The sequence below is a fragment of the Phocoena sinus genome, chromosome 8, assembly GCF_008692025.1.
Source record: "Phocoena sinus isolate mPhoSin1 chromosome 8, mPhoSin1.pri, whole genome shotgun sequence".
Classification (NCBI taxonomy): Eukaryota; Metazoa; Chordata; class Mammalia; order Artiodactyla; family Phocoenidae; genus Phocoena; species Phocoena sinus.
This window is the reverse complement of record NC_045770.1, coordinates 40,062,839-40,343,306: the sequence shown is the minus strand read 5'-3', so window position 1 is coordinate 40,343,306 and position 280,468 is coordinate 40,062,839. Positions and strand designations below refer to the sequence as shown.

The 280,468-nt window shown below is 41.9% G+C and overlaps 7 protein-coding genes, 11 non-coding genes and 2 pseudogenes across 31 annotated transcripts; 8 read left to right on the top strand and 12 right to left on the bottom strand.

Annotated features, from left to right (window-relative positions):
* The first annotated feature begins 4,859 nt into the window (after positions 1-4,859).
* On the top strand, positions 4,860-7,597 carry LOC116758305 (annotated as a pseudogene).
* A 38,615-nt stretch (positions 7,598-46,212) lies between these two features.
* Positions 46,213-46,959, top strand: LOC116758240 (transmembrane protein 147-like). Its single transcript, XM_032641059.1, is given in 2 exon segments — positions 46,213-46,251; positions 46,254-46,959. Coding segments are annotated over 2 exon segments (675 nt in total). The 3' UTR covers positions 46,890-46,959.
* Positions 46,960-51,722: 4,763 nt separating this feature from the next.
* CEP295 (centrosomal protein 295) lies at positions 51,723-98,451 on the top strand. Of its 7 annotated transcripts, none has more exons than XM_032640105.1 (31): positions 51,723-51,899; positions 53,984-54,018; positions 55,786-55,947; positions 57,046-57,246; positions 58,404-58,528; positions 59,236-59,329; positions 61,612-61,707; positions 70,284-70,424; positions 72,828-73,011; positions 73,224-73,391; positions 74,899-75,120; positions 77,404-77,496; positions 77,645-77,748; positions 79,827-79,964; positions 80,380-80,477; positions 80,735-84,212; positions 85,279-85,447; positions 85,584-85,727; positions 89,797-89,949; positions 91,746-91,849; positions 92,351-92,447; positions 92,829-93,077; positions 93,866-94,005; positions 94,877-95,078; positions 95,685-96,283; positions 97,096-97,236; positions 97,503-97,596; positions 97,722-97,886; positions 97,960-98,059; positions 98,140-98,239; positions 98,327-98,451. In XM_032640105.1, exons 3-31 carry the CDS (start codon positions 55,831-55,833, stop codon positions 98,363-98,365), a joined length of 7,755 nt encoding a protein of 2,584 aa, XP_032495996.1. In that variant the 5' UTR covers positions 51,723-51,899; positions 53,984-54,018; positions 55,786-55,830; the 3' UTR covers positions 98,366-98,451. The 7 variants fall into 7 exon arrangements, with proteins under 7 accessions (XP_032495996.1, XP_032495997.1, XP_032495998.1 ...); XM_032640106.1 differs by having other exon boundaries at positions 53,984-55,724; positions 55,808-55,947; XM_032640107.1 differs by lacking the exon at positions 53,984-54,018 and having other exon boundaries at positions 51,785-51,899; positions 94,901-95,078.
* TRNAS-AGA lies at positions 88,867-88,948 on the top strand. Its single transcript has one exon. It is a non-coding gene; the product is annotated as a tRNA-Ser (tRNA).
* Positions 91,973-92,052, top strand: LOC116758885. Its single transcript, XR_004351272.1, has one exon. It is a non-coding gene; the product is annotated as a small nucleolar RNA U2-19 (small nucleolar RNA).
* On the top strand, positions 92,192-92,263 carry LOC116758884. The gene has a single exon (XR_004351271.1). It is a non-coding gene; the product is annotated as a small nucleolar RNA U2-30 (small nucleolar RNA).
* Positions 98,382-107,967, bottom strand: TAF1D (TATA-box binding protein associated factor, RNA polymerase I subunit D). The gene is given in 13 exon segments (XM_032640117.1): positions 98,382-98,523; positions 98,755-98,786; positions 99,228-99,293; positions 99,596-99,642; positions 100,016-100,062; positions 100,689-100,724; positions 100,957-101,006; positions 104,709-104,766; positions 104,769-104,885; positions 105,277-105,334; positions 105,680-105,855; positions 106,664-107,042; positions 107,828-107,967. Coding segments are annotated over 7 exon segments (867 nt in total). The 5' UTR covers positions 107,887-107,967; the 3' UTR covers positions 98,382-98,523; positions 98,755-98,786; positions 99,228-99,293; positions 99,596-99,642; positions 100,016-100,062; positions 100,689-100,724; positions 100,957-100,986.
* Positions 98,601-98,727, bottom strand: LOC116758875. Its single transcript, XR_004351263.1, has one exon. It is a non-coding gene; the product is annotated as a small nucleolar RNA SNORA25 (small nucleolar RNA).
* Positions 99,056-99,176, bottom strand: LOC116758881. Its single transcript, XR_004351268.1, has one exon. It is a non-coding gene; the product is annotated as a small nucleolar RNA SNORA32 (small nucleolar RNA).
* Positions 99,443-99,515, bottom strand: LOC116758871. The gene has a single exon (XR_004351259.1). It is a non-coding gene; the product is annotated as a small nucleolar RNA Z40 (small nucleolar RNA).
* LOC116758876 lies at positions 99,745-99,879 on the bottom strand. Its single transcript, XR_004351264.1, has one exon. It is a non-coding gene; the product is annotated as a small nucleolar RNA SNORA1 (small nucleolar RNA).
* LOC116758872 lies at positions 100,128-100,265 on the bottom strand. Its single transcript, XR_004351260.1, has one exon. It is a non-coding gene; the product is annotated as a small nucleolar RNA SNORA8 (small nucleolar RNA).
* On the bottom strand, positions 100,828-100,899 carry LOC116758894. Its single transcript, XR_004351278.1, has one exon. It is a non-coding gene; the product is annotated as a small nucleolar RNA SNORD5 (small nucleolar RNA).
* Positions 101,051-101,181, bottom strand: LOC116758882. The gene has a single exon (XR_004351269.1). It is a non-coding gene; the product is annotated as a small nucleolar RNA SNORA18 (small nucleolar RNA).
* Positions 104,023-104,149, bottom strand: LOC116758888. The gene has a single exon (XR_004351274.1). It is a non-coding gene; the product is annotated as a small nucleolar RNA SNORA40 (small nucleolar RNA).
* A 1,814-nt stretch (positions 107,968-109,781) lies between the features above and the next one.
* C8H11orf54 (chromosome 8 C11orf54 homolog) lies at positions 109,782-136,580 on the top strand. Of its 3 annotated transcripts, none has more exons than XM_032640114.1 (9): positions 109,782-109,871; positions 115,707-115,768; positions 123,605-123,703; positions 127,942-128,015; positions 128,199-128,300; positions 129,405-129,581; positions 131,023-131,172; positions 134,136-134,252; positions 135,186-136,580. In XM_032640114.1, exons 2-9 carry the CDS (start codon positions 115,714-115,716, stop codon positions 135,357-135,359), a joined length of 948 nt encoding a protein of 315 aa, XP_032496005.1. In that variant the 5' UTR covers positions 109,782-109,871; positions 115,707-115,713; the 3' UTR covers positions 135,360-136,580. The 3 variants fall into 3 exon arrangements, with proteins under 3 accessions (XP_032496005.1, XP_032496006.1, XP_032496007.1); XM_032640115.1 differs by lacking the exon at positions 109,782-109,871 and adding an exon at positions 110,486-110,559 and having other exon boundaries at positions 135,186-135,675; XM_032640116.1 differs by lacking the exons at positions 109,782-109,871; positions 115,707-115,768; positions 123,605-123,703 and having other exon boundaries at positions 127,940-128,019; positions 135,186-135,675.
* A 6,122-nt stretch (positions 136,581-142,702) lies between these two features.
* Positions 142,703-163,395, top strand: MED17 (mediator complex subunit 17). 3 transcript variants are annotated; one of them, XR_004351091.1, is made up of 12 exons: positions 142,703-143,259; positions 145,669-145,835; positions 146,567-146,786; positions 149,662-149,798; positions 149,889-149,973; positions 150,321-150,473; positions 152,197-152,327; positions 153,413-153,597; positions 156,354-156,491; positions 159,680-159,797; positions 160,048-161,421; positions 162,615-163,395. XR_004351091.1 is itself a non-coding variant. In XM_032640112.1 (12 exons), the coding sequence occupies exons 1-12, from the start codon at positions 143,010-143,012 to the stop codon at positions 162,824-162,826; spliced, it is 1,956 nt and encodes a 651-aa protein (XP_032496003.1). In that variant the 5' UTR covers positions 142,708-143,009; the 3' UTR covers positions 162,827-163,395. The 3 variants fall into 3 exon arrangements, 2 of the variants coding, with proteins under 2 accessions (XP_032496003.1, XP_032496004.1); XM_032640112.1 differs by having other exon boundaries at positions 142,708-143,259; positions 161,262-161,421; XM_032640113.1 differs by lacking the exon at positions 142,703-143,259 and adding an exon at positions 144,720-144,785 and having other exon boundaries at positions 161,262-161,421.
* A 10,310-nt stretch (positions 163,396-173,705) lies between these two features.
* Positions 173,706-204,236, bottom strand: VSTM5 (V-set and transmembrane domain containing 5). 3 transcript variants are annotated; one of them, XM_032639655.1, is made up of 4 exons: positions 203,936-204,234; positions 179,009-179,335; positions 178,757-178,897; positions 178,446-178,626 (listed from the first exon to the last, which is right to left on the bottom strand). In XM_032639655.1, exons 1-4 carry the CDS (start codon positions 204,024-204,026, stop codon positions 178,583-178,585), a joined length of 603 nt encoding a protein of 200 aa, XP_032495546.1. In that variant the 5' UTR covers positions 204,027-204,234; the 3' UTR covers positions 178,446-178,582. The 3 variants fall into 3 exon arrangements, with proteins under 3 accessions (XP_032495544.1, XP_032495545.1, XP_032495546.1); XM_032639653.1 differs by having other exon boundaries at positions 173,706-178,897; positions 203,936-204,236; XM_032639654.1 differs by lacking the exons at positions 178,757-178,897; positions 203,936-204,234 and having other exon boundaries at positions 173,706-178,626; positions 179,009-183,295.
* Positions 204,237-219,019: 14,783 nt separating this feature from the next.
* LOC116757662 lies at positions 219,020-220,324 on the bottom strand (annotated as a pseudogene). Its single transcript, XR_004351052.1, has one exon. The product of XR_004351052.1 is annotated as a keratin, type I cytoskeletal 18-like (transcript).
* Positions 220,325-242,649: 22,325 nt separating this feature from the next.
* LOC116758304 (transmembrane 4 L6 family member 1-like) lies at positions 242,650-259,033 on the bottom strand. The gene is made up of 4 exons (XM_032641139.1): positions 258,863-259,033; positions 252,536-252,601; positions 246,028-246,173; positions 242,650-242,881 (listed from the first exon to the last, which is right to left on the bottom strand). Exons 1-4 carry the CDS (start codon positions 259,031-259,033, stop codon positions 242,650-242,652), a joined length of 615 nt encoding a protein of 204 aa, XP_032497030.1.
* Positions 259,034-280,468: the final 21,435 nt, after the last annotated feature.

Here is a 280,468-nt window from a genome sequence, read left to right as displayed (position 1 = left end):
CGGTTACATTCTGTTTTATATCGTGACACTCTCAACTACAGAGTGGTGAAGTTTTTGTGTTCGCATTGGGTACCACAGGATGTCTGAAAAGTCTGGGGATGTAAGATAAACTTATTTTTAAACAGCATGTTAGTTACTTTTAACTAACTGACTAATATGGATGTGTCCAAAATAAATGCACCACGGAATTTCAGATTGTTAATCCGAAAAAAAGAATAAATACATTATCTTCCCTGTGTTTTGAAACTTTTATTTTTGCCACTCTGTTTTATATTTATTGTACGTTTTTCAGATTAACCATTAGACCCACTGCTTAAAATTTAGAGGTACTTTACTTGCAAAGATGTCCGGAGGGGAAGCATATGATTTGAAAAAGTAACTGATCTATTGTCTAAAGATAAGCTTGCTCTACGTTTCCTGACTTCGAACATCCTGTAGAAAGCTTGCAGCCAAGCTGTGGGTCAGCTTTAGTCAGGGATTTGTTACTGTTGTTAAGAACAGAAACCACTAAAAAAAATTTTTTTATTACAAATAAATGCATTCATTCATTCACTAAATAGATGAAACAGAATCTACTCAAACTAACTAAACCAAGAAGGGAGGGTGTCTGGAAGAAAATACCATCACACTGACACTGAGAATAGTCTCTCTCCCAGGAGAGAGTCTGATTAGCTCGTCCAGGCAATACTTTGCCCACCCCACTCCCCAATTCCTGGTCCAGTCGGCAGTGGCAGCAGAACCGGGTCCACCACAGCACAGACTAGGCCGCAGCAAGAGGAAAGGGAAGAAGTGGCTGAGACTGATTTATCCTTAAGTGATGTCTCCTCCATTCTTTATGTTTTAGGAGTCCTCATAAGCTATCTTAAATATTTTGTGGAAAGATGGAAAAGAGAGGTGGCGGGAGGGACTGAGGATTTGAGGGAGCAAAGATGCAATTATCATTTATTTAACAAACATTTATCAAGTGCCTACAATATAAAACTGTATAAGACACAGTTCTCGTAAACCCAGTGAAAAGTTACTCTTGGTACCAACTTTGGCACAGGGCAAAGGTGACCAGCACTTGCTTTTCAGCTTTTACCTTTTCAGGCCTGCATGATAAAAGCCAGCATTCAGAGTAACAACCCAGGCACCCCACGAGTTCCTATCATCACAGAAAGATGAACTTTGTATGTTCATGGGAACTGAGGGCAGAAAAAGGAATTTGTTCATTTGGAAATATTTTCAACAAGATCTGGACAAAAGAGGCTTCAGAGTTAATTTTAAGTTAATCTTCTAGTAAACAGAACATTCCATTCCCCATCTAAGCCCTTTCTGTAAAAGATTCATGTCAATGAGTATTGATAAGTAAAGAAGAACTGAAAAAAAAAAAAACACCCACAAAGGAACTCCATGGGGAGCATCATTTAATGGTAGACACAATCTGAGTAAATGCTGCCTGCATGATCTGCAGGTTCCTGTAAAGTGTGCAAAAGATACGTCAAAATAGGGAAGCACCAAACCGAGCCTACTGTTTTTATACATCAGACTGAGGAACTTTGGGAAAATCTTAGAGGGGGCTGCTGTTTGGCAATTATAATAATAGCTAACACATCAGACACCACTATGCTAGGCACTTAGTATACAAGATCTTCTTTAAATAAGATACATACGGACATACATATACATATACACGTGTCTTGTATATAACTCTGAGAAAGAAGTTATTATCACCCCCATCTTACAGATGAAGAAACTGAGTCTTCAAGAGTGAATAAAGCCTTTTGATGACCCAACACAACCCGTTTTTAAGAACTTTTTGTGGCTTAATAAATTAATGTCTAAAGAGCAGAATATAAAGTTGAAAGTATACTGAGTAATTACTCAGTAGTTGTCCAGTTGTCCAGTTGTCCAGAATCTAGGTAATTCTGGCCTGGAAATAGATTTTGGAGGACCTAAATTAGTCATTTACTTAAGTGGGTTTTAATTCTACAATTTAAATCACCCACAACTTCCATCCCAACTCATGCAGAGAAGTGACCACCACATAAAAATCCATAAGGAGTCTGATTCTTTTTTTTTAATTAATTAATTTATTTTTTGGCTGTGTTGGGGTCTTCATTGCTGCACACAGGCTTTCTCTAGTTGCAGCGAGCGGGGACTACTCTTCATTGTGGTGCATGGGCTTCTCAGCATGGGCTTCTCATTGCGGTGGCTTCTCTTGTTGTGGAGCCTCTAGGCGCGTAGGCTTCAGTAGTTGTGGCTCGCGGGCTCTAGAGTGCAGGCTCAGTAGTTGTGGCGCCCGGGCTTAGTTGCTTCACAGCATGTGGGATCTTCCCGGGCCAGGGCTCAAACCAGTGTCCTCTGCATTGGCAGGTGGATTCTTAACCACTGCACCACCAAGGAAGTCTCAGGAATCTGATTCTTGAGTTCAGTTGTGGAACTCAGCCAAGAGGCTTTTTAACTCCAGCACACATGTGATGGGGTAGCGTAATCACATTGAGTCAAGATCAAATCTGACAACAGGGAGGTCATCTATTAAAGACAATCGTTTGAAGATCACCGCAGAATTGCTTGTTAAAAGCGATCATAAACCATGGTGCAAATATTGATATTTTATTAAAATTTTTATTACTGTCATTTTAAGTGAATGGCTTAGCAGACTACTTGTCTGTTCTGGGGCACCCCAACTTGCCTGTAATGAGTTGACCTTATAAAATCAGTGAAATCAGACTGCACTGTAAAAACTGGGGCTGGGCAGCCCTGTGAGGGCTTCTCTGCAAAATCAACAATCGACAACAAAGGCTGTACTATCAGACCAGGACAATGTCACGTGGAACGCAGAAGGAATGAAGCTGCTTTTGGCAAGAATATAAGATCAGTAGATAGTTTGGGAGCAACAGGAGGGGAAATAGCACTTACTTTTTCAGTTTTGTGGTCACCAATGTGGGTGACCCTCTGTCCCCTGGTACCCTTTTACTTTCTAGTTGAGCGTTTCCTCCTGGCCTTACAGGCCTTTTCTCCAGGCTCTTAAACAGAAGGAAACATTCCGTCTGTTTCTCTGTCATTAACTCCTGAGCGTGTATGCTCTTCTCTCTCTTCTCCTAATCACACTGTATTAGTGTAATTCAGCATTATCTTGTTACACTGTGGTCTGCGCTACAGGGAGGGTGGGGATATGACGTGGAAAGCAAATGTCCCCTAAGGGAGAGCAAGTGAGCAAGGCCATTCTAGCGCATGGCGGGGGTGGGGTGGGGTGGGGGTGGGGGCCAGGAGCGGGGTGGGGGGGGGAGGGGAGGGGGAGGAGGAGGGGAGGAGGAGGGGAAGGGGAGGGGAGGGGGAGGGGAGGGGGAGGGGAGGGGGAGGGGAGGGGGAGGGGAGGGGGGACGCTCTGCTGCTTCACCCCACCCCCCACCCCTGGCTTGCAGCTCCAGGTTTTCACATTGGATATGACAGCCCTGGAAGTTCTCCCCCCAAAAGTATAAAAGAGCATATGTAAATTTAGTTTTTAATGCAGTCTTAAAGGACAAGGGGATATTCTGAAATGGGGTTTTGGAGGCTAAAACATTTAGAATACATGTGAATATATAAGAAAACGGTTGTGGTGGTGGCCTCTGGGGAGAGGAACAGAGAGACTGGGATGGGGATGTATAAATCCTCTTATACATTTTGGATTTTGTATCACATTTTTAAAACAGGCTTTTTTAAAATTGAAGTACAGTTGATTTACAATGTTGTGTTACTTTCAGATGTACAGCAAAGTGATTCAGTTATACGTATCTTTTTCAGATTCTTTTCCATTATAGGTTATTACAAGATATTGAATATACTTCCCTGTGCTATACCATAGGACCTTGTTGTTTATCTATTTTATAGGTAGTAGCGTGTATCTGTTAATCCCAAACTCCTAATTTATCCCTCCCCCACCCTTCCCCTCTGGTAACCATAAGCTTGCTTTCTATGTCTGTGAGTCTGTTTCTGTTTTGCAAATAAGTTCATTTGTATCATTTTTTTAGATTCCACATATAAGTGATGTCATATGATATGCTTTTGTCTGACTTACTTCACTTAATGTGATAATCTCTAGGTCCATCCATGTCGCTGCAAATGGCACTATTTCATTCTTTTTTATGGCTGAGTAGTATTCCATTGTATATATGTACGACATCTTCTTTATCCATTCATCTGTCGATGGACATTTAGGCTGCTTCCATGTCTTGGCTAGTGTAAATAGGGCTCTTTGAACATTAGTCACCCACCATCTCTTCATCCGAATATCCAATCGGTCAGCGAAGAAGTCTGTGAAATTGAGTTTGGGGGAGGGAGTAGCATTTCCTAAACCAGTTCCAGCTCTGGTGTCAGCTTTGGAAGGTCCAGTGCTAGGTTTATAAAAGCAGGAGGCAAGACAGCTGTTGACTATCATCACAGCTGCTGCAGCTCTTGCTGGATCGACCTAGTTCCTTTTTCTCTGGAGGTAGGGACTTGCAGGGGGCAGGGGACAAACTGCAAATTACACAGTGTCAGGGTTTCTTGTACAAGAAGTGGGACGGGGCTGCGGAGTGCAGTGGGGTGGAGTGGAGGGATGGGAGGGATGGGGAAGGCCCACACAGGAGAAAGGATGGATGGGCCAGGACTGCTTGGAAGTACCAGCTATGGCCCTGGGATCGTGACTCTTGCCAGGGCATGAGCCTGACAAGTCTTTTACTTTTCAGTTGACACTACCATGTCCCAGGCTCCAGGCTAGGCTGTGAAGTGGGGAGCGGAGTGCTGGGCAGGAGCAGAGTGGAGCGGAGGGAAGGAGAGAGGCAGGCCTGGAACGCTGTGGCCTCACCCGCCCCGTGCTCCCCTCTAGCAGTGACTGAAGGAAGGAACCCACCACCATGGGCAAAGAGATGACCCATATCAATATCGTTGTCATCGGCCACGCGGACTCTGGCAAGTCCACCACCGCCGGGCATCTCATCTACGGGTGTGGGGGGATCGACAAGAGGACCATTGAGAAGTCTGAGAAGGAGGCAGCCGAGGTAAGGCACCCACGTGCAGTGTTGGCCTCTAGGAGCTGGGGTGGGGGGATGGATGTCCTGCTTCTCGGTGGGTCCAACGCAGACAGCAGGGTGTGCTGTGAGGTCTAAGGCACCACTGAATTCCCTGGGATGGGTCAGTCTGCTCGCCATCAGTGTGCTCTACTCACTCCCCACCCCTCCCCAGATGGGTAGGGGCGCCTTCAAGTACGCCTGGCTGTTGGACAAACTGAAGGGAGAGAGAGAGCATGGCATCACCATCCACATCTCCCTGTGGAAGTTTGAAACCAGCAAGTACTGCATCACCATCATCGATGCCCCATGAACATGATCACAGGCACCTCCCAGGTAAAGCAGCCCTTGTTCCCAGGGCCCTCCCTTTCGGATGGGGGCGGGGCAGGCGCAGAGGAAGGGTGGAAACTCAGGCTTTATTTCCGGGACTTTGGAAAGGAGGGGATCATAAGCCTTAGAAGGTTTTCCTCATCCATGCCAATCATCAATTCTGAAAGGACCAGAGGAGGACAGACTCTGTGAGGCTCAGATACGGGCCCCCTTTCAGGCTGGGGCAGGGACCAGGTTTTTTGATGCCCAGACAAGTAGATCACTTGGGGTCCGTCTGGGAGGAAGGAACTAAAAGCTCATTTATGGGACTAGGTGAGAGTTTAACTGGGAGGCGGGACCTCTGCGCACAGCAGTAACCAAGAGACCCACGAACTTATCAACTTCTGGGGAGCATCCCGTCCCCGAGCTTTCCCAAGGGGCCCGGGACTGCCCGAAACTCTAGCAGGCTTCCCAGCCCGGTCGGCGCCCACTCTCCTAACTAAGCCCTTGACCCCGTGGTGTCTGTGTCCTGCAGGCCGACTATGCAGTGCTTATCGTGGCCGGCGGCGTGGGCGAGTTCGAGGCGGGCATCTCCAAGAACAGGCAGACCCGCGAGCACACACTTCTGGCCTTCACCTTGGGCGTGAAGCAGCTGATCGTGGCCATCAACAAGATGGACTCGACCGAGCCCGCCTACAGCGCCGTGCGCTTCCAGGAGATCACGGAGGAAGTGAGCACCGATATCAGAAGATTGGCTACAACCCTGCGTCCGTGGCCTTCGTGCCCATCTCGGGCTGGCACAGCGACAACATGCTAGAGCCCAGCAGCAGCGTGAGTGCGGACAGGGTCTGCGGGCGGGCGGAGTGGGTCCTGGTCCTGGTCCTGGCCCTGGGGTGGGTGTGCTGAGAGCAATGCCCCAGGCTCATCTCCACTACGTTCTGCATCCTCCCGCAGATGCCCTGGTTCAAGGGCTGGAAGGTTGAGCGAAAGGAGGGAAATGCCACCCGGGTGACACTGCTGGAAGCTCTGGATTGCATCCTCCCGCCCCCTCGCCCTGTCAACAAGCCCCCGAGGCTGCCTCTGCAAGATGTGTACAAGATTGGAGGCGAGGTGACAGGGCTTCTTGAGGAATGTAGGAATTGAAAATGAGGTCCGGTGTCTGACTTGCCAGGGTTCAGATCCTGACTTCTGAGCTGTGATAAAGTGTAAAGCCCCCAGCGTTTCCAAATTATCTGATACACAGAAGAAACAGCCAGTCCTGTAGGTGGCCTTGGTTCTTGAGCCCCAGGACCAAGGGACTCCCACAGAAGCCAGTTCTCACTGGGTGGATCTAGAATCTGTCTGACTGCCCTTCTTCCCATTGGACAGGCATTGACACTGTGCCCTTGGGCCATGTGGAGACCGGCTTCCTGAAACCTGGTATGGTAGTCACCGTTGCCCCCAGCAACATCACCACTGAGGCCAAGTCTATGGAGATGCACCACGAGGCCCTGCCCGAGGCCCTGCCCAGTGACAAACTGGGCTTCAACGTGAAGAATGTGTCCGTGAAGGACATCTGACACGGCAACGTGGTCAGAGACAGCAAGAACGAACCCCCCAGAGAGGCCAGCAGCTTTGTGGTGCAGGTAGGTGCCCAGGAAGCCAAGGGCCTTCGTGCTTGGTGGTGATGGAAATGCTTCTTAGAAATTAGTCCCAGTTCAGCGGAAGCCCCAGGTTGGTTGAGGGTTGGCCCCAGATCACAGGTGCCATCGGATCTCTTCTAATTCCATCCTCCTTCCCCGCCAGGGTATAGTCTTGAATCACCCGGGACAGATCCATGCCGGTGCTGGACTGCCACATGGCCCACGTCTCCTGCAAGCTTGCTGAACTGAGGGAAAAGATTGACCGGCACTCAGGCAAGAAGCTGGAGGACAATCCCAAGCCCCTGATGCAGCCATAGTGCAGATGGTCCCCAGCCAGGCCATGTGTGTGGAGACATTCTCTGAGTACCCACCTCTAGGTGAGCCAGGGACTGGTGGCTGCTGAGTCCTGGGAAGGAAAGCACCTCTGACTGAGGCCAAGGAGCCTTTTTCCTTCAGTGTCACTTTACAGAAACCCCATTCTTCCTTCCTCCTCCAGGCTGTTTTGCTCTGCAGGACATGAGGCAAACAGTGGCCACTGGAGTCATCAAGGCGGAGGAGGAGAAGACAGCCTCTGCGGCCAAGTTCAGCAGTGAAGGCCAGCAAGAAATGAAGCGTGTCCTCGGCAACCTCCACTATGTGAGATACTGCTATTGACAGAATAAAATTAATCAGAAAACTTAAACTAGCTGTCTTGGTTTCTTCCAAGGAGGAAAGCATCAGGTTAATGAGGAAACTCGGGGTAGAAGGACAACTAATTTAAGGCCCATAGGCTTCAAAGTTTTATGCTCTGGGTGGTGAACACAATTCAGGGTCTTACCTCCTTCTCCCACCCAGGGCTCTTTCCCATCCTCTTCCCATTTCCCTCGAACCTAATCACCTCTGGCTGGTCCTCTCTGTGAGGAAGAGGAATTGTTTGGGGATGTGATAAAGTGTATTCACAATGGCGTAGGGTAGGATCTCAGTGCCAATAGGCTAGTTCAGTGCTAACATCCCCTCACCCACCCTCACTTTCATATAGATATATTTTTCTTTTTTTATTAAAGTACAGTTGATTTACAACGCTGTGTTAGTTTCAGGTGTACAGCAAAGTGATTCAGTTATACACACACACACACACACACATTCTTTTTCAGATTCTTTTCCATTGTAGCTTGTTACAAGATACTGGAGTTCCCTGTGCTATACAGTAGGCCCTTGTTGTTTATCTATTTTATACATAGTAGTGTGTATCTGTTAAACCCAAACTCCTAATTTATCCCTCCCCCACCCCCTTTCCCCTTTGGTAACCATAAATTTGTTTTCTATGTCTGTGAGTCTGTTTCTGTATTTTAAATAAGTTCGTTTGTATCATTTTTGAGATTCCACATATAAGTGATATCATATGATATTTGTCTTTCTCTGTCTGACTTACTTCACTTAGTGTAATAACCTTCAGTCCATCTATGTTGCTGCCAATGGCATGATATTCTATTTATGGCTGAGTAATATTCCATGGTATAAATATACCACATCTTCTTTATCCATTCATCTGTTGATAGACACTAGGTTACTTCCATGTCTTGACTATTGTAAATAGTGCTGCTATGAACATAGGGGTGCATATATTTTCAAATTAGAGTTTTCTCCAGCTTATATGCCCAGGAGTGGGATTGCTGGATCATATGGTAGCTCTATTTTTAGTTTTTTTTTTTTTTGAAGATGTTGGGGGTAGGAGTTTATTAATTAATTTATTAATTTTTGCTGTGTTGGGTCTTCGTTTCTGGGCAAGGGCTTTCTCTAGTTGTGGCAAGTGGGGGCCACTCTTCATCACGGTGTGTGGGTCTCTCACTATCGCGGCCTCTCTTGTTGCAGAGCACAGGCTCCAGATGCGCAGGCTCAGTAGTTGTGGCTCACGGGCCTAGTTGCCCCGCGGTATGTGGGATCCTCCCAGACCAGAGCTCGAACCCATGTCCCCTGCATTAGCAGGCAGATTCTCAACCACTGCACCACCAGGGAAGCCCTATTTTTAGTTTTTTAAGGAACCTCCATACTCTTCTCCATAGTGTCTATACCAATTAACATTCCCACCCACAGTGTAGGAGGGTTCCCTTTTCTCTGCACCCTTCCCAGCATTTATTTGTAGATTAACTAGGTTTTAGAGGACCTAGAGGGTCATCTAGTTGAAGATGAGATAAAGGCATGATTTTTTTTAAAGGAATCCTTGACAGCTGTTTACCTGCCTCTCCCCTAGACCTCCCTGAAGTCCTCTCACAGGGAAGCGACCCGTCCGCCTATTCCCTCGTTTGCGCACAGAAGTGGTAGAAGAGTGAAGGGCACATGTGGCTAGTGTACTTCATACTCTTTTGAAACATTGCTCATGGGTCTTCAAATAAAAACCACTCCTTCAAAGCTTTTGCCCTCCAGGCAGTAAATGCTAATAATATCTACATTTATTGAGCTTTTATTAAATGTACAGCGTTCTAACTGCTCTGGATACGTAATCTATTATATTCCCATTTACAGACGTCAGTGCTGCAACAAGAGAAGTTAAGTGACTACATGGCTATTGTGTGCTAAACTTGGCATTCAGATCTAGACTTGGGTCTGAAACCTACGCTCGTAATCCCATCCCAACCCTCCCTTCTCCCTCTGCTTTCTCCCTGTGTCACCTCCTGTCACCTCAACATCCACTGAAGAGTTTTCCATGTGACATGGTATTTGTAGCCTCCCCTTACCTCCCCTTCATCCTGGAGCGAGGGAAGGAAGCTAGGAAGGGCAGGTAGGGAAGGTTAGAAGGCCACTCCAGGTGGGGGCAGGGAGGCAGAATTTAAACCACCGGGGAAAATAATAAGCCTCAGGAAAATCCAAGCTCGGCCTCCTTCTCATTCTCTGTCACCACATCCTCCCCCAACACACACACACACACACACACACACACACACACAGTCATAAACACAGACACTAATGCTCTGACAGCTATAGATCCCACTGTTGAGAAGTTTGCTTCTTTTCTTCCTAGGCCCTGAGGTTTCAGCTTTTTATTTCATCTTTTGTCAGGAGCATCACTAAAAGACTCACTGAAAAGGATGCTAGAAAGACCTGCCTGGTGGTGCCTGCTGAGTCGACAGAAAAGAAGGCTTCGTCCTGTGGGGAGGCACAATTCCTAGTGGACCAGGGCATGGAATTGGGACACAAAGGCCAGCCACTCATAGGCAGAAAGCAGAAAAAGGAGAAGACGGGATCCCGGGAGTTCAGGAGGATAGAGAGGAAAAAGGACAATGTTTTTTCTTCAAAATTCCAAAGCAATCAGAGAAATAAGAAAGTTAAACATCTCCCTTCCCTCGCCCCCTGGCTGATCAATGGCCTGAAAATAAATAGCTGAATTAGTGTCCTCTGTACCATCCACTAAGCCATCACAGTGAAAAAACAAACTACAAGCAGAGCCTGTGCTTCGGGAAGAGAAGAGAGAATTCATCTTTGGTTTTCAAACTCAGAAGTGGTTGCCATAGCCCTACTAAGGGACAGAGAGACAGACACACACACACACACACACACACACACACATACACCCTAAGTAGGAAAAGAATCTAGGTAGGTGTCTTTGTGTCTTTTCAGTTTCCTACAGCTTGTATCCCAGGCAGAAAAGATGTTGTTTCAAGTTCTGACAGGGGACTAGCTTGAAAGAGAAACTGAAGAATTAAACTGCTTTCTGAATAAGGCAAAACTCAAACTGTCAACAAATTTATATTTTTTTTTTCTTATTTTCCCTCACCCTTCTATTTTTTTCTTTTGCTTTTCTCCCTTGATGCGTCCCTGATCGTTTCCTTTTTTCTACCCTCCCACCCTTTTTTCCCTTCTTCACAAAAACTATAAAGCCAGAATGGCCAATAAGAGTGCTTTCACTGTATCACAGTGTTTGGGGAATTAGGAAGAATAAATGTCATGTCTCTTTAGAAGATTGACAGCCCAGAAAAAAAACTCAAATAAGAGAACTGGAGCAGAATGCCGGGAGCTACCAGAGAACAGCTCATAACCAGTGGGATGAGAAGAGATGCATCTTTGGGGCTGGTTTTACAAAATCAGCTGCACTGATGGTAACTTTGACTAAGGTTAGCACCATAAGCACAAGGCCAAGGCTGCCGCAGTTCTCAATAAATATTACTTCATTAGGATATTTTGATGGAACATTATGCCACTGTTTTGCAAGCCAGTATGACCCTTGTGTCAGAGACACGGTGGCAAAAAGGACCTGGGTAATTGTAGAGATGTCATTTCTATATGTTTGAGCATCCACGTGGAAACCTCAGAAGGTCAGTAAAGAAACTTGCATTAGGAATCAGGTAAAGCCAATAACACCTACTGTGTGCCAAACCTATGTAAGCAAGTTTGCAGCCCCTGCCCTGGAAGCCTCAAAGTCTGCTGGGAAAGCAACATTTGTATATATAAATATATATATATACACACACACATAAATCCAACAATAAGGCTAAGAATATATACGGAAGGATTAATTCTGCTTTAATGAATAGAAACAGCTTCCTAAGAACCTATAGCCTCTACTTTCCTCTGCCCTAAGCAGCTACCTTCCTTTCTCACCTCTTGGCTCCCATCTGTGCACATATACCCACCCAAACGTTGACCTTACTCCTGCCAAGATTCCTCACCTCTCAGAACTCCTAGTCTGACCCTGACCTTGACAGGAAGGAGTGCCTTGGCCCTTAGTGATTCCCCAGCCCTCTCGCTTTTAGTCTATTTCTGACCAGAAAATTCACCCATTCACTCCTTGGTTCTTGCCTAGACATTTTTTTTTTTTTTTTTTTTTTTGCGGTACACGGGCCTCTCACTGTTATGGCCTCTCCAGTTGCGGAGCACAGGCTCCGGACACACAGGCTCAGCGGCCATGGCTCACGGGCTCAGCTGCTCCACAGCATGTGGGATCTTCCCGGACCGGGGCACAAACCCATGTCCCCTGCATCGGCAGGCGGACTGTCAACCACTGCACCACCAGGGAAGCCCTTGCCTAGAATTTTGAGTCACCTGACTTCTGTCTGTTCCTGTCCACTGATATCCCACTCTCATGGGTCTTTGGCTCACCCCCAACTAGTGATCTGGTTAATGCCCAGGCCCCAAATGTTTCCTACTTTACCCTCCCTTTGGCCTGATGGAGTCCTACTCTGTGTTTCTTGTTGAGTGGAAGGTCAAGACCCAGCATTCTTGCCCCAGTTAAGTGAGTTACGTTATAATGATGGAAAAAAGGGAAAGTGGTAGATTTCCTCTTGCTATAATGTATTATCCTTATCTAGGTGAAACGACCCAACCAGTGCCTGTAAGGCTTAGGATCCATAAAAAGGTCTCTGTGGCTTTAAGAGACCAAATAAGGGGTCCTTATAGCAGAGTGAGCCTCTTCCCCTTCCTCCTTAAGACATGAAGTAAGTCAGAAAGAGAAAAACAAATATCATATATTAACACTTATCTGTGGAATCTGAAAAAATCTACAAAGCAGAAAGAGAGACACAGACATAGAGAACAAACATATGGATACCAAGGGGGAAAGTTGGGGGGGTAAATTGGGAGATTGGAATTGACATATAAACACTACTGATACTATGTATAAAAGAGATAACTAAGAGATAACTACTGATAGCACAGGGAACTCTACTCAATGCTCTGTGGTGACCTAAATGGGAAGAAAATCCAAAAAAGAGGGGATATATGTATACATATAGTTGATTCACTTTGCTGTACAGCAGAAACTAACACAATATTGTAAAGCAACTATACTCCCATAAAAATTAAAAAAAAAAAAAGTGAACTGCAGAACTGCACAGAAGAAGTCGGCAAGTATTATCACTACCTTCAAGAGCTCCAAACAGTGCTGTGGCTAAACCCTCTCATCGTCAGGAGGTACCCATATGCTGGGTTTATTACAATCTGCTTCCTTGTGTGTCTTGGGTCTGCAGGAAGAGGGAGCAGTGGAGCGCTAACACAGTGGACAGCCCATGCCAGTTGCCTCTCTTCTCTTTCTCTTGATCTGTACGCCGGATGTGGAAATACTGCTCCTACTTTTCTGGCGAGGCTGAGGAAATATCGTGGGCCTCTTGGATGGAGGCAGCAGCTTACTTATCTTCATACCCCCATGTTTAGGCCAGAACTGGGCACATAGTAACAGCTTGATTAACGTTTGATGAACACATGGTGAGGACTCTGCTTTACTACACTTGGAATCTTCTAGTTCAATATTCCTTCAATTAATAATTCTTGGATTCAATTCAAACATCATTAACAGAGGTTAGAGGACCTTCCTGAAATGTTGGCTTAGGAGACTCACAATGTTTAACTGAAGCAATGATTCATCTTCTGTTTAAGCAGCATATAATCTTTGGCCCAAATCGAATTCATTTGGACCCAGTCTAATCTGGTTCTTAAGGTTTCCTTTCTCCAGGTTGGCTGTCACTCAGCTGTGACCCTCAGTCTGTTATTGAAAGGCTGGAGTCTCAGGTTCAATGAAGGTTGAGAGCAACCAGTTGAAGGCAATTGACTAAGAATTTTGCCTTTGGGGACTTCCCTGGTGGCGCAGTGGTTAAGAATTCGCCTGCCAATACAGCGGACACAGTTTCGATCCCTGGTCTGGGAAGATCCCACATGCCATGTAGCAACGAAGCCCATGCGCCACAACTGCTAAGCCTGCGCTCTAGAGCCCGCGAGCCACAACTACTGAGCCCGTGTGCCACAACTACTGAAGCCCATGCGCCTAGAGCCCGTGCTCCTCAGCAAGAGAAGCCACCACAATGAGAAGCCTGCTCGCCGCAACTAGAAAAAGCCTGCGTCCAGCAACGAAGACCCAATGCAACCAAAAATAAAATAAATAAAAAGAATTTTGCCTTTGGACAAATTTCAAACATTGATGTAGAAATTTATACTGTGTTTTCTTCTAACATGGTCGGAATACTAGCGGAGAGATGCAAGTCTCTCCCACCCCACCCCTCACAGGGGTAATTCTGAAGCACTTAATTGTAATCTTAAATAACAATGATGACTTGGCTATGGCTTTTTTTTTTTTTTTTTTTTTTTTTGTGGTATGCGGGCCTCTCACTGTTGTGGCCTCTCCTGTTGCAGAGCACAGGCTCCGGACGCGCAGGCTCAGCGGCCATGGCTCACGGGCCCAGCCGCTCCGCGGCATGTGGGATCTTCCCGGACCGGGGCACGAACCCGTGTCCCCTGCATCGGCAGGCAGACTCTCAACCACTGCGCCACCAGGGAAGCCCTTGGCTATGGCTTTTGGAAGCAGTGGCAGTGCCTGAGAATCACTTTCCCTGAGACTGAAACCCATGCAGTGTTGCTTGTGCACGTGGGGCTCACTGAAGGTTAGTGGAGCCAGCACCCAATCCAAGGGGAAAATCTGCTGTATTTCCCTCAATATCCAAATCCATTCTCCCAGAGATAATGCCAGGATTCAGGGAGTTAATAAGGTGTTTCCTAAACCCCTTAATGATCTCCCAGTCACAGGGCTATTCCCTATACAGTTTGGTCTAAATTATCACATCTGCTTAGCAAGACTTGGCTGCTTCCTAGTGTAGACTGACTCCAGGTAAAACTGTAAAGATGTCCAAGTTTGTCTTTGTGACCCCCAGCTCAATTTTCTGCACTTTCCCCTACCCCCTCTGTGCCACCTCCCTCTGCCCAGCCACGCTTGAGGTACCCAGGCCCTTGGGCACAACTTCTCAAGAAAGTCTTGACAATTAATGTGACTAGATTTCCTATTCTAAAAAGTGTTCTCTGGGCTTCCCTGGTGGCGCAGTGGCTGGGAGTCCACCTGCCGATGCAGGGGGCGCCGGTTTATGCCCCGGTTCGGGAGGATCCCACATGCCGCGGAGCGGCTGGGCCCCGTGAGCCATGGCCGCTGAGCCTGCGTGTCCGGAGCCTGTGCTCCGCAACGGGAGAGAGGCCACAACAGTGAGAGGCCTGCGTACCGCCAAAAAAAAAAAAAAATTGTTCTCTGTGGAATGAAAGTCTTTATCCCTCCTAACTTGGGGTGGAGGGATGGAGATTGACGTAGCCCTTCCCCAATACCTTTCAAGTTCAACAAATGTACTCTAAGCACTTTGCAAAGGCCGAATAGTGCGGGGCAGAGATTCTCAGCCTTGGCTACCAATTAGGGTCACCTGGGAGGCTTTTGAAATAGACCAATGTCTTGCCCTTACTCCAGTCCAGGTAATCAGACTCTCAGCAGGGGTTTTTTGTTTGTTTGTTTGTTTGTTTGTTTCATATTCTTTTCCCTTATGGTTTATTACAGGATATTGAATATAGTTCCCTATGCCATACAGTAGGACCTTGTTGCTTATCTACTTTGTAGACAGTAGTTTGTTTTAGCTAATCTCAAACTCCTAATTTATTCCTCTCTCCCCCTTTCCCATTTGGAAACCATAAGTCTGTCTTCTATGTCCATAAGTCTGTTTCTGTTTCATAAATAAGTTCATTTGTGTCGTATTTTAGTTTCCACGTATAAGTGATATCATGTGATATTTGTCTTTCTTTGTCTGACTTGGTTCACGTAGTATGATAATCGCTGGGTCCATCCATGTTGCTGCAAATGTCAGCCAGGGTTTAGATCCACCGGCATGGTGGGACACACTTAGGCTTTGGCATTGACAGATGTAGGTTAAATCCCAACCCTGATACTTACAAGTGGCATGATTTTGAAAGAATTACTTAACTTTGGTATGTCTCAGTGCCCTCCTCTGTCAAATGAGGTAGTAATACCAATCTCACTGAGGTGTAGGGCAGTTAAATGACCAACACAGCACCTGACCCATAATAGGGATGCTGGAACTTTGGTTTCTTTCCCCCACTCTGCCAGACCTTGAGAGAGGTGCCAGAAATCACACATACAAAGAACCAAGTACATGCTTCCCTGGTGGCACAGTGGTTGAGAGTCCGCCTGCTGATGCAGGGGACACAGGTTCTTGCCCCGGTCCGGGAGGATCCCACGTGCCGCGGGGCGGCTGGGCCCGTGAGCCATGGCCGCTGAGCCTGCTTACCCGGAGCCTGTGCTCCGCAGCGAGAGACGCCACAATAGTGAGAGGCCCGCGTACCGCAAAAAAAAAAAAAAAAAGAACCAAGTACTACGACAATATCTAGCCCTACATAAACAGATACCTTCCTTTTGACAAAAGAAAAAAAATTTCCTCTAGCAGTTCCCACAACGTCTTCCCGAGAAGTGATTTCTCACTTTTGGAGGCATGTTAGAATCACTCTCAGAATTTTTTTTTAATGCAGATGAATTTTGTCTCCATCCCAAAGATTCTGATTTAATTGATCTGGGATAGGACCTGGGCATCAGTATTTTTTAAAAGTTTCTAGTGTGAGTCCAGGATTGAAAAGATACCTTTCTAGAATAAGGTTAGATATATTTTTGTGGAAAGAGCAATAAATAACTGGTCAAAAGATGGTTTTGCCTTCGAGCTCTGCCACTTTCAGTATGATCCTGGACACATCATATAAATTCTCCAAAACTGATAATGGAGATAATATTATCTGGCTTAAAGGAGAGTCATAAGGATCAAATAAGATAATATAAGTGAAATTGCTTTCTAAACCGTAAAGCACTATGCAATCTTAGCTTATCATTCTGAAGATGACAAAGTCTGGGGTTGGCAGCATTGTTGGTCTGCAACCCTTCCCAAGATTGTCCAGTGCCTGGGGGTGGGATGGAGAATTTGGACATGGGAATACAAAGGAATATGGTGTTGACTATAACAAGATTTTGCCCAGTTTCTCCAAATGAGAAAAGAGAACGTTTTCCTCTAGGGCAAAAATCCATCAAACTTTAAGGCAAATTGAAACAGCAAATTTCTCACCATCCCAAACAACAATTTATCTGATATGTAAACAGTTGGTAGGACTTATTTTTGAAATAGTTTCTGCTTTCCAAATTTGTCTTCTTCCTGCTCCTACGATACTCCCCCCCACTGACAGGTCTTTGAGGTAGATTGAAATAGTTCATTATTCTAATCACACAGGTCTTGGGTACTGAGTTTAATTTAGCTGTTTGTGCAGTAGGATGCTGGGATATTATCAAACCTTTAGCCCCTGGCACTGTAAATCAGTGTGAATGTCAGCCAAAGTGTTAGGATGTGAGTTAGCCTTGTGTCCACAAATACCACTCATTATTTCTGTAATAAGAAAATATAAAAAATAAATGTTGCATTTAAACACTACTTTGTAGCAGGTCTTAAATATGAATTGGGGAAGCTTTACCAATGCTGCTCTGATTCCCTCTCCCTTCAGCGTTCAGACACTCGTGGGTGGCTGTGGCCACGTGCTGTTGCAACATTTCTTTAGACGGTGGTTCTCAACCTTGGTCCCATCATTGGAGAGTCTGGTAGAAATCAGATTCTCAGGCCCCACTTCAGACTTAATGATTTAGAATCTGCACTTAATCTGCATTTCCCACAGGTGATTCCTCTGCACGTTAAAGTCTGAGAAGCCCCATCTGACAAATCATCTCATCGAATCCTCCCAAATCAAAACAGCCGTTATTATGTCCCCGTCTCAGGAATGAAGCAGTCGAGACTCAGATGGGAGCAATTACATGACTAGATCAGGACCACACAGCTAGTTATCGTCAGAGGCCCATCCACGCTCTGCTGATTCCAAGAGAAGAGCGCTACCCGCACCCCCCAAGACATTGACATTGCTGTAGAGGTTCTTGGGTTTCCTTTAACTGTCACTGAGGACACAGGGTCTGTAATTTATTCTACATCCTCTTCTGCACCAAGCAGCTTCTCAAAGATTATTCTTTTTTCTTTTTTTTTATTCAAACAGAAAGTCACAAAAATTATAATCATCCTCATCAGTTCTCAAGGATTATTCTTAACAAATTAACTGCAAGAAGAAATAAAACAGGAAAGTTGTGAGAGACACACCATCCAGAAAACAAAGGTGGAGGAAAGTAAGATTTCCACTGATAAGGACTTTGACAAGAAAGCCAGAGAAAGGCTTCAATCTATGGATTTCTGGTAACCCTGGAAACCTGCACCTCTACGGAACAGGGATAAAAATCAAAGGGCTGGGATGAAGATTAGTGACATAATTAGATAAAAGGCAGATGGAACCCTTTGAGAAGGAAATCAATGCTCATACAGATGCAGAATACCAATATAGAAAACAAGGCCCTGGCCCTGTTCCCCCACCCCACCCCCATTGCTGAGGTGATGCCCAGCTGCAAAGCACTGGCCTGGCGGGGGTGGGGCTGAATATCCGGGGCTTTGACTGATGACATTGCCCGCTACCAACTTCTACTTTTGCCCTGCCTGGTCCAAACCCCAAGTGCCCACAGTCCAGGCAGTTCCAGAGGATGAAGCAGCACTACATGAAGGAAACGCACTGGAATATGTATGCGGAGAGTAACTAGCTGTGTGACTTAGATAAGTCACTTAACGTCTCTGAATCTCAGTTCCCGCATCCATAAAATGGGGGTAACAAGCCTGGCCTGCCCCCATCATGGACTTTTTAAGGATTAACTCTGTTAATCCATATGAAAGTGCTTAGGAGCTCATGATTTTCTCGTCGTGAAGCCTGATGATATGTATGGTGTTATAATTACTAGCTTCTTCCTGGCCATGCCGGCATAGGCACTTGAAATTCACACTATCTGGCTGAAAGTAGCCCAGTACTCTGCAGAAGCCATCAGCTTCCCAGCTGCTTGAATGGTGTGTCAAGCTGGGTGCCAGCAAATACTGGAGGGTACGATAAATACAGGTTGTTCAGAAGGGACTGGGAATAATCCAGAAAAGTCCCCCTAACAAAAGAGCTCCCCCACTGGCAAGCCACACTGCTTCATATTTCACTATTATGGCAGTATGTGCTTAGTCAAAGCATTGTCCTGGGAAAGCTTTGAGATGCAAATATTCCTAGAAAAGGTTAACATATTGACTGGTTACCAGTCTGTCACACTTTTGTCTGAATTAGTCTATCTACAGATTCATCAGGTATTGCTGTTAAGCAAAGTCCCCAACCAAGGGAATTGAATGGAAATCTTGATAGTGGAGAAAAGAGAATTTTGGAGACTGAGACTCTAACTTGAGTGGCAGAACTGGGTAGGGTGCTGCAGGAAGATGCAAGAGGGCACTGCTTGGGGGGAGGGGGGGCAGGCGGGACGGCGTGTTGGGGGAGAGGTGAAAGCCCCAGACTAGTGAGATGAACACTAAATAAGGGAATGGTAGAAAGTGCTGACTGTAGAGCACAGGGAACTCTGCTCAATATTATGTAACAACCTAAATGGGAAAAGAATTTGAAAAAGAATAAATACATGTATAACAGAAATAATGAATGAATGAATGAATTTTTAAAAAGGAAAGAAAGTGCTGAACCAAATTCACTTTCTACTTTTTCTCAAGGTCTAGAAGGACAAGAATTGGATTCCTTTGCCTGATCTGACTATCTCTTTGCCTTTTCTTCTTCGTAGCAGAGTATACCTATTGCTCCAGGTAATGGGAAAACAAACCAAGCTAACTTAACAATATTGACTATCGCTCATTGTAAATCATGATTTATCCCAGACAAGTTGCTATCTGCAAGGCTTTCCTAAATTCACCAACTTGTTACCAAAAGTCCTTTAAAGTGAGTTGGAAGAGTTTTGTACAAGTTACTTCGTTTAAGAGAAAAGCATTCAAGCGTCCTAAAAAGGATCTTCTAAGCCTGTAAACATGGGAAGTGTTCTAGAACCCATCACTGGTGTAGCAGCCTGCTGCCTCAGTTTCTCCAGGGTCATCAGACTCTACTGAGCTGAAGACAAGATAATGTGAAGGCAACTCTGATCCAGCCAAACAAAATGGATAACTCACACCACTCTGATGGACCCTAATGAGTTCTGTTCCCCAAGCCTGAACATTCATGAACCTTTACATCATCCAGTTCATCTGTGTCCCAGCCTGTCACAGGTCAGTGGATGAAAACCACCCAGGGTGTCCACCCTTGAGCCCACCCTTGCTCTGAATCCCTGCATTCCTTCAGTTCTGGTAGATTCTAGCCTCACTGATCTTCCTTTCCAATTCAGCCTCCGCTTTCATCCATCGTACTTGACTTCTGAATTGAGATCCCAAATTCATTCCTCAGAACCCTTGACTCATCGTAGTAGATTGATTTACTCATCACCAAATGTTCTGATCCTCCTCCCTGTGAAAGGATTATAAAAGCCTGCACTGCTGAACTCCAGAGTAGCTATGCGCTCACTTGGCCAATGAAAAGTGGTCAGAAGTGACACTAAGAACATGGTTTCCCATCTTTCTTTCCCTCTGTCTCAATGACAGGAAGTGTTCCCAGAAGAGGCTACTCCATCAGCTTGGTTTCAGTACGGAGATACGGAAGAGAGTAGCAGCTGAGCCTTTGTGGGACTTAAGAGTGAGAAATATACCCTTATTATCATAAACATGGAGATTTGGGAGTCTTATTTGTTGCTGCAGCACAACTGATTCACACATCCTTGGATTCCTACCACTTCTAGCAACTTCAGACAGACAGACTGTTAAACTTAACTCCAGCCCCAACTTGCCATGATGTTCAGAGTGGGAGGACAGACACACCAGCCAGGGAGAAGCCACATACTCAGGTATCCTATGACAACGCAACACCTGGATAGAAGTGTGTAATCTGAGTCCCTTGATTTCATCGGTGTCTCTGGGTTTAAGGCTCTTAACAAAATCTCATACCAAGATCTAGCATCCTATATGATACCAGGGTCCCCTTTGGGTAAACTAAGCATTAGCATCTGAGAAGGCTGGGGTGGAATCTCATTACAGGGTCTCTTCCAGGCCTTGTAAGAGGAAATCACCCATCTGGCCTTGACCAGGCCATCTACTCATCCCGAAAATCATTAACCTCTATCCGATACCACAGAATTGAATTTCTAAAACCTCAGCAGTAACCATTAGAGGTGTTACTTTCTAAGTTAGATTTTCTTCACATGTGGATTTTCCTTTCTTCTCTTTATCACATTCTCAACTATGGAAATAAGGTGGAAAGTTCAAAAAAGCTCTGCTCTGGGGTCTCATTATGCCAGGTCCTGGTCCTGATTATGCCACGTTCCCCCAGTGTAACCTGTGGAATATTCTTACCATCCCGGAGCTTCCCCTCCTTGTCTATGCATCGGAGATAACTATGCAGAGATGGCAGTGCTGAGAGGAGTGTCTGACATGAGTAAGTAGCCCTTCCCCAAATCACGGCTTACTCTCTGTTAATCACATTTCCCAAGGCCTGGATTTCTTCCTTATTGATAACAGATATATTCCAGGGAGATATATTTGGGGGGAGGCATTTCCTTCATTAAGTTAATGTGATAAAACTGTGTATTTCTGTTTTTCCTCCTATTCTCCCCCCACTCCTCCAGGAGACTGTGGTACCTTGAGGGTAGAAGCCATGATAGAATCAAGTATCTACCATAAATGGCCCGGTGTGTGATAAATGTTCAGTACAGGCTATTAACTAAAATAATGAACGAACGGATTCAAAATGGGGAGTCAAACAAAGACAAATATCATATGACATCACTTATATGTGGAATCTAAAAAAATGATGCAAATGAACTTATTGACAAAACAGACACAGACTTTGAAAACAAACTTATGGTTACCAAAGGGGAATGGTGCGGGGGAGGGATAAATTAGGAGTTTGGGATTAATATATACACAGTACTATATATAAAAAAGATAACCAACAAGGACCTACTGTAAAGCACAAGGAACTCTACTCGATATACTGTAATAACCTATATGGGAAAATAATCTGAAAAAGCATGGATATATGAACATGTATAACTGAATCACTTTGCTATACACCTGAAACTAACACAACATTTTAAATCAACTACACTCCAATATAAAATAAAAATTAAATTTAAAAAAATTTTAAATGAGTGTTACAAATAATTAACTACTATTTATTCTTTCCAGTTCCTTCCCCTTAGTTCCCCTTCTGTTCATACATCAATCCTAGGTTCACTTGTAGCAATCATCAAATAAAGGGAATGTGAGTATGCTTGTGTGTATGTGTTACACCCTGAGCTCTTTGGAAGGACAGTGTATGTCAAAAACATACATATATTCAAAAATGAACTCTGTTGAAATAAAACAGGAGAGGAGAGCTCCTGCCCCTTTGTGGCTAGCTATTGCTCATCGTTCTTTAACTCTGCCATGCCCCAAGGGGTTCAACAATGAACAGACCGATTCTGCTGTGCTGGTTGATTTTTATTGTGTTCAGGGTGTACACAATTTATTAGCAGGAGCTACAGCCATCCAGTGATCTAAATTATACATGAAATCATAATAAAAATTTTAAAAGGTAACCAACATCCCTGCCTGCGTTCAATTTTGTAGACTGTGAAAAATAACAAGCTTTTGGTTTTGTTCTTAAACGGATCCTGGATCTTTCCTTTACCTGGCCGTAGTGTCTGTCTGGTACTCAATCAACCCTTATTCAGCTGTGGTGGATCTCCTCCATGCTCTCTCCCAAAGCTTGGAATGGTTTCCAGAGGCTGCCAGGGGATCTGGGTCCATCAAGGTGGGGAAAGTCTTTATTACTATCAACCAAGCCCTCATTTGGAAGTGCTTTGGAAATATAGGATAGTTTTCTCCCCCAACAGTACATTCAGAAAGTATAGTAAAGTGCTAGTACTTTGCAAATTGTAACCACTTGCCTCAAAATCCCCAGGATGGGTGGGTTAAAATGCTGATTTCCGGGGCTTCCCTGGTGGCGCAGTGGTTGAGAGTCCGCTGCCGATGCAGGGGATGCGGGTTCGTGCCCCTGGCCGGGAAGATCCCACATGCCGTGGAGCGGCTGGGCCCGTGAGCCATGGCCGCTGGGCCTGCGCGTCCGGAGCCTGTGCTCCGCGACGGGAGAGGCCACAACGGTGAGAGGTCCGCCTGCCGCAAAAAAAAAAAAAAAAATGCTGATTTCTAGGCCTTGCCCTAGATGGGTTGGATCCGAATTTCAGGAAGGAAGCACAAGAAACAGTATTTTTAATAAGCTCCTCAGGAAAAATCTTCCACATATGAAACTGTGAGAATCACTAGTATACCCATTAAGAGCATGGGTTCTAGAGTCAGATGAGATCTAGTCTGAATTCTTACTAGCTGTGTGACCTTAGGCAAGTTACTTCCCTAGACCTCAATACCCACACATGTGAAAAACTAACCCACAGTGTGTTGGACAGATAACAGGAAATGAGATTATGCATGTAAAGACTGTTTCTCAAGCTCCATGTGCATAGAAATCACCTGGAGATCCTGGTAAAATGGAAATTCTGATTCAGTGGATGTGGGTTGGAGCCTGAGATTCTTTTTCTAGCAAGATCCCTGGCAAAGTCAATGCTGTTGTTCCCCTGTCCACACTTAGCAAATTCTGAATAAATGTTATCTATTCCATTAAAAAAACCCGGCTGGACCATACAACTCAACATTAAAAAGAAAACACCCAATTAAAAAAATGGGCAGAGGATCTGAATAGGCATTTTTCCAAAGAAGACATACAGATGGCCAAGAGACACATGAAAAGATGCTCAACACTGCTAATCATTAGGGAAATGCAAATCAAAATCCCAAAGAGATATCACTTCACACCTGTCAGAATGGCTATTATCAAAAAGACAACAAATAACAAATAAGCGTTGAGGAGGGTGAGGAGAAAAGGGAGCCCTGGTGCACTGTTGGCAAGAATAGAAATTGGTGCAGGTACTATGGAAAATGGTATGGAAGTTCCTCAAAAAATTAAAAATAGAACTACCATACGATCCAACAATTCAACTCCTGGGTATTTACCCAAAGAGAACGAAAATACTAATTCAGAAAGATATATGTACCCCTATGGTCATTGCAGAATTATTTACAATAGCCAAGATATGGAAGCAACCTAAGTGCCCATCAATAGTTGAGTGGATAAAGAAGATGTGGTATATATATATATATATATATATATATATATAAAATGGAATATTAACCATAAAAGGAATGAAATCTTGCCATTTGCAACAACATGGATGAGCCTAGAGAGTATTATGCTAAGGAAAATAAGTCAGACAGAGAAAGACAAATACTGTATGATTTCATTTATATATGGATTCTCAAAAACAAGACAAATGAACAAACATAACAAAACAGAAACAGAGTCATAAATACAGAGAACAAACAGGTGGTTGCCAGAGGGGAGGGGTGAAGGGGAAGGAAAGAAATAGGTGAGGGAGATTAAGAGGTACAAATTTCCAGTTGCAAAATAAATGAGCCACAGGTATTAAGTGTACAGTATGGGAAATATAGTCAATAACTGTATAATATCTGTGAATAGTGACAGATTGTAACTAGACTTACCATGGCGATCATTTTGAAATGTATACAAATACTGAATCACTATGCTGTGTAACAGGAGCTAACACATCATTGTAGGTCAATTATACTTCAAAAACAAACAGAAGATGGCAGAGTAGGAGGGTGTGGGGTTCATGTCTCCTCACAGCTGAGGCACCTACTGGGAGCTGGAAGGGGTCCTCGGGTGCCTAGGGAGACGGGAGGAACCCCCACTCAACCAGTTAGGATGTGGGAGGGAAGGAGGGAGGGAAGAAGAGTGGAGGCAGGATGGGACCAGCGCCACTTAGGGGAGGCTGGGGGAGGGGAGTGGTTCCCAGGCTTGGAGTGGCCCACTGGCGGTGGGTGGCAGGGGATCAGCGGGGACAGAGAGAGACCTTCAAGGGCTGGGGATCAGAGGGAAACGTAGCCAGAGCCTCCCCCAACTGTTCAGGTCCCAGCAAGCCTGCTGGGGTCCTGGGCCTGAACCCTCTCACCCCCGTCGGGCTTCTTCTGGCCTCGTGGGTCCCCAGGCCTGAGCCGACACCCCAACCAGACCCTCTTCCCGCCAAATGGGTCACTGGGCCCAAGCCCTGAACCCGCCAAAGCCTCCCCACGAGTCCTGGCAGCATGAGTGCCACCCCTGACAGGGCCTCCTCTGGCCAAGTGGACCCGTGCAGCCGAGCACTGGCCCACTCCAAAGCCTCCTCCTGCTGCGCTGGCCCCTGCAGGCACTGGCCTGGGCCCCAGCTGGCCTGCATGGACACGTGTGCTCCGGACCAGCTCCAGGAACAGACGCTGGTGAGAGAACACACACAAGGGTGGAGCTGGCACAGGGGGTCTAGAGAACTACCTAGAGGCCTCGGAGACCTACTGGGGAGGCAGGCATCTGCTGTAGCTCACTGTGAGGGCAAGAACACTGAGAGAGGAGCACCAGGGAACTTCTTTTAATTTTAATTTTTTTTATTGTTTTTATTTTACTTTATACTTTTGTTTTTTGCTGTTGTGGTTCTGTTTTTGTTGCTGATTCATTTTTATTGTTATCTTTTCTAGGATATTTTTAATTTTTTTAAATTAATTTTATTTATTTATTTGGATTTTACTTTCCTGTTTCATTTTCATTTTTTTTAACATCTTTATTGGAGTACAATTGCTTTACAATGGTGTGTTAGTTTCTGCTGTATAACAAAGTGAATCAGCTATACATATACATATATCCCCATATCTCCTCCCTCTTGCGTGTCTCCCTCCCACCCTCCCTATCCCACCCCTCTAGGTGGTCACAAAGCACTGACCTGATCTCCCTGTGCTATGTAGCTGCTTCTCACTAGCTATCTATTTTACATTTGGTAGTGTAGATATGTCCATGGCACTCTCTCACTTCGCCCCAGCTTACCCTTCCCCCTCCCCGTGTCCTCAAGTCCATTCTCTACATCTGTATCGTTATTCCTGTCCTGCTCCTAAGTTCATCAGAACCATTTTTTATTTTTAGATTCCATATATATATGTTAGCATACATTATTTGTTTTTCTCTTTCTGACTTACTTCACTCTGTATGACAGTCTCTAGGTCCATCCACTTCACTACAAATAACTCAATTTCATTTCTTTTTATGACTGAATAATATTCCATTGTATATATGTGCCACATCTTCTTTATCCATTCATCTGGATATCCACTCTTGCCACTATTATTCAACATAGTTTTGGAAGTCCTAGCCATGGCAATCAGTGAAGAAAAAGAAATAAAAGGAATCTAACTCGGAAGAGAAGAAGTAAAACTGTCACTGTTTGCAGATGACATGATACCATACATAGAAAATTCAAAAGATGCCACCAGAAAACTACTAGAGCTAATCAATGAATGTGGTAAAGTTGCAGGATACAAAATTAATGCACAGAAATCTCTTGCATTCCTATACACTAACAATGAAAGATCAAAAAGAGAAATTAAGGAAACAATCCCATTTACCATTGCAATGAAAAGAATAAAATACCCAGGAATAAACCTACCTAAGGAGGTAAAAGACATGTACTCAGAAAACTATAAGGCACTGATGAAAGAAGTCAAAGACAACACAAACAGTTGGAGAGATATACCATGTTCTTGGATTTTCACAATATTGTGAAAATGACTATACTGCCCAAAGCAATCTACAGATTCAATGCAATCCCTATCAAATTACCAGTGGCATTTTCCACAGAATTAGAACAAAATTTTTACAATTTGTATGGAAACACAAAAGACCCAAATAGCCAAAGCAATCTTGAGAAAGGAAAATGGAGCTGGAGGAATCAGGCCCCCTGACTTCAAACTATACTATAAAGCTACAGAAATTAAGACAGTATGGTACTCACACAAAATCAGAAATATAGATCAGTGGAACAGGATAGAAAGCCCAGAGATAAACCCACGCACCTATGGTCACCTAATCTATGACAAAGGAGGTGAGAATATACAATGGAGAAAAGACAGCCTCTTCAGTAAGTGGTGCTGAGAAAACTGGACAGCTACATGTAAAAGAATTAAATTAGAACACTCCCTAACACCATACACAAAAATAAACTCAAAATGGATTAAAGACCTAAATGTAAGACCGGACACTATAAAACTCTTAGAGGAAAACATAGGAGGAACACTCTTTGACATAAATAACAGCAAGATTTTTTTTTTTCTTTTGCAGTACGCGGGGCCTCTCACTGTTGTGGCCTCTCCCGTTGCGGAGCACAGGCTCCAGACACACAGGCTCAGCGGCCATGGCTCATGGGCCCAGCCGCTCCGCAGCATGTGGGATCTTCCTGGACCGGGACACAAACCTGTGTCCCCTGCATTGGCAGGTGGACTCTCAACCACTGTGCCACCAGGGAAGCCCAGCAAGATCATTTTTAATCCACCTCCTAGAGTACTGAAAATTAAAATAAACATATGGGATCTAATGAAACTTAAAAGCTTTTGCACAGCAAAGAAAACCATAAATAAGACAAAAAGATAACCCTCAGAATGGGAGAAAATATTTGCAAATGAAGCAACTGACAAGGGATTAATCTCCAAAATATACAAACAGCTCATGAAGCTCAATATCAAAAGAACAAACAACCCAATCAAAAAATGGGCAGAAGACCTAAATAGACATTTCTCCGAAGAAGACATACAGATGGCCAACAAACACATGAAAAGATGCTCAACATCACTAATTAGAGAAATGCTGATCAAAACTACAATGAGGTATCACCTCACACTGGTCAGAATGGCCATCATCAAAAAATCTACAAACAATAAATGCTGGAGAGCATGTGGAGAAAAGGGAACCCTCTTGTACTGTTGGTGGAAATGTAAAATTGATACAGCTACTATGGAGAACAATAAGGAGTTTCCTTAAAAAACTAAAAGTACGCCATTCCGGGAGGATCCCACATGCCACGGAGTGGCTAGGCCCATGAGCCATGGTCGCTGAGCCTGTGCGTCCAGAGCCTGTGCTCCACAACGGGAGAGGCCACAACAGTGAGAGGCCGGTGTACCGCAAAAAAAAAAAAAAAGTAGAACTACCATATGACCCAGCAATCCCACTAGTGGGCATGTACCCTGAGAAAACCATAATTCAAAAAGAGACATGTACCACAATGTTCATTGCAGCACTATTTACAATAGCCAGGACTTGGAAGCAACCTAAGTGTCCATCGACAGATGAATGGATAAAGATGTGACACATATATACAATGTAATACTACTCAGCCATAAAAAAAAATGAAATTGAGTTATTTGTAGTTAGGTGGACAGACCTAGAGTGTGTCATACAGAGTGAAGTAAGTCAGAAAGAGAAAAACAAATACCATATGCTAACACATATATATAGAATCTAAAAATAAAAAAAAAGTTCTGAAGAACCTAGGGGTAGGAAAGGAATAAAGACGTAGACGTAGAGAATGGACTTGAGGACACGGGGAGGGGGAAGGGTAAGCTGGGACGAAGTGAGAGAGTGGTATGAACATATATACACTACCAAATGTAAAATAGCTAGCTAGTGGGAAGCAGCGGCATAGCACAGGGAGATCAGCTCGGTGCTTTGTGACCAACTAGAGGGAAGAGATATGGGGATATATGTATATGTATATTCACTTTGTTATAAAACAGAAACTAACACACCATTGTAAAGCAATTATACTCCAATAAAGATGTTAAAAAAAAAAGGCATGGTACATATATACAATGGAATAATACTCAGCCATAAAAAAAGAATGAAATTGTGTCATTTGTTAAGATGTGGACAGACTTAGAGTCTGTCATACAGAGTGAAGTAAGTCAGAAAGAGAAAAACAAATACCGTATATTAACACATGTATGTGGAATCTAGAAAAATGGTACAAATGAACCTATTTGCAGGGCAGAAATAGAGACACAGATGTAGGGAATGGATGTGTGGGCACAGGGATGGGGGTGAATTGGGAGTTTGGGATGGACGTGTGTGCACTGCCATGTTTAAGACAGATAACTAGTGGGAACCTGCTGTATAGTGCAGGGAGCTCAGCTCAGTGCTCTGTGGTGACCTTGATGGATGGGGGTGGGTGGGAGGGAGGTCCAAGAGGGAGGAGATATATGTATACATATGGCTGATTCACTTCATTTTACAGCAGAAACTAAGATAACATTGTAAAGCAACTATACCCCCCAAAAAAAACAAACAAACTCATAGAAAAATAGATCAGATTTGTGGTTACCAGAGATGGGGTGCAGGGGGAGGGAAAATTAGATGGAGGCAGTCAAAAGGTACAAATTTCCAGTTATAATATAAATAAGTACTAGTGATATAATGTACAACGTGATAAATATAATTAACACTGCTGTATGTTATAAATGAAAGTTGTCAAGAGAGCAAATCCTAAGAGTTCTCCTTACAAGGGAGAATATATATTTTCTTCTATTTCTTTAATTTTGTATCTATATGAGGTGATGAATATTCACTAAATTTATTGTGATAATTATTTCGTGATGTATGTAAGTCAAATCATTATGCTGTACACTTTATACAGTGCTTTAACTCACACAGTGCTGTATGTCAATTACATCTCAATTAAAAAAAAAAAAAATGACTTGAGGGCTTCCCTGGTGGCACAGTGGTTGAGAGTCCGCCTGCCAATGCAGGGGACACGGGTTCGTGCCCCGGTCCAGGAAGATCCCACGTGCCGTGGAGCGGCTGGTCCCGTGAGCCACGGCCACTGAGCCTGCGTGTCCGGAGCCTGTGCTCCGCAATGGGAGAGGCCACAGCAGTGAGAGGCCTGCGTACTGCAAAAAAAAAACTGACTTGACAAGGATGGAAAGATAGAGAGAGTAATCGTTTTTTAAAATCCCAATCATTCATTATAATCACCTATGGTGCTTCAAAAATGTAGATGGACTGAGCTCCCATGTCCGAAGATTCTGACTTTAGTGTCTTTATAGTGAAGCTCAGGAATTTATGTTTTTAAAGTTCCACAAGTGAGGTAGGATTGAGAGCCATTGGATATAAAGTAATTAGTATCTTGGATGAAATTTATTTTGTGGCCACTAAGAAATGTCAAAATGGCCCCCTAGTACGAAACTCTTACTTACCATTGCTAGTGAATAAATGTTTGTATCTCCCCAAAATTCATATGTTGAAATCCTAATCCCCAAGTTTTTTGGAAGTGGAACCTTTGGGAGGTAATTGAGTCATGAGGGTGGAGCCCTCATGAATGGGATTAGTGCCCTTATAAGAAGAGGCCCCAAAGAGCTCCTTTGCCCTTTTCACAATGTGAGGACACAGCAGAAAGACAGCCATTTGTGAAGCAGAAGAGGGGCCTCACTGGATACCAAGTCTGCTGGCACCTTGATCTTGGACTTCTCAGCCTCCAGAACTGTGAGAAGTAAATGTCTATTGTTTATAAGCCTCCTAGTCTATGGTATTTTGTTATAGCATCCTGAATGGACTAAAGTGTACTGCCTAAGTCATGGTCATCAAAAAAGGAAACGAGAGAGTAAGAGAATACTCTGGTCTTAGCCCCTAGACTGCTCTAATCATTCATTATGGGGCCAGTCTCAACTGCTGCTCTGTATCTTATTGCACAAAGGAAGAAGGGTTTCAAGAGGCAAACACCGCGGGGGACCCAACTCCATCACTTACTAGCTGTGGGATCACAGGCATGGTACTGTAACTCCCTGCTTCTCAAAAGCCTCATCTATAAAATGGGGATAACATCTAGCCCACTTACCTTATAAGCTTGTTATGAGAGTCAGATGAACACTCTAAAACCTTGACACTCAAAGTGTGGTCCATGGACCAGCAATATCAGCACCATCTGAGAGCTTGCTTGAAATGTAGAATCTCAGAGCCACTGAATAAGAATCTGCCTTTTAACGACACCCCCACTCCCGCCACCATCCACTCAGTGATTCCTATGCAAAGTTTGCAAAACACTGCTTTATGGCACTAAAAAAAAACTGTAGGGAAGTGTTATAAGGGTGAAATAACCCTTGTCATTTAGGATCCTACAGTCTCACTGGAAAGGAGCAGGACTTGTATCGTACACGAACAATTAGATATGGGGACAAAGCCAACAAAATCAGGTGCTAAGTAGTGTCCACACTTTTCCATTAAAAAACACAACAGCAGCAGCAGCAACATTATTTGCCATTCTTTCTAGCTCTGTTTATAATAATCAGTGCTCTCCAAAGGTTTTCACAATCAAAAAACAAATAACAATGTTTACAACAGGATGGGGTTGTTCAAGACCAGAGTCCAATGTTATGGGCACTGTTTATGAAACTTCAATGAGCAGACAATCACCTGGGCATCTTGTGAAAATGCAGATTCTGAAATGAGGACTAAAATTCTGCATTTCTAACAAGCTCCCAAAAGATGCTGCTTGTCTATGGACAGTAATTTGAGGCATAAGAGTTGGAGATTCAGGCCCCCCAGGCCCTCTACCAGCAGCCCAGAGGGCCAGGGAGGAATAAATATCTTAGGACACCTCAACACATCCGTGGCACAATGGATGGAAAGTGCTATCCTCACGCATATTAATTTGAGTGAACTCATCATATATATTGGGACCAGACGGTGTTGTTTCTAGACCTGGGGACATCTTCAGTGCCTGATGCACATGGTGTCGGGGTGGATGGGAAGACATCTGCCTCTGTACATAAATATACCACTTTGTGGTGAGGTATATGTCAGCCAATACCGCTGACAAGGGAAGGGAAATAGCTGGTGATTATATAGTTCTGAAAGCAGGGAAACCTGTCAAGGTAAACCTTTCTGATTCTCCGGAACTCTGTAGCTCTGTTCCTTTGTGTGTCTCTCCCTGGAGCAGAACAATGTGAGCGCACAGTTTCCAGGAGCTACACAATGTTCCCTCTCTGGCACCTACTCTATGGATAGGTGTTTAGCAGCTGTAGTCAGCTCGCCCTTCCGTGAACTTCCCAGAGAATTGGGTTCATGGCATTTTGCCTTGGTATATAACATTCCTACACCACCACCCCCAGATTCCTGGGACTATACATTTGATGGGTTAGGTAGTACTATACCACTTCCTTCTACCTGGACCCATAATATAATACTTTAGCAGGAAATGTATCCACAAGAAAAGAATATACTTAGTAAAGAGTTCCAAGAAAGCCTGAGCAAGCTCAATATTCTAGCATTCATTCATATAACTATATTCTTATTGGAGAAATAAAAAATCACCAGGGGAAAATGAATAAATTTGACTGCATAATATATTGTTAACTTCTTTTTGGCAAAAACACCAAAAACAAGGTTGAAAGACAGATGAAAAACTGGAAAAAAGATATTGGCAATTTAAACAAAGAGTTAATACACAAAGAACAAATCAATAAGGGAAATAACCATAATAGAGAAGTAGACAAAGAACACAATCTAGGAATTTGCACAAATAATGCATGTACAGTCAATAAATCTATACATAAAAACATGCAAATAATCCCAAAATGCAAATGAAAAGAAAATTTTTTGCCTGTAAGATTACTAAAGATGAAAAGTATTGACAAAACCCTTTTTGGTGAGCATTGAGTCAATGGCACTGTCATGTACTCTGCTGACAGGAATATAAATTGGTCAAATATTGTCTTTTAAAATTCATAACCTGGGAGTCAGTAATCCCACTCCTAGAAATCTACCCGAAGGAAATCATTGCACTAGAAGATGCATATTCATTCATTCAACAGATATGTATTGAGCCCTTATAGGTGTCAGGCATTAGATTAGGAGTTAGAGGTACTGCCAAGAACAAAACAAGTAAAATGCCTGCCTTCACAAGAGCATACATTATAGTCATGGGAGACAAAAGACAAATATAGTGTGTGTGTGTGTGTGTGTGTGTGTGTGTGTGTGTCTGTGTGTCTGTGTGGTGATAATGGTAAGAAAAATAAAGCAGGGGGGTAAGGGCAATAGAAAATGGAATGTGCTGTTCTTAGCAAGGTGATTAGGAAAGCCTCTCTGATAAAGACACTGAGCAGGGACTTGAAGGAAGTAGGGAAGCAGGGCCTAGGGATACCTGCGGAAAGATGATTCCAGGCAAAGGGATGAGCAGGTGCAAAAGTGGGGTCAGGGAGGAGAACAGTGAGACTGAGCAGAATGAGGGGTGGGGTTAAGTGGTAAAAGCCCAGGGCGCGGTGCTCTGAGACCACACAGGGCCTTGTCAGTCTATGATAAAGCCACTGGGTTTGACCATCAATGAGACAGGCAGAATTGGAGGGCTTTGAGCAGAGCAGTGATGGTCGATGACTTGAGTTGGTAAAGACTCTCTGACTGCTGGGTGGAGAGTAGGCTGGAAGTGGGCAACAGTGTGAGCAGGAAGACCACTTAGGGTGAGATTACAATCATCTACATGAGATCTGATGGGGAAGGGGGACAGTGATGTGGTTGAAAGTGGTTGAGTTCTAGACATGTTTTGAAGGTAGAGCCAACAGGATTTCCTGACAGAGCAGATGTGAGTTGTAAGAGAAATAAAGAAGTCAAGGATGACTGAGACTTGGGGCTAAGAAGTATATTTATTGAAGTGAGGAAGTCTGTAGGAAGAGGGTGAGGTGAGGTCAGACAAATCGCGGCTTTCAACTTGCCACGTTTGAGATGTCTGTTAGACATCAAAGTAGAGCTGTCAGGAAGGCGCTTGGATATGAATCTGGAGTTCAGGGAGAAGTCTGGGCATATAGATAGTTCTTTGTCCTGAGACCAGATCTACACCATGAGTGTAGATAGAGAAGAGAAGAGGTTTGAGATCTGAATACTGGGATGCTCCAAAATTTGGAGGTCAGGAAGACAAGGAGAAACAAGCAAAGGGGACCGTGGCCAATGAAACACGAGAAAACCCAAGAAAGTGGTTTCCTGGAAGGCAAGTGAAGAATTCCAAAAAGAGAAAGGAATGGCCAATATGTCAAAGGCTGCAAGAAAGATGAAGATGGAGGATGACCATTGAGTTTGACATCCTGACAGTCACAGTGACCTTGACAAGAACTGTCTGTGGAGGACCGTGGGTGAAAATCTGATTGGAGAGAAAGCAGAAGTGGAGAAAGTGAGACTGGCAAGTCTAAGCAACTTTTCAAGAATTTTAGGTGTCTGGAGAAACAAAGAAAATGAGCTACAGCTGGAGTGACATCAGGGAAGTTTTTTTTTTTTAAGATGGGAGCTATTATCTGATACCTGTTTGCTAAAGAAATGGTATAGCAGAAAGGAAAAAATAGCAAAGGGATTTAGGGAGATGAGATGGGATCTAGTTAACAAAAGAGGGGGATGATTTGGATAGAAGCAGATACAAAGAATTTTATTTGTTCTAATGGCAAAAAAAGAAACCAGAAATTAATGAAAAGTTTATCAACAGAAACTGGATAAGGGATTTTACGGATCTAAGTACAATAGATTAAAACACAATCATTAAAATTGATAGTGAAGATTCTGTATTTACCTATATGGTAATGTATCCATGTAGTGACATGGATCCATAAAAAAACAAAGCAAAATAAAAACAGTATCGTAGAAGCCTGACTAAAAATGGTTAAACACGCTTTATCTAGATGATAAGATTTGAAGATAGTTTTTACTTTCCTTTTTAGATATTCCGTGTTGATTTTGGGGTTTTTTTTACAGTGAATATACAAAATTTGCTTAAAGGTATTTTCTCCACTTAGAGCAGCTACCATAAGACAGTGTCCAGCCCAGAAGCCCTCTTGGAGGCTTTGAATTGTAATTTACCACTTAATTTCAGGCCCTTTCAAGACTCCCCCTTTCCTATCAACCCCCTCCTTCATAAAAATCAACTCAAACCCCACATCCGTCACTTGTTTTTGAGTAATATATTTAACTTTAACAAGCATGTCTCTTCACCTGTAAAGTAATGATTTAAAAAATTTGCCTCAGAAGGCTGTTGTGAGGATCAGAGAAGATATTGTAGGTAAAATGCCTAGTAAGGTGCCTCGCATATAACAGGCCCTAAATACTAAGCTGTTATTACCCGGATGTACTCCCTGTTTGATTCCCTAGGGCAGGTCTAGCATGTTGTACACACGTAGAGAAGATGAGGAGGACCCGCTCTTATCAACAGCAGTGGCACTGCCTTTGCTTTTTCCTATTTCTGGTGACCCTTGTCTCTCTTCTCTTGTCTAATGGTGGGGCGGGGCAGAGGGTGGAGGGGATGTGAAACAAAACACATTCCCAGGGCTTCTCGATGGCCAGCCGACATTCTAAAATTTGACTAATCTGCCCTCTAGTGGTAAACATAATAATTTCCACCACTTTTCCCCCAACTGGAGTTGAAATAGAAAATGCCCATAAAGGCATAAAGGACAGCATCTGAGGTGCTCGCCTCACCTCCCACTACTGGTTCTGCCACCACCATGTAAAGAGAGGAAAGTGCCTAAAAGTAGCCCATTGCTCACTTACTTGTATTAAGGTTTTGACGGTCCTTCTGAAAACACACACCTGTGCCTATGCCTGTGCCTGGGAGGAGTGGTCTGCCTGAGAATCCTTTAGCTTGAATGTAGCCAGCCTGAGGAATGAGACTCAGTGGGATGAGGTCAAGAAATTCCATGGGAAGTCAGCCAAAAAGTGAGCCATAAAGGGGTCCGCTGGCAATTCCAAATGTAAAGAGCAGAAGACAAGATGTGTAATACCAGGCACACTATTTAGTCTCTCTGAGCATGAGTTTTCCCATCTGTAGCACAGGCATGATGGTGATAATTCTGCTCTCAGTGAAATGCTTGCTAAGCCATAGATCATGTAACAGTTTTGTTATTTTAAGTCTCTCTGAACACGGTATATTGGGACTGGTGTTGAAGGTGAAAGAGGGGCACGTACTTAAAACAGACACCCCTCATCTGAGCTGGGCTTTAGGACATCAGGGAATGGATTATAAAGTCATTAGGCTCTGTAGTAAAAGCTGCGGAGAGAGAGCACAGTATGAGTAGATCCCTACTGGAAGGTCTGAGGGAAATTTCAGTTGTGGAGTTCTAATAGTGAAGTCTTAGGAGCAAAGATGGAAGGGGAGGGAAAGAAAAGGGGGAAAAAAGAGCACAGAAACTTGAAACCTGAGAAGGCCTATTGGAGATAAGAGATTTAACTCACAGAAATAAGACGGGATTTTTCTAAAGGAGAAGAGTCAACAGGAGCCCAAATGTGGAACCCACCCTCATGGCCTAATCACCTCCCAAAGGCTCCACCTCCAAACACCACCACAGTAGACGTTAGGACTTAATATATGAATTTGGGGGGGAGACAAACATTCAGTCTATACCTGAATTGTCTGCTTGGTCATCTGACCACAGATGGGGAAGTGATCATAATCCCTACAGAGAGGGCTCTGCGTCTTGTATCTCTTTATTCTCACGGTCTAATAAGGAACCTGGTCATTACAGGTGTTCATTAAATGTTGAATTAATGCATCTAACGAGGTAGGACAATCATCTCATGAAATAATAAACAAATAGTTAACCCATGTGAAATAGCTCTACGTATAACATTTTATAGGCAGGAGAAAACCAAGGGAGAAGACTTCATGGATGAGGCAGGACATGAAATAGAACTGGAAGACATGGTATGGTATGAAAAGCACTTGCTACAACAGTGCCAGGAGTGATGTGACATGCCAAGCACGTTCTAGGGGCTTTACCCCCAGGAACCCATTTAATCCTCACTACAGCCTTGAGGGCAAGTACTGTTATCATCCAGATCGCAGCCAGTCTGGCCTCAGGGTGGGCTCTCTTCCCCACTGTGCTGGGGACTGGTATGAGCCCCAAATCAGAGACGGGAGTGGTCACAGCACATCATTGTCCAGCTGAAGAGCAGTGTGAAGGGTGTCATGAAATAAGTTTGGATGGATAAGAGCCCCATCATAATAATAATCACATTTGCTTAGTAACATTGCGTTGGTGTTTTGCAAAGTGCTGTCAGATGCATCAGTTTGGTTGACTCTAACACGTGAGTTTGGCATGGTGGATATTATGATTCCTTTTTTACAAATAAAGGAACTAAGGCTCAAAGCTATTAGTGACAAACTCAAACCCTGAGCTCTGCTCTTTTTAGTGCCATATTTTGGAGGTTCTGGAAAGCTATTAAGAGACACTAGGGGGAGATTGGTTCAAGATGGTGGAGTAGAAGGACGTGCTGTCACTCTCTCTTGTGAGAGCACCGGAATAACAACTAACTGCTGAACAATCATCGACAGGAAGACGTTGGAACTCAGCAAAAAAGATACCACACATCCAAAGACAAAGGAGAAGCCACAATGAGACGGTAGGAGGGGCTCAATCACAATAAAATCAAATCCCATAACTGCTGAGTGGGTGACTCACAAACTGGAAAACACTTATACCACAGAAGTCCACCCACTGGAGTGAAGGTTCTGAGCCCCACGTCAGGCTTCCCAACCAGGGGGTCCAGCAATGGGAGGAGGAATGCCTAGAGAATCAGACTTTGAAGGGTAGGGGGATTTGATCACAGGACTTCGACAGGACAGGGGAAAACAGAGACTCCACTCTTGGAGGGCACACACAAAGTAGTGTGCACATCGGGACCCAGAGGAAGGAGCAGTGACCCCACAGGAGACTGAACCAGACCTACCTGCTAGTGTTGGAGGGTCTCCTACAGAGGCAGGGTATGGCTGTGTCTCACTGTGAGGACAAGGACACTGGTAGCAGAAGTTCTGCGAAGTGCTCCTTGACATGAGCCCTCCCAGAGTCCACCATTAGCCCTACCAAAGAGCCCAGGTAGGCTCCAGTGTTGGGTTGCCTCAGGCCAAACAATGAACGGGAGGGAACCCAGACCCACCCATCAGCAACCAAGCTGATTAAAGCTTTACTGAGCTCTGCCCACCAGAGCAACACTCAGCTCTACCCACCACCAGTCCCTCCCATCAGGAATCTTGCACAAGCCTCTTAGATAGCCTCATCCACCAGAGGGCAGACAGCAGAAGCAAGAAGAACTACAATCCTGCAGCCTGTGGAACAAAAACCACATTCACTGAAAGATAAACAAGATGAAAAGGCAGGGCTATGTACCAGATGAAGGAACAAGATAAAACCCCAGAAAAACAACTAAATGAACTGGAGATAGGCAACCTTCCAGAAAAAGAATTCAGAATAATGATAGTGAAGATGATCCAGGACCTCGGAAAAAGAATGGAGGCAAAGATCGAGAAGATGCAAGAAATTTTTAACAAAGACCTAGCAGAATTAAAGAACAAACAAACAGAGATGAACAATACAATAACTGAAATGAAAAATACACTAGAAGGAATCAATAGCAGAATAATTGAAGTTGAAGAACGGATAAGTGACCTGGAAGACAGAATGGTGCCATTCACTGCTGTGGCACAGAATAAAGATAAAAGAATGAAAGGAAATGAAGACAGCCTAAGAGACCTCTGGGACAACATTAAATGCAACAACATTCGCATGATAGGGGTCCCAGAGCGGAAAGAGAGAGAGAAAGGACCAGAGAAAATATTTGAAGAGATTATAGTTAAAAACTTCCCTAGTGGGAGGGAGGGAGACGCAAGAGGGAAGACACATGGGAGCACATGTATATGTATAGCTGATTCACTTTGTTATAAATCAGAAACTAACACACCATTGTAAAGCAATTATACCCCAATAAAGATGTTAAAAAAAAAAAAAAAAAAAGAAAAAGAAAGTGCCAAAATAATTTGGTAAAAAAAAAAAAAAAAACTTCCCTAACATGGGACAGGAAATAGCCACCCAAGTCCAGGAAGCACAGAGAGTCCCAGGCAGGATAAACACAAGGAAAAACATGCCGAGACACATAGTAATCAAACTGACAAAAATTAAAGACAAATAAAAATTATTGAAAGCAACAAGTGAAAAATGACAAATAATATACAAGGGAACTCCCATAAGGTTAACAGCTGATTTCTCAGAAGACACTCTGCAAGCCAGAAGGCAGTGGCATGATATATTTAAAGTGATGAAAGGGAAGGACCTACAACCAAGATTACTCTACCCAGCAAGGATCTTAATCAGATTTGATGGAGAAATCAAAAGCTTTACAGACAAGCAAAAGCTAAGAGAATTCAGCACCATCAAACCAGCTCTACAACAAATGCTAAAGAAACTTCTCTAAGTGGGAAACACAAGAGAAGAAAAGGACCTACAAAAACAAACACAAAATAATTAAGAAAATGGTAATAGGAATAAACATATCGATAATTACCTTAAACATGAATGGATCAAATGCTACAACCAAAAGATACAGGCTCGCTGAATGGATACAAAAACAAGACCATATATATGCTGTCTACAAGAGACCCACTTCAGAGTTAGGTACACGTGCAGACTGAAAGTGAGGGGATGGAAAAAGATAATTCCATGCAAATGGAAATCAAAAGAAAGCTGGAGTAGCAATACTCATATCACATAAAATAGACTTTAAAATAAAGAATGTTACAAGAGACAAGGAAGGACACTACATAATGATCAAGGGATCAATCCAAGAAGAAGATATAGCAATTATAAATATATATGCATCCAACATAGGAGCACCTCAATACATAAGGCAACTGCTAACAGCTATAAAAGAGGAAATAGACAGTAACACAATAATAGTGGGGGACTTTAACACCTCAGTTACACCAATGGACAAATCATCCAAACAGAAAATTAATAAGGAAACACAAGCTTTAAATGACACAATAGACCAGACAGATTTAATTGATATTTATAGGACATTCCATCAAAAAAACAGCAGATTACACTTTCTTCTCAAGTGCGCATGGAACATTCTCCAGGATAGATGACACCTTGGGTCACAAGTCAAGCCTCAGTAATTTAAGAAAATTGAAATCATATCAAGCATCTTTTCTGACCACAATGCTATGAGATTAGAAATCAATTACAGGGGAAAAAAAACATAAAAAACACAAACACATGGAGCTAAACACTGCTTTACTAAACAAGCAAGAGATCACTGAAGAAATCAAAGAGGAAATCAAAAAATACCTAGAAACAGACAACAATGAAAACATGATGATCCAAAATGTGGGGATGCAGCAAAAGCAGTTCTAAGAGGGAAGTTTATAGCAATACAATCCTACCTCAAGAAACAAGAAAAATCTCAAATAAACAATCTAACCTCACACCTAAAGGAACTAGAGAATGAAGAACAAACAAAACCCAAAGTTAGTAGAAAGAAAGAAATCATAAAGATCAGAGCAGAAATAAATGAAATAGAAACAAAGAAAACAATAGCAAAGATCAATAAAACTAAAACCTGGTTCTTGGAGAAGATAAACAAAATTGATAAACTATTAGCCAGACTCATCAAGAAAAAGAGGGAGAGGACTCAAATCAATAAAATTAGAAATGAAAAAGGACAAGTTAAAAAAGACACCACAGAAATACAAAGCATACTAAGAGACGACTACAAGCAACTCTATGCCAATAAAATGGACAACAAGGAAGAAATGGACAAATTCTTAGAAAAATATAACCTTCCAAGACTGAACCAGGAAGAAACAGAAAATATGAACAGACCAATCACAAGTAATGAAATTGAAACTGTGATTAAAAATCATCCAACAAACAAAAGTCCAGGACCAGATGGCTTCACAGGTGAATTCTATCAAACATTTAGAGATGAGCTAACACCCATCCTTCTCAAACTCTTCCAAAAACTTTCAGAGGAAGGGATACTCCCAAACTCATTCTATGAGGCCACCATCACCCTGATACCAAAACTGGACAAAGATACTACAAGAAAAGAAAATTACAGAACAATATCACTCATGAACATAGATGCAAAAACCCTGAACAAAATACTAGCAAACAAAATCCAACAACACATTAAAGGGATCATACACCATGTTCAAGAGGGATTTATCCCTGGGATGCAAGGATTCTTCAATATACATCAATCAATGTGATACACCATAATAACAAATTGAAGAATAAAAACCATATGATCATCTCAATAGATGCAGAAAAAGCTTTTGACAAAATTCAACACCCATTTATGATAAAGACTCTCCAGAAAGTGGGCATAGAGGGAACCTACCTCAACATAACAAAGGCCATATATGACAAATGCACGGCAAACATCACTCTCAATGGTGAAAAACTGAAAGCATTTCCTCTAAGATCAGGAACAAGACACGGATGTCCACTCTCACCACTGTTACTGAACATAGCTTTGGAAGTCCTATCCATGGCAATCAGAGAAGAAAAAGAAATAAAAGGAATACAGATGGGAAAAGAAGAAGTAAAACTGTCACTGTTTGCAGATGACATGATACTATACATAGAGAATCCTAAAGATGCTATCAGAAAACTATCAGAGTTAATCAATGGATTTGGTAAAGTTGCAGGATACAAAATAATGCACAGAGATCTCTGCATTCATATACACTAATGATGAAAAATCTGAAAGAGAAATTAAGGAAACACTCCAATTTACCATTGCCACAAAAGAATAAAATACCTAGGAATAAACCTACCTAAGGAGACAAAAGACCTGTATGCAGAAAACTATAAGGCACTGATGAAATAAATTAGAGATGATATAAACAGATGGAGAGACATACCATGTTCTTGGATTGGAAGAATCAATATTGTGAAAATGATGGTACTACCCAAAGCAATCTACAGATTCAATGCAATCCCTATCATATTACCAATGACATTTTTTACAGAACTAGAACAAAAAATCTTAAAATTTGTATGGAGACACAAAAGACCCCGAATAGCCAAAGCAGTCTTGAGGGAAAAAAACAGAGCTGGAGGAATCAGACTCCCTGACTTCAGACTATACTACAAAGCTACAGTAACCAAGAGAGTATGGTACTGGCAGAAAAACAGAAATATAGGTCAATGGAACAGGATAAAAAGCCCAGAGACAAACACATGCCCCTATGGTCAACTAATCTATGACAAAGGAGGCAAGGATATACAATGGAGAAAAGACAGTCTCTTCAGTAAGTCATGCTGGGAAAATTGGACAGCTACATGTAAAAGAATGAAATTAGAACACTCCCTAACACCATATACAAAAATAAGCTGAAAATGGATGAGAGACCTAAATGTAAGACTGGACACTATAAAACTCTTAGAGGAAAAGATAGGAAGAACACTCTTTGACATAAATCACAGTAAGATCTTTTCTGATACACCTCCTAGAATAATGGAAATAAAAACAAAGATAAAGAAATGGGCCCTAATGAAACGTAAAAGCTTTTGCACAGCAAAGGAAACTACAAACAAGACGAAAAAATAACCCTCAGAATGGGAGATAATATTTGCAAGTGAATCAACGGACAAAGGATTAATCTCCAAAATATATAAACAGCACATGCAGCTCAATTTAAAAAAAACAAGCAACCCAATCCAAAAATGGGCATAAGGCCTAAATAGACATTTCTCCAAAGAAGACATTCAGATGCCCAAGAAGCTCATGAAAAGCAGCTCAACATCACTAATTATTAGAGAAATGAAAATCAAAACTACAATAAGGTATCACCTCACACCAGTTAGAATGGACATCATCAGAAAATCTACAAACAACAAATGCTGGAGAGGGTGTGGAGAAAGGGGAACCCTGTTGCACTGTTGGTGGGAATGTAAATTGATACAGCCACTATGGAGAACAGTATGGAGGTTCCTTAAAAAACTAAAAATAGAATTACCATATGACCCAGCAATCCCACTACTGCATATATACCCTGAGAAAACCATAATTCAAAAAGATACATGCACCCCAGTGTTCATTACAGCACTATTTACAAGAGCCAGGTCATGGAAGCAAATTAAATGCCCATTGACAGACGAATGGATAAAGAAGATGTGGTACATATATACAATGGAATATTACTCAGCCATAAAAAGGAACAAAATTGGGTCATTTGTAGAGACGTGGATGGATGTAGAGACTGTCATACAGAGTGAAGTAAGTCAGAAAAAGAAAAACAAATATCGTATATTAACGCATATATATGGAACCTAGAAAAATGGTACAGATGAACCGGTTTGCAGGTCAGAAATTGAGACACAGATGTAGAGAACAAACGTATGGACACCAAGGGAGGAAAGCAGCAGGCGAGCCAGGGTGGTGGTGGGATGAATTGGGAGATTGGGATTGACATATATACACTAAAATGTATAAAATGGATAATTAATAAGAACCTGCTGTATAAAAAAATAAATAAAATTAAATTTAAAAAAGAGAGAGACATTAGGGTTGATGTATTATGTAAAGAGAACCACTGTAAGTTTTAGGCAGGGCAGGAATGCTTATAAAGGTCTGTCTGGCTGAAAGATTGTCCCATGTCATCACTTTCTGGAATGCTGAGGAAAAATACAAGTCTAACCATACAGAGATTGCAACAAGCATAAATTAATTCTCTCAGCTGTGCTTGGCTGTATTATAGAAGTGCAGAATTCTCCTCAATATGCCTGTTTCAACACATTACAAGCATTTAAATAAATATTTTACTCCATCAACACACAGTGACACCATATGCATTATATTATCAATACTCTGTTCCCTTTAAAATTGCTAGAATATCTTAGATCCCCACCTGTCTTCTTCCTGGTGCCAAAGATTTATAGCTGGGGTTCCTCCTTTCTGGAAAGTGTAACGGGTTTACCATATGTGTTGGATCTCTGGGGTAGCAGACACATCAATCGTCTCCTCAATAGTCATTTCCTCCTTCTTTCTGCTAATTTAAGCCCTCAGGAAGCCCACAGACTTCTGATGGCCACCTCACTAGCTCACCACTTACGTGGCAACCACACTTTAGACTCAAACAGGGCACTAGCTGGGAATAAAAGCGAGCAAGGAACGTGCAGGCTGTTGCACTTAATATGAGGTATTGTGAGAGGCTGTTCACATGTCTACACTGCCTTTTCAAGGGTAGGATCATATCTGTCCTGTGCATTTGTTATATCCTCAATATCTGGTTCATCACTGTATCCTCAGTCAAAGTACTTGGTTGGCACTTAGTAATTGCTCAATGAATAGTCAATGAATGAATGAATACAACATAGCCAAAATGCTTATAAGTGGATAATTACCATCTTTGGGGGGAAGCACGCCATGCAACTTGCGGGATCTTGGTTCCCTGACCAGTGATTGAACTCAGGCCACAGCAGTGAAAGCGCCAAGTCCTAACCATTGGACTACCAGGGAATTCCCAATTACCATCTTATTAAGATGCCCACTATGTAGATACATTCCCAAGTTTCTGGGTGAGAGCTAATCCATCATAAAGATAACACCAACCCATCCTATTATTACCCTCCTGGACATGCTCCATCAAGGGAGATGAAAGGAACAATGGTTTCTCAGTTCTGTGCTCAATGCTTCATGTAAATTATAGATATTATAATTCCCATTTTATAGGTAAGGCAATTGAGTCTCAGAGTGACTGATAGTCTAAATTCGTAAGTGGCAGAGCTGGAATAAGAACTCCAAATCCAGTATACTCTTTCAACCACACCATAAACCTATACCACAAAGTGGCCATGGTCTGTATTAGTAAAATGTAGGGCAGTTGTCCCCAACCTTTTTGGCACCAGGGACCAGTTTTGTGGAAGACAATATTTCCACGGACGGGGTGGGGTCTGGTTTAGGTGGTAATGTGAGCAATGGGGAGCAGCAGATGTAACTTCCCTCACTCACCCACCACTCACCTCCTGCTGTGCAGCCCGGTTCCTAACAGGCCATGGACCAGTACCAGTCCGTGGCCCAGGGGTTGGGAACCTCTGATCTAGGGGGTAGTATATTTTTCCCATTCCCTCACTTTTAGCCTGTGTGTGTCTTTAGATCTGAAGTGAGTCTCTTGTAGGCAGCATATATTTGGGTCTGGTTTTGTATCCATTCAGCCAGTCTACATCTTTTGATTGTAGCATTTGGTCCATTTACATTTAAAGTAATTATTGATAGATATCTATGTATTGCCATATTCTTAATTGCTTTTGGGTTGTTTTTGTAATCATTTTTGTTCCTTTTTTCTTCTTTGGCTCTCTTCCCCCATTTTAGATAGTGTCCTGGTCTGCCTCTGTTACTTATTCATATTATGATTCATTTATTTCCCCTTTTCTATTCCTATTTGGCAATAAATTACTCTGTCCTAAATTTGCCTCACATGGGGCTTTGTGTCAAGCAGTGTTTCTCAAACTTTAATGTGTGTATAAACTGTCTGCAAATCTAGTAAAAATGCAGATTCTGCCTCAGCATACCTGGGATGGAGCCTGAGAGTCTGCATTTCTGACAAGCTCCCAGGTGATGCCAATGCTTCTGGTCCTTGGATCACACTTTGTGTGGCAAGGGTGTAGATTATTGTTATATTCATAGGGAAATGGAAATAATTTTGGATGAAGAGCACTATGACCAAATAATGCTGATTCTTGTTGTATAAAGGCTGGATCAGTTAAAGCAGGTCAAATGGCAGTAACAAACAAACTGCAAAGTGGACATTGCCTGTCCGGAGTCTGCACAGGTGGTCAAATTGTAGTATGATCTTTTATAGTTATGTATATATTTTTATGTAGGATATTTACAACCTTTCCTAGTTGGTTTTTATAACTTAACTTTTTAAAATGTAGTCTTTACAACTGTTCTATAAGATAGGAAAGGTATTAGCGTCCCTGGCACATGGAGTGCCCAATAAATGTTGGGTATTTTCATCCCCATTTTATAGATAAAGACGGAGCCTCAGAGAGGTTAACTGTTGGTCAAGCAGATGTCCAAACCTACATCTTCTGACTCCAGCTGCAAAGCTCTTCCCCAGCCCACCTAATCCTCCTCAACTGCTGTGTACATGTCTGGGTTGTAAACAATTTCCTTTTTTCCCGCTTTTCATTCAGACTTCCCTGTCTTTTTTTTAAGTATGTAACTCATGGTTTACACCCTCATGGCTTAATAAATATTAGTAATATTAATAAAAATCATATTAGCTGAAAAAGATTTAAAAGATGAAACAAAATTAATTTCCCTATTCTTTCCTCTCAATTCTCACTCTCCTTAAATAAATGGCTCAATTCCTCCCACCTCTGGATCTACCCACACACATTTAAAAAAAAATATTTATAGCTTTTAAAAGCCTTTCCCAGCCCATCTTTCCTCTCCTGCTGAGCACTCTTAATCTCACTTCTGTTACTGGCTGTAAATTATTCTGAGATACTATCACTTGTTAAGCTCTTGTGGTGTTTATGCCAGAGAGAGAGAGAAAGACTAGTTGGCAGATGGTCAGATGGAAGTTTGATTACTTCTCTTCTTGCAGTGATTCCCTTTCTTCTGGACTTTATACATGAGAATTATTGAGGGCCCCCCCTACTCCAACTTTAATGCCAATCTCCCATATTGAATGTGGATAAAGATGAAAGGAACTCAGAAAACAGTGCAACTGGCCAGTGGGCGCCAGGCCCGGGCTCGGGCGCCAGGACGCCGAGGCAGAGAGGCGCTCTCCGGCGAGCTGGGCGGCCGGCGCCATGACGTTATTCCACTTCGGTAACTGCTTTGCCCTGGCCTGCTTTTCCCCTACTTCATCACCTACAGGTGCAGCGGCCTGTCCGAGTACAACGCCTTCTGGAAGTACGTCCAGGCCGGGGTCACCTACCTCTTCGTGCAGCTGTGCAAAATGCTGTTCCTGGCCACTTTCTTTCCCTCCTGGGAAGGCGGCATCTATGACTTCATTGGGGAGTTCATGAAGGCCAGCGTGGATGTGGCAGACCTGATAGGCCTAAACCTTGTCATGTCCCGGAATGCCGGCAAGGGGGAATACAAGATCATGGTTGCCGCCCTGGGTTGGGCCACCGTCGAGCTCATTATGTCCCGCTGCATCCCTCTCTGGGTTGGAGCTCGGGGCATTGAGTTTGACTGGGAATACATCCAGATGAGCATTGACTCCAGCATCAGTCTGGTCCATTACATCGTCGCATCTGCCCAGTTGTGGATGATAACACGCTACGACCTGTACCACACTTTCCGGCCAGCAGTCCTCCTACTGATGTTCCTTAGCATCTACAAGGCCTTCGTCATGGAGACCTTCGTCCATCTGCGTTCCCTGGTCAGCTGGACGGCACTTCTGGACCGAGCGGTGGTGATGGAGCTGCTGGCCCTCAGCACCCTGGCCCTGTATGTCGCTGTTGTCAACGTGCACTCCTAGGCTTGGTGGCCCAGACTATCACGTACCTTTTCCCTGTCTCCCGGTTTCAGTGAAGTAAACAGTATTTGGAAAAAAAAAAAAAAGAAAAGAAAACAGTGAAACTGTTACCATCAGAGAAACATCTTAAACTGCTCCAATCCTGAACGGCTTCCATTGCTTTTTAAGGGGCAGCACTGCATAGCGACCAGTCACACTAATGTTGTTACTGCCTAGGGGAAACTCTTCCTCTTGATCATTGCTTATTAATGTTCATTCCTAGTGGGGTAACAACACTAGAAGCTAAACCTATATACCTATCCCTAAGCCAATAAAATACAAAAGGACCTAATTAAAAATTAAACCCTGACTATATTCAATATCTTGTAATAACCTAGGAAACAAAAACAGAAACGTGAAAAGATATCTGCACCCATGTTCATTGCAACATTACTTACAACAGCAAAGATATGGAAACAACCTAAGTTGGATAATGCGACTATAATATATATATATATATATATGAAAAAAATTAAACCCCAAACACTAATAAACACATTTCAAAGGTTTTTTTGTTTGGTTTGGTTTGGTTTTGGTTTTGCCTCCTGCAGTCTGAGATGAATGTATTAAAATAAAAGCCACAAAAGATAACATTTATGGCATGCTTTGTGCTAAGCATTGTCTTAGGAGTTTTAAACCTCATAACCTTTTGAGTACTTTTACTACATCCCTTTTAAAGATGAGAAAACTGACTTCTCAGGAGGTTGAGGAACTAACTCAAGGTCAGAGTTGCTAAGCCAGAAATTTAAGCCCAGGCAGTTGGACTGTAGGTCCAATATCTTAACTTTGATTCTATGCTATTTCCCAAGATGCCCAGATGTCGTTTGCCTGTGAGGATTTAAATGTAAACCTACAGCCTCTTTCAATTTGCAAAAATAAGAGAAACTCCCATTCAAAGCAGCTTAAGTAAAAGGTCAGGGAGAACTTAATGGCTCCTACCAGTAAGCTTTAGAAAGAGCTCACATCAGGGATGGCTGGATCCAGGCACTTGACAACTGTCAGGATTCTCTCTCTCTTTGTTCCTGGCTGAGTGTCAAACTTATTCTTTCAGACCAGCTTGTGGGTGACCACATGGTGGGAAATCTTGCTGGGGAATCTCCAGCTTCATATCATAACATGAGCTCAGAGAGTTAAATATTCATCCTGCTGACTCCAGTAAGAAAATTCCTGTGAAAGACTCTGATTGACCCAATTTAGATTATGTTCCTATCCTTGGGTCAATCTCAATGGCAAGGGAGATAGAGAACTGTGATTTGCCCAGTCTGGGTCACATGCCTGCCCCTGTGGCCTGGAGGGCTGGGTCTGTATGAGAACAGGAGAGGAAGTTTCCTATATATAAAATAGCTGCTAATGTATCTAACATGGTTTTGGAGTTTGTAAGTGCCTTTTTTTTTTTCTTCTTTTTTGCTGTACGCGGGCCTCTCACTATTGTGGCTTCTCCCGTTGCGGAGCACAGGCTCCAGACGCGCAGGCTCAGGGGCCGTGGCTCACAGGCCCAGCCGCTCTGCAGCATGTGGGATCTTCCCAGACCGGGGCACGAACCCGTGTCCCCTGCATCGGCAGGCGGACTCTCAACCACTGCGCCACCAGGGAAACCCTATAAGTGCTCTCTTTGATTCATGCCTTTGAGTCTCACAACCAGCCTGTGAAGAGGGCTGGTCAAGTATTACTAAGGAAACTGTGGTGAATTAAAGATGGCCGCAGATTTTTTTGTCACTTCATGGAGAGATGGCTTTTGTTTCCCCTTCACTTGAATTTGGGCTGGCCCTATGAAATTTAATCAGTACACTGTGGCAGAACTTACTATAACTATTTCTCAGCCTTGCCTTTAAAAGGACTTGCAGTTTTCACTTTCTTGCCCTGGAAATACTTATTCTTTGGACACCCTCTTGAAACTCAGCTAGTAAGAAGTCCAATCCACATGGAAAGGACACATGAAGGCACTTCAGTCAACAGTTGCAGCTAAGCTTTCAAATGACAATCAGGATCAACTGCTAGTCATAATGAGTGAGCCATTCTGGACATTCTGGGTTGGCTTGGTTGGCAACAGTAGAGAATCAAACTAGAAACTAAGGCTCATTGGCTTAGTGTCCTACAGCTGGAAAGTCTCAGAGTTATGATGCTAAACCAAACACTCTGACTCTAGGCCCACTGGGCTTTCTTTGATTCCTCAGTGCCTCCTATTAAAACCATAACAAGTCGTAATTCAAAACCTTCAATTGTAAGATTTCTGCCCAGGATGGAGGTAGAGGAAGTGATGCATATAATTCATTCATTTATTCATTCATTTAACCAACATTTGAGAAGCTCTATGTGGCAGGCAACTGAACAAAATGCACTCCTGGTTCTTGAAGAATTCAGAGTCTAATCAACAGAGTGCCTAATAAACAGGTCATTTCAATAAGAATTGATAAGTGCCATGATGGGGAATGTGCAGGGTGCTCCTGGAAAACATGGTGAGCACTAAAACTAGCCCAAGGCATGAAATAATGGGCACACATTTTGTTGGGTGTGGGAGAGTATCTATGAATCTGTGTTGAGGATGTTGAAGAGGTATGTTTAGAATAAATACAGCTATTCATTAAGATAAATGTGACAGGAAATGGATAGGGAAGCAGGGAAGAAGAACCCCAGTATTGGGGATAAATACATGAACTCTAGTCTTGGTTGTACCCTTCCCTCACATGTGCTCTTGGCCAGGTCACTGAATTTCTCTGTAACTCAGCTTCCTTGTCTGTAAAACCAAGTTGGATCACACTATTTCTTCTTCATCTTCTTCCTCTTTTTTTTAACATAATGGTTTCTCTTCTTTCTTGATATTTTAAAAAAATTTATTTATTTGGTTGCACTGGGTCTTAGTTGTGGCAGGGAGGCTCCTTAGTTGCAGCACATGGAGTCCTTAGTTGTGGCATACGAACTCTTAGTTGCAACATGCTTATGGGATCTAGTTCCCTGACCAGGGATCGAACCTGGGCCCCCTAGATTGGGAGAGCAGAGTCTTATCCACTGTGCCACAACGGAAGTCCCCACACTATTTCTTCTTTGTGTACTTGACAGTTCCTTTCTCCAATTCCTTTAAGTCTTGGTGTTCCTCAGAGTTTGGTCCTTAGTTCATTGCTCTTCTCATTCTGCAAATTCTCCCTAAATGATCTCATCCACTTTTATAGCTTTGGTTATAACTCATATGGAAATGAAACCTGAGTCTATACGCTAGCCCAGTTCTATGGGCTGTCTACCATTGTATTCCTCTTCTTGCTGCACGTCATTCCACAGGCATATGAAGCCCAACATGTCCAGAGCTGAGCTCATCACCTTGCCCACTAAACTGACTCCCACTTCTGACTCCTCCCTTGGTTACTGGCGGCACCATAATAGTGCTCCTCAAGCCAATGACTGTGAGGTTAATTTCACTCTCCCTTTTCCTTTAAACTCACAAGCGATTGTTTGTCAAGTACTGCTTATTTTGCCACCTAAACATTTCTGGAATTCATTCTTTTTTCAAGATATCCCAGAAACGGCTCAAATTTAAAATGTTCAAAACTTAACTCATTTTCCCTTCCCAAACCTGATCCTCTTCCTGTGTGTTCTAGGAGAATGTTATCCCCATCCACTCAGTTGCTAAATATGTAACTTGGGCATCACCATTGATTTCTCCCTCTTTTTTGCCTTCCATAACCAGATAACCATCAACTCCCGATGTCTGACCTCCTATTTGCCTCTTAAATCTATCCACTTATCCATTCTTATTGTGATCATCTTTCACTTCCTGCAGCAGAATCCTAATTGGCTTCCCTGCCTTGGCTTCAGTCTTAACTTCCTCTGACTTCTTCTCCACAATGAAGCCAGATCTGATCATATCAGCAACTTCCCTCTCCCCCACTCCCCATTTTCCAATTCTTTGATTCCTGGCATGTTTCACCCTCTAGACTACAAAATCTAGGATGGGGTCATAATCCATTCATCCTTGTCTCCCCTGCACCTAGCACACTGTACTTGGCACAGAATAGGTGCTCAATAAATATGAACCCGCGCTCATCCCCCTTTCTGACTCTCCGTTATTCACAGCAGATAAATCCTTGACATGTTCTAGGTGTGGCAGACCTCTGGAGGCACAGAGTATCATGATACGGTTCACTGTTGCACGAGTTGAAAGCTATCAGAAAATAACTGCAAAATCAACGTATCTACTAAACAAAAACAGACTCACAGACATAGAGAACAGACTAGTGGTTGGGGGGGGGGCAGGGTAGGGGAGGGAATGAATGGAAATCTGGGATTAGCAGAGACAAACTATTATATATAGGATGGATAAACAACAGGTCCTACTGTATAGCACAGGGAACTATATTCAATATCCTGCGACAAAGCATAACGGAAAAGAATACGAAAAAGAATATATGTGAATAACTGAGTCACTTTGCTGTACAGAAGAAATCAACACATTGTAAATCAACCATAGTTCAATAAAATTTAAAAAAATAAATAAATAACTGCACCGTAATAGTACCACATGAATTGCACAGCCAGTACACAAAAGGATGCATATCCTAAGGAATCTTCATGATGGCACTAAAGACTAACGTCACCCTCATGGCTCTGCGTAAACGTGTTCCCCTTTCCGGACCTCTGTTCGCGATCTGCAAAATGAGCACGTTGTGAGAGGTGAGGTAAAACCCATGAGCCGCCCCCGGTGTGAGAAATTACCGGGCCGACGGAGGGCCTGCGCGTGCGCGTGCGCAGGGAGCGGGCTTTCCGGCGCGGCAGTCCCGGCGGCCCCCGGAGGAGGCGGGACGAGGCGGGTTCCCGCTGTTCCGCCGCGCCATTGGCGGGCGGTTTGAATGACGGAAGTGACGGGAGCTCGGCGATGGCCGCCACGCAGGCGCACAAACGGCTGTTGGGAGGCTGGTGTGTGGCGGCCGCCGAGACCTTCTCTGTCTGAGCCGCGGTTCCTGAGTCCGGGGTCCCGTTTCCCGGGTGAGTGACGGCCGCGCCGGCTCCCCCGCGGCTGCGGGCGTGCACGACTCCCCGAGGCCGGGAACCGGGAGTGTGCTTCGGATGAAGGGGTTGCTGCGCACGCAGCACGGCCCGCGGTTCTCCGGCGTCGGCGGACCGCGGGCCCCGGCTGAGGTCGGGCTGGGGTCGGGCAGGCGGCCGGGAGGAGCGCCGACGCAGCGGGCACGCGCGTCCCGACCCAGACCCGCCTGCTTCGTGCGAGAGGCCACTCCGGGGCCTTTGGCGCGGGTGGCTTTGCGCGTCCTCCCGGGATCGGGTCTCGCGGGGTCCCTGAGCTTCCAAGTCAGGGCGGCCGGGAGGGCCTTCGCGGTCGCTACTGTGAACGCTTCTGGCTGCGTCCTGCCCACCCTGTCCCCCGGTCACCTGCGGAGTGGCCTCAATCCTGGTAGCCGTTTAAGAGCACTGCCTGGAATTGTTTCATGCGGAGAGCGTACTCTTTCTCGGTGTCTCTCACCTTTAATTTCTTAGATATTAAGTCCTGCCACAAACCCGAGCTTTTACAACAGTGGGGAATTTTGAATCTTTAATATTTAGAAAATATTTGGCAGTTTATATTCATTAAGTCACATAATCATCAGAACAACCTGTTGGACACGATATTGTGATTCCCCTTATATAGTTTAAGGAAACGAGACCAAAGTGACTTAAGGGTCTTTCTTCTTTAAAGTGGTAGTGTTGGGCCTTGAACCCAGATCTTATAAGTCTGGTATATGTGATTACGATGTGCCGGCTGCCATTTAATCCTCAGGACAAAGTCTTGCAAGATAAGTAGCATCACCTTTATTATTTGTCAGAATACATACAATTTGAAAATCCATATTGATATGAATAAATATTAAAGTGAGGGAATGGGGGAAACTCTTTCTTACAGTAGGATTCCAGTTGGTAAGTGTAGAAGGAATAATGGAAATAGAGAATACCTTTTGACAAATGTCTTAGTAATTGTTTCAGGCAGTCATCAATGGATACTAAACTCAGTTGGTAGAAGTATGGTGAGGAACATGATATTTATATAGCCTCAACTATCTCCACCAAATACTTAAAAAGGAAAAGTAGTATTTACAGTGGATAAACCTGTTAGACACCTCCTTAATCAAGTGATCAAAATTTGCATCATGTTAACATCATTTACCTCCTGGTGTGATGCACTGGGAAGGGTGCCTAGTGACTTCTGCAGTGGTCTTGGCAAAAATGCATAACCTTAGTCCAAACACAAGAAGGGATTAAACACATCCACATTGAGGGACAGTCTGAAAAATAACTGACTGGCATCTTTTAAAAATGTCAAAATCTTGAGGGGAAAAAAAAAAAAACAGACTGAGGAAGGTCTCGGATTAGAAGAGTTGAAGGAGGCAGATCAACCTTGGCAGCCATTAGAACGTAATTCATAGACCCTCAGCCCCGGTGTTCTGAAATCTGTTTGCATGGATGCCTTCCATGGACTGCTCCTAGTTAATGACTGAGCCTGGTGTGGATGTGAAGGCAGGCCTGTTCCTAAGACACAAGGGATTCTGGCTTAAGGACTCCCCAGAAGTCTTGCTGAACCTTCCTTAGACTGCATGGCAGTCTAAGAGGCATCTGTCCAACTTACCCTCTCTCCTTCACTCAGCGTCTGATTTGCATGGAAGTCTGAAATGCTGCCATCTTTTACCAGCTCCCTCCCCATTTTCCCTCACACAGAATTTCCCCTAATAAAATCTTTGTGGGTTTCATCCCATCTTGGCATCTTGGAGGACCCAGAGTAACACAACAGTCAAAGGATATGTTTCCCTTGGCTTGGGTCCTGGTCCAGAAAATGGACCTTAGTGGGATAATTGACGAAATTTGAATACTGTCTGTAGATTAGTTAAAAGTATTGTGCTAGTGTTAATTTCCTGGTTTTGGTCATTGTACTACGGTTGACATTTAGAGAAGCTGGGAATTCTAAGATTATTTCCAAATAAGTTCAAAAATTAAGAAAATGATATACAAAAGAAAACAGTTACTCTATCACATGTTAGGAGGTAAAAATAACAAGTGTATTATGTTTTCCTGTAATCCTCTAGGAAATGAAATGGATGGATACTCAAAACACTGAAAAGTTAAGTTTTTTTCTTTTTCGTTGAGGTTTAACTTAGAATTAAATACACAAACCTAAGTGTACTGTTTGAGGAATCCTTACATATGTATACACCTGTTACACTTGTGTAAAACCATCATATGGATTAAAATATGGAATATTTCTAGTACTCCAGCAGGCTCCTTTGTGCCCCCTCCTTCTCAGTAGTCTCAGAAAGATGACTGACCCCTATTTTAACCTCTTTCATCATGGATTGGTCTTCCTTGTTTTTGAATTTCATGTAAATGGAATTTTATAATATGTCTCTTTTTTGCTTTTTTTCTCCTTCGGTACTATGTCTGTGGGACTTATAAGAAATTAGTTTTAATAGTTTGAATATGAGTGATTTTTCAGAGACCTTCAGACAAATGAATAAAGATGCATTGTGAAGACAATTTAATCTTGCTCAATTTTTTCTTCTTTGTTTAGTTCTTACTTGTTTTTCAGTCCCCACTCGCAAAATATACTGGCTTAAACAGAATTTTCCTCACTCCATTTATTTTAGCATTTCAGAAAGTTAGGAGCGATATGGAGTAAGAAAATGGGATTCTTCCCTTGGTTCTGCCAGTAGATATTGTCACTTGGGTCAAGTCCTTTAACTTAAGAGGCCTTTGTTTCTTCTTGTCTAAAATAAGGAGAACAATTGGCACTTTTCCAAAGTTTTGTGAGTACATTACCAAAGCCTGTGCGTATCAGCTGAGTGGGATGCATTGGCAAAGATTACTCCTTTTTTGGCATCAGATTGTAACAGTGACCACATATATGTATGTAGCACTTTACATGAATTAACTCATTGAATGAGTCATTCATTCATTCAGTCAACACACTGAAGGACCTGCTTACATGCAAGGCACTGTTTTTAGGCTATGCACATAAAACCATGAATAAGATCATTCCTGCCCTCATTGAGCTTACATTTTGGTGGAGAATTCATTGGGAAAGTATTAGTTGCTATTCGATAACCCCAACTTCTTCTGGCTGCTGTTTTTACGCCTGAGTGAAAGCAGTATCCATAGCGTGTGAAATAATGCCTGGTAGTTGTTATTCATTGTTATTATTTTAATTTGAATACTAAAACTAAAAAAAAACTAGAGCCTCGGTCCTTTAATTGTTAGGAATCTAACTAGAAAGGGCAAGCTGTAATTGATGAAAAACGAGAGGAAGGTGATACCAAGATAGCATAAGGTTAGTCCCCATATGAATGTGAAGGTAATATTCATTACAGGTGGGCAAGTCAGGAATGAGTGGTAGGTGGGTGGAACAAGAATCACTGGAGGGCAGCTTCAAGGGGAAGTGGTGCTTAAGCTTCAGAAAGGGAATTCCCTGGTGGTCCAGTGGTTAGGACTCTGCACTTCCATTACAGGGGGGCCCAGGTTCGATCCCTGGTCGGGGTACTAAGATCCCACATGCTGCGGTGCAACAAGCCCACGTGCTGCAATTACTGAGCCTGCGCGCCACAACTACAGAGCCCTTGCACGACATCTGCTGAGCCCTCACTCTCTGGAGCCTGTGCACTACAACTAGAGATAAGCCCGCACGGCACAACAAAGAGCCCTCACACTGCAACGAAATATCCCATGTGCTGCAACTGAGACCTGATGCAGCCAACAAACAAATTGCTATTTGTAAATAAGTTGGACTTAGTTTACCCAAATTATTTTATTTGCAAGTACACAGCCCTTTAAATGGTAAAAAATATTAATATGAATTTTAAAAATTATTCTAATCTTTGCTGCCCTACTTTAATAGGTATATATTTTTTAAAAATCAGAACCTTCATATTTAAAGTACTACATGAAAATGAAGAGAAAGGTGGTGAATGCCGCCGGCAAGCTGAGATTGAGTCCTAATGAGGAAGCCTTCATTTTAAAGGAAGATTATGAAAGAAGACGAAAACTAAGATTGCTACAGGTAAGATTTATTTGGAACATAGTGTCAAATTCTTTGTCTTCCCCAAATTATCAGTATTTTTTACATTAGAGTGTTTTAAATAAAATGTCGCATTTAACAGTCTTTTCTGGCTGTACGAGAGCCCTGGTTCTTGTGTATTAACTAGTTTTGGAACATTTGAAAAGTATGATGAAACAGTAAATAAATTGAAGAAGAGTTTGAGGATAAGGACTGACTCAGTAATTATTAGGAAATAGTTCATTTTTTGAGATTATTAAATATTTAGCAATATTTTTCTTTTTTCTTTATATATATGTATGTGTGTGTGTGTGTGTGTGTGTATGTATATATATATATAAAACGTATATATGCAATACTTATTTCCCAAGATCCTCCCCCAATAAATTTGCAGAATACATCATGTGACATAAAGGCAAAAAAAAAAACCCCAAAAAACAAAAACAACCCAAACAAAAAAACCTATGAATCAATACAAAAACATAGGCCAACATCCCAACCCCATTGCTGAAAATAGTTCATTTTAAAAATCATATGTAACTGATGAAGATTCGAGCAAGAATATTTGAATGACTTTGAAGAAGATTTACTTCTTCAAAGATAATTAGCTACTGAAATAAATTTATTCAGAAGTTGTCTATTCTTCGTCTCTAGAAGTCTTTTTAGAGTTACGTAGTTAAGTCTTTGTGAAACATTTTAGGTGCCGTTCTGTCTAGAATTGGGGATGATGTATCACAGATACGGAATTCTCATCTAGATCTTTCTGTACTTGTCTGGGCTATAAATTTTATTGAATCATGCTTACCAATTTAGCCTCTTGTATGTTATTAGAATGATAATGGCAGTCTGATTAGATCTCTGGGGAGAGAACGTAATTGCTAATCATGGAACTTGAGAAGTAGTCTTGAGATTTTAATTTTTCCTCCATCACTTGGATTTTCTGCTTTAAATAGGCCTTATCTAATATAATATGAATATTCAGGAGAATTGATGTAGCTAATACCTAAAGAGAATTCATTTAAGTTCCTGTTTCCAAATAGCTTTTCAAAAAAGTTGAAGGAAGCCTCTTTTCATAAAATGTGTTAAATACTCATCCTTCAGGTTCGAGAACAAGAAAGAGATATTGCTTTACAAATAAGAGAAGATATAAAACAGAGGAGAAATCAGCAACTCACTCGTTTGGCAGAAGAACTAAGGACAGAATGGGAGGAATCACAAACTCAGAAAATAAAGAACTTGGAAAAACTGTACTTGGCAAGTTTAAGAAATATGGGAGAGGGGCATCAACAAGCCAAAGAAAATGTAAGTGAGCACTTATTTGACTACCTTCCTGTGGTAGTGATACTTGTTAAAAGCAGATTACAGTTGTTAGACACTTATAAAAATGTTTTCGTGTATAGAATTTGCTGTGGGCAGCCTGAACTTTTTTGTAAATTTAATATAATTTAAGAATTCTGCTAGGTTCATTTCCTAGTAAGAGTCATGTCAAGGATGATCTATTTCCAATGATGTTTAAGTTAACATTATTCTCTAACAAATTTATGGTTACCAAACAGGGAAGGTGGGGGGGATAAATTAGGAAGTTGGGATTAATATATACACAGTACTATATATAAAATAGATAACCAACAGTGACCTAGTGGATGGCACAGGAAACTATATTCAGTATTCTGTAATACCCTATAAAGGAAAAGAATCTGAACAAGAATATATATATATGTATATAACTGAATCACTGTACTGTATACCTGAAACTAACACAACATTGTAAATCAACTATACTTCAATTAAAAAAAAGCAAACATTATTCTCTTCCAGTCCTTAACTGTCTGTGTAAATAAAATAATAACCTTCAGAATTAGAAGTTGTTATTCATTTCAAGGATTTTGGACAGATTCAGTGGAGTGAATTCAGATTTCTGGTTTTATTTTCATTATCATTCATTATTCCTCATACCTCCAAAACGGGTAGTGGAGTGTGTATACACTTGAGTTCATTCACAGACAGTAAAAATTCTTTGATGACTTTCACAAAGGCAAAGTAGAACTTAACTCAGTATTTAAGACTGCTCTCTGACCTTATTTTGTTGTTTATTGTGCTTTATGGTTGGAAAATGCTAGATTGTGGTCCCAGAGGTAGTCACCCAAACAAGCTGGGTTCCAAAGAAGGCACGTCTTTGTTACCAAACTTTTAGGGAATAAGAGAACTCTTTAAAGAATGTGGCAATCAAAATATTCTCGGTCCCTGGTTTTAGTTTGTGTTTTTTAGTAATAGCCGTAAGTTCTGACATCAGATTTTTGTAGCTTTATTTATGCCATCATTAATTTTGTGCTTTAGTGCAGTGTTTCATTTGAATACACCGTCATGATTTTTGCCCTTACTGGGTACCACCCATATTATCATATATTTGACATTTTAATCCTGTTTAACATGACATTTTAAGTAATATTTGTTTTTAGGAGCCTGATTTAAATGCTCTGGCACACCGGGCAGCAGAAAGAAAAAAAAAAGCAGAAATGAGGCATAAAGAGGCCCTGAAAGTACAGAAAAATCAAAAAGAAATGTTAATGAAACAAAAAACCTGGTAAAGTAATAGTGATTTTTACCATATTCTCCACTGAAACTGATGTGGCTGGAAGTAAAGGGTGCATTGGATACTTTTTAAAAGTCAGTATATCCATTGTGTTTGTTAAACTTGGTTTAAAATAATGCAGTGGGGGAGTGGTTGCTTAGATGGACATACTAACAAATGAGCTTTCTCTTCTAGTCTGACTGTAGTGGCAATTACTAAGTTTCTGGAGAAATGTATTACTAGTTTAGAATGCAAGTCAACCAAAATCTGTCTGCCTCCGACATAAAAAGAATAAAATCAGTGCAATTATGAACATTAAAAGAGGTTGTAGACTCTGCAAGTCATTGATGAGATTTTTGCATGTTGTAAAAATGAAAGAGCATGTTACTAGTCAGCAGTGGTCATTTTATACAGTGGCCCATCTTTATCGATAATTTCTAGTTTTTTTACTCTAAATTATTCTCAACTAAAGAACATTAGGTGTTTGTTGGGTCACTCCCCATTGTGGAGCTTTATATCTTTAGATATACCTCTTCCACTTGGTAAACATCTTTTTACCTGTTCATTGTGTATAGACTCTTTATTAAACAGCATATTGAGCCTGTGGGATCAGACTGGAGGATTTCTTGAGATTGTAATGGCTTTTATATTCTTAACCCTAAGAGTTGTACTGTAATATTATCTGAAAGATTAATTTATGACATCTTGTGTTTTTTAAGGCATATAAAAGCTCGAAAAGAAGCACTGCTTGCGGAAAAAGAGAGATCTGCCAAAATTACAAGTCTGCCACCTCCTCCTCCGACTCTTTTTGAGGTGAATTGCTTTGAGTATTCGAGCTAGGTTATAATAATTCTTCTTTACTATTAGAATTCAGTGTAGGTCAAAATACCATTTGTATTAATTTTTAACTGTACAGGTAACACATATCTGGAATATTTAAAAATAATCCTAGATATCATTTTACCTATGAATACTTTAGTATGTATCTCGGATGTTTAAGGACTTTTTAAAAAGCACAATACTAATATAATATTGTTCTCAATATAATCTAATACCCAGTCTGTGTTCAGTTTTCCCCAGTTGTCTCAAAAATTTCTTCTGTTGTTTGAAAAAGTGTAATGTTTTTTATTTTATTGGGAAAGAAAAGGATTATTTGCCCTAAAGACTTTCCTACATTCAAGATTTTACTATTGTAAATAGTTACCATTTTATAGATAAAGAAATTAGGTTCAGATAAATTAATAAATTTACACAAGATTATGTAAAGTGATAAGAGAGGCCTGTTTCTTTATGGGAGTAAAATGTTTGATTTTGTGATTTGGAGCTTATTTTTTTAAAAAAACATTTAACTTATTAAGCAGAAATTAATTTTGAAAGGTCTTGCCTCTCGTTCAGATTATCTTGTTATGGTTATTAAAATGGCTAGTTTGGATGATTATCAAATTTACATAGTTATTTTTATTAAAAAAAGTAGAAGTAAAAAAAAATACACATACAGGGATATCTAATTTAGTTGTATAGACAAATGTATTTTATGTATGTATGATCAGCCTAAGTACCAGATATTCTTGTCTTAAGCCTCTGGTTTTGTCAGCCTTCCTGCTTTTATGTTGAGCCATCTGCCATGTGACATTTGATCCAACAAGATCCAAATGGAAAAGGCAAATTTTAGCCACTCCCTCAGTACCTTGTTAAAAGGCAGGCAGTATTTTATCCATGTTTTTTTGATTACTTTTGTCATAATTCCTAATGTTCCTAACAAGCCAAGGTCAAAATTTTAAAGCAAGCAAAACATTGTGTGTGTGAGTGATTTGGCAAATATGCATTATATGTAAAAGTGTGGTTGTACTTTTTTCCCCCAACTTTTTATTATGAAAATTTTCAAAATACAGAGAAGTTAAAAGGAGAGTACAAAGGAACAGCTCTTTGCATTGTGTGTAGATTTCAAATGGTTGTGTATACATTTGAATGAATAAATATATACATTTGAATATAGATTGTAGAGATTGCGTTTCACCCTGTATTCTTCAGCATGCCTCTGCTAGAATAAGGACATTCTCTTATGCAACCACAACATCACACTAAGAAAATGTACCAGGATCCAGTCAAGGTTTACCTGTTGCTTCTGCTTGCTTTGTCTCTTGGTCTCTCTCAATGTGAAACATTATCTCCCCCAACCCTAGCCAACATTTTATTTCAGAATTTTTGAATAGACTAGACTAGTTTCTTATATTCTGTATTTGTCTGATGTGGTTATGTGACTACAAGAGATCTCCATTATAAAGGTATATTTTTCTCTTTTCAATTGCCAAGTAATCTGGGAAATGATACTTTGGCACCAAATAGGTATCTATCACCCTTCTACATTTATTCATTGGCCTACTTCTGTTAGACAAAAGAAGAGAGAACTTTCTCTTATCATTGATTATGAACCACCATAACCAAATGATCAAACTTAGAATCAATAATAGCAGAGCACCTTGCCATCATGTGCCTCCTAATATAATGTAGTAAACTGTACAGCATCACCTATTCAGTATTCTTGTTGAAATATAATCTGGGGCTTCCCTGGTGGTGCAGTGGTTAAGCATCCACCTGCCAATGCAGGAGACACAGTTTCAAGCCCTGGTCCGGGAAGATCCCACATGCCATGGAGCAACTAAGCCTGTGCACCACAACTACTGAGCTTGCGCTCTAGAGCCCGCGAGCCACAGCTACTGAGCCCATGTGCCACAACTACTGAAGCCCACATGCCTAGAGCCCATGCTCCCAAAAGGAGAAGCCACCACAATGAGAAACCTGCGCACTGCAACGAAGACTAGCCCCTGCTTGCCGCAATTAGAAAAAGCACGCACGCAGCAGCAAAGACCCAGTGCAGCCAAAAATAAAAATAAATAAAATAAATTTATTTTAAAAAACAAAAGAAATATAATCTGGCTTTTAAACCTAAATTCCAGCTTAATGGAAATACAGTGCATGATCTCATAAAAAAAGAATAACTGATTAAAATACAAAATTAATTTTTCATTGGATCCTGCTTTAAATGAAAATTAATACTTTTAACCTAACAGTCTATTTTCTGTTTCATTTTTCAGAACATTGAAGTAAAGAAAACTTCTAATGTGAAAACCAATAGTTCTACCTACCATCATCTTTATACTTTTGTTAATAGAGAGGTGGACACAAAACAGGTGATTGACTGTTTTTTCATGACCCTCACTTTATTATTTCTCTGTTCATTGAATTGAGTTACACCTTTGTTCTACATTTATTGTTCTCAGATGTCAAAATTTGAAAAGCTCTACCAACCATATTAGGGTAATAGTGATGAAAAAAAACTTTTAAATATGCTTTGACTTATGATGTCATGTTTATTACGAATGCTGATTTAACATGAAAGAAGAGAGTTGGCTACTTAAACAGTTATATTTTAAAATATATTTTTTTTACCATAAAACTTTTTTAACATAAAAATAATACTCTGTGAAAATTTGAAACTATACACATAGGCACAAACTAGGAAAAACACCCATGATTCCATCACCAAAAAGTAATGCAGTTAATACATTAATGGATTTGTTATAGTGTTTATGTATAAACATATATACATACTTTTCAAAACATGATTTTTAATAGCTACTTAATATTTCATTATAGAATTTATTTAACCATTCTATTGTGTGTTTTGTTTTTGCTTCATAAATGCAAACATAATCATCTTGCACATTTTGTCTACAGCTCTGACTGTATGTTTAGAATAGATTCCTAGAGAGAAATTATAGGTTCCAAACTATAACATTTGATAACAGATATTTAATACAGATCATTAAATCGCCTTTTAAATAGCATCAGCAACATATGGAAATGGCCATTTTATCATACCCTTGTCTGTATGAAATGTTGTGGTTTAAAAATTATTGTCAGTCTTAAGAGTGACAAATGATTATCACTCCTTATTATAATCGCTATTTCTTTGTAACAGTGGGTTTTTACTTTTTTCGTATTAGATATATCTGTCTACTAGGAAAATAAACTTTCATAGTATAGCATTCATGTGGAGGTTAGAATTCAACAAATTCCGTAATAGCAGGTCAGTATTCAGTCAAGACATGAGATGAGTATTATCATAGAATTAACTTCTCTTTTTTTTTAATTCTTGAATTTTATTTATGTTTTTATACAGCAGGTTCTTATTAGTTATCCATTTTATACGTATTAGCATATATATGTCAATCCCAATCTCCCAGTTCATCCCACCACCCCCATCCGCCCGCCACTTTACCCCTGTGGTGTCCATACGTTTGTTCTCTACATCTGTGTCTCAATTTCTGACCTGCAAACCGGTTCATCTGTACCATTTTTCTAGGTTCCACATATATGCGTTAATATACGATATTTGTTTTTCTCTTTCTGACTTACTTTACTCTGTATGACAGTCTCTGGATCCATCCATGTCTCTACAGATGACCCAGTTTCATTCCTTTTCATGGCTGAGTAATATTCCATTGTATATATGTACCACATCTTCTTTATCCGTTCGTCTGTTGATGGGCATTGAGTTTGCTTCCATGATCTGGCTATTGTAAATAGTGCTGCAGTGAACATTGGGGTGCATGTGTCTTTTTGAATTATGGTTTTCTCAGGGTATATGCCCAGTAGTGGGATTGCTGGGTCATATGGTAATTCTATTTTTAGTTCTTTAAGGAACCTCCATACTGTTCTCCATAGTGGCTGTATCAATTTACATTCCCACCAACAGTGCAAGAGGGTTCCCTTTTCTCCACGCCCTCTCCAACATTTGTTGTTTGTAGATTTTCTGATGATGGCCATTCTGACCGGTGTGAGGTAATACCTCATTGTAGTTTTGATTTGCATTTCTCTAATAGTGATGTTGAGCAGCTTTTCATCTGCTGCTTGGCCATCTGTATGTCTTTGGAAAAATGTCTATTTAGGTCTTCTGCACATTTTTGGATTGGGTTGTTTGTTTTTTTAATATTGAGCTGCATGAGCTGTTTATATATTTTGGAGATTAATCCTTTGTCCATTGATTCATTTGCAAATATTATCTCCCATTCTGAGGGTTATTTTTTCTTCTTCTTTGTAGTTTCCTTTGCTGTGCAAAAGCTTTTAAGTTTCATTAGGGCCTATTTCTTTATTTTTCTTTTTATTTCCATTATTCTAGGAGGTGTATCAGAAAAGATCTTGCTGTGATTTATGTCAAAGAGTGTTCTTCCTATCTTTTCCTCTAAGAGTTTTATAGTGTCCAGTCTTACATTTAGGTCTCTCATCCATTTTCAGCTTATTTTTGCATATGGTGTCAGGGAGTGTTCTAATTTCATTCTTTTACATGTAGTTGTCCAGTTTTCCCAGCACAACTTACTGAAGAGACTGTCTTTTCTCCATTGTATATCCTTGCCTCCTTTGTCATAGATTAGTTGACCATAGTTGGCATGAGTTTATCTCTGGGCTTTGTATCCTGTTCCATTGATCTATATCTCTGTTTTTGTGCCAGTACCATATTGTCTTGATTACGGTAGCTTTATAGTATAGTCTGAAGTCAGGGAGTCTGATTCCTCCAGCTCTGTTTTTTTTCCTCAAGACCACTTTGGCTATTTGGGATCTTTTGTGTCTCCATACAAATTTTAAGACTTTGTTCTAGTTCTGTAAAAAATGCCATTAGTAATTTGATAGGGATTGCATAGAATCTGTAGATTGCTTTGGGTAGTATAGTCATTTTCACAGTATTGATTCTTCCAATCCAGGAACATGGTATGTCTCTCCATCTGTTTGTATCATCTTTAATTTCTTTCTTCAGTATCTTACAGTTTTCTGCATGCAGGTCTTTTGTCTCCCTAGGTAGGTTTATTCCTAGGTATTTTATTTTTGTTGCAGTGGTAAATGGGAGTGTTTCCTTAATTTCTCTTTCAGATTTTTCATCATTAGTATATAGGAATGCAAGAAATTTCTGTGCATTAATTTTGTATCCTGCAACTTCACCAAATTCATTGATTAGCTCCAGTAGTTTTCTGGTGGCATCTTTAGGATTCTCTATGTATAGTGTCATGTCATCTGCAAACAGTGACAATTTTACTTCTTTTCCAATTTGTATTCCTTTTATTTCTTTTTCTTCTCTGATTGCCGTGGCTAGGACTTCCAAAACTATGTTGAATAATAGTGTCAAGAGTGGACATCCTTGTCTTGTTCCTGATCTTAGAGGAAATGCTTTCAGTTTTTCACCATTGAGAATGATGTTTGTGGGGTTTGTCGTATATGGCCTTTAATATGTTGAGGTAGTTTCCCTCTATGCCACTTTCTGGAGAGATTTTATCATAAATGGGTGTTGAATTTTGTCAAATGCTTTTTCTGCATCTGTTGAGATGATCATATGGTTTTCATCCTTCAATTTGTTAATATGGTGTATCACATTGATTAATTTGCATATATTGAAGAATCCTTGCATCCCTGGGATAAATCCCACTTAATCATGGTGTATGATCCTTTTAATGTGTTGTTGGATTCTGTTTGCTAGTATTTTGTTGAGGGTTTTTGCATCTATATTCATGAGTGATATTGGTCTGTAATTTTCTTTTCTTGTAGTATCTTTGTCCAGTTTTGGTATCAGGGTGATGGTGGCCTCATAGAATGAGTTTGGGAGTGTCCCTTCCTCTGCAAGTTTTTGGAAGAGTTGGAGAAAGATGGGTGTTAGCTGTTCTCTATTCTCTCAATGTTTGGTAGAATTCACCTGTGAAACCATGTGGTCCTGGACTTTTGTTTGTTGGAAGATTTTTAATCACAGTTTCAATTTCATTACTTGTGATTGGTCTGTTCATATTTCTTATTTCTTCCTGGTTCAGTGTTGGAAGTTTATACCTTTCTAAGAATTTGTCCATTTCTTCCTGGTTGTCCATTATATTGGCATAGAGTTGCTTGTAGTAGTCTCTTACTATGCTTTGCATTTCTGCGGTGTCTGTTGTAACTTCTCCTTTTTCATTTCTCATTTTATTGATTTGAGTCCTGTCCCCCTTTTTCTTAATGAGTCTGGCTAATGGTTTATCAAATTTGTTTATCCGCTCAAAGAATCAGATTTTAGTTTTATTGATCTCTGCTGTTGTTTTCTTTGTTTCTTTTTCATTTATTTCTGCTCTCATCTTTATGATTTCATTCCTTCTACTAACTTTGGGTTTTGTTTGTTCTTCATTCTCTAGTTACTTTAGGTGTAAGGTTAGATTGTTTATTTGAGATGTTTGTTGTTTCTTGAGGTAGGATTGTATTGCTATAAACTTCCCTCTTAGAACTGCTTTTGCTGCATCCCATAGGTTTTGGATCGTCGTGTTTTCATTGTCATTTGTCTCTAGGTATTTTTTGATTTCCTCTTTGATTTCTTCAGTGATCTCTTGCTTATTTAGTAACGTATTGTTTAGCCTCCATGTGTTTGTGTTTTTTAACTTTTTTTCCCTGTAATTGATTTCTAATCTCATAGCGTTGTAGTCAGAAAAGATGCTTGATAAGATTTTAATTTTCTTAAATATACTGAGGCTTGATTTGTGACCCAAGATGTGATCTATCCTGGAGAATGTTCCATGCGCACTTGAGAAGAGAGTGTAATCTTTTGGTTTTGGATGGAATGTCCTATAAATATCAATTAAATCTATCTGGTCTATTGTGTCATTTAACGCTTGTGTTTCCTTATTAATTACCTGTTTGGATTATCTGTCCATTGGTGTAAGTGAGGTGTTAAAGTCCCCCACTCTTATAGTATTACTGTCGATTTCCTCTTTTATAGTTGTTAGCATTTACCTTATGTATTGTGGTGCTCCTATGTTGGGTGCATATATATTTATAGTTGTTATATCTTCTTCTTAGATTGATCTCTTTATCATTATGTAGTGTCCTTCCTTTTCTCTTATAACATTCTCTATTTTAAAGTCTATTTTATCTGATATGAGTATTGCTACTCCAGCTTTCTTTTGATTTCCATTTGCATGGAATTATCTTTTTCCATCCCCTCACTTTCAGTCTATATGTGTCTCTAGGTTTGAAGTGGGTCTCTTGTAGACAGCATATATATGGGTCTGGTTTTTGTATCCATTCAGCAAGCCTGTGTCTTTTGGTTGGAGCATTTAATCCATTCACATTTAAGGTAATTATCGATATGTATGTTCCTATGACCATTTTCTTAATTGTTTTGGGTTTGTTTTTGTAGGTCCTTTTCTTCTCTTGTGTTTCCCACGTAGAGAAGTTCCTTTAGCATTTGTTTTAGAGCTAGTTTGGTGGTGCTGAATTCTCTTACCTTTTGCTTGTCTGTAATGCTTTTGATTTCTTCATCAAATCTGAATGAGATCCTTGCTGGGTAGAGTAATCTTGGTTGTAGATTCTTCCCTTTCATCACTTTAAATATGTCATGCCACTCCCTTCTGGTTTGTAGAGTTTCTGCTGAGAAATCAGCTGTTAACCTTATGGGAGTTCGCTTGTATGTTATTTGTTATTTTTCACATGTTGCTTTCAATAATTTTTCTTTGTCTTTAATTTTTGCCAATTTGATTACTGTGTGTCTTGGTGTGTTTCTCCTTGGGTTTATCCTGCCTGGGACTCTGCACTTCCTGGACTTAGGTGGCTATTTCCTTTCCCATGTTATGGACGTTTTTGAAAAAAATCTCTTCAAATATTTTCTTGGGTCCTGTCTCTCTCTCTCTTCTCCTTCTGGGACCCCTGTAATGCGAATGTTGTTGCGTTTAATGTTGTCCCAGAGGTCCCTTAGGCTGTCTCCATTTCTTTTCATTCTTTTTTCTGTTCCACAGCAGTGAATTCCACCATTCTGTCTTCCAGGTCACTTATCTGTTCTTCTGCCTCAGTTATTCTGCTATATTTTCCTTCTAGTGTATTTTTCTTTTCATTATTGCATTGTTCATCTCTGTTTGTTTGTTCTTTAATTCTTCTAGGTCTTTGTTAAATGTTTCTTGCATCTTCTCGATCTTTGCCTCCATTCTTTTTCCGAGGTCCTAGATCATCTTCACTATCATTATACTGAGTTGTTTTTCTGGAAGGTTGCGTATTTCCACTTCATTTAGTTGTTTTTCTGGGGTTTTATCTTGTTCCTTCATGTGGTACATAGCCCTCTGCCTTTTCATCTTGTCTGTCTTTCTGTGCATCATAGAATTAACTTCTAGGAAATAAGAGAAAATCTTGAAACTTGTTTAAAATATTATTACAAGGTTAGTATTTTATAATACAGAAATAATAACTTCCATCTATTGCTAACTTGCTTTTGTCCTATATGTTTGTCCACTTCACTAAAACATTGTTTTTACATATGTTTTTACAGTATTAAATAGATGTTTAATACTAAGATTGATGAAGAAAGACATTTTTCTTCTAGCTCTAATATAGGGTGCTGCTGATGGTATCACAGTAGGTTATTAAACTTTCCTGTTTAACAGTAACTAAAAGATGTACCTTCTCTTCAATTTCTGGACTTGAAGATTATATCAGTAGTTATAATGCAGTTTTATAAAAACAGTCACACAAGATGAAGTACTCTGGTATTTTCTTTTATTTGCTTCCTCACACCATCACTTAGGAAAAATCTGTCCTTAAACCTTGGGTTTAAAATGGGACGGTGGAGCAGTGTACTTGGTTTTCCATATAACAAATCTCTGCATTTTCATCTGCATCTAAGCTTATTTCACATGCACTATAATTTAGAATCTTTCTTGGAGTAGAATAATAGGATTTTTACAGCGGGTATTATATAAAAAATACTTGCACTCTTGGCATACATTTTAGTTATTCCTTCAGCTGCTTTCTCTAAATAAGCTAGTTCCTTTTTGTTCAGTCAGCCTTTTAGCATGTAAGAGTTGCTATCATTTTTTGTTTGAATATCTTGATAAAGTGGTTCTAAAATTTCTTGTATGTTATAAAATTTGTCTTTGAAGAAGAGTGATGAATTTGACCTGCTCTCTTCCTACATAGAGCCAGTTATTCTCTAAATTTTGTTTTATGCTACATTTACATTCTATGCACACAGTTAAACAAAACTTCGTATGCTTGAAATTTCTGACTTGCTCGTGCCCCTCATCCTGTTTGTTCCTTTGTCAGCAACAGTTAACACAGCACTTGTTAAAATGGACTTTTCATCCTAGAAATATTTTTCCAATCAGATCCATTGTATTATTTGTTGTGAGGCCCAGAAATGTCAGCAGACAAGCAGAAACACTTAAATTCAATTTACCGTCATACTTAAGATAAGTCTGACGTAGAAGATGCAGAAGTAGCATATTTAGTAATCACTTGTTGTTTTGTGCACTGCAGATTACAGTTCACGGGAAAGATTTTCAGAAACATGTTTTCTAGAAAGAATTTTTTGCTTGGGATTCACAGTTTTTGCAAATTTCACATATCTTTTGAGTTCAACTGCTAAAAATGGAATCTATTATTTCAACCAGATTTTTGTTTAAAGTTTTAATTGTATTGACACATTTTTAAGGGATTGTCTTTCTAAAACATTCTTGTAAAATCTTGTTTTGACATTGGGCAGTCAGATTAAAACTTGTTTGGGGTACCTAATTTTTCTCTAACCCTTTATTTACTTGATATTCTTTATGTACTTCATTATATCTGGACTGAACGTGTTTATTATACACATTGTATGTTTTGAAGTTTTTCCTTCCCTTTAAATTTTGGTTTACCAAAATTGACATTCTGTTCTTAATTCACCCCCACATGATGTGAAGAATTCCCAAATAACGTTTTTTTGAAAACCTCATGGCCTAAATGAAATGAAATGTTGCTCCTAAAGATTATTTTATTTAATGTTATGCATTAATGCAATCTGACCTGTGTTTATTTAGATTTGCGTAAATATTTATTAGCTCCAAAGGTATTTAATATTTTTCATACACTTGTTTGGCCAGTGCACTCTTTTTTCTTTGGCCGCACCAAGCGGCATGTGGGGATCTTAGTTCTCCACTCACACCCCCTGCAGTGGAAATGTGGAGTCTTAACCACTGGACCACCAGGGAAGTTCCTACTCTTTCTGAATACGTTAACTGTCTCTTTACCTATTTATCTCACTGTTTGTGAGTTATAAATAATTTTAGATATATAGTTAACAGCTTTCATGGTCATTATTGTTTCACTTGACTAATTGTCAACATATAAAATATATAAGATTTTTTACAAAGTGAATGTTTATGTGTAATACATGTTGTGTCTCCTCCCACATTTGATATTATTGTTACATCAATGAGATGATGGCTCACTGTGCAACCACATAATCATTGATTATGCACAAGTTCTAGGAAGCCAGAAATTATATTAAAGTAGGTGTTTTGGTGATTTGGCTTTCCTGAGGCTGAAGCCAAGCTGTACATTTTGGCTAAAAACCAAAGACAAATCTTAGTGCTTCCCCAAATGGCTTACATGACGTCACCTTCAGTGTTTGTGGTTTCTTAACTACTAGCTTTGCAGGTGTTTACCTTTCAACACTGTTGTTTTAATAGAATTTCTTTAAAAAATGGTGGAAGAATATATTTGGATGAGTATAGTTTACTCTGCTTTAAAATGAACAACTTGTAAAACTTCACACTAACAATTTGACTTTTTTCATAGGTACATGCTATTGGTAATTGTAGGCATTTAAAACTATAACTTGTTATCATTTAATTCGATATAAGTAGAAAAACATGATTTTAAGGTTGTTTTGTTCTTTAGTTATCACTTTGTTTCACACTTTATTTAATTATCTAAAATGTTACTGATTGACTGCTAGCCAGATCCTCATTTGGCTGCTAAAGAAGAGGCTAAAAGATTGGAAGAACTACAGAAACAAGCAGCAGAAGAGAGAATGGAGCAGTGTGAGAAGGCACATGTACGGGGTTTCCAAGCAATGAAAAAGATCCATTTGGCTCAAGTAAGAATTAAATTCTGGCTGTGACCACTATTGATGGCCTTAGCGATGGCACTGTAAAACTTAACTGATAGTGAACAGGCTCAGAGGACAGAGTTGTGAAGAATGGGAAAATATTCTCTCTGATTCGTGTCATTTCAAGCTGCCCAACTTGCTTTTACCTCCTGTTTCAAATTCACGTTGGGTGAAGCTGTTCTCATTTCTCTTCTAAAATTTTTACTGATGAATGTATTAAAAGTTTAATATTTTAATCAGTCTAAAAATAGCCCAAGAAGAAATCAATCACTTTTCTAATTTAATTATTTGACTTGCATTTGTGCTCTGCAAATTTTAAGATTCGATTCATTAAATATCTATTGAGCAAAGCACTTGTTGGCTTTGCAGAATATTGATTCAAAGGTAGAGTCATGATCCTTGCTGTCAAGGAGCTTTGACTTTGTTGCAGAGCTGTAAAATATGTATCGTGCAAACTGGCTTTGTAGTCACAGCTTTACATCTGTCTTGCTTATTGTTCAGTGTTTATTCTTGAAACAGCATAAAAATGATTCATCTTTTTAGAAGTCTGAATTTGACTAATGCATTTAGATGTTTTAAACATTCATCTGAAGAATGAGTTTTTAAGTACTTCTATGGGAATTAAATGCCTTAAAATTCTTTTGTATGGTTTGAACTGAATTATGACCTTCTCCCTTAAATTTTTAGTTCTTATAAACTAAGGGTAAGTTATGATTATCATAACTTACCCCTAGTTTATAAAAACTAAAAGATGAAAATTATAGGTAGTAATTCAGACATTCATTTACTTACTGAATGTAAAATAACTGAATGTCTGAATTATAACCCATATTTTCATCTAAGATTTAAACCTATAGGAAAAAAAAAAACATGAATAAAGCAGTTGGTAAACAGAGCACATTCTTCCATAAATCAGAAGTGTTTAGTGGTTAAGAAAGTGGACTCCGTGGTCAGTGTTCCTGGATTTTCCTCCCTCTTCACTGCTTAGCTGTTTGATCACAGGCAGGTTACCTAACCTCTCCAAGTTCTGTTTCATCATGTGTTTTATGAGGGTTAAACGAGTTTAGTAAAGCCCTTAGAATTGTGCCTAGAATTTCATAAGCTCACAGTGTCAGTGGTCATAGTAGTTGTTATAAATAATTCAAGTAGAGTACTATGCCACACTTTCAGTGAGCCAGAAATAGTATGCTTATTCAAATAACTTTGAAGTTAATTTAATGATATGGTTTGAATCTTAATATAAAAAATGAATTTGTTCATAATTTGATTCTTTTCAAGGTCGGGCAAAAAAATCTCATCTCCAAATGACAAAATATTTACAAATAAGTAGTGTGTAATCACTTAACAAAAACGTTGTTATACAGGCTCTCTACCTTTTTCTAGACTGTATCTCTTACACAAGAATGGTCTGCAATACATACAGAGGATTTCCCTTCCCCTGTTTGAACCTTTTTGCTGCAGACCCTACTGTGCCCTGGGATCTTCCTGCTATAGTGTGTTTGGCCTCTACGTGCCTCTCCAACTTTATCTTTTGTCCTTAACCATCCCTGCCCTCCATACCCTATCTATAATGAACATTGTACTCTCCCTGACTGCCCATGCCTTCATCTGCATAATTCCGTGCTGGAGTTGTTATTTCTTACTTGTACTCCTCCTCCTTCACCCACTTATATCTGGCTAAATCCTCATCCCAGGGGTGAGAGGTTTTCCCTTATCCCCCCCTCCTTATCCTCCACCACCAAAATTAAGTTAGATGACTTCACTAAAACTTGTGCTTAAACTTTCATATTTGCCAGACTCTTTAAACTTAAAAGAGATATGTACAAATCCCCTTTAATCTTGAGGACTCATAAGAGTGTGGAGTAACAAGAAATATCTGTTAAGCCACAGTTACCCTGGCTGGGTCTTGGTGCTCACCTGAGACTGGCCACTGCTGCTGGCTGTGTAGAGAGCTGAAACAAAGTACACTGCAGGAGCGGTGGCAGCTTAGTTAGTATGTAGCTTCATAACTGTCCTGAGGAAGAAGACCTGTGCCTGGCAGATACTTTGAAGCCCTGTGGCCTAACCAGAGCCGTCTTCTCATAGTACTTACTAACATCATACGGTTGACCCTGGCCCTGTATGGGTCCACTTATACCCACATATTTTTCCATAGTAAATACTGTGGTATTGCATGGTCCATGGTTGGTTGAATCTGGGATGTAGAGGAACCGCGGGTATGGAGGGCCGACTCTTAATTAGTGTCTTTGTGTTTGAATAAATGGTAGAGGAGGGGAGGGTACTAAAGTCCCTGTCTTCATGATTTCTCCACTTTTCCCTCACTATTCACGTTACTATCCACTGTCCAAAGTGTGTTACTCAGTTGTTAATTAATTCTCTTTATTCTTGAAGAATCAGGAGAAACTAATGAAAGAACTCAAACAGCTACAACAAGAGGACCTGGCACGCAGGAGACAGATGGTAGCACGGATGCCACCACAACTAGTTGAACTTCCATACAAACGCAGTGAAATGAAAGATGATTGGCAGAGAGAGCTAGAATTTGCCTTTGAAGACATGTACAATGCAGACAGGAGTAAGATATTTTCAGTAAACTTTCAACAATGCTTTGAAACGTTTTGGTGGGAAAATACATTTGTCTTGAAGCAGTTTTTATTTTGAAATGAGTTCTCAGTTTGAAAGAGGCTCTCATATTTTAGACTTTAAACTCTGATGGTCTTTAAAATTTTATGCTCAAGTTCTTAGTCATTTTGGAATGGAAACATTTCTCTGTATTTCTTTATTGAGAGGTGAAAGGAAACCTGATTTTGCACCTTGAACCAGAGCCTCTGCCCACTGTGACTGATCAGATCCAAGATGAAGAACTGGACCTTTCAATGGAACAAGAAATTTCAGGGGAGACTGAAAACATTCCAGTGACAGAAGCTGAAACAGTACATTCTAGTGAAGCAGACGGTAAAAACTTCTGAGCTGACTATTGCAGTATTTCATAGGGAAAAAATGCTAATCATTTGCCAACACTTAGGAAAGTCTGGTCTGTTCTAAGTGCAAACAGTAACTAATACTCATGGGAGTGATGGGAGGAGGAAACTTCAGATTTCCATCACTAAAGATCCTTTTCATATACATAGGAGGAATGTTATTTTATTTATATGTACATATAGTCTAAAGATTTCTAGGTTATTTAAGTTAGATGATCAATTTTGAATTCATTTGAAAGGTCAGCATTTGTTTTTTTTAAGACTTTGATCAAATCACCAGAAATCCTACCGTATTAATTACTGCTAGGCACTTCATGTATAATGATGATCAGCACAAACTTTGGTCTCTCTTCTAAACTTCATCTCTATCTCCACCATTCTGAATTTTTTCGCTTGGCTGTTGCACAGGTACTTAGAACTTGGTGTCTGGCAATAAATTTATCATCTTCTCTTGCCTACTGAAACCTTGTCTTCCTGCCTTCCTCACGTTAGTGATGATATCACAGTCTGCAGTAATCCAAGCCAGAGACATGAGAGGTACCTCTAAAAAGATAAAGGTGTCTCTTACTCCACGTCTTTTTAGAGACCAAGTCCTCTTCCTTTTGACTTCTTTTCTCCCCATACCTATGAGTATCGCCTTTGTTCAAAACCACTCTGGCTTTCTTTTCATCTTCACCCTATACTGTGGATAGGTAGTCCTTGGGGTTCCAATTTTATGTGGGTCTCCTCTTAGACTCCTTGGGTGAGGGCTCTAAGCTTTATCCCTGTCTCCTGTGCCCACACTGCTGTCCAAACAAAGTGTAAGCTTCCTGTGGTTTGGCATAAACTTCAGAAGATGGGTTTAGGGCTCAATTGCCATGAATTCCCCTTGAAACTTCATTTCTGGCCTCTGTAGAATCTTTTATTTTCTTGGGAACCTTACAGCACATATTTTGAATGCTAGTCTTACAGATTAAGAGATATGCATTCTGTCCTCATTTAGCAAGCAGAATAAACATCTTCCTGATACATTTTTATGCTTGAAATTTATGTTGCTGCCTACTGTTGAAAAATGCAGTTGACCCGTGAACAGCAAGGGGTTAGGGGTGCCGACCCTCCATGCAGTCGAAAACTCTACATATAACTTAGAGTCGGCCCTCTGTATCCAATGTTCCACATCTGCAGATTCAACCAACCCTGGATCATGCAGTCCTGTAGTATGTATTTATTGAAAAAACTCCTCAAATAAGTGGACCTGTGCAGTTCAAGTGTATGTTGTTCAAGGGTGAACTATAGTTGAATTTTGGTGTCCTTATTTAAATTTAAGTTGAAATAATTATTCCTGGTTATAAAATTGTGTTAAATTTTAAATATTGAGGAAAATAAAGTTGTGCTTTTGTTTTAACCAGTGGTTGTTATAGTAACTAAGTATAAAGATAGAATAATTTACCTGGTTTGTAACAGATGCTGAATAAATTTTTTTTTCTTTTCTTTTCTTTTAGTTCCCTTGGCAATGAAGACCCACCAGATTCCTTCAAAAATTCTTTTTAAAAAATTATTAAATAAGATCCGAAACCAAAAGTCTCTCTGGACAATTAAATCCATGTCTGAGGATGAAAGCGATATGATTACAACTGTTAGTGAAACTGAAAGTAAAGCCCTGACAGCTGAATCAGGAGCAGCTGTGAGTGAAGACAGAACATTATCCTCTGGGCAGAAACAAGGTAGTTCTCTCCAGTCATCTCATTTTATAGCACATAAACCCTTTCTAAGTTGTTCAAAAATATGCTCATTTCTGAAAAACCAAAGAATAGAGGTCAAAAGGAAGAAAATATTTTAAAGCCCATAGTGCTGCCACTTAAAGGCAATAAATGTTAGAAACCTTAGTGAATCTCCTTCCAGAGCACTTTAAGTGTAGTAGAATTTTATATATATATATATATATATATATATATCATCTTACATATTTCAGTAAGTGGCAAAAAATTCTCTTGCTTAAGCCAAAAACCTTGCCATTCTGGTTCTGCTCTTCTATATCCTACATCCAAACCATCATCAAATCCTGTCGGTCCTACCCTCAAAATATATCCAGAGTCCAACTGTTTCTCTCCACCTACTATCCTAGTTTAAGTGATGTTCATTCTCTAGTGTAGATTCTTGCCTGTATTAACTGGTGGCCTCCTAACTGGTCTTCTATCCACAGCTTTTGCACCTTCCTGCAATAATCTGTTTCCAGAGACATCCTGTTAAAACATATCAGCTTATCATTCCTCTGGGAGAAGCCCTCCAACAACTACCCATTTCCCTCAGGAAAACCATTTTGCTTACAGTGGCATCAAAGCTTTACATGATCTGTGCACACACCCCTCCCCACTACTTCTCTCTCTGACTTCATTTTCTCCCCCATCACTGCACCGTAAACACTGGCTTCCTGGCTATTTTTCCAACACAGCAGATACGAATCATATGGTCTTTGCAAGTGCTGGTCTTGGTTGGGGGAGGGAGGAATGCTCTTGGATATTTTTATGGTTCACTGTCTCACTGCCTTCAGATATTTGCTCAGATACTGCTTTCTCAATAACGCCTTCTCAAACCACTCTATGTAAAACAACAAACTTCTATGCCTTCTCCCACCCCCACAATCTTCACTCCCTATCACCTCTACTCCATAGCTCTTATCATCTGTTGGACCATAAATTTACTTTCTTGCTTATTTGCTTCTTGTCTTGACACCTACCCCTCTCCACCTTCCTCACCCTCCAGTCCTGGAATATAGGGCTTGATTTTGTTCATTGCTGTATCCCCAGAGCCTAGACTAGTGCCTTATACATAAAAGGTGCTCAGTTAATATTTGTTGAATTAATTGACTAGCCTAAAGCAAAGAGAGGTAAGTTTGGAAGTCAGATATACATATGATATTCAAGCACATGGGCATGGAAGAATTCTTTAGGGGAAAGAATTCAGTGAGAAAAGGGCTTATAAGACCATCTGAAGGGACTGCATCATTTAGAAGATGGCTAGAGAAGGGGCAAGCAGCAAAGGCAGTAAAAGGGAGTGAGAAGAAGGAGAGAGAGTATGGTGTTGGCATTTAATACAAAGGAACACTTTCATCTTTAATCCATAGCCAAGTTATTTTGGAAAAGGCCCTGTGTGAGTAGGCTTTCTCAAGCCTCATCTGGCTTCATTCTTCTCCTTGTCTGAGCCAAGTTTTTCACTCCTCACAGGGTCTTAATACCTGCTGATCTGTCTGGAAAGGTCTCCTGTACATCCCCACAATCTTTACCTGCTTGATTCCTCCTTACCTTTCAACTGTCCACTTAAATGCCATTTCCTAAGAGAAATCTCATCTGAGTTCCTAGTCTAATTCAGACTCCTCTGAAATACTCTATTGTGTAACCCCCCTTTTTTCTTATATAGTACTTAGCACCGTTTCTAATTTTACAATTTTTTCTAGGATAATTGTATAATGTTCTGTCCCCCACCTACCTCCTTTGAGGCCTTTTCTTGTTGACCATGGTAGATGTGCATACAGCACATAAGTAGGTGCTGAACGAATGAGGTGACTGAATGCTCCGTTCAGTTTCTGGCTACCCTGATGTGATCAAAGTGTGCTGCTTTAACTTCCTTCTCTGCTCTGGATTCATAAATAATAAAAATCCTAATACCTAAGTATGTCAAAGATACACTTAAATTTCTTCTCTTTTTACACGTTGGTGCCTTGCTCACTCTGCTCTTTTTATGCTTTCCCATTGTGTTTGAAACACTGTCAGCCTACCTTTTAAGTCAGTTCTTCGTTTTTTCTTTTTTGTTTATAATTTTAGTCTTAGGTCTTTTTGTATTAGGCTAGAATTTATTGGATAAAATATGTGGTCTCTGGAAGGTGGCTGGATCTTAACTAAATAAGACATTCAGGTGGACCAATGTTAATCTGAATGTAGATTTTTGTTACATTTGTCAGATTTAAGTTTGACAGTGAAAATATGTTCATGATGAAGTATCTATTACAGATGTTGAAAGTGACACGCTAACAGTTGACTCTGGACCACTTACTAGTGAAGATAAACCACTTTCATTCAATACAGACTCTGAAAAGGAACAAGGTATTTCTTTTATCATATTCTCAAATTAAACTTGCTTGATTCTTCACATCTTTTTCCTAATAAAATTACATGTAATGAACAAAAGACATTACAGTGGTATCAAATTCTAAATTATTGCAACTAATTATTGCTTTGGGGATTCTCTTAGAAATGAAAGAGACTCAGCCTATCACAGCAGTAGCTCAGAGTTCAGTTCTACTTCATCCTCAGGAAGAAGCAGCCAGAATTAGAATGGCAGCAAGGCAGAAACAGGTAATTTGAAATTTTTATTTTTTTATTTTGGCTGCACTGGGTCCTTGTTGCGGCGCATGGGCTTCTCTAGTTGTGGTGAGCAGGTCCTAGAGTGCGCAGGCTCAGTAGTTGCAGTGTTCAGGCTTTGTTGAGGTAAGTGGGATCTTAGTTCCCTAACCAGGGATCGAACTCAGGCCCCCTGCATTGGGAATGCAGAGTCTTAACCACTGGACCACCAGGGAAGTCCCTGAAATTTTTATTTTTAAAGGTTTCTTTCTTCCCCTATGTACTATAGTTTTATTTGACTGGTGAAATTTGTCTTAACATCTGGCTACTTTTGATACCATTTCTTCTGCCTTGTCTTACACATTCATTTGATAGAAGGTACTTCATCTTTACTTGTACTACTCATTTGACCCTATTGCATTCTGCTTTGTATTTTATACTCTGGTATGTATCTTATCTTCCCTATAAAATTCATCAGTTTTTTAAAGGCGGAGACTGTCTTTTTTTTTTTGCCTCACCATGGGCATGTGGAACTTCCCCGACCAGGGATCGACCCGTGCCGCCTGTAGTGGAAGCATGGAGTCTTAGCCACTGGACCACCAGGGAAGTCCGAGAATGTCTTTTTTAAAAAGTCAATTTATCCTACATAGTTTCTTGTACAATGCTTTATACATAGTAGGTACTCAATAAATACTTGTTGAATAAATGAGTCCCTGTCATAATATTAAACATTGATCTGGGCTTTGTAATCCCAAAAGTTTTTTTGAAAAACTGTATTTCAAAGAAAAATTTTAAATTCAACTTCCGTAACTGTAATATTTGTCCCTTCTACTTTAATGAAAGATTTTCTTAACACAGATTACCTCGAAAGAGGCTAATAGTTACTAAGCCAGTCAGTTTATAGTCATAGTTTTTATAAAAATGCAGCTGAGGGATGACAGTTCTATGAGCCAGTATTTTTAAAGTCTCAGATAAATGCTTTCTAATCAATATTCTAAAGCAGTATTGTCCAATAGATTTTCTACAGTAATGGAAATGTTCCATATCTATGTTCAGTATGGTAGCTGCTACCTACATGGGCTGTTGAATACTTGAAGTATGAGTAGTGCAACTGAGAAACTGAATTTTAAATTTTATTTGTTTTGGGTTGATGTAAATTTTAATAGTCACATGTAGCTAGTGACTACTATATTGATAGTGCAGTTCTAGAGTTACTACAAAACTGTAAATGGTTTAAATTCCGTGGCTCCTATGAGTGAAGGAAAGGAAGATGAAGATAGGAACTAAGCTATAGCCACTATTGCCTGATTAAGAATAGGTAATATCATATTGAGACATTTTGAAAACAAGATCATTCTTCATTATCTCTAGTAGACGTATTTCTCCTAATAAAACTTCACATACATTCCCTTTTCTATTTATTCAGTATATGTTTCTTATATATGTTTCAAGGACTACTAGGTGTTGGATTTAACAGGCAACCAGACAGACCAGTCCCTGTCCTCAGGAATCTTACAGTTACTTTAACACATGTTTTTAGTTCTTGGATTTAGTGTATGTGTTGGTATAATTTTGAGTTTATTTGTCATCACTCTGCCATTATTTTCCATCTCTTTAATGCCTGACAGTAAGGACTGAATGTTGCTCACTGTTCTTTTATTTAGCTTGTAGATAACTGCACGCTTTTATGAGTATGCCTAAGAAATCAAAGTGTTGTGAGCATTCTCGATATTTAATTTCTTAGGCGTTATTCTTACTGAGAACAAGGTAAAATTAAAGATGTGAACACAGAATTTGCTACTTCTCTGGAGGTGATGCTTCAGTGGTGGTCAAGGTTTCCCTGTGCTCCCAGGAAATAGAAATAGTTAATATGTTTATTTTTACTTCTCTTCCTTTTCCTCCTTTCCCCTTTTCCTGTCTCTTGCTTCCGTCCTCCCTCTGGCAGTGGCAATAACAGATAAAACATCACCACTTTCTTCTTGGATAATTGGTGCTCTTGGTGATGAGACCTGTTTCTTTTCATTGTAATGCATATAAACTTTTCTTTGGCATGAGTTTGTTGTTAATAAATCAATAGTATTTTTGTTATTTAGATAATGGAAATAGAAGAACAAAAGCAAAAACAGTTGGAATTACTTGAACAAATTGAACGACAGAAATTAACATTAGAAACTGATTGCTTCAGAGCTCAGCTGGAAGAAGAAAAAAGAAAAAAAACTCAACAGACTGGGGTACGATGCAGGAAATCTAATCCCTACATAGATTGTTGGGGGATAAAGAAGTGTGGGCAATCTTAGCATTCAGAAAAGTAAAGTGCATTTCTAATTTGTATTTGATAATTTTTTAAAAAAATAATGAATATGTAAAAATAACTTTATACAAACCTAATGACTTTCATCTTTCAGTTTCTAGAGGGTGCTAATATATGTGACCATGACTTGTATGTAATGTGTATGTTGAGCTCTTGGGCTTGGCACTAAAGGAGAGTGGTAGATTACTTCATTTCTTAGCAATGGAAATGCCAGTCTTTTTTATGAAAAATAAAGCTATATGGAAGTTTACAATTATAGAACATCAGTTTATGTAAAGTACTTTAGTACTTATTTCTGGATTTGCCTTTTAGTTAGTATCTTCATCTTTTATTAGGTTGGCACTGCACCAGCATCATGCACCATAAGTTCTGATGAAGATAATCACAGGCAGATGATTTATAACTATCAACAACAGCTATTACAGCAAAACAGGTATTATCTAGGGTACAATTTATATGTGATAGTGTGTGGCTACATTTTCAGGATTTATTATTTGGTTTACATAAAGGTCTTATCAGGATTCCCTTTAGAACTATGGCATGTAGATTTCTCAAAGAGCAATGTTAATAACATTGTTCCATTTCTGCCTTGATTATGGCCACCCCTAGATTGAATTTAATGTATAAACACTTGAGAATGTGCGGCATTTTTTTTAATCAAAAAGAATAATGCTTGTTTGTTTTGGGTAGGCTTCACAAACAGTCTGTTGAAACAGCCAGGAAACGATTACTCGACTATCAGACTATGTTAAAAGGAAAGTACCTATCCATGTCAGCTGCACCATTGATACCTGGTTCTGTTACATCAGTACCACCACAGAAATCTGAAAGACCCGCTGTTATATCAGAACATGAGGATCAAGGTCAGAGACCCAAGTTGAGTCCTAACAAACAACCTATGCAACCCGTACAGATCTCCAAATTAGAGCAAGATTTTCAGGTTCCAAGACAACATCGCTTTCCACAAAGACAGGTAGAAACAACCAAAACATTAGTTACTTCAGATATTTTAGCCGAGCAAGCTGTGGAATCACAGGAACAGCCAAAGCAACTCTTACAGACTGAAACACAACAGAGAGACTATAAATTGGTCCCTAAAGACTCTCATACACTTTCAAGGGCTTTGTCACATGATAAGCCACTGATAGTACAGGATGCTAGAGAAAGAGCTGAAACATCTGGGGCAACAACTTTTCAAACTTTAGACTCCCAGCAAATGTTCTCAGAGAACAACGAAAGTATATCGTCTAAGTTAATTGAACCTTCTTCATTCCTACCATTGGTAGCTGAGCATTCTTTTAGTTCTCTGCCTACTAAAGTTGAGTCTGGAAAAATCCAGGAATGCTTTTCAACTGGGAGCAAAAGTGTAGTTTCTGTAAGCCATTCTGTAGTTGGCCAAACGCAGGATAAGTCTTTGCCATTCTCAGAGAATATCATAGCCCAGCAAAGTAATTTGAAGGCTCTCCAAAAACAGTTAGACCTACAGAAAGAAGTTCTTCGGTTAAGACAGGAAGCTCAGGAACAATTGCTTTTGTGCAAACAGAAAGCATTGGAAGGGCAAACTGGCCTTTCTGTATTCCTTCCATTGGTACCTCTGGATTCGTTTGCTTCACTGCCTTCTGCCAAAGCTGAGTCAGGGAGAATCCAGGAATCTTCTCCAACCAAGAAAGAGACTACAGTTTCCTCAGGCCATCCTGGGGTCCCACAACTTCAGGATAGGCTTAATTTTAAATTTCTCCAAGAACAGTTAAATATTCAGAGGGACCGCTTTCAGGCTAGACGGGAAGCCCAGGAAGTATTATGTGTACATAAACAGAGTGAATTGGATGGAAGAGTATGGGCTGAACAGACTGAGCCCCCTTCTGTCCCATCTCAAGGAGCTCAGCATACATTTACTTCACTACCTTCTGCTGGTACTCAATCTGGAAAAATCCAGGACCAGTATTCATCTAAGAGTGAGAAGGAAATTCTCTCAATCCAATCTGAAATCCCAAAATTTCAGGATGGGTCTTCAAGTTTCCTACAGCAGTTCCACCCTTTGCATGATAGTTTGAAGTTGCTCCAAGAACAGCTGACTGCACAGAGGGATGCTCTTCAGGCCAGGCATGAAGCCCAGGCAGAATTACTTTTACGTAGACAAAGGGATTTGGAAGACTCTGAGTCTGTGCAGATGAGTTCTTCATTCCTGCCAGTGGTCACTCAACGTTCAGTTGCTTCACAAGCTTCTTCTAAAACTGAGCCTAGAAGAATTCAGAACTTTTATTTCTCTGAGAAGGAGAGTGTTACTCCCTCAAGTCATTTGCTAATGCCAGCATTTCAGGATGAGCCTCTTAGTTTTCCACAGCATAGCCTGCCACAGCAGGAAAATCTAACAACACTCGAAGGTCAGTCGCACATTCAGAGGGTAATACTTGGTGCTAAACAAGAAACTCAGGAATTTGTACACAAACAAAGTGAATTAGAAAAAAAAATTCCTTCTGAACAGACTGGCACCTCTTTATCTCTGTCTCAGGGAGCTGAATCTGAAAAATTCCAGGACTATATGTCATTCAGGAGTGACAGTACAGTTCCCTTAAGCCATTGGAAGATCCCAAGATTTCAAGAAAGACTTCTGGCGTTTTCTCGACATATACAACCTCTACAAGATAATTTGGAAGGACACCAAGAATGGTTAGACACAGAAGAGGAGGCCCTTCAGTTTAGCCAGAAGACCCAAGGGAATGTATCTTTTGAACAAACTGGCCCCTCCTTCACACCCCAGTTAGAACAGCTTTCTTTCCCTTCATTGCCTTCTGCTGAATCTCTTACAACCCGGGAACCTCTTTCAGCAGAGAGTGAGAGTAGAATTCCTTCAAGCCATTTTCAGATCCCAGAATTGCAGGATAGACTTTTGAAGATATCACAGCTTATCCAGCCTCAACAAGATAATTTGAAGGCACTTCAAGAACAGTTAGCTACACAGAGGGAAGCCATCATTCAGTCTAGACAGGAAGCTCAGCAAGAATTACTTCTGCCTAAACAGTATGAGTGGAAGGGAAGAATATCTCCCGAGCAGGTTGGCACCTCTTCCTTCCTGCCCCTAGTTGTACAGCATCCTTTTGCTCCATTACCTCTTAGTGAAGCTGGTAGAATCCAAGAACCTTGTTCAACTAAGGATGATAATATAGTCTCCCCACGTCATTCTGAGATACAAAGGTTGCCTGATAGGCTTTTGGGTTTACCACAGCCTGTTTTACCTCAACAAGATTATCCGATTACATTTCAACAGGAACACGTGTATACACAGACAGGTCCCCTTCCATGTAGCGAGAAAACCCAGAAAGAGTTGGTTTTGCCCAGACAATATAAATTTGAGGAAAAGTCATCTGAGCATTTTATCCAACCTCTCCATGGTGATTTGAAGGCACTTCAAGAGCAGTTAGACATACAGAGGAAAGCCACTCATTCTAGACAGGAAGTCCGAGAAGAATTGCTTTTGCAAAGACTAAGTAAATTGGAGAAAAGGGTCTCACCTGAGCAGACCAGCACCTCTTCATCCTTATCCCACATAGCACTGCCTGTTGCTGACTCTGAAAGAATCCAAAAATCTCTTCCAACCAGAAGTGACAATACTGTTTCCTCCAGTCATCCTGAGATTCCAAGGTCTCAGGATAGGCTTTTGAGTTTATCCCAGGCTTTTCTGCCTCAGCAAGATCATGTGTCAGCACAGTTGGGCTTACAGAGAGAAGTGCTGCGTTTTAATGAAAAAGCTCAGGAAGAACTGCTTTTAAACAAGCAAGCAGAGCTGATTGAAGGTGACTCTTCTGAGCAGCCTGTTCCCTCTGTGTTTCTACCCAAGGAAAGAGAGCATTCATTTATTCCACTACCTTTTGCTGAAGTAAAATCTAAAAACGTTTGTGAATTGTATTCAGCCAAGAATGAACATGCAGCTCCTTCAAGTGCTTCTATGAGCCCAAGACTTCAAGATAGATTTTTGAGTTTTTCACAACCTCTCTTAGCTCATCAGCAAGATAATTTGGGACTTCAGAAGCAGATGGAGCTACAAAAAGAAGTTCTGCATTATGGCCAAAAAGCCCAAGAAGAATTGCTTGTACAGAGACAAACAGCATTGCAGCAGCACATTCAGAAACATCAGGAGACCTTGAAGGATTTCTTTAAAGACAGTCAGGTATGTATTAATCTTGAATATCTAAGAATTAAACATCGACAATAACCCTACTCGGCCAAGCTAAATACTTGTTTCAATCCTAGGTCAAAATAAGTTCTTAGTTACTGAGAATAAGTGGTTTGACCTTAACTGTGCTTTAATTTTCTACCTTAAACAACGTGGAAATTAAAAGGTAAAAATTGATCCACCTTGCATGGCGTTTATGAAGTTGATAGTTATTTGAAGCCCAACTAATTTCAGCCACTGGTTTGATACAACCAAACTCAAACATCATGGAAAATGTAGGTTGCCTTTTGAAGTTTTGTTATGAAGGATTTTGAGCTTACCACATGATGATTAAATTGTAAAATAACTAGTTAGCAGAATTTGTCTTAGGCAAATGGCAGACTTTGTGCTTTCTGTATAGCACTTTGTTGACATTTGTGTAGAATCAAAATCAGTACCATCTTTTTCCATAAGTGACAATATTAACATCTGTTATAAAAGTGGTGCGATTTTAGGCTGATGGACCGCCAGACCGGCTGCTTGTGCCTGAATTGTTGAGAGGACTCTGATGTGGTCACTCAGATGACTATTCATAGCTTCTCTATATGGGAGACAGTATATTCTCCTATATATGAATGTATCCATTTTATTTTAAAAGGCCACTTCCTAAATTTATGAGTTAGCCTAAACAGAATTCTACAATCCTTTGATGCTCAGGAGAAGCTTGAGTTGCGTTCATGAGAACTTGAGTTCTGGGGATTTACTGGTCATTTTAAGGAAAAGGAATGGGAAAAGAAAAGCAGAGAGGGATACTCAAGTATAATCTCTTATTGAAAGGTGCAGTGGAGGCTGTATGTAAGGTCCGAGGCTGTGACTGGTTGTACTTTTCAATGGAATTATTACCCTTTCAATATTAGAAGTACTTCTCATTTTTTTATCTATAGATAAAATTGTAATAATGTGGTTGATGGAGCTGTTCGTGTGGTTGATGTTCTAACTGAAGAAGGGAGATATAAATCTAATGACTTCTTCACATGATCTTCATTTTGTCATCCCCACCCTCGTCTGTCTACTTTTTCAGACAAGTAAGCCCACAGTTGAAAATGATTTTGAAGCTAAGAAGCTCAGAGAATGCCTTGTTCATCTCCAAGATCTAGCCAAAGACAATCAGGAAAACATTGGTACTGCAGGCAGGAGAAACTGTGATGATAATCAGCTCCTTTCAGAAGATAGTAATGCCCAGCAAAGTGGTAAGATAATTGCATTTTATTGTACTGATTATCCTGATGATGATTCTTTATTTTAACCTCCTGCAATTTGCCGGTTGAAGAAGTTTGTTTCGTTAACAGATTTGTATTGTGCCTAACTTTGTCTTTGACTTGATAGGGGAGCATCAGGACAAAGAACTGGGTGGGAAATCCTCAAAACCACCTGTAGCAAAAGTTAAAGGTGGATTGGACTTGAACCAACATGAACTTAGTGCCATACAAGAGGTAGAATCACCAGCAAGTGGCAGAACTTCTATACTAGGTAAACAGATGGTTTGATAAAATATGATTTTTTAATATTTGCCAGTTTTCTACAGTTTTTTCAGGATGCTAAATATTTTGTTGTTGAGGAAACTTAGACTGTGAGTACTCATGAAGGGGAAAAAATGGTTTCTACAAACTATTTAAAATGTGGACTTAAAGAAATATGTCATTAGGTAACTAGTTTCTTTATATATGAGGAAAAGCAATTGATAGTAGACAAAAATTCTTTGCTATCCATTATTCTGACACTTTTGCTTCCCTCTGCTTCCTTTCTAAACCAGTTTCTCTAGGATATAACCCAGTTTTTCCTCTTCTGCCTTGCTGCTCTTTCACTTCAGTACCTTCACTGCTCTTTTCCTGTATCTTTCACAGGATAATCATGGTGCTTAAGACCCTGGCTTTAAGAGCAGTTGTAACACGTATATTTCTTCACTGTACTTCTTCCTAGATTCAATTATCTAGAAAAATTCCTCCCTGCGATCCTTAGTAAATAGCCCTATTTTCATTTTATAATTATTTCTAGATTTCAAACTCAACCAGATAATTCTCTTGATCAAATCTATCAAAGCAAATTCTTTTTTTTCTTTTTTTTTTTTTTTGCGGTACGCGGGCCTCACCGCCGTGGCCTCTTCCGTTGCGGAGCACAGGCTCCGGACGCGCAGGCCCAGCGGTCATGGCCCACAGGCCCAGCCGCTCCACGGCATGCGGGATCCTCCTGGACCGGGGCACGAACCTGCATCCCCCACATTGGCAGGTGGACTCCCAACCACTGCGCCACCAGGGAAGCCCAAAGCAAATTCTTTTTTAAGGGGGAAAATAACTTTGTCAGTAGAAAGGTACTTAAAAATGTAATGTTAATATTAGCTATTTTGGTCTTAAAGCCATAAAATATTGTACCTTTGTTTTGGGCTAAAAGAGTTCAAGAAGGTAGAGATTCAGAATAGCTCTTAAGAATCATTCTCCTTTTTACTTTCTCCTTATGTCTTATGGAAATTATAACAAAGTAATGATTCTATTTATTACTAGGCTTTGGAAGCTTTTCTTCATTTTGCACTATTTGGTAAACACAACTGTTCAGGAATTGATTGGTGCTTTCCCTAACTCAGAATGAGCATTGGGAAATTCTGACCATTGATTCCTATAATTTAATGAGTTGTGTTTGAGACTGCAAAAATAGCCTATCTAAAAGGGAAAGCTATATATTCCCTCACCTCCACCTCCTTATCCTTCAGCCTTTTATCAATGAAAAGAACCCAGATGTAAGTCTTGACTGTTTCCTTGTCTATACCTCTGCGACACCCTACAGAGTACCAGTTCTTCTCAGTTCTAGTTGGTCAACTCTGGAATCTGTCCATTTGTTTCTATTCCCACTACCACTCTTTTAATTCAGGCTGTCATTTCTTTCTTGAAGGGCTGCTACAACTTCCCATGTCTCCCTGTTTCCAGTCTAGCATTACTCTCATTCATTTTCCCATGGTGTACTCAGAGTAATCTGCCTCTATTGCTCCATGTTTAAATTCTTCATTCGTTTCCCTTTGACTGGAGGAATAAGTCTAAATGAAGTCTTAAGTCCCTAGCTTCACCCACAAGGCCCTTCATGGTCTCACTCCCTCCCTTCAGGGGTGAGGTAAGTGCCACTTGTGTGGCATAAACTTCCCATGAGCTATCAGGCATCCCTCTCATATGCTCTTTGGGAGCTTTCATCATAGCCTTCATCACACTTCTTTGGGTAATACTTTTAGTCAAAATATTATAGGCAAATAGTGCTAAAAGGTTACGACATGAAACAGCATTTCTTTCTGCCCCTACACCGCCCCCCACCCCTTGATGCTACTCACCAGACACAGTCACTTTTCAAGTCTCCTAGGTGTTTCTTCTTGTATTTACTTCTGTAGTTGGCAATGGATTTTAGCAAAAATTAAGCCAAATATTAAACACTGCTAAAATAATTTGAGATCACATCATTTTCTCTGTTTGTGAGAACATCTTTTAGTGCAATATTGGATGATACATTCTTAACAAGGTTATTATTTTCCCCAAAGGGGATGAAAATTGCTTCTCAGGGAGATGAAAAAGTCTTACTCTTTATGTACCAAAGCACAAATGTACATAAAAAGATATACAGTATTAAAAAAAAAAGATACACAGTATATATAGTTACTAAGTTTCATGGAGTTAGGAGGCAATTAGGAAAAAAGTCTTGAAAGGGCTCCTTAGGTGGGTGATGATAAAGTTAATATTGAGAAACACAGCTATAATATTCCAATTTTCTTCTCTGTATTCTACTTTTTTTTTTTTTGGCTTCACCGGGTCTTAATCTTTTATTTTTTAGTTGTGGCATGTGGACTCCTTAGTTGCAGCATGCGAACTCTTAGTTGTGGCATGCATGCAGGATCTAGTTCCCTGATCAGAGATCTAACCCAGACCCCCTGTATTGGGAGCATGGAGTCCTACCCACTGGACCGCTAGGGAAGTCCCTGTAGTCTTATTTCTTCCCTATAGTCTCATTTCTTTAGGCTTTACTTTCTGGGAGAATTTTCTCAGCTTTTTCTTCTAACATTTCTTAGGAATTTTTATTTGGCTCTCAAAGTATAGTTTCTAAAAGCTTGCCCTCCTTTCTGGTATTTTCTTTTTGTAGCATCCTGCTCTTGTTTCATGGATGCAAAATACTGCCTACTTTGAATATTTATAGGTTTTTGCTTGTTTGGGGTCCTGTATTTTCTCTGTTTGTCTGGGTTCTTCCTTTTTTTTTTCTGTCTGAAATTTTAGAGGCTTTTCTCTAATATCTTGCATATTTGAGCGGAACACTGAATGGCTAATTGGAAATTCTATACGTGGGGACCTTATTTACTTCTGGATTTCACTGGAAAATGTGGCTTTTCCTTGAGGATCCTCAGCTTAGTAGCTGTGGTTCTTTTCCCTGAGCAATTTACAGTTTAGTTTCTTCAAAGAAAGATCCTCCAAGTTTGATACAAGCCTGGCTGTTGCTCTTATGGAGCCAGACCTGGGGGGATCTGAGTCGAGGGTGCAAACTTTCTTTTAATACCTCTGATTTCCTTATGGCATTCTTTTTCTTCCCTCCACCCTTGCCCCTTTCAGTGCCTGATCCCCCTAAATTCAGAGTGTATTGGATTCATGTAGTTGTGGCGAAGTGGTTAAGACGATAGACTAGAAATCCATTGGGGTTTCCCCACACAGGTTCAAATCCTGTCAACTACTGCACCTTTCCCCTTAGAAAGGTAATCCTTTGACACTTTACCAGTTTGAGAGTCTGCTATAAATTTGATTGCAGAGTGTATAGGATTCAGTTTCTCTAGAGGATAAACCTTTAGTCTTCTCTGGGGATGATGTTGAGAGATAGGAATCTCAGGTGATGGGAGGGATCTTTTCCATGTACATGCTTTTAAACATTCTCCTGTTTTCAGTTCCCTGATTCACACCTTCCTTTTGTAATACCTCTTGCCTTTAATTCCCAAGTTTTTCTGGGGCTCTGCACAGTAAATTAGCTTCTACTTCTGAGTGTCTCCCACTCCTTTGTTTGTTTCATGAGTGTTTATTTCAGTCATAAGTGTTTATTTCAGTGATTATTACTTTGATAATCACCCTCAGGTAAACACCATCCAGGTCAGGAACTGGAATGTTAGAGAACTACATAAACCCTTTCCTCATACTCTTGCAATTACTCTTCCTCCTCTTCTCCCCAGGGTAAACCCCTATCTTGATCTCTAATACCACAGATTAGCTGTAGCTGTTTTTGAACTTTATGTTATGAATATATATTATTCCTTATAAAACTTAATGGTTAATAATTTTTCCAGGCATTTTTCCTGTGATTAGTCGGTACTGAAGCATTTTCTATCATTAGGAAGTAGGAGTTTCGTTAAAAACTTAGTAAAATTGAAGTGAAATAATTAAAGGCTGTGTGAAAGTCAAGCAGTTACTATTTTCTTGCTACACTGATTAAGTCTTTAAGACTTTAGGTTTTTACCCATAATCTAAATTGCCATTTTAGTTTTAACTAGAAACGTAAGTGGAAATCCAGTGAGTCAATTTTTTTTCCCTCCCAGGTAAACCAGACTTTTATGAAGACAGAGACCCACTGAGGGTCTCAGTAAGCCGAGAACAGAGTTTTCTTGGGAGCCCCCTGGACTGTGATCCATTTGGTCATCTTCACCCAGTTGCCCAGGAGAGCATCTGTAGTGATGACTCTCATAAAGCAGGTGAGAGAGAAAAAAGTTGAAACTGGAATTGCTGTGCATAAGAATATGTGGACAAAAGATAGTTATTGTAGTATTATTTGTAACGAAAAATGGTAAATAACTTGAGTGAAACTGCAGTTTTGTGAAAGTGTTAAAAATGAGGGGAGAAAAGTCTGTGTTCATGCATTTGAAAACTGTCTGGAATAAGAATCACCAAAGTTTAGGTATGGGTTAATCTTTGTTGGAGGTTGGGTTTCACACTTCTATTTCATATGTTTACATAATGTGAAATTTTTTTTCCATAAGAAGCCTATATTATTTCTGTACACAAAAAGTTGAATGAGGGAAGTGAAGTTTATTTAGAGAATAATTAATTACCCTTTTAAATTGTTTCACTAAATAAGTAAATGTTAGTAGGAGGTATGTAAGGGTATGAGGTTTTTACAGTTGGCAAACTCTACACATTTTGTGTTTAAGCCTATTTGTAACAATCCACATTTAATTAAATACTACTGAGTATTATCTTTTAAAAATTCTATCTGTGGCATTCTAAACGAGCTGTTTTATGTTTAGTTTTAAATATTTGGAAAGTATTAAGGAACAATTACAAGGAAAAAAACTTTAAATCACTTAATTCTGCCACCCAGACAACTGATGTTAATTTTCTCGCTTTTGAATTTGTGCATATTTTATAACAAGCTATTTTATATGTATAATATTGACCCTGCAAAGCATAGTTCCAGTACTGCTTCATTAGTTCTAAAGCACCTTTTAAGTAGTTGCCTTTTCTAACCAGATTTTATTTTAGCTGTCACATATACTTGGATAATTGTTATCTTAGTTGTATCTAGAGTTTAATACAATGAGAGATGAGCAAGGTCTATTTTCTTTTTGAGGGTTTATAGAAAAATTGACTTTAGCTTCTCCTTTTTTAATTGGAGATTGAAATAACTACAAAATATAATTTCCAATGAATTGTAGTTTTTGACATTTTAAAATAAAAACCATTACCATTTTTTTAGATTTAGCCAGTGAATACTTGCATTCCTTTTTATTCTACCTGTCAATGTCCTCTAGCCAAAGACTACCAAGAACACACATGTAATTGAAGAAAGCTGGGTGCTTTGACTTGTAGTGAGGGAGAATGCACACCGTGGGGAACCATGAGGCCAATGAATTAGTGAGAGGGTATTAGAAGGGACTTACTATAAGATTTGGGCTTTATTAGGTGATTTTGAGGAGGGTTTAAGTATTTTGAAATAGGGCTTTGCTTGTTAGTATTGGATATTATCAGGAAGCCAGGGTGATCCTGTTATTGGATACCTACAAAATTCTTCCCTAGGAGGTAGGAATAATGGAGTTAGGCTAAGTAAAGCTGTACTTGATTAAGCAGCAGTCACTCATGTTAGCCAGGATAAGGAGATGATAGGTCATTTTTTTTTTTTTTTCCAGTACACGGGCTTCTCACTGTTGTGGCCTCTCCAGTTGCGGAGCACAGGCTCCGGACGCGCAGGCTCAATGGCCATGGCTCATGGGCCCAGCTGCTCCGCAGCATGTGGTATCTTCCCGGACCGGGGCACGAACCCGTGTCCCCTGCATTGGCAGGTGGATTCTTAACCACTGCGCCACCAGGGAAGTCCTAAATGCTTTTAATGAATAATAACATGAGTTCTTTTTTTTTCTTTTTGGTCTAAGATAAGGCAACTCTACAAAGCAAAATATGAAAGAAAATTGTAGGAAAGCAGGAAATTATGCCTTCTGGTGCTAAAAATTTGATTTGTCATAATCCAGACCTTCCCCCTCCTTCCTCATTTTAGTCAAGGTCAGTGAGGCTGTGGTTGAGAGTCATGCAGTATTAAGTCACGCTGCGGAGGAAGAAGACCATACGTACATGGGTCCAAATGTGAAGCCAGATGATAAGGTTAGTCATGTCTTGATGTGTACTGCATTGTTAGAGTTGCTTGGCTTCATATTGTCTTTTTAGTTTACAGAAGTTGTGGAATATTAAAGTCCATGTTCTCTGAGATCTGCTCTTACTGGAGTGGATCAGTGATGAAAACAGCCAAATCTGAGCATCAGAAGACCTCTTAGTCTACCTGATGCATGATCTCTATAGTTCTGAGAAGCAAAAGAATTTAAAACAATAAGGGGTGTGTGTGTGTGTGTGTGTGTGTGTGTGTAAAGGTGACAGTGGATAACTGAGGACTTATTGATGGGGGAGTGAGTGGGCTGGGGGTGTGTGTATGAAAGGCTGATCAGTTCTGAGCAATGATGAAAAAAGGCTTTACTACGGACCTTTATAACTATGAAGGTTTCTACACTTGATCTGAGCTCAGAATAAATAACTGCTAATGTTGGTGATTTGGGTTTTTTCTAGATATTACTTCCTACATTGTGGCCTAATGTTCTCCTTAATTTTTAGGCTGAAACACAAGAAATTTATCATGAGCCATTATCTTCAATAACTGTTTCTACTGGGAGCTTTTTAAGTTATGAAAACACAGATTTGAGCCTTACAGGTAAGAATATCAGAATGTTTATAAATAAATTGAAAGAGAAGCACCAGTTGCACTGCAGTACAGCGGTGAGAGCCAACATTGCTTTTCACAAGGTGCTGAGAGGGATTGTTCTTTAAATCTCAAAAGTAATCATGCCTTTAGAATACTGGACAGTATGACATTCTAATCGTGATTGAAGTCACGGGGCTGCAGACGCAGAGACACTCTGCCGATCTCCAGTAGCACGTTGAGGAGGGTCTGCTAATGTTGGTGGGAATCTACGGAGCACGTTTCTTGGCTGCACTGATTCCTTGTCGATGTGTATTGCTATGCCTCTCTGCTAAAATCTGTCTCAAAGGAAGTACCCAGACACTAAATATTTTCATTAAACCCAATTTTCAGAGTCGTTTTCAGAGCTTGTGGACCAGAGGGAACAAGAATCTCCCACTAGTAAAGAAGAGGAAACAAATGTTTTAAGTTCTGTAGTTCCTTCAACACAAGTTATTTATCAAAGACAGGATCCTCAGGACGCCCTTAAACCTCTTTTACCTGCATTGGAAACATTTACATCTGGTCAGACACATATTCAGCAGATGATAGACAAGTACATAAATGAAGCAATTTTGATGACTGAGAAAACAGACTTGTGGGGTAAAATTATTTGTGAACAAATACTTTCATGTAAACTAAGTGTTTTTAACTTTTAACCTTTCATCCTTTTTAGTTGAAAGTAGTGATTGTTTGAGCTTTGTGTTTTGATGGCTTGCTGTAGCAGTTATAACATGGAAAACGCTGAGGAGGGCACTTAGTGAGAGAGGGGCTTTGGAAACAGACTGACTGAGACAGTGTAGAAGAGATGATCAGATCTTCCTTCACCTTTGCAAAGTTAACTACAGTAGCTCAGTATTGCCAATACTGAGCACAAGAACTCAGAAATCAGACCTCTTGACCATTTCCTAACTGTGAAACCACAGGCAGCTTACTCTTTCGTCTCCAGTGGAAGGAGGGGTGTTTGGGATAATGCACATAAATTGCAGTGTCTGGCGTGCGGCAACACTCGGTACAGTGAGCTTTTCTTCTTTTTTTCAAATCATTGATCCTGAAATGAAGTAATTGAGAATAACAAAGCTTATTGTAACAAAGCAGTGACCATGATGGCATCTTACTCCTAACTAACCCCATAAAGACCTTGAGGCTAGTAGAAATGGAAACTTGCATTTGTCAAAGGTTCTGGTCAAACCACTGCCACCACCCACCCCTTTTGTACATGAGAGATAATGGCAGGACTTAATTTGAAAGCACCTGCTGGTAATGAAAAAAATGCAAGTAATTTTGTTAAATTGGAGTTATCTTAAAATAACCTTTATGAGTATGTTCTTAGTACTACTTTTCTAGGCTTCATTTTTAAAATGTGTCCTTTTTCCTTAAAATTCCAACAGTTGACTTCGACTTTCCAGAACTGGAGCAGAGTTTTCCAAATTTGCATCGTCAGCTGTTTAAACCCTTAGAACCACATCTAGATTTTGACTCGTCATCATCTTTCTCTGGGATTTCTCAAGACAGCAAAGACTTTTACCAGGTATAATAAAGTAGATGCTTCTTTGCAGTGAATTTCCAAAAACTGTCTTTTCTTCTGTTAGAACAGAACAATGCTTCTTAGCCTTGGCTGCCAATTAAAATCATCTGATAAGCTTTTAGATACCAGTGCCCAGACTGTACCTCAGACCAATTAGAATCCCTAGGAATGGGCAGATACAGTGATTATAATGCAGAACCAAGATTGAAAACAGGTGCATGAAAATTCTGTCCCAATAGTTTTATCTCCAGCTATGATGACCCATAAAAACTTGTCGGGCTTCCCTGCTGGCACAGTGGTTGAGAGTCCACCTGCCGATGCAGGGGACACAGGTTCGGGCCCCGGTCCGGGAGGATCCCACGTGCCGCGGAGCGGCTGGGCCCGTGAGCCATGGCCGCTGAGCCTGCACATCCGGAGCCTGTGCTCCGCCACGGGAGAGGTCACAACAGTGAGAGGCCCGCAAAAAAACCCAAAAAAACAAAAAAAACTTGTCTTCAGGGTTTCGGGGGGTGGGGTTACTTCAATGGAATTCAGTCTTAAACAGTCAAGTAAACAGAATTTTGCAAAATTTAAAGTCTCTTCCTATACAATAAAGGAGCTAAGATTCAAACCTGGGTCTTTCTATTTCCAGGCAGCTCTGCGTATTTCCTGCTTATCAGAAAATTATATATTCTGGATATATTCTGAACATACTCTGAACTCTGTCTTGTTAATTCACAATTTGTTTTCTAAACAAAGTCTGTTTCATATTTACTAAAGTGAAAGAATTGGGTTTGAATAAGCAAGTGGTTTATGTGGTAGTAAAGTGGTAATTAAGAATAATATCAAAGAAACATAAAAGATTGATTCAACATAGTAAATACTAATATTTCAGCCTTTCCCGGTTGTCTTCCATCAGAGGTCGCATTCCTCCTGTGAAAGCCTCCGTTCTAGTCTGTCACCCAAAAGTACAGCTTCTTTTACAGCACTGAGGACCAGCCTGCATTCTTCTCTTAACACCAGCGTGAACCAGCAGCCTGACCCTAACTGGGCTCGTGAGGAAGCTCAGAGTTTTGCTACAGAAAATGTTACTGAAGGTATGTAGAAGTTCAAAAAAGTTAAATAAAGCTCAATAGTTTTTCATGGTTGTTTATATCAATTTTCCTTGGAAATTGTACCTAGTAGCTCTTGGTTTGTCTCCACTCACCAGTTTCTCTGTATATTTATTTAAATAACAGAAGTAATATATGGTGTTTGCATTTTATTTTGATAAAATAAAAAGTGCTGCCTCTTGCTCAACTTCCCTACCTCAACTCTTAGTTATCAGTTTAAGTATCCTTCTAAAACTTTTTATACAAATTTTATATATATGCACACATCACAACATATACGAGATGCACATGCATGTTTAAGTCTTTCTGTTATAAAGTCAGTATTCTGTTATGGGGGGGAAAGCCCTCGTGTTTAATAGTCATAGTTCCTTTGTTAACTATTATAGGAGAAAATACATGGTGTGAGCAGTAGTTATTCGAAAATCGCTGTGACATCCTTTAACTTTCTATTCACGTCTGTGTATAGCAGTTTTCATTCCTAAAATTTTAAGTAACCTGACTTTATTATTTGCAATGTTCTCAGCAACTGTGAGAGACTATCTCTATCGAAGGTTTTACAACATATAATTATGATCAACTGATTTCTTATAGGGTCTGAACAATCTTTTCAACAACTTCTGCCAGAATTTTCTTCACAAGGAAGCCAGCATGCTGACTTACCAAGTATTTTTAGCAGCATTGAAGCAAGAGATTCTTCCCAAGGGGCAGAAAATCAATACTCTTCCTCTGAACAGAATGAAATATTACAGAACAAGCAAAAAAGTGTTCATTTCCAGCTCTCTGAAGGAAATTTGCAAAGTTCAGTCTTCAGTTCATCTGGTGAGGCTAATGTATTTCATCAGTTAAATCTACAGCATAGCACTCCATGTGGTTCTGCCTCTAGTGAGTGCTCAGTAAAAGACAGACTGGGCTTTGAAGAACTGTCAGAAAGAGGAGTTGGTACAGTGTCACAAGGTCAAGGGCTCACTGATGATAAAGAAACCTGTGGCGTTTTAAATATAAATCCACAATTATGCGTAAGAACTTCAATTCAGACACCATATTCAGTCACTGTTCAGAATGAAAAATGTCTTGAGGATTCAACTACTGCAGAAACTCCATCAATCATAGGAAACCAAACTCAACAAGCAGAGTCAGAGCTCTTTGTAAGTTCTGGATCGTTTTCATTACAGAACTCTATTCCAATCTGGGTAAGTGAAATCTGTGTTGTATGTAACTTTTGTTTTCATTTTCGGACTTTTTAAACAAAATTGCAAGAGATGCAACAGAGCTACTATATGAGGTATAGTCAATCTCATAATCGTTGGAAATCTCCAATGAAATGAGAAAGCAAATTTTTAAAATTTGACCTTCCTCTGAATTTTACAGATCTTCCCAGTTCGCATTTTTCTCCAGCTTTCCTGAAAAATGGCGGCTCAGCCTGTGCTTCAGCACATAAGTGTTGAACTGCATTGTGTGCTGCACTGGATTAATCTCCTTGGTTTCAGCTTACCTTCTAGTACTATTGGTCCCTCCACAGATAAGCAAAAAATAAGGTGGCTTACTTGGCAGCTTTTGGTTTTTTGGTTTTTTTTTTGTAAATTCTTGTTCAGTATTGAAAGGGTTTTTCCTTAATAAAGTGTGGTCTAGGGACTTCCCTGGTGGTCCAGTGGTTGAGACTTCGCCTTCCAGTGCAGGGGGTGTGAGTTCCATCTCTGGTCAGGGAGCTAGGATCCCACACGCCTCGCAGCCCAAGAACTAAACCATAAAACAGAAGCAATACAGCAATCAGCTGCAGCCCAACAGCCATTCAGATAGGTAGGGGATACACACACTGCAGTTCTGCACAGCCCCCAGTCAGCAGGCACTTGGCTCTGTAACCCACGGAGTAGTTTGTCTTCTCCATTATCCTTAGTTGAAGAACCTGTTGTTGTTCTTCCATAATGAACATATTTTTCACATTCTGAGTGTTTCTGAGGCTATGATTTTTGAATATTGTTTCCCTTTTAATTTTACTGTACAGGAGACAGAATGTGGCCATGGTATAATGGAAGAACCAGAACTTACGTTGATAAGCAACAGTGATATCAGTATTGCTGAAATGGATTTTGCAAACTTAACTCTAGAAGAAAAGAGAGAAAATGAGGCAAAGAGCTGTTTTCAGGTAAATTCATAGCTCTCATTTTATACAGCAACCCATAGTTGAGGATTAGGGAATAGAAAAGGATAGTTTTACTTAGCTTTCTACATTGGCATTTCTTACATTAGAATCGTGTATGAATGTGCTCACAGTGAACAAGCTGACAATTGAACTTTCTAGAAAGGCAGTTCCAAAAGACCTAGGGTTTAGAATGGGTAAAGTTTAGAACCTTTGCTGTGAATCTGTACAGTGAGGTAAAGTGGTAAAGTCTGTGACTTTCTCACAATTAGGTGAGTGAATTTCTGCCTCTTCTATCAGAAACACAAAACTCAGATTGTCCAGCTGCATCAGAACATCCTGTGGAGAAACCAGCTGTGTGTGCAGGTATGTATGCCCTGGGCATCAGATTAGAGCCCAGGAGCCAGTGGGGTTCCCCCTACTTGAGCAGAAACCCCACACATTTGTATATTGCTGACATATAGCCTCGATTTTTTTTTTTTTTTAAACAGAAACCCTTTCAAAGTTTACAGCTACTCCAGGGAGCTTACAAGAAGCATTTATGAAAAGAAAAAAAGCATTTATGGAGAGATCCTCACAGAGACAGAAAGAAATAAGGAATAAAATTCGTGTCTCTGGAAGTTCTCAAACCAAAATAGTAAAGGAGAAACCCACAGGTATACTCTCCACATCAGTTTTCAAAGAGAATCTGGCATTACATATATATTAAATGATTTGTTCTCCGCTCAGGTTCATTTGTCAGTCACCTAAAGGGTGTGAACAAGGTTAGAGTGTCTCTTCCTGAAGACAGAAAGACTGCACAAGCCCATATGCACCAAAGGGCTCTAAGGTATGTATGTGGATATATGAAGATATATGAATTCACATAGCTTAAGTGTCTGTCTTTAATTCCATATAAATTTCTTGCAGATTATACCATCAGTTACCTGAAGTGAAAAAGCAAAAGGAAGAGAAAGCAAAGCAAGACGCATATGCCCAAAACAGAGCAAGGGCAAAAGAATTTCATAAGGTGAGCAGCCACTGCCCTCCCTGCCAATTTTTCATGTCTAAGGCACCTCAGAACTACAACTGATAAACGTTATTATTCCCTCCACAGAAAACATTAGAGAAACTTCGAGCCAAAAATATATGCTGACTTCCCACACAAAGTGTAAAGTAAAGGGTTTTTTTATTATGTGTAACACAAAGTTATTTAAGTCAATAAATTTTTAAGGAATTTCACACATTCTGATTCTTTCCACTGCCAATCATCTTAGTTCCTCCAAACTCATAAATCTTCAAGATAAAATAGCCCTAAAGAAGAGAGTAAAAGTTGGAAGATATTTAAATTTATTTTTACTTTCCCACATCACTAATCATGGGTATGAGTAGCTTGTATCTCCATCTGGAAAACATAGCACTATCAAGTTACTATTATATCCAGTGGAGAACTCAGTCTTTGGTCACAGCGTAAAGAGCTCCTGGATGTGGTCCCATCAGCCCTCTTTGAAATGACCTATAAAATTATTTTTAATGTGTACATACCTTTCAAAAAGAAGTTATCATGTGAGTCAGCCCTGTATAACAAATATAAAGATAAGGGTCCATTTTCAGAGGTGCTCATGTAAGCCAGCCTCCCCTCTAGTAACCAGGCAACCTGTAATGTAATAAACTAAAAGCCCAGGATTAAACAAAGAACTCCAGCAATCTAGGCACACACTTGTTCAATATAATAGTCACTACCCATGTATCAGTATTGTAAAATCTAATTAGAAAAAAATGGCTTGTGTTCTTATTTATACTGGAACAGTGCTGACCTAGGCAATGGAAATACAAGTACATAATAAAATGTTCCCAACAGGCTGAATGCTACAAAGTAGCAGAAATAAAACCTAGTGGAAAACTTTTTTTATGGTCATGTCCACAGCAAATGAGAAACTGCATTCTAAAAGCCTTGGTAATGACCATTAAAGCCTGACAAATAATTTTGGTGTGGTAAAATAAAAATAATTACTTACCACAATTCTTTTAGTTAGGCTTCTTTGATCTCCAATCAAATATGGACACACTTCAAAATTCTTCACCTACAGAAAAAGATTGTGATGGCAACTGGGACTGATTAGGTTCCATTTTCATTCACACCTAAATTTAGCTGATTGTTTCCAAACATGCATGTTTCAGGCAACTTTTATCTTAGAGCTTTCATGTTTTAAAACATAGCTTTATGTAAGATGGATGTTCAGAAAGGCTATTTTCATTCAGCCCATTCAGAGCAGTTGAACATTTTGCCCATCATCATGACATCATAGTAAAACAACTAATGGCCTTTTTAACATCATAGTCTTTTTCATTAAATACAAGGGAAAAAATGAAATTAAAATCATACCTGTAATCTTTAGGATCCAATTTCCTCAAGTGATTTACTTTAGGACCCTAGAAATTAAATATAGCAAGTATGTTGCTATTTATCCCTTCATCTTTTCTAATACTGAAAAGCCTTGTTATATCCAATTTTTACTCATGAGCCTAGCAAAAAAATGTTGCAGGTCTCATTGTCACCACCGCAATGAAATTACAGTGATGGAAGCAAAACCTGTGTTCTCAATGTAGCCACATTAACAATTTACGGGCACCGTGAACAACAGTGCCCATTTTCAACTGTATGAGGCTTTATAAACATTTCTCTCAAGCTTGTATATACACTGTGCAAAAGACTTCTGCACTTGTGTAGAAGTTTTGCTGTTTTGCTAACAATGCTATCAATGAAAGGAAAGCTACTAGAAGCAACAGAAATAGAAATCCTTACATGTTTAGGGTCAGGAGACGGATCTGCCTGGTTCTGAATTTGACACCCTAGAAAAATAGTATTAGTTACTACTGAAGACTGTCAAACTGAACAGTGTGAGAAACTACAGGAATACTGTATCAGTAGAAATACCAGGTCTAACATGCACAAAGCCAAGAAAACCAACGATGCCAAATACTGAATTTATATTGCACTGTCCTTTGAACACTCAGCAGGAACAAACTGCTGAATGCAGATACCATGCAGTGCAATTATGACTGAACCAGAAAAAACCCTCAACCTCAAGTTTGTAATGTTAGTATCTGAGAAATATCTTCACACATCTCTAAAAATTTAAGTTCTTATAACATGTTTATTTGTCATTCCAATGAGACAACTACATTAACTCCATTTTAAACTATAAACCTAGCCATTGCTACCTTTACCCTCTCTATACCTATAGAACTTACACAGGAAACTATCCGATTATAAATATTTACGTGTCAGTGCTGTCTCTTCATTTTCCAATTCTGTAAACACAATTACAGCAGTATTTTTGGCCAAAATCCTGATAATTGTTTTATACCTAATTAACTAGCAATCACAACAGTAATGGAATGCTATACTCAAAATTTACATTCTTTTCAGAACTTCTGAATCCTTAATTTGAATAGAAATTAAATATTCCACTTACCTCTAAAAATGTATTAGGTTCAAATCATATTCACTCCTGCAAATAAAATATCAAATAAAAGATGGATACCATACTCATGTGATTAAAAATTAAAACCTCAATATATAACTTAAAATATTTAGATATTAAGCATACTCAGCTCTATCAGAATTAAGTTTTAGTTCATGTCTGTATCATTCAGCAGTTGAACGGTTAAATTCATCATCTGAACTGGAATGGTCCCCCCACTACCCCCACACAAATTACATTGTCACTGATTAAAACTTACCTAAGCCATCACACCCTAGAACAGTACAGATCATTGGGATATGCCAATACCTAAGATAAAAAGTTCGTTAGGTTTTTCATAGTTTACTTGGCAGCTCTGTCTTGTAGTTCTTTCCCACAGATCTAACAGGTAGTTCTATGAGTAAAGGAAACCACACAGTTAATCTATGAGGCGTTTCCAACGATGTAGGTTTACAGAAAAAGCCCCATCGGGATAGACCTCAACCACTGCTTGCTTTTAAAAAAATATAAACAAGTCCACAAGAGAACAATTATTTGAAAGAGCTCCAGTCTCTTAGATGAGTTCAAAACTGTGCAGTAACAGACACCACAAAGGATGTTTTAAGAAATTTAAGGAAATCATCCCATGAATTAGTCACATGGTAGATATTTTTACAATGCTTAGAAAAGATAGCGTTATATTAACAGGTAAAAATATGCAAAGTACTTATTAGCTATTATACATGAACCAAACAAAGGAAGGGTTCCACATATAAATTTAAGCTTGATTTTAAGAACTTCATTACTGCAATGTATTTTGCCTATGCAATTCCCAGATTACTGCAAAATTTTTACTTTGACTGAATTTTTGCCTTAAGAACTATATAAAGCATTTTCTCATTAGTTGATATCAATTATAAAAATACCAAAAAAAAAAAAATACAGAAAAATGTTAATGTGGCTGATGTTCTGACCATTGGGGAATCGTTGAAGACAAATTGGGTGTATTTAATTAAACTTTATATCATTCAGATTCATGAAATTTTGTGTCCTGTGTAGTCATTTCTAGCATTATACTTTTAAATCTTCTACCTCATTTTAGATTATGCATTCATTAAAAACACTGTAGGGACTTCCCTGGCGTACAGCCGTCAGGACTCCAATGCTTCCACTGCAGGTGACACGGGTTCGATCCCTGGTCTGGGAACTAAGATCTGCAATCCACTCGGTGCAGCCAAAAATAAAAGAATGCACTGGCCAAACAAGTGTATGAAAAATATATCCCTTTTGCAAATCTAAATAACAAAGGTCAGATTAAATCAAAATTATAATTAAATCATTCAGCATATTAACATGCATAACATTAAATAAAATAATCTTTAGGAGCAACATTTCATCTCATTTAGGCCATGAGGTTTTCAAGAAAAAAGTTATTTGGGGATTCTTCACATCACGTGAGGGTGAATTAATAGCAGAACATAAATTTTGGTAAACCAAAATTTGAAGGGAAGGAAGAACTTGAAAACATACGACGTGTTTAGTAAACATGTTCAGTCCACATGTAATTAAGTATATAAAGAGTAGCACCATGGCCAGAAAATTTAAAAAATAAAAATAAAACTACTGGATAGTACAATTCAATAACAAAAAAACCACCCAATCAAAAAATTGGCAGAAGACCTAAACAGACATTTCTCCAAAGAAAGCATACACATAGGCACATGAAAAAATGATCATTACTGATTATTAGAAATGTAAATATAATGAAGTACTACCTCACACCAGTAAGAATGGCCATCATCAAAAAGTCTACAAATACATGCTGGAGAGGGTGTTGGAGAAAAAGGAACACCCCCCTACACTGTTGGTGGGAATGTAAACTGGTACAGCCAGTATGGAGAACAGTACGGCAGTTCCTCAAACTGAAAATAGAGCTACCATATGATCTAGCAATCCCACTCCTGGGCATATATCCAGAGAAAAACATGGTTTGAGAGGATACATGCATTGCAATGCTGTTTACAGTAACCAGGACACAGAAGCAACCTAAATGTCCATCAAGAGATGGATAAAGATGTGGTATGTACGTACACGTACACACACACACAGAGTGGATTATTACTCGGATAAAGATGTGGTACACACACACACACACACACACACACACACACACACAATGGATTAGTACTCGGCCATGAAAAAGCATGAAATAATGCCATCTGCAGCAACATGGATGGACCTAGAGATTATCATACTAAGCAAAGTAAATCAAAAATAGAAATACAAATACCATAGGATATCACTTCTTTGTGGAATCTAAAACCACACAAATGAACACATCTATGAAACAAACAGCCTCAGACATAGAGAACAGACTTGTGGTTGCCAAGGAGGGGGATGTGGGGGAAGGATGGACTGGGAGTCTGGGATTAGCAGATGCAAACTACTTATATACGTAAGTACAGATAAACAAGGTCTTAACTACATAGCACAGGGAACTATATTCACTATCCTGTGATAAATCATAATAGAAATATATGTATAACTGAGTCTCTGTTGCACAGCAGAAACTAATATTGTAGGTCAACTATACTTCAATAAACTTTTAAAAAATATTGTATAGGGCTTCCCTGGTGGCGCAGTCGTTGAGAGTCCGCCTGCCGATGCAGGGGACACGGGTTCGTGCCCCAGTCCGAGAAGATCCCACATGCCGCGGAGCGGCTGGGCCCGTGAGACATGGCCACTGAGCCTGTGCGTCCGGAGCCTGTGCTCCACAACAGGAGAGAGGCCACAACAGTGAGAGGCCCGCGTACAAATAAAAAATATATATATTGTATAAGGGTGCGGGGAGATTAAAAATATGTTGTGTATGCTTGAAGCAGGAATATCCAAGATTCTGACTATAACTGCCTAATTTATAGTTCTGGGACCCTTTCATTCAAGCGAAGTGAGACTGGCACAATGTCACTATAAAGCATGTCAATCCTGAGATTCATTTTCTGAAATTACCTTATGAACAGAAATTTAAAATTGGCAAAAATGCCTTTCAATAATGAAACCTATGGAGGTTTTAAATTCTCACAATTTATCACATTTACACAAATTGTACCCAAACTCACCTAAAGCATAAGACATACCTTTTTAATTTATCCAGACACTCTGATCAAGATAAAAGCCTAAAAAGAGAAGCCATCTTTGTTTCATGTCAACGTTAAAATTAGAGTACTAAATCATTACAGCTGATAATTTAAAAGCTTAAGATATGAGGGAAATTATCAGCTCTATAGTCCTGTAAGCAATCTTTATGTTTATCAATACACCCCCATCACCTGACTCTCTTAGGTATCATGTTCCTTCTTATCTGTATCAAAACTCATACTGAACAATGAGCTCTGGGTTGCAAAAGAGGATTTATTTGTGCACCTGTCTAGAAGTCTTTGTCCACAAATTAAACAAAAACAAACACAAGTGCTATGGTAAAATGAAGTATATAGAGTGGCATAATCTGCAACATACAGTGGTGATGAAAATGATTATAGGTAGTTAGGAAAGGAAAATATTAAGTTCTTATTACATTAATAGGCATTTCACACTAAATTTCTCTGAAAAAAATAAAAATGGAGTTGCCAGGTACTCTAAGGAGAATATCATTAGTGGTTATTGCTGTCAATCATTAGTGGTTATTGCAACTAAGATTTTCTTTTCAGGATTACAATCTTATTTCTTTGATTCAAAGCTCAAATGGCACCTTTAAGTTCTCTTACCCAGAAATACACCACCATATGCAAAAACAGTAGGATGTCGTTTATTTTTTGGGGAAGTGATTATATCTGCTGTAACAGCCTCAATGTTTTTTCTACATAATCTCACTGTTTTAATTATTTTTCTTATAATTACTACTTCAGGAGTTTTATAAATTTGTTTATTCTTTTTGTTTTCTTACAAGGTTCTTTTTTATCATAAGGCTAGCATATGTATTCACATTCATCATCTTTTCTTTCTATAAAGTTCCTTTTTCTCTATTCTGTTTACCTTGTCTGGTAGTCATAATCCTATCTATTTTCAGGCCATTCTGTCCTCTGTCCAGTGTTTTTTGGATTTTGATGCTGTCTTTTTAGGCAATGCAGCTTCTTCAGTATATTCCTCTTGTTCCAAATATACATTCTTCTTCTTTGGTATTTCAGAGCTTATTATGAAATAATTATCCTCCTGCATAAGAAATAACAATACTAAGCAATAACTTGAAACTTTACCGCGTTAGTAATTACATATAACTAAACTCTAGGTTACTTAAAATAACCTGGATACTACATCTGGATGTTAAAAATTCAAATTAACTTCTGCTGCTTTTCTCATCTGATATCCTAGTATCAACACCACACATGAAAACTTACAATAGTATTGTTTTTACTGATATAGTATTGATAATTCATGTTCTCAGCAATTATCCATAAAATTCTTATTTTTATTCTTGCATTTCCTACACCAAGGGCATTGAACCTTTCAAAACTTAAATACAGATAGTAACACAACAGGATAAAATTCTCCCTTTGTCAACAGCTGTCCTCCCAAAATGAAGTGGGATAAAATTGTCACTTACCACCAATTTAATATCACATTCATCATGTTCAAGATTTGTTGCAATCTCCTCCTCTGCTCTGCAATATTAAAAGCATATCACTCAATGTATATATATAACTGATTCAACTTTGTTATAAAGCAGAAACTAACATACCATTGTAAAGCAATTATACTCCAATAGTTAAAAAAAAGTGTATCACTCAGATGACAAATCTTTTATAACCCAATGAGTAGTATACTGTCATGACATACAACTGAAACAGCAATACCAGTTAAGTCTATTAGTATTTTATCTGTGTTCACATTACTATTAAATCAAAGTCTAAACAAACTGATAGCATATGGAGCAACATTAAAATTTAAAAGCACTTAATCTTATAAAACCTATGTCCAAAATTATTCCAATCCATGATAGAACTTACGCTGACTCTTCAATAGGAGAGATAGATCCATCATCATCCAAGTATCTGTATCTACGACTATCAAAGTCTTCTTTTTCTAAATCTTCACCAACATTCATTTGTTTCAAGGATTCCTTGAGATGGTATTCATACTTCAGTTTTTCAAGGTAGTTAAAAAATCCTCTTGCCACTGCTTGCTATGTACCAAAAACACCATATTTTAAGTCAAGGACTTAAAAAAAATTTCTTCCACTCAGCAAATGCCTATGTTCCTCAATGACAAGGATCCCCATAACAAGGTCCTTAGTGATCTTGATTTAACTACTCTGCTATATGGAGATCACGTGTATCAATTCACTGTTCTACCTAGCAAGTTATCAAAGTTAGTACCAAGAAAAACAAGCATAAATCTTGTATCGTTTGGGCATTACTTAAGACATTTTTTAATGCAGAGAACTATTTTAATCACCTTAAAACATAAAGAGGTTAATGAGTATTAATCCTTTCCAATAAATCAGATTCTAGAACAAGTGACTACAAATTATGCAATCACTTATCTCAAATATTTCAGAGTCTACTGCTAAGTACTGGCGTTATTTGTCTGGTAATTCTGTCAGAAATTGAAATATCTGAACAAAATGAAATCCTAAAGCCACTGAACATGAAAGGTAGGTGTGGGTTTCACTTCGGTTACTATAAAACAACTGGGCATTTGAGTTTTAGGAATGGTGTTTACAGCCCTGACAGGATAAGATCAAGGTATAAAATCAGCCTTAGAGCACTTCATATACAGGTACATTCACCCAGTGTTACCAGTGTAAGATTCCACCCAGAAGTCCAAGTGAACTTTGAGCTGAAGGAGGGGGATGGCATTTAAGCGGCAGTATAGAGAAGTATTATAAAAGTTGAAGACTGTATGATCCAGGTACATCTAAATTCTAAAAGCGACCAACAACTCATTTGAAACATTTTAAGCTATGTGCATCAGCATACATAAAGACTCACCTCAAAGGTTAAAATTTTTCTCCAAGGTAATGGTTTTCTTCCATTTTCTGATTCTAAAAATGGGAAGCCAGGTCCTTTGTCTTTAAATTGTTTCTTATTTATTTGTGAGCTTCTAGTGTTTCTCCTTCCTTTTGGTCTTCCCCTTGATCTTCCCGTTGGCTTGTATTTCCTCTTTTTACGTTTCTTTTTTTTGAATCTTTCAAAAATAGCTTTTAAAGTCAATGGTCTTGGCTCTATAGATGAGTCACTAGATGAATCTCTTGCTTGAGTACTTTCAGGTGTGTGAACAAATTTTCTAATAGGGTTTCTTTGCCTCCTTTTAGGTGGGATAGGAACACGCTGAGTTTTAAATAAGCTGCTACCAGAGGAAGAGTTATCACTAGAAAACAGGGAAAGATTAATTGTACCCTCATATTACTGTTTATTACCAGTAATATACTTTTCTTTTACAAATGGAAGCAGAAAAACATGTTCAAAGTAATTTTTTAAAAGATGGGCTCGGTACTAGCCAATCACTTAGCTCTGACCACTCTACCACAAGTGGCCCATAATGCCACGTGCCATAGCACTTAGCCAAAAAATCATCTTCCTTTATGTAAGTTCCACAAAGGCAGGCTTGTTCACTGCTAGAGGCTAAACTAAGACAAAGCCTCCTCTAAATAAAACAAGAGTATCCTAGCGGAAAGATGAAGTATACTAGAAATGCTCATTTGTTTTCCCAGTGAGATCAACAACAATTAGGACTAGATACCTCTCATCATATACATAAGCCCAGCATCCCTGATAATGTGGAATATAGGAACAAGTTGATTTTAAAACAAGATTCCCTACTGACATCCATTTTCTTCTTATAAAATGAGGATGATTTAATGAGGAAGATAGCAGTTTGGCCCGGAGAATATACTCCTGTTTCCCTGAGTTAACGATGTGTCCCACAATTATAAGTAAAGTTTGAAGTTAAAACTTCAAAAAAAAAAAAACTTCAAAGGCCTGTGCACACCAGGTTTTCCTTTTCTGTTCTAACGCATGAAAATTACCATTACCACCACTCATTATCTACAATGATTTATGCTTTCCCGGTAATTCAAATACAGTAAAATTACCATCTAGTCTCTTTTCCAGAAAAATCTGGTGATTGTTATTTAAAAAAAAGAAAGCACTTACCTTTGATTCTCAATTTCCACAGCTGAGTCAGATGCCGTTACATAGTTGATAGAATCCATTCCTGGTATGTGTTTTCCAAGCCCCTCTCAAATTTGTTGTCAATTGTCCTTTGATTTAAACAGATTTCTGACCATACAAAATTCAGTAAATGTGATGTTGTTTCCCTGAATGCAAACAGCTAGTATCAGAGTAATGAAAATGTTGATGTCCTTGTGACAATTATGTAAATTAATTACACATAAATTAAGGCAAAAGCACATACAAGGCTTTTTTTTTTTTTTCATACAAGGCTTTTAATATTTTCATGTAGGAACTGTCATTTCAGGTCAATCCTAAAATCTAGAGATTTTATTCACAGGTTCTCTTTCAGTTTTGCCTCCTTAATCTATCCAATGTTAGATTCCAGAAGAGTATTGTAATTTCCAACGAAAGTATCACACAGCTTTCCACAAGTTAAAAAATGTAATTTTACCCTTAGCCATACAACAGCCAAAAAGCCATTTTTCAACATCAGTTGGAAACTAGTATGAAAATCTTTTGCATACAAAGCCAGAAGGCGGAGTATGGCCTCAGTATACCCGGGAAAATAATCAGCAGGACTTAACTACCTCTATCCAAACTCCTGGTCTGGAATTTGCTGTTAATGGGTATTAATACAAAAGTTCTGAATTCTCAACTTTTCGATGAAAGGCTTACAAAAAAAAAAAAAAAAAAAAAAAAAGACAAAGGGCACTGTTGTAATCTCCTTAGATACAATAGTTTGGACAAATTTTTAAAAAAGATCATGTCTAATTTTACTTTTCCATCTCCCTTATTGGAGATGCCATCATTCTTCCTATTTGTATATTGTTCTTAGTCTTTAGCATTCTTGGCAATGACAAATGAGCAACGATGAAAGAAATCCTACAAGAACAATACACTTCGAACATAGGAAACCAATAAGGTCACAGAGATCTCAGATTCGCAAAATATCCAGCGGACTCCTGGTAATTTCATGATGTTTTATCGTAGTTTTCTAAAATGCAAAATCTAAGAAATAAGTCACGAAATAACTGCCCAAAAAGAAATTCAACAAGTGGATCCAATGGCACTGATGGTATACCTGAGATTAAAAAAAAAAAAAAAAATCAGAGCGTATTATCAAAATTAAAGTTGACTCAAAACCTCTTTTTCGGAAACTAGAAAGCATTCCTACGGAAGTGTGGCTTCCTATTCCGAGATTCTGCGAGGAGGAGCACATGGCAATAGTGCCCTTCACTGGCTCTAACAATTCCCCTTCAGCACTTTGTGCGATTTTGGGGCGAGCGTCTCCAGGAAGCGCCTAACCTCGTACAAGAAGAACGGCGTCAGCAATGGTTACCTCGCACTTAAACCCTATTAATTCAGAAAATGTGTATTGTATGTACCACACTTTAACATCTACATGCCAGACAACGGACCACGCCCATGCTATAATCGTGTACTGTGGGCCGCAGTAAAGTCACTAGGCCCGAAGTCCACAAAAACCACGAGCCCTCCGCCCTCGGGGACTGACTTTCGCGGCTGGACCCCAATATGCCACGCAGAGGCCTGGGAAAAGCTACAAGAAGAAACCCTCCCCCGCCCACAAGGCCCGGAAGCCCCCGTCCTCTTTCCTACCCGTCGAGACGGCAGACAGCTTGCACCAACCAGCGCCGGCTCGGCATGGGCCTCAGCTGCGTACCAGATACCCGCCACCCCTCCCTAGGAAGTCCGCATTCAGCAACCTCCGGAACCCTCCCCTCACTCCAACAAGTTAAGAACCACCTACCTCCATTACCGCGCTGGAGAAAAGGATGGGCGGGTTGCGTGCCCCAGCTAATAGGGAGACCGAAGTCTCGCGATAACAATTTGACTCCAGGAAAAAGGTGAGAGGTGGGAAGTGGCGACCCGCGGGGCGCCATTTTGATCTCCGTGAGAGGAGGAGCGATTTCGAGAGGGCGGGGTCTGATCTCCCGGATCCAGAGGAGGCGGAGTTGACTGAGGCAAGATCGGGTTTCAGGTGTAGGCTTCCTTCACCGATTAGGTAAGTGGAGTAGAGAAGAATGTTTCGGCAAACTACAAGAAATAAATTGTGGGGTCAGGTGAACGGAATGACTGTGAACTGCAAGGAAACAGGCACTCCACCTGCTTTGCTTCCAGTGGTCTCTCCTTGGTTGAGCTGTCCTCTGACTTCCCAAAATCTGATCTGGAGTGTGTGTGTGGGGGGGGTGCGTGTGTGTACGGTGCCAGGTGTGTTTTGTCATATTATGTCTACTTTTGCCTTCAGAAATCTCCTCTGCGTTAACTTGTAAGACGATCATGCTTTGACCGAGACTCAAAATGTGTAACCTTTGTACTGGAAGCCAGTGTTACCCCGTAGTACATCCAGGTCCCCTATCCCCTTCGGACTTTTGTTAACTACTCTTTCACTCAGAGCTAAGTGTCAACCTCCCAGGGGTTGGTTAACATATCACAAGAGATAGCAGCGGCGAATTTTTTTGTTTGTTTTCTCCCTTAGTTCCCTGAATGATTAATGAATGTTAAGATAAAAGTTTAAACTCGTTTAGTTTTGGTATTTTGGGGTTTTTTTTCCCCCACAGTAGTTACAAAAAGGAATGAGCTGGCTTGATTTGTCCACTTTCAGACCTCTTGTATCATATGAAAAAAACCAGGAAAGCCATCTAGTCTTAATCTGTGGTTAGTGTCATCTTCGGATTGGACAGACCTGGAGGGTAATCTAGCCTCTTTACTCAATTTTGCTCTAAATGTTGAACAATTCCAGGCACAGACAGTCTAGTCTTCTAGGCATTATGAAGTACCGTTAGCTCCAGAACAGGGATTGCATGTCTTATTCACTGCCATGTTCCATAACATGCCTGCCTATGTAATTTGTGAGTCTCAGTACGAAATGAAAATGCAGGGCCCCTTGTTCAAAACGCAGGGGGAAAGTGCCATTAAAGGTACTAAAATATAAGCGGTCTCCTTTCTTCTGTAGTACCTCTTTCCACTTGTCATGATGTTTTAATTAATAGCATTAATTTGCTATTATTATTATGACATTAATTCTATTTTATTGATTTATTAATTAATAACTAACTATACTATTAATTAATAGCATTAATTTGCTATTTATTGTCACTCTAAGTAAAGAAAAATTGAGTTTAACTCATTAGCATGAGATTTACCACTCTATATTCTGCAATACCAGTTTTAAATACAAACATAAGAACATTTAGCTTGTACGCAGAATTACTGAAATTTCACAATTCATACTATGTAGGCATATGTATTTTGTTCTTACTAGAACACTGGATACTGCACAGAACTAGCACCCCTGTATTTATTTTACTTCTCCATGCGTGCACATTCTACCGACACTATGGAATCCAGGGAATTTGAGTCTCAATGAACTCCCTTAGACTGTGCATCCACCAGCATTCTACACTCACAGGACTTAAACGCTTTTTGTGAATGGGAAGCAAGAAGTGGTGGTGGACATGCACATAGACCCTCTCTCCTCTGATGCCAAGCATGTTCCATTGTCCTATCCATCTTAAAAGTTCAAATATAAAGTTAAGAATTTTTTAAAATATTTATTTTATTTATGTATTTGTCTGCACCAGGTCTTAGTTGCGGTATACAGGGTCTTCATTGTGGCATGCAGGCTCTTAGTTATGGCGTGCGGGATCTAGTTCCCTGACCAGGTATTGAACCTGGGCCCCCTGCATTGGGAGCGTGCAGTCTTAACCACTGGACCACCAGGGAAGTCCCTAAAGTTAAGAATTTAAAGATGGTGGCAATGGAGCATAAACCACATGCTATTCTGAGCACATGGTCCTGTGTAACTTCACTAGTTGCACATCCATGGAGCCAGCCGTGCCCCAGAGCCTTATGAGTCTGGAATATCATAAATGTTCAATAAAAACAACTAAGGCTGAACTGGTATCCATTGTATGCTAGGTACTTGGAAGACAAATATGAGAAATACAGTCCTATCTTCAAAGAGATCACAGTCTAAGGGACAGAAACAAAGCAAACAGATGACCACAGGTATACTGAGTGCTAGAAGGTTGCTCTTGTGAGCTGAATTGTATCATTCCCTCACCAGTTAATGGCAAGGTATAATGTGATGAGTTCTGGGTTTACAGTGGGCTAGATTTGGTTTTGAATTCTGTTTCTGCCACTTAATAGCTGAGTGATCTGGAGTAAATAATATATTCCTCTTGTAAAATGAGAAGGATAATATGTCGTTGTGTGAGGTTTTGAAGGAATGTCTGTAAAGTGTCTAACATACTGTTTGGTTTACAGAATGCAGTTTGTCAATAGTTATCGGCCATAGTTGGTCCACCCCTTTAGGCATTGCCTCTGCAGCTCCATTTATCCTTCTGCCTCCTATCTTCCATTCTTCCCTTCTCTAGACCCTACTTCTGGGCCACTGACTCCCAGCAGTGGAATCTGGAGAGTAAATGTTGTTTGCCTCCATGTGGCCCAAAGCTGTCCTCCTAGAGCCACTCTGGATTTGTATTAGAACTTTTCTAACCCTTTTCTCTCATCACTCCAACTCCAGCCTCCTCTTCCCTATCTCTCACTCACACAGAAACACACTTATACACAACACCACGCTGCCTTCTGGGCTTTTGGCTTGCATTTCTGAACCAGTTATTCAGGCTGTAGCCTCCTAGGGTTGGAATTTGTTTCTGTTTTGGTGGGGAAAGAAAACAAAAACCTGACCTTTGAAAGATAGTAAAGGGTGTAAAATTAGTGATGCAGGAGATGTAGATGGGCCGCAGGCTGAGCAGCTGAAATCTGTCCTGTGTGGGCAGCTACTCCAAGATAAGATAATGCCAGGAGCTGGGAGGAGCTGAGTCCCACCCAGAATAAAGATAAAGAGACCACAGATTTCTCATTCTCAAGGTCAAGGAGATCTTCCCAACTATACAGGTACAGAAAGGCTGGGGGTGTAGGGAAGGGAGGGGGCACCACCCCATAGTAGGTGATGTCAACCTTTCCATAGGTCTCTGCATTAAGAGATGTGCGCACATACAGGGGACAACCCTGAGTTATACCAAATACGGCCTCAGAGCCAGGCAAAGCAAGACATTGGCCAGAGGAAACCCGCAAGAAATGCCCCATGTAAGTGATTTAAACTACCACGAAGACGCAACTCTCTTAGTCCACCCCTGTGTGTCTATTGACATGTACTTTTTTCCCTCCTAATAAACACTTTGCTTGTTTCACTACTTTCAGTCTTTTTGTTGAAATTAACTTTTACAAATAAGACAAGCCAGGGGCCTTGTCACTAGCCACTGGCGCTCGTGGTGTAGGGGCTAGGATTCAGTGCTCTCACTGCCATGGGTGCCATGGCCTGACTTCGCTGGGGAACAAGATCTTGCTTCAAGCCCCTGCAGGCCGAGGCCACCTGAGATCATTAGGATTGTATTTAATTTAAACTTGAGTCTTTATTATTCCTACTCTAAGTAGAAATATCTAGAGTGCTTTTATTGTCTTCATTTTAAATAAACATGGTATTCACTGAGCAGATTTTCACAAGTTCTTAATTAGTACTTGCTGGTTTCTAATAAAGAAAATATAAGATGATGGGCCTTCCCTTGTGGTCCAGTGGTTAACACTCCATCCTTCCACTGCTGGGGGCACGGGTTCCACTCCTGGTCTGGGAACTAGGATTCTGCATGCCTCGCAGAGCAGCCAAAAAAAAAAAAAAAAAAGAAAAAGAAAGAAAGAAAATATAAGATGTCAACATTTAGAAAATCTAGGTGAAGCATATATGAGATTATTTGTACGTATTTTCTGTCCATCTGAAATTATTTCAGTAAAGTTAAAATGGCTCATTCCTAAACAGTTATAGCTTATTCAATTCAAAAATATATTTTCGGGAATTCCCTGGCAGTCCAATGGTTAGGACTCTGTGCTTCGCTTTCACTGCCGAGGGCCAGGGTTTGATCCCTGGTCAGGGAACTAATAGCCTGCAAGCCGCAATGCACGGCCAAAAAAAAATAAAATATATTTGAGATCATCTAAATATGATTATATAGGGTTTTGGGCCCATTATCAACACTTTACATTTTCTTTGGGAGACCAAATTATGCATATTAAGTAAATAAAGGGTAATAAAGTATTATCTGATAAAGTACTAAAGAAATGTCAGTCTTAAATGTATGTTTGTGGAGGATGTGTTATTTGATATCATCAAAATTAGAAATCCAGTTTCTAAGAAAACTGAATCTTTGGAAAATTTAAAAAAAATTTTTTTGGAAGAGTATTTCAAGTGATGTTGAAGGACCATCTTTCACTTACTAAGTAATGGTATATCAGAGATTATTCACATTAATGAGGTATTTCATTAACAATTTTAATGAGAACTCCAACAGTGTTCTTAGAAACAGCCTTAAGAGTTTTGTCTTTATTCCTTGTTGTGATTGGCCTCCAGTGGGATTCCCCGCCCACCTCATATTACTTTCGTTTGTTTGGGTTTTTTTGCTTGCATTTTATTTAACTCTCTCTGCTTGCACACCTCATCACCTGTACACTTGAGGTAAGATACTAATCTCTGTGCATATATGTCTACTTATTGTAAAATATATTTAGCATATATTTTTTAAAAATCAAATTATAATTGGTTAGGTTATCAGAATAATTGGACATTGAAGCTGTTTACCAAGAAAATGTTTATTTGTAAATGAAATAATTTGAATTTCAAAAGCTAGTAATTTGTAGGAGTTCCCATTTCTCTTAGTAATTTAAATTTTCTCTTGTAAAAGTGATAGTCTAAGAAACTTGTTTAACTTTTAGCCTAAATGTCAAATATAGAATAGAAAACACAAATGATCTATTATAGAAGTACCTGAGCATCCTGTACTGTTATCTACAACCATTTAAACACTTATTCATAAACCTTAATAACTACCTTTGCTTCAGGATCTATATTCCTTAAATCAACCGTTAGAAAGCTGCATGTTCAATCCAGATACGTGACTGAAGAAAATGAATCATGTGCCCTCTTGGTTTGGTATTCCTCTTGTCTATTTTAAATGTCAGCTATTTAAGGTACTAGTATTAAAATAGGTTACTTGGACATTTCTCACTTGGAATATTAAATACAAGAAGTTATGGTTGCCTTTCTGTGACGACACCTAAATGCCCTTTTGCCCTCTTTATATAACTGAACTCTTTCATTTCCAGAGCAGCAGCTGTTCATGCTTGGTGCACTGCAATAATTAGCCTACAACTGCTTTATTTTGTACATCCTTGTGAAACCTCAAAACTCAGATTGGGACTTGAGCCCATGGGCTGAGACTTGACCCCAGCCAAAACTCAGTACTTTGAGATCTGTACTTTGAGACCACACACTCAGGACTTAACGAAGCTCAGGTTCTTTATGTCTCATCACAGAAAGAATTCATTGAGAGACAAAGTGATAGGTAAGAAGTGGATTTTTTTAGAGAGACACACTCCATAGACAGAATGCGGTCCATCTCAAAAGGTGAGATGGCCTTGGGAGAAACACACTCCACAGAGTGTGGAACATCTCAGAAGGTGAGAGGCCCCGAAATATGGGGTAGTTAGTTTTTATGGACTGGGTAATTTCATAGGCTAACAAGTGGGAGGATTATTCCAGCTATTTGGGGGAAGGGGCAGAGAATTCCAGGAATTGGGCCACTGCCCACTTTTGGCCTTTTATGGTCATGGCACCTGTGGGTGTGTCATTTAGATGCTAATGCATTACAATGAGCATATAATGAGGCTCAAGTTCTACTGGAAGTCTACCATCTTGGACCTAGTTGGTTCTAACTAATTTTTGCGTCCCCCAACAGCTATGTCATTCTTTTAAAGGTTGTGTCCTGCCCCCTTCCTGTTTCAGAAAGAAGATGTCTTGTGCTGAGTATTCTTTTCATGTGCCAAGTCTAGAGGAGCTTGTTGGAGGTAAATGCAATACTGAGTTTTTTAAATTATCCTAAGGAAAAAAATTTTTAAATAAAAACATTCTAAGATAAGCTTTATGCAATAGCACTTTCGATACAGAACTAATTTTCCTTTTCTGTATTTGTTCTGTACTGTTTTTATTGAGAGAGTCCAAAACTCTGCCCCTCAAAAAAAAATCTAAATTCACAATTCAAAGATTCTTGATGAGATAAGAACTTTACAGAATGAAAATGAATATGGTAATCCACGATTTAAATATGTGTGGTGCCCAAAGGGTTGTATAGTATTGCTTTATTAACTTTTTTTTAAACATCTTCATTGGAGTATAATTGCTTTACAGTGTTGTGTTAGTTTCTGCTGTATACCAACTGAATCAGCTATATGCAAACATATATCCCCATGTCCCCTCCCTCTTGCGTCTCCCTCCCACCTGCCTTATCCCACCCCTCTAGGTGCTTGCAAAACACCGAGCTAATCTCCCTGTGCCATGCAGCTGCTTCCCACTAGCTATCTATTTCACATCTGGTCCTGTATATATGTCAATGCTGCTGTTTTACTTGGTCCCAGCTTACCCTTCCCCCTCCCCGTGTCCTCAAGTCCATTCTCTACATCTGTGTCTTTATTCCTGTCCTGCCCCTAGGTTCTTCAGAACCTTTTTTTTTTTTTTTTTTAGATTCCATATATATGTTAGCATATGGTATTTGTTTTTCTCTTTCTGACTTACTTCACTCTGTATGACAGTCTCTAGGTCCATCCACCTCACTACAAATACTCAATTTCATTTCTTTTTATGGCTGAGTAATATTCCATTGTATATATGTGCCACATCTTCTTTATCCATTCATCTGTCAATGGACACTTAGGTTGCCTCCATGTCCTGGCTATTGTAAATAGTGCTGCAGTGAACATTGTGGTACATGACTCTTTTTGAATTATAGTTTTGTCACTGTATATGCCCAGTAGTAGGATTGCTGAGTCATATGGTAGTTCTATTTTTAGTTTTTTAAGGAACCTCCATACTGTTCTCCATAGTGGCTGTACCAATTTACATTCCCACCAATAGTGCAAGAGGGTTTCCTTTTCTCCATAACCTCTCCAGCATTTATTGTTTGTAGATTTTTTGAGGATGGCCATTCTGACTGGTGTGAGGTGATACCTCATTGTAGTTTTGATATACATTTCTCTAATGATTAGTGATGTTGAGCATCCTTTCATGTATTTGTTGGCAATCTGTATATCTTTGGAGAAATGTCTGTTTAGGTCTTCTGCCCATTTTTGGATTGGGTTGTTTGTTTCTTTGATACTAAGCTGCCTGAGCTGCTTGTATATTTTGGAGATTAATCTTTTGTCAGTTGCTTCGTTTGCAAGTACTTTCTCCGATTCTGAGTGTTCTCTTCGTCTTTTTTTATTGTTTGCTGTGCAAAAGCTTATAAATTTCATTAGATCCCATTTGTTTATTTTTGTTTTTATTTCCATTTCTTTAGGAGGTGGGTCAAAAGGGATCTTGCTGTAATTTATATCATACAGTGTTCTGCCTAAGTTTTCCTCTAAGAGTTTTATGCTGTCTGGCCTTAATTTAGGTCTCTAATCCATTTTGAATTTATTTTTGTATATGGTGTTAGGGAGTGTTCTAATTTAATTCTTTTACATGTAGCTGTCCAGTTTTCCCAGCACCACTTATTGAAGAGACTGTCTTTTCTCCATTGTATACTCTTGCCTCCTTTATCAAAGATAAGGTGACCATATATACATGGGTTTATCGCTGGGCTTTCTATCCGGTTCCATTGATCTATATTTCTGTTTTTGTGCCAGTATCATATTGTCTTGATTACTGTAGCTTTGTAGTATAGTCTGAAGTCAGGGAGCATGATTCCTCCAGCTCTGTTTTTCTTTCTCAATCTTGCTTTGGCTATTCAGGGTCCTTTATATTTCCATACAAATTGTGAACTTTTTTGTTCTACTTCTGTGAAAAATGCCATCGGTAGTTTGATAGGGATTGCATTGAATCTGTAGATTGCTTTTGGTAGTAGAGTCATTTTCACAATGTTGATTCTTCCAATCCAAGAACATGGTATATCTCTCCATCTGTTTGTATCATCTTTAATTTCTTTCATCATTGTCTTATAGTTTTCTGCATACAGGTCTTTTGTTTCCTTAGGTAGGTTTATTCCTAGGTATTTTATTCTTTTTGTTGCAGTGGTAAATGTGAGTGTTTCTTTAATTTCTATTTCAGAGTTTTCATCATTAGTGTATAGGAATGAAAGATTTCTGTGCATTAATTTTGTACCCTGCTATTTTACCAAATTCATTGATTAGCTCTAGTAGTTTTCTGGTAGCATCTTTAGGATTCTCTATGTATAGTATCATGTCATCTGCAAACAGTGACAGTTTTACTTCTTCTTTTCTGATTTGGATTCCTTTTATTTCTTTTCTTCTCTGATTGCTGTAGCTAAAACTTCCAAAACTATGTTGAATAATATTGGTGAGAGTGGGCAAACTTGTCTTGTTCCTGATCTTAGAGGAAATGGCTTCAGTTTCCAAAAACCATGGTTTCACCATTGAGAACGATGTTGGCTGTGGCTTTGTCATATATGGCCTTTATTATGTTGAGATAGGTTCCTTCTATGCCTACTTTCTGGAGAGTGTTTAGCATAAATGGGTGTTGTTTGTCAAAAGCTTTTTCTGCATATATTGAGATGATCATATGGTTTTTATCCTTCAGTTTGTTAATATGGTTAATATCACATTGATTTGTGTATATTGAAGAATCTTTGCATTCCTGGGATAAACCCCACGTGATCATGGTGTATGATCCTTTTAATGTGCTGTTGGATTCTGTTTGCTAGTATTTTGTTGAGGATTCTTGCATCTATGTTCATTAGAGATATTGGCCTGTAATTTCTTTTGTTGTGACATCTTTCTTTGGTTTTGGTATCAGGGTGATGGTGGCCTTGTAGAATGAGTTTGGGAGTGTTCCTCCCTCTGCTATATTTTGGAAGAGTTTGAGAAGGATAGGTGTTAGCTCTTCTCTAAATGTTTGATAGAATTCGCCTGTGAAGCCATCTGGTCCAGGGCTTTTGTTTGTTGGAAGATTTTTAATCAGCTTCAATTTCAATGCTTGTGATTGGTCTGTTTATATTTTCTATTTCTTCCTGGTTCATATTTGGAAGGTTGTGCTTTTCTAAGAATTTGTCCATTTCTTTCAGGTTGTCCATTTTATTGGCATAGAGTTGCTTGTAGTAATCTCTCATGATCCTTTGTATTTCTGCAGTGTCAGTTGTTACTTCTCCGTTTTCATTTCTAATTCTGTTAATTTGAGTCTTCTCTCTTTTTTTCTTGATGAGTCAATTTTATTTCTTTTGTCAAAGAACCAGCTTTTAGTTTTATTGACCTTTGCTATTATTTCCTTCATTTATTTCTGATCCGATCTTTATAATTTCTTTCCTTCTGCTAACTTTGGGTGTTTTTTGTTCTTCTCTCTCTATTGCTTTAGGTGTAAGGTTAGGTTGTTTATTTGAGATTTTTCTTGTTTCCTGAGGTAGGATTGTATTCCTATAAACTTCCCTCTTAGAACTGTTTTTGCTGCATCGCATAGGTTTTGGATCATTGTGTTTTATCATTTGTTTCTAGGTACTTTTTGATTTCCTCTTTGATTTCTTCAGTGATCTCTTGGTTATTTGGTAGTGTATTGTTTAGCCTCCACATGTTTGTATTTTTTACAGTTTTTTTCCTGTAATTGGTATCTAGTCTCATAGCATTGTGGTTGGAAAAGATAGTTGATATGATTTCAATTTTCTTAAATTTACCAAGGCTTGATTTGTGACCCAAGATATGGTGTATACTGGAGAATGTTTCATGGGCACTTGAGATGAAAGTGTATTCTGTTGTTTTGGGATGGAATGTCCTATAGATATCAATTAAGTCCATCTTGTTTAATGTGTCATTTAAAGCTTGTGTTTCCTTATTTATTTTTATTTTGGATGATCTGTCCATTGGTGAAAGTGAGGTGTTAAAGTCCCCTACTATGATTGTGTTACTGGCAATTTCCCCTTTTATGGCTGTTAGTATTTGCCTTACGTATTGAGGTGCTCCTATGTTGGGTGCATAAATATTTACAATTGTTATATCTTCTTGTTGGATCCCTTGATCATTATGTAAGTGTCTTTCTTTTTCTCTTGTAATAGTCTTTATTTTAAAGTCTATTTTGTCTGATATGAGAATTGCTACTCCAGCTTTCTTTTGATTTCCATTTTCATGGAATATCTTTTTCCATCCCCTCACTTTCAGTCTGTATGTGTCGCTAGGTCTGAAGTGGGTCTCTTGTAGACAGCATATGTACAGGTCTTGTATTCGTATCCATTTAGCCACTCTATGTCTTTTGGTTGGAGCATTTAATCCATTTACATTTAAGGTAATTATCAATATATATGTTCCTATTACCATTTTCTGAATTGTTTTGGGTTTGTTTTTGTAGGTCTTCTCCTTCTCTTGTGTTTCCTGCCTAGAGAAGTTCCTTTAGCATTTGTTGTAAAGCTGGTTCGGTGGTGAACTCTCTCAGCTTTTGCTTGTCTGTAAAGGTTTTAATTTCTCCATCAAATCTGAATGAGATCCTTGCTGGGTAGAGTAATCTTGGTTGTAGTTTTTCCCTCTCATCACTTTAAATATGTCCTGCCACTCCCTGCTGGCTTGCAGTTTCTGCTGAAAAATCAGCTGTTAACCTTATGGAGATTCCTGTGTATGTTATCTGTTGCTTTTCCCTTGCTGATTTCAATATTTTTTCTTTGTATTTAATTTTTGATAGTTTGATTAATATGTGTCTCAGCGTGCTTCTCTTTGGGTTTACCCTGTATGATACCCTCTGTTCTTCCTGGTCTTGATTCACTATTTCCTTTCCCATGTTAGGGAAGTTTTCGGTGATAATCTCTTCAAATATTTTCTCAGACCCTTCCTTTTTTCTCTTCTTCTTGTGGAACCCCTATAAGTAGAATGTTGGTGCATTTAATGTTGTCCCAGAGGTCTCTGAGACTGTCCTCAATTCTTTTCATTTTTTTTTCTTTATTCTGCTCCCTGGTAATTATTTCTGCCATTTTATCTTCCAGCTCACTTATCTGTTCTTCTGCCTCAGTTATTCTGCTATTGATTCCTTCTAGAGTATTTTAAATTTCAGTTATTGTGTGGTTCATCACTGTTTGTTTGCTCTTTAGTTCTTCTAGATCCTTGTGAAATGTTTCTTGTATTTTCTCCATTCTGTTTCTGAGATTTTGGATCATCTTTACTATCATTACTCTGAATTCTTTTTCAGGTAGCTTGCCTATTTCATCTTCATTTATTTGGTCTTGGTGGTTTTTACCTTGCTCCTTCGTCTGTAACAAATTTTTTTGTCATTTCATTTTTTTTTTTTTTTTTGATGGGTGGTACTGTATTCCTGTCTTATTGGTTGTTTGGCCTGAGACGTCCAGCACTGGAGTTTACATGCAGTTGGATAGAGCTGGGTCTTGATGCCGATATGAAGATTTCCCAGAGGTGTCACTCCAATTGATATTCCATGGGGTCTGAGGTTCTGTGTTAGTCCAGCGGTTTGGACTCAGAGCTCCCACCAAAGGAGTTCGGGCCCGACCTCCAGCCTGGGAACCAAGATCCTGCAAGCTTTGTGGCACAGTTAAAAAAAAAAAAAAAAAAAAAAAGGGAAGAAAGAAAGAAAAAATGGAGCAGTACAATATGAAAGAATAAAAAATAAAATAAAATTAGAAAGATAAAAAATATGTTAGAAAAATAAAATAATTGAAACAACTGCAACAAGGTAAAATAACAGAAAAAAGAAAAATAAATAAAGGTGGGGGGAACAAGCCAAAAGGAGAGATCACTAAGAAAGTATAAAGAATAAAATATAATTAGAAAAATAAAAGATTAGGAAAAAATAAAAATATAAAAGAATCAACAACAATGAATCTACAAGGTAAAACAGAACCCCAATCTAAAAGAGGAAAAAAGAAAAGAAAAATTTAAAAAAGCCTTGGCTATAGGGGTAGAGTTTAGGCAGGGGGTGGAACTTAGGCAGAGGTGGGGTTTTGGGTGGGGTCGGACCTGGACGGGTGGGGGTGTGACATTTGAGCATGGGGCGGGGCCTAGGCAGGGTGATGTTCAAGCGTGGGGCGGGGCCTCTGCTTAGAACCTGCGCAGAAGGGGAGAGGCAGCACGTCGAAAGGAGGCCCTCTGGAGTGTGGAGTTCTGGAGTTTGGAAGTAGGGCCCTGAGTGAGGGTGTGTGGGTGGGGTTTAGGCCCAACACATTGGAGGGGGTCTCAGAGGGGGTCTCTGAGTGTAGAGGTGGGGCCCTGGGTGGGGGTGTAGGGGTGGGGCTTAGGCTCTGCATGGTAGGGGTGGGGCTTAGGCTCTGCTTGGCAGGAGAGAGGCTCCAAGGGCAGAGGATTAGGCCCTGGAGCCCAACAGGCTCCCTGGTGCCTAAGAGGACAGGGAAAGCACTGGCTCCGTTCCCTTCCGTTCGTTTGTGCCCCTCCCTCACTGTCTCCCCCACGGTCTCCCCCGTCACTGCTGGATCCCTAACCATGACTGGGTCCCACTGGGCGTAGTAACTCCTTCCCTCTGCTGGCCACCCCTCAGGGGTGCCAGTCCCATAGGTCCAGCCTTTACTTTTGCTCCCCCTTCCCTCCCTCTCACTCCCTCAGGATCCACACAGCTAGAGGGGGCCTAGCTGGGCAGAGGATCAAGCCTGGGATCTAAATAGGTTCCTGGGGGTCCAAGTGGGCAGGGGAAACCTGGCCATGCTCACTTTTGATCCTCTGCCCTCCCAGTGGTTCCCCAATTTCCCCCTTCGTGTGTGGGATCCCTTCCCCTCCCCCAGCTGCCCAAGAGGTGCCCACTGTCTGACCTGTTAGAACCCTAGATTAGCTGCCTGTCTTTGAAATACATGAGTCATATAGCACATACTTTCATGTCTTACTTTTTTTTTTTTTTTTTTTTTTTTTTTGCTGTACGCGTGCCTCTCACTATGTGGCCTCTCCCGTTGCGGAGCACAGGCTCCGGACGTGCAGGCTCAGCAGCCATGGCTCACGGGCCCAGCCGCTCTGCAGCATGTGGGATCTTCCCAGACCGGGGCCCGAACCCGTGTCCCCTGAATCGGCAGGCGGACTCTCAACCACTGCGCCACCAGGGAAGCCCCATGTCTTACTTCTTTTGCTCAACATTTTTTCTGTAAGCATTAATGAAGGTGTTGCATGTAATTGCTTACTTTCTAGCAGTTTAAATATTTACATTTCAATACTTGGAATCCTCTCCCTAAAAGAAACGTAGTCCTCACCTGAGTGCAGTGTTTATCTTCAGTGGTTTCTAATCACTGCAGTTTACAGTGTTATTTATGGAAGTATTTATATACCTTAATATATGTATCTTGTGATTATGTGTCCAGTTTCTGATTGTATTCATTAATAAGACCATTTCCCCCTCCTTTTGTTTGTTTGTTTGGCTGCGCTTCACAGCATGTGGGGCGCACCCCCTGCAGTGGAAGTGCTGAGTCTTAACTGCTGGACCATCAAGGAAGTCCCTTATCCCCCTCCTTTTAAGTTACACAAGTTTAGGGACTTCCTGGCAGTCCAGCAGTTAAGACTCCATGCTTCCACTGCAGGGGGCGCAGGTTCCGTCCCTGGTCAGGGAACTAAGATTCCACATGCCATGTAGCGCATCCAAAAAATAAAAGTAAAAAAATAGTAAATTACACAAGTTTAGTTTGGAAGTATGACACACAAAACAGTTGAGGGAAGACTTGATATGTGATGACAAATTTCTACCTAATGTTTAACCCTTTTCCTTGTCTTTATTAGTTCTGCAGAAGGGGCTAAGGGATAACTTTGCTGATGTCCAGGTCTCTGTAGTTGATTGCCCTAATTTGACCAAGGAGCCATTTACCTTTCCCGTAAAAGGTAAGCAATATCTCCAAAGGATATTTCCCCAACTTTTAGATTAAATTGTGCTTAATTTCTGTGTTTTCTAATATTGGACAAATTTCATTTTATACCCTTGTAGAAAAATATGGTGTTTTATGTACTTTTGTAGCTTTCACAGGTTATATAATAGATATTCAATAGGCTAGAATCCTGAATATCACATGAGAGTTTTGTTTTTAATCATTCAAGTGACTGTTATGGAAACTTACTGTAATTTTTATTTATTTATTCATTCATTCAAGACCGGAAGGGATCTTAAAAGCCTTGTATTTATTTGAATCATCTATTAAATACTAATATCCCGTCAACAAATTTGTCAAGTGATTATCCAGCCAGTGTTTAAAGTGAGAAGGGAAATTAATATTGATGCTGAAACTCAGTCTCTGTGCAGCACTGCCGAATTGTATCTCAGAGACGAGAGTTTTGGGTGAAGTAGAAAAGAATACTTTTATTGCTTTGCCAGGCAAAGGGGGCCACAGAGGCCTAATGCCCTCAAAACTGTCCCAAACTCGGGGGGGGGGGGGGGTGGGGAGTCTTACAGTCAAGGGGAGGGACTTCTCATAAGGATCAGAGTGCTTGCAAGGCTTGCATTCCTTCAGTCTAAGGATCATCTCAGGTGGTCCCACCATCTATGGTTCTCTAGGTTATTGAACTGTAACCTTCTCTCTGGAATGAAGAATGTTTCATCAAGTAGTTAACATCTTCCATGTGGTGGGGGTTTTAGTTCTGCAGAAGAGCTCAAAGATATATTTATGTATATCTGGTGAGGAGGAACCAGGACCCTGCCCCAAGGCTACACTATTGTTTCTTAACTGCTCCTCCCTTGTCTCTTCATCCCCTCCCTTCCCTGATTAGCAACTGTTTGAACTTGCCCTTTGGAACTCAGGGAAGGTCACAGAAGCTGAATGAAGCCTATTTCCTACCAACAAAAAAACAGGGGACACCAAAAGACTTTTGTGCCCAGGAGCCCCACAGGGTCCTGCTCAGTTTCTTTTCTTTTTTTTTTTTTTCATTTTATTTATTTTTTTATACAGCAGGTTCTTATTAGTTATCCATTTTATACATATTAGTGTATATATGCCAATCCTAATCTCCCAATTCATCACACCACCACCACCACCACCACCACTGTCCCCCACCGCCCCCCCTGCCCCCGCACCACCACTTTTCCCTCCTTGGTGTCCATACGTTTGTGCTCTACACCTGTGTCTCTATTTCTGCCCTGCAAACGGGTTCATCTGTACCATTCAGTTTCAATATTAAGTAAATATAATTTGTCAGACAGTATGATGGATATCTATATTTGATGTCTTAATTTTTATAATAACACTGCAAGGTAAGTACTAGCCCCAGTTTATAGATGAGAAAACTGAAGCTGAAGAGAGGCTAAGTAATCTCAGTGTGAATCATAATCAGGATTCAAATCCAGATCTGTCTGCTTCCAAAGTCCAACATTCTCTTATTATACCCTACTGTGATGAGGAATTTGGAGAGAAACAGTCACATTTACTCACTCTTTTATTATGTAATTGACATCTTTATTAAAAAGCAGTTTTATGTAGAAATCCTGGACTCTAGTTCTTTCTCTGCCACTTAAGGTTTCATTACCCTGGGTAAGCCAATTAATGTATCTGGGCTTCAGATACATTAAAATGGGGGTGGGGGGAGTGGGATTTGGGTTAAATGTTCTTTTTGGGTCTTTCTAGTTCAAACAGTCTTTGATTTTAAGTAGACCTGTAAATTCTAGAAGTTTTATGTATGAGATGGCAATATCTCTTCACACCTTAAAAGCATTTATCATAATACTTTTTTTATGTTTTGGTTTTTTTGGCCCCAAGGCATGTGGGCTCTTAGCTCCCCCACCAGGGATTGAACCCGCACCCCCTGCATTGGAAGGCAAAGTCTTAACCACTGGACTGCCAGGGAAGTCCCTATCATAATACTTTTATATAGCTATGTTTCTTCCAATTATAAGGGTAATATATTTTACCCCAAAATAAATAATTGATTAAATAATTAAAATAAAAACCAGAAAACACAGAAGAGTACAAGGAAAAATAGTTAATCTTAATTTTGTCACCCAAAGGGTTGGTTTGAAAAAGAGTTTTCTAGGTTCTTGTCAATAATTTGTAAGTCTTTAAATTACATACTAAGGAAGCCAGATATGTATGCATATGTTACATATATGATCTTTCATAAACATATTTAGGTACTTTCTACATGAACTGGTCTTGTTACTAGTGATCTTGGCGTGTTTACTAGTATTATTTCGTCGTTTTACCCGAAAACCAGGTTCACTTCTTGGTGGGTGTTGAGCCAATAGACCCAACCAAAGCACTAGAGAAGGAAGGACTTATTGTCACTTGCAGCAAGTAAGGAGAACACTGGGGGATCTTTCCCAAAGCAGTGTCTTCCCGGCAGCAAAACTGGGAAGTTTTAAGCTAAGAGTACATGCATATTCATGACGGGGCTTGAGCAGAGGAGAATTCAGCATAGAACTGGGGCAAAGGTCTACAGAGTCCAAGCTTTAGTTGACTGAAGTCTGGAGGGTCAACATCATCATTCCATCTTCCACCTGGGTGGGGGCCTTAGTTCCTGCAGAACTCCAAGATTTATTATTATTTATATCCCTTGAGGAGGAAGTAGGACTCTGCTTTATCACTGCACTATTGTTTCACTGCCTTTTTTCTGTTCCTGCATTCCTTTGTTCCCTTAATATCATTAATTGCTGAGACCTGTTCAAGGGCAAGCATTGTGGCCAGGCTTAGATCACAAAATGGCTTAGGCCAAAATGAGTTCTCTTATGTCAAGAAAACCATTCCTGGTTCTCTTTCTCCAGGGCCTCCTACCCTATCTGCTTACAGTCTCTCTACATATTTCATACTGGTTGGCCACTGCTGCCTGATATTATTTCTCCTCTTGGTTCTCCTCTCTCCTTGGTTCTTTGCCTCTTCTTCCTTGGTGCCTTTCCTTCCTCCATGATGTTCTTTCTTCCTCATTTTTACTGGCTCCTTTCTCTTTCTGGCAGGCTCTTAAATTTTGATCTTTCCAGAATTCTTTCCTCATCCTCTCATTCTGTCCAGTCTCTCTGGCTTTTCCATCTACTCCTGTGGTTTTAATTCTGCTCAGATACAACAACTTTAAAATCTGTGTATCTCACCTAGCTTTCTCTTTTTCTTAGCTATAGGTCAATAATTACAATTCATTCCTTCACCGTAGTTGCCTATTCTCCTTTCTTTGTTCTTTTTCTTAATTTCCTCATCTGTTTTTAGCTCATTACTTGTCTTTTCCCTGGACTACTAAAATAGTCCTAATGGCTTCTGTAAACTTTAATGTTACTATCATTTATGAGTCTTATAAGTAAGTAATTTCACCGATCCCATGGAAAACATTTCCAAAATCCCTAATTATAAATGGAACCTCACAGAATTCTGTACATGTGTCCTCTGCATAGCTGAATTGAGCAATTATATCTACATTTATTATGGAATGATGTTAGTATAAAATTTATAAGACTACTTTTTCTCAGATAAAAGGTAATGATTTTCCACCTTACATTAACAACAAAAAAATGTGCCTTTTCCGAAACAGTGTCTAGCTGTACCTGTGGCGTTTAATTAAAACTGTAAGTAGAAAGTTCCTAGCATCTGAAGTTACCTAAAATTACTTGTCATTTTTATTAACAACCTTGGAACAAACAACTCTAACAAGAGGACTTCTCAATATGGATTTTTAAAAGAAGTAATATTTTACCAAAATATTTTAAATTAAAATATAATTTTAGCTAAAACCCTCCCTCCCCCAAAAGAAAGATTTTTAAAGGAATAAGTCATTATAGACTAATTCTAGAAACCTCATCCAATCCAAACATTGGCTCCAGTTCTAGCCCTTGCCCTATCATCAACTTTCTTTTTTTTTATTATTAATTTTTACTGGAGTATAGTTGCTTCACAATGTTGTGTATCATCAACTTTAGATTGCCTTTATGCTAACTAACTATATCAAGTCATGCTTGGTTATGACAGTATTAGAAACACAGGAAGTTAACATAGGACAGGGATCCTAGCTACTTACATTTTCCAACCCCTGCTATTTGTAAAACTATGAACTGAAAAGTTATATACTCTTAATAAATTAGTGTCTTCTGGCATTTTATACTTAAATTTAGATGTTTGCCTATTTTTAAGATGGCTTGTTTTATTTATTTTTTTTAGGTATCTGTGGGAAAACTAGAATTGCAGAAGTAGGAGGTGTGCCTTACTTATTGCCTCTTATAAATAAAAAAAAAGTAAGTTTCTTTTACTTTTCACATTCACATGAAGATTATGAAAATTGGGTTGATTCCTATTTTTATTATTAGAAGGTCCATTGACCAACTTGACAAGGAAATGTTAATGGATGTAGTAATAAAAAGTAAACCTGGGAATTTATATAAGTAAGATTTAAATAATATGCGTTTCCTCTTGTATAGGTTTATGATCTAAATAAAATCGCAAAAGAAATCCAGCTTCCTGGAGCTTTTGTTCTTGGAGCAGGAGCAGGCCCATTTCAGACTCTTGGATTCAATTCTGAGGTCAGCATATATATAATTATCTTACTTTATTGATTTGACACTTAGTTTGCCTTTTTCCTTTTACTGCCCTATCAGAAATCTTGTCTTCTGAATGAATTGTAAGTGGTTGATGTCATACCTCTCTACAGATTTGTTACTGTTTGATACAATTTGGAGTATAGCACATGCTCCAATTAGTCCAACTGAAATGGAGCACTCATCTCTAATTTAGATTTTCTTATGGCACACACTCAGTATTTGAGGAGTCCATCGAAGGTCCTACTGTGATTTGCTGAGGACTCTGGACTGTGAAAGATTTCAGTCCTTACACATCAGAGGATTCCTAACTTCTCTATGATCTTTGCTGGTATAAGGGCAGCTTTCAATCAGAAGATGAATGAAATATTTAATGATCTAATCAACTCCCTCTTTCAGACCAAATTGCGGGGACCTACCCCAGTAGTATGATTATTGTTTACAAAAGGTAATATCTATCACTATGTATGTTAACACATTTCCAACATAAGAACATCACTGTTTCTTCACATCTCACGAACAGGAGAATAACCTGCTCAGTCTGCCCATTCTCTCACAGCCTCTTACATCTGTGACTGTTGGTCAATAATCATACAAGTCCTTTTACAGAAACATTAATATAATTTGCCTAGTGTTCAAGACAGAAAAAGTTTAAAATTTAAGTGAGAAATTTTAAGGGCGTCTCTGGCGGTCCAGTGGTTAGGACGCGGCGCGGCACTTTCACTGCCAAGGGCCCGGGTTCGATCCCTGGTCAGGGAACTAAGTAAGTAAGTAGGTAAGTAGGTAGGTAAGTAAGTAAATAAGTAAGTAATATAATGAGAAATTTTGATGCAAATGTCACAATCTTATAGAAACACTATAATACTGTAAACATTTTCTAAAATTTTTTTTTTCAGTTTCTTTGATATTTGTAAATCTTTAACATTTTGAATCTGACATTAAATATTTTATTTTTCATGTTTTATTATTAGATCTTGAAATAAAATGTCTTAAAGTCTAGGATAAAATATTTTGTTACATTATTCAAGATCTTCTCTTTGCATAGAGATACTAGGCTTGACTAATTACCTTATTTACTTTTCTTTTCAGTTTATGCCAGTTGTTCAAACAGAAAGTGAACACAAACCTCCTGTGAATGGAAGTTACTTTGCTCATGTTAACTCTGCAGATGGAGGGTGCCTACTTGAGAAATACAGTGAGAAATATCATGATTTTGGGTTTGCATTACTGGCTAATCTTTTTGCCAGTGAAGGCCAACCTGGAAAGGTGATTTTGTTCTAAAAATGCAGTATTCTCCAAGAGTTCTCAGATAGCTAAAAATTTGCATGCTTATTGCTACTACTGTAGTTTTCTTAAGAAAATCCAAAGCTACCTAAGTCCCAAACCTCTTTAAATAACCCAGTTATGAAAGATTCAGAAAGTACTACCAGCAGAGTGAAAGTCTCATTTAAAACTAAGGTTAAGAATAATACTTTGGGCTTCCCTGGTGGCGCAGTGGTTAAGCACCCACCTGCCAATGCAGAGGACATGGGTTCGAGCCCTGGTCTGGGAAGATCCCACATGCCACGGAACAACTAAGCCCATGCGCCACAACTACTGAAGCCAGCACGCCTACCTCCCATGCTCTGCAACAAGGAAGCGATCGCAACGAGAAGGCCTAGCACCGCAACGAAGAGCAGCCTCCGCTCTCCTCAACTAGAGGAAGCCCGCACGCAGCAACAAAGACACACGCAAACAAAAATTTAAAAAAGAAAAAAAAATAATACTTAGTAAGCAATAGCTTTTTTTCCAAGGAACTAAAATAGGATGTTCCTGTGGGGAGTGAGTTAGTCAAATAGATGAACCATGCAGCTGAAGTAGATAATGTCTACCTATATAGTTAGTATATATGTAACTTACTCATTTCAGACTGATCAGACATTGATTGAGATAGAAATGATGGGAGCAAAAAGTTATAGAAGAGGTGAGGAGAATTAATGCCTCACTTCATATTTACTTCCTGTTAGTACAAAACAAAAGGATGATTTCATGTTCCAAAATTGTAATGATGGTCGCACAACTCTATACGTATACTGAAACCCATTGAATTGTACACTTGAAACAGGTGGATTGTATGGTATGTGAATTATATCCCCCATAAAGCTGTTATTTTTTTTTAAAGATGACTTCAGTTTTAGCTGTTGTGAGAACTCCCAGATCTTGTAGAGATAACTACTTCAGCCACTTTGGGAAATGAGATAGTGAAGCAAAAATACCTAATAAAGTGGAGGTAACAGAAGTCCAGATTTTTAAAGGAAATGAGAAAACATAATAGTCATTTCTCCTCCCTCCAGTTATCAGAAGTTAATCCCTTTAAACCAAAGGATTCTCAGTCTTTTACCACCTTGACATATAAGAATCTCTAGAGTTCAGTGTAGAATTTGGCTATAAATTTATAAAATTTAGCTATAACTCTCTTTCTCAGTCCAAGAAAGCACGGATACGACATTATTAGAGTAAATGATACATAATTCATATATATATATAATACTATATATATTATTAAGACTTAGAGGATTGAGACACTTCTGCTCATATCTGGGTGCTCGTAGCAAACAAGTGAATATTTGCTTGATGGCACTGAATTATATAATGTTTCACTTGGGTAGTTATTTACATAATATTTTGCAGCTTAGAACAATGGTATGTATATTTATGTCCTCTCTAGGTCATTGAGGTGAAAGCCAAAAGAAGAACTGGAAAACTTAACTTTGTGACTTGTATGAGACAGACTCTTGAAAAACATTATGGAGATAAGCCTGTAGGAATGGGAGGTACTTTCGTGATTCAGAAGGGAAAAGTGAAGACTCATATTATGGTAAAGGCCTGTGTGTGTGTGTGTGTGTGTGTGTGTGTGTGTGTGTGTGTGTGTGCGCGCGCGCGCGTGCATGTGCTTAAGATCGTAGGATTTTTTTAAATATACATTGAGAATTTAACCTTTTTAAAAAATATTTATTTATTTTTTGGTTGCATTGGGTCTTAGTTGTGGCACGTTTAGTGCGGTATGCCGGCTTCTTAGTGGACTTCTTAGTTGCAGCATGCCAACTCTTAGTTGCAACATGCATACAGGATCTAGTTCCCTGACCAGGGATTGAACTTGGGCCTCCTGCATTGGGAGCACGGAGTCTTACCCAGTGGACCACCAGGGAAGACCTGAGAATTTAACTTTTAAAGACACCCTGAACAAATCCTTTTACTGTGATCATATTGCTTTCAAATTTAAATGACAAACAATACTGTAAAGCAACTTGTATGATAATGTCCAGCTGGAGTCCTTTTTTCATATTAATATATTAGAACTTTCTTCTCAATTTGTATTAAAGATTGAGATAGATGTGAGTATAAGCCTTAGAAACTGATTATTTGCATTGCTAGAACCCCTATATAGACTTTGCTATTAAGATGGTTGTGGTTTTAGGGAAAGAACTCATGAAAATTATAATCTTATGGGCTAACTATAATAAGTTTATAAGACATTAATGACAGAATACTATATGAAAACAGACCAGGTCATCTAGGACTTTTAAAATAATTTTTGGTAGGTGAGTGAACAAATAAATGAATGAAGTGTAAAAGTGTTATAACTTAATGTCCTTTTTGTTTTAACAATGAAGCCATTAGAAAATGTATTGTTTTGATGTTTTTTATCCTGATAATTTTAAATGGCAAGCCAGCTGATTCTGCATAGAAAGACACAACATTTGTGAAACTACTTTTCCAATTCATGACAAAATTATAGCTAAATCTATTTGTAAATACCATAGGATTATAGGATTTCTTAAAATTCAAGTAAACAATACTTTATTATTAACTACAGTTACCATGATGTGCATTAGCTCTCTAGAACTTACTCACCTTATAACTGGAAGTTTGTACCCTTTGATCAACATTTCCCCATTTCCCCCACCCCCTCATCCTCTGGCAACCACCATTATACTGTTTCTCTAAGTTGGACTTCTTTAGATTCCACATATAAGTGATATCATGCAATATTTGACTGTGACTAGCTTATTTCACTTAGTGTTGTATAATGTCCTCCAAGTTCATCTATATTGTTACAAATGGCAGGATTTCCTCCTTCTTTTAAGCCTGAATAATATTTCATATACATATCACAACTAAAAAGATACAGATAACAATTTCTTTATCCATTCATCTGTTGATGGACACTTAGGTTGTTTCCCAATCTTGGCTAATGTGAATAATGCCACAGTGAACATAGCAGTGCAGATATCTCTTCAAGGTAGTGATTTCATTTCCTTTGGATATATACGCAGCAGAATTGCTGGATCATATGGTGGTTTTATTTTTAATTTTTTGAGGAACCTCCGTAATGGTCATGCCGGTTTACATTCCCACTAGCGGTGTACAAGTGTTCTCTTTTCTCCACATCCTCACCAACACTTTTCATCTCTTGTCTTTTTGAGAACAGCCATCTGCACTAGAGTGAGTGATATCTCATGGCTTTGATTTACATTTACCTAATGAATAGTGATGTTGAGTGCTTTTGCATATACCTGTTGGCCATTTGTATGTCTTCTTTGGAAAAATGTCTAATTCAGTCCTTTGATCATTTTTTAATTGGGCTTTTTTTTTTGCTATTGAATTCCTTATACATTTTGGATATTAACCCCTTATCAGATATATGGTTTGTAAATATTTTCTCTCATTCCATAGGCTGCCTTTTTCATTTTGTTGACTGTTTCCTTTGCTGTGCAGAAGCTTTTTAGTTTGACGTAGTCCCACCTGTTTATTTTTCCTTTTATTACCTGTACTTTTGATGTCATGTCCAAAAAGTCAAATTCAATGTCATGAAACTTCCCTCCTATGTTTTCTTCTAAGAGTCTTTGCAGTTTTAGCTCTTATATTTAGGTGTCTGATCCATTTTTAGTTAATTTTTGTATATGATATAAAGTAAGGGTCTAACTTTTTTACATGTGGATATCCAGTTTTCCCAGCACTATTTGTTAAAAAGACGGCCCTTTCTCCATTGAATGGTCATGGCATCCTTGTCAGAAACCATTTGACCATATATGCAAGGGTTTACTTCTGGGATCTCTATTCTATTCCATTGATCTGTATGCCTGTCGTTATGCTAGTATCACACTATTTCGATTACTGTAGCTTTGTAGCAAGTCTGATATCAATAAGTGTGAGACCTCCAACTTCCTTCTTCTTTTTCAAGATTGTTTTGGCTGTTTGGGGTCCCTTGAGATTCCGTATGAATTTTAGGGTGGATTTTTCTATTTCTGCAAAAACGTCATTGGGACTTTGACAGGGAATGCAGTGAATCTTTAGATTGCTTTTTGATAGTATTGACATGTTAACAATATTAAGTTGTCCAATCCATGAACACAAGATGTCTTTCCACTTACTGGAGTCTTTTAAAATTTGTTTCAGCAATGCTTTGTACTTTTCAGTGTACAAGTCTTTTGACTCCTTAAGTTTATTCCTAAGTATGTTATTCTGTTTGATGCTCCTACCCCACTTTCAATGTCTTCCTTTTTTTTCATTTACCAGTATAAATAATGACATTTAAGACTGGGATGAGGATATACTCATAGGAAAACTGAGAGACTCCTTTATTTATTCATTCATATATTTTAGTGTGTACGCATTGATTGGTGGTCCTTTTGAAAACTAGGGTATATAACTTCTCTTGGTGCCAAAAATAACAATAGAATGTATAAGAAGGCTTAAAGGTTTTAAGAATGAAATTATATATAAATTTTTAGCTCAATAATATTCGATGTTTACTTGTTTAATGTCCTTTTATTGTAGCCAGCAGAATTTTCTTCCTGCCCATTGAACTCTGATGAAGATGTGAATAAATGGTTACGTTTTTATGAGATGAAGGCTCCTTTGGTTTGTCTGCCAGTTTTTATCTCCAGAGACCCAGTAAGTCTATGTCTGTCTTTTACATTGCAATAATGCTTGATTTTTAGAATATTCTTTTAGAATTGGGCACTTTTTGTGTTCTTATTTAAGAACTAGAGTAGTCTGTAGAATTGTCTTGAAAGGTAAGGGAGCAAGTATCTGACCACCTATGATTTAGGCAGAGCAGATTTTACCTTTGGAGAATTGAAGGCACAGGCATTTAAATAACACCCAAAGTCACATTATTAAATAGTAGAATCAGGACAGGATTCAGGTCTCCTATCATCTTATTTGCTGTTTTATATACTGTTCATTATATTCTAATATTCTACCCTAGAAAAATAATATAGACTAATTTAAAGCAAATATCTACCAAAATACTGACTATATCTTTTGATCCAGTGATTACATATCTAGGAATTTATCATTAAATATATGCTTATGTGCATAAAATGACTAGTTAAAAGGGTTATTCATGACAGCATTGCTGTAATAGCAGAAGAACTGTAAATAATCTAATGTCAGTTGGAAAGTGGTATGCACATACAGTAGAATACCATAGATATAAAAGAATTAGGCAGCTCTTTTATGTTCTGATATACAAAAATCTGAAAGCTATACTGTTAAATGAAGAAGAGCAACATACAGCACAGTAGGTGCAGAGTACTACCATACAAGTAATAAATTAAAAATAATTCTTTTGGAAGGATATAGAAGAAGCTGCTTACTTTGGTTGCCTTCTAGGAAAGGAAGTGAGGGCAGGAGATGGAAAGATACGTTTTACTGAATGTATGCTTTTGCACCCTCTGAATTTTGAGTCATGTGACTGTATTACCTACCAAAAAATAAAAATAAAAATTATTGTAACATAAATTAAAAAGGTCTCCCATCCCCTTAAACAAGTTCTATGCAAAATAATTGGAATACTAACAGATAGCTTCTCTGTTGTCCTAGGGGTTTGATTTGCGGTTGGAGCACACTCATTGTTTTAGTCATCATGGAGAAGGTGGACACTACCATTATGACACCACCCCAGATATAGTGGAATATCTTGGATACTTCTTACCTGCAGAGTTTCTCTATCGCATTGATCAACCAACAGAGACCCATTCATTTGGGCGAGATTAAATCAACTGATTACTCGTTTGACTGATTAACTCATTAATTGATACTAATATAAAGCCTAATAGAAATGATCTCACTACTTAATAAGCCCTATTTTTTTTGGCCTTTGAAATGAAAGGTATGTCGACACTGTGCTCTGTATTACTTCACAGCTCTATCGGAAAGGGATTATTGGGAACAAAGACACATGATGGAGATATTCTTCATTCTTTTTATTCTAAAAATCAGCCTTGGGCTTCCCTGGTGGCACAGTGGTTGAGAGCCCGCCTGCCGATGCAGGGGACGTGGGTTCGTGCCCCGGTCCGGGAAGATCCCACATGCCGGAGCAGCTAGGCCCGTGAGCCATGGCCACCGAGCCTGTGCGTCCGGAGCCTGTGCTCCACAACGGGAGAGGCCACAACAGTGAGAGGCCCGCGTACCGCAAAAAAAAAAAAAAAAAAAAAAAAAAAAATCAGTCTTATGTTTATAATTAAATATAAACAGGATTAAGAATCAAGTGATGATTCCTACTAGCTAATGGCAATAATTTACATTTGTATATTCAGTTTTTCAAGTTAGTCTTACAACTGCTAAGTGGATGTTTCTGGGTATTAGAAAAATCAGTGCTGGAAATGTTGATAGTTGCTAAACTGAATTTTCTACTGAATTTTTAAAATCCATTTTAGAAGTCAAAGTACACTTTTTTCATGGAATAAGGTGGTCAGAGGGAGCAACTTTACTCCTTTTGGTGATGTTGAACCATACTCTGAAGTTTGCAATTTGCCTTTAACAAGTATTAGCAACCAGACAGTTAGCCGTGATTCCTCCTTTGTTTGGACTGTCAATTGGAAGCAGTTTGTGCCTTGTTGGTTATTTGCGAGAAGTGAAAAGAAACAGCATCAAAATACAACCTCGAAGTGAGTATACTTTAATTTATAAATGAGGCTATTGCCAAATATGACGACTATCCTTCATGAAATGTAAAGTTATACCTTTACCAATTGTAATGACTGAAGTTTTCCTCAGTGTTTTTCTATAATAATCATGAGCCCAAAACAACAACTCTCTAATCTTGTAATGCCAACACTGAGTTAGGAGCTTTTTAGTACTAAGCATATAAAAAATTGTCAAGAAATATTTTTTGCCTTTGATGTTAACTATAACATGTCCTGTGAGTATAAATTCCTAAATATTCACTAGTTTGTACCAAAAGAAATGAATAAAAATTTTACATTCATAATATGATATTGTGTTTCTTTTTAATATCCTACCTCCAGACAAAAATAATATTAGTATTGATTCATTTAACAAATACATACTGAATGAACACCCACCCTGCCCTCTGGAATGTAAGCTCCATGGCAAGGGCTTTGATCACCACTATAGCACTATTGCCTTTAAGAGAACCTGGCCAAAGTGGGCACTCAAATATTTGTTGAATGAATGATTACGACAGATACTTCACTAGATGCTGGGATCTATCATTCAGTCATTTATATAGTAGGGGAAGGCAAATACATATTATGTCAGGTGGTACTAGTGCTATGAAGAAAAAATAAAGCAGAAGATGGACTGTGAAGGAGGATGTTATTTTGTTGTGGGCATCCACACTGAGAAAAGGTGGACTCCCACCCAAAATTCAGCTCAGATGTTGAGACTGATGAAGTCACACACATACCAAGGGTGTATGAAAGACTTTATTATTCCCCTAGTAAGGCTTTCTAGGGAAAGCAGGGCAGCTCCCAAGCAAGTCCAAAAATGGCCTGAGAGAACAGAGAGAGGAGACTGGCTTGGGGGTTTTATGGTGGTTAGGAGGTTGGGCCAGGGTGATGGTTCTGCATGCAGTTTGAATTTCCCACAGGTGGCAAAGCAAGAAGCAGCCAGGCTTTATTGCACAAACGTGGGGCAGAAGGGGAGGAAGGAGTGGGGTAAGGCTTAACAGCTGTCAGCAGTCAAACATCAAAGGTGGACTCAGACTCTATATGACACATTTTATAGAGAGAGATGGGGGAAAGCCTCTGATAAAGAGACATTTGAACAAAGGCCTGAAAAAACTGAGAGAGTGAGCCATTATTATGGAGTTATTTGGAGGAACATCCTTTCCAGCAGATTTAAAGGCTCAGAGGCAGAAGAGGACTTGGTATTTTCAAAAAATGGCAGAGGCCATTGTAAACAAAATAGGATCACCTGAACTCCATGAAGCTAACATCTAGCGCATATTGTGAGAAGCAATTTTTAAAATGCTAGCTAGCTAGGTAGATATTTGCAAAATTATGTTAATACCATATTCACTTTAGGAATGTGACAAGGATGCCCAATATCATTAACTATTGGAGTTTCAACCAGGAAAAAAAGACAAAGACAGAATAGGTATAACAACTGAAAGGGAAGGAAAAAATAATTTTTTCAGCAGAAAACATGACTGACTTCTTGGAAAACCCAAGAGACTCTATAGCTAAATTAACAGACTGAGTTCAAAGAGGTTCCTAAATATAAATATTACTCAGCCATAAAAAAAGAATGAAATACTGCCATTTATAGCAACATGGATAGACCTATAGAATATCATACTAAGTCAGACAAAGACAAATATATGATTTCACTTAAATGTGGAATCTAAAAAATACAAATGTGCTCGCTTCGGCAGCACACATACTAAAAAATAATACAAATGAATCTATATACAAAACAGGAACAGACTCACAGACATAGAAAAGAAACTTACGGTTACCAAAGGGGAAGCGGGTGGGGGAGGGATAAATTAGGAATGTGGAATTAACAGATACACATTACTATACATAAAATAGATAAGAAACAAGGATTTACTGTAAAACACAGGGAACTATATTCAATATCTTGTAATCTATAATGGAAAATAATCTGAGAAAAAAATATATATAACTGAACCACTTTGCTGTACGCGTGAAACTAACACAATATTGTAACTATACTTCAACAAGGGGAAAAAATTGCTAACTGTAAAATCAATATACAATAATGAGTTGTATTTCTGCATACCAACAAAAAATAGGTTAAAAATGTAAATTTGGCAGGAATTCTCTGGCGGTCCAGTGGTTAGGACTCCGTGCTCTCAGGGCCAAGGACCGGGATTAGATCCCTAACTGGGGAACTACGATCCTGCAAGCCTCAGTGACATGGTCAAAACCAAAAAAAAGGAAATCTGAAAAGGATACCAATTACAATGTTACCAAAAGTACACAGCAGTATTTTTATTTAACAAAAATTATATATAACCTTTATGGAGAAAATTATAAAACTGTTGAAAACTCAAATAAATCAAAATAAACATGTACATCCAGGAAGATGCAATCTCATAGAAGTATCAATTCTCAAACCTATAAATTCAATTCAACATCAGTCTAATCCCAGTAGGGCTTTTATAGAGCCCTACCAGTTCATTTTAAAATATATGGGATAGGGGGACATCCTTGGTGGTCCAGTGGTTAAGACTCCGCACTCCCAACGCAGGGGGCCCAGGTTCGACCCCTGGTCAGGGAAATAGATCCCATGTGCTGCAACTAAGACCCGGTGCAGGCAAATAAATAAATGAATATTTTAAAAAATAAAAGCAGACTCTCATTTGCTTTCGGTTTTAAAAGCCCAGCTTCCTTTTAGGTTCTCTGTGATGCCTCCATGTGGCTTGTTCTACCATTCATTCCAGGACAATTTACTGAACACCATCAATGTGCCAAGCATTGTACCAGGCCTACCCCAGTCAGCTGGGGACACTGACTGACATATGAACAAATAATTAAAGTAAGAAAGGATAAGTCCTATCAGTATTACCCTGTAAGGTATTGTACATTAGAGGACACTTCATATCACAAACACAAAAATAAATTTACTAAAGAACACATGAATTTCCGGTACTGGCCAAGATGCAATAACACAACAGGCTATTTCTTCCACAATTCCAAAATACAAAATCTTGGATAAAATACAAAAAGCAACTCCCAGAACACTGTTGAAAATTAAACCATTTTGACTGAATGGTTGAAGAGGGAAGTCAAAACTTGAAGAATGAACAATACTGATGATGAGTTTCCTGATTTTTCTTTCCTCTCTTATCTGAGGCAGTCTGGGTCACAGAACTACGCAATGGGCATGGACAGCAAAAACTCCCAAGAGACAGTTCTTTTTGGCCAGAGAACCAGGAAAGGGAGCCTCAGCAGGCCACAGTGTGAAAGTCTCCATTTTTTTCTTGTTTCTTTTTTATGTCTTGGCTCTGCCCAGAGGCTAGTCCCAGTGCAGTCAGAGCTGCACTGCTGTACCAGTGGTATCAGGGTAGCTGTTACCTAAAACACCAAGGAAAAATGATTCCAGAGGAATCAGGAAATGGGTTTCTTGTGGTCCCATTTTTCTCTCTCTTTTCTCTTGGTGCTTCATCTGGAGGGTGGCCCCAGCTGTGAAGAACTACATTACAGTCTGGGGTGTAGGGCACTAAAACTAAGAAAAACTGGTATTTGTGCCAGAGGAAGCAGGAAAAGGGGTGATATTCACAGTATTCCCTTATTAGCTTATTAATGACTGTAAGAATTTTGAATGTGTATCCCAAATTATCTTACACTCCGTTCTGTGTTTTGGACTTTTCCATTGTCCAATCTTTGAGTTCACTAATACTTTGCTGTGTCAAATCTCTTAGTAAACCTTGGGTTATTAATTGCATCTAGTTTTTAGTCTAGAATGTACATTTGATCTTTTTTTTTTTTTTTTTTTTTTTTTGCGGTACACGGGCCTCTCACTGTTGCGGCCTCTGCCGTTGCGGAGCACAGGCTCCAGACGCGCAGGCTCAGCAGCCATGGCTCTCTGGCCCAGCCGCTCTGCGGCATGTGGGATCCTCCCAGACCGGGGCACGAACCCGTGTCCCCTGCATCAGCAGGCGGACTCTCAACCACTGCGCCACCAGGAAAGCCCCTGATCTTTTTTTTTTATAGACTGAAATTTTTCTGTTGAAACTGCCCATCTTTTCATCCATTTTGTCCATTTTCCTTTTTTTTTTGGCCGTGCAGCATGCAGAACTTCCCTGACCAGGGATTGAATCCATGCCCCCTGCATTGGAAGCACGGAGTCTTAACCACTGGACTACCAGAAAAGTCCTCTATTTTTTCTTTTTTAACATACTAATCTGTTAAAGTCCTTGTCTTCCATCACCAATGTTTTGATCATTCATGAATTAGTTCCTATTATTTGTTTTTGCTTATGTTTTATCAGTCACTTTTTCCTACCCCTTACTACTGCTAAGATGGTATCTTTCACCAGTGAGGATTTCCACCTTTGTTTTGCTAGGCAGATGAAGTGTGAGACTGATTAGCTCATTGTAATCGGAGAAGGAGCTGGGTTGGGGCTCAGTTGCATTTTAAATAAAACTCAGGCCACTTCTACCTAGAGTCTGTTACTCTGTTACTTCCGGGATTTTAATTCAGAGCCTGGCAGATCTCTGCCTCCTCAATCCTGAAAGATGGTGTGGGGTTCAGTTCTTCCCTTTTGTAGATTTGAGTTCCATAAACCCTCAAAATCTGACAAAATTTTTTTTGCGGTATGCGGGCCTATCACTGTTGAGGCCTCTCCCGTGCGGAGCACAGTCTCCGGACGCGCAGGCTCAGTAGCCATGGCCCACGGGCCCAGCCGCTGCGCGGCATAGGGGATCTTCCCGAAACAGGGCATGAACCCGTGTCCCCTGCATTGGCAGACGGACTCTCAACCACTGCGCCACCTGGGAAGCCCCCTGACAAATATTTTTGTAGAACACTTCCCTCTAAGCAGGACTTAGGTATGTATATACCTTATGTGTATCTTAGTCTGCAGACGACTTCACTGTTTTTTACACTTAGATCTTTACTCCATTTGGAATTTATTTTTATTTAGGATGTGAGATAAGGGAATGCAACTGGATTATTTTCCATATGTGACTGATGGTTGGCCCTGCTCCTCCCATCATCCACACCCCTTTCTATGTAACTCTGCAGTTTCTGCAACTGAAAAAGCTGAGTGTCACCCCTCTCCCACCCTTGACTTTTGGGTTTGGCCATGGGATTTGTGGATTTTAGACATGTAATGCAGGCAAGGCTTACATCTTGTACCTCTACCATCTCCATGAGAAGGACATACCCTGACCAGCCTGCTAGTACAAGAAGAATGAGACACACATGGCACAGTCTTCTAAATGGCCTGTAGACCTATAACTTGAAGTAGAACCACCCAGCTGAGCCCAGCCTAGATCAGCTGACCCTCAGGTCAAGCCCAGCTGAGACAGCAGACGCCCCAGCCAAACTGCGTAAGTATGAGCCCTTATAAAGATTAAAGGAGAAATATGTTTAAAACACTTAGCACAGTGACTGGCACAAATAGAGCCCAAGATAAATATTAATCAAATTTTGCAATAAGGTATTAAAATCTTTTACAAACTTATGCATAAAGTACAGTAGTTCTCAAACATGACTGTCCAGCAGGATCTGTTGAGCTTGCCAACGTTGAGCTTCCTCCCTCGAAAATTCACACACACCCCCAACAAACACCCCACATGTATTGTTTAGCTAGAGACTGACACCATGACAACTGTATTTTCCTAAATACCTTAGAAAAGGAGTTGAAAAACTTAAATATACCTTATCACAAAACTTGGAGAGACTCATGATAAATGATATACATAATTCCTTAAGTAGAGTTTTGTAACATAAAAGAATTCATCTTCCCCTGTGGAATTACTACTGATGAAATACTTTCTCAGGGACTCAACGGTGCTTCTTTTTTTAAAAAATATTTTTTCTGAATTTTATTTTCTTTATACAGCAGGTTCTTATTAGTTATCTATCTTATACATATTAGTGTATATATATACGTCAATCCCAATCTCCCAATTCATCCCACCACACCCACGCCCACATCAGTGCTTCTTAATCTTATAAATATTATTTTAACTCAGGCATGAAAGAAATATGCAAATATTACACGTCAGAGATAGTCTCCGTCATGGAGTTTACCACTAACGGGAGTTTAGATAACAAACTAATTATGCAGTATAATTTTAAGTAGTGATAAGCACAATTAATTGTTTTCCTCAAACTACGCCCTTATTTTCTAACTCTTCAGACATGTTGTTTCTACCCCAGGTGTAAGCCCTCAAATCTCAGCATTCTCAGAGGGCCTCTCGTAGCTAGGATCCAGGGGCCCATTCATCTCCTTTTCCCTGCCTCTTTTCGGTCGTCTTCATCCTTCTATCCAACATTACTTTCCAACAAGCAACACTTAAAACAGAGGTAGACACCAGAGACCCGCCTCCCCAAGCTCTCTGCACCCGAATCCCACCCTCCCACCGCCAGCCACGCCTCTTACAGACCAGGAAGCTTCTCCGGACGACGTAGTGGGATTCACCGGAAGCGCTCGTCCGGAAGTGCAGAGTTCCCGCGTCCGCCGGTTTCCTTCCGCGAGACTCCAACGAGGGGGGAAGGGGGAAGCGCGAAGGGGCCTGCAGTGCATTCTGGGGAAGTCTCAGGGCTCTCGGCTTTGTTTCCGGCTCTAGAGCAGCGTTTGGTTTCCCAAAAGCTCCTCCAAGGTGCGGTTCTTGGGTTCCCGGGTTCCCGGCTCCTCACAGAGGCGCACATACTTCCTCCCTCGGTTTTCGGTTGGCGCTGGGGTCCTGCCAACGCCGCCAGCATGTCTGGGGTGCGCGCTGTGCGGATCAGCATTGAGTCGGCCTGCGAGAAGCAGGTCCAGGAGGTGGCCCTGGATGGCACTGAGACGTACCTGCAGCCGCTGTCCATGTCCCAGAATCTGGCGCGTCTGGCCCAGCGGATCGACTTCAGCCAGGGTTCGGGCTCCGAGGAGGAGGAGGCGGCGGGGGCAGATGGCGACGCGCAGGACTGGGCGGGCGCCGGGTCCAGCGCGGATCAGGACGACGAGGAAGGTAAGGCCCGTGTCTTTTGCTCGAGTCTGCTGGGCGGGTCTGGGGGTCCCGGTACCCGCCCAGGTAATGTCACTCTGCCTCTCCTGCGGCAGGTGAGATGCTGTGCGTGGAAGTACTTCGAACGCAGGTACGCGAAACATTAATTGTGCTCTTCGTCACCTGCACAATTTAGGGCACTGCATGACTCTTAATACTCCTTATTCTTCTGCAGGTTTGCTTGAGTGGGAGCGCTTGAGGGACACTGTCACTGGTGAAGTGTTTACGTTTTTAATAGAGCGTCTGTAATGTGGCACACCCTGGTTCAGAGCCCTGTAGTTCACATCTCGGCTGTGATACGTATTAGCTATGGGACCTTGGACTAGTTACTTTGTTTCCCTGTGCAAGGTGGATGATTATAGTAACACCTACTGAAAAGAGATTTGTATTGGCTGGAGTATGTGATAAGATCTAAGAGGTAGGCAGAGGCCAAATCATGTAGAGCCAGTAGGCCAGGATAAGCACTTGGTTTTTATTAGAACGACAGCTGAAAATTTGAAGGATTTTAAGTAGACAGATGATTTTGCTTACAAAAGATCACCCTGGATGCTATATAGTAAGTGGATTATAAGGAAAATAAAACTAGTTAGGAGAGAATTATAGAAGAAGTATGTGTGGTTTTTGTATTCTTATTGTCAAGAATAGAAAAACATTAACAGTTCTTGAATTAGTTATGTGAAGAAACCCTATGTAAATGGGCATTTAAAGATGGCATTTCAAGCCAGTCGTGTTAGGACAATTAGGGATCCGTTTGGGAATAAAAGGTAAATACTACCTCAGACCTCACATAGAAATATTTCCGCAAGGATTGAAATGCAAGTGAAGAGAATAAAACAAAATATTGGAAAGAAGTTATAATCATATAACTTCAGGATTAGGAGAGCTCTTCTTAAGCAAGATAGGAAACACAGACATTATAAAGGAAAAGATAGGTATAATAGGTATATTAATTACATAAAATTTTAAACTAATAATGGAAAAATATGCCATAAACAAAGTAAAAAGATAAATGACAGACTGGGAAAAGTATATGCAACACATATGACAAACAACTGGTTGATACCCCTTATGTTCAAAGAGCCCCTTGAAACTGAAAAGAAAAAGACAATTCATTGGAAAAATGGGCCAAAGATATAAACAGTTTGCTCGCAGAGGAAAGACTTAAGATCTCACACTAGTAGGGAGAAGCAAATGAAAATATCATTAAGATACTGTTTTCATACATAAGATTAGTAGCAATTTTAAAAGATTGTTAATATCTCGTGTTGGGAATGTGAATTTTTAGAGCCTTTTTGGGTGACAGTTCGGCAGTTCAGTATGTATCAGAATCTTTAAATGTTCATCTCTTTTGTTTGTTTGCTTGTTTTTGTTTGTTTTTGGCCACACCTCGCGGCTTGTGGGATCTCAGTTCCCTCACCAGGGATTGAACCCGAACCACGGTAGTGAAAGCCGGAATCCGAACCATTAGGCCACCAGGGAACTGCCAGTGTGTATGTCTTTTGAACCACTAATATCATGGCTAATGATTTAACCTACAGAAAAAGTTGACGTATACACAGATGTGTGTCCAAGATGTTTACCACTGCTACGTTGTTGCAACCAATCTCCATGACCATTAAACAGAAATGAGTAAACTTACTGTACATCTATGTTCCAGAATATCATACAGTGTTAAAAGAATGAAGTAGATCTGGAAGTGTCTCTAGGACATATTAACTTGGTGGGGTGGCGGGGAGAAGCAAGCAATAGAAAAATGGGAGTATATGTATGTAAATGCATAGGAGAACATTTGGACAGGTACGCCCCAACTGTTAATGGTGACTGCCTGTCAGCAGGGGAGAGAATTAGGGGTGGGGAATAAAGGGAAACTTTCACTTTTTACTCTATAACTCTGTTGTTTGAACTCTGTACAATGAGCCTGTATTCATGAAATTTAATTTTTAAAAGTGATTAAGAGGTTGGAAGATGTGTTAATAGTGTTTACTTCTGAATGCTGCCATTATAGGTCATTTTTATTTTTGTACTTTTCTGTGTATTGGAAACTCTCTGCAATTACTTGTTCCGGTTTTGAAAGCTGGAAGAAAAAAAGGTTATTAAGAAGGCTTGCATAAATTTTAAAAGTTGTTTGAAAGCCTATCATGTTGTAATGTTTAGAGTTAACTTAGGAAATTAGATATCATGCTTGTTTTGACATTGTAGGAATACTAACTTAAATGTTAACCAAGATTCAAGAAGGGGTGGAGAGAATGGGATAAAATAGGGAACAATTTAAAATAGAATTCATTATTTCTTCTTTTAGTACTTTTAAACCTCTAAATGAGCTTTCTATAACTAATACCTGTGTATTTCTCTTTTTTTCTTTCTCTTTTTTAGGGTTGGTGAAATTTCAGCCTTCCCTTTGGCCTTGGGATTCAGTGAGGAACAATTTGAGAAGTGCCCTGACAGAGATGTGTGTTCTCTATGATGTTCTCAGTATTGTTAGGGATAAAAAATTTATGACTCTTGATCCTGTCTCTCAGGATGCACTTCCTCCAAAACAGGTATTTGTGGGATTTGATTGAATAATGGTGCCGTTTTCATAAGTCCCAGGACCATCTTTTAGACTGTGTGCCCATTGTTTCCTTTTCCTTAAATGCAAAATTAAGTCCAGATGAAGATTTAAAGATTAACTCTCTTGAGTTCTCCAAAAACTCAAAATCCGGTTCTGTAATATGATCAAAAAGTTGTGACATTTTTATGAAACTATTATTTTGACTCTCATGCAGCAGCCAAGAAAACTTCTATTAAACTTGGCTTTTTGGAAGTATGTCTACATGAATTGGTAGTGATTGTGGATATATATAATACATAGATTTTGATTTCTCATCAGTTTTCCAGTTATGGACTTTGATCTGAAGTGTACTGAGTGCCTCGAAAGGGTGTACGTGTGGGTGGGGGGGGGAGAGTGGCATACATAGGAGAGGAATGGCAGTACAGAGAGTGGAACCTAACCTAGGCTGGGCCAGGTTGATGCAGTGTTAAGTTCTGATATATAGTCCACTGTGGTGATTTGGTTGAACACAAATCATTATTTGAGTTGACCAAAGAAATAGGTTGCGGTTATTTAAAAAAAAACAAACATTATTATATGTGCTTTTCGCCCTTCTCCATGCTTTTCTTTAATTTTTAAATTTTCCCTTGAGTAGGTATTTTATTGTTGAGAAAAGTGTATCATTTTAAAAAATCATTTAAAAAATAATACAGAGCTACACTTTTGGATTGTTTTTGATAGAATCCTCAGACGTTGCAGTTGATATCCAAAAAGAAGTCCCTTGCAGGAGCAGCACAAATCCTACTGAAGGGGGCAGAAAGACTGACTAAATCAGTCACTGAAAACCAAGAAAATAAGCTACAAAGAGACTTCAACTCTGAGCTTTTGAGACTGAGGCAACACTGGAAACTTAGAAAAATTGGAGATAAAATTCTTGGAGATCTGAGCTACAGAAGTGCAGGTATAGATTATTGTTTAAAATATAGTTTTTCAAAAACTATAAATGGTAGGTTGTAATGATACCTTTTTGGGTGGGAAGGGGAGCCGCACCGCATGGCTTGCAGGATCTTAGTTACCGGATCAGGGACTGAACCTGGGCCCTTGGCAGTGAAAGTGCCGAGTCCTAACCACTGGACTGCCAGGGAACTCCCACATAGTCTTCTGTAATAATATTATTTCTCAGTTACATGTTACGTATTGAAGTTTGAATTTCTGTGCTCAAGCCTGAAAAAGCTAAAATTACCCTTATCACAACCTATCTAAATATGTATACAAATAGTTTATATTCAATTTGTCAACATTTTAGGTACATTTAATTGAAAGTTCAGAGATAGGGTTTATGTGCTTATACACCCTGAACCATAATTGACATTTTAAGCAGAAATAAGGAGGTAGGGTTAGAGTCCTCAATCAGAGATTTACCAGTAACCCTCAAAAACTGGGCATAAATGGAGAAAAGAAACTGCTCTATTCTTCCTTATTCTGTTTTTCTCCCTAAAGTCTGCTAAGCTGTTTTCATATCCTGGGTGAGGAGAAACAGTGGTGAAAACACTTCGCCTTCCTTTTTCCATTCAGCCAAGGTTGCAGCACTAACTTAAGAAATATACTTTGTTGAAGTATATCAGAGTTTAATATCTTGAATTCACATCTTTTGGTATAAATTCTTTGTTTTTTTTTAACATCTTTATTGGGGTATAATTGCTTTACAATGGTGTGTTAGTCTCTGCTCTACAACAAAGTGAATCAGTTATACATATACACGTGTTCCCATATCTCTTCCGTCCCGTGTCTCCCTCCCTCCCACCCTCCCCATCCCACCCCTCCAGGTGGTCACAAAGCACTGAGCCGATATCCTTGTGCCTTGTGCCATGCGGCTGCTTCCCACTAGCTATCTACCTTACGTTTGTTAGTGTATATATGTCCATGCCTCTCTCTCGCCCTGTCACAGCTCACCCTTCCCCCTCCCCATATCCTCAAGTCCGTTCTCCAGTAGGTCTGTGTCTTTATTCCTGTCTTACCCCTAGTTTCTTCATGACATTTTTTTTTTCTTAAATTCCATATATATGTGTTAGCATACGGTATTTGTCTTTCTCTTTCTGACTTACTTCACTCTGTATGACAGACTCTAGGTCTATCCACCTCATTACAAATAGCTCAATTTAGTTTCTTTTCATGGCTGAGTAATAGTCCATTGTATATATGTGCCACATCTTCTTTATCCATTCATCCGATGATGGGCACTTAGGTTGTTTCCATATCCTGGCTATTGTAAATAGAGCTGCAATGAACATTTTGGTACATGACTCTTTTTGAATTTTGGTTTTCTCAGGGTATATGCCCAGTAGTGGGATTGCTGGGTCATATGGTAGTTCTATTTGTAGTTTTTTAAGGAACCTCCATACTGTTCTCCATAGTGGCTGAACCAATTCACATTCCCACCAGCAGTGCAAGAATGTTCCCTTTTCTCCACACCCTCTCCAGCATTTATTGTTTCTAGATTTTCTGATGATGGCCATTCTGACTGGTGTGAGATGATATCTCATTGTAGTTTTGATTTGCATTTCTCTAATGACTAATGATGTTGAGCATTCTTTCATGTGTTTGTTGGCAGTCTGTATATCTTCTTTGGAGAAATGTCTATTTAGATCTTCTGCCCATTTTTGGATTGGGTTGTTTGTTTTTTTGTTATTGAGCTGTGGTATAAATTCTTTGTTGTTGAGCTAGGATATATAATAGCAGGTTTTTCGAGGTAATTATGGTACTGTCTTTAAGCTGTTGAAGTATATTCAGAGGATACAGTAAAAGTTTATGAGTCACAGCTCAGTGGGGTAAAAATTTTGAATGTCAAGGGATAAAAAAGCAAGGAGCCCTGGCTGTGATCACTGGGGTAACAATAGTAGAGTGATATTTTAAAAGGATTCATTTGTCCGAGCAAGCCATCATTATCCCAAAATTAAAGGAAGGTAAATTGAGGTAGTTAAGTACTGGAGGACCTACATGCCTTAACGTTGACGTGAATTGGGAAATTTTGAATTCTGAAGGTAAAGTTCTATCACAAAGATGAATTCAAGATGACAAAGACATTTTTACATTTTAATAGGTAGTTTGTAGAAGCAGTGCTTTCTGGCTTTGAACACTGTAAGCTCTTCCCAACAAGTAATTATGTGCAAGAACTTTACCTAATTTCTCTCTATGGGATAGTCACCTGTGTTATAAAAGGATTTGATTACATTCTGGTTTTAATTGCAAGGAAATCTTGAACATCTTCCCTTGTTATAAAACAGCAGTTACATTTATCTACCCACTCCTCTGGTAATTCAGCAGCCCAAAACAACTATCCCAAACTTATGCACTACATAAAAAGACATCACATGAAAGTCTAGGAATTGGTTGAAAAAACGGTGGTATACACACTTTCCTTTTGTCCTTCTCTTACTGAATTCAGAACCCTTTAATTGCAACCGTATTACAGAGACTGAGCTCCAGAAGTTTTTAATCTCCAAAGTTTAAATTTATGGAAGTATTTTCTAGAATTATATTCATTTTGTCAAAACTCCATTTGAATAAAACTGTTTGGATGGCCTGTAGAGTTCATATTATTATGATACCATTAGACTAAGGCATGTTATTTTTTTAAGGTAAATAACTCTTTTCTCTGGCTTCCTTACTTCCTTTTGTTTACCACGCCTCTCCCTTCCCCCAAAACACACGTTTTTCATAGGAACTTAATTTATGCTTCAGTGATGTGTATGTGAAATATTATTATACACTTAATAATTTGTGTTAAATTAACATGTTAACTGGTTTTCATTTTACTATTTTTAATACGCCTTTAGGATCTCTGTTTCCCCATCATGGTACATTTGAAGTAATAAAGAATACAGATATTGATCTGGACAAGAAAATACCTGAAGATTACTGTCCCCTTGATGTCCAGATTCCTAGTGATTTAGAGGGCTCTGCATATATCAAGGTATTTGTCAAAGTATTTTTCAAGTAATTTTTTATTAATAGCCCAGAAGCTAATTTGCTAACATTTTTTCATGTTATTATCGTCACATAGGTTTCAATTCAAAAACAGGCTCCAGACATAGGTGATCTTGGCACAGTTAACCTCTTCAAACGACCTTTGCCTAAATCCAAACCAGGTATAGTTACGTTCTATCCTCTAACTTCTGGTCTTATCTAAGCTTATATTTACAAATGAACTGAAGATAAACCATAGATAGGAAAAATAGGTACTTAGGAATAAGAGCAATTGGAAATGTAAGTATTTATAATTTGTTAATTAACCATTAGTGAATAGCTGTGTGATCTTTTTTTAAAGATTGAACTTATTTACCAGTTTTCTCTGTGTAAAAGAAGTAAAATATTTTATATACCATAATGTACTGTTTTCTAAACTTTTGTCATATGTATCCAAATCATCATTTAAGCTAGTTAATACCTAATATAATTAGTTAATTAATATATACGTATGTCCCCTGTCTTTCAGGTTCCCCACATTGGCAGACGAAATTAGAAGCAGCACAAAATGTTCTCTTATGTAAAGAAATTTTTGCACAGCTTTCTCGGGAAGCTGTTCAAATTAAATCACAGATCCCTCACATTGTGGTGAAAAACCAGATAATCTCTCAGCCCTTTCCAAGTAAGTGCAGCCTACCCTTTTGAGATTTATAATTAGGACTTTGTGGTTTGGGGAACAGGACAAAGTGGGTAGCTATTTGGGTGTGCTGAAGGAACAGTTAGAGCAAAGAGGTAGTGTGAGGTCCATAATAACAGCCAATGAAGTATGCAACACAGTCTGCACTGCTGACTCTGTTCTGGGTCCTCAGTAGTGTCACTCCTGGGCTTTAAACAATATATGTTAAAGTTTGTCCTAGCAAGGCTGTTATTCAGAAACAATTGCTTTGAGGTGTCTATGCCAGCACCATTTGTGGAAGATTTCTCAGGGATCCTGTCTTATTGTCTGAATGAGATGTCAATTAGAAAATGCTTAGTTTTTAAAAATTTTTTTTATTTTAATTATTTATTTTTAAAAATATTTATCTTTTTATTTGGTTGTTTGCGCTGGGTCTTAGTTGCAGCAGGCGGGCTACTCAGTTGTGGCTTATCTGTGGCATGCGAACTCTTAGTTGCGGAATGCATGTGGGATCTAGTTCCCTGACCAGGGATCGAACCCAGGCCCCTGGCATTGGGACCATGGAGTCTTTGCCACCAGGGACGTCCCTATTTTTTATTTTTTTATTGAGGTGTAGTTAATGTATAATATTATATAAGTTTCAGGTGTACAACATAGTGATTCACAATTTTTAAAGGTTATATTCCATTGATAGTTGTTATAAAATATTGGCTATATTCCCTGTGTTGTACAATATACCCTTGTAACTTACTTATTTTATATATAGTGGTTTGTACCTCTTAATCCCCTGTCCCTACGTTGCCCCTCCTGCCTCCTTCTCCCCACTAGTAACCACTAGGTTCTCTCTATCTGTGTGTCTATTTATTTTTTGTTATATTCACTAGTTTGTTTTATTTTTTAGATTCCATATATAAGTGATATACAGTGTTTGTCTTTCTGTGACTAATTTCACTTAACATAATACTCTCAAACTCCACCCATGTTGCAGAGGACAAAATTTCATTCTTTTTTTATGGCTAAGTAGTATTCCATTGTATATACACCACATTTTCTTTATCCATTCATCTGTTGATGGACACTTACTTTGCTTCCATATCTTGGCAATGGTAAATAATGCTGCTGTGAACATTGGGGTGCATGTATGTTTTCCAATTAGTGTTTCTGTTTAGAAAATGCATAATTAAATATCCATAATATTCCTAAATTTGTGGAGATTGAATTTAAAATATTATTCAAAAGCAGTTAGACACCTAGAGATCAATTTGTAATTAGCTGCACTTGTTTTTTACATAAATTCTGAGCATCTTCTTAGATCTTGTCAAGGGAATAGGTATTAGGAGTGAAAAATTTCATCCTGATTCTCATGGGAACAGGGAACGATATGTCTTCTAGTCAGTAAGACCAGATGTTAACTCTGTGTTTTGTTTCGTTTTTAATTTAACATCTAGAAGAAATAAATCAACATATAGTTTCTGTTCACCTGTCTTTAGCCACAGCTCAAAGTCAGCAGCCACACTGTAGGTGAACAGAATTTGAATTGTTAAAATATATGGTAGTTTATTATATTCTTGAGTAGTCATTTGGTGTAAAAATGTTGATCACGAAAGCCCCCTCTTAAAGTTCAGAATGTATCTTTTGGGAATGGGCTGTGATTATACTTTATGAAAACAGTTTGTGCCTTTCCATATTATAGGTTATTTATATCTGTCCTACTTATTTTTATAAATAGGCTTGCAGTTATCTATTTCTTTGTGCCATTCTTCAAATGATAAGAAATCCCAAAAATCTGCTACTGAGAAGCAAAGTCCAGAGGACCATCTTTATGTCCTAGAGCATAATTTGCATCTACTGATTAGAGAGGTAATGAAGTAAATGTTTTTCCTTGCATTGTGGTAAGAGTATCCACAGCAGTGAATGTACACACACTCCCCTCTGCTGAGTCCTCATTATTCATATAGCGATGGCGTTCACTAGCTGTGCTGTGAAAGATCCTTGCTATGGGCTCAGGGAATACAGAGTTAATCAGAATACAGTCTCTATCTCCAAGCATAGCTTCTAGTGGCAGAAATACACCACAAGTTTTATAGAGAGGTGTAAGAAATGCATGCTAGAGGGTATTCTGATTGGGTAATCAGGGAAAATATCTTGCCAGAGCCCGTGAAAAGGATTACTTGAGTTATTTCAGGATGTATTCTACTTACACATCATCTAGAACTATGTTTCCAGAGTGCTGGTTCACAGTTTAGGATAATTTCAGAAGACTCCCCTGAAAGTCTTTTTTTTTTTTTTTTTTTTTTTGCGTTACGCGGGCCTCTCACTGTTGTGGCCTCTCCCGTTGCGGAGCACAGCCTCCGGACGCGCAGGCTCAGCGGCCATGGCTCACGGGGCCAGCTGCTCTGCGGCATGTGGGATCTTCCCGGACCGGGGCACGAACCCGTGTCCCCTGCATCGGCAGGCAGACTCTCAACCACTGCGCCACCAGGGAAGCCCTGAAAGTCTTTTAATAGAAGTACATATTCCAGCCTTCTCTGCCTCACCCCAAAATCTGGTTCAGTCATTTGTGGTGGTACAAGAATCAGTATTTTTTTATGTTCCTCAGATGGTTCTGTTGTAGCCAGGTTTGGGAACCTCTAATCTAGGGTGTGGTGGAATAATTATCTATTGATTTCATGTTTTCTGTCAATGGGACTTATTAAAGAATATTTGTTTTTCTACTTTAAAACTTTTAAAATAAAAACAGCAGCTTGAGAGGGACCCTTCTCTTTACAAACTCACATTAAATGTGGCCTAGTAGATGTTAACATTTATCTGTGTGCCAAGACCGCCTTTATATGTGGTTCTGATCCATTGCTTTCATGTTTCCAAAATGTGAGCCATGTTTTGATCGAACATTGTGTAGTTACTATGTGGGTATTGGCTGTTTAAAACGGCTGTTCTTGTTACAGTTTCATAAACAGACCTTGAGTTCCATCATGATGCCGCATCCAGCAAGTGCACCTTTCGGCCACAAGAGAATGAGACTTTCGGGTCCTCAAGCTTTTGATAAAAATGAAATTAATTCAATACAGTCAAGTGAAGGGCTCCTGGAAAAAATAATTAAACAAGCAAAGCATATATTTCTGAGGAGTAGGTAAGGACAGAGTTACTATTTTTCTTTGAAATTGCAGTCCTTTTTCCTTTGTTAGTCATCTTTATTAGTTACATTATTTTTGGCATGCTTTAATTTTTTTTCCGGGGAGATGGAAGTGGCTATGGTAGAAGAGTTTATGGTCTTAGATGGTCCTGTCAAGTTTGGGGAAGACTTAGTTAGCGCCATCGCCCATGTAACTTAATATATTGTTTCTAACACTGGCACTAATGTTTCCAAAGACAACTGACTAGGAACCTGCCGTGGGACACCAAACTTTCTTCAGTAACCCGTCCATGGGATGCTCTTCCTGAACTGATTTAAACCTTTTTTGAAGCTTTCCCTATTTTTTGGTTGTCACACATTTTAGGACTTTGGAAGGCACTTTCCTATATGTTGGCTTATTTAATCCTTAGCTCTGGGGCAAATCATGTTAACCCATTTCTACTGATGAGAAGATTGGGGTTTAGAGAAGTTGTGCAACATGCTGAAGGTTACACAGCTAAAAGGTTAGCAAAATCAGGATTTATGCCCACGTTTATGTAACCCCAAAGCTCATTTTCTTTCTTCCATACACATCATTTACCAAAAAAACTTGCATGATTGGACCTAAATGAATGTCTCACTTCCAAATGCTAAAGGGTGCTCTTCTATTTTATTATTGGCGCTTAGTGAAGAGGTCTGTTTTTACTTCATTCATGATTGCGCCTTGGTGGTACTCAACAGGCGTGGGCACACTGTTTTTGTGAATGACATTTTATTTTTGATTTTTGTTTTTTTCCTGTTAATACAGTCATGGTTTTATTAGCATATTAGTCTTTGGTCTCAGAATGGAAACTTAGTAAAATGAATTAGGAAGACATGTTAGAGACAACAGCATGATACAGTGAAAGGAGTAAGGAGTTTAAGGTAAAAGATGCATTTAAGCCAGGGCTCAATGACTTGCTAAGTAACTTTGGGCAAGTTAGTTAATATCTGTGGCCCTCTATTTCTCTGGCAACTGGGGGTATAGGAGTCTGGTCTTAGGATCAAATTGAATAGTATATATAGAAGTTCCTTATAAGCAGTAAGAATGTTATATGTTAGATTATTGTTGTTACTTTCCATTATAAAAGCTATTATTTTGAGTATATTGTTAATCTTGCAAATTTCTGATTAACCATAAAGTTAAATATTCCCTGAAATAAATGAAGGGCATGGAAAAAGTTATCTTTAGAACGCTTATAAATTTCTGAATAGTAGTTGTAATCTTGGAAGCAGCAAAGTTTTAAAAATATTCCCTTTTCTCCCCTTATATATAGAAATAATGTTCCAAATGTATCAACCCATCTGTATAATTCCATACAATTAACATGTTCATATATTTTTACATACATTTGAGCCTTGAGCAACACGGGGGTTAGGGGTGCCACCCTCTCTATACAGTTGAACTTACAGTCGGCCACCAAATAGGCAGTTCCTCCTTTTCCCAGGTTTTGCATTCGTGAATTCAACCAACCAAAGATTGTGCAGTATTGTAGTAATTATTTAGTGAAAAAAATTCTCTTACAAGTGGACAGTTGCATTTCAAACCCATTGCTCATGGGTCAACAGTATTTGTGTCAGGGCATGTGTATCTTTTTTTAATAAATCTGGTATCATAAAGTTTTATACCCTGCCTTCAGAGATATTTTAATAGCTATGTAATAGCCCATTGTGTGACTAATCCATGATTTCTTTTAACAATTCTCAATTGCTAGATACTTTTTTATTCCCAGTTTGTTGATAGATATAATACTGAGATCAAAACTCTCACATACATATTTATCTGCTGTAAAAATTTTTGAAGCACTGCCAGGGAAACAAATCACAGAAAAAGAAGGTAAAGTTAAAAATGGATTGAAAGAAACCAGTACTAGAGCAGAAGCAGGATAAAAGAGCAAAGCCCAAGCCTGTTGGTGTAAAAACCCCTTGTCCTCAGTGGCTATTCTCATTTCTTCCATTTCCTTCTGGCTTTTCCTTCTCTTTCCAGTGAAGTGCTAGAATCAAATTTTAGAAACTGAGGATCTCAGTAATTTGGTTAACTCACATATTTGATGCTTTCATTCTAGGCAGTGGCTTTTCATTAGTGTGTATAAAATATAAAGGAAAGATTATTGGCTCTGGAGTTAGACTTCCAGGTTTTGTGCCCCAAACAGTTACAAACTTTGGGCAAGTTACTAAACATTGCTAAACTGCTTTTGTTCCTTCTGAAAAATGGAGGTAATAATAGTAGTGTCTACTATTGTTAGTAAGGTTAAAATAATTCATGAAAGCACTTATTATAGCAGTTGGTACATAATTATCACTGTATGGATCTTATTTTTCATTTATACTTACCGTATTTATCTTTTATCACTTGAAGGGTCTTATTTTTCATTTATGCTTACCATATTTATCTTTCCTGGAGTATAGTGAGTAATTTATATTCTTTACAGAGCTGAGGTTAGTACCCTGGAAGAATACTTCTCACTTGTGTTCTGGTAAGATTTTCTGAGTGGCAGAAAACAGATGGAGTTAAAAGGAAATCAGTGTGGCGTGAGAATGTTCCATGATGTGAAACAGAACCAGCACATCAGAGCTACATCTGACCTTCCTTTCAAATCTTTGCTTTTCAAATGATGGTATTTTCAAAAAGTAGTCATCTGTTTTTCAACTAATCGTAAAACTGATAAATGATTTGTCATCTTATTATTTTATATGGTAACTTTATAAAAATTTTAACTTATTTTCTTTAAAAGAACTGCTGCAACCATTGACAGCTTAGCAAGTCGCATTGAAGATCCTCAGATACAGGCTCACTGGTCAAATATTAATGATGTTTATGAATCTAGTGTGAAAGTCTTAATCACATCACAAGGCTATGAACAAATATGCAAGTAAGTATCAAAAAGAAGTCGTTTAATATGTTAAGTTGCTTTTTATGTATTGATGTTTGCTGAGTGATTATATCAAGATTTCGGTTTTTATTTGCCAGGGTGGCATAACATTCCAGTAAATTATGTCAGCTGTAGAGTGTTTTTAAGAATGAAAGGTAAGGACTTCCCTAGCAGTCCAGTGGTTAAGAGTCCACGCTTCCATTGCAGGGGGCGTTGATTCTATCCCTGGTTGGGGAACTAAGATCTCACATGCCGCGTGGTGCGGCCAAAATACGCAGAAAAAAAACAAATAAACAAAAAAAAAAGATGTAAGAATGTCTAAAATAGTCTCTATTAGGTAAATGTCACATATTTGAGCTGTGGTAAAGAAGGAACCCCAGCTTTGAGTGGAAAGCTGCCACGCTTCCTCAGACTCCGATCCGCTTCAGTTCTTGCCTAGAGGCTGTGGCTAGTCTGGGGTATTTGAGGTGAGGAGGGCCGTTTATATTAGAGCCTGTCCTTTCCATAGTGTGCCTAAAACAACCCCCTGTGTCTTAATCCAGTTCATGATTATGCCCTTAATGACTTTTGTCCCCAGCATTCCTGGAGGAGCAGTCTACTTGATTTATATTCATAAATCACAAGTTAATATACAGATAGTAGATTGGTGGTTGCAGTGGTGGGGAGTTGGTGAAGGTGGTCAAAAGGTACAAAATTCCAGTTATAAGATAAATTAAGTTCTGGGGAAGTAATGTACAGCATGGAACCTATAGTTAATAATACTCTATTGTATATTTGAAAGTTGATAAAAGAGTAATCTTAAAGGTTATAATCACAAGAAAAAGAAAATGGGTAACTATGTGAGGTGATGGATGCTAAAAAAACTTATGGTGGTGATCATTTTGCCATATATACAAATATCAAACCAGTATGTTGTACACCTTAAACGAATACAATGACATTGTCAATTATATCAGTAAAACTGTGGACAGTGGGGAGGAACACGTTAATATAATTAGCTGGTGGCCATGAAAGACATTTTGGGCTTCCATTTCAGCCTCTTTGAAAATTAACAACTAGAAAGATGGAGCTGAGTCCCCTCCTCCAGGTCAGTCTGAGAGAGTGAGTATGTTTATCAGGGTCTGTATGTTTTGTTTTTCAAGCTTTAGTTGCTTTATTTCCGGCAGACGTAACTAGCCACAGCGGTCTCTCAGTGAGCAAAACACAACTGGAAACGAAATCACCACCCTCAGGAGTCGGGGAATATAATAATATATACTATAATAATGTGTAGTATAATAACACTATATTTTAATAGGGATGTTTTCTCTTTTTTTATAAAAATGAAAGTAGACGAACATGATTTAGAGATCAAATAGAGAAGGGAAAAGAGTATACAATGCAAAGGAAATCAGTCTTGAAACTTCTTGGAAAAGGTTGGTGGAGTGGGTCATGGCTTTCTTCCCCCTCTACCTAAAGAAATAATGAAATAATTGGGGTGCCTTGGGGGTGTGGTGGGAGAGGAAGTGTTGAATATATGAAACAAAGTTAGTGTACATTTTTAACTGTTCAGGCTAGGTGACGGGGTCATCGGCTTTCATTATACTATACTTTTGTGTGTGTTTAAAATTTTCCATAATAAAAACTTAGTGAGCACAAAGGAGAGGAAAAGAAAAAATTGATCAGCATTGAATTATTTACATCTAGAACTAAGACCAAACAACTATGGGATTATGGTTATAGAATCCAGTGTAAACGTTCTAAACTTCTGTGAAGAAAGGTTTGTGATAATGTAGCCTTGATAGAAGCAGGACAGGAGAGGAAGTAGAAGGAAGTGTAGAATGCCCTTTTCCCCATCTTCTGTAGCGGGTGCGGTCATCTTACGCTATTTAAAATTGAAAGTAATTGTCTTTCTTAAAGCTCCCCAACTTTCTATTGTTGACCATTTTAGTTGGACGCCAGCAAAATAATTTGTACATATGTAAGCATATCTGTAGGATAAACTCCTCCAAGTGTAACTGCTGTGTCAAAAGATAGGGACATTTAAAATTTTGATTAATGTTACCAATTTGCTTTTCAAAGTGGTTACAAATCCCTCTTCCTCTTTTTGTTTAGAAAAGGAGAATTTTTAAATTTCGTTAGATTTATAAGTCTTTTCCTTTAAGCCTTCTGAATTTTTGTGTTTTTTCTTGGAAAGAAATACGTAAACTTCATCAAGATTACAATTTTATATAGGTAGTTGCCAAAATGCTTTATTCTTAAATATTTGCTATAAAACAAAGTTAGGAAAAAAGAGGTACTGTCAAATGTGGAAAGAAATAATGCTATTTTTTCCCACATTTGTTCATCTAGATTATTTGATTTGGAGAGTTTTGTGTTTCATGTACATGTCATATGCTAAAAATTTATAAATTAGCTTGGAAGAGTTTTGTGATCTGCGTATATATTCATTGGCTATTTTACGAGTTTCTTTGTTTGACCTTAGCTTAGTTTATAGAGCGTACGTATTTTGACTTGTTTGCTGATTACTTCAGGAGAGTGACGTTAACAAACCCTATTTTCCTTTCTGTATGAGAATTTGACCTTTGGTTAACTCTCGCTCTAGTCTCCTAGTAACTTGATAGGGAAAGATGCCATGTGTGTTACTAGGCAACACTGCTTATGGCAGAAATGATCCCAAATTGGTAAAATGGTTCTGGACTTGGAGAAATTATAAATCCCTGATGGGGACGGCTTTGGATTTCCCAGGATGGCGTGACTTCTAACAGTGGGCAGTGTCTCTGGTGGGCACCCTGGAAACCATGCCTGTGGAGCTGTTAAGGGTGTGTGGCTCCTGTGAGGAACCAGGTTGTTGCGTCAAGGCAGGTCCCACGTATTCCCAACGTGGATCTCATTTCATTGCAGCAGTGGTGTATTGCTGCAGTGTTGACAGCTGAAAGGCCTGCCATAGAAGAGGAGCAAGGGCTGTTGGCCTGCTGGCAAGCCGTGCTTCCCCCGCCGTATCCTTCTGAGTAGACTGCTGCTTAGTGGCCTACAGTAGTTTAGAGAGTCTGATGGTTTCCATTGAACCTAAGAAAACTCTCCCCCGTGGGTGTTGGTGTAGGTTACCAAAACTGTCTGTTATATTCTTTTTCTTTGACGTTAAGGTTTTTGACATTGTATAAGGTAATTTGCAACATTTCTGATGTTTAGTATATGTGTCTCTAAAGGTCCATTCAGCTGCAGTTGAATATTGGAGTTGAGCAGATCCGAGTCGTACACAGAGATGGAAGAGTCATCACTCTGTCTCATCAGGAGCAGGAGCTGCAGGACTTCCTTCTGTCTCAGGTAACAGTTGCAGCTACAGGTCTCGAGCTCCTTCCACTCATAACTAGTGAACGAACAAAGTGGGGAAGAAGTACAGTTATTTTTAAAAAGCCATTTCTTCCTGCCACCTAATGTCTAGTGCACATTTTACAACCTACGGGCTAATTGAAAGTGTTGACAGACTATCCTAGATTTGTTTCTACTCTTAGTTTGTATTTAAGATGCAGGACCAGTTCTGAGACTATCGGACTTTTTTCATTTCTCATTTTAGCCAAGATATACCACCCCTCCAGGACCACGTGGAAGTTTAGAATTACTAACCCAAGAAAACCAGAGAAAGGGAGATCAGATACGAAGCTGTAGTGTCCATTCTCCATAATGATAAATGGAATGCTTTCCTCTTGAGCCCTAAGCAAGAGTTCCTCTTATTAAGGGACAGTATGGAGAGTGCTGTCACAAACCTTCTTTGTGACACTGGACAATTTTCTGGACCTTACTTTCTTCATCTGTAAAGTAAGAACAGTATTTTTCCTACCTTCTTCATGGAGTTGTGATGACCCATTAAAATATGAGTTATGGGAGAAAGGGTAGGTTTTGAAATGCTAATGAATCTTTCACATAAAACACATATTTATGTTTCACATAAAATTTTTTGAAAATACTGACACTCCATCCTAGAAGCAACAATCTTTTATACTTATTGCTTACGTGGTACCAAGGAAATAAAATGCATTCATGAGGTATGGCAGCTCTTGGTTGATTGCACCTAAAATGGCTTTGGTCGGCTTACGCATACACGCAGAACATATGAAAGCCTACTGAATAGCTTCCAGAATTGATGAGAAGTCTAGAGAATAAGACTTGCAAATGGATCAGGATCAAAGGAAGCTAGATAGAACCACAGCCAGGGCAATGCCACTACTGATGCCATCCCAGCACTACTGCCTTCATCGCTGGGACAGAATGCACTCTGAATTGCCCCATGTACCTGTTGGGGTCTGAACCGGAAATAAGTGGCACATTCAGGATAATTTCAGGAGTGTCTGTTTACCAAGGACCTAGTTATAAAAGCTGGTAGTGTAGCCATATGGATCGGCCTCCCAGGACAGAGCAGGGTGGAGAGTGGACTTGAGGGGGTTAATGGAAGGTACTCAGCTGCACACCCTGCTACTACTTAAATGTTGCTTCGTAATCAGTGATCCAGGTGGGAGGTTCCAGTTGGCCAAGTTCAGGTTGTATGCCTGTCTTCCAGCTGCCAGTGGACAGTAAAGCGAGTATCAGGCTGTTTTAACTTCTGCAGTAGAAGGTGGGGTGCTGTTCGCTTCCCTCAGTGGTCACACAGGAGGATTCCTCAAACATAAGACAGGGTTCCTGTGCTAGGCACTGAAAACCCCTACAGAAGCTTATTTTACAGTCACGATGTCAAGTCACTGCAAAGTAAATACCCATGCTGATTGTCAATGAAGTTTCCTTTTTCATTCACAGATGTCACAGCATCAGGTGCATGCAGTTCAGCAGCTAGCCAAGGTTATGGGCTGGCAGGTCCTGAGCTTCAGTAATCACGTGGGCCTTGGGCCCATAGAGAGCATTGGCAATGCCTCTGCCATAACAGTGGCCTCCCCGAATGGTGACTATGCTATTTCAGGTACTTCCTGCTTCTCTGAATGTGAAGAGACCTTTGGAAGTTTGGCCTTAACATTTAGCTTTAATAGTTACTGTATTAATAGTAATTTATCTCTGCAGTAGGTGAGTTCATGCAGTAATTATACTGAGCATTTATCTCATCATAGCCGTTATTCAGAGCAACAGGTTATTCTCTTTCTAGTAGCTATAAAAAATGTCTCGCTTGGCAACACATTTTCCTAAGAGATTATCTGAAAAGTGCTATCAGCATTGTTGCTCCTGCAGTTCAAAACTTTTAATGGATAAATTCTTTTTAAAAATACACTGCTGGGGAGTTCCCTGGCAGTCCAGTGGTTAGGACTCAGTGCTTTCACTCCATGGTTTCACTGCCATGGACCCAGGTTCAATCCGTGGTCAGGGAACTAAGATCCCACAAGCCACATGGCCAAAAATAGATAGATAGATACATAGGTAAAATATCTATACTGTTGCAAATATGCAAGAATAATATTTGGTCCTAAAGATGGTCAAGGGATGGAACAGAGAGGTGTTTTATGAAGCACCTACTATGCGTGGGGCACTTTGATAGGCATGTATACATACTGTCTAGTTGAAAATCATACATGGTTTTAGTGTGATCTTTTCTAATACCTGCTCTAAATATTTGAAAGAGTGGATAATTAGAAATTCTTCCCCACAGGATCAGAGCTTGTGAATCTGCAGGCTTGATCATTGCTAGGCCCTTATCAATAATTTATTTTCTTCTTTCCTGGGTTATAAAGCCTCGTTAAAACCTAAAGTTCATACTTGGAATAATCTTTCCTCCATTCTTTCCAGTTCTGATTTTGAACATTTGAGTTTATCACATAGTAGGTATATATTAACCAAGTTATTGAATGATTGGGTTGTCAAGTATTTTAGAAAAAAATAATGATGTTCTGAAAATGTATAGGACATTTGACTTTCCTAAACCAACATTCATATTGCCACATTTTTATAGTACAAATGGTAATTCATGGATATTTATACCAGCCTAGTATCTATAAATTAGTAAATTTTATTTTAACATATTGAACCTGAAATGCACTTTTAAATGAGCACTTTCAAGTTGATAGACAAACAAGGTTTTTATACTCATGGAAAATGAAGTTGTGTGATCTTTGTTGTCTCTAGCTTGGAAAATGAGTATATTGAATTTCTGGTTTTGTTCCACAGTTCGTAATGGCCCTGAAAGTGGCAGCAAGATTATGGTTCAGTTTCCCCGTAACCAGTGTAAAGACCTTCCAAAAAGTGATGTTTTACAAGATAGCAAATGGAATCATCTTCGTGGACCGTTCAAAGAAGTTCAGTGGAATAAAATGGAAGGCCGGAACTTTGTTTACAAAATGGAGCTGCTTATGTCTGCACTTAGCCCTTGTCTACTATGATTTTCTTCCAGACCAGTTTCCAGATATTTTTTTCCTAAGAAGTTTCCAGAAACTTTGAGAAATGTTTGCAGATCAGCTATAAGCACAAGGAAGAGGAATCTTCCAAAGGAGTATTGTTTTTAAAAAGTCATAATTAGCAAATGTTTACCTAGCATTTTGAAAACTTTCACTTTATAAGTGACAAGTGCTTTGAAATGCAAAAGTTTATGTACAGTTATAGGGTATACAAGTATGGAGAGATGTAAATACTTTTTTTTTTTTGCGGTACGCGGGCCTCTCACTGTTGTGGCCTCTCCCGTTGCAGAGCACAGGCTCTGGATGCGCAGACTCAGCGGCCATGGCTTACGGGCCCACCCGCTCCGCGGCATGTGGGATCTTCCCGGACCGGGGCACGAACCCATGTCCCCTGCATCGGCAGGCGGACTCAACCACTGCGCCACCAGGGAAGCCCAATACTTTTTTTTTTAATGCAGTTAACTTGAACTGTTACTAACTTATGGATTTGAATTTGCTTTTTAAAATATTCCTTTGATGTTGACATCAAATAAAGCATATGGTTACAAATTCCAGACAGTCTGAACTCAACCTCAGTGAATTGTGTCTTTGACTTGTCTCATTCCACTATTATTGCTTAAGAATCTTTAAACACTCCTAAGACCCAGCTTTCATACAGTTTTCCCTGCAGTTGAGAGAAGCACATCCTTTCCCTGAAGTGCAACAAAGTACTCTCCAGCCAAAGGAGCCTGTTCTCCACTCCCTACCAGAGCTATTAAACCGAGTTCTTGTATTAGTGGATAAAAAGTACCTCTTCCTCTGATTGTCTTTGTTATGCATGCCTGGGTCTACTGCTTTGAGAAATTCCTTGGAGAGTTCCAGCTGAAGGCCTGGGAGGCCGAGTGCATCTTTACTGTTTCCTCAGGTCCCTCCTTGGTCTGTTTTCCCACTTGAAAGACCTCATTTGCCTTGCCACACGAGGCACCTGCTCCTGCCTGGCACTGCCCCTGGCAGCCCCCAGCTTCAGCCAGCAACCCTGGATTGCTTCTTCCGACTAAAGATTTGTCCTTTCTTACTCCATTAGCTCTCTGCATTTTCCCAGGGAAGATACAAATGGAGTAATGGAATACATTTTGCAAAGAATAAATAACATGAACTTCTTGGAAATAGTGCCCCAGTCCTAAAATGTGTCTGAGGAACTTCACTTAATAATGTTCCCAGTGAATTTGAGGTTCTTGCTTTGTCGAGAAAGAATTTGGAGACAAAGTGATAGGTAAGAAGTGGATTTATTTAGATAGACGTACACTCAGACATGTGGACCATCTCAGAAGGTGAGAGAGTGCCGTGAAATATGGCATGGTTAATTTTTATGGGCTGGGTAGTTTCATAGGCTAATGAGTAGGAGGATTATTCAAGTTTTTTGGGGGGAGGGGTGGAGATTTCCAGGAAGTGGGCCATCACCCACTTTTTGACCTTTTATGCTTAGCCTCAGAACTGTCATGGTGCTGGTAGGTGTGTCATTTAGCATGCTCATATATTACAATGAGTGTATAATGAGTCTCAAGGTCCACTGGAAGTCGAATCTTCTGCCATCTTGGATCTAGTGAGTTCTAACCAGTTTCATGTCCTATGGCCGTGTCATTCTTTTAAAGGTTGTGCCATTTCTCCTTCCCTCCTGTTTCATTCCCCCCTCAGAGATTTTACTCCCATATTCTTAGGGGAAGCCTGTCAGGGAGTAAAAAAATCTCTGGATGCCTGATCTAGGGGCCACAAGGGCAGGACAGCTTGTTTTAAGTCCGTATGGGCCGTCATCTTGATGTGGAACTGTTGTAACTGTTTCCTTAGCCTTCCTATGAATCTTCTTGATGATGAAGCACATTTTGTAACAGTGTCAGAGTACAAAAATATCTATAAATGACAAAAGACTTAAAAGGCTTGATTAAACCTCTGATTACATTTAATTTAACATACAAAATAATCCTAGTTAAATGCTTCTCTTTGAGATACCTCAGGGGCCCTCTAAAGTATCCCAAAGTTAGCTGGAAATCAAAAGAACTTTAATTAAAATTTGGTATTTGGGAAGTTTGTCAAAAAGATTTAAAACACTTGGTCAAATAAGATCATAGTTTTGAGACAATAGTTACTTAGCCAAAGTGACAATAAAACATTTCAAACACAAATACAGAACAGATCACTTAGAAGGTAAAGAACTTAAAACCTGTTACCAGAGATAGTTCAACATTTTAAGAAAACTTGTCCTTTTAAAGAGAGAGAAAGGCCAAATTCAAATGTTGCACCAGCTTACTTTTAAAATTCATTTACTCAATTCAGTTTATTCTAAACTTAGTCAATCCTGACCATGCAGAAAACCCTTTTCTCAGGGTCCACTTTCCACAAACCTTTTATCACCTATATCCATCACTTTATTTTTTTCCATCCAGAAACAACCAGAAGACAGACTTTCTTTTCCCTTAATTAAATGCAATTCCATTCCTCACACTTTCTTTACTGAAAACACACAACAGTCTACTTTCCTTAAATGTTTTTTTCACATCAGTTGCTTTTCTTGTTGACAAATCCGTAACAGAATAAGGTCTTATTTGACCTCTAGTAAACCTGGGTACAACAGAAGTACTATACTTAACACTGATGACTCTAAAGACATGTCTATATTAATCAGACGAACCAGCTTAAGCCACCTTTAATACCAGATATCAGTTTAGTATTGAATATTTCCCAGATGACGGGAGCCTGAAATTCATTCTGGCCAGTTTTATATTTCTGAGTATTTATATAAGCTATAAGGACTTAATTTCCTTTAAGCCAATGAAACAGAGCTCTTTTATGAATTAATTTTGGTAATAGCGTACATCTACAACACACATAGATACATACGAACACACAAACACAGAGACCTCATAGTTCCCATTTCAAAATTTCAGCCCCGAGTCAGGTACAGTAATATAAAACCCACCATTTACAAGGGGTTGGATTCAAATTGGGCTTCTGGCAGATGGAACAAATCCAAGTCACCTGTCTAGATGGCTAAACCCTCTTTACTAATATTTACAGAAAAGACACTTAGGATTTCTATTTATCCTTGACAAGTCAAGTTCTAAATTACCTTCTTTCAAAATTTGCATTTTAAAAAGATGGCAGAGATAAGGGTTCCTGAGAAGACCTTTACCCTCTTTCAAAATTTGCATTTTAAAAAGGTGGCAGAGAGAAGGATTCCTGAGAAGACCAGGTAGGATTGGAGTATTACAGGGAGATTGGCATGGCACCAAAAGCCCATAATTAATGAATTTTGAGATTAGGGGTTGGAGGCCTCTTTGAGCCTCTGGTTTTATGGGGTATTGGCGCCCGGAAGGGAAGTTGTTAGTTTCCTGTAAGGTGATTTTTATAGGAGGGACAAATTTGTTTTCCCTGAGATTCCCTGATCCCAGACCTGTGGATCTATAAGTTTTTCAATTTCTGGGGGGAATATTTTGGGTTGGACTGTCCATGTCTTGTATAATACATAGTCCAGCCAAAAACACTCCTTGGCTTTGGTCTTCAGGGAGAGTAAGAGTTGCCCCCAAGACTGAGAAAATCCCTTCCCAATAATGGGCTGGGGCATTCAGGCATGACAAGGAGCTTGTGAGTTTTAAGACCCTTTCCCCAGGTGCAAGTTGGAGGGGGGGTAGAATGTTTTAATTTTGGCTTTCCTTCAACCCCAACAATAGAGCAGGGGCAAGGGGCAAGGGGCCCAGCACGAGAAGTCAGGACAGAATAAGTGTCTCCTGTGTGCACTAGAAGTTGGACAAGCTTACCTGCCACATGAGTGGTCACCCGCAGTTCCTCCCGTGTATGATGACTGTCTTCTCAGGAGCCTTGGGAGGTCCCAGGTCCTGTCAATCAACCACTGCCATGACTAGCATGGGGGAATATCCTCACTCCCTTTGGAGCTGGGGGCAGTCCTTCTTCCAGTGGCCCATCTTCTCGCAGAGTGGTCATGGCGTTTTGGGTGTAGGCTGGGACCTGTTTCCTGAGCATTCCTTGCTCCAGTGTTCAGGACTCCCACAGCTGAAACTGGCTCCTTTCCCTGGTGGAGGTCTTCTAGGGGTACTTCTGGGGTGACCAGGAAGGAGGTGGCTTAGGTCTCGTCATGACAGCTGCCAAAAGCCTGGCTTGCTGTTGTTCCTTCCTTAAATCATGCTGTTCCTTCTTTTCCTCCTCAGCCTGGTCTCTATCGTTAAAAACACTGAAGGCTGTGTCAATAAGAAGGTTGAGAGGGGTTTAGGGCCCCATGGCAAGCTTTTGAAGCTTCCGACAGGGTTGATTGGCTAATGAAGTGGGCTGCAAATACAGTGTGTCCCTTGAAAATATTTGGGTCTATATTCGTATATTTTCTGAGGGCATCTACCAATCGGGGCTGAAATAGGGCTGGATTTCCATCTTGGCCTTGGGTGATCTCTTTAACCTTAACATAGTTAACAGGTTTAATTACGCATCATTTCATCCCTTCAATGAGGTGAAGGATCATGTGATCCCTACTAGTGATACCATGCTGGCCTGTTTGATAGTCCCAACTGGGATCCATTAGAGGCACTGCTGTCAGGCCCAAAGGATATTGATGTGGTTGGGCAACCTGTAATTCATCAGCATATGTTTGAACCTGTGCCCAGATACGGGCCTTTTGCTCACTAGTGCAGCAGTGGGAAAGGACAATATCTTCATCCTTCCAGGTAAGGTCAAAGGAGAGAGTCAGTGCCTGGAATTCTTCCGTGAACTGGCTAGGGTCGTCCAAGAATCTGCCTAAGCAGGTGTGGCATTGGTTAAGGTCAGACAAGGACAAAGGGGTGTGGACTCTGGTAATTCCCTGCGGCCCACCTACTACTTCCTGAAGGGGGCAAAGAGGCTCTGGCTGCATTTCTGGTACGGAAGGGTGAAGAGGCTTATAGGGCGGGGGAGAGGCTGAAGATGGTGGAAGAGTGTTGGGGCTCGGGTCTTCTGTCTGGGGCTCCTGTTCGTCCAGGTGTGCCACTACAGAGGGCTTTTGTGTAGCCTAAATGGGTCCCAGCCGGCCAGGTTCCCTAACCTAGGACTTGTGAAGCTCCGGGTTTTCTCTCAGGGCCATAAGAGCCTGTACATAAGGAACTTCTGTCCCATTTCCCCTGCCTTTTGCAAAAGATGTCTAACTGTAGGACTGGTACTATAGTTGAGGCCCCCATTTGCTGGCCAGGCCTCATCGGCCTCAGGTTTATACTTGGACCAGGCTTCATTACAAAAGAAAATGAGCTTTTTCGTTTTAAAGAATCTAGAGAAAACTTGTCCCAGTGACTCAGATTGCAACCAAGGGGTGAGTCCTTGAGAATGGAGGAGGCGTTTCCCATGGTTCCTTCAGGGAGAGGATGCTCCTGTACCAGAGAGGAGCACTAGGGTTGGGAGGTCCCATGGGGGCTCTCTAAGACAGGACTGGTTCCAGGCATCCCCATCCACCTAGTCCTGTTGACTTTATCCACAATGGGGGTTAGCTACTCCTCCATGTGGCGGTCCTGTTGGCCCCAAAGTCCTGGGGCCTGTATCTTATCCTGGCGTCTGTGGTACCCAGGATGAGTGACCTTCCCAAAGGTTTCTCTATACAGTCTATAGATTAATTCCTGTGTTCTGGGATATGTTCCCCTGGAATGGACATCCTCATGGCTCTAAGACTTATTTAAGTCCCAGCCTTTTTCCCTAAAAAGGTGGTAAGTTTCAGAAAACAGGCACTGGCCATTAAGGCAGATGGTTTGTGAGAAAGAAAAAACTTCTCTTTTCCCTTCCCTTTTGTGGGCAGCACCCCTGGGACCTTAGTGCCATCCTCCCCCTCACCCCCTCCCACACATGCTCTGGCCAGCGGGCAGTGGGGCTGGGTGCAGGGGCTGACATGGCAGCCGAGGCAGAGGCACCGTGACTGTCGTTAGGGGGATGGAGGGCCCCTGCAACCCTAGAAGAACACTCCCAATCACATGACCTCAGGGAGGTAAGCACGGCAGATGCGGGTCATTGCTCAGGCATGTATCCCTGGGGCGTGGTCATGCAGTTTGAGTCGCCTGCCCAGCCCTAACAGGGCGTGGTGGCAGTGGGGTCAGGGTGGACTCTGGAGGGGGCCGGACAAACGCCAGGAGGCAGGTGGTGAACGATGGTCCCACCACTGTGGTGGGGAGGAACCATCCCCCTCCTAATACCCAGGGGTATGTGCACAGACGGTCTACTGCTTCGGGGAGCTCCCAAAGGGATTGCAGCTGCTGTAACCATGGCACAAACTCTAAGTAAGGTTGTATGCCGTATTTTTACACAATTGGACCTGTTAACAGTTAATTAAATGGTGGATGGGGCAAACCCAGAAGGCAAAGATCCTGTGGTTCGGGTCCCTAGATGCCTGTGAGGATGACTGGCAGTAAGGCTGTGCCTCTCAAGCCCAAGGGAGGTGAGAGGCTCAGTCCAAAAAGGCGACAGAGAGTAAGAAAGCAAAAGAGAGAGAGTAAGGGAGAGAGTAGGAGAGAACGGGAGAGTAATGGTGGGAAATAAAGTAGTCCCTCTCAAGCACAAGGGAGGCGAGGGGCTGAGGCTTACCGAATTCTCCTGGCTAGCTCACCAGTATGTTCCCAGTGAATCTGAGGTTCTTGCTTCGTTCTAAAAGAATTTGGAGATGAAGTGATAGGTAAGAAGTGGAGTGTGGACCATCTCAGAAGATGAGAGGCCTTGGGAGAAACACACTCCACAGACAGAGTGTGGGCCATCTCAGAAGGCGAGAGAGGGTCCCAAAATATGGTGTGGTTAGTTTTTATGGGCTGGGTAATTTCATAGGCTAATGAGTGGGAGGATTATTTCAATTATTTGGGGGAAAGGGGCAGAGATTTCCAGGAATTGGGCCACTGCCCACTTTTTGGTCTTTTATGGCCTTTTATGGTTAGCCTCAGAACTGTCATGGTGCTGGTGGGTGTGTCATTTAGCATGCTAATATATTACAACGAGGCTCAAGGTCCATTGGAAATCGAATCTCCCGCCATCTTGGATCTAGTGAGTTCTAACCAGTTTTTGTCATGCCTATGGCCATGTCATTCTTCTCATGGTTATGCCCTGTCCCCTTCCCTCTTGTTTCAGTAAGAGATTTAGCCTTATGGGGCCTTTTGGTGCCACTATAAATGATCTATAAGTAATCTGTAGCTTTCAATTTTTAAAAGATACCTTTCTAATAATTTATGACTGAAGTAACTTTTAAAAAGCCCTTTGTATTTCTCTACATTTTTTCTTTTAAAAGATAAATAGAGCTTGTAAGCCATAAAATACCTAACACCTTTCTGTTTCTGTTTGCTTTTTCTTCCTCCTGATTAAGGTACTACATCTTTCTACCCATGGAAATTGAAAGATTGGTATGAATCTGCAGTCATTTAAAAAATTTCTGTGCTTCATAAGTTATGGTGGACCAAAAGTAGCCTTAGCTAATCTTACTAAGCTAATCTGTACCTTTCTACTCACATAAGGAGTCTTTTAAGGCTCACACTGCAGTACAGTGATTCTCAAGCTTTCACCAAAGGACTGTTTTTTTTTAAAATTTCCATCCATTGCAGATTGATACTTTGGTAAAAGACAATAAAAATTAATTACTAGAAAAATTTTGAGATACAAAATAAAAGCCCCATTTATTATAATAGACATAAAATGGCTGTCAAATATAAAAATGTTTGAATGCTTTATTTTCTGTTTCTATGATTATCTTGTCATAAACCAGTAAAAGGGCCACACTTTGAGTAGAGCTGATGAGAATACACGCACAGACATTACCACCTGCTCATTTACGCTTCATCTGAGTGGACCGGGATAACTTAAGACCAACAAGATCTCCAAGTGCCTTCCTGTCCCCATTATCTTAAGTCACAGTTTAGAGAATAGCCACTTCCCACTTGAAGAATAGTGAAAACTAAAGTAAATATGGGGGAAATGGCACGCAGCTCAGCTGCTGTGGCAGCAACCCTACATTTTCCAGCTTAATGTTTCAACCTGAATTACCTGGAGTTGGAAGGATGTGCTGTGGAATTTGGGAGAGAGTCTGGAAGAAAACCAATTAGTCCCTCACCAAGTATTTAATAGGCTGGCAAAGGAGCTGTGTTGGAATGTTGGCTCTACATCTTCTCAGCTGTGTCTGCTTGGCAGGGTTACCCTCTCTGAAGCTGTTTCCATGAATATAAAATGGGGACAAGGATGCCTCTGGTAACCATAGCGGTGGTCCAAAGGTTTCAATATGGTTGGTAATGGATGTTAAATTCTAAAGTGTTGTGCGAATATAAAGCATTAAGCAACTTTTTCTAAAAGTTGAGCTAATTAGAAGTTGGAAAAATGGTTAAGACATCAGCTTTATGTTTATTTATCATTAGGAGAAAATGTTTTAGCATGTCCTATATTCAAATTTACAGATGGTAAGGACAGGGCGCGCATTTGTGGGTGGAAGATTTGCTTTCTCCAGTTTATTTTTAAAGCCACTCTCTGTGGTTGACCTCTCTCTACACCCTCTCTCTTGGTCTTTCACTCACTTTTACTTTCCTACTCTTGTTCTTTGTTGATACCTTAAATACTTGGAGCTACATTCAAGTCTCTGAATCTCACTTTAGGATGGGAACTAAGAGGAAGTTCACCATGGAGAAACCCTGTCTCTTCGAAGCAGCAAACAGAGTGACACAAGTGCTACTCAAAAGTCAGTGACCAGGGCTTCCCTGGTGGCACAGTGGTTGAGAGTCCTCCTGCGATGCAGGGGACACAAGTTCGTGCCCCGGTCCGGGAAGATCCCACATGCCGTGGAGCGGCTGGGCCCGTGAGCCATGGCCACTGAGCCTGCGCGTCCGGAGCCTGTGCTCCACAACGGGAGAGGCCACAACAGTGAGAGGCCCGCATACCGCATAAAAAAAAAAAAAAAAAAAAGTCAGTGACCAGAGCTGGGTCTTTGCTTTAAAGTTCGCTGTTTCCTTTCTGCAAGTTCACTTCCAGAAATTTATCCTACAGACATACTTCACAAAGATCATTGTGTAAGGATTATCAAGGAGGTCTGTAAAAGTGAAAAACTGAGACCAATCTAAACATCTGAAAGAATGACTAAAATTATGCTAGAGGGGTCCCAGACGCAGGCACTCATTTTTACTTCTCTAAAAGTTGAGCTCAAATGGCTGAGGAGTTTTTCTACTCCTGGTATTCTGGCTTCCCTAGCTTACGCACCAGAAAAACTTCCATGTTATACTGTCTTTGTTTCCCTATTTACTGATCTGAGCTTTGTAGAACAGACTATACTTGGCCTGAAATTTGGTAGATGAGGGAGAAGTTTGAGATAGAAAAGTAACGTACAATCTGGAAAACTTCCTGATAACTTAGTGAGTATACCAAGGAGATTAGGCCAGGGGTAGAATCTCTTCTTCCACTCTATTCATGGCTTCTCTTTTAACCTTCTTTACATGTAGTCCCATCCCCATCCCCTTGAGACCCAAAGAGGCAGTAAGAGAGAGCTCTGATCTGTGGTAACAAGCCTAACAGAAATCATATATTTACCCTTTAAAACTTCACCATCAGATTTCTTTGCCAGAACACCATGAAATCAAAGTGGTATTCCTGATAATCTCATGTTGACCGGGAATTCTAACTGGCATTTATGCATTGTTATTGAATAAAAACAGGAAACTGAATTATTATTTAATAAGTTCACTTTGTTTAGTAAGAAAAATTCTTTTCAAACCATGAGGTACCTGAGGGAAAAGTACTTTCTAGCATATTTAGGGACAGAACTGCCTGAACAACCAGGAGTCTTGCATCAAAAGAATTTAACCTACCTGTGGGTGCACTTGATAAGGTCAAATCTGAAGCTAAATCTTTTTTTTTTTTTTTTTGGTACGTGGGCCTCTCACTGTTGTGGCCTCTCCCGTTGCAGAGCACAGGCTCCGGACGTGCAGGCTCAGCGGCCATGGCTCACGGGCCCAGCCGCTCCGCGGCATGTGGGATCTTCCCGGACTGGGGCACGAACCCGTGTCCCCTGCATCGCAGGAGGACTCTCAACCACTGTACCACCAGGGAAGCCCAAGCTAAATCTTTTGATTGTACATTAGTAGTGCTCTTTGTCCCTCTCCCAACATTCAGTCTTTGCTAAACTTTACATAAAACCCACCAATATTATAAAACATTCAAAAAACAAACAACCCAATCAAAAAATGGGCTGAAGACCTAAATAAATTTCTTTAAAGAAAACATACCAATGGCCAACAGGCACATGAAAAGGTGCTTAACATCGCTAATTATTAGAGAAATGCAAATGAAAACTACAATGACGTATCACCTCACACCTGTTAGAAGGGCCATTATCAAAAAGTCTACAAATAATAAATGCTGGAGAGGGTGTGGAGAAAAGGAAACCCTCCTACACTGTTGATGGGAATGTAAATTAATACAGCCACTATGGAGAACAGTATGGAGGTTCTTTAAAAAACTAAAATTAGAGCTACCATATGATCCAGCAATCCCACTCCTGGGCATATACCTGAAGAAAACCAAAATTCAAAAATATACATGCACCCCAATGTTCATTGCAGCACTATTTACAATAGCCAAGACATGAAAGCAACCTAATTGTCTATCAATAGATGAATGGATAAAGAAGATATGGTATACACACACACACACACACATATACACACAATGGAATATTACTCAGCCATAAAAAAGAATGAAATAATGCCATTTGAAGCAACATGAAAGGACCTAGATATTATCATACTAAGTGAAGTAACTCAGAGAAAGACAAATATCATATGATATCACTTATTTGTGAAATCTAAAAATATGATACAAATGAACTTATTTACAAAGCAGAAACAGACTTCAGACATAGAAAACAATTTTATGGTTACCAAAAGGGAAGGCGGGGAGAGGGGGTGATAAATTAGGAGTTTGTGATTAGCATATACACACTACTGGGAATTCCCTGGCCGTCCAGTGGTTAGGGCTCCATGCTTCCACTGCAGGGGGTATGGGTTCAGACCCTGATTGGGGAACTAAGCTCCCACAAGCTGTGCAGCACAGCAAAAACAAAGAAGAAAAAAAACATATACACACTACCATATATAAAATAGGTAAACAACAAGGACCTACTGTATAGCACAAGGAACTATATTCAATATCTTGTAATAATCTATTGCAGAAAAGAATCTGAAGAATATATATGTGTATAACTGAATCACTTTGCCGTACACTTGAAACTAACACAACGTTGTAAATCAACTATATTTCAAAAAAAATTTTTTTAATATAAAGCATTGAATTTCCTGAAAGAGGAAGAGATTCATAGGCAATGGAGTTGAGCACCTTAGTTAACAAGTGGAAGCCATCTTGGCTGAAGGAACAAGTCTGATGTGATAGGAAGATTGCCCAAGATATTTATTTTTGTATATACCATTTGAAATAAAATTTTTCAGTGAACAATTACAATGTATCCATGCTATGAATTGCATTGTGGAGGCAATAAGAATATTTAGGAATAGGCAGAGACATGAAATAATGCCCAAGAAACATTAAGGGAGAACAAGCAAATTGTAGGGTAATGTGTTTAATAGAATCCCATTTGCCTAAAAAGAAAATAGATTAAATATGTATATTGTGGTCCATGTATATATATAGACAGATATTTCCATATATGCGTGAGCAAGTCTAGAAGGATACACCCGAATTTAACTATTGCATAGGAAAAACGGAGAGAGAACTTTTACTTTTTACTTTATATATGGACTCCAATATCATTTTAATTTTAAAGAACGATTCATCCCCTTTGTAATTAAACCAAACACCCACCTAATGTTGAAAAGGAAGTGGAAGGACTTCCCTGGTGGTCCAGTGGCGAAGACGCCCAATGCAGGGGGCCCGGTTGGATCCCTGGTCAGGGAGCAACTAGATCCCACGTGCCGCAACTAAGAGTTCGCATGCTGCAAATAAAAATCCCGCGTGCTGCAGCTAAGACCTGGCGTAGCCAAATAAATAAATAAATAAATATTTTTAAAACTAAATAAAGGCAGTGGAGATATCACTTACATGTGGAATCTAATTTAAAAATGACACAAATGAACTTATTTACAGAAGAGAAACAGACTCACAGATCTCAAAATCAAACCTATGGTTACCAAAGGGGAAACATGGGGGGAAGGGATAAATTAGGAGATTGGGATTAACATATACACACTACTATATATAAAATAGATAACTAATAAGGATCTACTGTAGAGCACAGGGAACTCTACTCAGTATTCTCTAATAACCTATATGGGAAAAGAATCTGAAAAACAATGGAGATATATATATATATATATAACTGATATATAACATTCACTTTGCTGTACACCTGAAAATAACACAACATTGTAAATCAATAAAAAACCAATAAAAAATTTTAATAAAAAAATAAAATAAAAGGCAGTGGAAATAGTGGACTCAGTACCCATGTTCTCAGGGTTTGGAAAAGTTGACAGTGGGGATGGGTTATGGGTGTGCAGAGAGGTGCATGTGCTGGAGACTTGCACTGTCCCTTAATAGAAGCTGAGCTCTGGATCGACACACTATCAACTACCACAGGGATTTGCTCTGCTTTCAGTAAACTAGAGGCGTCTGAGGCTTCCCTGGAAACTGGGCAGAAGAAACATGCTGGATATATAAAGGCTGATGACAGAGAGAGGGTTTCCTTTCCCCCAGTCTCCCCTCCCATGTTGTCGAAGGGGGCTGTATTTGCATCTGGGCCCTGGGGTTTCGCCCCATCACATTTGGTTCCTCTTGGTTCCATCTCCTAACATTCTATTCTGCCACGTCTTCTCTGCCCTCGTTACAGTTATCTAGCCTTTCCAAACCCTATCCTCTCTCAGGGCTTGTCTCTACATCCCTGCACTGAGCAAGATATCCTGATAACCTTCTTATCTCTCACTGCCTTAGCTCCTCAGCTTTGTGTGGTACCATTTCAAATCAGAGCAAGCGTGAAGTCCTGTGGAGTATTTAGCATCTCATGAGGGCTCCAGAGGACAGGGGTGCTCTGCTTCAGCAATCCTTGCATACCTGGAACACCATGAAATGAGAAAGAATTGTGTGTCCCTTTTGGGTTTCTTAGATCACAATCTCTGAAAGGACATTCTGTCGACAAAGCAGGAAAGTTCTGGCGTCTTATGCACCGTTGAACGAGGTGATAACAACTGCCGCATCCTCGTTTCAGCCCCTTCTAGAAGCAGGAAGGACTCTATTGAATCACAAGTCACATTCTGGAAGCAAAAACTTCAAATTAGTCTTCTGGTTACAATACAGGGGAGAATAATGGCGCTAATGAAGTGTGGCTTTTCTGAATTCCTGAAGAATGTTTATGGTTAGAATCGATGTGATTAATTCCATGGTCATGAAAAAAACCTGTCAGGTCCCTGGCTGTGGCTGAGGGTTTTGCTTCTGTCTACAGCTGATGGAAACCTGTCCCAGGGACTTCTGAGTTCTCCGCAGGGATGCGCTCATACACAAAGGACCAGAGCTTTGTTTGCAAGTTTTATTTCAGTCTTTAAAACTTTTTTTTTTTCCTCACAGCTTGAAACATAACTTATAGTTTAACATGTTCAGTGGCTAAACCTCTATGATTTAACATTTTCTTTTTTTTTAAATAGACAAACCCCCCAGGCTCAAGAATCAAGAACTTTCCACAGGAATATTCAAGATGGGGGGAGCTTAAAAGTGCAAAATAAAGACATGGAAAGCCGAGGGAATAAACTTTCATGAAGATTTGGGGCAGGGCGGGGCACAGATTTAATTTACATCTGGGTTTGTGCCTCTCGCTGGGCGTTCTTTTCCATTTCTCCTTTTATTCCAAAGATTACCACCCCTGACTTCTCATAAGCTGAGAGGTAGAGTTCTGGAAAGCAGGTAGTGTCAAGAGGACAGAGGCTCTAGCAGCTACCCAGATCCAGTCCGGTTTCCTGCTGATCGGTGTGCTGTGTGAGAAAGGACGAAGAAATGATCAGATTATCCTTGACCCTCTCGGGCACCTATCCTGCTTCTTCGCGGCACTGGAGACCAGTATAAGAAACCCATCCTTCGTGGCATAGGTCTGGTTCCTCTGATTGCTGTCCAGGGAAATGGGTGCAGGTGTGTGTGTTTACACGTGTCCAGGAGGTGGCCTGAGGTGAGACCCTTCTGTGTGTCACATACTTAGGCTACAAATCGGTCGTGTAGATCAACTGCTCTCTCACCTTCTGAGTCAAAGTAGTGCCTTTGGAGCTCTGCTCTAGATCACCGATAGCCCCAAAAGATCCCTTCCTGTAACTCCGGATTCAGTATTCAGGGAAAAAAGCCTCATACTGACGTCTCCAGGTAACTTCTGGAAAAGATGTGGACACTGGGGACTTGAAGAGAGGGAGAAGAGAATGTTCTAGCTCTCCTTCATGTTTGTGTGGGTAAATTTGCAGCTGAGGGCTGGGGACACAGCTACTAAGCTCAAATTCCACCAATAATCGGGATGGTACCTTTGATCTGTAGCTAAGAATGTTGGAGAGGGAAAAGAGAATGGCAGATAAATTCATGCCTGCTTTAGAGCTTGCCGAAAGGAAGCTGGGATGGAGAAACTCAGGCAAACGCGGTGGCCAAAAACTTCAGAGAATAACGGCCAAGGCCGGCTGTGCTCCAGTCCCCACTTTCACCTGGAGCCCCAATACCCCAGGGTAGTTTACAGTTTCCAGGATCCAGCATAGTGCTTATGGCTTTCGAGGCTCTGGAAGATTCCTCATGCTTTCCTTCCATTGCTCGGAGTGCTCTGTGCTACTGTGGCCCTCACTTGATACGCTGAGGGTGAGGTAGGTGAGGGTCAAGTGTTCCTCAGCCCAGTTGGCAGCAAGCAAGGCTCTGACTTGACAGGAAGTGGGAGTGGCTGAGGGGGACAGATTCGAAGCCGGCGCTGACTTTCCAGTTGTCCCTCCCACCGTGCAGGCCCAGCCTTCACACAGGTAGTGTCGCCCAGCTTGTCAGGGGGCCATTTGGAAGCCAGACTCTGCCCATGGTGGAGATGAACTGTTCCTCACGCTGGCCTACGCTGGGGCCGTAGAAGGGGAAAATCTAATTAACATTGGAGTAAGAGAGAACGAGAAAGATAATCTTCTCCCTATTCCTTGTTCCCAGTGCTGGTCCCTGTGGAACAAATTAAGCTCTTCTCCCTAAAGCTCCAGGCCACGGAGTGGGGGTGGGGGGTGGGTCCTTCCCCTGCTCTGAGCAGGTACTCTAATGCCTCAGCTCTCACAATAGCTCCCACAGCAGCGGGCTGGAGGAGGCCACAGGCAGAGAAGACCGGAGCACAGAGAGCTTGTTCTGGTGCTGGCTGCACACGTGATCCGGAAGTACTCTGGCCTCTGGTACGGGGACTCCTCCAATGGCCATCCCCCTGCCAGAGCAGAGCGTAGTGAGGAAGCAGCCAGGGCTTGCACGGGGCCACCGCTGATGCGTCCACATGGCCCGGGAGCCGCAGCCAAGCACAGCTCTGGCTCAGAGCCTCCACCCCTCTCCTCTTTGAACTCCACGCCACTGGAACTGCCTTCGTCCAATCCAGAGTCCAGCTCAGGCAGTCAACCTTGCCAACATCCAGCTGTCCCATCAGGAACCAGTGTGTGGCACAAGAGACTCGGGGTGGACTGGCCGTGTTTGCTCCTTTCATTGGGAGATAACGTTTTCCTCTTGAGGTAGGAATGTAACTGGGCCCAGCCTTGGCTAACACTCCGCATCTTGCAGCTCGATCTCCTCCGTTGTGCTTTCTGCAAAGCAAAAGACACATCCATGAGTTGCCAATCGGCCGGGGGTGGTTTCTTGGTGAGAACAAGATGACAAGGGCCACTTTTGGCCATCCAAGCCATGAATGGATTATCACAAGGCCCGGAGAATTACCTTTGAGCTTGTGTCTCCTCTTCCTCTGGAATTTATACGCACACTTATTACAAACCCACATAAGGCTGATTAACACTGCAGCCACGGCAGCGAGAAGAGCAAGGAAGACAGCGACAAAGTGGAGGTCTTCGTAGAGGATCTCTACGGGGCGGGGGGAGGGGAGGGGGAGATAACGTCTCTTTTAATATCATGAAGTCGGCCTCCGCACACTCACAGTTCTGAGAGGCGCCGGGGCCCCTGGGGGTGTCTTACCCGACACGTGCAGGACGATGGTGCCAAACTGACTGCTCCCCAGGCGCTCGGTCACCGTGATGACGTAGTAGCCGGAATCCCTCACACCCACACTGAAGAGTTGGATGGAGCCGTTGTCGAAGGTGCAGACCCTGTCCTTGTGGCTTTGGGAGATGTTGGCCTGAGTCCCCGGCTTCCACTCCACGATCTTCTGCACTCCCCAGTTGGACGTATACTTCCATTCGATAGTGGGGATGCCGTGGCAGGAGTATGCAACCGAGAGCAGGATGTCCTCTTCCACCGTGGCATTGATGGCTGCCTGGGGAATGTACAGGGACACCCCCTGACCTGCGGGATGGAGTGCTAGACTTGGCGCCACTCATATGGACTCACAGTGAAGTGAACTTCTATAACGCATTCATTTATTTAGCACGCATTTATTGAGTGCCTATTACATGCCAGGCTCTCTTCTAGGTTCCAATGCTGATGCTACAATGGTGAATGTCATGGACTGAATGTTTGTATCCGCCCCCCCCCCCAATTTCTATGTTGAAGCCCTAACCCCCCAGTGTGGCTGTATTTGGAGATGGGGTCTCTAAGAAAGTAATTAGGGTTAAATGAGGTCATAAGGGTGGGGCCCTGCTCCAGTTGGATGTCTTTTTTTTTTTTCCTGCCGTGCCGAATGGCATGTGGGATCTTAGTTCCCCGACCAGGGATCGAACCTGAGTCCCCTTCATTGGAAGCGTGGAGTCTTAACCACTGGACAGCCAGGGAAGTCCCCTGGATTGGTGTCTTCATAAGAAAAGTCTCTCTCTCTCTCTCTCATTCTCTCTCCATGGGCTCATATGGAGAAAGGACCATTTGAGGTCACAGAGAGAAAGCAGCTGTCTACAAGCCAGGAAGAGAGTTCTCCTCGGAAACCAAACCCTGCCAGAACTTTGATCTTGGACTTTCCAGCCTCCAAACTGTGCGAAAATAAATTTCTGTTGCTTAAGGCCCCCAGTTTGTGGTATTTTGTTATGGCAGCCCAAGCTAGGACAGTGAACAAAACACAAGATTACTATTCACTATTCCCTAGAGCTTCCATTGTATAAGGGAGACACACAAGGGTTAAATAAACACATGAGATCATTTTAGATAACAAGTGCTTTAAAGATAATAAAATAGGGTACTAGTGGCGGGTGGGGATGGAGGTGGTACACAACATGAGACAGGATGGTCAGAGAGGCCCTCGCTGAGGAAATGAACTGGGACCCAAATGACAGGGAGGTCGAGGAGGTAGCCACGCGAAGACACACATTTCAGGCAGAGGGAACAACTACAGAGAGTGAGGTGAGAGTGAACTGGTATGTCTGAGGGACAGAAAGAAGGCCAAAACGCGGGATGCAGGGAGCCATGGGGCGAGTTCAGGAGACAAGGCTGGAGAGCTAGGCAGGACTTGGGTCATGACGTGAGAGTTAGGGGTGGGTTTTACTCAAGGGTGATGGGAAACCATAGGAAGGCTTAGGTGGGAAGGTGACATTCTCCATTAAGCTTGAGAAAGTCCGCTGTGGAGAGCATCTGGGGGTGAGGGGGCCGGAGTGGAGGCAGGAAGAACAGTCAGGTGGCTGCCACAGAGACTAGATAGGAGATGGAGACATAGCCTTGGAGACAGTGAAAGGTGGTCTGATTTAGGATGCATTTGGGAGTAAAGAGGACAGACGTGCTGATAACTAGCCGTGGCAGTGGGCGAGGCAAAGAGGCATCAAGCCGAGATTTCTGCACGAGTGTGTAGGTGAACAGTAGAGCCACTGGCTAAGATATATGTCATGAAATATTTTATTAAGTAGGTACCATGCACAGGCCCTGCGCTAACTGCTTTACACACGCCACGTCATTAAAGTGTCACACAACCCACTAGAATTCCATCAAGGATATAAAAAACTTCAGTGTCAACAGGATTAAGTAGCTTGTCCAAGTTGACCCTGCAAAGGCTGAGACTCACACAAGGGCTGCTGACTCCAAAGGTCAGATATTTAACCTCTATGCTCAAGTCAAAGGTCAGTGGTTGGCAGTTAAGGGTACAGAATGTGACAAATCCCCTCCACCTCCACCCTCCCCACACAAAGAACGGTCAGGGCTGGCTGGAGACTGGATAGTGAATAGGGCAGGATTCAAGCTGGAGCCCATGCCTCTGTTTCCACTTCTACTTCCTGTTTAGCCCCTCACTCTTTGGGTGCCCAGTTGCCCCTGGGCCCCTGCTGTGTGGCTCCAGGTAACCATGCCTGTTACTTTTCCAGACTTTTCTCATTGTCCTCTCCCATCCCCAGGATATCCCATTACCATCCCTCTCCTAAGGCTCGGCTAAGTGGCTGGAGATAATCCGATAGGTTCCAAGCTGAAAAACTGGGAGGTAATAATGGCTTTCAAGAGTTATAGCTGCCGGAACTTCCCTGGTGGTCCAATGGTTAAGAATCTGCCTTGCAATGCAAGGGACACAGGTTCAATCCCTGGTCGGGGAACTAAGGTCCCATATGCCATGGGGCAACTAAGCCTGTGCACCACAACTACCGAGCCCGCTCACTCTGGAGCCCACATGTCACAACTAGACAGCCCGTGTGCCGCAACTGCTGAGCCTGCACAGCACAACTAGAGAGAAGTCTGTGCGCATCAACGAAAGATCCTGAATGCCGCAATGAAGATCCCACATGCCGCAGTTAAGAACTGTCACAGCCAAAAAAAAAAAAAAAAAAATTACAACTGCCACGTAACAGAAAAATATTTTCTCCCCAACCCTATTTTAAAAAATGTTAAACTCACAGAAAGATTGAAAGCCAAGTACAATTAACATCTATATACCCTCTCCTAAATTCACCAATTAACATTTTGCTACATTTGCTTTTTCTCTCTCTCTCTCAGGTAGAAAACAGAGGTCAAGTTCCAGGTCAGCCCTTGGAGGGCAGGAATTAGGTGCTTTCTTCATCTCAGTGTTCCCTGTACCCAGCACAACGCCTGACACATAGTGATTGGCCAATAAACGTTTGTTGAATGAATAAGTGAATGACTAATTATAGCAGCAAGAAGGCGAGCCGATCTGATAGAAATGTTGCTGCTTGGGTGGTTTGAAAAGTTAAGCACATCTAAAAGCTTATACACATATAGCAAAGAGAACTGTAATTTACTTAAGGCTTTACGTGTCCGTTGCTTTATTATCTATTTATTATGTGTTTTAAAATCCTTCTGTTTTTTATAGGAGTCAGCAACATGCCCATGTAGCTAGGAAATGGCAAAGGTGGGATTTGCATGCAGTTCTGTCTGATTCAAAACCCACAGTTTTTCCACTCTACTTGGTGACTACTGATCTATCATCTATTTATCTATATTTTCTGATTTCCCTGACCTCACATATGTGCAGCTGGGATTATGATTACCATAAGATTTGGAAAACCATATTTAGAGCTAATGACAAATCTGGATCATCAATACATGTACATGTATTTGTATTACATGTACATCCTGTGTACATGTAATACAAATACATACATATGTGATGTACATATTGATGTACATGTACATCAATACATGTACATGTAATACAAATACATGTGCATGTATTTGTATTACATGTACATCCTGTGTTAACCATGTTAGTCAAGGTTACTGACAGACTAGTCTCCTGGGGGAGTAGCAGCCCTTTTAATAGCCTTAGGGACCTCCATTTTGAGCCTTTCAGTTATTTTGTCCCAAGAAATGGCAAAACTGAAAAACAAAAATAACATGCCCAAGTTTCTCAGATGCTGACACAGCTGGGAGCTGGCCAACTGGTCCTTGTTAGCTTCTATATTTTCTTTTGACTAGAAAACCCTCTTCCTAATCTGACAAATTAATCAGGCATTTAACTAGGTTTTAGGAACAAAGAGTTCCTCTTCTTTCTGACCCATAGAAGTAGGAATAAATGGTCTATGGCAAAGATGGAACATGAACAGTTCCAAGAGTTTAAAGGCAAACTGCTTGTCAACTGTTTAAAAAGTTGAATTAATGAATAACCACTCCTGCACCTCATGCTAAAATCATTCCCGAACAAGAGAAACTTAGTGGCTAGGCCAATAGTCAGACCTGGCTCAAATGTTCTACTCAAGGAGGTTAGTGCAATAAATCAGATTTTACGTGTAAAATGGATGCCAGGCAGCCATGAACAAAAATGAACTTTGTGCAGACAAGGGAAGATGTCTATGACATGTTACTCAGTTATAAATTTATAGAGCTTCCCTGGTGGTGCAGTGGTTGAGAGTCTGCCTGCCGATGCAGGGGACACGGGTTCGTGCCCTGGTCCGGGAAGATCCCACATGCCGCGGAGCTGCTGGGCCCGTGAGCCATGGCCGCTGAGCCTGCGCGTCCGGAGCCTGTGCTCCGCAACGGGAGAAGCCACAACAGTGAGAGGCCCGCGTACCACAAAAAAAAAAATAAAATAAAAAATAAAACAATATGCTATGATCTTACTTACATTTGTGTAACTATGTGCTAATATGTATATATTTAGTATGGAAAAGTGTTGGAGTAATATACGCTATATTAACAGGGATTATCCGTTAGAGATTGGACGGCACCAGAAATTTTCCAAGTTATACATTTATATCATTTTGCATTTTCACATTGATTAAATTGATAATAAAAAAAATGTTTTAAAAATCATTTAAAGTTCTGATTAGACCAAGATATCTGGTGAGCAAAGTTTAAAGTTTAAAAGTTTACCTTGCTTCTCATCTTTACTTGAATTCTATGTGGAGAGAAGAGAAAAACTAAATTCTACCAATTTCCCAGAAAGATGTAGATGCTTCCTTTAAGGAAGAGGTCACGTAACTGAAGACATTAGCAGGGCAGAAGCCACTGGAACCTGAACCAAGGGGCTTCCGGAAAGCCTGATTTCCTGGAGCTGGTGACACCCCTTGGGAACTAATCAAAGAGAAAGTACCAGGCAGGTGAAGCCAGCTACTGAGCAACAGGCTGGAATCTAATACTCTAACCTAAAAGGAGTAATCCTTACTCCTTTTCCTTCAAGTAAATTACAGAGGTAGCACTTTGCTGCTTTTAAAAATTTATTATTTAAGAAGGATATATTTCCTGAAATCACAATACAGGTTAATACTGTTCACACCACAATTTGGGGGGACAACAGCATCAATTAAAGGGGAGACATATATTGCCTGCCATGGAGGATACACCTTAATCAAGACAACTCATTTTTTAAAATTAATTAATTTATTATTATTATTATTTTTTTGGTTGCGTTGGGTCTTCGTTGCTGTGCGGGCTTTCTCTAGTTGCGGCAAGCGAGAGCTACTCTTTGTTGCGGTGCGCGGGCTTCTCATTGCGGTGCCTTCTCTTGTTGCGGAGCACGGGCTCTAGGTGCGCAGGCTTCAGTAGTTGTGGCGCACGGGCTTAGTTGCTCTGCGGCATGTGGGATCTTCCCCGACCAGGGCTCGAACCCGTGTCCCCTGCATTGGCAGGCAGATTCTTCACCACTGCGTCACCTGGGAAGTCCCAGGACAACTCATTTTCATCTCACTTATCTGGAAAGCCACTTATCCAGCCAGTGTGATCATCAGATGAGAACCAGGAAACAAGCATCATTGTCATCAGCATCCTTATCAAGACCGTAGGCAAGACCGCACCCTATTTCTAGAAGTCAGAAAGCCTAGTTTAGGGGTCCTAATTCAGAAGTACTGGAGCAGGTTGGTGAAGTGATGAGTCACATCACAAAAGGGTTATCCCAGGTGCGGTGAGGTGCGGTGGAGATACCTGATGTGGGAGGATCCACACAGGTTCACCCTGGGGACCTCTTAGCTGTCGAGACCTAGAGACGGCGCGTTCACTGCTGAGAGCCCCGGCTTCCTCCGCGGTGGAATGAGGACTGGATAATCTCAGGAGGAGGGCTGTGAGGATGAGGTGACACAACACATGTAAGGCCCAGCGGGGCTGAACACAAGGTACCCGTCCAGGAGCTGCAGTCCCCACTGCTCATCCCTCTCCATCGGTGTGTCACCTGCCTCAGGTGACCAACCCTCATGGTTTGCCCAGGGCTGAGAGTCTTCCCAGGATTCAAGAGTTTCAGTGCTAAAATCGGGACAGTCATGGGCAAAACAGGACAGCTGGTCACCCCATCTGAGACTCAAAGAAACGTTGAAGAGCAAAGAGAAAACTCTAAGACAACAGCTGATTCCTGAGGCACCCAAGGGGGCTCCACAGTGGGGGTGTAGAGACAGCCAGCTCTGGGTAGACAGAGAGGACAAAAGCCCTTCTTCCCTTAACCCTTTGGCTTCCGAACACATCTCCCATGGGTCAGCAATCTCACCTCATCCCCTTTTTAGTGGGGACCGCCCACCAGTGATTGAGCCCAGCCCCACACTCGCCACGCTTCCTCCATGGCAGGGCACTGGCTTGTGGGCGCTGGCCTGGTGAAGAGTATATCATCACACCCATTTTAGAGAGGAGCAAGGTCAAGCCACTGAGGTTAGGTAGTTCGTGCAATGTCACAGTAAGTGGCTGAGTAGAGATGGAAATCGGGGTATTCTTCAACTGTCCCGATAATAAGCCAGGATGTCTGCAGGAGCTGGGGTATGGGGAAGACATCATAACAGCTGAGGCTTGAAGAATAAGATTTTGAAAGGGAGGAAGGGCAATCCCAGCTAAGAAAGAAATGAGCCCACCTAGAGGAGCATGATGGATCCTCATGTTTGGGACCTGGTGAGTAAGAAACAAAGATGGGCTATACCATGAGGAATCTGTCACAGGCTGGGGATCAACCAAAGGAATTATCCGCGGGCAGTGAGGCCCTAGGATGGTATTCAAGTAGGAGCATGGCATGCTCTAAACTGGGCTTCAGGAAGGGCAATCTGGCAGCAGAATTCACGATTTTATCATCTACACACCTCACCTGCGCGGCCCTGGGCTCACCGCATGTGCTTGTCCTATGCACCTTCAGGAGAGCTCATGGCTGGAGCCCAAACAGGTGGGAACAGCCTAAGGTGCTGAGTGTGGCCAGACCTGGGCCAGTCTCTGGTCTGGACTGGGGAGACGGGGTGGTGGGAGCAGCAGGAAGCACACACGTGCGTGGTAGATCTGCCCTAGACTCTGAGATCTTTGCTGGGAGAACTCGTTTCCGATTCATCTCAGAAACACCAGTGTCCAGCACAGGTCTGGCACTTCATAGGTGCTCACGATATGCCTGTATGAAAGAATGAATAAAGAATAAACAGGGCTTCCCTGGTGGCGCAGTGGTTGAGAACCTACCTGCCAATGCAGGGGGCGCGGGTTCGAGCCCTGGTCTGGGAAGATCCCACATGCCACGGAGCAACTAGCCCCGTGAGCCACAATTACTGGGCCTGCGCGTCTGGAGCCTGTGCTCCGCAACGAGAGGCCGCGATAGTGAGAGGCCCGTGTACCGCGATGAGGAGTGGCCCCCACTTGCCGCAACTAGAGAAAGCCCTCGCAGAGAAACGAAGACCCAACACAGCCATAAATAAATAAATAAAATTTAAAAAAAAAAGGCAAAATTCCTTTAAAAAATAAAATAAATAAAATAAACAAATATGCATGTCCTGCCTGTTGAACTGCTACCCATTTGGAGAGATCAGGAAAGTAAGGGGTTGGATCTGTATTGAGTTGAGGGGGCAACAGGTCTGGCTGAGGGAGAGCTGGCAAGACCCCTTTCCCAGCCCCAAGTTTGCTGAGAGTCAAATAGCTAGGAGGAGAAATGGGATGGTTTTAAGCTGCAACTAATATATCCACGTCCCTGCCTAACTTCTGCCATTCCTGAAACAAGCGAGCCTGGAATTTCAGACACACAGCTTCATGAGGGGCCAACACAGAAACCCCAAATAATGGCTTTCAGGTTTCGACTGACATGTGCATACAATTTACAGGGTACCAATCTCTCCTGTTAGCTCAGGTAGTAATTCCCCCTCTTGATGCCTGACTACTCAGAGACCAAAGAGCTCAGCTCCTCCCTGAGGGAGCTCCTCCCCCTCCCCCATATTGCCATATAATGGCCTTGGGAAGTCACCCAGATATCAGCCAAACCCAAACAAAATGGACAGATGCAGGTTTAGATGGAAGCTGGCAGGCTGCTTTCCCTCATCGGGTTCCTGTACTTGTACCCCAACCAGAAAAATCACTCCAAAATAGCAAGAGCCACTGTTTCTACTGGTAACACTTGTTAGGTACTAGCTGTCATACACATTTATCACAGCTCAGTGAAACCCAGGCTGGGAAAGTTGAATGACTTGGCTGCTATCAGGGAACAATGAGAAAGTTTGATAACATTATGTTGCCACGAGTGTGCAGAAGTTGTACCCAATCATTACTGTGGAGATTATAAATGGGTACAATCTGCTTGAAGGGCAACATGTTGAAACCTATAGAAATATTAAATAGCACATACCTCTTGACCCAGAAATGCTACTTTTAGGAACTTATCCTACAAGTAATAAGGGCACATAGATGCAAAGTTGTAAGTGTACATATTGTCACTGAAGCACAGCAAAAGACTGGTGACAACCTATGTGTTCATAGGTACACGAAAACTGTTTCTTACTCCACAAAGAACACTTCTGACACTTACTACCTGAAGTTAGTGCAGACTCCACAGGTTAAGGGCTCAGTCTCACAAGACTGCTCCCCATTTCAGACACCAATCACAAGTCCAGGCTTCCTATACTTCTGACCAACTGGGTATAAATTGGAGGTTCCCATGACACCCTCTTCAGGTTTGATAATTTGCTAGAACAGCTCACAGAACTCAGGAAAGCACTTGACTTACTATGAGCACTTTATTATAAGGGATACAACTCAGGAACAGCCACATGGAAGAGATGCCACAGGATAAGGTATGTTGGAAGGAGCGTGGAGCCCCCATATCCTCTTGGGCCACACTGCCCTCCCAATACCTCCATGTGTTCAGCAGCCCAGAAGCTCTCCCAATTCCCTTCAGTTAGGGTTTTTTTGGGGAGATCCCATGACCTAGGCATGATTAAATCATTGGCAATTGGTGATTAACTCAATCCCCAGCCCTTCTTCCTTCCTGGGAGGTCAGGGATGGGGCTAAAATTCCAACTTTCTAATCACATGGTTTCTCTGCAAATGAACCCTCATCTTCCAAGAGTCACATCATTAACAATCAAAAAAACACTCATTGGGCTTCCCTGGTGGTGCAGTGGTTGAGAGTCCGCCTGCTGATGCATGGGACATGGGTTCGTGCCCCAGCCCGGGAAGATCCCACATGCTTCGGAGCGGCTGGGCCCGTGAGCCATGGCCTCTGAGCCTGCACGTCCGGAACCTGTGCTCCTCAACGGGAGAGGCCACGACAGTGAGAGGCCCGCATACTGCAAAAAAACAAAAACAAAAAAACCAAAAAACCACCACTCATCACTCCGGAGAATCCATGGGTCTTAGAAGCTTATGTGTCTGGAACCAGGGACTAAGACCAAATATTATAACAAAAGATGGTCCTATCGTTGCTATCACCCCGGAAATTACTAGGTTTTTAGGAGCTCTGTGTCAGGAATCAGGAGCAGAGACCAAATATATATTTCTTATTAAGTGAGAACTGGTTAAATAAATTATCAATATTCACACTTGGGAATACTACAGCGGCACTTTTAAAATGAGGTAGATCTATATGCATTGATATTAGATGATCTCAAAAATAATGAAAAAGCACAGAGCAGGACAGTGTGTAGACACTGTTTCCATTTGAGTAAACTAATGATATGTATATATGCGTGCACACACACACACACACACACACACACAGATATCTGCACATTTATCCATAAAATGCACAGAACATCTCCCAAAGGGTATTCTAAAAATCAGGTGCCATGCTTGTCTTTGGGGAGGGGACTGGGTGTCTGGGGTGGAAGAAAGCTTTACATTTCATTTTATATCCTTTTGATCAGTTAGAATATTTTAGTGAGTTTGTGAATTACTTAAAGAAAAACAACAAATAAAATGAATGCCAAGATTTGGTCAGAGTCCCAGATTTTTCACATTTGATAATGTTAGTAATTCACATATACACAATTGACAAAGTACTTCACAGGCACTATCTCAACCTGTGAGACAGGCAGGGGACTGGGGTTAAGGACCAATGCTTTTTGCTTCACAGGTACTTACTTATTTGATCACGAAATATATGCACCCAACATAGGAGCACCTAAATACATAAAACAAATATTAACAGACATAAAGGGATAAATTGACAGTACCACAATAACAGTAGGGGACTTTAACACCCTACTACGTCAATGGGCAGATCATCCAGACAGAAAATCAATAAGGAAATACTGGCCTTAAATGACACATTAGACCAGAGGCACTTAATAGATATACAAAGAATATTCCACCCCGAAGCAGCAGAATACACATTCTTTTTAAGTGCACACTGAACATTCTCCAGGATAGATCACATGCTAGCCACAAAACAAGTCTCAGTAAATTTAAGAAAAGTGAAATCATACCAACCATCTTTTCTGGCTACAATGCTATGAGACTAGAAATCAACTATAAGGGAAAAACACTGCAAAAACCACGAAAACATGGAGGCTAAGCAATGTGCTACAAAACAACCAATGGGTCACTAAAGAAATCAAAGAAGAAATAAAAAAAAAATACCTGGAGACAAAGAAAACACAGTGATCCAAAATCTATGGGTTGCAGCAAAGGCAGTTCTAAGAGGGAAGTTTATAGCAATACAAACTTACCTCAGGAAACAAAAAAAAAACTCAAATAACAACCTAACCTTACACCTAAAGGAACTAGAAAAAGAAGAACAAAAAAACCAAAATTAGAAGGAAAGAAATCATGAAGATCAGAGCAGAAATAAATAGAGATTTAAAAAAATAGAAAAAAATCAATGAAACTAAGAGCTGGTTCTTTGAAAAGATAAACAAAATTGATAAACCATTAGATAGACTCATCAAGAAAAAAAGAGAAAGGGCCCAAATCAATAAGGTCAGAAATGAAAAAGAAGCTACAATTGACACTACAGAAATACAAAGGCTCATAAGAGATTACTACTAACAACTTTATACCAATAAAATGGACAACCTAGAAGAAATGGACAAATTCTTAGAAACATACAATCTCCCAGGACTGAAGCAAGAAGAAATATATCCACAGAGTAATTAACAGTAATGAAGTTGAATCAGTAATTTTAAAAACTCCCAACAAACAAAATTCCAGGATCAGATGGCTTCACAGGTGAGTTCTACCACACATTTAGAGAAGAATTAACACCAATCCTTCTGAAACTATTCCAAAAAATTGCAGATGACGGAACTCTTCCAAACTCATCTACTAGGCTAGCATCACCCTGATACCAAAACCAGGCAAAGATATCACAAAAAAAGAAAACACAGGCCAATATCACTGATGAACATAGAGGTAAAATCCTCAACAAAACACTAGCAAACAGGGGCTTCCCTGGTGGCACAGTGGTTAAGAATCCGCCTGCCAATGCAGGGGACACAGGTTCGAGCCCTGGTCTGGGAAGATTCTCACATGCCGCGGAGCAACTAAGCCCGTGTGCCACAACTACTGAGCCTGTGCTCTAGAGCCCATGAGCCACAACTACTGAGCCCATGTGCCACAACTACTGAAGCCCAAGCTCCTAGAGCCCATGCTCTGCAACAAGAGAAGCCTCTGCAATGAGAAGCCCACGCACTGCAACGAAGAGGAGCCCCCACTCACAACTAGAGAAAGCCTGCGTGCAGCAACGAAGACCCAACGCAGCCAAAGATAAATAAATTAATTAAAAGAAACAATAATACATAAATATAAATATATATATATTAAAAAACCCACAATGAGCTATCACCTCACACCTGTCAAATGGCCATCATCAAAAACTACAAATAACAAATGTTGGTGAGGATGTGGAGAAAAGGGAACCGTTGGACACTGTTGGCAGGAATGTCAAGTGGTGCAGCCACTGTGGAAAACACTAGGGAGGTTCCTCAAAAAACTAAAAATAGAACTACCATATGATCCAGAAATTCCACTCCTGGGTATATATTATACCCAAAGAAAACAATAACACTAACTTGAAAAGATATATGTACCCAATGTTCATAGCAGCATTATTTATAATAGCCAAGATATGGAATCAACCTAAGTGTCCATCAACAGATGAATGGATAAAGAAAATGTGGTATAAATACACAGTTTATATTGAATATTAACCCTAAAAAAGAATGAAATTTTGCCACTTGCAACAACATGGATGGACTTAGAGGGTATTATGCTCAGTGAAATAAGTCAGATAGAGAAAGACAAATACTGTATGATATCACTTATAAGTGGAATCTAAAAAATAAAACTAGTGAATATAACAAAACAGAAACACTCACAGATACAGAGAACAAACTAGTGGTTACCAGTGGGGAGAGGGAAGGGGGAGGGGCAAAATAGGGGTAGGGGATTAAGAGATACAAAGTACTGTATATAAAATAAATAAGCTACAAGGATATATTGTACAGCACAGGGAATATAGCCAATATTTTAGACCTGGGCTTTCCCATATGGTAGCTGCAAGCCACAGTAGCTATTGAGCACTTGAAATTAGCTAGTCTGAATTGAGATGTGCTCTAAATGTAAAATACACACCAGATTTTGAAGACTTGGTACTTAGCATGTTAAACAGAATGTAAAATATCTCATTAATAATTTTTTATATTGAATACATGGAGAAATAATATTTTAGACATATTGGGTAAACAAAATATATTAAAATTAACTGTGCCTATTTCTTTTTTAATGTGACCACTAGAAAATTTAGAATTATATACATGTCTTGCATGTGTGGCTCACATTATACTTCTATTGGATACCATTGGTTTAGACCATCACTCCTCCACCCGCTTCAGGAAAGTCCTCTTCCCTTGAGTTTGTTTCACCCTCTCGCCTCCTCGTCATTGTGGGTGCTCTGTTCCCCCAGTCTCCTCTTCACTCTTCAAACACGTTGGCAACTCTACTGCAAGGTATGGCATCATCCTACATACCTCCGGCATTAGGAGATTCTCCTAATTCTATTCTCCTAACATCTACAAGAAGATTCTCCCTCTACCTCGGTCTCCAGTAGAGCAGCCTGCTCTGACCACAACCTTCTCTCCTTCCTGTTTACTGTCCAACATCTCCCACTGGCCTCCTCAGTCCTTCCACTCCAACTCTCTCTACCTTTCCCAATCCATCATTCTCACATCCCTCCCTCTCCAGCCTGGGTTCCGTAGCCCATCATGTCCCAAACACTCTTGCCAAGATTCTTCAAACTCCAGTGGCCTCTGTCTTTTAATCACATCTACTAGCAAAACCCTCACCCTGGATCAACAGCTCTTCACTTCCTCTCTGCCCAGACCTGAGACCTGAGCAGTCAGCAGGACAGGAGAACATCCCACGGCCAACACTCTCCGGAACAACAGCGCACACGGTTTCCAGTGCACATTCGAGAGGGCCCTCCGGACTGCCCATCTTAATGTACTGTTCACGTAAATTCACTCTTCCTTTCTCCATGGTTATTATGTCCCTCCAATCTCTTTGACCTCCAAATTCCTCCTCATTCCCAGCAGATGACCTCATCTTCCTGGGACACCACTGAGCACCGTCTCCTGCTTGCAACGCCCTGTGGCTCCTGGGCCACCACACTCACCCGATGTTCTCCTCAGCTCCTTTTCTGCCGGCAGAGAGGAAACGCCGCCCTTCTCCCCAGATGCCGGGAAGGCACACCTGCCTGTGGGGACAGAGGGTGGCAGAGGAGGGCAAGATGCCGGCTGTGGAAGCCCTGGAATCTGAAGACCCAGGTACTGTTTCAGCTGCGCCAGGCCCTAGCCGAACAACTGCGCAAATCCCCTCCCCTCTCTGAGCCACTATTTCCTCATTTGTAATTAAGGATTATCATGGCTTGGCTGTTAAAGTTTCAATTAAAAAAAAATGTAGGTGAGAGAGCTTGACGGCCAGGAACAATTCCAGGGGGTACAGGAGCTCCCTTCTCTGATTTTTCACCCACACTCAATCCAGTCTCTCCCCATTCAACAAGCATTTGGGAAAGTAAGTCAAGGGGACTGACACTGATGGAGCACCAGCCCGGAGTCACACACGCTACATGCAAATCCATAATTAGCTCCTTTGGCATCTGATCAGCTCCACCCAATCTCTTCTCAGAGCCCTGCAGAGAAGGCCCGGCAAACCCACCTCCCCAGCCAGCAGACTGGACCAAGGGGAACCACCTGATCTAATCTAGTTATTGTCAATCTTTGAATATTAGACCATTTGGGGAAGCTTTTAAAAATCCTACCCTGGACTGTGAGTTTAGAATCTTAAGCCTCTGTGATTTTAAAAATTCCCCACATGATTCTAGCGTACAGCCAAGACTGAAAACCACTGAACGAACCCGCACTAAGGGGTTAGCGGCTGAAGCCCAGACCCACTTCCTAGGGGCATTTAACGATGCCTAAACCAAAGGAATGAAGGACCATTGTGTGTAAAAGGAATGTTTGAGGCACTGTGACAGCCTTTCAGCAATATATTTGGGGGAAATGGGCTCTTTCTGGCATCCCTCAAATTTTATTACATCTGGTCCTATTTCTAGAGATGCTTTTGGGTTAGGGAGGAAGAACGAGCGACCTAAATATTTCCCTTTGCCTCCTCTACTCTCCGCAATGTTATAAGGCAATGGTTCTCAACGTTTAGTTGCATCAGAATCACCTGGAGGGCTTACTGAAACAATTGCTGGGCCCCATCCCTAGTCTCTCATTCAGCAGCTCTGGGGTGAGGCCCCAGAGTTTGCATCACTAACAAGTTCCTAGGTAATGCTGCTGCTGGTCCCAGGACAACACCCTTAGAACTTTGGGCAAAGGGGGCACTGAGGATGCTCCTAGGATCCCTGAAAGCTGGCCCCTCCTCTCCTTCCCGAGCACAGTTAATACCACTTCTGCCAGCCAGGGGAAGAGCCTCTGATGCACAACTTCTCATCTTGGAGAAGGGAAGACTTGAGACACCCAATCATTGCCAGAACGAGGACCAGTGTGTAAAGATTGAAAGAAGATGGGTTCCGGTGAAGAGAACTGAGAGCGTGTGTGTATAACGCATGCATTCATGGACCTGGAGTCAGGCAGACTTATCCTCAACGTTTAGGTCTGCCAATAACAGCTGTGTGATGTGGGGTGAATTTGTTTCTTTCACTCTCTGTTACCGTACCAATGAAATAAGTATACTATAATAGGGTTGTGCCCACCTCCGGCAGCAGAATGAAGTTTAAGGGAGGCAAGACATATAAGGAGCTTATCACAGTTTCTAACACTTGGTGCCCATTCAATCATTATTGAACGGTTATTCTTCAAAGAACGAGAATTCTTTGAAGATGCACTGAGCTGCTTATTGAAGTAGTGAGCTCCCCATCCTCATGGGTGTGTAAGCAGAAGCTGGAGTTGTACCAGGGACTGAAGCAGTAGATCTGAGACTGGGAGCTGGAGTGTTGAGTGAAAGACGCTCCTTCTTCCAGCCCAAATTACGTAACACGTACAGAACTTGAATCAGCGTTTGTAAATCTGTGATCCACTTGTGGAGGTGTGGCAAGAGATTGGGTGACCCGAAATTCCTCCCTGTGGAGTTCCTTCCGGAATCTTTCTGACTTAAGCAAGAGCCACCCTTGCTAGAAAGCCAAACACTTTTCTGAATGGTCACAGGCTATGGTCAAGTCACTGCTGTGTTTCTACTCGGATGTCAAGGAAGCCAGGTATGGCAAAGGTGGCTGCCTGGCCCTGCCCAAGCTTGGGGGATGGGGTGCTGCTGGGTTTTCCCTCTGCAGATCTGGGCTGCAGGACTTATGGCGGGCCTGAGTCAGTGGCCAGCCTGGGGAACCAGGAGGTGGGGTGCTCCTCAGACACTTCTGTGGAAATGTTCCACTTCTGTGTGGAACAGGAGATCACCCTGGATCAACAGCTGTTCCACTGTGTGGAACAGGAGGATGAAGGAGGAAATGAGGTGGCTGACCTCCCAACAATTCTTTTTACAAGATGCCTGAAGGCTCTTGGAAGACGGGTGTCAAGTGATCAAAAGATAATTCAGGCACACATGTGACTGGGTACCACAGTTAGAGTACAAAGCTCCTCCTTCAATGAGACTAAAGGGCCAATCCCTCTTCATCCTACAGGTCTTAAACATCACTTCTTCCAGGAAGCCTTCCATAGTCCCTCAACACCAGGTTAGGGGTCCCAGCTTTGGGTTCCCATGGCTCTCTGTCCCTCGCTATCAACTTATCCCTGTCCATTGTAATTTCTCTTGATTAATGCTCCATCGTCCCAGATCAACTTTCAGCTATAAACACAGGGGCTGGTCTATCTTGTTCTTCATTGACTCCCCCGGGCCTGGCACAGTGCCTGGCACTTTGAGTTTCCCATAAACACCTGATGAAAGAATGAATGTCTTTAGGCAAGTCTCTCAACCTCTCTGAGCCTCAGTTTCCCCATCAATAAAATGGGGACTAATAATACCTATTTGCAGGATTACTGTGAAGTTGCATGGAAAAGCAGCTGTTACAGTGCTTGGCACAAAGTATGTGGTGCTCAATAGTCACAGATATTATTGCCTTGTCATTGTTATTAACAATTATAAACACTCGGGAGGTACTGGCTTTTCTTCTCTTCAGTTGGCTAGAGGCTATTATTATTAGTGATCTTTCTAAACTACACATCTTGCTGGGTCTCTCCTGGTTCTGAAAGACCTAAAAAGTCTCGCCTCAACCTTCTTTTCCTTCCCCATCTCCCAAGACTCCTTGCCATCCCCCAATTCCAGTTGCACCAAACTGTGGGCCACTCCCCACTGTGGCTTACTCCCTCTAGCTCAGCTCAGATCACCCATCCCCATTCTCAGCCTTCTGCTCACTCCTAAAGGCCCATCTTAAATGTCACTCCTCTGCCAGGCCCCACTCAGCTCCCACAGCACAGTTCCCGGCTGGCTTTGCGTTCGTGTTGGATGAGTGACTGCCCATCTCCCCCGCTAGAAGGAGCAGGCGAGCACACACTTAGGTCCGAACCGCCAGCACCCCAGCAGTGTGTGACATGACGATGGCTCATTCAAACTGGGGCTGTCAAACTGAATCGACAGTCTACCTGACATAACAAGCTCTGGTTCAAGGACTCCTGAACTCCCATCCCAGAGTATGCAGAAGGCCTGCTTGATGGCAAGAGGGAAGAGCGGGTCTGGTGTTCTGCTTTGGGGCATTGGCCTCCAAAAGGAACGTGCTCCAGTCCCACAGTGAGCCTGGGGTGGGGATACTGCAATCCGACAGAAGGGCAAACAGCCAGAGAAGGCTCACGTTAGGTCCCCTGGCCAGTGTCTGGTGCCTAGGGACCCACATCTCCCTCCTGATCCCCTGGCACTAGAGTAAGAGTCTATCAGAGGAAATATTCCAGCACTTAAGATCCAAGACCTTCCCAAGCCCCAGTCCTTTAACTGTTAAGACAACTTATCAGATTGAATATGAAGAAATTGACCAGAGCTGAAAAACCTGACTTGACTAAAGAATTGTCACCCACTACTGGCCCCAAGAGCGAGAAGGTGACGGTGCGGTGTCTGTGCTCATTATTTCCTGTCGCTCAGAACCTTCCTCCTCCCGGCTCACCTGGCTTCCTCCTACTTTGCCTTCGAGGCTTCTTCTTTGAGAAGACTCCTTCAAACTCTCAGCTGAGCTAAATGCTTTTCTCAGTACTCCCTGGGCATCTGACCTCAAATCATCTGGGTAGGATCTGACCTCCCCTCTGGGTCATGTGATTCCCCCCACTGCAGGGACCGTGCTGAGTACCCCTGGCTCCTGGCATGGTGCTCCCGACACAGTCAGTGCTCAGGAACCATTTACTGAACCAAACCAAACTTCAGAGCAAAGCAGCCTTCTCTCTTGACCTAAGCCCGGTGGCAGAGTATCATGGCTCTGTCAGGGTTAAACTACTAATAAGGCATAAGCGAGACTCGTCTGCATACAATGGTGGGTGTTCTGAGAACGGAAGATGGGAGAGAGGTGCACTGTTCATGCCCAGCTCTTTCCTTAAGATAAGATGAATGGAGGGGACATGGAAATGGTCTAGTCCAGGAACTCTCTGCCTGGCCACACATTAGAGTCGCCCCAGGAGCCTAACTTGTATTGGGTCCTGCCCTCAAAGAGACGGATGTAACCATGTGGGGCAGGGTGTGGGCATCTGTAGGTCTTACAAGCCCTCCAGGAGGTTCTCATGTGCAGCCTTGGCTGAGAACCACTAAACAGCCCACCCTCCTGGCCCTGTGCACTCAGAGAATGAAGGTGACCCCATATACAGGGCTTACTGCCAGCACGGGACTGGAACCAGCCCCTCAGGCCCTGCCCCTTCCCAGCTGGGGACTCCCCAGGAAGCCCCAGAGCAGCGGGGCTCCTCTGGGATTAGCATGTCACTGGCCTGAGCTACCCCTAGGGATGTGCCTCAGCCGGGGAAAGGCCACTGTGCTCCCTGGACCACAGTGAACAGCAGGAATGTTCTGTGCTCGCTTTACGGTCCAGTGTGTCCTTTCCCCTTTGCCCACAGGGCTGACTGGTGCCTTCCCAGCCCAGCAAACCAGTTACGGGAGAAAATCATTGCCCAAATTCATACTTGCCAATGATGCCTCTCTCCCACTCCAATTTCTGCTAGGTAAGTAAATACTTTCTAACCCTGAGACTGTGTTCCAGGGAAAACCCAGGTGCAGGCAGCCCAGTGTTTGAGAGCACAGGCTACGGGGGTGCAGTGTCAGTGGGGTCTCTGAGTGGGGGACCAGTTAAGTTTCCAGTAGGTGCCTACCAAGGCTACTCTCCCACTCCCTCTTCCTTCGCTTAGCACACCCAGACCCTGCCAGGCCCCAAGAGGAAGCATGAACTTAGGGGGTTTTTTTTACTTTTTTTTTTTTTGGTTAGGATGGGGTTTTGTTGCTGTGCGCGGGCTTTCTCTAGTTGCGGTACACGGGCTTCTCACTGCGGTGGGCTCTCGCTGCAGAGCACAGCCTCTAGGTGCACAGGCTTCAGTGGTTGTGGCACACGGGCTCAGTAGCTGTGGCACACGGGCCTAGCTGCTCCGCGGCATGTGGGATCCTCCCAGACCAGGGCTCGAACCCGTGTCCCCTGCATTAGAAGGTGGATTCTTAACCACTGCACCACTAGGGAAGTCCTGAACCTAGTTTTTGAGCAGTTGCTGTATGCCTAAAACTCTCTTCTCCACCCTGTCCTGCTGTATACCCTTACTCATCTTCCAAGACTCAACCTCACCTTCTTCATTCCCGTTCCCCAGGTAGGAGGATGCTTCCCGGTGACGGTGACTGACAGAAGCAACAGACACTCGGGAAGGACTCAATTTCAGTCCAGGCTGACAGAGATTACAGCAAAGTTATTTATTTGTAACATGCATCTTGACTTTAGATATATCGGAATATTAAAAGTAAAAAAAAAAGTCTTAGAGCAGATGCAATAAATAGGGGTCCTTAAGTCCTGGGGACAATGGAGATAGGAGAGTCTCCTGACTGCAGCCCCTTCCCAGACCAGCAGAGAATATACTCAGGACTCCCTTGGACACCAGAAATGAAGAAATTTGGGTGACTTTCTGGTTGATTCCGCCCCTCCCTCAATAGCTTCAGTGTAATCCCCCAGGGATTTTTTGAGCACTACCCCCAAGGGGAGGAGGTGTGTATGCAGGGGGTACCTGTCAGCCTGGAGGTGGCCCCTAGCCTTCCTCATCCTCCATACGGTGTGCATATCAATAGCACTGCACTCAGCACCCTGTATTAGGGCTCTGTTCTCCCCCCAGGGAGGGCTAAAAGCTGACGTGTCCATCAGAAGGGGGCTAGCTAAGGAAGAAGTAGCATGTGGATACAATGACATATGGATAGCAGTTGAGAAGAAGGAGCAAGATCTAGGCTATCAACATGGACAGAGCTCAAAAACTGCTGTAAAAAGGGAATTTCCTGGTGGTCCAGCGGTTAGGACTTGGCGCTCTCGCTGCCAAAGGCCCGGGTTCAATCCCTGGTCAGGGACCTAAGATCCCACAAATGGTGTGGCATGGCCAAAAATAAATAAATTGCTGTAAAAAGTAAGTTGCTGAGTAACAAGCACAGCACGACTGCATTTTTTTTTTTATTGCATTTTTAAAAGCACACCCAAGCACCACTCTTTTGGGTGGGTACCTTTATAGGTATGCAAGACCATTGTCTATAAATCAGAGAGGACAGTGCAGAGAGAGACCACGCCTCATTTGTTTCACCTGGGCCAGTGCAGAGCCCGATACATCATAACTGCTTAGTAACTGTGGACGGCCGTATAGGTGACCAGTGGGGCCTTGTCCTGGCGTGATGGATCCTGGTGTCTCCCCAGGGTCTCCAGGGGATACCTCCAACACCGGCTCTCCCTCCCCTCCCATGGCACCTCCAGCTAATCCAGAACCCATAGCTCCATCTGGCTGTGGCCGCTTTGGCCTATCAACTCCCTCCCCAGACCAAGGCTCAGCCCCCATGCTGCTCTTCTGTGCTACTGGGCACTGGGCCATGAGTGACTCAGTGGGGCTAGCTCCTCCATCCCTGGCTCCACCCTGGTAAGGTGGGGATGTTAAAGGGCACTCGTGTGTGTATTCATGTGTGCACACGTGTGGCTGTGTGTGCGTGCTGGGGGAGCGTGCTGCTTTTTAGAAGCTGGGGTTGGAGCACAGGAAGCAAGCTGACTTGGCCCGGGCCATTAGCTAAACTTTCCTACTTAACAATAGGTCCTACTGTATAGCAGAGGGAAATATACTCAATATCCTATGATAAACCCGAATGGAAAAGAATATTTAAAAAAGAATATATATATGTATATATATATATATATATATATATGAATCAGCTGTACGGCAGAAATGAACACAACATTGTAAATCAACTATACTTCAATTAAAAACAAACGAAGAAACCAACAACATAAAAACCCCAAACTTTCCTGCTTGAGTCTTGGATCATCTGCTTCCAAATGAGCGGGCGCACTGATGAGGAGGAGGCCTGATGGATAACTTCCCATGTTGAGAGCTGAGAAAAGAAATGAACAAGGGTCCTAGAAAAGTGCTCCACCTTGGCCAGGTGCGAGAGGCCTGCCAGCTTTCAGAGGGGATATGCCTTTAAGTCCCTGTCTTATTCAGCTTGAGCTGTTATAACAAAATACCAAAAACTGGGGGGCCTAAACAACAGACATTTACTTCTCACAGCTGTGGAGGCTGCGAAGTCCAAGGTCAAGGTGCCAACAGACTCAGTTCTCGGTGAGGACCCTCTTCCCGTCTTGCAGATGGCCGCCTTCCTGCTGTATCCTCACATGTAGAGAGGGAGCGCTGGTCTCTTCCTCTTATTATAAAGACACTAATCCCCTCATGGAAGACCCACCCTCATGACCTCATCTCAACTTAATTGCCTCCCAAAGGTCCCACCCACCTCCAAGCACCATTATATTGGGAGTTAGGGCTTCAACATATGAATTTCTGGGGGACACAAACATTCAGTCCATAACACCCTGCCCCTGGCCCCCCAAAAATTCATGCAATGAATTCTTGCATGCAAAATACATTCATTCCATCCCAACAGCTCCAAAAGTCTTAACTCCTTTCAGAGACTTGGGGTATGATTCATCTTAAAAGAAAACTACTCTCCAGCTGTGAACCTCTGAAACCAGGTAAGTTATGTACTTCCAAAATGCAGTGGTGGGACAAGCATGGGATAGACATTCCCACTGCAAAAAGAAGAAATCAGAAGTAAGAAGGAGTGACGGGTCCCAAGTGAGCCCCAAACCTAGCAAGGTAAATGCCGTTAGCTCTTTGGTTCCATGCTCTGCCTTTAGGACCCACTGAGACAGGGGTGCATCCTCACCCCTGCAGCTCTGCTGGGCATTTCCATGTCCCCTGGAGACTCTGCAAGGCCTCCGTCTTGCCTGTTGAAACCAAGGCAATGCCCCACCCCCACCTTTTTAAACCGAGGAGACAGCTCTGATGCTGGCTGAATTGTCCTCAGAGTCATTCTTTTCTTAGCCTGAAAAATAGTGTACACAGCTAAACAGCGATACAGTCAGCCCTGTAGGATCTATCAAATCTGACAGCCTTCCCTCATTCCATTCTGTCTTCACCCCCTTCAGTTACCCTGAGTTGTTTCTGCTGGGGTGGCTGATTAGGCCCGTGGTTCACACCCAGGCTAATCTTATCAAACAGTGTTTGGCCGCAATCTACGTCTTCTCTTCTGAACATGCTCTCTTTTTTCGTAACACAGATAGGCTGAGAATTTTCCACATCTTTAAGTTCTAGTTCCTTTTTGCTTAAGAATTCCTCCTTCAAGTCATTTCTCTCTTCTTGCATTTTACTATAAGCAGACAGGAGGGACCAAGTTGCTCCTTCTACACTACTTAATATCTCCTCAGCTAAATATCTAATTTCTCATCACTCCCAAGCTCTACCTTCCACAGAACACTAGAACATGAACACAGCTCAGCCAAGTTCTTTGCCACTTTCTAACAAGGATCACCTTTTCTCTATTGTCCAGTAACATGTTCCCCATTTCCATCTGAAACCTGACCAGAATAGCCCTTAGAGTCTATATTTCTAGCATGTACTTCAAAACTCCTCCGCTTCTACCCATTACTCAGTCCCAAAGCTGCTTCCCCATTTCTGGGTATTTGTTACTGCAGCACTTTACTTCTCGGTACCAATTTCTGTCTTAGCTTGGGCTGCTATCACAAAATACCATAGACTGGGTGCCTTAAACAACATAGTTCTGGAAGCTGGGACATCAAGATCAAGGTGACGGCAGATTTGGAGGACTCTCTTCCTGGCTTGCAGAGAGCTGCCATCTTGCTTCGTCCTCACATGGCAGAAAGAGATAGAGAGAGGGATCTCTGGTGTCTCTTCCTCTTCTTATAAGGACACTACCCCCATCGTGGAGGCCCCACCATCATGACTTCCTCTAAACCAAACTGCCTTCCAAAGGCTCCACCTCCAAATAGCATCACATCGGGGGCTGAGGTTTCAACATGTGAATTTCAGGGGGACACAAACATTCAGTCCATAACACTCCCGTTTATAGAGAAAAGGCCTCAAATGCAGGGTGTTTGTGTGTTTGTGTTTGTGGAGCATTTCACACAGACTTCAGTGTAAATGATGAATATCTGACTTTCTGGGTGGAAGCTTTGGGCAGAGGCTGAAAAGGCAGAGAATGGAGGGAGCTAGTGAGGGGGAGGAGGCCCCGTCTACATCATCAGTGCTGGCCCGGAAGCACAGGCCCCCATCAGGCAGGTGCACACCCACTCACTATCCTTAAGGGGTAGACTCTGGCTGGCACTGGACAAGCGCTGGGAATCTGTCTTCCTGGAGTTTACAGCTTTGCAGGAGTCACTATTCAATGGAGAACTGCAAAACTTTGACCCTTCCTCCTGGTTTTCCATGTGCTCCCTCTTTACCTAGGACGCGCTGTGTTCCCTCTGCCCCTTCCCCTGGCTGCTCCTATCCATCTGTCAGTGGGTAGGTGCAGCTCCCTTTGGGAGGCTTGGCCTCATTCCCCTGAGCCTCTAGGGCTTCCAGAACTTTGGCACTTCCTGCCTCTCAGGACTCGCCACTCCAAGCCGGCACTCTTGTCTGCTCGTCTGAGGACAGGACTGTGAACCATGGTATCCCCAGTACGACTGTGGCCTGCTTCCTGGAAGCAGAGGGTGCCATGAATGAGTGAGTGAATAAATGAATTATACACTGTGGTGAATCGTTGGTCCTTGAATGCCTGGGACAGCTGTACAGATGTTGCATGAGAATGCCTGATTGGAAACACATGTTGAAGGGTTGAAAAATGATAGAAAAGGTCACTGCAAGGCCAAACACACCCACCCACCTGATGGACTAGCTGGCTATTCCTTGCTCCACAGACAGCCAGAGGCACATGCCCCCCTCCCAGTCCTTTTGGGTTTCTGAGATCTGCAGCCTCCAAAGCTGGGCTCTAGCTAGAGAGGTGTAAAGGTCAAGCGTGCTAGATTGCCCAGGTTTAAATCCTAACTCCACCACGGCCTAGCTAGTGACGGCTGTGCATCAGTTTCCTCACTTGTGAAACAGGGATAAGAGTGGCACTTTTTTCATAGGGTTGCTCCGAGGATTCAATGAAAGAAGTGTTGTCAAGCCCCGGGGACAGTGAGCGCAAACGTGCTTAGTAAGCACCGCCCCTTACTATAGACCCTCCCACCGCCAGTGGCCCTGCACTGGTCAGTCTCCACACTTCAGATGACTAATCTGTAAAATGAGAATGGTCATAAGGATCACGATTAAATGAGAAAGCAGAACTGCATTCAAATCTGTGGTTTGGGTCCATGGTAGTCTGTGGGGCTGTGCGTTACATGCAGACTCACCAAGCCGGGGGATTCCGGGGACAGCCCATCCAAACCCTCCGTTCCGGGCAGAGCAGTGAGGACCACCGCCGGCCTGAGAGATTCTGGCCCCAACACCCAACCCAAACCTCTACAACCCCTCCTCTTCGAGACAGTCTGCTGGGGGTTCCTCTGAGAGGTGGGGAGGCCTACAGCACCAGGGACCAGGGCCGGGGACCGGGGAAGGCGCGGGAAAGAGAGGGGGAGGGTCCCCGCAGTAGGGGGCGGGGCCCGTGTGCCCTGGGGGTCGCGGATGCCTGGGCTGCAGTCTGGTTATTCCAGGAAAAAGAAATAAAAAATGCTGCAGAGGAGGCGGCCACCGGGCCGCGCCGGTTATCTTCCGGGCGCCTTCCGGCTCTGATAACGCCCGGGGCGGGGCGCGTACCCAGAGTGACCCGGGAGCCGGCCTGGGGGATCCTCGCCGGGCCGGGTCCCCGCTCCAGGCCGCGCCCAGCCCCGCGGAAAGCTGTGGCTCGCCCCGCGCCCCCCGCCCCCCGCCCGGTCCGGCCCTTGCTTACTCTGCAGACAGCGGGCAGCGGCCAAGCAGAGGGCGAAGACTCCCAGCGAGAGGCCGTGGCTCTTCCTCCTCCGGCTCGGCAGAGGCCTCATGAGCAAGCCCCGCGCGCCGCCGGCCCGGCATTGGCGTCCCGGGCGGCGCGGTGCGGCGCGGCCCCGGCTGTGCGCTCACGTGGCAGCCGCTGCAGCTCCTGGCCGCCCGCCCGCCCGCTCCTCCTCCGCCGCTGCCTCCTGCCTGTCCTGTGAGGCCAGATGCAGATGAGCTGGTGTACTCTGGTTGAACCAGTTCCCAAGAAGTAGGGAAGGAAGAGGAGACGGGCGGGAGGGAGGGAGAGAGAGAGAGAGAGGAAGCAGTTGGAATGCACACACTCAGAGGTAACTAATAGCAAAAAATGAGTAGTCTCCTTCCGTTCACACCCACTTGACTGGTGTTGATTCAAGATTCAGCTGGATGCTGGGTGGCAGAAGGAAGGGAAGGTATTAGCTGTTGCCTGAGGACCAAGAGGGACCATCTAATGGCTCCATGTGAAATGAGAAGGCTTTCAGGTAGGTGAAATGACAGCCTAAGGTGAGAGGGGTGAGAAGAGGACAAGGGAGCCCCAGGCTGCTCGGGGTGGAGCCACTGGACAGTGATGATAGCTATCCACCATGTACCATCCAGCCATCTAAACACCATCCATCCACCCATCCATGCATCCACCCACCCATCTATCCATCTACCATCCACCATTCTTCCATCCACTATCTACCCAACCCCCATCCACACCTTCATTCATCCATGCATACAAGATGTTTTCACTGAGAGCCTACTTATCTGCACAGGGCCTGACACGTGGTAGACAGTCATAAAATATTGGTGGATTGAAGCTGGGCACTGTGCTAAAGGTTGGGGATACAACTATGAATAAGATAGAAGTCTTTAGAAATCCTAGCGAGGGGTAGGGCTGGAAAAACAAGCAATTGCTGTACAGTTCATATGTCTCTTTGATAAGGGAGGCCCAGTATGCTATGGGGACTCAGGGCAAGAGTAATTAACCCTGGGGAGGGAGAGTACAGGGTGGAGGAGAAATTAGTATTGATCCCAGCTAGTCATGAAATTCAACTCCAGTTTGTTAAAACTAGATTTTCTAGCCTTCTTTGCAGCTGGGGGTAGCAGAGTTGTCCAGTGCTGGCCAGTGATGTTAAGGGAAGTCTTCTTGGGGTGTTTCTGGGAAAGTTTTTGCTTTCTTTTATTTTAATTAATTAATTAAATTATTTTTATTTTTGGCTGCATTGGGTCTTCATTGCTGCACGTGGGCTTTCTCTAGTTGTGGCGAGCAGAGGCTACTCATTGCGGTGCATGGGCTTCTCATTGTGGTGGCTTCTCTCGTTGAGAAGCACGGGCTCTAGGCGCGCGGGCTTCAGTAGTTGTGGCACGTGGGCTCGGTAGTTGTGGCTTGCAGGCTCTAGAGCACAGGTTCAGTAGTTGTGGCGCACGGGCTTAGTTGCTCCATGGCATGTGGGATCTTCCCAGACCAGGGCTCGAACCCGTGTCCCCTGCATTGCTAGGTGGATGCTTAACCACTGCGCCAGCAGGGAAGTTCCTGCTTTCTTGATAAAAGTGACAGATAAGGCTAGGGCTGCCCCTCTCCCTTTCTTCCTGCCTTGAAGACATCATAACGTTTAAATCTGTGGCACCTATCTTGTATCCATGAAGTTACACGGATGAGGATGAAAGCCATCATGCCAAGTAGGATGATGGAGCAGAAAGATGGAAAGATAGAAGACCATGGCAGTCCGGCACATTTTCCTGTCTCCTTCTTCTGGTTCCTAAGGGGGACTCCTTGCCAATTTCATGTGTTCTTGGTGAGGTTGACATTAGTGGTACCCTGCCGACCACCCCTGGGTGAGCTTGTGAGCCAGGCCAACCAATCAGAGTACACTTTTCACCAGCCAAAGTGTTTGGTTCAGGGATGGTTGGACAGGGCCCTCAGAGTCTTCCCTGGGAATGATATGTGGTCATTGTTGGGATTGCTAAAATGAGAGGATATGAACCTGGGAATACTGGGAATATTGGAAAGACCCTGAATTAAGCATGAAGCCAAGATGGTACAAACTAAGCTGGGAGCTGAGAAGAGAGATAGAGCCCTCATGACATGGATTGAGCTCTGGGATTCTGCACACTAACCTTTGCCAGTTATGAGCAAATAAATACCCTCTTTTGACTCAAAAAATTAAAAAGTTGGATTTCTCTGACATAAAATTGAGAAAGTCCTGACTCATACAAGGGGTCTTCTTGACAGTTTTCTGTTTTTTTTTTTTTTAATTCCATGTAAGGGGATTCAGGAATCACTTGCATTCATTTATTTACTCATCAAACTGTCATAACATCTGACCCCGTACCAGGCTACATGCTAGGCCCTGCAGCTCCAGAGATGAATAACTAACTCATGGCTCCTGGTACCAAGAAACTCACAAAGTAGACAGCATGATCCAGATTGAGAAAGGCCTCCAGGTATATGGGCTCTTCCTGCTGAGGCCGAGATGAGAGCAAACTGGCTGTTTTGCTCACTGCCATGTACCTGGCACCTGGCACATGAATTAGAAAAACTGTAGTCTGAGACATGTAAGAGAGAAGGAAGAATTTCATGAGATCAAGAGCTGATAAAGGCTAGAGTGACTCAGTGATGCGCTGAGTTCCTGTCCTGCCTCTGTCACCCACCAGCTCTCTGGCCTTGGAGAAGTAACATCAACTCTCTGGACCTCTGAGGAGGTTGGGCTGTACCAGAAATGCTCAACCCTGTCTGCACATTAGAAAAAAAGCACTGCGGCCTGGGCCTCACTCCAGTTCAACTAAATCATATTTTCTGCCCTGGCATTGGTGGTTTTTGAAAGCTCACTGGATAATTCTATTGTGTTGCCAGAATGGAAAAACACGGCTCTGGGTTAGTTAGAAGCTTCTTGTGTCATATTCAAATGATACTTTGATCTGAGTTTATGGGAGCCTTTATATAGAGTAGGATTGCATAGAGGGGAGGAGGGAGATAGCATGAGTTCATTTAAGCCCTGATTATATTTACTATTTCATTTGTTCATTCTCTCTTACCTTCCTCCCTCCTTCCCTTCCCTTCCTTCCTTCTTTTCTTCCTACAACTTTTAGTTAAGTGCCTACAAGATCCCAGGCGTGGCAGTAGTCTGGTTGAGGCAGAGAGGGAGGAATACGGAGAAAAACTAGAAAAGCACGTTGGGACTAAGATTTGAGGGGTCTGTATACTGATACTGAGGATACTTTTGCTATAAGGGTATAATTCAAGATTCATACTTAGTATGAAGTGTAGGCTTCTCCTTTGAAGTCTTTGACATAAACTACAGCCCTCAGGTATTTGGTACCTATTCTCACCAATCAACCACTTGGTTAAAAATAAAACATCCACTAGTGTTTATTTTCTCAAAACCTTAGGAGCCATTCTTCACTTCCAGAAGAAGAAAATGATGTGTGTTTATAGCGATCTAGCTTTATGACAGCCATATATATCCCCATATAATTCTCATGTTCAAGGACAGCCCTGAATTTAAGTATGCTCTTCCAGCGAGACCATATATCTTGGTGTTCAGTTTGGCAAAACTGATGACCACATTTCGATAACCTGTAAGTTCTTGGGCTTTTTTTTGGTCTCTCTTGAAAATATGCTTGTAGTTTATTATATATGTGTGTATGGTATTAGGGTGCCAGACAGGTGGTTGAAGTGGGAGGGGATTGTGTTGAATGTTACAGTATGAAAGACCTATACAAATCTTTGTTAAAATTGGTTCCTTTGAGCCAGGCTTTTATGGTGCCATACAGTGCCCTAAGTCTCTTAAGCTGAGCTGGTGTGTGTTCCCCATGTCACTCTGGGACCATATGGAGGCCAAGCCTACTAAGGGGGAGATCCAAAATTGCAATTCTCTTTCTACCTTGAACTTGGCTGGTCCGAACTGCCTGTACCACGCAGCCTGGGTGTAACCTCTGTGAGCAGGAGTTGTGATGAAGCAGGCAAGCCTTATCCCCTACTAGCCTACGGTTACCTTAAGGGTAAGTGCCAGTGTTATTCTCTTAATATCCCTTCTGCATGATAATAGTGATTCTGGGGAGAACACTGGATAAGAGCTCTGGCTCTGGAGTCTGACAGACCCAGGAAAAGCCCAGCGCTTCCACTCCTAGCTGTGTGACCTTAGGCAAGCTACTTAACATTCCTTTACAGCAGTTTTTTCTCTGAAAAGTGGGATTCTGATATTACTACTTAGTAATGCTGCTGGGAGGGTCAAATAAGACACAGGTGTGCAGTAGGATGGTTGCACAGGAACCCCTGATCCACGTCAGTTATTATCACAGCATCCAGCTCAGTGTCTTGTATAATAGGTGCTCGGCAATTGAATACGTTTCCCTGGTGGATTCATGCCATTTTAGTCTTGGACGCTAAGACTACACTTCTAAAGGGCAGAGACCATTTCTTTCAGATCTTTTATGGGCTGTCTCTTCCAGCACAGGGCCCGGCATGTAGAAGGTGTTCAGTAAATATGCAGTGGGGGCAGTGTGGTGGATGGCAAAAGTCTAACCTGAATCCTGGTCTTAGCTGTTCCATTATGGAAATGATTTAATATCTCTGGGTCTCCGTTTCTTCATTGGTAAAAATGAGGAGTTAGCCACTGAATGTATGGTTTGGAGCAGATGCCAGGTGCTTGATCCCAGAATATGGTCTGCAGGAGATTTTCAGTCAAACGCAACAAAACAAAAATAAAAATTAGAAAAACAAATAACAGTTTTCCTGAATTCGCTGGCATTTGTGAGCTGGTTGGCCAGCAGGATCTGACATGACCATTAGGGACCCGGATGGGCTGGGTATCCCATGTACAAGATGGGAATTGAGCTATTCAAGTCTAATTTCAATAAAAGTCAATGAAAAAGTCGCAAAGGCAAGCCACTGTGAAGGAAATTGTAATAGGTACAATAAAAGCTTATGAGACATATTTTTAAAAATCAATTAATTAATTTTATTTATTTATTTTTGGCTGCTTTGGGTCTTCGTTGCTGTGCACGGGCTTTCTCTAGCGTGGGCTTTCTCTAGTTGCGGTGAGCGGGGGCTACTCTTTGTTGCGGTGTGCGGGCTTCTCATTGTGGTGGCTTCTCTTGTTGCGGAGCACGGGCTCTAGGCGCGCGGCCTTCAGTAGTTGTGGCACGCGGGCTCCGTAGTTGTGGCTCACGACCTTAGTTGCTCGGCGGCATGTGGGATCTTCCCAGATCAGGGCCTGAACCCGTGTCCCTTGCATTGGCAGGCGGATTCTTAACCACTGCGCCACCAGGAAAGCCTTATGAGATATATTTTAAAATCATGGTTTACCACTGTACTCAAAAAAAATTAAGGTTAACTATATGCCACACAGAATTTTCTGATCCCATGGACCATTACTGAAAACACTGGTTGTAGGAGTGGTCTGCTTTAGCAGGGAAGAGTATTCTGTCACTGACATTGTTTAGAATTGCCGGTGCATGGTGGTAATGAAATTTCTTAAGTGGGTCTTACTCTTATTTTTAAGTTCTTTTTAGACACTGCACCTCCTCATTGCATCAGGGACCAGATGCCCCCTGCCCTTGGCTTGCCGTGGATTGAGAATATTTGGGTGCCCTTGGACTAGATCTCTTACCGCTTGAACATCATTAAATTCTCAGCACAAATTTCATTCTGTTCGAGAGACCTAAAGTAGCCCTGCCCTACCAACCTGCACAGTCACTATTCCATGTTTTAAAATCAACTTGACTGGGGCTTAATTAATGTGCAGGAAACTGTATCCATTTAAAATGTACAGTTTGATGGCTTTCGTTATATGTATACACCCATGAAACAGCCACCACAATCAGGAAACAGAGTATTTCCTTCACTCCAGAAGTTTCCTCTGGGCAGTCAGCCCATCCTTCTCTCTGCCCTCAGCCCTAGGCAACCACTGGATTGTTTTTTGTCAATATAGATTCATTTGCGTTCTCTAGAATGATATAAATAGAATCATACAGCATGTAGTATTTTGCGTGTGCTTTTTTTCGCCCAGCATAATGATTTTGAGATTCATCCACGCTGTTACGTGTATCAGAATTTCATTCCCTGCTATTCCATTGTATGGATATATTACTGCCATTTGTGTATCCATTCTCCTGTTGATGAACATTTGGGTCATTTTCCATTTTTGCCTATTGACGTCAGTCTGTTTCATTGTCTTCACTGCATTGTCACTGTCTGAAACTTTCTTCATCTGTTTGGTTGTTTTTGACTCCCCTCTTTTCCCTAAAACGAACAGGACCTCATCTTCTAGTTCTTCACTTTCCCTGCAGTGCCTGACACATGATGGGAGCTCAGGATTGAATAGTGCCAGGAGTTTAATGTTGGGCTGTACTTGGAGCATTCCTGAGTTCAAATACCTCCTGCACTGTTAACTTTGTGACCTTGAGCAAATTGCCTCACATCTCTGAATTTCAGTTACTTCATCTGTAAATTAAGCATTGTCATACTATCTCACAAGTATGCTGTGAACATAAAAGTAGATTTATTATTATTTTTTCAAATAAATTTATTTATTTAATTTATTTATTTTTGGCCGCGTTGGGTCTTCCTTGCTGAGCGCGGGCTTTCTCTAGTTGTGGCGAGCGGGGGCTACTCTTCGTTGCAGTGCACAAACTTCTTAGTGCGGTGGCTTCTCTTGTTGCAGAGCATGGGCTCTAGGTGGGCAGGCTTCAGTAGTGGTGGCTCGCGGGCTCTAGAGCGCAGGCTCAGTTGTTGTGACGCATGGGCTTAGTTGCTCTGCGGCCTGTGGGATCTTCCCGGACCAGGGCTCGAACCCGTGTCCCCTGCATTGGCAGGCGGATTCTTAACCCCTGCACCACCAGGGAAGCCCTAAAGGTAGATTATTAAACATGGAAAGTCAGTGCTGTCCTAAGTGTCTTATGAGTAATAATTCATGTAATTCGTTAATCAGTTCATCTACCCCATGAGGAAAGTACTATTATTATCATTCTGACCAGTTCACAGATAAGAAAATGGAGGCAGGAGTTAGTAAGAGCGGAGCTTCACTTGTACCCAGCTGTTTAGCTTATGAGACTGTTCTCCCCATCACTGTTATTCTGCTTCTCTAGGCTAGTAAACCAGATAACATGTGAATTGCCCAGCACAGTACCTGACACATAATACCTTCACAGTAAATATTCGTTTCCTTCTTCCTTAGGTATAAAGTCACAGAGCAAGATGCCAAACATCCCACCATTTACCTATCATTTCAGGACCATATGTGCAAAATTGCAGCAGGTAAAATTCAATAGAATTTTGTAGACTGTGATACACTGCATTATTTTCATCCTCTTGACATTTTAGTTTCTTGTGTTGAGACATGATTTAAGTACTGGGAAGGATAATAAGTTTGTTAAGTGGATCCGTTTGATTTCATATTTTTCCAGTACATTGATTGTGAATTTTTGTTCATAATTTGGCCCAGAAGGAGACTCTCTAGGCCCTTTGAAGGCAATCTGGGAGCTGGCCTGAGAGCGGGGTCTGATCCTGAGGGTATCCAGGTTAGCATTAGTAAGCAATTCACAAAGAACCACAGGAAACCAATCAATGTTAAATGATCAGCCAGGAGCCAGTGCCAAGCCTCAGGCAGGGAACAGCTGTTTTCTTTTTTTTTCTTTCTTCCAGTTTTATTGAGATATAATTGACATACAGCACAGTATAAGTTTAAGGTGTACAGCATAATGATTTGACTTATATACATCCATGAAATGATTACCATAATAAGTTTAGTGAACATCCATCATTTCATATAGATATAAAATTAAAGAAAAAAAAATATTTTTTCCTTGTGATGAGAACTCTTAGGATTTCCTCTCTTAACAACTTTCACACGTAACATAAAGCAGTTAATTATATTAATGATGTTGTACGTTTCATCTCTAGCACTTACTTGTCTTATAACGAGAAGTTTGTACGTTTTTTTTTGTTTTTTTTTGCGGTACGCGGGCCTCTCACTGCTGTGGCCTCTTCCATTGCGGAGTGCGGGCTCCGGACGCGCAGGCTTAGCTGGACTCACGGGCTCAGCCGCTCCGCGGCATGTGGGATCTTCCCGGACCAGGGCACGAACCCGTGTCCCCTGCATTGGCAGGCGGACTCTCAACCACTGCGCAAACAGGGAAGCCCTGCCCTATTCTTTTTTTATTGAAATATAGTTGATTTACAATGTTGTGTTAATTTCTGCTGTACAGCAAAGTGATTCAGTTATGCATATATACAAATTCTTTTTTTTAATATCCTTTTCCATTACGGTTTATCATAGGATATTGACTATAGTTTCCTGTGCTATACAGTAGGACCTTGTTGTTTATCCACTCTATATATATATAGCTTAATCTTACTTTTGCCATATTCTGTTCATTAGAAACAAGCCACTAGGTCCAGCCCGCACTCAAAAAGGGAAGTACACAAGGACGTGCCTGCCTAGCAGGAGGTGGGGATCATTGGGGGCTATTTTGGAAGTCGGCCCACCCCACCACCCAGGTGATTCCAATATGTACCAGGGTTGAGAACCATTGCTCTAGAACAAGGATGTAAAGAAGCCCACCCCTTATCTCAGCTTGATTAAAGAGTAGTGAATCTAGAGTGATGAAAGTGATTATGAGGCTATATCTGGGCTCCATGGGAGTGGTGTGGTAGTTGAATAGTAACATCTGCCAAGGTCAAGGGATGTGGCAAATGTGGGCTATGCCATCCCTAGTCTACACTCTGCCAACCCAAATATAGACTTTGGGGGTAATCTAAAAACTCTCTCCAGTCTCCCCCAGTCCTCCAACAATAATAATTTTTTTTAACTTGTTTGCAAGTTAGTTGTTCTAAGCCCAGTTTTATTTCTTTCCTCCTAATACTGTATACAATAGCTAATACCTCTTGAGGACTTACTAAATGCAAGGCACATGTCTAAGTGCTTTATATTAATTACCCCATTAAACCTCACCGCAACCCTAGAGGTAAGTTACTATTAACATCTCCATCATTTCCAGTGAGGAAATTGAAGCAGAGAAAGGTTAAGTAACCTGCCTGGGTCCCACAGCTAGTAAATGGTGGAACTGAGAGTCAAACTTAACTGGTCTGCTCTTAAATCACTAATTTAATGTAAGAAAATCTTCAGTACCTACACATTTCCGTTTATGTTTGTCATGACATTGCCATTAATAATAGTGAAAAAATGGAAACAACATACCTGTCCAATAATAGGGAAATGGTGGCACAAATTATGGTACATCTCTAGGATGACCTATTATATTCATTAAAAGGGATGCTTTTCAACAAATTTTAAAGATGTGAGAAAATGCGCAAAATGATGTTAAAAGAAAAGGAATTGTATATATCATTTAACCTCAGTTATGAAAATATATTTGTATATGAATAGAAAAAAAGAAAATATAGCAGTATTTTTTGGTGGATTATGTAATTATGGGTGATTTTAAAAGCGAACATAGTTTACGTACAATAGAATATTAAGTGTCCAGTTCAATAAATTTTGATAACTGTATACACTTGTATAAATGTCATCCAAAATGAGAGAACATTTCCATTATCTGAGAAGCTTCCTTCTCCAGTTAATATCCCTTCTGCCCTTGCCCTCTTGTCAGTACTACGCCACCACTCTCCTCATTTTTATCACAGTGGGTTAGTTTTAATGACATGAGAAAAACCTCTGCCCTCTCCTTCAGAGTCTCACAAAGTTGCAAACAAAATCAACTGGAGCAATTTGTCTATTTTTAAATTTCATATAAATGGAATCATATTCTTTTGTGTTTGGCTTCTTTCACTCAACATAACGTTTTAGAGATTTGTCATTATGTTGTGTGTTTGTTCCTTTTCATTGCTGAGTAGTATTCCATTGTATGAATATACCATGATTATTTATCCACTTTCTTATTGATGGACATTTGGGTATTTTCCAGATTTTGGCTATTATGAATCAGTTTGCTATGATTATGTTTTGTCTTTATGTGATCATAGTTTTTCACTTCTCTTGGGTTTATACCAAAGAGTGCAATTGCTGGGTCATAGAGCAGATGTACATTGCACTTTATGAGAAAAGAAAAAGATAGTTTTCCAAGGCGGTTGCACCATTTTACATTTTACTTCCACCAGCAGCGTATGAATGTTCCATTGTTTGTACATCCTTGCCAACAACTGGTCAAGTCAAATTTTTATCCAGTCCTGTGGGGGCGAAATGATATTGTGTTTTATTTTGGAAGGAGAAAACCCTCTTTAACCTGGTTTCAAGGTTGTCTCATAGATAATTTCAAATACCATCCCAAGCTCTTCTGCTTACCCCCTCTATGTGTTCTGTGTCCTATTAGAATTGGACTTTTCTTGTGCCCTAAACCATGCTTTCCTGCCTCTGTAGTGGTTGCAAGATTGAGGGCGAGAGGGTTAGAAATGTAGAGGGAGGGGAGAAAGAGGAAAACAGGGAAAGAGAGACAGAGGCAGACGTATACAAAAGACAGAAAGAGGCAAGGTGGCAGAGAGATGGGATTAGACAAAGAAGAGAAAAATAAAGAGCAAAGGAAAGGAGGTAGGCACCAGATAAAGGAGGAGGGGGACAATGGGACAGCAGGAAAAGTGATAAGGAAAGAGAGTAAGAAGAAGTGTGCATGAGGGGAGGGGACAAAAAAAGAAAGTGAAGCGAGACAAGGAAGGGAAGGGAGGATGGAGATGGGAGACGGAGGAAGGGAAGAGACAAAGGGAAAAAGAGAAGCAAAATCTTTCCCACACCACCCATCCAGTGGGCTGCCTTGGATTGGCCCAGCCCTGAAGGGAAGCTCATTTGCCAGCGAGATCTGTCTCTGCTCCTGGTGGGCTGATGCCCAGGAAGCAGCGCTGAGTTGTGCTGAGAGCATCCCTCATTAATATCAGAGGCCCCAGCCAGCTCTAATGGCCCCTGAGCCTCGTGAGCCGCAGAGGGACCAGAGAGCTTACATGTTGGTTGGGCAGATGCCAGGCTGTGCTCACAGAGAGGATACTACCCTGGGCTAACCAGGGGTCTGATGCCAGGCCAGGGCCTTGAGACTTCTGAGTCATCTGGAAGGCAAACAGTAGTTCCTTTGGGGTGATGGAAACATGGTGAGTCCAGTTCCCTTTCCTGGGTCTGACTAGGGTGACAAGCAGCCCCCATGAGTATAGTTAATGGTCAGAGAGAAGCAACTCATGGCAACCGTGTCATTTGAGTCAGTCCTGTGGGTACATTTGGTCAGTTAACAGAAACTGAATCTTGCCCAAATCTCACCTGTCCTCAAATAGCTCACAGTCTAGTCAGAAAGAGGTGACAGTCAACGAAATTATTAAGACTTAAATATGTCCTATAAGAGATAAATATGGTAGTAACTCCTTTCAAGTCTCAAAAGCTCAGTAAAGATTTATTTATTTAATGAATAAATGAATGTTCAACCCATGTATCCAGTAGCACCGAGGAAGAAGGGTTTTTTTTTTTTATTTTTTGTGGTATGCGGGCCTCTCACTGTTGTGGCCTCTCCCGTTGCGGAGCACAGGTTCCGGACGTGCAGGCTCAGAGGCCATGGCTCACTGGCCCAGCCGCTCCGCGGCATGTGGGATCTTCCCGGACCGGGGCACGAACCCGTGTCCCCTGCATCGGCAGGCGGATTCCCAACCACTGCGCCACCAGGGAAGCCCGGAGGAAGGGTTATTGATGAGCTAATCCTTTGCACAGGATTGGACACATGATGGATGCCCCAATTCAGCTTTATTAAATGAATGGCTGGTTCCATTTTACTGCAGGGGAAAATGCGATACTTCTCAGGAAAGTAGCACTCTAAATGGCTATCACTCACTAGTACTTTAATATGTCCATTTTTGCTGATATTTACAAATCACATTAGCTCCCTTAAAACTCGTATCCATTCTGTGAGTTGAGCACGGCTGGAATCACCACCTGCATTTACAGATGAAGAAATCGAGGACCAGACAGGCTGGGCGTTGCCCGTTGAAGTCCTAAAGCCACATCTGGAGTGCAGGGCTCCTAATACCTCAGCCAGTTCTCTTTCTCCACTCCATGTGGCTGTCCTCATGTTCAGTTACAGCTAATGGAGGGGGAGGTCTGATGCTACTGGGGCTTTGGGGGGAAGGATTATAGTGGTAGAAGTGGGAACTCTGTGCTGGTACTAAGGGAGTGGCTCTACAGAAATGATTTCATGTAACTCTCACAACAGCCTTATGAGATGGGAATTGTTATTTAATTAATTTATTTATGGCTGAGCACAGCACGTGGCTTGCAGGATCCTAGTTTCCCTACCAGGGATTGAACCTGGGCCACCATAGTGAAAGCGCCGAGTCCTAACCACTGGACCAGGGAATTCCGCAGTGCCTCACTCCCCCTTTTTTTTAGACTTAAGGAAATATAGGTTCAGAAATATCAAGTAACTTGTCCAAGGTCAGAGCTGGAATTCAAACTAGATCTGTTGTACTTTGAAGTTCACATTTTTTCCACTGCATCATGGTTACTCAAGGTGATTTTGGAAAGAGATGAGCCAAGTGATAACATCGAAGTTTCTGCGACTCTTCAGCAAATCACAGTTCCTCTGGCATGGGGTGGGGATCGAAGGGTGCAAGTTGTGCGTCTCCAGGCCTCAGGGGCACTTTGGGATTTCCTCCCTGTGGGATGAACACACTGGATTTTATTTGGCTCCCCCGTTCCCTGCTCCAGCGATAGAAAGAGTAAACAGTCCTCATTAGCTGGGGTAGCTGGGCTTCCTAGCAAATTTAGGCACAAACTAACCAATCAAGTTTAAGTGGGACAGAGGAGGGGAAGGGTTTGAGGGGAAAGGAAATTACCCATAATTCTCTGAGGTAGATTACATCACGCCTGCCACCAGCCTGGGGAATTTCAGTGCCTGTGAGGGTGGCCCAGCCTCTCCGCTCAACTTTCTCCCCTTCCCTCCATCTGCTTCAGTCCCCACCCCCAGGGCCCATCTCCAACTCTGCTGTTACCAAGAGCAACTCTACCTCAGACATCTTAAATGGCTTTCTTACCGTCTCCTTCCCACTGCCATTTTAATACTTACAGAAACCTCCAGAGCCTGGGGTCTGGGCCCTGATCTGTCTGTTACACTTCATTCTGTTTGTCAGTGTGTATTAATAGTCAGGGCTTTTCCAGTGGCAAATGGTAGGTACCCATTTTACACTTGCTCAGAGAGAAAGAGTTTTGCTGGCTTTTTAACTGGGAAGGACAGGGGTACGATATCTAGGGTCAGAGGAGCTTGTCAGGCTCAGGGTCCCTGTGTACAACTGTTCAGCTTGTATACTGCCCAAGGGCACCACATCTAAGGGGGGCCATTCCCATGCATTGTATGTGAAATACATGCCACTCACATACACTGTGAATGAGGTCAGATCTCACCTACCACATGAGGTAGGTGGGACAGTTTCAGCTGAGTCCTGGAGCAGTGAGGGAGAATCCCCTCTTTAATAAGGCCACATTGGCATGCGAAGCCCTAAACAGGCTCAGGAGATATGTTCACACAGGTGCAACCGTGCATGTCCCAACCACTTCCTGCCTCCCCTAAGACTGCTTCTCTCACCTGTGGCTCTCAGAGACACGTTCCTGTCCCCCTGCCCTCCAACTCCAGCCTTCCTCAGAGGGCAGGATGGCCACTGGGGCTAGAACGTTCCTTCAGGGTTACTGAACATGGCAGAGGGCATAGCCGCCTCTGTTTCTATTTCCAGGGCCCATGACTTATGGTTGTTCAGGTTGTACTCTGATATATATGTATATATGGGATATATATGGAATATACAATGATATAGATGTGTATATATATGGATGTGTGTGTGTGTATATACACACACACACACATACAAACACACACACACACTCACACATTTTCTTTTCTTTTTTTTTTTTGCCGAGTGCTGTGCAGCATGCAGGATCTTAGTTCCCTGACCAGGGATTGAACCTGGGCTCACAGCAGTGAAAGCGCTGAGTCCTAACCACTGGACTGCCAGGGAATTCCCTGTACCCTGATATATTAACATAGAGCTTTTTAAACTTGAGGCAAAGGTGCTTTTCCCTAATTCACACAAAGGTGTTATATAGGCTGGGATGACCCTGGCCAGTGTTTTCATTTCTATAAGGAGGCCCAACAGGCTTTAAGTAGGGGTAGGACCCATTTATAGAGTTCCAAATTGCAACAGGTGTCACTGATTTCTGTATGCCCACCTTCAGACTATCTGGTTCCAGAGTGGTCTTTCTAATGTGCAAATCCAATGATATTGCATGAATGAATGAATGAATCAAAAGAGTTATTCAGGAACAAAGAGAAAGGTTGTCAGGCTGCACTGAGGATCCCGCGGAGGTGAGAAATCATGAATTTGCAGAGCCGCGAGCTTGCACTGCTGTGTCATGTTCTCCAGCAACAGACCAGCAGAAAAGACAGATGTGTAAGATGGAGACAGTCAGAATTTTGCCATGTCAGACTCGAGAGTGAAGGGTGCTGGTGAGAGAGCAATTTTGATGACTCACCACAGCAGTGAAGGTTGCGTAAGAAGGAGCATAGCGCAGTGCTTTCAACTCTCAGCTCTGCTCTGTCATTCCCCACTGTTGTAGAGAGGGCTCCTCTGTGTGGCGAAGATGGTTGCGGTGAGCCCTAGACTTTCATCCTTCCAGTATAATTCTACAGGCAAAAGGCTGGCTTCCAGCTAGTCTCAGTTGCAGTGCTGGGAAGAGCACTAATTGGCCTGCTGTGGGTCTTGGGGCCTATCGTGGTTGCGGGAGAGGAGTGGAGTACTCTGATTGGCCAGCCCTGGATCACATGTCAGGAAAGTGGGTGTGTCTTACTAGAAGACCAGGAGTGGGGTGGGGTGGAGTGGGGTGGGGTGGGGTGGGGTGGGATCGGGACGACACACACTCACCAGTGAGTAAAATTGGTAACTGTCATACCCATCTTCCCATCTTCTCATCATTCAACAAAAATGTACTGAGCACCCACCATGTACCAGGCACTGTGCTATGCTCCTTTTTGTTTTTTTTTTTTTTTTTGCAGTAACGTCTCAACATTTATTGGCCTCCTGCTCCCCAGGGCACCCTGCTTCTGCTAACTCAATGCCTCAGAACTTTGGTGTCTGAGGTCTCAGATACCACTTTGCCGTCCACAAGCCTGAGGGTGGTGGTCTTCTGGATGGTTTGCATGGAGTTGCTGCTGTCCACGGCGTCACCAAGACTGAAGTCCTCCCCATCTTCCAGCAGGCGGCGGTAGGTGTTGATCTCAGCCTCCAGCTTGACCTTGACGTTCAGCAGGGCCTCGTACTCCTAGGTCTGGTGTTGCCCCTCTGCTCAGGTCTGGGCCAGCTCCGACTCCAGGTGTAGGAGGACCCCATTGAGCTGTTTCATTTGCATGGCATAGCGGGCCTCCACTTCCCTCAGGCTGTTCTCTAAGCAGGCCTTCAGATTTCTCATGGAGTCCAGGTCGATCTCCAGGGACTGGACGGTGCGTCTCAGCTCCGTGAGTGTCATCTCAGCAGCTCCTATCTCAGCGGTCTGCGAGGTGACCACTGTGGTGCTCTCCTCAGTCTGCTGGGACCAGTACTTGCCCAGCTCCTCTCGGTTCTTCTGAGCCAGCTTGTCATACTGGGCCCGGATGTCTACCATGATCTTGCTGAGGTCCTGAGGTTTGGGGGCATCCAACTCCACAGTCAACCCGGAGTTGGCAGTCTGGTTTTGCAGACCCTTTACTTCCTCCTCGTGGTTCTTCATGAAGAGCAGCTCCTCCTTGAGAACCTCAATCTCAGGCTCTAGCTGCAGCCAGGTGACACTGGTGTCATCAATGACCTTGTGGAGGCTGTGGATGTCACTCTCCACAGACTGGCGCATGGCCAGCTCCGTCTCATACTTGACTCTGAAGTCATCAGCAGTAAGACAGGCATTGTCCACAGAACTTGCAAAAATCTGAGCCCTGAGGTCCTCGATGGTCTTCAAGTAATGCCCCCAGTCTCTGACCTGGGGTCTCTTCTTCTCCAGGTGTTCCCGGATTTTACACTCCAGTCTCCTATTATCGGCCTCCAGGCTCTTCACCCTCTCCAGGTAAGAGGGCAGGCGGTCATTCAGGTCTTGCATGGTCTCCTTTTTGCCCTGGATGCCCCCTACACCCACCAGACCCCTGGCCATTCCGGTGCCCATGTTCCTGGATCCCCAGCCGCCCTGGACGCTGGTGGAGTGGGACACAAAGATCCGGGAGCCCGAGCCCCCGGCGCCTGCATAGATGCTGGCAGCGCTGGTGACCAGTCAGACCCGGTGGCCTGGTGATGCGTGGAGCCCAGGGACCGGTAGTTGGAGAAGGTGTACTGGGCACTGAAGCTCATGTTGTTTGTCCCGTGAGGAAAGAGCGAGGCCAGGACTCAGGTGCTGGGCCATCGCTATGCTCCTTCTTACCCAACCTTCACCACTGTGGTGAGTTATCAAAATTGCTCTCTCACTAGCACTCTTCACTCTCGAGTCTGACATGGCAAAATTCTGACTCTGTCTCCATCATGGAGAACATGACACAGCAGCGCAAGTTGGCGGCTCTGCAAATTCGTGATTTCTCATCTCCGCGGGATCCTCAGTGCAGCTTGACAACCTTTCTCTTTGCTCCTGAATAACTCTTTTGATTCATTCATGCAATATCATTGGATTTGCGCATTAGAAAGATCACTCTGGAACCTGATAGTCTGAAGGTGGGCATACAGAAATCAGTGACACCTATTGCAATTTGGAACTCTATAAATGGGTCCTACCCCTACTTAAAGCCTGTTGGGCCTCCTTATAGCCTATAGAATAAAGTCTAACCTGTTTATTAGTTTGGCATACAGAGCCTGGCCCCTCCCTCACTAATGGCCTTAGCTCCCTGCCCTCCTACCTTCCTACTTTCTGACCTATGAACTCTCAGCTTGTTTCCTTAACTCGCCCATGCTGTTCATGCTTCTGGGCCTTTGCTTACACTGTTGTTCCTGCCTGAGTGCTCTTCTCACTTTCTTCCATGAGTAAGTTCTTGTTCATACTTAAAGACTCAGCCCAAGTGTCATTTCCTTCACGTAGCCCAACCCCTTTTCGTGATGAGGTGTCCCTCCACCAGGCTCCACCAGGCTCCCAAGGCACCCTGGGTATGTCTCTCTCATAGCACTTACTGTATCTTATTGATATTATCGGTCTATTTCCCCCACCAGTTGGTCTGTTCTGGGAAGACAAGGGCTGTGTCTTGTTCATCTGTTCATCTCTGGCCCTGGCACATAGAGGGGAATTGATCTGATCTGAACTGACCTATGATCCACTAAGCTTTTCTAGCCATATCTCTCTGGAAGAGACAATCCCCCACCATTTCTCTTTCATGGCCCTAAGAGCTGCAGCCCTCACTCCAAGCGGGGAAAGTACATTTCACTCCCACTGGTGTTGCATAGTGTTTCCTGCACAGGCCACAGAGCAGACGTCCTGCAGAGGTAGCAGGCAAACCACTCCTTCGCTTCTTGGTCCACACTCCTCGTTACAGCTCCTCATGTACAATCTGAGAGGTAGACATCACCCAGCAATGAGATTCACGCCTCTCCTCCTCCTCCAATGTCGCTGACCCCTTCAAATATGAGGGACTCTTCGATTAGGATAAGTGATTTGCCAGGATGCTACTTGTTCCTGATGTAAAACTGGCTCCTGGCCAACAGTTGCCCAAACATGCTCGCTAGGTCCGAACCCGCCAGTGGGTGTGGCTCTGCTTTGCTAAGCAAGGGTCACTCTTTCACGGGAAGTTGGTTGGAACATGATTTTTGAAATTCGGGAGTGGTCTGCTTCCTTTGGGGATCCCTGGTTGATGAGTACTATGCCCCACCAAGTGGTCCAGAGAGAGTCTCTGACCTGATGGAATTGTTCTTGAACCTGGGGCACCAGGTCATGTGAGAAGAGAGGGAGAGAGAAGGCCTGGACCTCTGTGGACCCTTGAGCCACAGAATGGCTAGTGATTGTTTTGTGCCCAGAGAGAAGGGAGGCCATTCCTGACACAGGAGTTTGCATGATTTAGCATTAAGCATCCCTCATATAGTTCTAATGAATAGTCTAGAAAAAAAGAAATGAATTTCCAAGAACAGTTCAATGTTCTCATTAGGAGGGTGAAACAGGACAGCACTGCAAGGCCCAAGCCTGGCAGGCTTGGGCTTAGCACCTGAGCTGCTCCAGAGCAGAGGGAACGTGAGGAGCAGCCACAGACAGTGGCATGGCTGGGAGGAGAGAGCAGGGCGTTTGGAGGCTGGAGACTGGGAGCCAGACCCAGCCTTGACGCTAATTACTTGGGAGGCCCAGGCAGGTCGGTTAATATGGCCTTGCCTCGCTTTCCTCACTGTATGGTGGGAACACATACGTGGCCGTGCTTCCTACCTGAGACACCTGCTTAAGTTTACTCGATCACCGTGTGTTAGGCCAGAGTCCGTCAATACTGGGTGCTTATATCCATCTATGATGGCTAATTTTATGTGTCAACTTGACTAGGCTATGATGCTGACTTGTTTGGTCAAACCCTAATCTAGATGTTGCTGTGAAGGTTTCTATGATTTATTCCGTTGACTTTAAGTCAAGGTGATTATGCTCCACAATGTGGGTGGGCCTCATCCACTCAGTTAAATGTGTTAAGAGCAAAAGACTGAGATTTTCTGAAAGAAGCAGTTCTGCTTCAAGATTGAAACATAGAAATCCTGCTTGAGTTTCCAGCCCACTGGCCTGCTCTACTGGGTTCAGACTTGCCAATGGTGTGAGCCAATCCCTTAAAGTCAGTCTCTCTTTCTCTCTGGGTCTCTCTGTCTTTGTCTCTGTCTCTCTCTCCTTCCCCTATTTATTCTGTTTTACTTGGGAACCCTGACTACTACATCTACCACTTGGGGTCCCAGGCATCATTTACTAATCTGTGACCCTGGACACATCCTTTAACCTCCCTGATTCTCAATTTCTTGATCTGTAAAATAGAGATTAAGAAATATGTATTTAAAATATCTCCATCTTGAGGCTTCCCTGGTGGCGGCGCAGTGGTTGAGAGTCCGCCTGCCGATGAGCAGGGGACACGGGTTCTTGCCCCGGTCCGGGAAGATCCCACAATGCCGCAGAGCGGCTGGGCCCGTGAGCCATGGCTGCTGAGCCTGCGTGTCCGGAGCCTGTGCTTTGCAACGGGAGAGGCCACAACAGTGAGAGGCCCGTGTACTGCAAAAAAAAAAATCTCTATCTCTTCCCTTTGCACACAGCTCTTCTGCCCGCTTCCCTGTGCCCATGAAGGAGTGTTTGGGGGCTGAGGCATCAGTGAGGGCACAAACTGCTTATCATCTTACACTGTTCAGGCCTGCCCCAAACTGCCCTGCCACGCCCTGTCAGCCCTGTTCTTTTCTCCTGATGGTCCTTCCAGCCCATCCAGTGTCTATGCTCTGGTGAAATGTGTAGAATGACTTTCCAGTACCAGCCACCAACTGGGACCAGAAAAATCAGGCAGCCCTCTCCCCACTGCCCAAAGCTGCTTTCTAACCAGGGCTTCTCCTTCTGGTTCAATAGCATCTCCGCCTTTGAAGTCCATATATTTGGACATTACCAGCCTCCTCTATTCTTAGGGACATCATCCTCTTCCCTTCAGACGCCCTCCCATGTTACTTGAGTGGTATGCCATCTGCCCATACGTTTGTCTTCAACTCTCTCCTGTACTGTTGTCTTTGTCAACCTTAGGTGATGATCCATCCAAACACAATACCCATAGGAAGATGCATAAAACATAAACACACAATTTGACAAATAACAAACACAAACATACAAATTAGCAAATAGTGATAAAGCCAACACCTCTGTTACCATCATCCGGGTCGAGAAATTAAATACTGCCAGACGCCCAGAGGTCCCTTTCAGGTCACAACCCCCTCCCTCGCATATAAGTATCCTTGATCCTGATTTGTATGGTAACTATTTTCTTGCTTTTCTTTGTGGTTTTAAGGCCTATCTGTACATTTCTAAATCCTATAGTGTCATTGTGCCTGTTTTATATAAATGGAATTATATTCCTATGGTTTTTATTTATGATTTTTCTATATGTGATTTGTATATATGTATGTGTATTTGTGTCGCTTCTTTAGCTCAATGTCATGTTTGTAATAATCATTCACAGGGTTGCAGGTAGCTGTAGTTCATTCATTTTCAATGCTGTATAGTTTTCTTCTACATCAGGGGTTGGCAAACTATGGCCCATGGGCCATGTTTTTGTTTGGCCCATGAGCTAAGAATGCTTTTTATATTTATAAAGTTGGGGAAGAAAAAACAACTAAGATTTTGAGACAGAGACCCACAAAGCCTAAAGTATTTATTCTCTGGCCCTTCACAGGAAACGTTTCCTGACCCCAGCTGTATATGAATATACCATCATTTACTTTTCTGTTACATTCTTGATGGGTATTTGAGTGGTCTACAGTGTTTTGGCTCCTGAGAAATGCTGCTATGAATATTCTTGTACATGTTTTCTGGTACAGGTGTACATATGTTTCTCTAAGGAAGGTATCTAAGAGTGAAAATATACACACATTCAAATTTAGTAGATAACCCCTGTGTTCCAAAGTGGTTGTACCAATTATATTCCCAATAGCAGTTTCTGAGAATTCCAGTTGCTCTACATCCCCAACACTTAATAATACCAACTTAAAAATTTTTTACCTATTTGGTGGATCTGTAGTGTGGTATCATTATCATTGTAATCTAGTATTTCTCTGTAAATGAAGTTTATTGGACATATTTTTTTTTCCCTTTTTTTGGCAAAATACTGATTCCATTCCAATATATTTCCTATTTTTCTATGGGATTGTCTGTTTTTTCTCACTGATTTGAAGGAGTACTTTATATATATATATATATATATATATATATTTTTTTTTTTTTTTTTAAATAAATTTACTTATTTTTGGCTGCATTGGGTCTTCGTTGCTGCTCAACGGGCTTTCTCTAGTTGCGGCAAGTGGGGGCTACTCTTTGTTGCAGTGCGTGGGCTTCTCATTGCGGTGGCCTCTCCTGTTGAGGAGCACAGGCTCTAGGTGCACAGGCTCAGTAGTTGCGGCGCATGGGCTTAGTTGCTCTGTGGTATGTGGGATCTTCTAGGACCAGGGCTCCAACCCGTGTTCCCTGCATTGGCAGGTGGATACTTAACCACTGCACCACCAGGGAAGTCCCTACTTTATATGTTTTGGATACAAATCGTTTCATCAGTTATGTATGTCGTGATTATGTGGCTTGCCTTTTCACTCTCTTAATGGTATCTTTTGATGAACAGAACTTCTTAACTTTAATGTAGTCAAACTTTATCAGTGTTTTCTTTAACAATTAGTACATCTTATGATTGTTTAAGAAAGCTTTCTTCTCTAAAGTCATGGAGATATTCTCCCATTTTATCTTCTGAAAGCTTTATAGTTTTGCCTTTTACCTTAAGGGCTTGGATACATCTGGAATTGATTTCTGTTTAACTTATATGGGTAGCTAATTGTCCCAGCAGCACTCACTAAAAAACTGTCCTTTGCCTGCCTCTATCAGGTATCAAGTGCTTACATAATACAAAGTTCTTCTTCTGGACTTTATTGTATAGGTCTATTTGTTGACCCATGTACCAATCCATACTGTTTTAAATATTATAGCTTCATGACAAATCTTGATATTTGGTAGTACGAGTCCTCCATTTGTCCCCTTCTGGTTCTTCTCCTCCTCCTCCCACCCCCCCCATCCTCTTTCCTCTTCTTCTTGTAGCACATCTTGGCTGTTCCTTTCCCTTTGCATCTTCACATAAGATGGGAATTAACTTGTCAAATGTTACTAAAAGCACCTGTTGGAATTTTAACTGGAATTGCATTGACTCTAGAATTGATTTGAAAGAATTGACATCTTGTAATATAGAGTCTTCCGGTCCATGAACATGGTCTATCTCTTAATTTAATTGTTATCTTTAACGTCTCTCAATAAGTTTGGTAATTTTCTTTGTTAAAATCTTGCACGACTTTTGGTTTATTTATTCCTATGTACTTCATATTTTTTGATGTGCTTATAAAAGGTAGAATCTGTCTGCCATAGATACAGATAATTTTTCTATGTAGTTTCGATTTTTTTTGTGAAATGAAAAATGGCTTTGTTAAGATGTTCATGGCATTTACCTCACCTTTTCCTCATTTACCGGGGTCAGTGATGGCTCATCAGTGAGAAAGGGATGTGTTTTTCCTTTATGGAAGGTACCCTTCTATGGACTTACAACAGTAATAACCAAAATTTGATCAGCACTTTGAAATGTGTTTCCTACCTTATTATCTTTTAATATTTATTTATTTATTATTTATTTTCTTTTTGACTGCACTGGGTCTTAGTTGTGGCATGCGGGATTTTCGTTGCGGCACAAAGGATCTTAGTTGTGGCATGTGGGCTTTTAAGTGTGGCATGCGGACCCTGAGTTGCAGCATGCATGTGGGATCTAGTTCCCTGACCAGGGATCTAACCCGGGCCCCCTTCATTGGGAGCGCAGTCTTACCCACTGGACCACCAGGGAAGTCCCCCTACCTTATTATCTTATTTAATGCTTATAACCATCCTGAAAGGTAAATATTTTAATTTTCATTTCACTAGTGAGGATACAAGCTCAGAAACATAAAAAGACTTGCTTAAGTTCATCTGGCTTTATTTAGCTCAACTTCAGGACTGTTTACCTCAGTCTGGTTCTCTTTCCCCTACCCCCCGTTGCCATCTTTGAAGATATGGTGTTTTGTAGTATCTGGTCAGAGTAAAATTTGGGAAGCTAGAGATGAGAGTAGGCTTAGAAAAAAAAACAAACGAACAGCTTACATGGATGGACTAGACTTTCTATTTTCTATTTAACAGTGGATACTATGTTCTCTTCTATGAGGAACCATAATTCAGTCAACAGATCTTAATTCTTAAATTTGAATTCATATATACTTTCAATTACTAAATTAGTGTAAGTCCTAATAAACAATTAAATTTTCTCTTATTAATTTGGAAGAAAATTGAGGGTATCTCTGTATTTCTGGACTGTTACAGAGTTTTAGGGAATAAATATTGCTGAATGAATGCATTTTTCTCCTGTTCTTATAATCTAGAACCCTTTCGCCTGGAAGCTAAATATGTAATATCTTGAAGACCCACCAGGTGGCGTTCCAAGACTGCCTAGTGTCAGTCATACTTGCTGAGAAAGAATTCTGGAAACGGAGACAAGAATGTGATTTTTGGTTTGAAAGGAGAATGGAGAGAAAGAAAACATCTTTGGTCTTGGTATCCTTTGCATTCACAGTTGAGCCATAGTCTGACACCTCCTGTGGTTTTATTTAGGCTTTTTTTTTTTTTTTTTTTGCAGTACATGGGCCTCTCACTGTTGTGGCCTCTCCCGTTGCGGAGCACAGGCTCCGGACGCGCAGGCGCAGCGGCCATGGCTCACGGGCCCAGCCGCTCCGCGGCATGTGGGATCTTCCCAGACCGGGGCACGAACCCGTGTCCCCTGCATCGGCAGGCGGACTCTCAACCACTGTGCCACCAGGGAAGCCCTATTTAGGCATTTTTGGCTCCCTCATACTTGATGCATTTTCTAGCTCCTCCAAGTCAGGGCTCTCCGATTTTTCTTTGTACTCAGTGAGCAGGTCCAGCACACAGTAGGAGCCTGACAAATTTTTTTTTTTAACATCTTTATTGGAGTATAATTGCTTTACAATGGTGTGTTAGTTTCTGCGTTATAACAAAGTGAATCAGTTATACATATACATATGTCTCCATACCTCTTCTCTCTTGCGTCTCCCTCCCTCCCACCCTCCCTATCCCACCCCTCTAGGTGGTCACAAATCACCGAGCTGATCTCCCTGGGCTATGCGGCTGCTTCCCACTAGCTATCTACCTTACGTTTGGTGGTGTGTATATGTGTCCATGCCACTCTCTCACTTTGTCCCAGCTTACCCTTCCCCCTCCCCATATCCTCAAGTCCATTCTCTAGTAGGTCTGTGTCTTTATTCCCGGAGCCTGACAAATTCTTGATCTGAGATGACTAGCTCTATCTGCAAGTCTGAACCCCCGTAACTCTTCCCTGAATTAGGCTTCGTCCCCCTCTGTTCCCTCTCTGGGCTGCTGGCATCTGCTGCCCTGGTATCGCGGTTGGATCCTCTGGGCCACCCTCCTGTTCAGCAATCCCTTCATGAGTCTCTGGTGGACGGTTAGTCCCATTCCCCACAGTAACTGTTTCACATCTTCGGTTCTGTCCTCAATCCTTCCTCCTGTTCCTTACCACCCCTCCTTTCAGGAGATAACCCCTCGCCCCCCGCCCACTCCAATTCACAGATAAACAAAAAGACATCTTGTGGAGATTCACTCAGCTTCCTAACTCTGCACCTTTGAATCTGCTCATCACTCATATTCCCATCTATCCTCCCTCTGCTCTCCTCCCGTGATGCTAGAAGAGTTATCTTTTCTTTCGGCCAAGGTGATTCTATCCACCCACACTTTCATTCTTTCCTTTGTTCATTTATTTACTCATTCTTCAAAAAAATTTTAATTATTACTACATGCTGGGCTCTGGGAATGCAATAGTGAGTAAAACCAGCAAGGTCCAGTAGGAGAGACGCTGTTAAATGAGTAACCCACCCTCTCTTTGAGGTAGGGTCAACATTTTCATGCTACGCTGAGATGTGCTAAGAAAACATGGCTTTTTAGTTCCTATAACTGATATCTCCTCCTCACCAGCTAGTTGTGGTAACTCAAGTTTAGACTAAGGAATCAGACCAAACATACCTGGCCAGGCAATGCCCTCTGATATAGCCACCTGTACCTGCTAGGGATGGGCCCTGCTGGACCCTAAAAGAAGGGCTTTGCTGGGCACAGTGGCAGGAAGCCCCACCAAAAGCCTGGTGATTCTGGTTTCTCGTGTTACACTGTCATTCTTTTTGTGGTTTGGCTTCCCCCATCGGCTGTGTGAGGGGAGCAGAGGGGAGGTCTGGGTGAGGGCAGAGTAGATGTGTGATACCCATGAATTTTGGGAACAACGGAAGTGGAGCCCAGTAGGTTTTCAGGCCAGGTTCTTGCCCCAGTTATTAAATCCCAGGTGTTACAACATGAGGATTAGAGTTAAGAGGGAAGCCAAGCGAGTCAGTGACTGAGGGGACTCAAGTGTGAGGAGGTTGTGAGCAGACAGTGGGAAGACAAGGACTGGCTGAAGGGCTCGAGCTGAGGAGTCAGGATCTGCTTCACAGCTCCCTCGTAACCTGTCATCCACATTTGCAACTCCACCATTAGCTACTTCTGTTTCAACATTTCATCCTGTGTGAAAAGGAAATGGAGGAAGAACTGCTCTGAGCTCTTATATTCTTTTTTTTTTTTGGCCATGCCTTGCAACATGTGGGATCTTAGTTCCCCAACCAGGGATCAAACCCGTGCCCCCTGAAGTGGAAGCACGGAGTCTTAACCACTGGACAGCCAGGGAAGTCCCAGCTCTTGTATTCTTACTATCAAGTTCAAATAATGTTTGCTGAGCACTTTTGAGATGCCAGAGACCATGCCTGCTTTCACATCCTGCTGTAGACTGAGTGTATGTGTCCCCTTCAAATTCATATGTTAAATCCTCACCCTCAATGGGATGGTATTAGGAGGTGGGTGATGAAGTCATGAGAGTGGGCCCTCACAAATGGGATTAGTGCCCTTATAAAAGAGACCCCAGAGAGTCCCCTTGCCCCCTTCCGCCATGTGAGGACATAGAGAGAAGGCAGCTCTCTATGAACCAGGAAGGGGGCTCTCACCAGACACAGAATATGCGATGCCTTGATCTTAGACTTAGCCAGCCTCCAGAACTGTGAGAAATAAATGTTTGTTGTTTAAGCCAGCCTATGGTACTTCTTTTATAGCAGCCCAAACAGACTAAAACATACATTTAAAAAAATTTTAATTCCTACAACAACACCATGAAGGTGGCATCATTATTTTGGGGATGAGGAAATTGTGGTTCAGAGAGGTTACCCCAATCACACAGCTGGAAAATGGTGTCCTGGCTCTGGCTGTGAGTCCAGTGTTCTTTCTCTTGTATCACATTGTTTTCACAGCAAGAGTGTGTCAAGTTGTATATATAGAAAGGAAGTCCCAGAATATGGGGCCAAGATAGGGTAGAAATACCCCAGTGAGAGACAAGGTAATAAAACCTGACACACAGTGACGAGTGAGGCTCCTCTAGCCTCTTTCCCTGAACACCTCTCAACATGCAACAGCAGTCACAGGAGACAGGCAGTTCTCAAGTCTGGACAGTGCGGCCATTAAGGGAGGCATTCAGAGCTGGGTGTGACCCCAGAAAGGCTTCATGGGAGGAGGAAGAGTGAAATGGGCGGCTGTGGGAAGGCATCAAAACCACAGCAGGGGGCTCTCCTGGTGGCGCAGTGGTTGGGAGTCCGCCTGCCGTTGCAGGGGACGCGGGTTCGCGCCCCGGTCCGGGATGATCCCACGTGCCACGGAGTGGCTGGGCCCGTGGGCCATGGCTGCTGAGCCTGTGCGTCCGGAGCCTGTGCTCCAAAACGGGAGAGGCCACAACAGTGAGAGACCCGCATACCGAAAAAAAAAAACAAAAAAACACAGCAGGCTGATGCCACTGTTTTATCCACTGCTGGCCTCATTCATGCCCACCCCCGCCATGACTCAGAAAGTCTTCTCCACTGAGAACTCTTATTACACCCACAGCTCCCAGGCTTATGAATTTCATGGAACTGCAAAATTTTAAAAAATTAGCTAAAATAAGGCCGACAACGTTTTATTTTGCTGAGAAAGAACAAAAATCAGCAAAGCAATAAACCCTAACCAAAATCCACTCTTTCTAGCATGGCATTAAAAAATTTAACACCAAGGTGGGAAGGATTAATCACAAAATAGCCTTATACATTGAATGCATTTGGCTGAATGAACATTAATACAATGTCCTATTTTTCTCATTTTATTGTGGATTGGTGGAGATGCCTGTGGACAGATGTTTGGGAGTCTCTGCATTAGACATCTCCCCATAGAAAAATCACTGAGTCCCACTCTTAACTGCTCATCCAATCCATTCATTTGATTGGTAAATGATGTGATAAAACATGGATATGAGAGATACTTAGGCTAAAAAGGATCTTTCCAAAGTGTGTGCCATTAAAGGCAAGTTTTTTTTGGGGTAACACCTGAAATCCTCATGGAAAGTAGTGGAGACAAGTGTCACATTTCTCAGATGATGAACCCCATCCATTCTTCTCCCAGACCCAGGTCTAGAATATGAAAGATTCCAGGACAGGTTTAAGGAAAAGAATGCTCAACCAAAAGTGATAATGTAATTGAAGCTAACTTAATGGGGACCAAAACCCAAAACCTAGGGTCTGGACTTCTAACTGAAGGAGGCAGTTTGAACACACCCATTCATATCTGCTCCCTCTTGAAATCTCTCTAAATTAAGAATGGGAAGAGGACTTTAAAAAAAAAAGACACACACTCTTAAGGATTAATAGAAGAGAAAAGAGATGATAGAAACAAAGCTTTGGAAGATGGAAAGGAGTGGAGCTAATTCTGGGTCAGCAGAAGAGAAATTCTGGGGAAAAGCCAAGGACCCATTTAATGCCACAAGACCCTCCACAGACTCACACATTGGTGGCACCAAGTCCTTCTGGAAAGAGGGGTAAAGGTGAGGCTAAACATTGGAGGATTGGCTACAAGTCTGTTTAAGTAGGTGTTAGACTCCAGATGCCCTCCTCCACCCACAAAGTGAGGCAGAAGATAGGAGATTTATTCTCTGAAGAGGCCAAAGAAGAGAGTCCTCCAAAGACATGGTAGTGGCAGGGCTACCATATGGAAATTGGGGGGCATAAACATAGTATTAAAACAACTACAACCCAATGTCTGTCAAAAGTATGTGTACATACGTCGACTATGAGAGAGATTATTTGAAATTGGGAAGGATTGAGAACATTCTAGTTTTACTGTTTTTTCTATAAATGGGCCATCCTAAGACTGTATATCAGTATAAAGAGTTTTTAGTTCTTTTTCTGTTTTAAAGTGTTGCATTTTCCCAGTTTCCCAATGTTTTCTATCACCTTCAATTGTTTAATTCCAGGGTCTCTTTACCTTATGGCCCTAAGGTGTTCTATCTGGAATATTACAAGGCCTTAGATACCCGTAGTCATTGGGGAATAAGCCTGTTGAAGTCTCTCATCATCTTATACCTCTTCAGACACAGGTTCTCAGTGTAGCAGGAATGATACTGCTAGTAATAATTTCCAGACTTCTCCACAGTTTGGGTTCTGCATGTGACCTAGATGTGCTTTCTGAGACTTGAATGACAGAAGTGAGGAATGTAGGTGGTGGCCGTGTGGAGAGACTGGATCTTCCTGGATGCTGTGGTGGAGCATCTATTCTCTGGTCCCTGCTCCATAGATGGGAAGTGCAGACAGCAGCAGCGGTGGGGTTTCTACTAGAATAGTCTCATGGTGTGGTTGTGTGTATCTCTTGGATGTCTTGTCCTGAATTTGTAGCAGTCAAGCTTAGTTCTGTGTCTCCCAGAAATAACTCTGTAAGTCATTCCGTAACAAATCCCTTTCCACTTAAACTAGCTGGAGTGGAGGAAATCTGAGGGCCATCTCTCTCTCTCTCTCTTTCTCTCTCATGTTCTTGAATCTCTCACTCTGGGCAAAGCCAGCTGCCATGCTGAGAGCTACTCTGTGGAGCAACCCACATGGCAAGGAACTCAAGTCTCCAGCCAATAGCCAGTGAGGAACTGAGGTTTGCCAACAACCACGAGAATGAGCTTGGAGGCAGAATCTTCAGTTCCAGCCAATCCTAGGGGTGACAGTAGCCCTGGCTTTCACTTTAACTAGCTTCTTGTGAGAGACCCTAAGCTGCTTCCAGATTCCTGACAATCAGAAACTGTGTGAGATAATAAATTTTTATTGTTTAATGTGCTAAGTTTTAGAGTAATTTGTTCTAAAGCAGTAGATAACAAATGCAGACTACAGTTCCTGGGGGTGGTGTGCTGCCATAACAAAACCCTAAAATGTGGGTGTGCCTTTGGAAGCAGGCTGTGGGGTTTTTTTTTGTTTTAAAGCTGTGGTTTTCTTTTTTTTTTTTTAAGATGTTGGGGGCAGGAATTTATTAATTAATTAATTTATTTTTGCTGTGTTGGGTCTTCGTTTCTGTGCGAGGGCTTTCTCTAGTTGTGGCAAGCGGGGGCCACTCTTCATCGCGGTGCGTGGGCCTCTCACTATCGCGGCCTCTCTTGTTGCGGAGCACAGGCTCCAGACGCGCAGGCTCAGTAGTTGTGGCTCACGGGCCTAGTTGCCCCGCGGCATGTGGGATCCTCCCAGACCAGGGCTTGAACCTGTGTCCCCTGCATTAGCAGGCAGATTCTCAACCACTGCGCCACCAGGGAAGCCCAGGCTGTAGGTTTTGAAGAGAATGTTAGTGAAAGCATTAGGTACACGTGGCTTGTAGAATTTTGGACTTTGAAGAAACTGCTGCTGAGGGCTTCAAGTAAGGAAAGTCTTGTTGGAAATTCAAAGAAGAAAGGAGATCTTCATTATGTAGCAGCAGAAATCATTAGGAACACTGTTGCCTGCAGCAAGGTTGAAAGTAGAAAATACACTTAATGAAGTGATCTATTTAATGAGATTTCCAGGTAAAGAGTGGAAGGTACCTCCCGATTTCTCCTGGCTGCTTATTGTAAAATGTGAGGGGAGAGGGAAAAATCAAGGGAAGGACTGTTAAGCAAAAAGAAGCTGCGACTTGATGGTTTGGAGGATTCTCAGCCTCTCCAGATGGCAAATGGTGCTCAAACTAAGAAATGGCTTCTAAGCAGAGATCAAATCCAGGACACTGCCAGGAAAACCTGAAGATGAAGCCAAGGGCATGACTGTAAACCTTTTGTTAAGGTCTTAGAAATATCAAAGATATTTCGCCTCACAGTACCATTGCATCAAGCAAAAGACCCTCTAGAAAGACTAAGAGTGTGCCTTACAGGTCCTCTCAGCCAAATAATAGGGCTTCCAGGAAGCTTAAGAACGTTGTTCCTTAGGGGTCTCAGTGGGAGGCCAAGGTAGAGGAGGGCTCATCTCAAAGAGATTTGTGAGTAAACCCCACTCCTGATACCAAATTCTGGATCTGTGTGTGTGTAAGGGGATCTGTTAGAAGAACACGATCTTATGCAATTGTGGGAGCTAGTTAAGCAGTCTCTGTAAGGATGGTTATCATCCTTTTCCTTTTCAGTTGATGCTAATGCTTGGGAGGCAGTTGGGACAGGCAGATGGATTTAAAGGGGAGGAAGACAAGAACAAGCTGGCACCCACAGAGCGAGCTGGAGCCCATAAGGATGGACTGAAGCCCAGGAGTACCTGTTGCCTTCGATCTTGATGGAATGGGTATCCTGCAGCAGCTGGAGCTCTTCTTTCTTCATGGAGCTAAAACACACACACACCTGGCCTGGGAGTCAGAGATTCTTAAAGGAGCCCCAGGTTTGGTAGCAGTTGAAACGGCTTCCTCATGCCAATGAGGTGACCTAGCAGATAAGTGAGAAGGTGTGTGAGCTGCATAATGGCTGCTGCTCCACTTCCGCCCTCCACATCTTGCACCAGTCTCCCTTATGCCCCATCTGTACTGGAATCATACAGGAAAAGGAATTCTGGGAAATGTAGTTCAGCCGAGCCAAGCTGACACATTACAAAAGAACCGCGTCGACTTCTTATTTTGAAGAATTTCAAACTGAAGATGATTTTTAAAATGCAGTACGATGAACACCAGTATGCCTTTCATCTAGACTCATTAATTGTTCTCCTCTATTCACCTCTCAATATTTATGTATGTTGCTGAAACATTGGAAGGTAAGTTGTAGGTTTGTTGATATTTTTCCTCTAAATACTTCAGTCTGTATCTCTTAAGAACAAGGACATTCTCTTACATAACTTACATAATTACATTCAAGAAATTTAATATTGGTACAGTAATATTATACAACATATAATCCATATTCAAAATTTCCTACTCGTTCCAATAATGACCTTTATACCTTTTTTGTGGATCAATTTTAATTAGCTAAAGCTGAATATGTTCCATGCACAAGGCACTGTTTAAGTGATTTATTCAATAAATATTCATTGATCACCTAGTATGTACTAGGATCTGTTCCACTATAGAGAACACAACTGGTAAAAAATCCCTGCTTTCATTTAGCTTATATTTTAGAGCTATCCAGGGAGTTTCAAATGATTTGTGAGACTAAAGCCATCGAGAGCTATGAGGATGGGGCTGGTTGGGAGGGGTAGATGAAGCTGGCTAAGGTGGGTTGGCATTTGGGCAGGAGAGGAAGCTGCAGTTTTCAACAGGTGATTGAGAATGTCTGATGCGAAGGTGACTTTAAGCAAAGGCTTTGAAGAGGTGAGAGAGCAGGCCATGTGGCCAGCTGCGGCAAGAGCTTACAGGTGGAGGAAACAGAAGGGCAGATGTCCTGAGATGGGAGCAGGGCTTGCTTGAGAGATGAGTAGCCAGAAGGCTGAATGAGGGGAAGAAGGGTGGGAGGTGAGGGCAGAGAGGAGGTGGGTCGGATCAGGTAGAGCCTCATAGCCCAGCCGAGGGCTCCAGCTTGCACTGCTAGTGAGATGGGGGCTTCTGGGAAGTTTCCAGCAGAGGAGCAAAGTGGTCTGACTTCTGTTTTAGCAGGAGCCCTCTGACTGTCCACTGAGAACAGATCGTAAAGGGGCAAGGACAAAAGGTGGGAGATCAGTTAGGAGGCTGTGACCAAAATCCAGGAAAGAGATAGTGACTTGGCCCAGGGTGGTAGCAGCAGAGGTAGTGAGAAGTGGTCAGATTCTAGAGATGTTTTGCAGATAGTGTCAACGTGAATGGTTGATCCCTTGGATGTAGGGTGTGAGGGAAAACAGTGTGAAGTCCAGGGTGGTTTTAAGGCTTCTGGGCTGAGAAACTGGAGAGATGGAATTGTCATTTCATGAGATGGGGAAAACTGTGAGAAAAACAGGTTTGTCTTAGATCATTTACTTCCCACAACAACTTCCGAGGTAGGAATTACTGTTACTCATGGACGAGGAAAATGAAAGAGAGAGAGATTAAGTAACAGGCTGAAGGCCACAGAGCTAGTCAGTGACAGAGTTGGGATTAAATCTAGGTCCTCTGATTCTCTTAACCACTGTGCAGTGATGCCTCTTGGATTATAGTTTCTGATAAGGAGCTCCGTAGAAATTATTCCTTCCTCCCTCTCTCCCTCCCTCCCTTCATTCCTTCCCACCTTTGTCCCCGCTTCCTTCCGCAAACATTTACACGCCAGGCACCGTGCTTGCTTGTCCTTTTGCAAGGACACAGTTTATATGGTTCTCTCTCTAAGGAAGCCTGCTTTTGAATAGATTTCTTTTATGTTGGTTGACCTCAGGGTTGCATCCTCAGGCCTCTCATTTCTCACTGTAACATCCTCTTTTGGTGATCCCATCTTCACCTGAGGATCAGTGATAGCTAATGACCCCAAGTCTCCGTCCCTAGTTCAACTCTGACCTCTGGACCTGAAGCCCACCAGCTGTCTGCACTTGGGTGCTCTGAGAGTTAACATGAGCCAATGAGCTCAGCTCTCCACCCACACCTGGGCCTCCTCCTGAGCTTCCAATATACAAACTATTCCAAACATACAGACTTGGTTGTGTTTTTACACAGCTCACCACTCTCTAAGGACGCCCTTCTGTAAAATTCCTTATTCTGGATCCTACACTCACTCTTCCTTCACGCGCATTGGGTATCTTCTCTGAAGAACTCCTTGCGTCCCTTGTACTAGTGCTCTCTCACCTCTAGACCCCATCCCTCTGCCAGCTTACTCGTGTTCTTCGTTTTCCGTACTCTTCTTTTTTTTTTTTTTTTTGCGGTACCCTGGCCTCTCACTGTTGTGGCCTCTCCCGTTGCGGAGCACAGGCTCCGGACGCGCAGGCTCAGCGGCCATGGCTCACGGGCCCAGCCGCTCTGCGGCATGGGGGATCTTCCCGGACCGGGGCACGAACCCGTGTCCCCTGCATCGGCAGGCGGACTCTCAACCACTGCGCCACCAGGGAAGCCCGGAGGTAACTCTTCTGATAGTGCTTCTCCCCAGTTTATGTCCATTAGAGCAGAATGAGCTCTGCATTTGCCCCTCCGCCAGCTTGTTATCTTGGAATCCAGAGGCTTATCTCTCATTGCCTTCTTCCTTCCTAAGACCCAGGTAGTGGAGAGGAGGTTTACTTGTTATTGGTCAACCATATTATCTTACTAGGAAGGGCCTAGTTGAATAAATTATTTCAAATTAATGATATACTTTAATTAAATGACATAGTTAAAGATTTAAAAAAATATTTAATTAAATTAATTTATTTAGTTTGGCTGTGTTGGGTCTTCGTTGCTGCGCGCAGGCTTTCTCTAGTTGTGGCGAGCGGGGGCTACTCTTTGTATCGGTGGGCGGGCTTCTCACTGCGGAGGCTTCTCTTGCTGTGGAGCATGAGCTCTAGGCGCACGGGCTTCAGTAGTTGTGACACATGGGCTTAGTTGCTCCGCGGCATGTGGAATCTTCCTGGACCAGGGCTCGAACCCGCGTCCCCTGCATCGGCAGGCGGACTCTCAACCACTGCGCCACCAGGGAAGCCCTGTCCTTTTTCGGTTCCAGGACCCCATCTAGGATCTGATATTACATTTAGTTGTCATGCCTCCTTGGGCTCCTCTTGGCTGTGACAGTTTCTTAGATTTTCCTTGTTTTTGATGACCTTGACCATTTTGAGGAGTGGTGGTCAGATATTTTGTAAAATGCCCCTCATTTGTCTGATGTTTTTCTCATAGTTAGAATGGGTTTATGGATTTGGGGAGGTCACACAGCTGAAGTGCCCTTATCCTATAATATCAGGAGTACTTGCTATCAACATGATTTATCAATGGTGATGTTAATATCAATTAAAATGTCTCCTGGCCAAAGTGGTATTTTCTAGTTTTCTCCACTCTAAAATTACTTTTCCCCCACCTTCCGTACTCTATTTTCTGGAAGCACAGTCCACACTAAAAGGGGTGGGGTACTGAACTCCATTTCAAAGAGACAGGAGTATCTATATAAATTATTTGAAATTTTTCTCTAAGGAAGATTTGTCTCTTTCTCCCTATTTATTTAATCAATCATTTATTTATATCAGCGTTGACTCATAGATATTTATTTTATATTTGGGCTATACCCTAATACTATGTTATTTATTTTGTTGCTCAATTTGTTTCTGCTTTGGCCCTTGGGAGCCATTTCAGGTTGGCTCCTGTGTCCCCTTGGTTTGTTTATTTTCATGTCCTGCCTTTTGTTTTTTGAGCACTTCCTTGCTTTCTGGCACAGCAATATGCTCCAAGCTCATCTTTATTCTTCATTCTCACCCCTAGAATCAGTCATTTCTTCAAGGAGCCCTAGTTGCTTTCAGTAGAGAATGTCATTAGAAACCAAGACCTCGGCACTGGGTGTGCTCATTGCTACTGGGCTGTCACTGCTTCTAGCTCTCTCAGCAGGAAATATATATGTATAATAACCCATGCATACACACATATTTCTGTATTTATCCATCTGTATCTATGTTAAGCCGAACATGAGTTTATATTGATGTCGTTGACTCTAATCCAGTACTACATGGATTATTCTAGCCTTCCCTCTTTGCTTATCTGTGAGAATTATCCCTATGACAGTGAGAAACCTGGCTCCCACCATCCACCATTCAACTCCATTATATATGCATAGCAGTTTCATAATTGTTAACTCATACCCCTGTGAGAAGCAGTTATAGAGTACAGTGTTTATATACAATTCCCTTTGTCCTTAGCCTTACGGTTTCTAGTCAAATCAAGGTTCCAAAATTTCCAAAGCTATTTAGGTTAGTTTCATTTTCTTCCCCCCACTCCCTATAGGGCATCTTCCTCCTTTAAAATGATTTCTTCCCATTTGACTTGGGAGAAATACTGGATGTTGGCTTGTCAATGAGCCTTTGAACCATGACGTTTCTCTCAAGTCAGTGTCATAACTATAAGAGCTTTTCACCAGACATGGCAGACAGATAAGTGTTCTAGATGATTTTCATAACATGGTAAAATCTCTTTTTTCACATGTTTTATAATTATAATAGTCTAAGTGCTCATTCTGGAAAATGTGGAAATTTTTATACTATAGCAAAGTGTAAAGAGTAAAGAATCTCTAAACTCACCATGAAGAGCTATTTAACAGATGTACCGTGTTATATAAACACTGGAAACATCCAGAATATGGGTTTGGAAAAAGCAATGTCAGTCAACTCTGATCTGGAAAACGTGGTTCTCTTGAGAAAGAAAGGAACTTAAACAGATGAGATATGCTTGAAGACACAGAGACTGAAGTGGAAATTACCACCTCCCCTGCTTCTGCCTTACATCTGGGTAGTTGTGCGCTGAAAAAAATTCCCTCCGCTTAAACCCCTTCTTTCAGAACTGAGAGCCCTGTCCATCCCTCCTTTCTCCAGGCACTTCGCTTTGCACATTGTAGGGACTCAGGAAATAATTGTCATGTAGCTGAAGTAGACCTAAGTCAGCCTCAAAAATCAACTGTTTCTATTTAATTTCAGATTTATTTTAATTTATTTTTCATTTGGCAATAAACACTTTTTTAGTGTTTGGTGACTCATTTTATAGCTGGCCCTACGTTTAAGATGTTGGTGACGCTCTTTCCGCCCTCCAAAGCCCTTGATAGAGCACATTAGCCGAACTCTGTTGCCTTTATGAGCTGGGGTCCACTTTATTAGCCACAGAATGTTTGTAGTTTGGTGTCTTTAACTCCAAGTTCCTTTTACTCACCAAAGGAAGAACCACAAGAGGGACTTTTGCCAGAGGCAGAAAACCTTTCTCCTCCCTTGCTTCAACTCTATCACTTTACACAGAGGGTGTTTTAATGGGAAAAAGCTAATAAAACTTTTCGCTTTGGATTTTTTCCCTCCCAGGGAAACGGTATTTGGGCCATATAGAGCCATTCAATCTGATGAACCAACTGTTTTAAAGACTTCCCCTCCATAAGCCCAGTTTTCTTACAGGGATGACAACCTCAGCATTGTCAGGGCTGAGGGAACAGTCTCGGGGGCCAGTTCAGTTCTGGGCTCATTGCAGGGTTCTGGATACTTCTCTTTCTGGGGGTTGTGTATCTGCTTCGTGTCAGTGGGAGGGCTAAAGGGAAGCTGAAGGAACAGCCTGGGGTAGCAGGGCAGCCAGGCATTTGTGACATCAGCAGGGCCACGTTCATTTGAGTAGGATAAACGTTTCTGTACAAGGCAGTGGTCCAGCTTGAGTGGGGGGGTCTGAGATCCAGCCTGTGCGCAGCTCGCGTGCGCCCTCGTGTGGGACTGTGTATGGGTGTCTGAGGGCTGCTGTAACAAACTACGACTAACTGGGTGTCTTAAAACAACAGAAACTTGGGAATTCCCTGGTGGTCCATTGGTTAGGACTCTGTGCTTTCACTGCTGAGGGCAGGGGTTCAATCCCTGGTCGTGGAACTAAGATCCTGCAAGCTGCGTGGCATGGCCAAAACAAACAAACAGACAAACAAACGACCCCAGAAATGTATCCACTCATAGTTCTGGAGGCTAGAAGTCTGAAATGGAGATGTGGCTGGTCTTGGAGTCTCAGAGGGAGAATCTGCACCATGTCTCTCTCTTAGCTTCTGATGGTTGCCAGCAATCTTTGGCATCACTTGGTTTGTGGCAGCATAACTCCAATTTCTGCCTACATCTTCATGTGGCCTTCTCTGTGCATGTTAGATTTAGAGTCCACCCTAATCTAGTATGACCTCATTTTAATTAATCACATCAACAAATACCCTGTTTCCAAATAAGGTCACTTCTGAGGTTCCTGTTAAATATGAATTCTGGGGGGAACATTATTCCACCCCAAATGGGCATCAACCTGGAGGAGAAGGCACCTTTTAAAAATTTGCCTTTGGCTCTGTTTACTTACCAAGCTATAACATTTGCTTTTTTTCTTATTTGTACAAAGTTGGATATCATTTGTGGAAGCAGTCAGCTATGCAAGATCCATTAGTTTGCAAGCTTCCTGAAGCAGAAACCCTGTCTGATGCCTCTTTGGGAACTGCCATGGCTTGTATGGTAGATCGAGTTCTTAAAAGTGTTTGTTTCAAGAAAGACAAATACCGTATGATATCACTTGTTTGTGGAATCTAAAAAAATGATACAAATGGGCTTATTTACAAAACAGAAACAGACTCGCAGACAGAGAAAACAATCTTATGGTTATCAAAGGGGAGGGATAAATTAGGAGTTTGAGATTAACAGATATACAATACTATCTATAAAATAGATAAACAACAAAGACCTACTGTATAGCACAGGAAGCTATACTATATTCAATATCTTATAATAACCTATAATGGAAAAGAATCTGAAAAAGAATAGATATATGTATAACTGAATCACTTTGCTGTATACCTGAAACTAACACAACATTGTAAATCAACTATACTTCAATAGAAATTTAAAAAAATAAAAAATAAAAATAAATGTCTGCTGCAATGACAGTAAGGAAGCCTGAAAAGAAAACTTCTGATTCCAGCAATTGTAGCAAAACTTTGTTTTCATTTCAACACAGGTGAGTCGTCCTTAACCTGTTTCATCCCATGTTTTTTCTGCTTCTCTGGTGGTTTGGAAAAGTCTCTTGGATTCTCATGGGTTAAGTGAGGTAGGTTCTACCTCATCACTAAGTGATGCATTCCTTTTCAAAGTGGGCTCCATGGAATATTAACCCCATTAAAAATTGTTCCAGGAGAAAAGGGTTTTGTGGTCAAATAAGACTTCTGGGAAATCGTGCATTTGCTATTCTCCTCCTGGAAATTAGCTATACACACTGGCTTTGTAGAGGTTCTGACAAGTCCTGCAGTAGAGAAACCGATTACACTTTGTTTAATCCAGTGTATCTCAAATTAACTTGACCACAGAGTCTCCCCCACCCCTTTTTTGGGGTGTAATGACACCTATTACAATCCACAGAACTAGTCCGGTGGTTTGAGTACCACTGGAGAGAGTGGTCAAGAATATAAATGTTGCAATCAGGCTCAAGTTCAAAACTTAGATTTGCTGACTTCGGACAAGTAACTGAACCTCTCTGAGCCTGAGTTCCTCATCTGTAAGATGACATTATAACGCTTCTTGCTTCGTAGGATTAACTGAAATAACGTAGATAAAGTGTTTAGCACCAGGCCTGGGATATAGTAACAACTGAATAAGTTAAGTATCTATTATTATGTTATTATTAAAATTGTTTTATTATTTACAGCCCTATGACTTCTTATATTATTCTTAGAGATCATTTGGGGGAAATGACAATCTCGATTCTAGCAAAGAAGATCAAAAGTGTTGACGTTTGTAAAAATCAGGGGCTTTTCCTCAGCTTCTCAGAACTCTGGGGATTGATATTCACCGAATCCAGTCCTTCTGAAGCCGGGGAACTCTGCCAATCAGTTGTGACTTCTTAGGCTGGTCATAAGCCAGTTATGGTCACCTGAAAGAAAATTAAGCCCCAAGTGGCAAATGAAGTTCGACATTTCAAAAGGCATTTCCTGGTTACTGGATTACCTCTGAGAGTGTGAGGCTGGGGGGGGGAGGGAGATGTGAGAAACAGGTCAGGGGAAATGACTTGAACATTCCTGGGTTCTAGAAGCACCAACCTGTCCTTTTCGGACACATGTACCACAGAAGATATCACAGAGTCCACTGATGACTTGGCTGAGGCAAAGGACAGCTTCTACCACGCCGATCCCCAGCAGGATGGAGAACAAGACCACGTTCCAGAGGACGATGTGCTCAGGCTCTTGGCAGTTAGCCCAGGTGGGTTGGTTGAGTAAGTAGCTGTTCCTGCCAGGACAGGGGAGACAATTAGCCTGGTTTGAGAGCCAGGAAAGGTAGAGAGCTGCCATTTACAAGCATGTGAGAGGCACTAGTCTATTACATCGCTCTCATCTTCATAGTACATAGTACATTCATGACTGCCCATTGGTCGAGGGTCGAACACACCATCTTTCCCTGTAACAGCACAGCACCTGAGCAAGGCATTGTGGGTACCGACATAGCCACACAAGGGAGCACAGGAAGAAGCGGGAAATTGTGTGGTGCGAGATTTGAACTGCTCTAGAGATCTCAGGGGCGGGAAGGATTGGTTAAGAGCTCGGGCTCTGAAGTCCCACAGACCCAGATCCTAACTCCAGCTTCTTCGCTAGGAGGTTCTTGATAAGCTTTGTCAGGGAGGGATAAAATGTCCCCCTCTACATATCTTGAGTTCTTGGGGCTGGACTAATACTAAAATTGACACAACACAGATTAACAGGAGAAAGAGAAACAAAATTTAATGCATGCCCCTGGAGGTCTCGTAGAAATGAGACCTAAAGTAGTGGCCAAAGGAGGCAGGTTTTTTTTTCGCCCACACCCCGCGCAGCTTGTGGGACCTTAGTTCCCCAGCCAGGGATTGAACCCGGGCCCTCAGCATTGAGGGCCCAGAATCCTAACCACTGGACCACCAGGGAATTCCCCAAAGGAGGCAGCTTTTACAGTCTTCAGACAAAGAAACAATACATTTGTGAGGAATCGACAGGACAAAGAAACCTAGGTTTGGGTGCTTAATTAGTAAAGAATCTAAACAGTTCGAGCTTGGTAGTAAATTAAGAAAGTAACAAGGCCTGTTCATATAGACTCCTTGGCCCTGAACTCTCTGTCTCTGGCAATAAGGGTGTCCTTTTAGCCCCCGATGTAGGGAGTGCACCTTTCAACATGAGAGATATATTTCCTGCTTTCAGGGAGACAAGAGAGGAGGGTCAGAATGGGCTTCTTGCGTCATCTCTTTCTTAAGCAACTTTCACTCAAAATAATCAATGTACCATTGATTGATATACGTGTCAATGTACAGCCTTCCCTGGCCCCAACAGTTTCCTAAGTGTTTCTGTGTATCAGCTTCCTTATATGTAAAATGGGGCTAAAAAATAACATCAATACCATCGAGTGGGTTGGGAGGATTAGATATTAGCACAGTGTCTGCCATGCAGTAGGCACTGTAGGGAATATATCTATAATTATTATCATAAAACGGGGAGGTCTACAGGTTTAGAGTAGCTGGACAGGGTTTCGTGAGGGAAGGATGGAGTCACCTGGCCTTGAAGGAGGTAGCAGCCAGTGCATTATAAGAGGAAACAGCAGGCAAGCAAAAACTCTAAGGAATATTTGGAATCACAGGGTTCTAGCTGGACAAAGAGAAAATGGAATAGGTTTTCAGGCCCTGTTTCATAGTTATATACTATTTGGTATCTGTGCCTTTAAATCTCCGCCTTCACCCATATCCACACTCGTCTACTGAGTTCTCAGTGAGATTGCAAGTTCCTTAGATGTAAAGATTTCTTGGCCTTAATGAGTACTTTTACATTTTACAAAGCCCCTCTGGCTCATCTACAGCGAAAGGATTGAAGGGGAAAATGGAGCTGGGATGCTTGCTGGAGGGCTGGTGTAGACACGGAAGCAAAGGGTGTTGCAGATTTGGAACAGGGTGATGACAGACTAGGCGAAGAGCAGCGGCCAGATTCAAGGTGCACTGGTGAGGTAGAACTCACAGGATTTGGTGGTGGATTGAACTCGGGGTGCAGAAGGGAGGATAATCAGTGACTCACAGGTTTTGGGTGCCATCTAACGGGCTGGGGATGACAGAGAGGAAATTGGCAAGGGAATATCAAGGGTTTGGACATTGTAAATATTGAAATGATCTGAAATTCGCAAGAGGAAATTTCAAAGAGGTGATTTGGTATCTGAGTCAGGAATTCAGAAGAAAGATCTGGGCTAGAGATAGACATTTGGGGATTATTTATATGGGTAGATGGAGGGTTCCGAAAGCCACGGGGATGGATGAGCTCTACCAGGGAGAGAACGTGAAATGAGAAGAGAAGCAGTGTCTTTCTCAATCATTGGTGCTGAGTTTCTTTCCTTATTCCTTTAGGAAAATCAGTGGGCATCACAGGGCCTGCCATTTAAGGATATCTGTGCAACCCTGCAGCGTAAACCCTGACAGTTGGTTTTTCTTTTTGTAATGCAAGTGCCTGATTTAAGCTTTGATTGTGAGGCATCCCCTTCAAAGAGGGCTATCTCAGATAAACACAGTGCCAGCTTCACACCTAGGTAAAAGCCTGGCTGAGGCTCCTTTGTTTTAGCGATCTTGGTTGATTTCAATAACCGACCTTTTGGGCCACTTATTTTTTCTATTCCTGTGCTTTAAGTTCCTGCTTTTACATTGTAAGTTCATCAGTAAAGAGTGAGCCTGCGAAACCCTAGACCCCCAGCCTCAAACCCAATAAAAGCAGAACCCCAGGCCCACGCACTTGCGCTCCCTACCCCGCCACCTCCCCTCCCCCCGACCTTGCTGTGTGACCCCAGGTGTGCTGTGTAATTTCCAGGTCCTGTATGTAAGAAATCTTTATTTTTTCAAAGTTTCTTGATGGTTATTGCTAAAGAGCATCTTGCAATCATAATAAGAACCATAAGGACTGGTCCAGCCACAACACTGCTTATTGATAGGCTGAGATCGTCACAAAATAAACCCCACATTTGACTATTGTCTCCCCAATTAGACTGTGAACAGGCAAGGTGTAAATAGGCAAGTGGTCTTATCCCTCTTTTGGAATCCCTTCTCTTATCACAGTGCCTAGTCAGTACTAAGCAAGCCCTCAGCACGTGCTCACCTGTGTTTAATAATGGGGGAAAATGAAGTCAAGGTATTGCACTGAATACCTTGGGTGAACTGCTTAATTCATGGGCACACCTTGCCTTGGCCAGTCACCTCTAGAGATTGGTGATTTGGGAATAAATGTGTCTATCTGGTACAGAGAGAGGAGCAAGACACCAAGTATGAATGGAGGTACCTGGCCCCACTACTGCATAGTCAATTCTCAGAGCACACACTCTTTGTGGTCATCACGGTATCATCTTTAGATGTTAGACAGGGACCCAAGGCCATAAATGCTACTCACTCCAGGGAGTAATTCCTGAACGGGTAGGTGTAGTTTCCACTGCCTGTGTCACAGAGGGGGCCACTGAGCAAACCCAGTGAAGAAATGACCACACAATACACGGCGCCCACAGTGCCCTGTATGGCCAGGAGCACAGGGAACAGCATCTGCAATGGAACAGAATCAGAAATTCAGCGCAGCAGTGCAGCACCTTTTCAAAAGGTGGTCCTTTTGAAAGATCCATCCTGAGTTGCCTGGCAAATTGAAGAGGGGAACTGATCTGGTGGGCATCCTTGTTTTGCTTCCCAAATGCACACAAAAAATGGGGGCACTAGAGCTGAGAAGACCTATGTCCATTCATCTGCTCCATTTGCAATTATTATTTTTTTAAACATCTTTATTGGAGTATAATTGCTTTACAATGTTGTGTTAGTTTCTGCTGTATAACAAAGTGAATCAGCTATACATATACATATATCCCCATATCCCCTTCCTCTTGCGTTTCCCTCCCAACCTTCCTATCCCACCCCTCAAGGTGGTCACAAAGCATGGAGCTGATCTCCCTGTGCTATGCGGCTGCTTCCCCCTAGCTATCTATTTTACATTTGGTAGTGCATATATATCAATGTCACTCTCTCACTTCGCCCCAGCTTACCCTTTCCCCTTAAGGGTACTTGAGGACTTGTCCTCAAGTCCATTCTCTACGTCTCAGTCTTTATTCCTATCCTGCCCCTGGGTTCTTCAGAACCTTCTTTTTTTTTTTTTTTTAAGATTCCATATATATTTGTTAGCATATGGTATTTGTTTTTCTCTTTCTGACTTACTTCACTCTGTATAACAGACTCTAGGTCCATCCACCTCACTACAAATAACTCAATTTCATTTCTTTTTATGGCTGAGTAATATTCCATTGTATATATGTGTCACATGTTCTTCATCCATTCATGTGTCAATGGACACTTAGGTTGCCTCCATGTCCTGGTTATTGTAAATAGAGCTGCATGAACATTGTGGTACATGACTCTTTTTGAATTATGGTTTTCTCAGGGTATATGCCCAGTAGTGGGATTACAGGGTCATATGGCAATTCTATTTTTAGTTTTTTAAGGAACCTCCATACTGTTCTCCATAGTGACTGTATCAACTTACATTCCCACCAACAGTGCAAGAGGGTTCCCTTTTCTCCATACCCTCTCCAGCATTTATTGTTTGTAGATTTTTTGATGATGGCCATTCTGACCACTCTGAGGTGATACCTCATTGTAGCTTTTTTTGTTTGTTTGTTTGTGTGGTACGCAGGCCTCTCCCTGCTGTGGCCTCTCCCGTTGCGGAGCACAGGCTCCGGACGCGCAGGCTCAGTGGCCATGGCTCACAGGCCCAGCCGCTCCGCGACATGTGGGATCTTCCCAGACCGGGCCACAAACCCACGTCCCCTGCATCGGCAGGCAGACTCTCAACCACTGCGCCACCAGGGAAGCCCCTCATTGTAGTTTTGATTTGCATTTCTCTGATGATTAGTGATGTTGAGCATCCTGTCATGTGTTTGTTGGCAGTCTGTATATCTTCTTTGGAGAAATGTCTATTTAGGTCTTCTGCCCATTTTTGGATTGGGTTGTTTGTTGTTTTGAATATTGAGCTGCATGATCTGCTTGTATATTTTGGAGATTAATCCTTTGTCCGTTGATTCGTTTGCAAATATTTTCTCCCATTCTGAGGGTTGTCTTTTGGTCTTGTTTATGGTTTCCTTTGCTGTGCAAAAGCTTGGAAGTTTCATTAGGTCCCATTTGTTTATTTTTGTTTTTATTTCCATTACTCTAGGAGGTGGATCAAAAAAGATCTTGCTGTGATTTATGTCAAAGAGTGTTCTTCCTATGTTTTCCTCTAAGAGTATTATAGTGTTCGATCCTACATTTAGGTCTCGAATCCATTTTGAGTTTATTTTTGTGTATGATGTTAGGTAGTGTTCTAATTTCATTCTTTTACATGTAGCTGTCCAGTTTTCCCAGCACCACTTATTGAACAGACTGTCTTTTCTCCATTGTATATCTTTGCCTCCTTTGTCATAGATTAGTTGACTAAAGGTGCGTGGGTTTATCTCTGGGCTTTCTATCTTTTTTTTTTTTTTTAAACATCTTTATTGGGGTATAATTGCTTTACAATGGTGTGTTAGTTTCTGCTTTATAACAAAGTGAATCAGCTATACATATACATATGTTCCCATATGTCTTCCCTCTTGCGTCTCCCTCCCTCCCACTCTCCCCATCCCATCCTTCCAGGCTGTCACAAAGCACCGAGTTAATATCCCTGTGCCTTGCGGCTGCTTCCCCCCAGCTATCTACCTTACTACGTTTGTTAGTGTGTATATGTCCATGACTCTCTCTCGCCCTGTCAAAACTCACCCTTCCCCCTCCCCATATCCTCAAGTCCGTTCTCCAGTAGGTCTGCGTCTTTATTCCTGTCTTACCCCTAGGTTCTTCATGACATTTTTTTCCCTTAAATTCCATATATATGTGTTAGCATACGGTATTTGTCTTTTTCTTTCTGACTTACTTCACTCTGTATGACAGACTCTAGGTCTATCCATCTCATTACAAATAGCTCAATTTCATTTCTTTTTAAGGCTGAGTAATATTCCATTGTGTATATGTGCCACATCTTCTTTATCCATTCATCCGACGATGGGCGCTTAGGTTGTTTCCATCTCCGGGCTATTGTAAATAGAGCTGCCATGAACATTTTGGTACATGACTCTTTTTGAATTTTGGTTTTCTCAGGGTATATGCCCAGTAGTGGGATTGCTGGGTCATATGGTAATTCTATTTGTAGTTTTTTAAGGAACCTCCATACTGTTCTCCATAGTGGCTGAACCATTTCACATTCCCACCAGCAGTGCAAGAGTGTCCCCTTTTCTCCACACCCTCTCCAGCATTTATTGTTTCTAGATTTTTTGATGATGGCCATTCTGACTGGTGTGAGATGATATCTCATTGTAGTTTTGATTTGCATTTCTCTAATGATTAATGATGTTGAGCATTCTTTCATGTGTTTGTTGGCATTCTGTGTATCTTCTTTGGAGAAATGTCTATTTAGGTCTTCTGCCCATTTTTGGATGGGGTTGTTTGTTTTTTTGTTATTGAGCTGCATGAGCTGCTTGTAAATTTTGGAGATTAATCCTTTGTCAGTTGCTTCATTTGCAAATGTTTTCTCCCATTCTGAGGGTTGTCTTTTGGTCTTGGTTATGGTTTCCTTTGCTGTGCAAAAGCTTGGAAGTTTCATTAGGTCCCATTTGTTTATTTTTGTTTTTATTTCCATTACTCTAGGAGGTGGATCAAAAAAGATCTTGCTGTGATTTATGTCAAAGAGTGTTCTTCCTATGTTTTCCTCTAAGAGTATTATAGTGTTCGATCCTACATTTAGGTCTCGAATCCATTTTGAGTTTATTTTTGTGTATGATGTTAGGTAGTGTTCTAATTTCATTCTTTTACATGTAGCTGTCCAGTTTTCCCAGCACCACTTATTGAACAGACTGTCTTTTCTCCATTGTATATCTTTGCCTCCTTTGTCATAGATTAGTTGACTAAAGGTGCGTGGGTTTATCTCTGGGCTTTCTATCTTGTTCCATTGATCTATGTTTCTGTTTTTGTGCCAGTACCATATTGTCTTGATTACTGTAGCTTTGTAGTATAGTCTGAAGTCAGGGAGTCTGATTCCTCCAGCTCCATTTTTTTCCCTCAAGACTGCTTTGGCTATTCGTGGTCTTTTGTGTCTCCATACAAATTTTAAGATGATTTGTTCTAGTTCTGTAAAAAATGCCATTGGTAATTTGATAGGGATTGCGTTGAATCTGTATGTTGCCTTGGGTATTATAGGCATTTTCACAATGTTGCTTCTTCCAATCCAAGAACATGGTATATCTCTCCATCTGTTTGTATCGTCTCTAATTTCTTTCATCAGTGTCTTATAGTTTTCTGCATACAGGTCTTTTGTCTCCCTAGGTAGGTTTATTCCTAGGTATTTTATTCTTTTTGTTGCAATGGTAAATGGGAGTTTTTCCATAATTTCTCTTTCAGGTTTTTCATCATTAGTGTATAGGAATGCAAGAGATTTCTGTGCATTAATTTGTGTCCTGCTGCTTTACCAAATTCATTGATTAGCTCTAGTAGTTTTCTGGTAGCATTTTTAGGATCCTCTATGTATAGTACCGTGTCGTCTGCAAACAATGACAGCTTTACTTCTTCTTTTTCAGTTTGGATTCCTTTTATTTCTTTTTCTTCTCTGATTGCCATGGCTAGGACTTCCAAAACTTTGTTGAATAATAGTGAGAGTGGACATCATTGTCTCGTTCCTGATCTTAGAGGAAATGGTTTCAGTTTTTCACCATTGAGGACGATGTTGGCTGTGGGTTTGTCGTATATGACCTTTATTATGTGGAGGTAGGTTCCCTCTATGCCTACTTTCTACAGGGTTTTTATCATAAATGGGTGTTCCATTTGCAATTGTAACGAATGAAATCACACACTACAAAATTGTGAGCAGGAAATGTAACTTATTTATCACTGAACTCTTAGAGCCTACACACTGCCTGGCACATAATATAGGTGTGCTTCCAGTCTCCTAGTCTGCACTCACAGCAGACATCAGTTATTGATCTCAGTACTCTTCCCCCAGAAGAAAAAGCACCACTGTCCTCAAAACAGAGCAACTGACCTATTGGTATTGGCTTTGTTTGAAACCTAGATGAAACCTACTCACCATCCTGGTGGTGGATGTTCAGTAAGTATTGTATGATTGGATGAATAAATGAATAATCACTTTTCTAATGCCTGAGTCAGCGATCAACACAGGGCCTTGTACTGTGTACAAACTCCATAAACGTGTTGACTGGATGGGTGAATGAGTGTGACAGCGAGGCAAGTGTCTGGGACAGGCGACCTCCTGGCATATTAGTGCATTAAATTGGGGCAAAGCTGAGGAACTCATTTGCTTCAAAACATGAGCTCTTATTCCTGACACGTCCATGTTGTGTCTTTCTTACCACAGGAAGTGAGGGAGGGGCTGGCTGGAGTTGAATGGAATGACTCAGGGAGCTCCTTGGAGATGGTCCTCAAATGACCTGGTGACCAAGGTCTCTGTGGAGGGTCTGACTGGGGACTGCAAGGGTTGGGAGAGGGGACTCTGAGAGTAGAAAAGAAGTGAGACAGTGTATGAACTAGGAATATAAGAACAGTGAACAGCTCGCTGTGAGCAGGGACCTTGGTAAGCAGGTTTGTATGTGGGAAAGAGCACGATCTTGGGGGTCAGGAGACCAAGACGAGTCCCAGCTCAGCCAGACCTGCCTTCACTGGGTGTGTCTTGAGAGCCGACCGTGTGTCAGGCATCTGGGAGTATGTAGATGATAACTGTGGACCTTGCCTTGAAGAAAGCAGCTTATATTCTTCCTGGAGTTGTATAAATAGTCCTATATGTCCATTCCAGCTCCAAGATTACAGCCATGCGAATCTGGGCAGGCCACTCAGCCTCTCTGGGCATTTCCTTTCCTATTCATCAAATGTAGACAAGTTTGCAAAATTTGTGGTGACAGTTCCATTGGTTTCTTCCAGCAGTGTTGGGCAGTGGAAAGAGGAGTGGTATGAGGGCCACATGTCAGGAACAAGACACAAATACATAATGGATACACTTACAGAGTGTCAGCCTTCTGTTCTTCATGGGGAGACTGTAAGAGAGTATCTGTGAAAGAGTTTTTGACAGTAAAATCTCCAATTCCCTTCTTGCTCAAATCCCAGTTCTAGGATGTGTTAATCCACTGGCTGTTAGGGAAATAAGAAAGCCAGAGGATGGAGGGTCCTAGACCTTCCCACAGACAGACAGACTGATAGAAACAACCAACCAAACCCTGGCAGGCTGGTCCACCAGAGCTCACAGGCTTTGTGTGTTAACGGCTCTCTCTATACCCTCTCCAAGCTCATTCTTCCTGGGATCTCATGCAATAACCCTCATCACTGTTGGAGAGAGCCCTGCATAATATCACTGTACCTTAAAAGGAAGTATTAGTCATTTAGATGTGGAATCTAAAAAATAATACAAGTGGATGTATATGCAAAACAGAAACAGACTCACAGATACAGAAAACAAACTCATGGTTACCAAAGGGGTGAGGGAAGGGGAGTGGGACAAATTAGGCATATGGGATTAACAGATACAAACTATTATGTATAAAATAGATAACCAACAAAGATATACTATATAGCACAAGGAATTATACCCATGATCTTGTAATAACCTGTAATGGATTATAATCTGCAAAAATACTGAATCACTAGGCTCCATACCTGAAACTAACACAATATTGTAAATCAACTATACTTCAATAAAACTAAATAAATGAAAGGAGGGTATTAGAAGTACTAGACTATGGTCAATGGGTTAATAGTCTGGCCTTCAGAAGAGAGAAAGCTTGCAGCCTGGGAAGTAAGCCCTTTTGGGGGTATGGGTGGGAGTCGAAACATTCCGTAGACCCCACAGTACTTACCCCACATCTGTGAGCACAGCAGTCCTCTCCACCTCCCCTCAACATTATCAGTGCTGGCACCATAACCTGTAGCAAGGAAGATGCTCTTGTAATGAAGGGAATGTTACCATTTTGGAACAAAGTTCCAAAACTCAAGCTATTTAAAAATGTCTAATGATTCCTCATTGCCTGTAGGACACAACACAGGTCCTGGACATTGTACGTGAGCCCTCATGCCATGCTCCTGACCTGCCACCAGAGCCTCACGTCTCCTCCATAGAGACCTCTTGACACACCACCTTATGGTCCCCCAGGAGACACCCGGGACCTTCCTGCCTCTGGGCTTTTGAATATGCCCTTCACCCTTTGCCATCAGATAAACTCCTATTCACCTGCAAAGGGTCAGTTCAAATGTTATCTTTTGTACTAGGCTGAATAAAAAGGCTCCCCCCCCCCGCCCCCCGCCCCCCGCCCTGCCAAAGATATATTCACTTCTGAATCCTGGGACCTGTGAATATTACCTTATATGACAAAAGATATGATTGAGTTGGGATCTTTATTATCTATTTATTTACTTAGTTTTGACTGCCTTGGGTCTTCATTGTGGTGTGTGGGCTTTTCACTGCGGTGGCTTCTCTTGTTGCAGAGCGCAGGCTCAGTAGTTGTGGCACACGGGCTTAGTTGCTCTGCGGCATGTGGGATCTTCCCAGACCAGGGTTCAAACCCGTGTCCCCTGCATTGGCAGGAGGATTCTTAACCACTGCACCACCAGGGAAGTCCCTGAGTTGGGAATCTTAACAGGAGGTGTTTATCCTGGATTATCTGGGTGAGCCCTAAATGCAATCACATGTATCCCTATAAGAGAGAAGCAGAAGGAGTTCTGAGAGACACACAGAGGAGAAGGTGATATGGAGACAGAGACTGGAGTAATGTCTTTACAAGCCAAAGAATGCCAACAGCCACCAGAAGCTGCAAGAGGCAAGGAATGATTTTCCCTTACAGCTGAGAACAGGGGGCCCCGCCAACACATTCACTGAGAGCTTCTGGCCTCCAGAACTGTGAGAGAATAATTTCTGATGTTTTAAGGCACCAAGTTTGTGGTAATTTATTACAGCAGCTATGGGAAGCCAATACATCTCCTCTTTGTGCTGTTCAGTGACCCCCCTTATCCACCCCCCTTCCAGTCACTCCATCCTGTCGCACTAATTCTCGCTCATTCTCCTTTTACCACTGGGTTCTGAGTGCTGGTTCAGCAGCGTCTCCCACGGTGCCCCACATGGAATCAGGACCCAGTGGTATGGTGGTGAAATCTATGATGACATTTCGCCATGTTGCTTCTGGCACTGTGGGGTAGGAGGAAGGTAGGGGCGTGATAGGGCCATGGGTCAGGAGCAAGAAATAAATACATAATGGACGAACTTAACTTTATGAAAAACATCACCTCACCCCGAGAGATAGTTGGTAAATGTGTTTGCTGATGCAGGCATCTGGGAAATCCCTACTTCTCACCAAGGTGACCCATTTCACAAAAATCTCAGATTCCCAAAGTTATCTCATGGTAACTCTGTGCTGGGATATAGAGCTGATGGGAACCTCCCAGGTAGGAAGAGATGGGCCGGGACTCCTGGCTTCCCTGGGGGATGGCTGAGGGCAGCTTTGAGCCTCAGGTCGCTGTACACTCATAACCTGGAGATGAGGTAATGCTCTCCCTTTTTCGAGTTTCTTTTCCTAGTTCTGATGATTCTCTGGCCACAGGAATTACTGATTCTTCTGTCTTCTGCTGGGCCTTTGGGAGACCCAAAGCTCCCTTGAGTCAAATGGGAGGGTCAACTGGAGATTGTGTGGCAAGGGTCCAAGTTTGGGCCTGACAAATGGGAGCTTTTGGAACCACCCTGGAGGAGGTAGGCGCTGAGAGTGTTTCCAAGCACCTTCTGGGGAGCATAGCTTGGCGTTTCCAGCAAACCAGGCTCCAGCACGGGGTCAGGATGAAGCGATGGATTCAAGTCGGAACTGTCATAGCTTGATGGCACCTGGGCATGCTTCTCTCCTGCTTAAAAGTTCTAGTCGATGCTCATTCCTCCCCGACCTCATTTCCTACCCTCTCTTCCAAATCTTTTTCATGTGGCTCTAGCTACATTGGTTTTCTTGCGGATCTAGGAATTATTCAGCCCATCCCCAGCTCAGGGCCTTAGAATGTGCCAATCCCTCTGTTTGGAATGCTCCTCCCCCAAATATCAGCATGGCTATTCTTCCCTCATTCAAGTGGCTTCTCAAACACCACCTCCCCAGGCAGTATCTCACCGTCTATCTATCCCTTTACTCTATTTTCTTCCTAGTGCTCTCACCACCTGACATCACCACATAGTGGATTATTTATGATCTTTCTCTTCCCTACTAGAACGTAAGCCCTAGGAGAGTAGGAATTTTGTTGGCTTTTTTTTTTTCTCCGCTGTATCGCTAATACCCAGAACAGTGCTAGCACATCGTAGAGGCTCAGTGAATATTTGTGGGTCAGCTACTCAAGGGTAAGGGACTGGCTCATCAGCACGGTACGCAAGGTCAAACGGAATGTTGCCTAAGTCTGCATTTCAGCGCCGTTTCCTATCCCTTCTTCACGTAAGCAGCCCTTGCTCCAGTCACACCAAACTGCGCAGTGTCCGTGAATGCATCGTACTCGGTGACGCTCCCTCTGCCTTTACACAAACTGCTTCCTCTGCTCGGAACACGCTCCTCCCTTCTCTGCCTGGCAAATACCTACTAATTCTGTAGCTCTATACAGGACAGCTCAGATACCTGTTTCTCTGGTATGCCTCTCTTGGTTCCCAGAGGTAGAGTTGATTGTTCCCTCTCCTGCAGACTCCAGGCCTCCACTGTGGCAGGTACTCACCCCACTGGGCTGAATTAGTTGTGTGTTTTCCCATCTCCCTTGGTGAAGGAACCTAGGGACCATCTCTGCTGGGTCAGGCAGACCCTCATCTGTTGCAGACCTTCCACCACCAATCAGGCCTCAAGTGATCCCAAACCACACCACGGACTAGTTCTAACCTCTCTCTCCTAATGGTCCTGCCAAGTCTGCAAATAATATTGCTGGAAAACAGCCATTAGTTACCTGTGGGAAGAAACTGGGGCCCTGCATCTCAGTCCCTAGAGCAACCAGTTCGGTTTATGTCATGCTTGTCCCAGGTGCCCTGTTTTAACCACAGAAGCCTGCCAGGCGTTCTGGGTTGGCCTGTGGCCTCATGAGAACAGAGAGCTGTGATTCTTGGCCGTGGCTTTGCTGAGACAACTACCCTGCCGAGGTCCCGAGGCTGCCTTCCAGCAATAATATGGGGACTAGGAGATGACATACTGCTGGATGTGACTTTACACACCATGGCCGTGAGCCCTGTGTGTATAAAGTCAGCCCCCGAGTGGCTGAGCTCCTGGCAGGGAGGGTGGGGAGACAGTGACTCATGTGGTCCGGTTTTTCTCTCTCATCTGGAAAGCAGCACTGTCTAGAGTAGCCCCCCCGCAGGTACTTTCCTGTCTTATTTCATCAGGGCATGTACAGAGCAGGACTCTGCTGGCTTAGCTTCACACGTGCTGTCTTTTTCTCTGTGTCCCGTGTTGCAAGCGCACGTGTGCATCAAATGGGAGAAACGGAGACATTATGGGCTTTGGGCTCAGATGAGTGTTTTAAGTCCTAATTCTGCTGGGCTCCCTCCGCGTGGCCACAGTCAGATGACTTAATCTGCTTGGGCCTCATTTCTCTACCCATAGGATGGAGGTGATGATCCCACCTCACAAATGAAATAACATGTGTGCAAGCATTTGATACACTCGAAACCTTGGTGCGAACGCCTGTTACAATGATTATTAAAGGGCAGGAACTGTGAATTCAGGATTTCTCCCTTCCATATCCTTACACAGTGTTTGGCATGGAGCTGATGATAAATGGATAGTGTGCTTGTCATTGCCTGCAGTGTCCCTTGTGGCTTTTGAGATCTTTCTGGCCTTTTATTTTGTTATCAGGAAGGCAGCTCTGCTTATTGGCTTCTCTTCCTCCGTTCAGAGCCCAGCTCCTCACCTCCACACCTTCCTCAGCCCTCTGCAGTCTGGGGTCCCCATCCTCCCTCAGGACCGCTCCAGCCAAGAGCCATCAGCACCTTGCTGGGTACCGGATGCTTTCCACGTCCCTTCTGCTGCAGTTGACACTGGGATTCCTCTCTTCTTCCAGAAACTTTCTCTCTTCTTTTTTCCGTCTTTTCTCACTTTCCACTTTTTCGCTTTGCCTGAAACTTTCTAGCTGTTTTTCTCAGTCTCCTTCCTCCCTTCCCCTCCCTTTGCATACTCTCAATTTGCAAGGTTCCCTGGGGTTTCAACCTGGGCTTCTCTCTCCTCTCAGTCAGTTCACAAGCCCTGGGCAAACCCACTGTCCCCCGGGGTTCTACATCACCTCTCCATGGTGGTTCTCAAGGTTGCCTCTCCCCAGGTCTCCAGTCCCAGCCCAGCCATCCTCTGCTCCTTCAGGGCGAATGTGGAGCAAAGCTCAGCCTCTGCCCTCCCCCTGCGGTCCCTACCCCAGGCAACACCTTCACCATCTCCCCGGCTGCTCAGGCAAGAATGCCAGAGCCACCCTGACTTCTCCTTGTGCCCCCTTACCTCCATCACTCTTCAGATCCTGCCAACTCCACCTTTCAAATGCACCTTCCTCTCTCCAACCTCATGGCCACTGCCTTAGCTGGTCTTAGAGCCAGGCATGAGTGAAGGCATAGAGTAGACACTAAAGTGGACTGAACAAAGAAAAGGAAAAGGAAAGAAAGAAGAGAAAAGGGGATAGCTCATTGGTTTTTACTTTATCCAACTGCATGGACTGGTTTGGTCCTGTTTATTTTATCCCCATTTCGCCATGAATATACAAGTGTAAGCATCTTTTTAGGAAATCCTGGGAGGTTGTGTTGGAAAATTGGAGTGAGGGTTGGACAGCTGGCTGGTATTGAGGGCTGCTATGCAGACAGGGTGTCTGGTCCCCGCCTGAGCCAGGCTCCACTCTGCTTTCCCCAGGACCAGGGAGTGTCCTCTCTGGGTCACTCTCTTTCAGTGAACATTCTAAGATTCTGCAAATAGGAAGCCTAAATTCCCTCAAGCTACTCAACACCTTTCAGTAGTCACTGTATTTGCTCGTGTGTGTCTTGAGAGAAGTTGGGTGCCGATGGACCTATACATTCTACCGATGACAGTGAAGCTAAGGGGAGTTTAATGATTTGCTTGGCGGTGGAACTGAGAAGTGCAAACCTGTCCTGACAACTAGGTCTGTACTGCCTGTTAGGTAGGGCTCTGAGCTGAGAAACAGACAACCTTTGCTGAGGCATTGCTGATTTAGAGGTTCTCTTGGACAGGAAGAGAAGGCCCAGCTCTGCTAGGATGGGAGGGGCAGGTGGCCACTGGATGAAACTTGAGACATCGCTGCGTCTACTACTGTGTGGGGAGGAGAAACAGGAAGGGAGGTGGTCACCTTTTTCTGAGGGTTCTTTATCCTTCATACATTCATCCTTCCATTTGCTGAGTTCAGTGCCCAGCACTGGGGTCTCACATTAACCCATGATCTTTTCCTAAGGGACCCTGGATGCCTGGGAAAGGAGGAGCCAGATGAAAATAAAGGTGGAAAGGAAGGAAAAACACTCAATGTCTACCTTGCGGGCAGCGGATTACAACTTGTGGGCTAAATCCAGCAGGTTGCCTGTTTTTATAAATAAAGTTTTATTGGAACACAGTTCCGCCCATTTGTTTCCATATTGTCAATGGCTGCTTTTTGCCCTAGGACGGCAGAGTTGAGCAGTTGAAACAAGAGACCACATGGCCTGCAAAGCTGGAAATAGTCACTCTCTGGCCTTTTACAGAAAAAACTTGCCAACCCCATAATCTAGCCAAGGGAAGCCTTGATGGGAGCTACACAATTTATTTTTCGAGATGACCATCTTGAAAACTGATGACCTGACAAATGCTCTGCTGTTGTGCTTTTCTTAATGCGTATCTTTCATAACAACCACATACTTAGCTCTAGGCGAAGCCGGCACTTTGCTAGGTAGGTAATTTAGAGGCCACAGTGGATGCGACTTGGACTGTATTCTTAAGGAGCTCACAGCTAATGGGGGAGGCAGACACATAAAGAGATGTTTGCAGTACGAGGTGCCGGTGTGGAGGGTGTTTATGTATCACATGTTGCGGGGTACGGAGGAGGAGCAGCGGCCATGCTCTGGGGGCCCTAGGAGCGTGGCCCCATGAGGAGATGAATTGCACTGTGACTTGAAGGTTGTTTAGGGGCATCATTCACCCGGAGGAGGTAAGGTAGTTAAACCTCATTCTTACCAAGAGTCCAGCTCCAAGAAAGCCGTGGAAAAACCAGACCAAGTCTGTGATCTTGGCAGGCTCCAGCACCTGTCCGCTGGGAAAGTACAGCAGGAGGTTGGCGATGATGGCGGCGATGGCCAAGGCCACGAGCAGCAGCCCCGTGTACCTGGAGCCCGTCTCAGAACACATGGTGAATCCTCCCTGGAAGGGAGAAAGAAACAACCAACACCAGGAAGCTGCCTGCTCCAGGCACTGCAGAGTCAGGAGAGGGTGCGTCAGCCTCAGAGCCCCAAGAGCAAGATGGCGAGTCCAGCTCTGCCACTGGTAAGCGGTGTGACCTGGGGAGCCAGCACCTCACTGCTCTGAGCCTCAGTTTCCTCGGTAAAGCAGAGAAAACATTGACTTTACAGATGGTGGTGCGTGGACTAAAGGAAGTAAAATCAACCTGACAGCACCTGGCTCTAGCAGATGTTCAATAGGGTTTCTTTAAAGCGTTGGGGCAATCGAGGTGATGTTTAGGAACTTGCTGTTACCCTGTTTGGGTTCTTTCATCCACTCCCAGAGGAACTCCCCTAGTGATTATGAACTAGATCCTGATCCAAACCCTGTGGCTCCATCACTTAGCAGCTGTGTGACCCCGGGCAAGTTGTTTTACATCTCTCACCTCCATTTCTTCATCTGCAAAATGGGACTGACAATAGCACTCCCATTATGGAATTGTTGAGGGTATGAAAATAATATTTTCAAAATGTTCTCCTACAAGGCTGTCAGTGTGTGGTAGCTGGAGAAGAAAGAACTAAAGGCAAATCTGAATCATCTTGGCCTCTCCTTTGATTTATGTCTTTGTCAATTGAGATTATTGAGCCTGGAGATTTCTGAGAAGCCAGGCTGGAGGCAGATGGAAAGAGGGAAAGGGAAAGGTTTTGCATCTTGGTTTTTTCTCTGCATAATGACGCATTTCTTTTCTCCTGGGCATAAATGAGTTTGGAGTAAACTCAGTATCCTGTTTGCTGGGTGAAGGCTGCCTGAGCAGCGTGAGCCCTGGTGCTCTGCGCCGAGGTCCAGGGGCTCCAGAATGTTCCTCTGAGACCCAGGGAAGGGTTCTTGTTTTGTGTTAGGCGGCGCTCTCCCAACAGCCCTTTGTGCCCATTCTTGACTCAGATTCACGCTGAGATTGTTAACTGACTCCTGAATAGCAGCTCCTTCACTACCCGGCTCCCAGACACAGAGGCCTGGTGCCACGAATGGCCCTTCCCATGGTGGGCGGTGGGTGGGGAGCAGAGGGACCTGGAACAATTTGTAGAGCCAGGGACCTCTTTTCAGGGACCAAATTGAGAAATGTCCAGCCTTAGCTTTCTACTCCCCCAGAAGAGTCAAAGGTATTAATGCACAATGGGTTAGGCAGGGTGGTAATGCCTGGGGTCTTATTTCTATCTGATATCCAAGTTCAGGGCTACAGAAAGCTGATGCCTGAATGGGGCGCCGCCTCTGTTTGGATGAGGGAGGTTGAAACTGCTGACCTCACTCGCATTGTGATCACTGAGAGTAGCGGTAATGAAAATTTAACACTTACGGGGATCCCATACTGTAAGAAGAGCAACAATAACACACAGCTACTGCCACTTGTCCAGACACACGGTATGCATCATTTCATTTAATCCTCAAACAGTCCCATGAGGTAATAGCTCCCTAGCTCTGAGAGGAAGCAGGCTTATAGAAATTAAACAAGTTTGCAGGGTCTCCCAGCCCATAAATGTCAAGGCCGATCCTCAAATGTAGGTCTGCTCATGTCCACTTCTAGTTATTCCCAGTGAGGGCAGATGCTTAACAACTGGGAGCGCTGGGAATCCAGTGCTGTTGAGCCTTCTTACACCCTGTAAAAGGATACAAAGCCAACAGCCCCTGTTGCTCCTTGACACCTAGACGTCCCAGCTCTTCCAATAACAAATACAATAGTCCTCACCCTCCTGGAAAACTGCAGATCTCCTTAGGAGGGAAGGGAGTAGGGGTTGAGACTGTGGCCACATTTGGAAAGGGGAGCCACGCAGCACCCAAGGTTGGCTGGCACCGTGAACTAAAAATGCCACTTGCCATATCAGTAAACAAAGGATGTTGCAGCCATCAAGCCATCCCATTATAGCCACCCCGACGGTGAGCCCTGAGGGAACTGAGGATGGAGGCAGGATTTGCCCCCGCATCTAGCCGTCAGCCACTGTAGCCACCCTTGAAGATGGGCCCTGAGGAGACTCGGGATGAGAAGCACAGGATACTGGCCCCAGATAGCTGAGGTGCATGTTAAAGGAATGGTTTCAATGAGCCCAGACTTTGCATCTTCCCACACTTAGAAAAGCGCTAAATTCCTTAACTTGAGATGTCTGGTTTTCTTTCATTAACAGTAATCTTTTGATGTTCTGACTACCTGGTCTTTGTTGCAAAAACTCCTCTATATCCTGTCCCCCCCCCACCACCCTTACCTCTTCCGAGCGGTCCCTCAGAGTTATCTGAGATGCTGTTCCTGGGCTTAAGTCCTCAGTTTTGTCCGCTGCATACAACATAACTCTCAAATTTAGGTTGTGCATTTTTTTCAGCTGAGAGCACTTAATTAAAACTGTGAGAAGCCAGTCATTCTCCCGGGGCTGAGAATGTTAGAGTTGCTAAGGACTCGTGGAAATTTAGTCCCTTCCTTTTCCGGGCAGCATAGCCCTTGAGAGTTGAAATAACTTGTTCAAGGTTATATAGCTAGGGAGTTGGAAATCACAGCAAAAATAGTCACAGTCCTGTTCACAGGCATGCTCTCACTCGATCCTTTAATAGTTCAGTGACAGAAACATCATGGTTATGCCTATTTTATTCATTTATTCATTTGCTGCTGGACATTCTGAGGCTCCAAGGAAGCCAGGAGCTTGTAACGGGGCAGCTCGTCTTCTGAGGTTGTCCGGTCCCCATAGCTTGTGGCCTCAACAGGTGGGACAATCACAAGCCCTTGAGTTCCTTGATCACAGACTTCACATCAGATAATCTGCCTCATGCTCCCCGTATCATCATATTCATACGTGTCAGACAATGACACCCTAAGTTTGGGTTTGTTCAGCATGGTTGCTGCACTGAGGTTTTAGGCCAGCTGTGCAGCTCCAGGCTGTGGGGACCGGCTTTCAACACCAATCCTGCCCAGTCTCAAGCAGAAACACACAGACATACCCGTCCACCCAGTACCTGGTCAGTGGGGGTTGGGCACAGGCCCAGTGGGCAGCCTCCCCTGGGCAAGGCACCCCGGCCCGGCCAGGCCAGCAGCAGTGTTGCAGTTCCAGAGGATCTAGCTCAGCCGCTGGAAGTTTCTGGGTGAGCCCTGGATCCTTCCACTTTTCAGGAGGCTCAAAGTGAACACTTAATAGGTGTTGGGGAGCAATAGGTCCCAGGCACCAGGACAATTTATGCATCTAATCACAGCTGTCATCTTCTCTTCCCTGAAGGCCCCCTGTGAGGAGGTCTCTTGTCTCTTTAGAGTCTGAAGGCCTTTCCAGGTCCTTCTGAGGCCCCTCAGCATGACAGTACGCTGAGCTCTGAGGGGCAGAGGGCTCCCCTCTTCCTGTCTGGACCCACGTCTCTCTTGCTCTCCCCCAGTCTCGGCAAAGTGGCTCAAATTCCCCCAGTAAGAGCCAGCACTTCCTCCCTTGCCAGACGTCCCCAGGGGAAGGGCTCAGCCACCCAGCCACAAAGGCGTGTGCACTTACTGTGCTCCGCCCCTCCCTCTGGGTCATTCCTGATAACCTCTGAAAAGTTTCCCTGGCGGATGTGTTTCCACCCAGCTGAGATGCAGGAGGGGAGGGGATGTGGGTGGGCAGGGAGGGCCCACCAGCCCTGCGTGAACACGCGTGGGGAAGGTCCCAGTTACTGAGCGGGGAGGGTTGCAGCCGGGCCTCGCCACCTCTTCATCTTCCAGCTCCCCTGCTCCAGACCCCAAGCTGTCAGCTAATGGCGTCTCACATAGATGTGCAGTGCGGCTCCCTGGCTGTGCTTTGGTCTTCCAGCCAGACCTGATGCCCCAGCCAGCCAAGGAAAGGAAATGGATTCTCAAGTGGGCCCCCTCCCGCTTCTCACCCATCCCTCCAGCCCCTGACGCTGTGAAATTGATGCTGCAAGAGATGGAGGAAGTGTAACCGTGTGGGGCTCAGGGCCAGGAATCTGGTTACCCAGTTGCCCAGTGGGATGAGCCCCAAATGGCGCTGCTTGGCCTCCATCTCGGCTTTCCCAGTTGGTGAGCAGCGTGGCTGCAGGAGAAAGCCCTCTTTGTCTTCGGTCTTTTGCTGCCACTCCTTCCTGCCCATGAGAGCACATTTCCCTTTGGTCATCTCCCAAGTTTTATTTTTCCTATACAGTGACACGCAGGGTGCTGTGAAACCTCTGAGAAAGAAGAACCAAGTGATTCTGTGATCAGATACCTGCCTCCCAAAGCCTAACTGTATCGTAATTGGTAACCCACCTTGGCAGCAAAGTGCTTTGCTATGCTGTGCCTAGACTGCTCTGTCAGCAGCCCCAGGGGGCTGTCAGGACGATATTATTTTTTCCTCATTATTCAAATGGAGAAACAGGATCAGAGAAGATGTGACCTGCCTCAGGTCAGGGAAACCAAGAGAGAATTCATGGTTCTCATTTTTGTGCTCTTCCTATGGTACTGAGATTAGCTTCTGATCTTGAGTTCTTCCACCAGAGTACATCCTGGGCACTCGGGCTCTGCCACACTGCTTGTCACCCGCAGAGTGTCCCTCGAGCCTGAAGGGAACTACTTTTTTTTTTTTTTAACATCTTTATTGGAGTATAATTGCTTTACCATGGCGTGTTAGTTTCTGCTTTATAACAAAGTGAATCAGTTATACATGTACATATGTTCCCGTATCTCTTCCCTCTTGCATCTCCCTCCCACCATCCCTATCCCACCCCTCTAGGTGGTCACAAACAGGTCGGTCCAGTAGAGGCGGCTAGAGGTGGCATTAGGAAGATCTCCTATTCAAGGCTGCAAACGTCTGTACTATTTGATGCCTTTTCACAAGAGTGCACTGTTCCTAAGGGTCAAAAATAATGCAAACATCCTCCAAAGCATAGCGTTAACCTCATTCCTAGATGAATATGCTTCCAGGAGCAGACAAAGAGAGATGGAGAAATCTCACTTGTAGTTTGTGACAGACAGAGGTAGCAAGATAAAAATTTCAACCAGGCCGTTATAGTATGCATGTTGTACATATATATATATATACATACAATAACTTACATCCTTTTAAAAATTGTTTTATTTTATATTGAAGTATAGTTGATTTACAATGTCGTGTTAGTTTCAGGTGTACAGCAGAGTGAATCAGCCATACATATAATAACTTACATTCTTGAATCAATTTTTTTGATTTATAGTTTCAAATACATTTACTATAGCAACCCTGTGAGAGAGGTATTCTTTTACAGAGGAGAAACCTGAACCTCAGAGAGAATTAAAAACTTGCCCGAGGTCTTACAATGAATTCATAGATGGAAGATGTGGAACTCTAACCTAGGTGTCTGTGTGCTCGTTTCACTCACGTCCGAGTATTGTCCACATAATCACTTACATGTTCATGTGTGCTTGTGGTTATATCAATATATCTCAGCACATGAAACACAAGGCACGCCCACAAGTGTTAGACTCGTTAACACATCATGGGGGTGATGTGCTCATCGGGTCTGCCTCTTGGGTCAACAGAACCCTGACTGCAGTGGTCCAGTTCTCCCTGTCCAGACATTGATCACAATACCGGAAGGGACCATATAGAGATAACAGAAAGATTTCGGTGATGTAATCATTAGCACAAACGCAAATATAAGCGTAGCTCTGAGTTCTGTACAGAGTTCTCCCACATTTCCAGTTCCATCCCTCTAAAGATACAGTGTAAATGCACAGCCAAGGAAGTGGTTTCACTGGGGTCCAGTCCGAGCTTCCTCTCCTCCCAGGCCCTGTTGATCCTCTGTTACATTTCTTGCGATGTTCACGTCTTACGCTGCTGCATAGCACAGAGCCTTTGGGCTTAACTTTCTTGTGTTTCAGTTTCCTTATCTCTCAGACGGGGAGCATCATAATAACAGGATTGTAACCCTCATAACTCATAGGGCTGTGGTGAGGATGCAAGGCTCCTGGTACATGCACATCCTATTTATCAATGGAAAGGTACAAGTCACAAAATGTCATGTGACGGTGCCTGATGCAGATTAAACGATCAATAAGTGTTACCCATTCACGTCATGCCAGGGAGCACTGACTACTAAACCCTTAATCATACTCTCTGCATCAGTGTTTCCATTTAAGAGCATAGACTCTGGAACCAGATGGGCTGATTGCTCATCTCAGCTCTGCCACTTAGTTGCTGAGTGATCGGGACCAGTTACATGGTTGCCTCTCCAGTCCTCAGTTTTCTCACCTGTAAAATGGGGATGATAACATCTATCTAACAAGGTTATTGTGAGGATTAAGTAATTTTATGTATGTAAACTGGAAATGTGGGAGAACTCTGTACAGAACTCAGAGCTACGCTTATATTTGCGTTTGTGCTAATAATTACATCAGCGAAATCTTTCTGTTATCTCTATAAAGTGCTTAAAACCATGCCTGGCACAGAGTAAATGCTATGCAATATTATTATTAAACACACAAAATAAGCCCTGGAGGAGTTGTGGTTTATCCCTTTACCAAAGGATCTGGTGTTCAGTGAGCACCCATAACAGCACTAAGAAGATATAACTGAAACGAAATTGGTAAAATTCCTTGCTTGAACTTTATAACGTGCTCTATCAATTAGAAGAGTTTTAGCCTGTGGCAGGAACTGCTCTACGATCACCAAAACCTTTTCCTCCTAGAGGTAGCCTACCTTTCCCAGCCTCCCTTGTGGGAAGGTGTGGCCATGTGATTACATTCTGGCCAGCGGAATGTAGGCCCACGGGATGTGGCAATACTTCCGGGCCTGGCCCAGGATAACCTCTCATGTGTGATTCTCCATCCTCTTTGTTTTTTATTGTCTGCTGGCTGGATGCAGAGATCCTAGGTGGATGCTTGAACCACAAGATTTTTTCAGCTTATCCTCCACCTCCACCTTCCAAACCAGATAACTCTGGTTCCTGAGCCTTTCCAGATTGTAGGGCTGGATTCCATGGGATTCATGTTGGTGTCCTCCTCCACAGATATTTAGAATTGAGCTTTCTCCCTTCTGAAGAAGTTAGACACCACTCTTGCCTCTGCTTTCCATCTTCCCAGAATACGTTAGCATTTCCTGATCTGTGATCTCATCTCCTATTCTGTCCTTTTCAATTACTTTACTGTGTTTTTGGAGGGAGCTTCCAGGAGGGGGCAGAGACAAACAGGTACAATTCTTCATGATTAACTAGCAGTCTTGTTTATTCATCTTCAGAACTGAGACTGGAGATGCAATATTGAAAATAACTTCAGAAATAGTGATTTTGCTTTCAGTAGTTATCGTTTGGGATTTTTTTTTTTTTTTTTTTTTTACGGTACGCGGGCCTCTCACTGTTGTGGCCTCTCCCGTTGCGGAGCACAGGCTCGGGATGCGCAGGCTCAGCGGCCATGGCTCACGGGCCTAGTTGCTCCGCGGCATGTGGGATCTTCCCGGACTGGGGCACGAACCCGTGTCCCTTGCATCGGCAGGCGGACTCTCAACCACTGCGCCACCAGGGAAGCCCTATACTCTTGTTTTTTGATTCACCAATTTTAGAAACTAGTTATTGAATTTTTAGCATTGATCTATTAGGATTTTACCGTCCTCCATCCCCCTTCCCTCAACCTTTTAATTTTGCTATATCACTATTCTATTTCTTTTATCAGTTTCCTTTGAAACTTTGCCATAAACTTACCACTTTATTTCTTGTTCAGCTATAGACATTTTTTTTTTGACTCTCCACTTTATAAAATGGGACCTTTTAGGGCATCTCTACCCTTCCTTCTGGCTCTCCTTCCTGCCTTCCACTTCCCAACTTCTATCATTCGAACTTCCACATTGTCAAGATTGATATTTATATTCTGTACTGTAACCACAACTGCATCTGTGCTTTGCCTACAGGTTTAGTTTAAGAGCTGAAGATCATTTTAACTGCTTAGTGCAGAGTCCGATTTTGTACTGATTATATTTTCTTTCTTGTAGAACTTCTTAGGCTTTTCCTAGCATCTTTAATTCCTTTCTTTTTCTGGTACTGTTTGCTTTTATTACATCCTTAATTTATTTCCAAGTGTCGATATGAATAGGCATTCTTTTAAATACCCTCCCTCTATTTCCCCCAGACACCCCCTCCCAGGGCCCTCCATCCTCTGCTGACTGCTCTCTACATGCTGCACGGCCATCACTTTGGGACTTCCTCACTGCTTTGGTTTTTTTGGAGCCCACATCTTCTTTTTTTTTTAAAAAAATTATTTATTTATTTATTTATTTGGTTGCACTGGGTCTTAGTTGCAACAGGTGGGCTCCTTAGTTGCAGCTCATGGGCTCCTTAGTTGTGGCTCACTGGCTCCTTTAGTTGTGGCACATGGGCTCCTGAGTTGCGGCTGGCAGGCTCCTGAGTTGTGGCTGGCAGGCTCCTTAGTTGTGGCTCACCGGCTCCATAGTTGTGGCATGTGGGCTCCTTAGTTGTGGCTCACTGGCTGCTTAGCTATGGCATGCTAACTCTTAGTTGCAGCATGCAAGTGGGATCTAGTTTCCTGACCAGGGATCGAACCCAGGCCCCCTGCATTGGGAGCATGGAGTCTTACCCACTGTGCCACCAGGGACGTCCCCCCACATCTTCTTTATTCTTGGTTTACTCTTTCTTTCTTTCTTCTTTATTTTTGGCTGCATTGGGTCTTTGTTGCTGCATGCAGGCTTTCTCTAGGTGTGGCAAGCGGGAGCTACTCTTCATTGTGGTGCACGGGCTTCTCATTGTGATGGCTTCTCTTGTTGCAGAGCACAGGCTCTAGGCACGCGGGCTTCAGTAGCTGTGGCTCTCAGGCTGTAGAGCGCAGGCTCAGTAGTCGTGGTGCACAGGCTTAGTTGCTCCACGGCATGTGGGATCTTCCTGGACCAGGGCTCAAACCTGTGTCCCCTGCATTGGCAGGCGGATTCTTAACCCCTTTGCCACCAGGGAAGCCCCAATTCTTGGTTTACTCTTGTTTTGCTGGAGCATATCCTCAATAGCTTCCCCAGAGAGGCATATTAAAAATAAATTTTGAATTCTGAATGCCTAGAAATGTTTTTATTCTGCCCTCAATGTAAGTGATAGTTTGGGTAGAGAATCCAGGGTTCAAAATACCTTTTTCCTAGAACTTTGAAAGCATTATTCCACTGTCTTCTAATTCCCAGTATTGCTGAGGGGAAGCCTGATGCCAGTCTCATTCTTGTTCCTTTGTGGGTGACCTATATTCTTCACCCTAACATCTCATAGGGTCCTTTTCCTTATCATTTTGAAATTTCATAGTGGTGGATCTAGATGAGAGTCTGTTTTCATTGTGCTGCAAACTTGGTGGGCCCTTTCGATTTAGAAATGCTTATCTTTCATCTCTGGTAAATCTTTTCATATGGTTTCTTTGATAATTTTCTTCTCTTTGTTTTTCTGAACTATTTTTTCCCTTTTATAAAATTGAAGTATACTTGACTTACGCATTATATTAGTTTCAGGTGTACAACATAGGGATTTGATATTCTTATGCATTACAAAATGATCACCACTCAGAACTCTCCTTTTGACTCTTACTGGTGGTTACAGGCAGAATTGTGTGTGCTACAATTCATATGTTGAAGCCCTAACCCCCAAGTACCTCAGAATATGACTTTTTTAGGAAATAGGGCTTTTAAAGAGGTGATGAAGTGAAAATGAGGCCATTAGGTTGCATCCTAAGCCAGTATAACTAGCGTCCTTATAAGAAGAGGAAATTTGGACACACGAAGAGAGGATGGACACAGAGGGATGGACACACAGAAGAAAGACTGGGTGAGGACATGGAGATAATGTAGCCATCTGCGAGCTAAGAGGCCTCAGAGGAAACCAAACCTTCCAGCACCTTGATCTTGGACTTCTGGACTCCAGAACTGTGAGAAAATAAATTTCTGTTGTTTAAGGCACCTGGTCTGTGGTACCTTTTATGGCAGCCCTAGCACACTAATACCCTGTTCAAGCTCAAGTGATAAATGTAGAAATTGACAAACTTGAATTGGCTCCTTTTAATAAGGAGAATTTATTGGCTCACATAACTTTGACCACTGCTGAATTCAGGGGACCAAGCAACATCACTGGGATGTGGCTTCTTTTATCTCTCTGCTCTGTGCTCTACTTTCTGCCTTTATTCACAGGCCCTGGGTGGCGTTGTGTTACCTGCTCCCAGGTTTAAGTCCGGTGGAAAAGAACCTTTTCATCTGCAGTTTCAGAAAAAGTCTCTTTGCTCTTAATTGACCCTTTTTGAGTCACATGTTATGAGCCAATGACTAAGACCAGGATAACAAGATGCTCTGATTATCTAGTCCTGTGTCACATACTCCCCTTCTGAGCTAAGTGTGTCTCGTCATTCTTGTCCAAACTGCGTGAGTGAGAATGGGAGAAGGGTGATTGTCTCACCAGAGGGAATCAGTGTGGGGAAGCTAAATGACAGAAAAGGTTTAGATGTGCTAGGTTACATTTTGAATAGCGATTTTAAAAGTGTCTGGTAGCAGGAATATAGCTGCATTCAATTACTATAAATCTAGGGATTTAATAGTGGCATAATGGTGAGAGGCAGTAAGGATTTGATCTAATCAGTATTTAGTGAATATTTACTATGTATCTTGAAGGTAAATGAAGCTGAGGACAAAGCACATTTTTTTATTTTCAGTGAGTGTGCGTGTGGTCAGTGATTGATGCAGTTTCCAATTTGTGACCAGGTAGGTTCATCCTATAGCACTTTCCCATGACCTCTGCCTTTGCAGTGGAATAAATAGTTATGGCTCATCTTCTTCATCAACATTCTTTTTTTTTTTTTTTTTTTTTTTTTTTTTTGCGGTACGCAGGCCTCTCACTGTTGTGGCCCCTCCCATTGCAGAGCACAGGCTCCGCGGCATGTGGGATCTTCCCAGGCCGGGGCACGAACCCGTGTCCCCTGCATTGGCAGGCGGACTCTCAACCACTGCGCCACCAGGGAAGCCCTTCATCAACATTCTGAGCCTCCATGAGAGAGCTCTGAGAAGAGGAACTTATTGCGGAGAGTTTATCATCACTCGTCTCCATATCCTTAAAATTTTGCTTCATTCCTATTCCGTCTATCATCAGTGCATGTGTCCATGTGACTTTCTCTGGTTGATGGCCTTCAAGCTGATATTAGGGTAGAGAAAGTAGGACACCTTCCTGTTAGGAAATCTCATAAGACTCAATGAGTCTTGAATGCCCTGTGTAACTATCCTCAGGAAACCCGTTTCTGGGCTTGGTGTGAGGTTCCATTAATGACTCACTGGATAGCATTGGTCTACAATTCCATGGTTCATTGCCTCAGTTTCCCCATTTGAGAACAGACCCCAATCAGACCTGGTTTCTTCTCAAGATGTTGTGATATATAGAGTTTTACTTTTCTTCCTCTCCTAAATTTATTTCTTCCCACAAGCTGTCCTCACTGCCAACTAATGTCAGTTAGAAGAGAAGTGGTAATAATAATAATAGCAACAGTAATAATAACTTACATCTACTGAGTGTTTTCTACATATCAAGAACTCTGCTAAATAATCATTTTACTCACAACAATACTTTCTGTATGTACTTTGCAGTAAGTGGCCTCATTACATTGTTGCCATTTAACATATGAGGAAACTGAGGCATAGAGGGGCTCATCTGGGTTTGCCTTACTCTGGAGCCCTTGTTCTTAACTATTGTTCACACCTACCTTCCTAAATAGCATAAAGTCACAGGGATTATGGACCAGGACTGGTCAACTTCAGTGGTGGAGGACTAAAACTGCTTGGGAGATTTAGAAAGAAACTTCATGGTCATGGAGCCCAGCACTTGGTCCACAGGTGAGGAAATTGAGGTAAAGAGATGAAGTGACTTGCTCAAGTTCATACCTAACAGGACCTCTTTGTCAACAATGATTTCAAAATACCATTTGAGTCAATATCAGAGCTCACATTGTTTTTTATTTAATTAAAAAACTTTTATACAATTTTTAAAGGTTACTTTCTATTTACAGTTATTACAAAATATTGGCTGTATTCCTCATGTTGTACAATCCATCCTTGAGCCTATCTTACACCCAATAGTTTGTACATCCAACTCCCCCATCCCTATGTTGTCTCTTCCCCAACCTCCCCACTAGTAACTACTAGTTTGTTCTCTATGTATGTGAGTCTGCTTATTTTTTGTTATATTCACTAGTTTGTTGTATTTCTTAGATTCCACATATACGTTCTATCAGACAGCATTTCTCTTTGCCTGACATTTCACTTAGCGTAATACTCTCCAAGTTCATCCATGTTGTTGTAAATGGCAAGATTTTTTTTATGGCTGAGTAATATTCCTTTGTATATATTTACCATAGCTTCTTTATCCATTCATCTGCTGATGGACACTCAGGTTGCTTCCATAACTTGGCTATTGTAAATAGTGCTGCTACATTAATTTTTAATTAACAAAATATGTTGTTCCTATAACATTGGTTTCCAGTGATAACAAAAAATTGCAAGCACATCTTTCTGATATGGGTATTTTAAGGGTAAATTTTAAGAACCAAATCACACCCTTCACATCAGTGTGTTTCATCCAACTCATAAGTAAAACTTCTGCTAGAATGCCACATGGGCTTGTCATTGCTCTTCCACAGTGTGCGCTGTGGGTAATGTCTGATACCAACAGCGTCATCTGATACAGGGACTTTACCATTAGCTGCCATGTTTTCTCCTTAACAGATGAAACAGTATTGTTTTATTTTGAAATCTGGGACTGGTTTTAGAAGCTTTTGAAAATATCTGATTTATTTATTTATTTTTGTCATGAGGACCGTAAGTTTTAGCCATGCCTCTGTAGGTTTATTCTCTTCTCCAATGATGATTAATCAATTTCAGGGTCACTGTGCTTTGTTTGAACATGAAACAAGAGCATCAAATGGCTTTGTATTTGAGAAGTTCCATAACAGACAGCACACTAGGCACCAAAGATCAGTGTATTGCCCCACAGTAAATCAACTTTTCAGATAGTAATGGTGGTATTTCAGAGGTAATTTTCTTTTTAGCTGCTGTGGGAAATCATCACATTCAGAGATTCACTTATTCGACTACAGAGCCAGTACAGTCTATATTTATACTGGCATCCTTTTCACTCTTTATGATTTTGTTTTGAAATGTAGTATTGCTGTTTTACTTTTATTATTTTTATTTTTTAAAATGACTTTAAAAAAATCATGACTTTTATACTTCAACGAATCATATTTGAGGACTTGACCCCATTTTCAAATTGGTAGCATGATATAATACCATAGGTAAAGTAAAAATGCCAGTTTAATGAACATGATCAGTAACATGCAAATGATGTAAAGTACTTTAGCTGGGACAAAGTATTTCTATTTTTTTAAACTGAAGTATAGTTGATGTACAATATTATATGTTACAGGTGTACGACATAGTGATTCACAATTTTTAATGGTTATACTCCATTTATAGTTATTATAAAATATTGGCTATATTCCCTGTATCGTACAGTATATCCTTGTATCTTCTTTGATACATAATAGTTTGTACCTCTTACTCCCCTACCCCTATCTTGCCCCTGTTTTGTTGTTGTTGTTATACTCACTAGTTTGTTGTATTTTTTAGATTCCATATATAAGTGAAATCATACAGTATTTGTCTTTCTCTGACTTATTTCACTGGGCATAATACCCTCCAAGTCCATCCATGTTGTTGCAAATGGCCAAATTTCATTTTTTTATGGCTGAGTAGTATTCCATTATATATATTTATATATATATTATATAATATATATAATATATATACCACATCTTTTTAAAAATAAATTTATTTATTTATTTTTGGCTACGTTAGGTCTTCATTGCTGGGCATGGGCTTTTTCTAGTTGTGGTAAGCAGGGAGCTACTCTTCGTGGCGGTGTGCGGGCTTCTCATTGTGGTGACTTCTCTTGTTGCGGAGCACGGGCTCTAGGCACACAGGCCTCAGTAGCTGTGGCACACGGGCTCAGTAGTTGTGGCTCGCGGGTTCTAGAGTACAGGCTCAGTAGTTGTGGCACACAGGCTTAGTTGCTCTGTGGCATGTGGGATCTTCCTAGACCAGAGCTTGAACCTGTGTTCCCTGCATTGGCAGGCGGATTCTCAAGCACTGCAGCACCAGGGAAGTCCTATACCGCATCTTTATCCATTCATCTCAAACCACATTCTATTAATTGAATTCTGGTCAGAAGAAGCCAATCCAGTCCTTGAAGAGCATGAGCAATCTTTAAAAATGATATGAGATTTCTGTGACAATAACAATCGATCCTTCATTTCCAAATCTGCAGAATAATGTAAATGAAAAATTCCACTGAAATTTTCCACCTGAAATTACCAAACCATCTGTAGCCAACTTGATAGACCAATGGCCAACCTCTGTGGCTGGTGAGACTCACTGGAGAAATGATGCCGTAAGGGTTTTTTGGGGGGAGGATCTGTTGTTCTTCTGGGAATTCAACCATAAAAGTTAGGTTCACACACCCCAAACATCCTTGTGGTCTTTCACAAAGCCATTTGAATTTGTCTCAGAAAGGTCTTGTCCTCAGGCTTAAATCTGTCTAATAGAGAGGTGCAGGTGGGAGGTTCAAGTGAAAACTGAAATAGCCCCTTTCTCAGCAATATTGCCTTTGGTACCCACATGGACATGTGAAGGAGGATTCCAAGGGCCATGGATCTACTTTGCCCCTTATTATAGGCTGAATCGTGTCACTCCAAAATTCATATGCTGAAGTCCTAACCCCCAGGATCTCAGAATGTATTTGGAGTTAGGGACTTTAAAGAGGAATTAAGTTAAGGTCATTGGTGGGTCCTAATCCAATATGACTGGTGTCCTTATAAGAATAGGAGATTAGGACACAGACGCATGTGAAGAAGCTACAGCAAGAAGGCAGTCATCTACAAGCTAAGGAGAGAGGTCTCAGAAGACATCAACGCTGCCGACACCTTAAATTCAGACTTCCAGGCTCCAGAACTATGAGAAAGTAAATTTCTGTTGTTTAAGCCACCCAGAGTGTGGTACTTTGTTATGACAGCTCTAGCAAACTAATACACACAAACACTTCAATTTGGCAGTGGCCCTGATACCTGGAGACAGAAGGCAGTGCCCAGCCGAGGAGCTCATTGGTGAGCCCTGCAGGTAGTGATGTGGTATCTTCATGTAGCTTCTAAAGCACAGAGCCTTGGAAGTCAGCATCACCAGAGCACAGGCCAGGGAAGAAGATGCTTAAAATAGAGTATTTATGTAGTAGCTGGATAGGGCTTGTTCATGAGCATGGAGGAGACATAACGTGAGGATCTCAGATGCTGGGTGAGGTCTTTGCGGGAGACTGGGACCCTGTATCAGCACGTAAGAACAGGATCCTATAAAACTCACTATAAAACAATGACTATGGGCTTCCCTGGTGGCGCAGTGGTTGGGAGTCCGCCTGCTGATGCAGGGGACACGGGTTCACGCTCCGGTCTGGGAGGATCCCACATGCCGTGGAGCGGCTGGGCCCGTGAGCCATGGCCGCTGAGCCTGCGCATCCGGAGCCTGTTCTCTGCAACGGGAGAGGCCACAACAGTGAGGCCCGCATACCACAAAAAAATAAAAAATAAGGCAGGGAAATTTAACAGACACCATATAATGTTTTTTTTCAAATAAAGGATTCATTCATTTATTTTAACAAATGCTTATTGTGTGTGTAACTTTGTACTGAGCCTTTCCAGGAGCTGGGGCTTCCTCCAGGAGAAGGGCGTTCCTGAGCTGAGACCTGAGGTATGGAGTTTGCCAGGTAGATAAGCAGGGGGAAGTGTGTTCCAGACTAGGGGAACTCCAAACCCTATGTGGAAAGGCCCTGAGGCCCCACTGTACATGGTGGGTTTGGAGACATACAAAGAGTTCTCCGTGGTGGACGATAAAGTCTTCAGACATGAGGTGAGGTAGTGAGGCTGGTTGGTCCTCAGGGGCCAGATTACAAAAGACCTTTTAAATCATGAGCAGGGTGGATCATGGTCAGATTCGTAAAATAAGATGGTTACTCTGGGGGCAGAGAGGAGCCATCATGGAGAAGACAGGGAGGCCCTGAGACCAGGGAAGACACGAGGGCCATCCCCAAGCACAAGATAAAGATCGCCTCAGCTATGGCTGCTGCAGTGAAGGAAAGGCCCTAGAGCTGCTGGAGGAGGTGGCAATGGTGAGTGTGGCAGAAAATGAAAGTAGAGACTGAAAAAGGAACCCTGGCTTCTGGCCTAGACCCCTGGGGATGGTGGCACTTGTTGTTAAGACGACAGCAGGAGGACCAGCTTTGGGGGTTGAGATGTAAATCCAGATACACCAGACCTAATTTCATACTTTGATAACCACACGGCCAGTGTAACTCCTCCCGGTCTTCGGGGGTGGGATGGCTCAAGTCAGACTAAGCCTTGACATGACTGAAGGAGTCTACCATGCTGCAAGGCCCCGCTTTCCATCTCTAAGAAACAAAAATAGATCCCCATTCACTTTTATCCTTTTCTAAAAAAATTATGCAACTTTAATATGAATATATGTTTATTGGAAAAATTCAAATAATATAATTTACCTTTGCTCGGTTTACACCGAGCACAATAGATCAACAGTTCTCAAACTTTTGAACTCAGGACGTATTTATACTTTTAAACATTATTGAAGACACCAAAAGCTATAGTTTATGTTGGTTACATCTACTGATATTTACCACATTAGAAATTAAGAGTGAGAAGTTTAAAACTATTTATTTTAGAAGAATAAAAATAAATGTTAACATAAGGCCCATTAAATACTAATATAAATAACATGTTTTTAAATAGAAATATATTTTCCAAGAAAACTTTAGTGAGAACAGTAGCACAGTTTAGTAATATATGCTTATGCAAACCTGTTCAGTGACAGGCTTAATATTCTCATATCTACTTCTGCATTTGATCTGTTGCAATATCACATGTCACGTACCTCCAGAAAACGTCAATGTACGTTCATGGGAGAATGAGGGTGAAAAAAGCAAATAATAGTTTTGTACCAATATGAAAATAGTTTTGACCTCACAGGTGCCCTGAAAGGGTCCTGGGGACCCCAGAGGTCCCTGGGTTACACTTTGAGAATCATTGAACTAGGCATTGGGGAATGCGTGGTCATAGTGTAACTGGATTTCAGTGAGGTCCTTGGCAGTCTCCAGAGAGACAGCCACTTCTACGGAGCAGCTTTGTGGTGTCACACATGCTGTGCATCTACCTGGGCCTCAGTTACATCACCTATGATGTGGTAAGACTAGAACGTCTCCAAGGACTCTTCCTGCTCTAAAATTCTATGTATTTATAAGCCAACATGTAGTAGGTGCTCAGTACATATATTTTGAATGAATATATGAAAAACGAATGAGCAAAGAATGCATGGTGTTGTTGAAGGGATTTTTGCATTGAGCGAAAAATTGGACTAGATTTCAAGGGTCAAAAACACACATACCTTCGGGCCAGGTGTCCTGAAATAGATGGAGGTCAGTGAGGAGTGGTGGGGTCTATGATGAACTGGAGAGCTCATATCCTATTTAAAAGACATAACATTCAGATTTTGTGTTAGATACTACTCTAGACCAGCAACACAGGTTGGGTTTGGCCTGTGGTCTGTGACTTGGGACTTCTGAACCAGACAGTCTCTTGGGTTCCTTCTGACTTGAAACAGAGCCTTACTGAACCTCTTATTGGAAGACCAGGTACCTTATGGTCCTCCTTCCCTTACTCCCCCCCTAGTCTAAACTTATTCATGGGAAAGGATCTAATAAACTCATTCATTGAAGACAACCTCAACCAGTAAGACCAATATCATGAGATATTTGCATTTTCACATGGTTTGCCTCAAGTCAAAACCAGGAAGATCTGATTGTGGGATTTGGGCATCAGTGATCGGGCCAGAACAGGGAGCCTTGGCTGTACTCCAGAATCCACACCACATGTGCCTATGTGCCCAAACCTGGGAGCTGAAGCACTGCCTAAAAAGACTTTCTCTACAGAATCATCAGGTGCTTTGATAGTCAGAAGCATTTCTCCTGGGAATCTATGTCTAAGGAGGTCTCAGCTAAGGCAGGCCCCACCTGGAGCCAGTTCTTCCTAACAGGAATTCACTTCCTACAGCCACCCGAACCCAGAAATTTGCTACAGTTAACCAGTATCTTTGATGCCATATAATAGCGCTTCCTGAAGAGCTCTGCTCCTCAGGTAGGATTTTTAAGAAGTGTTGAGATGAGCAGTTTGATATCTTCCCACAAAACAGGTTGGGAAGTTGGTAAACCCCTTCCCGAGTGCCCTGCCCTGCTGCTCTGTATTCCTTAGGCCCAGGTCAGTGGGGGTGTACTGAGGACAGCCCTACTGAGCCATTACTGGAAGAACCATGGAAGGGTGGGAGAAGGGAGTGGAGCCTTCCATTTCCTGAGAAGTGGGGGATCAGGAGTCTGAACTGACCTTCAACCAAACAATCCTATATAGTGTCCTGACTTGCCAAATGCCTTCACACAGACATCACTCTAAAACCCTGAGCCTCAGACAAGAGAACTCTGTCTGTCTCTAAGACTTCTCTGGCCACTAATGATGAAGGGAAATGGAGCTTTCTTCACTAGTGCAAACAATGCAAGATCATTATAAACCAAGCTTCAAGACTCTGGGGGACCCACCTATTTTGAGAGTGTATTGGGTACACACAAAAATTCAACGTCCCTCGAAAGAATCCTGAAAGTTCTGTTGCAATGGAATCTGACTTTTCCTGACCACCCAGAGAGTTATCAGACTAGAATTTGCCTTCTTTGTTTCTGAGCTGTGAATACATGGAGAGTCTCAGGAGCATTTAGTGACTGGGTTTAGGAGAAGTTATGACGACATGCCACATACTTAAATTACAACAAAGCTGGCTGTGAGGTTTGAGCATGGAGCATGGAAAGGCATAGTTAGGATGTGACAGTGATTGTGAAGGGTAATCCCTTTCCTATGGAGGAGTAAATGAATGCCTGACCCCTTAGTCATGGAAGGAGACAGTGGGTGGGTCTCTGGGGGTTTTCTGGCTCTTTGCTTTCGTTTTTCTCTTTCAGTGAGAAGCAGAGTATCACCCTAAAGGGTCTAGAGGAGTCATCAAAGAGGTGCTATGGGAAAACCCTATGTCCAGATCATAGTTACCAGATTGTTCGCCTCCTTCCAAACACACACACACACACACACACACACACACACACACACACACACACACACACACACACATAGAGCTGGGAGGAGAGCTGAACCCAGTACTGTCCTTAGACTTGGGCACTGGGGCCTTACTCTGAGCCCTGGTCCTTAGGAGGTCCCTTGTTTTACAGTGCCTTTCTCAAAGATGATTCCCTTCTGGTGTCCAAGACTCTGGGCTAGCAGTGCTATCTGGGCAGGGTGCCTTGAGTACAGAGAGAAATCTCCATGGGCTCTGGTTTCTGCCATTTCTCCCCTTTAAGGCACTCTCCAGTCCTCTAGTGTGTGCGTGATGTTGACCAGATGCCTCTAGAGGCTCTAGGACTTGTGTCTACCTGTTTGTCCCAGGGCTCTGTAGTTAGTTCCGATTCTAGGAGGGTGGCCTGGTGGGCTGATTGCTCCAGTTGGCAGGCATGTTTGTTTTGTGGGATTGTGTAAAGCTGGCTGCCAGAATGGGGCTAACACCCCAACTGTTTACATTGCCCTCCCCCTACTCTGACACACACTTCCAAGGGACAGTCCTGCCAGAACCTCTCAAAATCCATACTTCATGGGCTTCCCTGGTGGCGCAGTGGTTGAGAGTCTGCCTGCCAATGCAGGGGACGCGGGTTCGTGCCCTGGTCCGGGAAGATCCCACATACCGTGGAGCGGCTGGGCCCATGAGCCATGGCCGCTGAGCCTGCACGTCCGGAGCCTGTGCTCCGCAACGGGAGAGGCCACAGCAGTGAGAGGCCCGCGTACCGCAAAAAAAAAAAAAAAAAAAATCCGTACTTCAAAGAGGCATTAGGGGTTCGAATCACACCCTCAGTTGTGTTGGTTTGTGTGGAAGGAGGGGAAAACAGAGGACTTTGGAGAGAGTATTTGCTCTTCTTTCTACTACATCTGTGAAGACTGGCTCACTCAAATGTCTGCCACCAGGGTTTGCCTCAGGCATGTGGGCTCTGAGGCTTTATCAGGCACTTCCCCAGTAGAGGAACAAACGGACACCTGAAAGTGGGAGTTCCCACTGGGCAGGGATGGGGTCCATCATTAACTCCTCCCAGAACTCAACCAAAGTGTCTCCTAGGCCTGACCTTGCACCCTTCCTTCCTTTCTTCCTTTTTTCCTTCCTCCCTCCCTCTCTCTCTCTTTCTTTCTTTCTTTTTCTTTTTTTTTTTTAACATCTCTATTGGAGTATAATTGCTTTACAATGGTGTGTTAGTTTCTGCTTTATAACAAAGTGAATCAGTTATACATATACATATGTTCCCATATCTCTTCCCTCTTGTGTCTCCCTCCCTCCCCCCTTCCCTATCCCACCCCTCTAGGTGGTCACAAACCACCTAGCTGATCTCCCTGTGCTATGCGGCTGCTTCCCACTAGCTATCTATTTTACGTTTGGTAGTGTATATATGTCCATGCCTCTCTCTCACTTTGTCACAGCTTACCCTTCCCCCCCCATATCCTCAAGTCCATTCTCTAGTAGGTCTGTGTCTTTATTACCGTCTTACTCCTAGGTTCTTCATGATTTTTTTTTTCCCTTAGATTCCATATATATGTGTTAGCATACGGTATTTGTTTTTCTCTTTCTGACTTACTTCACTCTGTATGACAGAATCTAGGTCCATCCACCTCACTACAAATAACTCAATTTCGTTTCTTTTTATGGCTGAGTAATATTCCATTGTATATATGTGCCACATCTTTGTTATCCATTCATCTGTTAATGGACACTTAGGTTGCTTCCATATCCTGGCTATTGTAAATAGAGCTGACAAAGGATTAATCTCCAAAATTTATAAGCAGCTCATGCAGCTCAATAACAAAAAAACAAACAACCCAATCCAAAAATGGGCAGAAGACCTAAATAGACATTTCTCCAAAGAAGATTCACAGATTGCCAACAAACACATGAAAGAATGCTCAACATCATTAATCATTAGAGAAATGCAAATCAAAACTACAATGAGGTATCATCTCACACTGGTCAGAATAGCCATCATAAAGAAATCTAGAAACAGTGAATGCTGGAGAGGGTGTGGAGAAAAGGGAACACTCTTGCACTGTTGCTGGGAATGCAATTGATAAAGCCACTATGGAGAACAGTATGGAGGTTCCTTAAAAAACTACAAATAGAATTACCATACGACCCAGCAATCCCACTACTGGGCATATACCCTGAGCAAAACATAATTCAAAGAGTCATGTACCAA

Excerpts from the sequence above, each read along its gene's own strand:
- CEP295 (XM_032640105.1), top strand. The coding sequence starts at position 55,831 with ATGAAAATGAAGAGAAAGGTGGTGAATGCCGCCGGCAAGCTGAGATTG. Across the intron at positions 85,728-89,796 it reads TGGCAGAACTTCTATACTAG|GTAAACCAGACTTTTATGAA; the intron begins GTAAACAGATGG and ends TTTCCCTCCCAG. Across the intron at positions 97,887-97,959 it reads AGTAAAGGAGAAACCCACAG|GTTCATTTGTCAGTCACCTA; the intron begins GTATACTCTCCA and ends TTCTCCGCTCAG.
- C8H11orf54 (XM_032640114.1), top strand. The coding sequence starts at position 115,714 with ATGTCTTGTGCTGAGTATTCTTTTCATGTGCCAAGTCTAGAGGAGCTT. Across the intron at positions 115,769-123,604 it reads TCTAGAGGAGCTTGTTGGAG|TTCTGCAGAAGGGGCTAAGG; the intron begins GTAAATGCAATA and ends TGTCTTTATTAG. Across the intron at positions 123,704-127,941 it reads ATTTACCTTTCCCGTAAAAG|GTATCTGTGGGAAAACTAGA; the intron begins GTAAGCAATATC and ends TATTTTTTTTAG.
- MED17 (XM_032640112.1), top strand. The coding sequence starts at position 143,010 with ATGTCTGGGGTGCGCGCTGTGCGGATCAGCATTGAGTCGGCCTGCGAG. Across the intron at positions 149,974-150,320 it reads TTTGCCTAAATCCAAACCAG|GTTCCCCACATTGGCAGACG; the intron begins GTATAGTTACGT and ends CCTGTCTTTCAG. Across the intron at positions 152,328-153,412 it reads TGCATCTACTGATTAGAGAG|TTTCATAAACAGACCTTGAG; the intron begins GTAATGAAGTAA and ends TTCTTGTTACAG.
- VSTM5 (XM_032639653.1), bottom strand. The coding sequence starts at position 204,026 with ATGAGGCCTCTGCCGAGCCGGAGGAGGAAGAGCCACGGCCTCTCGCTG. Across the intron at positions 179,336-203,935 it reads CGCTGCCCGCTGTCTGCAGA|GTCAGGGGGTGTCCCTGTAC; the intron begins GTAAGCAAGGGC and ends TCCATCCCGCAG. Across the intron at positions 178,898-179,008 it reads CATCGTCCTGCACGTGTCGG|AGATCCTCTACGAAGACCTC; the intron begins GTAAGACACCCC and ends CCCGCCCCGTAG.
- LOC116758304 (XM_032641139.1), bottom strand. The coding sequence starts at position 259,033 with ATGTGTTCTGAGACGGGCTCCAGGTACACGGGGCTGCTGCTCGTGGCC. Across the intron at positions 252,602-258,862 it reads TTCTTGGAGCTGGACTCTTG|GTTATGGTGCCAGCACTGAT; the intron begins GTAAGAATGAGG and ends TCCTTGCTACAG. Across the intron at positions 242,882-246,027 it reads TTCAGGAATTACTCCCTGGA|GAACAGCTACTTACTCAACC; the intron begins GTGAGTAGCATT and ends CTGTCCTGGCAG.